A 288,358-nucleotide genomic window follows, 5' to 3' on the forward strand; every position below is an offset into this window, starting at 1 on the left:
AGGTCTGGGGAAATGTCAATTAATTACGAATTGAGCAATCGATAATCCAAATAGGGAAATGTTCAGTCGCAGTGAATGTGTGGTTCGGTTACCCTACCACATATATATCCAGGTTCTCTTAGCTCGCCATCTCGATCAGAGTCCTTGAATTAGGACGGGTCGAGAGTTCAAGAGTCCATAATTGGGGACTGGAGATTTGTGGATCCAGAAAAAAAACCTGACCTTTAAAATTGAAATGACCAACGCAAGGTCTCCAGGCGTGACCCGACGTTTTAACCAGAGTGAACTTAGACAAAGGCTCTGATTAGAAAGCAGCAGCAACGAGTATTCACAGCTTGAATCACTAAAGTCACTTTTCTTTAGTTTTGCTTGGGGATGCCAAACAAACCATGCCACAGCCACAATGGAGGCACACAGAGGAAGTGAACTCAGCAACCAGTCAATTTAAGGAAGTTGGGATTTGCAGGCCCGCCAAACATACAGATGCAGACAATCTGAATTACAGACGAAAAGAAACTGGTGCTGGTGTTTATCTGCATGTTCTTCATGGTTAGTTTATGATTATGTGGTCAATTTATAAAGGGCAGATTCTCCCTTTAAACTCAAATGATGATGATTGAAGAGTCTGTGATTTGTGTATTGTGTTCAGTTGCAGTGTCTCCATCAGCATCATCATCATCATCCTCATCTCCATCATCTTCATCATCTTCATCATCTTCTTCATCTTCTTTATCTTCATCCTCACAAACTGAGATCAGTCCAGGCCACTCTGTGACTCTCTCCTGTCAGTTGTATTCATATGATGGAGTCTCCTGTGATTATTGGGTCAGTTCTGAGGGACTTGAGCTGTTGTGGGTGAATCAGACTGGTGTTGATCTGAAGACAGACTCCAGATATCAGATATTATCACCATCATCAGATCACTGTATCATCACTCTGACTACAACACTCCTGAATGAAGATGACAACAGAGAGTGGAGATGTGAATATACCTGGCGGAGATCAACTCCAGACCTCAGTCAGATACACTGTCAAGTATTAATTTATTTGCAGAAGCTCAACTGTTTTCTCTCTCATATAAACCAGGAATAAATGATACAGTGACATCTCTCTTCTCAACTACTGCCACTGTAAACTCAGATGATGGAACACAAGTATTATGTGATGATGATGTTGTGTATATGTGGGATTATGTGTTGAACTGAACTAACAGACGTGATCCACAGATCCAGGAGAAACTGAAGTCAGTGTGACTGCTGGATCATTATACAGAGGTACGACACGTTCATTTATACTGACAGCTTTATAACATTAAACTATCAGTCAGTCTGTAAATGCTTCATCAATAACTGTTGATAGTTGAAGACCCTTGACTTCAGTCATGTCCAGTTTCTCTTCTTCCTCTCATGTTTCCTGCAGTGATTGTGACTATTGTTAAGATCGCAGTGTTTGCTGCTCCTACTGTAAACACTGAACTGTCCTTTAGTCTCCTCTCTCTCTCTCTCTCTCTCTCTCTCTCTCTCTCTCTCTCTCTCTCTCTCTCTCTCTCTCTCTCTCTCTCTCTCTCTCTCTCTCTTCACCACTGTAGCCTCATCTGGCAGGCTGGGAATGAGCAACGAGGGAAGCTGAGGAACTGGCGTACGAAGTCTCCGTCCCATTAATCATTTTCAGTTTCTGCGCATGTAAAATGTTATTAGGCTATTTTACTTTATAGTGATTCATGTAGTTATAAGATCAAACTAGATTAATTTGGTCATAATATGCTGATGTAATTATTTATCTGTAGTGGTTTATGAGGATGAGTGTCATCATTAGTGATTGTTTTTGTGTTATTGATGTTTTATCCATGTCATAGTGTGAGAAATAACAGTATTGTCTTTCAATGGAGCAGTTTAATAGTCTTTAGTCATCTCTCTGACTCAAATAATGTGTTTCTAACAGCAAACACTCAGAATAAAGTGAGATGATCTGCTGATGATCCTGAATGGCTTGTTGAATGAGTGTTGATAGTCTGAGGCTCATCAATATTAACAGATCTGCTGAAAACAGTTCCTGTTTTCACCTCATTTATTATGCTGATGTCTCCAGATCTCCTGTAAATTGTCACTTAAAGCTCATTTCATTGGTGTCAGCAGACTGAGGGGATTTGTTGGCTACTATATGTTTAATTCTGTGTTTATGTTTATGAACTGTTTTTCTTACAATTATTTATATTTGGAAGAATTTAAATTATTTATATTATTTTCTATATTTCTAGATACATGGATTTATAATGAAGAAGCAGAATAATGTTAGGATTAGCAACATATATATTTTTTTATTGGCATCAGTTACGATGAATAGATAGACAGACATAAATGCTTATGTAAAGAATGACAAATATTTTTGCAACCTTCCATTTTCTATTTTGTGGGTATGTGAGTTTATTTCACCATAATCTTGTATTGTTCAGTCACTTCATGGTAGCTCACAGGTATTGGGAGAGTTGTTTGTCGTGTAATTGCGCCCTCTATCGGATAGAGGCTGGCGGTGGTCATATACTGACTTAGAGCGTTCGTTTCTCAGTCTGCATTCTACTGGACTGAGAGAGGTACGTGTTCACATCAGTGCAATGTAAGCTTGAAATATACCGGTTGCAACTTTAGCTTTAGTGCACATGGTAACTTGTACGTGTATTGTATGATGAGTGCACATATTTAGTTGAGATGTGTGGAGAACTGCTGTTTTGAGTGCTTAAGGAATTGCTAACATAGCTAGCCTCGTGGTTTGTTTTGCTGTAAGTTAGCGCTCGCCATTCTGTCGTCTTGTGATGAAGCCCACATGTTTCAGTTTTCCCTTTTCTTATGTTAGGCTGATTCTGAGTGGAGATAATCCTGAACTGTTGCTCTCTTTGAAATTGTACAGGTATGTACTTCCAATACCAGGTTTAGAATATAATGTGGTTTTTTTTTAAAGTTTTCTTGAATATATTGATGTTCAATGGCACAACCCAGATGTAAAGCATGCACTTTTTGCTTCATGCATGTTACTGTGTTAACTAGTGAAATCATGATGGTTTATTTCATGTTGCATAATGTTAATGTAAAACATTAACGTTATTTAACGTTGTTACCCATAGTTAATAACAGAAATAACACGCAATATGACACACAGCCTACACATGATATACTCAAGCCTAATGCGATATGTTAATTTTTCATGGTAATTTTTCTAATTTTGAATGCGATTAAATACTGAGTCTGCATTCTTCTTGACTGAGAGAGACTGATTCTGATTGAAGATCGTCAGTGTCCTGTCATCAGTGCACCAGAACACAACGCAGTAGTCGGCGAAGTGCAGACCGCGCCAGCTACACTTAGAAGTGTCGTTTATTATAAAAACAAACTCATCAGTCAAGCCCCTCCCACTGCAATCACATCATCAGTGAAGCTCCTCCCACAGTAATTCTCCAATAAATGCTGTAAATTCCCGTCAGCTACAAGTGAAGACGAGCATGAAAGCATCAGGAAGAGCTGAAATCTGCAGAGACTGAGTTTAATAAAGAGGACAGTCAGCAATAAATACAGCCAAATATCAATCAGACACGGTCTGGATGACAGGCTGCATTTAAATCTTTCATCAGATCAGCCTGGTATGCCTGTAGTGTACAGCGCAGTAGGCCTACCAGCCTGACCCGCTGAAAATGCATGTGATAATACGATCCCAGGGGAGAGATAGCCTGCGCGCGTCTCTCCAATCTGAGACAGCATCATATAATCGCGTGTGTAACACAGGTTAGAATTCAGCTATCTAAGAAACAGAAAGAAAATAATGAATTGAATGATGATGAGAAATCAGATATTCAATGCAATATATCAAATGCTTGTAATAATTTTTTGTCTGGCTGTTCTTTGGCCACATTTAATTCTGAGGGATTAAATATTGAAAAAGCCATCTAAATAATTATGATGGACTTTGAGAGTACCGACTCCGAGCACTTCTCTCGTTATGATAAAGCGTGTGAGAGGTTACTCGAGTTGGTGACTCGTGCAGTGGCCAGATTACAGCTAGACTGTCCTCCTTGAGGATCTCCATGACGTTAACTCGTGCATGGGGAAAACCTTATTCTTTGTGCCCTTGACGTCAATTTATTAGACTATCATGGGGGCATGTGCATACGATGTGCCAGTCCGAAGAGACGCTCACTGGCTATCTCTTCTCTGTGGCTCATCGTCTTTTAAGGAGTCAGCACTCCCCACCAAGCCGTGTATAATGACATCCACGCTGGTGGGGGTCAGACTGGTGCTGCTCTGCACACTATGGCAGTGTTGCAGGCGTACCAGGCTGATCTGATTGGTTGAGACCCCCCTTTTGAACCATAGAGTCAGCGTCTGATAAACTTCTGACCCTAAAGATGTTTTTTCTAATGGCTATAACCTCTCTAAAAAGAATCGGGGACATGCAGGCTCTGTCAATATCGCCATCCTGCTTAGACTTTGCCCCAGGAATGGTGAAAGTGATTTTGCATCCTCATCCTGATTACCTGCCTAAGGTACCATTCTCGGCTGTATATCCGGTCACTCTAGAGGCCTTCTGCCCTCCACCGTTCACAACGCAGGAGCAGGAGAGATCTCACAGACTGTGTCCAGTCCGTGCTCTTCAGGCCTACGTCCACCGCACTAGCCAGTGGCGTAAGTCAGAGCAACTATTCGTTTGTTATGGGGGCAGCAACAGGGGTACTGCCGCCGCCACTAAACAGACCATGTCACATTGGGTCAGGGATGCTATTGCTCTTGCCTATGAGCTTCGCCAACGGGTCTAAGGGCTCACTCCACCAGAGGGGTCGCCTCCTCTGCTGCCTTGGCAAGAGGTGCCCCCTTGCAGTTTGTTTGTGATGCGGCAGGCTGGTCCTCTCCGCACACATTCATAAGATTTTATAGTTTGAATATTCATACCACTCCGGGCTCTCACGTCCTTGAGTCGACATCGCAAGCTAATGTCTAGGGCTTTCCTGCGTTTCTTGTGAGCACACCTACACAGCCGTAGGGAGTCCAGACACCTTCAAGCACAGCGGCGTGGGCATTCTCGTTCCCAATGCGCTAAGCAGCGCAGCATCGATTGTAGCTTTTGAAAGGGAACGTTCCGGGTTACTTGACTGTAACCCTGTTCCCTGAAAAAATGGAACGAGATGCTGCGCTACTTTGCCGTGCTGATGATGTCCCAGGACTGCTCTTCGGACAAAATATCCTGACGATGCACCTGCGGCTCATCTAATTATAGCCTCGCGTCGCTGGTGCGCGCCGATGACGTCACCGACCGAGGCTATATTACTTCCGGTCGATTCCATCGTTAAATGTTAAATCTAAATCTAAATGATGATGATGGCGCCGTGTATGGCTGCCGTGTCTCTCACCCCTCCACGACCACGCAGCTTTTTAGTTATTTTATTATACTTTTGCTTAACATATGTATGTAAAGTTGTTAGCCTGCTAGCTTATGACAGAGACACTTTATTAGAAATTCGAGACTCAACGATCAACCGCCCTATTCCGGAGTATATTCATATTGACCCACTGGTCGCATCAACAGAGGAATATCCATATATCAACTCAGCGGCGAGACCCAGGCAAAGACGGAACAAACGCCGGAAAAGAGGACGCAGAGCCGGGACACTTGTGAGACTCAGGCGGCGAGCTACCCGACCTCCGCTCCCCAGTATATTGCTGGCAAACGTTCAGTCTCTGGATAATAAGCTGAGTGAACTCTGGGCCAGAACATCCCTTCAACGTGAGACAAGAGACTGTAATGTTATTTGCCTAACAGAAACCTGGTTATCACCGAGCGTGCCCGATCACGCAGTTGCCCCCCATGGCTTCTCCGTGTTTCGGGCGGACAGATCAGCTGACCTCTCGGGGAAGAAGAAAGGTGGTGGAGTCTGTTTTTTTACCAACAATGTGTGGTGTAATCCGGACAGTATACATCCTATAAAGCAATTCTGCTCACCTGACGTGGAATACTTAATGCTGCTGTGTAGACCATTCTGGCTGCCGAGGGAGTTTTCGGCCGTCGTTTTAACAGCAGTCTATATTCCTCCACAAGCAAACACGGAGAGCGCACTGAGAGAACTGTATAACTCCGTCACTAACGTTGAAGATAAATATCCGGAGGCAGCTTCCATACTGCTTGGAGATTTCAACCAAGCTTCTTTGAGCAAAATACTGCCGAAATATTTGCAGCAAATTCATTTCAAAACTCGCGGCAGTAAATCTTTAGATCACTGCTATTTTCCCTTCCGCAACGCTTACAAACCCCTCCTCCGGCCACCATTCGGGAAGTCAGACCACGCCTCTATTTTGCTGCTGCCAGCCTATAAGCATAAGTTAAAGCAGACAGCGCCCATCATGAGGTCAATCCCCCGTTGGTCCGACCAATTGGATGCTGAGCTCCAGGATTGTTTTGAGACTGTGGATTGGGAGGTGTTTTGGGAGGCGACTGGTGATATTCACGAATATGCCGACGTAGTGATGTGTTTTATACTGAAGTGTTTTGAAGACATTGTCCCTATGCAATCAGTCCGTGTTTTTCCCAATCAAAAAGCATGGCTTGATCACTCTGTAAGACTAGCCCTCACAGCAAGAGACAAAGCCTTTTCTTCTGGGAACTCGGAGGAGAAGAAAATAGCTCAATATAATCTCCGCAGGGCAATCAAGCTGGCAAAGAGGCAATATAAGGAAAAAATTGAGAAACAGCTGAGTGAAAACGATTCACGCAGGGTATGGCAGGGTATACATTCCATATCGGACCTCAAGGCAAGACCTAGTTATACAACTAATGTCTTGCCTACACTGCCAGATGAGCTGAATCTTTTTTATGCCCGGTTTGAAACCACCAACATGACCCCCCAGAGTAGTCCTGCCGGCAGTGCAAACACTCCCAATAACACACCAAGGACATTCCACATCACAGAGGGTGATGTGCGACGTGTGTTTGAGCGAGTGAACATCCGAAAAGCTGCTGGGCCGGATGGGATTCCTGGTCGGGTGATTAGAACTTGCGCATCACAACTTGCAGGCGTGTTTGTGGACATTTTCAACCGTTGTCTGTCTCTCTCTGTATTTCCCTCTTGCTTTAAATCCTCTGAAATAGTGCCAATTCCCAAGAAGAGCAAAATCATGTGTCTAAATGATTGGCGGCCGGTTGCCCTCACTCCGATAGTGAGCAAATGCTTTGAACGGCTTATAAGAGATTACATCAGCACTATCGTCCCAAAAACTCTGGATCACCATCAGTTTGCCTATCGAGAAAACAGATCCACAGAGGATGCTATATCCACAGTACTCCATAACACACTCACGCACCTGGAAAATGAGAACTCTTATGTCAGAATACTTTTCATTGATTATAGCTCGGCATTTAATACAATAATTCCCTCTAGACTGGTCAAAAAACTCAGCAGCCTTGATTTTCCACCGGACCTCTGCAATCTCATCCTGGACTTCCTAAGTAACCGCCGTCAGGTGGTTAGGATGGGGTCCATCACCTCCGCTCCTCTAACCGTGAGTACCGGAGCGCCCCAAGGCTGTGTGCTTAGTCCTCTTCTTTACTCACTGTACACATATGACTGTACACCATTACACTCGTCAAACCTCATTGTCAAGTTTGCTGATGACACCACGGTGGTGGGCCGGATTAGAGGTGACAACGAGTTGTTGTACAGGGAGGAAGTGGAGAATCTGGTACAATGGTGTCAGGATAACAATTTGTCACTAAATGTGGCAAAAACGAAAGAGCTGGTGGTGGACTTCAGGAAGAGAAAAAGAGCTGAACTGACTCCTTTGATGATTCAGGGGAATGCTGTGGAAAGGGTGAGCAGTTTTAAGTTCCTTGGGATCAACATCACCAATAACCTCACCTGGGACCTGCACACTACGGGAATAGTGGGGAAGGCCCAGCAACGCCTGTTCCACCTTAGGCGTCTGAGGAAATTTGGCATGGGCCCCAATGTTCTCTGTGCCTTCTATCGAGGGACAATTGAGAGTGTCCTCACAGGGGCCATCACCTCCTGGTATGGCAACTGCACTACAAACAGCCGCAGAGCAATACAAAGAGTAGTAAAAACTGCTCAGAAAATATGCGGCTGTGAGCTTGCACCTATAGCAGACCTGTATCAGGAGAGGTGCAAGACGAAGGCCCAAAAGATTATCAAGGACTCCAGCCACCCTAACAGCAACCTTTTCCAGCGGCTTCCCTCAGGCAAGCGCTACTGCAGTCTGAGAGCAAAAACCTGCAGACTTAGAGACTCATTTTTTCACCAAGCTATTAGGCTTCTTAACAGTAGATAGACAGTTATTTATTAGGGAGATGTAATGTACTGTTTTTAACTGTGTGTGTGTGTGTGTGTGTGTGTGTGTGTGTGTGTGTGTGTGTGTGTGTGTGTGTGTGTGTGTGTGTGTGTGTGTGTGTGTATAGGCACTTTTAAGCTGCTGCTTGTCAGGAGGGAGGGAGACCTAAGATTTTTGCTCTTGCATTGTATGTAAATATGATATAAGATGCAACTTCAATAAACTGAACTGAACTGAACTGAACTGAACTGAACTGAAATGTTGAATCTAAATGTTAAATCTAAATGTTGAATCTGAATGTTAAATCTAAATCTAAATGTTAAATCTAAATCTAAATGTTAAATCAAAATGTTAAATCTAAATATTAAATCTAAATATAAATGTTGAATCTAAACGTTGAATCTAAATGTTAAATCTAAATCTAAATGTTGAATCTAAATGTTGAATCTGAATGTTAAATCTAAATGTTAAATCTAAATGTTAAATCTAAATCTAAATGTTAAATCTAAATGTTAAATCTAAATCTAAATGTTAAATCTAAATATTAAATATAAATGTTAAATGTTAAATATAAATATAAATGTTAAATATAAATATGAAATATAAATAAATAAATATAAATGTTAAATCTAAATATTAAATATAAATATAAATGTTGAATCTAAATGTTAAATCTAAATCTGTTAAATCTAAATCTAAATTATAAATATAAATGTAAATGTAAATCTAAATCTAAATTATAAATCTAAATGTTAAATCTAAATCTAAATGTTAAATCTAAATATTAAATCTAAATCTGTTAAATCTAAATGTTAAATCTAAATCTAAATGTTAAATCTAAATATAAATTATAAATATTAATGTTAAATGTAAATCTAAATGTTAAATCTAAATATAAATTATAAATATTAATGTTAAATGTTAAATCTAAATCTAAATGTTGAATCTAAATGTTGAATCTGAATGTTAAATCTAAATGTTAAATCTAAATCTAAATGTTAACTCTAAATATTAAATATAAATATAAATGTTAAATCTAACTATAAATGTTAAATATAAATATTAAATCTAAATAAATACATATAAATGTTAAATATAAATATTAAATATAAATATAAATGTTGAATCTAAATGTTAAATATAAATCTGTTAAATCTAAATCTAAATCTAAATGTTAAATCTAAATCTAAATTATAAATATAAATGTTAAATCTAAATCTAAATTATAAATCTAAATGTTAAATCTAAATATTAAATGTAAATGTAAATCTAATTCTAAATCTAAATTATAAATCTAAATGTTAAATCTAAATGTTAAATCTAAATATTAAATCTAAATCTGTTAAATCTAAATCTAAATGTTAAATCTAAATCTAAATGTTAAATCTAAATATAAATGATAAATATTAATGTTAAATGTAAATCTAAATCTAAATGTTAAATCTAAATCTAAATGTTAAATCTAAATGTTAAATCTAAATGTTGAATCTGAATGTTAAATCTAAATGTTAAATCTAAATCTAAATGTTAAATCTAAATCTAAATGTTAAATCTAAATCTAAATGTTAAATCTAAATGTTAAATCTAAATCTGTTAAATCTAAATGTTAAATGTAAATCTAAATTATAAATCTAAATGTTGAATCTAAATCTAAATGTTAAATCTAAATCTAAATGTTAAATCTAAATATTAACTCTAAATCTAAATGTTAAATCTAAATGTTAAATCTAAATATTAAATCTAAATATAAATGTTGAAGCTAAATGTTAAATCTAAATCTGTTAAATCTAAATCTAAATGTTGAATCTAAATGATAAATCTAAATCTGTTAAATCTAAATGTTAAATCTAAATATAAATTATAAATATAAATGTTAAATTTAAATCTAAATCTAAATGTTAAATCTAAATGTTAAATCTAAATATTAAATATAAATGCTGAATCTAAATGTTAAATCTAAATCTAAATGTTAAATCTAAATATTACCTCTAAATCTAAATGTTAAATCTAAATGTTAAATCTAAATATTAAATCTAACTATAAATGTTGAATCTAAATGTTAAATCTAAATCTGTTAAATCTAAATCTAAATGTTAAAACTAAATCTAAATGTTAAATATAAATATAAATGTTGAATCTAAATGTTAAATCTACATCTGTTAAATCTAAATCTAAATTATAAATCTAAATGTTAAATCTAAATCTAAATGTTAAATCTAAATGTTAAATCTACATCTGTTAAATCTAAATGTTAAATCTAAATCTAAATTATAAATCTAAATGTTAAATCTAAATGTTAAATCTAAATGTTAAATATAAATGCTGAATCTAAATGTTAATTCTAAATCTAAATGTTAATTCTAAATATAAATGTTAAATCTAAATATAAATGTTAAATCTAAATATAAATGTTGAATCTAAATGTTAAATCTAAATATTAAATCTAAATGTAAATGTTAAATCTAAATGTTAAATCTAAATGTTAAATCTAAATCTAAATGTTAAATCTAAATGTTAAATCTAAATGTTAAATCTAAATGTTGAATCTAAATGTTAAATCTAAATATTAAATCTAAATCTAAATGTTAAATCTAAATCTAAATCTAAATGTTGAATCTAAATGTTAAATCTAAATATAAATGTTAAATGTTACATCTAAATGTTAAATCTAAATCTAAACGTTAAATCTAAATCTAAATATTGAATCTAAATGTTAAATCTAAATCTAAATGTTAAATCTAAATATTAAATATAAATGTTGAATCTAAATGTTAAATCTAAATATTAAATATAAATGTTAAATCTAAATCTAAATGTTAAATCTAAATATTAAATCTAAATGTAAATGTTGAATCTAAATGTTAAATATAAATTATAAATATAAATGTTAAATGTAAATCTAAATATAAATGTTGAATCTAAATGTTAAATCTAAATCTAAATGTTAAATCTAAATGTTAAATCTAAATGTTAAATCTAAATGTTGAATCTAAATGTTAAATCTAAATATTAAATCTAAATCTAAATGTTAAATCTAAATCTAAATCTAAATGTTGAATCTAAATGTTAAATCTAAATATAAATGTTAAATGTTACATCTAAATGTTAAATCTAAATCTAAACGTTAAATCTAAATCTAAATATTGAATCTAAATGTTAAATCTAAATCTAAATGTTAAATCTAAATATTAAATATAAATGTTGAATCTAAATGTTAAATCTAAATATTAAATATAAATGTTAAATCTAAATCTAAATGTTAAATCTAAATATTAAATCTAAATGTAAATGTTGAATCTAAATGTTAAATATAAATTATAAATATAAATGTTAAATGTAAATCTAAATATAAATGTTGAATCTAAATGTTAAATCTAAATCTAAATGTTAAATCTAAATGTTAAATCTAAATATAAATTATAAATATAAATGTTAAATTTAAATCTAAATCTAAATGTTAAATCTAAATGTTAAATCTAAATATTAAATATAAATGTTGAATCTAAATGTTAAATCTAAATATAAATGTTGAATATAAATGGTGAATATAAATGTTAAATCTAAATCTAAATGTTAAATCTTAATCTAAATGTTAAATCTAAATGTTAAATCTAAATCTAAATGTTAAATCTAAATGTTAAATCTAAATTATAAATATAAATGTTAAATGTAAATGTAAATCTAAATCTAAATTATAAATCTAAATGTTAAATCTAAATGTTAAATCTAAATATTAAATCTAAATCTAAATCTGTTAAATCTAAATCTAAATGTTAAATCTAAATCTAAATGTTAAATCTAAATATAAATGATAAATATTAATGTTAAATGTAAATCTAAATGTTAAATTTAAATCTAAATGTTAAATCTAAATGTTAAATCTAAATGTTGAATCTGAATGTTAAATCTAAATGTTAAATCTAAATGTTAAATCTAAATCTAAATGTTAAATCTAAATATTAAATCTAAATATAAATGTTGAATCTAAATGTTAAATCTAAATCTAAATGTTAAATATAAATGTTGAATCTAAATGTTAAATATAAATATTAAATCTAAATCTAAATGTTAAATCTAAATCTAAATGTTAAATCTAAATATAAATGATAAATATTAATGTTAAATGTAAATCTAAATGTTAAATCTAAATCTAAATGTTAAATCTAAATGTTAAATCTAAATGTTGAATCTGAATGTTAAATCTAAATGTTAAATCTAAATCTAAATGTTAAATCTAAATCTAAATGTTAAATCTAAATCTAAATGTTAAATCTAAATATTAAATCTAAATCTAAATGTTGAATCTAAATGTTGAATCTAAATGTTAAATCTAAATCTAAATGTTGAATCTAAATGTTGAATCTGAATGTTAAATCTAAGGGCCCTATTTTAACGATCTGAAACGCAAGTGTCAAAGTGCAAAGCGCAAGTAACTTTGTGGGCGGATCCCGGCGCTGTTGCTATTTTCCCGGCGGGATAAATGACTCTTGCGCCCGACGCAAATCTAAAAGGGGTTGGTCTGAAGTTAGCTTCATTATTCATAGGTGTGGTTTGGGCGTAACGTGAAATAAACCAATCAGAGCGTCCTCTCACATTCCCTTTAAGAGCCGGCGCGCTTGTTCCATGGCGGATTGCTTTTATAACGGCGGATTTGCTAGCTCACGCCAGGAGCAGTTCACAGCCGAGGAGACTGACGTTCTCGTCAGGGCTGTAAAACACAGAGAAGTGACATTGGGGATGATGGGAGAAACCCACCCAAATTAGCTTTGGTTAAACAGGCGTATAATTTGGGTAGTAAATGTGTAGCCTAATCTAGATTTTTTTTTATTTTTTTTTTTATCTAGATAGATCTTTTTCTCATCTTCACGGACACAACAATGATTTCCCTCGTGTGTTAATATTTTTCCTTGTAATAATTTATGATTTGCAAAAATGAAAACTGCTGCATCTGTTTAGAGAATCAAAGTGGATGCGCATTAACATTATGGCCAAGCACGCGCCCTTAAAATACCATATCACTAACGCGCAACGCGCCACTGTCTTTAGACTGTTTTTTTCCTGGTCAATGGCGCAATTGCTTTCTAAAAATGGAAAATAGCACCATGGAAGTTTTGCGCCGGAACACACCTCCTCTTTGCGCTGAACCGTCCCCGCGAGCGCAAGTTCATTTGCTAATTTACCGACGTGCGTCTGTGGAGGGAAAAGTCCGCTGTGTGTCGGGTGCTAAATAGGAATGATACATGCCTCGGTGTTCAAAGTCAATTGCGCTGGGTGCAAGATAGGGCCCTAAATGTTAAATCTAAATGTTAAATCTAAATCTAAATGTTAAATCTAAATCTAAATTTTAAATCTAAATATTAAATATAAATGTTAAATGTTAAATATAAATATAAATGTTAAATATAAATATTAAATATAAATAAATAAATATAAATATTAAATATAAATATAAATGTTGAATCTGAATGTTAAATCTAAATCTAAATGTTAAATCTAAATATGAACTCTAAATCTAAATATTAAATATAAATGTTGAATCTAAATGTTAAATCTAAATCTGTTAAATCTAAATCTAAATGTTAAAACTAAATCTAAATGTTAAATCTAAATATAAATGTTGAATCTAAATGTTAAATCTAAATCTGTTAAATCTAAATGTTAAATGTAAATCTAAATTATAAATCTAAATGTTAAATGTAAATCTAAATGTTAAATCTAAATGTTAAATCTAAATATTAAATCTAAATCTAAATGTTGAATCTAAATCTAAATGTTAAATCTAAATATAAATGTTAAATCTAAATCTAAATGTTAAATCTAAATGTTAAATCTAAATGTTAAATCTAAATATTAAATCTAAATATAAATGTTGAAGCTAAATGTTAAATCTAAATCTAAATCTGTTAAATCTAAATCTAAATGTTGAATCTAAATGATAAATCTAAATCTGTTAAATCTAAATGTTAAATATAAATATAAATTATAAATATAAATGTTAAATTTAAATCTAAATCTAAATGTTAAATCTAAATATTAAATATAAATGCTGAATCTAAATGTTAAATCTAAATCTAAATGTTAAATCTAAATATTACCTCTAAATCTAAATGTTAAATCTAAATGTTAAATCTAAATATTAAATCTAACTATAAATGTTGAATCTAAATGTTAAATCTAAATCTGTTAAATCTAAATCTAAATGTTAAAACTAAATCTAAATGTTAAATCTAAATCTAAATGTTAAATCTAAATCTAAATGTTGAATCTAAATGTTAAATCTACATCTGTTAAATCTAAATCTAAATTATAAATCTAAATGTTAAATCTAAATCTAAATGTTAAATCTAAATGTTAAATCTACATCTGTTAAATCTAAATGTTAAATCTAAATCTAAATTATAAATCTAAATGTTAAATGTAAATCTAAATGTTAAATCTAAATGTTAAATCTAAATGTTAAATCTAAATATTAAATATAAATGCTGAATCTAAATTTTAAATCTAAATATAAATGTTAATTCTAAATATAAATGTTAAATCTAAATATAAATGTTAAATCTAAATATAAATGTTAAATCTAAATGTTAAATATAAATGTTGAATCTAAATGTTAAATATAAATATTAAATCTAAATCTAAATGTTAAATCTAAATCTAAATGTTAAATCTAAATGTTAAATCTAAATGTTAAATCTAAATGTTGAATCTAAATGTTAAATCTAAATATTAAATCTAAATCTAAATGTTAAATCTAAATCTAAATGTTAAATCTAAATTATAAATATAAATGTTAAAAGTAAATCTAAATCTAAATGTTGAATCTAAATGTTAAATCTAAATCTAAATGTTAAATGTTAAATCTAAATGTTAAATCTAAATCTAAACGTTAAATCTAAAAATTAAATCTAAATCTAAATATTGAATCTAAATGTTAAATCTAAATCTAAATGTTAAATCTAAATATTAAATATAAATGTTGAATCTAAATGTTAAATCTAAATATTAAATATAAATGTTAAATCTAAATCTAAATGTTAAATCTAAATATTAAATCTAAATTTAAATGTTGAATCTAAATGTTAAATATAAATTATAAATATAAATGTTAAATGTAAATCTAAATCTAAATGTTGAATCTAAATGTTAAATCTAAATCTAAATGTTAAATCTAAATGTTAAATCTAAATCTAAACGTTAAATCTAAAAATTAAATCTAAATCTAAATATTGAATCTAAATGTTAAATTTAAATCTAAATGTTAAATATAAATATTAAATATAAATGTTGAATCTAAATGTTAAATCTAAATATAAATGTTGAATATAAATGCTGAATCTAAATGTTAAATCTAAATCTAAATGTTAAATCTTAATCTAAATGTTAAATCTAAATGTTAAATCTAAATGTTAAATCTAAATATTAAATCTAAATCTAAATCTAAATGTTGAATCTAAATGTTAAATCTAAATCTGTTAAATCTAAATGTTAAATGTAAATCTAAATTATAAATATAAATGTTAAATGTAAATCTAAATATTAAATCTAAATGTTAAATCTAAATGTTAAATCTAAATATTAAATCTAAATCTAAATGTTGAATCTAAATCTAAATGTTAAATCTAAATGTTAAATCTAAATGTTAAATCTAAATCTAAATGTTAAATCTAAATGTTAAATCTAAATGTTAAATCTAAATCTAAATGTTAAATCTAAATGTTGAATCTGAATGTTAAATCTAAATCTAAATGTTAAATCTAAATATGAACTCTAAATCTAAATATTAAATCTAAATATAAATGTTGAATCTAAATGTTAAATCTAAATATAAATGTTAAATCTAAATATAAATGTTGAATCTAAATGTTAAATCTAAATCTGTTAAATCTAAATGTTAAATGTAAATCTAAATTATAAATATAAATGTTAAATGTAAATCTAAATGTTAAATATAAATGTTAAATTTAAATTATAAATATAAATGTTAAATCTAAATCTAAACGTTAAATCTAAATCTAAATGTTAAATCTAAATGTTAAATCTAAATCTAAATGTTAAATCTAAATCTAAATGTTAAATCTAAATCTAAATGTTAAATCTAAATATTAAATCTAAATCTAAATGTTAAATCTAAATATTAAATCTAAATCTAAATGTTAAATCTAAATATTAAATCTAAATCTAAATGTTAAATCTAAATATTAAATCTAAATCTAAATGTTAAATCTAAATCTAAATGTTAAATCTAAATCTAAATGTTAAATCTAAATATTAAATCTAAATCTAAATGTTAAATATAAATATTAAATCTAAATCTAAATGTTAAATCTAAATCTAAATGTTAAATCTAAATCTAAATGTTAAATCTAAATCTAAATCTAAATGTTAAATCTAAATCTAAATGTTAAATCTAAATATTAAATCTAAATCTAAATGTTAAATATAAATATTAAATCTAAATCTAAATGTTAAATCTAAATCTAAATGTTAAATCTAAATCTAAATGTAAATCTAAATATTAAATCTAAATATAAATGTTAAATATAAATATAAATCTAAATGTTAAATATAAATCTAAATGTTAAATCTAAATATTAAATCTAAATCTAAATGTTAAATCTAAATATTAAATCTAAATCTAAATGTTAAATCTAAATCTAAATGTTAAATCTAAATCTAAATGTTAATCTAAATCTAAATGTAAATCTAAATATTAAATCTAAATATAAATATAAATGTTAAATATAAATCTAAATCTAAATGTTAAATATAAATCTAAATGTTAAATCAAAATATTAAATCTAAATCTAAATGTTAAATCTAAATGTTAAATCTAAATCTAAATGGAAAACACTTGAGTTTTGCCACAGTTTTGACATCCCAGCGCCTAGAATGCAACTGAATGCTTTTTCAAGCACCTCAATAGTAAAAAAAAAAAAAAGTGGAAAAATTCTTTAAAACAGGAAATTGTGGAATATTTATGTACATATTTACAGAGGGTCTATTCGCATGGGATTAGTGCCACCGTAATATTTACTGACATTGTGCCTAATGACTACTGAGATGGCACATTTGCATGTGCTACAAACTTTTTTAAGAAATGCATCACGCCAGAGCTGATTGGCAAGTATTTCTCTGCTTCAAAGCCAGCTGCAGCATTATGATGATGACTGTCTTTTCAAAAGTACAGTTCCTAAATGCATATGGAAGAGACTTTCTTAACGATTCCCTGTCAGTCCATACAACTAAACTTGGCACTAATAATAATAAATAAAAAAATAAAAAAATAAAAAGAGAAGTCAGTTTATTTTTCATTCATAAATATTTAGTTAAGGACTTTTAATTTGAAACTGCTTAGTCAAGAGTTGTGTGAGTGGAGACTTTTATTATGAAAAGCACAGTGACTCAGGAAGAAAAGGCAAAAAGGATAAATGATGACCTATCAGTGTACACTGCTGAACTGGTTGCCATATGGTTAGCACTCGTGTGGATAGAGTCTAATAATTGTCTGCAGGCAGTGATTGCCTCTGATTCAAGTTCAGCAATGTTTAGTGTTCAGAACTATCGGTCTGATTCAAGGGAAGATATTTTAATCGAAATTTTACAGCTGGCAAATGGAATACAAGCATCAGGAAGGAGGGTGACATTCTTATGGGTTCCTGCCCATATAGGAGTAGAGGGTAACGAACTGGCCGATGAGCATGCAAAGAGAGCAACAGACAAAAGCAATATAGATGTAGATGTAAAGTACAGTAAAGCAGAAATCAAAAGTATAGTAAAGGCTAAAACTATTAAAAAGTGGCAACATATTTGGGATAATGGGTACACAGGAAGACATCTTTATAGGATACAAGGGAAAGTGGGAAAAGACACACACATAACCGGAACAAGACAGGAAGAAATTGTACTAACTAGGATGAGGTTGGGTCATACAAAGTTAAATAGTACAATGTTCTTAATAAAAAAGCATGGAGATGGAAATTGTGAGTATTGCCAGATACCTGAAACAGTAGAGCATGTAATAATGCAATGTCATAAATACAATGAGGCAAGGCAAAGGCTTGTTAATGAGTTGAAAACAAAGAAAATGTCTTTAGAAACTAAAACACTATTGAACAGGGGCCGTATTCACAAAGCATTTTATCTTACCACTAGGAGTACTCCTAAATCGCACTAAAGATTTTAGCTAGGAGTGTTCTCTTAAAAGTTATTCACAACGCCTTTCAGACCTACTCTTAGTAAGGAAAAATGACAACTCCTAAACTAAGAGTGAGTCTTCGTTGCTATGGATGACGTCAATTCTCATGCACGAGCTTCCTCGCAATGATCACGGTGATTGGTTGTTAGATGACAGGGCCATCATGCGGAACATAACACAGACGCACCAAATCATGGAATTACGACATCTAAATATGTCTGTGTCCTACACAAAATAATAATAATAATGTAATCGAAATGCATATATAATGACATGTTTGTGCAGGCCCCAGTGAAGTGTAATTCTAAAAAGGCAGAGAGAGAGAGAGAGAGAGAGAAAGAGAGAGAGAGAGAGAGAGAGAGAGAGAGAGAGAGAGAGAGAGAGAAGTTGTGAATTAAATTAAATTAAATCTAATACTAACTAATACCCTAATGAAAACCGCCACTTGCCTAATAATGAAAAACGACACTTGCATTAACACTTGCTTGGTTAATTGACATCCTATTAGCCTAAATAGACTACTTAAAGCAAGGAAATATTGCTCCTATTTAAGTAATGTAATAGTTGAATGACGGCGGATTATGAACTCGCCAAAACGGAAAAGAAAGCCCAACTGGACGCAGGATCAGTCACTGCTGCTGGCCCAGTTGGTGCTGAAAAAAATAAAAAATAAAATAAAAGGGAAATTCGGCACTGGGATACAACATCGAGAATTGTGAAGTTTGCATCGAACACAATCTGGGTATTGATGGAGTGGGTTTTCTTTCTATTCACAAACATGTCCTCATCCTGACGTGGTGCAATTATTTTAATAACGTTATGTGTCCCGTCTATAGCACCTACCACACCGGCAATATCCATAAAGCTGGCTTTGTTTCTTTGGAGTTGGCGAATGTCAGGAAAACTTATGAACTGTCGAATAATATGGGGTCTACAGAGAGTGCATTGATGGTTTGGTGGATGGATCTGCATTACCGATGGCTGGGATATCGCTAGATCGTCGGCACACAATTGCATTTTCCCCGTTGCCAGGTAGCGAAGTGTTATCAAACATTTCAATTCGGCACTGATTGGGTTGTTGCGATTAGTTGGCGCTGTTATTGCATCCCTCACAAGATCCACAACAATCAGTATTCCCTCACGGTTAAGGCGGTGTCTTTGTAATAACTCCGTGTCATTGAGTGTCTCCAACACACTGTGTCGCGCGGTGATTTTAAGATCCTTTGTGAATAGGTCTTAGTGAGTTAGGAGTCCTCTCGACTTCTTTTAAGCTGTCCCAGACTCAGGTGCTACTTTTAGGGCTAAAATGCTTCGTGAATTACTCTTAGTGAAAAAAATTAGGAGTCCTAAAGTTAGAAGTGACACGCCCATTATTTTTAGGAGTTGCTCCTAAATTCGCCAGTTAGGAGCTACTTTTAGCCTTAAAATTCTTTGTGAATACGGCCCCAGATATACTTTGCCCCAGAAGCTCAAGGGAAAATTTTGGTTTATTATTTTTTTTTTTGAAAAGTACAGGCCTGTTAAAAAGGATATAAGTGTTTTTTTAATTTTTTTTTTTTTTTTATTTTATTATTCATTTTTCATTTCATTTTATTGTGTTTACAGGGGCAATGCACATTAATAAACATAAATGTAAATGTGCCAGAATTAGCCTAAAAGGCTATTTTACATCTGTAGACCCTTGACAGAATGTTAAGAAAAAGTCACCCTAAAAACAGACAAAACATCACACATATACACATCATATGACCATATATACATATACACATAAATACACACATATATAAGCATATACATATATCCGCATAGACACGTATATACATATATATACATACACATACATACATACACAAAACGCATAGAAATGAAAAATAATGGTAATAAAAATGGAGAGAAAGATAAAAGCAGAGCAGAAAACAACACAACAAAGTCCATTGTCAAAGATACAATGCTAATGTTGACAGTGTTGAGTAGTCAGTAACCATTTTTTAAGCTGAAACTGGAATGGACCAAACGCATCTAATCGTCTAATGTTTAGTGGGACGCAGTTCCATTCCATTGCAGCTTTTACCGAAAATACAGCCTGGCTAAATTTACATTTTTTGAAAGGGATAATACAATCCTCTCTTTCCCCACCCCTTGTAAATCGTTGAGTAGTTGTTCTAACATTCACAAACTGTTTTAGTGGTGAAGACAGGCTATGTATAGTCTTAAACATCAAACAAATATGTACATATTTGATCAAGTTATCCCAGTTTAGTAAGTTGTATTTTTCTAATATGGAACAATGATGAAACCTAACTGATTTCTTATCAAGAGTTTTTAATGATTGTTTATACAAAGACTCTAGTGGTTTCAGAGTAGTGATATTAGCGTGTGACCAAGTAGTTAAACAGTAGGTAATATTAGAAACAATCATTGACTGCATATACATTAAAGCGGCATTAGACGACATATAATCACGAATAAATCTAAAATTTGATAAACTAAATCTGACCTGGTTACAGACCTTTTTAACCTGTGCCTTAAATGACAATTTAGAATCAATCAGAATACCAAGGTACTTATATTCAGATACAACTTGTAATTTTTCACCTGATACAGATACATCTGGCACTATACTTAAATTCTTAGTTTTGGTGAAAAACATGCACACTGTTTTAGAGATGTTTAACTGTAAGCAGCAATGTTCTAGCCAAGCTGCAACATGAACCAGGGATTCTGTAAGGTCGTTTGCAACTTGTGACACACTACGTCCGTGTATATAAATAACAGTGTCATCTGCATACATTTGAATATTAGTATTAGGACAGACTGAAGGAAGATCGTTTATGTATAAAGTAAAAAGTAAAGGGCCCAGGATAGATCCTTGTGGAACACCAGTAGAAATACTTAGAGGAGCTGATTTATAATTCTGTATACTTACATACTGTGTGCGACCTGACAAGTATGATTCAATCCATTTCAACGTATGTGGCGAGAAATTAAAACTTAATAATTTTGACAGCAGAATTCTGTGATTTACGGTGTCAAAGGCCTTCCTTAGATCAAGAAAGACAGCCCCGACAACCCCTCCTTTATCCAACAGAGACTTAACTTTTTCAGTGAAATAGCAGTTTGCCATCTCTGTTGAATAATTTGCTCTGAAGCCAAATTGCATTGGATGTAAAGCAACAGAATTATTTAAATAATTTGTAATTTGTGCAGCCATTAATTTTTCTGCAATCTTTGAGACTATAGGCAAAATACTAATAGGTCTGTAATTACTAGCTGAGTGAGGATCACCGCTTTTGAATATAGGCACAATAACAGATGACTTCCAAACACTTGGAAACATCCCCTGAGAAATTGACAGATTAATAATTTTAGTGATCGGACTAACTAGCGACTCACTAAGCTCTTTAAGCATTACCACATCCATGCCAAATGTGTCCTTAGCTCTGGATGATTTAAGAGATGTAATTGTTCTCATGACGTCTACTTCAGAAACTGCCCTTAAAACAAGGGCTTGTTCATCTGTATTTACTGTTAAAGTGTCTATGTACTTAGGAGAAAAACATTGCGCAATTGTGACTACCGAGTCAACAAAATAATGATTTAGTTCTTCGGCTACATCAGCTGGATTGTTAGTCAGCTTCCCGTTAACCATCAATTCAAGTGATGACCTATCTTTTCTTTTGTCACCTGTTAAATAGCTCAACTTATTCCAGATTGTTTTAGAATTACCCCTAGCCTCATTAATTATCCTCAGGAAAAAATCAGCCTTTGCTTTTCTCAATGACTTTACTACCTTGTTCCGTAACATGGCAAAATATTGTCTATCATGACTAGACTTTGATCTATTTGCTATTTTTAAAGCAAGATCCCGTTTTTTCATTAATTTAAAAATATCTGAATTAATCCATGGGACGGTATATTTTTTATTTTTAGGATTAAGTTTACAACTAAATTCATTAATAATACTCTCTAATTTTTTAGAAAATATTTGACTGTCTTCATATTGATCTTTACCGAATAATATATCCTCCCACTCCGTCTGATGAACTGCATCTCTGAAATCATCTAGTTTACATTTTGGAATGCCATAGGTGTCATATTTCTTTCTGGATGAATTGAATCTCTTGTTAGATAATTTTCTGGCCACTAGAGTCAGATTGTGATCAGAAAGGCCTGTTAACATATTAAAAGTTTTTAAAATTCTCTCTGTGCGGTTACTAAAAATTAAATCAATTTGAGAACTTGTTGAATTAGTTATTCTAGTAGGCCCATTAATCATTTGCTTCAGCTCAAAGTGATCGGTTATCTGTTTAAGATTCTTTCTGACGGTTTTATCTTCCCAATTGATGTTAAAATCTCCCATTATAATAACTTCCTTGTTAAAATCACACTGCTTAAGCAATTGTTTCAAATTGTCATAGAAACTAATATTAGAGGATGGTGGGCGATAAATTACAATTAGTACAAAAGACATTTGTGATGATAATATAAGGTTCAAACCAATACATTCCAAATCCATGTCATTTGCCCACGCAATTTCATTACACTGGATGGTAGTTTTTACATAAATCATAACACCACCTCCCTTAGAAACAGTTCTATCTCTCCTATACAAATTAAAACCAGGTACATCTAGTGCTGCAGAAGGAGAATTTTTATGAAGCCATGTCTCAGATAAACAAAGAAAATCTAAGTTAGAGTCTAGTAGAAGATGATGAATTTGATCACTTTTTGATATAATACTTCGTATATTAAGATGGCCACCTAAGAGACCCTTTGGCTTGACTTTAGCATCCCATATTGTTCTAGATTGATTTACTGTCTGAAAGAATCCCCATTTCTTATTTTTAACAATACCTTGATTTAAAACCTTACTCGTTACATTTTGCATAGATTTTGCAGACCCTTGTGATATACCTAAACCAGAGTTAACAAAAATGGAATTGTTTGGTGACTCCAGAGGAACATAATTCACCAGAGGTATTGAAATACCTGAGCTCGCCTGAAAGTCGGTGTCACTCCCACTCACCACACGGAAATCCAAGTCTGCCTCAGATGACAACAATCCCTCATGGACACGCCGCTGAACGCCAACTGCAGCCCGGCAACCCGTGTCAACGACCGGCAACTCAGGCCCCCCCGCTGCGAAGCCCCCCACATCATCACCACGACCAGCAGCATCCCGAAAGATGGCTGTATCCGACATGGAATCCACTGGGCCAGTGCGACGCCGGTCCATGATGGTAACGTTAGTACCTAGCCATTGGGACTCGCCCACCTCCAAGCTCGTCACGGTACTCCACGCGGGCAAGACGCCGCCACCAGATCCCGGCGCACCAGAGCAAAGGAGATTAGTTTGTTGTTCATAATCAGACAGCAACGTCCCACGACCCAGCGTGCGTACCTGAGAGACAGCCATGTCCGACGCAAAATCCAGGAAGTTCGTTGTTTTTGCGTGGTGTGGACCGGGACAGGGATGAATATCACCCGATAATAATAAACAAATCATAATGATTAGGCCTAAACCTTCGTTTTGATTGCGTCGAGTTACTATCTTTACATGTTTCTTCACTCGTGTGTATAAAGTTGGATAAATAAATGTTACCACTAAAATATGCTTCCCATGTCCGAAATTAACCAAGGCTCTGTGTGTTTGTTTAATTAACCAGTCAGCTCTATTAACGGTTATTTTATCATATCCGCTAAGTATTGAATGGTTTGTGAAATGATCAACCAAAAAACTGGAATTAGGACTTAGAAAGTTAAAAAGCAGGTTGTACACTAAAAGAGCTGTGCCAATGCCTACTGCTCCTGCCGCCATCTTGAAAAATAGTCATCAGTCAAATTCAATTAATTTAATTGCTGGTATATTTAGTTTGTTTATAACAGTAAAGAATAGCAAGTAATTCCCGTGCCTTACTCCAGTCCAGTGGTGGCGGTAATGCACAAGAAATAGTTGCAAACCGCCAATTAAAAAGAAGAAGAAGAAGAAGACTCAGGAAGAAAGTTGTCTACACCGCATGGCAAGCTGAAGCTATATTCCACATTTCTAAAGTGTATTAAAGTTAATTTACTCATCTGAAGTTACAGAAGATATTACAAGATGCAAGATTAAGTTCTCCTTTGGTAATAAGCAGTCAATGAAGTAAGTTTCAGCTGTATTGCTGTGTGGAAAAAAGTGATCTCTGTAAATATAGTTATGCTGTTAAAGTGAACTTAATTCTGTTTGGAAAAGTTTACAAAGACAACATTGCTTTATTTATGTCTTTTATATTCTTTATTTTAACTTTATTTGTTGTGTATTTAGTTCTCACGGCATCTTGAGTTGGATGGTTATCCTCATGGTGAACCAATCATTAAATCTCTGTCATCAGAGAATCCTTGTGCTCGTGAAATTACTAGGGGTAGCTACATCGTGGCTTGTGCGATCATATTGGCTATGTGCGTTACTATCTGTTGTCATTGGTAACAGCTCGCGTTGCACACGCTGTGCTTTTAGCACTATACAGCACAGATTCAATCAGCTTGCTTGATAGGAATTAACCATTCACAGTTTTGGAAATGGGCACAATTTACTGGGCGGACTATTTAAAAAAATTATAATAATAATTATCTTTTCATTCTGTCGAACTGACTATCTCCTTCAAACTCTTTTCTATCTTTCTGTCTTTTATTTAATTTTTTACCATCAATTAAAATAAGGGTGGCAAACTGTCAGTTTGTGAATGTCATTGTATTTGACAAATACATTTATTTACAAATATTTAATCAGAATGTTAGATATTTAAATTTGTCTACAAGTTGAATAAGAGGAAAAATCTGAAATGAAACCGATACATCAGTCATACAGTGCCATTGTGACAAAAGGTTGATGATGCGCAACAACATAATGATTGCAATAAACTCCTGCTGGGGGGTCATTTGGAATATTTCAAATTTATGTGGGAAAAGGATGTGAAATGAGGCATGGTTACAGTAATATTGTTTTGAACGTTTAAAAACTTAGATTCAGATTAGCCCTAAAACGTATAGTTTTTTGTCAGTGTTTATTTAAAACATCCAATTATGCAGAATTATACGGTGTCAATATTTAATTGAATACAATATATACTGTAGGGTATTAATTTACCCCTAAATACCCATATTGTTTCAAAATGATAACTGCAAATCCACCTTTCACTGCCTGGAAATCAGTTGTTCCTCTGAATTGCAGTGATCCATTTGCGTAGCTTTCGCCATTCTGTAAAAAAATATACTTCAGATTTGTTGTCAAATCTAATTGTGCAGTCAATCGTAAAGCTCTTTCCATTTTTAGATGTTTTTCAAAAAAATGCTGCCACTCAGTCTTTTATGGGGATTTATGGTATTTGTATTATTTATTTGCCAAAACAAAAACTTTACCAGTAGATTGTATTTAATAGATTTCACTTTGTAACTGTTAAACACATTTGCAGTTGGTTTGTAAAATGTATCATTTGTATTACATTTACAGTTTTGACCAGCATGTGGCGCCTTTTGTGTGTGTTTTGTGCATCTCACGCATGTATTTCTGGATTAGCCTACGGTGTGCGTTTCTGGATCTGTTACTGTTTTTTTTTTTCCACTCGATACGTGTAACGTAAATTCGATTTTGAATATTAAGATGGCCATTTATTTATTATTTTAGACCGGATAATTTCAGCTACGTTAATACAGCTTACCCATACGAAAGTTTCTGTTATATCATCTGTTAAAGTAACGGTTCAGGGCTCCAGACTAACTTTTTTCACTAGGAGCACAGTGGCCCCTAACTGAAAATTTTAGGAGCACAACCAGGAAATTTAGGAGCGCACACCGTAAATCAACATACTAACCAAATATTCACATTTCTACTAATTTCCAGTGTATTACTAATAAATACTTTGATAATAGATGCAGAAATTACAATGCCTTTGCGCTCTGATTTAACGTTACAGCTTCTTGTCTTCTAAAAGCAACCGGCAGTTGATTTATTAACATGTCACCGCATACTCTACGCTTGAGGATAAGATTGTGTTTAAATAGAGTATTGTGTTTAAACGGTGAAGTGCCTGCACTGTCGGCAAACTTCGTGTTCCCCGCAGTTATGGGGTAGCGACTGCAACATTCGCAGTTCATGGAATTCGTCTCCTTACAGCACTACCTCAACCAGCTGAATTCTCACCGCCAGTCTTCCAGAAGATGGTGGTTCGGCCTTTTTCATCACCACTAAAACCTCTCACTCTGAATCATCATCCGACTGTGACACTAGGCTACTAGGGCTGCAACATTTCAAATAGCTCACAGTTCAGTTTGTATCACGGTTTTAGGTTCACGGTTTCGATATGATTCGGTATGTGTTATGTTCAGGGGGAAAAAGACTACTGTCAAAAAAATTAAGAAATAATCTACCCACAAGCAAAAGCACAAATAAATACAATAGAGCAAAGATAGCCTAGCCTACTAATCAAATAAACTATGCTTTTCAGGTAGGTCTAACATTAGTTTTCAGGTACAGAAATTGAATAAAATAATCAAATGTAAAATAACATTGCATATTTGACTGTATAAATTAAAGATGAATCCTTATTAAAGTTACAAAAGCTATTTAATTCAGAGCTGATTCAGTAGGCCTACGCCGATACTGTGAGTGTCTTTCTTCATATGTTCACTTAAGGCATAACAGATACTATGTCTGCTAGGATACGAGCTCATCAAGACGGACATGTTGACATACTTTTTGTGTGAATTTGTCCATTCAAGAGCAAGACTTGAAAGATAACTTGAAAGATAATATTTGCGTGCTGTCCGAGATGAGTAACCTACGCATACATACAGACACTCGCGCGCGCGCACACACACACACACACACACACACACACACACACGCGCGCACAAATCTAGACGCGAGTTCTCTTTCACGTCTTGCTCTTGAATGTTTGCATTGGCAAAATAAATGAGTTTAGTTTAAACACCGATGGTAACATCTGCAGTTCAGGTCTCGCCTGCGCTTGTGCGCTATCAACTCCCGGGTGATGACGCCGTAAATGACAGGTCATGTTCGAGCATTTGGCACTCACATTGAACAATGCACAAAGAGTAATCGTTTCCTTCACGTTTTTTTATTATTATCGCTGTTGTAGTGTTTTATTTGAGAAGCCAGCAAGTGAATTTAACTGGCATACTAGCCGCAGGTCGGAAGAACGAGTCAATAGTTCGCTTGCTCGTTGCTCAGACGCACATAGCAGGTTGTGATATTTGTCTCCGTCTCCTTCCTACAGACGTTTAAACGCGCGCTCGCGAATCTCTAGGACCCTCCCCCTCCACACATTAGCCTCTTACAGTGGCCGTTCCCTATTCTTCTCGCACTGCCACACATTCCGGATTCATTGATAAGCCCCTTCCACGTTTAACGTGTAAAAAAAAAAAAAGGGACATTTACTGGTCGCACGTGCGACTGGATGTAAAATTCAGTCGCACACTCTCAAATTTTGGTCGCAAAATGCGACCATTTGGTCGCAGTCTGGAGCCCTGCGGTTTCTATTCAGATTTTCGAACAATATTACAGTTCATCATCCAAGATTATTTATTTACCTCAAGCGGTCTGTTTTGAAGTTCTGTGAGTAGTAAGAAAGACGTGCACTGATAAAGAAGCATTTCCATTGGCTGCAGTCTGCAGGCATTGGCCAATAACAAAAGATGCAAGTAGCTAACGTGACGTCACGCCCAATGAGGACGCTTCGCGCCCTCACGCGTCATAGCCCGCCGGATTGGGGGTGGCTTAGCGTATTAAAGGAAGGGCTCACGGGCTGCTTAGCTGATTTTTCATCTCTTCACCGAGCTCTACGCATCGCTGGACTCCGAGAGAAGCCGCCGCCGTTGAATCAAGTGACCAGCGAGCCTAGGAAAGCGTCTGAGGAAACCGGCCGTCTTCGCCGCCTTCAGCCATCCGTGCCTGCTACACTATCCGGCGACAAAGTATCCTTTTTATATCCTTCTCCGTGTGTTCCCCGCCGCGACTCACGTGTCTGAAAGAGTACGAGGTGTTTGTTGCAAAATGCCTCGCTTTTCCTGTGGCTCTTGCAGACGGAGACCGCCATGTGATCTGCGCTCTCTGCCTGGGCCGAGACCATGCAGCCCTTGCTCTGTCTTCGGGAGGCTGCATCCACTGCGAAGAACTGCCAAAGGTCGACCCTGCGGGCTCGACTTGCCGTGTTTGGCGCCGAAGCTGTCGCTCCGCCTCTCTCCAGTGGCCCGTGTAAGAAGAAACGCAGCGCCCAGAGACCACCGGAGCCCGTTGTCGCCTGCGAACGCTCGCCGGAACTTTCCCATCGAGCTTCTCGCTCCCCCCACATTGAAAACGTTTCAGAGAATGCTGGGCTTTATGGCTTCAGCCGCAGCAGTGCTATGGCTGGGTCTACTGCGTATGCGCCCTCTGCAACGCTGGCTGAACGCTCGTGTACCTCACCGAGCCTGGGCCTCCGGCGGCTCGCGAATCAGAGTGACTCAGAGCTGTGTTTCAGCTCTGCAGCCCTGGATAGCGGCCGACTAGTATCAGCGGGGAGTGACAATGGGAGTTGTCTCCTACCGAAAAGTCATCTCGATGGACACCTCCAACCTGGGTTGGGGCGGTCTTTTCGAGGGCAAACCGGTCTTTGGCCTCTGGTCAGACTCGGAGAAGTGCCTTCACATAAACTGTCTGGAGATGATATCGGTCGAGAACACTTTGAAATACTTCCTCCCATCTCTGCGGGGCCACCACGTACTGGTTCGCACGGACAACATGTCTGTGGTATCCTACGTGAACCGCCAGGGCGGTGTCAGATCCAGAGTCCTCTGCGATCTGGCAGAACGCCTGTTCGTTTCGGCTCAGCACTCACTGCGCTCGCTCAGAGCCGTGCATGTGCCGGGACGCCTGAATGATGGCCCGGACAAACATTTCCCCCGGGAAACATGGTCCCTGCACCCGCAGACAGTCTAGTTACTGTGGAGCCTTTTCGGCAGTGCGAAAGTCGACCTCTTTGCGTTGAAAGACAACGCCCACTGCCCAAGGTTTTTTTCGAAGAACGAGGACGCCCTGGCCCAAGCGTGGCCCAGCTGCCCATTGTACGCGTTCCCTCCGGTCTCACTGTTACCACAGGTCATCAGGAGAATCCGGGAAACACATCACTCGATGCTCCTCATAGCCCCCCGATGAGAGAACCAGACGTGGTTCCCGGAGTTGGTGCCGGGACTCTAAAGTCGTCCTTAAACCGAGACATGGCTATGTCCCCAAAGTGATCGGCACCCCCTTTAGAGCGCAGATCATTTCACTCTCAGCTTTGCCGACATCCGGCAGCGAGGTCGACGCTAACCTCCTCTGTCCTGTCAGAGCGCTGAGAATTTACATCACACGCTCCGCCGCCTTCAGGCGCTCGGAGCAGCTTTTCGTTTCGTTTTGTGGGCGCACCAAGGGTCTCGCCGCCTCGAAACCCAGCCTGTCCAGATGGATAGTGGTGACATTGCTGCAGCTTATGCGTCTAAAGACCTGCAATGCAGTCCGTGTTGCAGTTGTTTTGAAGTATTTTTGTGTTCTTAAACTTGTATGTTAGTTAAGAGTATCACGTAATGTTCACTATGGTTTCACAAGTACAGGAGACTTGCAGGTGACCGGTGATAGTCTTAAAAAATCCATTGCAAACAAGTAAAATGTAAACTTTCTACTAATGCACTTACTAATACATAATATACCGTATTCGGTTCTAAAACAAAACATGATTATACGGTCACAATAAAGAGTTTGCAGATATTAAGCAGACAGTCTACTAATACTCTAATGAGAATTGGTTGACATGTAGTTGCACAGTTACTTATAGTTAACAGAATGCTCAAAGGGACCATCAAAATAAAGTGTTACCAATTTTTCTTATAAATTTATGATCGATAATGGCTTGCTGCTTTTAAGCTTGTTTTTAATCTCACTTATAAACTTCCATCTTCTTTACGATCAATCCAAAAATCAGCTGAGCTGAAACACAATATATACATGTAATAGTCAACACAAACACAATGCCTAAAAACACATTTAATAAGGAATGAACTGGATTTTTTTTATTAGGGGCACAACCTAACACATTTTTGGTTTTGGCTCAAATATTAAAAAAATTATTAAGTTAGATTAATTTGGACATATTATGCTGCTGTAATTATTTATCTGTAGTGGTTAATGAGGATGAGTGTCATTAGTGATTGTTTTTGTGTTATTGATGTTTTATCCATGTCATAGTGTGAGAAATAACAGTATTGTCTTTCAATGGAGCAGTTTAATAGTCTTTAGTCATCTATCTGACTCAAATAATGTGTTTCTAACAGCAAACACTCAGAATAAAGTGAGATGATCTGCTGATGATCCTGAATGGCTTGTTGAATGAGTGTTGATAGTCTGAGGCTCATCAATATTAACAGATCTGCTGAAAACACTCTTTATTTCATGACAATAGTTCCTGTTTTCACCTCATTTATTATGCTGATGTCTCCAGATCTCCAGTACATTGTCACTTAAAGCTCATTTCATTGGTGTCAGCAGACTGAGGGGATTTGTTGGCTACTATATGAAAGTTTATTTCTGTGTTTATGTTTATGAACTGTTTTTCTTACCATTATTTATATTTGGAAGAATTTAAATTATTTATATAATTTTCTATATTTTTTCTATACCTGGATTTATAATGAAGAAGCAGAATAATGTTAGGATTAGCAATAATTTTTTTTGGAATTGGCATCAGTTACTGTACCATGAATAGATAGACAGACATAAATGCTTATGTAACAGGTTAAAGAATCACAAATATTTTTGCAACCTTCCATTTTCTATTTTGTGGGTATGTGAGTTTATTTCACCATAATCTTGTATTGTTCAGTCACTTCATGGTAGCTCACAGGTATTGGGAGAGTTGTTTGTCGTGTAAGTGCGCCCTCTATCGGATAGAGGCTGGCGGTGGTCATATACTGACTTAAAGCGTTCGTTTCTCAGTCTGCATTCTACTGGACTGAGAGAGGTACGTGTTCACATCAGTGCAATGTAAACTTGAAATATACCGGTTGCAACTTTAGCTGTAGTGCACATGGTAACTTGTACGTGTATCGGTCTTTGTCAGGTGACGTCACACTCGCGATACACGAAGTGCATTATGGGCGTAACCGCCATTTGTAAGGTATCGATGCTGGGGTATTCTGATGTTGGAGAATTGTGTTTTTCATTCTTTTTTCAAACTAAAACATCCTTAACATGACATTATCATCATCATCAATACAGCAAACCTATCTTTGCTATTACTACTGTGTCCTTCGGTGGGAATGTAAATAAATCCTGTACACAGCCGTTTATGAAATGTCCGTGGGCTTTAAGAGATTTATAGTTTTTAAATTGTTCACTGGTATATGCGCTTATACCATAAACAAGATAGTTTACAATGTCCAAGTATGAGGATGAGGAAAACAATTCGCGATCAGCACTCCAACTCACTGCAATCAGCTCATATATGGATCTATGTTCTGAATGGATGACAATTTCTCCAAATAACGGTACCTGCCATATTTATCAAGTTTATTGCGGTACGACCTTTTCTCAGTTTTCTTGTGCTTCTCCAGTTTTGCGAGTTATTTACTTGTTTTCTCTACTATTGTAATCTCTTCAATGCTCACAGTCAGTAGCGATACCTCAAAAATGGCGGCGCGGTGACGTCACACACAACAAACCCACGTGTCTGACAAAGACCGATAGTATGATGAGTGCACATATTTAGTTGAGATGTGTCGAGAACTGCTGTTTTGAGTGCTTAAGGAATTGCTAACATAGCTAGCCTCGTGGTTTGTTTTGCTGTAAGTTAGCGCTCGCCATTCTGTCGTCTTGTGATGAAGCCCACATGTTTCAGTTTTCCTTTTTCTTATGTTAGGCTGATTCTGAGTGGAGATAATCCTGAACTGTTGCTCTCTTTGAAATTTTACAGGTATGTACTTCCAATACCAGGATTAGAATGTGTTTATTTAAAAGTTTTCTTGTATTTATTGATGTTCAATGGCACTGAACAGCCCAGATGTAAAGCATGCACATTTTGCTTCATGCATGTTACTGTGTTAACTAGTGAAAGGAAGATGGTTTATTTCATGTTGCATAATGTAAAACATTAACGTTATTACCCATAGTTAATAACGGAAATAACATGCAATATGACACACAGCCTACACATGATATACATATTGCGATATGTTCATTTTTCATGGTAATTTTTCAGATTTGTGAATGCGATTAAATACTGAGTCTGCATTCTTCTTGACTGAGAGAGACTGATTCTGATTGAAGATCGTCAGTGTCCTGTCATCAGTGCACCAGAACACAACGCAGTAGTCGGCGAAGTGCAGACCGCGCCAGCTACACTTAGAAGTGTCATTTATTATAAAAACAAACTCAGTAATTTATACTTTTGATTTTGGCAGATCAGCTCCTCAAACTCTGGAATTCATCATCAGTGAAGCTCCTCCCACTGCAATCACATCATCAGTCAAGCCCCTCCCACTGCAATCACATCATCAGTGAAGCTCCTCCCACTGCAATCACATCATCAGTGAAGCTCCTCCCACTGCAACACATCATCAGTGAAGCTCCTCCCACAGTAATTCTCCAATAAATACTGTAAATCCCCATCAGCTACAAGTGAAGACGAGCATGAAAGCATCAGGAAGAGCTGAAATCTGCAGAGACTGAGTTTATTAAAGAGGACAGTGAGAACACGAGTGATCCAGAACCCTGCAGAATGAAACACACTGAAGATCCTGAAGAACAAAGAGGTTGGTGTTTATTCTTCATTCATTCATGATGCTGAAGAACATTCATGTTAGAAACATTCAAGCACTTCATCACATTTAGATAAACAGTTACACTATGAAATGGTGCAGAATGTTCTGGGTTTTCTTCAACAAATGGTCAGTAAAGGGAGATTTGAGACATTTTTATATTGATGATCAATATTAGATAAAGCTAAATACTATTTGACATTTACATTTATTTTATATCTGGTTTCCAATTTGCAACAACATTACCAGAATTTTAGGCATTTTCAACATAGTTAAAAATATATATTTTTAGGAATAATCAGGAAACACCAAGTTACTGATAAAGTTGTATTTGTCAAATATCATACAAGTTATTCATAGTTCTAGAGATTCTTCTTACAGTAACTTTGGTAACAGGGTTGATGAATACAGTCAATGCTACAGTTTGTGTGAAAATGGATTGAGATTATTCTCTTGTCTTCCCATCATGCAGTAGAAAGAGCCCAGATGATGTCACAATTTTAAGAGATGCTCTATTTAACATATAACTAATAATAATTAACAAAATAAACAATCCACTCCACTTGAATGCTAAACACTTGTAATTTCTCACAGGGTTATTCACTTGAGCTTGTGTTTCTGGTGTCCCACTTTCACATGCGCATGAATGGAAGTCTATGAAGGAAAAGTCTAGTGTGAACGGCCAATAATAATTACAACGTTTTTAGTAAAATAAATATCAATCTCAAAGTTGGTGACAAAACATAGCAGTATTGTATATTTTACCGTATTTTCCGGACTATAAGTCGCATCAGTCAAAAAATGCGTCATGACGAGGAAAAAAACATATATAAGTCGCACTGGAGTATAAGTCGCATTTATTTAGAAATTTATTTCACAAAATCCAAGACCAAGAACAGACATTAATCTGGAAAGGCAAGTTTTTCAGCTCCGCAACAGCACACAGAACAACAGCTGAATAGTGTCCGGCATGTTAGCGTAACGCAGGGTTTCTCGCAGCACTTTGGAACTGGCGGCCGCCTCAGCAACACACGCCTGCCGCCTTAACTACGTCGTCCAAAAAAATGTATAAGCCTATGAGCGATATCCGCCGTAGGGCTGTGCGATATTGAAGAAAAATGCGAGAACTCCTTAAATAATGCGGTATTCGATATGTGATACGATATTGCTTAAAGTGTGTAAAAATAAACTTAAATTATCTTTAAAATATATTTAAAATGATATAACCTACATGTTTCACATTGTTTTTACGACAAGAAAACATCCTTATAACTTCTGAAAGTGAACATCAGTGTTTTACTGTAGCATAAGAAGTGTTATTTTAACATCAGTGTAAACCAGGGTTTCAGGTTATCCTACATTAAGTTTATTTAATAAAACATAAATGAGATTTAATAAAAAATAAATAAAACATTGCTTAGTTTTTGCTTAAAAACGTTGTCTTTTGTTCATGACCCCATTTATTGCAAGCTGTTACGATATGCATATTGCGATATATACATTTGCGATATTTCGATAAATTCAATATATTTCCCGCTGCTGTAGTCGGGCCGGGCCGTGATCTAGAGACGTGCGGCGCGGGACTAGATTTGATGGCCGAGTGCGAGCGGTAATGCACTCACTCTGTGTGTACGGCTGCGGGAGAATAAAACTATTATATATATAAATAATTATGAATAAAACATATAAAAACGAATAAATTGTTATTCATCTGTTGCAGAAAAGCAACAAGAACAACTAAAACAAAATAGAAACGATTTACAGGCCAGAGTTTCTATTTGTAACATGTTTGCAGCGTTGAGCGATGTAGCCAATCACAGACGTGTTGATTTCTTGAACGCAATGGCCAATCAGAAGCATTTAACCCTCTGGGGACCAAAAACGCGCCGGCGCGTTTGCCTCGTTTTTTTCACATAGCAGCAAAATAGACTTAAAATACTCCTGTCATTTTTTGTCATACAGGCTTAAGATATATGAAAAAATAAACTGTTAAATGTCTTCTTTTTTATGGGTTCACTTAAAATCGAAATAAAACGTGCTTTTGTAAAATAAAGTAAACAGGGTGTGCTTTCTGCCTCTCCGTCTCCGTGAGCTTTTTTTCTGAAGCACGTCTTTAAACTTAAACAAAACTCAGCGAATACTATTCACTCAGACATGAGCTATATATCTCTATAATCATTTAAGTGTGTAGTTTTAAATTATCTAATTCAAAACTCAAACAAATATTCTCTGTTTATGTAATCTATATAAAAAGAGAGAGAGATCAGCCGTTCTCATTATCGTTCTGCCAGCTCATTACTCTGCTAATGTGACACGCCCATCGAGAGCGCGCGCTATTCAGACGCAGATTATCTGAGGCAACACATGCAAACCAGTCAACGCCCACAACAGCTGGAAAACACACTCGCTGTGAGGAATAATAATATCGTGATAAACCTGGAAATTTTACCTCAAACGTGCTGGAGTAGCCTAACAACCAGCTGCAGGGTCCAGCTGCATATCAGTGCTTTGTCTTAATCGCGATATGAAATGGCAAGCCCGTAGGCAAGAGGGGGTTCGGGTGGTTCGAACAAACCCCCCCTCACTGCCTATTGTGCCTAAGGTCCAAAATTTAAGTCGTTTTTTTTTTTTTCATGTGATTATTGTCATCATTGTTTTAATCAATGCTTGTGACAAATATTCTGGGTTGCTGTTTCAAATTAATATACGCATGGCACACACACACACGTCCAGATAGCTTCGCACCGAGCGCACATCAGAAGAGGACAGGGTGTGTGTGTTCATCTGAGCCTCATTGGTCCGTCACTGCCCGTCCATGTCAGAATAATTGAGATGACCAATCAAATCAAAGTAGGCGGGCTTTATATTCACAGAAGCAGCTGAGCGCGAATTTTAGCAGCAGCGTGAGGCGCACCTCGGCGCGTCAGTAGTTTATGCTCAAGTGCCAGATAAGATGCAAGTAGTTTCAATACTTATTTTGTCTATAAATTTGAATTTCAATAAAAATAAAAAATAAAAATAAGATGTTTTAGGTCATACATGTTAGAAATAATCAGGCAAACTAATAAACTATCTAATTTCGCCATTTTTAACTGAAAAGGCCTATGTAACGTGATTCATGTAACTTAATTTAATAATTAGTTAAGGCTAACGTTACTGTCATTGTGAGGGCAGGGGACAAAAACACATTAACGAAGCCGTTTTCATCATATAAGGCACAGGTTAATATGAATGTGTAGCCTACATATTGAGAATTAATATTATAATATAATTTGTAGTCTTCAGTAAATTAAGGTGACTCAAAGTGCACCAGATTAATGAATTTATCTTTAAAATGTACAAAATTTTCTTACGGGGGAGCATGCCCCCGGACCCCCCTAGAGCTCCACTTACACAAATATTGTAGGCTATTTGATGTTCTATGAAAAATACAAAAGTAATTCTCTTATAATTAAAAAAGGTAGCCTATACATGATCAGGATTTTTTTCATCTCCTTTATTTTTAATTTTTATTATTAGTGCATAAAAGGTCATCCAAAATGAAGTATTTGAACCTCATAATTAAATACAAAAGTAGGAGAAAAACTGCAAAAAGGTCCCCCCCCCCCCCCCCTTCAATAGGCTAGCTACGGACCTGAATGGTGTCTGTAAACCGCAAAAGACTGTTTAAATTTGAATCGCATTTCTGTGTTTGAATGAATGCACGGCACAGACGCATGCTGTTGTTTACTACAGCTCGCGCGTCTGTGTGTGAATGAAACTATCTATATTGCCTACTGAGATGAGTAAAAATCGACTGAATACGTTGAAATAAAATGTCTTTGTATACGCAACATATTAAACTGCAAATTAACATTTATGCCCTAATATATATTATAAAAGACGATATGTTACAGACGAAATATGAAAGACAACATTTAGTTTTGGATAGATTATAAAGTTTTTACTGCCACATCAAAGTCTAATTTACAAGGTGCAAACAAAATCTTAAAAGGTCAATATAAGCCTTCTCTTTAAATTATTTTTGTGTTTTATTAGAGACAAGTTTGGGGAGAGGATAGCCTACATATTGCTACACTACTATGCTACACTAGATGAGAAAGTAATTGAACGAGTATCAGTCAATAAATATCTTGGTTTCCTTTTAGAAGAAAATTTGTCCTTTAAACAGCATATAGAGGGTCTAACAAAAAAACTAAGATTAAAGTTGGGTTTCTATTATAGAAACAAAGGCTGTTTCTCTTTTAGTACGAGAAACACTTATACAAACAACATTTATGTCAATGCTGGATTATGGTGATATTTTATACATGCATGCAAATAAATCTTCTTTGAAAATGCTGGATTCAGTATATCATGCCGCACTAAGATTTGTAACTAATTCCAGTTTCCGTACTCATCATTGTCGCTTGTATGAGAGTGTGTGTTAGCCATCTCTGCACAATCGCAGGCTGGAGCTAGAGACCTGCGCGGGACACAATTTTCAGTCCCGCTCCCGCCCGCTCCCGCAGTGTTCAGTCCCGCTCCCGCAGTGTTCAGTCCCGCTCCCGCAGTGTTCAGTCCCGCTCCCGCAGTGTTCAGTCCCGCTCCCGCAGTGTTCAGTCCCGCTCCCGCAGTGTTCAGTCCCGCTCCCGCAGTGTTCAGTCCCGCTCCCGCAGTGTTCAGTCCCGCTCCCGCAGTGTTCAGTCCCGCTCCCGCAGTGTTCAGTCCCGCTCCCGCAGTGTTCAGTCCCGCTCCCGCAGTGTTCAGTCCCGCTCCCGCAGTGTTCAGTCCCGCTCCCGCAGTGTTCAGTCCCGCTCCCGCAACGATTTGTCATTTTTAGTCCCGCTCCCGCCCGCATCTGTGATATTATGTCCCGCTCCCGCCCGCAAATTCCCGCAAGATGGCAGGCAGGATGGATGTTCACTTTCTGTCTCACGAAAGGTCTTGGGAAAAAAATGCGTGCGCACATAATTCCTTACCAGTACTTGGTAACATATTTATTGCTAAGCCATATTCAACCATACATTACAAAACAAGAAATAGGCCTCCGTAACAATAAAGATAAACATAAATCGGTCCAAATTCCAATAGGCTAATTAACGTGTAACACAAAAACAGCCTAAACAAAATTTTAATAAAAGAAAAGAAAAAAAATAACAGCCTTAGGTATAGCCTACACATAGGAACATTTGTCAAAACGGATCATTCTTATCTAGCCTAGACTATAGACTATATCACAGGCCAGTTAAACATTTAAAATGTGATCACAAAACACGAAATGGTCCCATATTACGAATAGCATAATATTCACAATAGGCTAACAGTAGCCTAACCAAAAACAAAAAATATAAAATCAATTCGATTAGGTAATATTATTATCTATCTAATATATATAATTATATATTAGATAATGTTCTGGTCACATTATAGGATAGCCATGAACATTCAAAAAAAAAAAAAAAAAAAAACGATTTGGGCTTTGAGCCTCAGTGCAGGTGTTAAACTGAAAATAGCCTGGGCCTACCTTTTAATAATAATAATGATATTAATAAAAATAAAAACTCAGCAGGTCGCTACCATGTCTAAATGAAAATGATCAAAATGAAGGTAAAACAAGCAGCTGGTCCTTAGGCTATCGGGTTCTTTGAATAGGCTAACCATGAAGGAAAAGTAGGTCGTTTACTGATGAGGGCTTCAGCACACTGCGTCTTTGCTCCAGTATGCAACCACAAATGCTGCACTGGAGGCTGGGAGGAATTGTCTCTAAACAAGTGTGCGTGAGATTAGGCCCCGCCCTACCCCAAACGACAACATCCACAAGTTTAGGCTGTTTAAAACTTTTTTTATTGCTGCCAAACAGAATCTCCCTCACAACTACAAATTATGTACGCTACTTTAATCATTTATATATTTTACTTTACACTCATATTTAATTTGCGGGAGTGCAGCGTATCATCCCTCCCGCCCGCACCCGCAAGTGCACCTCCATCATCCCGCCCGCGCCCGCAATGACCTTTCAAAATTTGTCCCGCGCCGCACTGCTTTGCGTCGCGTCCCGCGGGACTCCCGCGGGGGTGCAGACCTCTAGCTGGAGCACTGCTATATTTTTCTTTTTAAGGCCATACATTGTAAACTGCCTCCTTACTTATGCTCTCTTCTGACTCTTAAAGTCACTACCAGGAAATGTAATCTTAGATCATATGGGCAAATCATGTATGATATCCCACGAACGCGAACTGTCTTCGGTGAACGTGCCTTTAAAGTTTTTGCACCTTTTTCCAGGTATAAATTGCACCTTTTTCCAGGTATAAATTGCAGAATCAGCTAAAATTTGACTGTTTACCGACAATGACACCATTTAAAATGAGGATAAAGGACTATTTGAGGACTAAATGCACATGTGCTGTTACTGAGCGCTGCTGGTGATTATGTTGAGATTATGTTAAAATTGCCAAAATGTCTTTTTTTTTTTTTTTTTTTTTTTTTGTTAAATGTTTATAAATGTATTTTTAATATGGAACTATTATTCTGCTGTCTTGGCCAGGACTCCCTTGAAAAGGAGATTCTGAATCTCAATGGGATTATTTCCTGGTAAAATAAAGGTAAATAAATAAAAATATTCCAAAACTTTCTGAAAATACGAATGAGAATTAACTGCACAATTACTAGAAATGTTTACCTTGGATATTATACAATTTGCAAGCATAGGCTACACAGTTTGAGGAAAAATACACTTTTTTTTTCAAGATGTTTCCAACTCTGAACCAATTATGTAGTAATATATATATATATATATATATATGTGTCTGTGTGTGTGTTGTCTTTGCATTCTTTCTTGTGGCTCAGTGACACCTGAATGAAAGGCTCATTAGTATGCAGCATTAGCAGGTCTTTGTCTTCTCTCAGTTGTGAATTAGGACATTATTCATGACCTTGTTGGATCATTCACTCCCACCTGCATATTATATTGCCTTTCCAAACAAAAAGTTTCTTACTAAATTTAAATCAATCTATTGTTTCATGTGAACGATTAGCCCGGATGATTTTCAGATAATTTTGAAGTAAAAACTCTAGAAAGTATTGTGGGAATTTGTGAAGTTGGTAGTTTGTGGTCTTATATCAGACAATTTAAGTTTGAGTTTTTTGAATAACCACGCATAAATAATATTCTCTCAAAAATGCAAACATGTACATACATGTTGCTCACATATTATGATAGCCATGTCTGTGCTAAATAGTGTGTAATTACACCTTTGCCATTAATATGTTTATAAGCAACTGAAAAAAGTACAAATATCAGGGCATGTCAAAACATCTCAAGGACCCCAAAAACAAATCTCACTCCACAACACTGAATCCATTGAGTTCTTCCTCGGTGTCGCTTCTGAACAACTCCGCTAACTAGAGCGCCCTCTCGCGGCTGGAGACGGTAATGTTTTCTCTTGGTTCATATCAGTCAGTATGAATTCATTTTGATATATAAGTCGCACCTGACTATAAGTCGCAGGACCAGCAAAACTATGAAAAAAAAGTGCGACTTATAGTCCGGAAAATACGGCAATGTTAATATAATGTTAGATAATTGTGTCATTGATCAAATATAATAGTTCTTGCTAAAGAAACATGGGATTCGTGCCTATAATGTTTTACAAATAATAATTTGAAGATAAATTTACCTCATTCATGGAAAGTTTCAAGGACATATAATCAATTTTCAAAAAAAGTCATGAAATTATCATAATATTTTATAGCAGTTGTCTACTTTCTACCATTACATCAGGGCTCACTTTCATGTCCTTTCACTTTATATTTCTCTCTTTGAAGATAAATATTTTAATGTACTGAAAATTAAATGTAATATTTTTTTTTCCTGTCAGACTCGATGGAAGAGAGCGAGGAGAGTGAAGAACTGAGAGAAGTGGAGGAGGAGAGTGAAGAACTGAGAGAAGTGGAGGAGGAGAGTGAAGAACTGAGAGAAGTGAAGGAGGAGAGTGAAGAACTGAGAGAAGTGAAGGAGGAGAGTGAAGAATTGAGAGATGTGAAGGAGGAGAGTGAAGAACTGAGAGAAGTGAAGGAGGAGAGTGAAGAACTGAGAGATGTGAAGGAGGAGAGTGAAGAACTGAGAGATGTGAAGGAGGAGAGTGAAGAACTGAGAGAAGTGAAGGAGGAGAGTGAAGAACTGAGAGAAGTGAAGGAGGAGAGTGAAGAACTGAGAGAAGTGAAGGAGGAGAGTGAAGAACTGAGAGAAGTGAAGGAGGAGAGTGAAGAACTGAGAGAAGTGGAGGAGGAGAGTGAAGAACTGAGAGAAGTGAAGGAGGAGAGTGAAGAACTGAGAGAAGTGGAGGAGGAGAGTGAAGAACTGAGAGAAGTGAAGGAGGAGAGTGAAGAACTGAGAGAAGTGAAGGAGGAGAGTGAAGAACTGAGAGAAGTGAAGGAGGAGAGTGAAGAACTGAGAGAAGTGGAGGAGGAGAGTGAAGAACAAGATCAGTGTGGAAACAGTTTCACAACCAAACAACATCTTGAGATTCACATGAGGATCCACTCCGGAGAGAAGCCGTTCACATGTGATCAGTGCGGGAATAGTTTCAGTCAATCATCATCCCTTAATGTTCACATGAGGATCCACACCGGAGAGAAGCCGTTCACATGTGATCAATGCGGCAAAACATTTCTTAGGTCATCAAACCTGAGGTCACACCTGAGAGTTCATACGAAGGAGAAGCCGTATTCATGTTCTGTGTGTGGAAAGAGTTTTTCACGGCTGAACACTTTACATAGACATGAGAAAACTCACACTGGTGTGAGAGAGTACATGTGCTTTGAGTGTGAGAAGACTTTTACTACAGCGGAACATTTAAAACTGCACCAGAGAATTCACACGGGAGAAAAACCTTACAAGTGTTCACACTGTGACAAGAGATTCAGTCAGTCATCATCTCTGAAAACACATGAGAGGATCCACACTGGAGAGAATCCGCACACGTGTGATCAGTGTGGAAAGAGTTTCTCTATTAAAAGTGCCCTGAAGCTACACATGAGTGTTCATACCGGAGAAAAGCCGTTCACATGTGATCAGTGCGGGAAGAGTTTCTCTATTAAAAATCACCTGAAGCGACACATGAGAGTTCACACCGGAGAAAAGCCGTTCACATGTGATCAGTGCGGGAAGAGTTTCAGTCGATCATCATCCCTTAATGTTCACATGATGATCCACACCGGAGAGAAGCCGTTCACATGTGATCAGTGCGGGAATAGTTTCAGTCAATCATCATCCCTTAATGTTCACATGAGGATCCACTCCGGAGAGAAGCCGTTCACATGTGATCAATGCGGCAAAACATTTCTTAGTGCATCACACCTGAAGAAACACCTGAGAGTTCATACGAAGGAGAAGCCGCATTCATGTTCTGTGTGTGGAAAGAGTTTTTCACGGCTGAACACTTTACATGGACATGAGAAAACTCACACTGGTGTGAGAGAGTACATGTGCTTTGAGTGTGAGAAGACTTTTACTACAGCGTACAATTTAAAACTGCACCAGAGAATTCACACTGGAGAAAAACCTTACAAGTGTTCACACTGTGACAAGAGATTCTGTGAGTCATCAAATCTGAAAACACATGAGAGGATCCACACTGGAGAGAAGCCGCACACGTGTGATCAGTGCGGGAAAAGTTTCTCTATTAAAAGTGCCCTGAAGCGACACATGAAGATCCATACAGTGGAGAAACCACTTAAACACCGTCTGAGATCCCGGTAAGTAATAATATGATGTTTATTTTATACTATAGAAAACAGTGATTTTGGTCGAGAGGATGCATTGTTAATGATGGTAGAGTAGTAACAACAGCGACCGAATCCCATTACCTGAGAGATAATTTTTCACAATGAGTGTTTTTAGGATTCAAGAGGGTGACAGCCTCAGCACTTCGTTGTTGTGTGCCGTTATTGTTACCGTTTCGTCACGTTACAACAAAGAAGTCAGCTTTTATGCATTCCCCGTTGACGCTGCGGTACGGGCTGAGTGGATGCAGATCCGGAGGGATGACTTCAACCCGACCACATTTTTAAATGCATATAATTTTCAGTGTATTTCACCTGTGCGTTTCTATGCTTAGAATTGAGAAAATAGTATTTATGGAGATAAATTGTAGCCTATCACAGGACAAACGTGTGAATGTTCACGGGGTATTTTATTTAACATCTCTAATCATAGTTGTAACTGTGTTTACAGTAGGCATAATTGTCATTGCGTATGCAGCATGAGTCCAATACAGTCTTCTGTTCTGAACAGTTGTATTTCATTCATTAATCTGACTATGCATCCGTGCATTTAATCGCCATTGGCTCGTGTGATAGTAATATGGATCTTAGAATCAATTATATCACTTAAAATACTACTATCAACAACTATAGGAGATAATTTTCGACTTTTCCGACTCCCTGCACCGGGTGTAATGCGAAACCGGAAGTGTCTATCCGCACACTCGCTGTTCGGACATCCAACATGGCGGCCACTTGCAACTAGCCAATAAATATTGGAGATCATAGGATTATGAACTCTTCTGACAAATCTTCTTCTGATAAATTCCCTAAAAAAAAAAAACTTCTGAAGATATGGTGTATATATTAACGACCATCTGCATGCTTTGAAAGTAACGGATGGAGATGACCTAGAAATTAGAAATGTTAATGTAACAGACAAGCTGATATTTTTATGAACTATCTTATAGTTGAACAGCTCCAGAGGGACAACGCAAAGAGAGCTCGCAAGACGGAGAAGGAGAGAAAGGCGAAGATCACCCACTGAGGCTCGACTCCCTAAGAACGGACGGATTCATCGTGCTCAGCAGTTAATTAAAATTATCGAACAAGTTGAATATTTAGATAGGAATTATTAAATAGGAAAATAATACACAGTGCAAACTGAAATAAACTGCTCAAATGAGGATGTTGAATTTGCAGGACAAGCTCAAATTACTTAAAGCCTAATTTGAGCTTGGCCTACGAACTTATGGTTCATTGTCAGAGGTGTTATGTGTGTCTGTGTATGTGGACTCAATATGTTTAGACTGTTAGGACCACATGTATTTTTAAAAGGAACTGTGAACATCATTCGCCTTAGACCTTGAAAATGTGTGAATCTAGAGAAAGGTCAAAAGGGTTGCGATAGTCAAACTTACTGTCAGGGTTCTGCCCTGGCAGCTTTGTCTGTGTCTTTGTTTCATGACTCTCTGTTTGTGTTATGCTTCAACATATGGCTCTGTCTTTGTTTGTGTTGGCCATGTGCTCCTTTGCTCCTGCCTCCTTGTTTCCCAGAACCACACCCTCTTGTCTAGTTAAGTCCTCGTTTACCTGAGTGTGTTCTCCTGTTCCTTGTCTGAGTGTGCTCACCTGTTCCTCTTGTGTTTTATTTGTAGAAGTTTCTTTTTTTCTTTAGCTGTGCCATCGGTCCTGTCTGTCTTGTCTCCTGTGTCTGTAGTTCCAGTCCTGTCCTGCTAGCAGAGTGTCCCTGGCTGCTTACACTCTTAGCTTTGGAGCAAGCCTGGTGCTGAGCCTGAGATCCCTGAGTGCTTTGCCTGTTGTACTTGAAGTTCCTGTCTGGCTATTGCTGGTATTCTCAGGTCTCATTCTGCTCTGCCATTACTTCTCTCCAGCCTACAGTCATCTTGTGCTAGTTACAACTGCTGCTGGGCTAGTTACAACGGCTGTCATTGTGTCTCACCCCTGCCTATTGTCTGGACTGTTCACCTCTCCCACCACATCTTGTCATCTGTCTACTGTTTGTTAAAAAACATGTTTACACTCATTCTGCATTTGAGCCCTCCTTCATAGACTTGTGACACTTACCAAATAAAGCTTTTGTCTATGTGCTGCATAGAATAGGTGTAAAAAGAAAATGGATATTTTGAATATGTGCTTCTGCAAGCCTATGTTAATGAAGGACTAGGATAAGTCCAAAGTTTGACCTTTAAGGGAATTGGCTGTAGTAGAATAACAGTCCATTGTTAGAAGGCGGCCTGGACCAGGGTTAGTATAAAAAGCCTTGGAGAGGTTTTTTTCGGGGCCACATTTCGGGTCTTTTACGTGTTTTTTTTTTTCCTTTGTTTTTTTTTCCCTTTGTATTATTCAGAATCTTTTTTAATAAAACAAAATCATGTTGTGGTGATTCGTAAAACTTTTTAAACAAGTCTAAGAGTATTTTTTTCTTATCAATATTTCATGATTTTTTGTAATTAAATATTAATATTAGCAAACGCCTAGTTCATTCGAATTCCATATTGAACTGGTTAGAGGCACCACGAGGACCCTGAATCGACATCCTTAATCTAAAGGTAAGGGCAATATTTGATTGCAGCAGATTATGGGTATGTTTGAGAATGATTTATAGGTTACAGTGGGATAAAAATACAATACAGTGCATCTATCAGTGATAAAAGTGCTCCACACTTCTCCAGGGGGTTAATAAAGATATTCTGAAGTTTAGCGATGCGTAAGAAAAATATCAATATTTAAAACTTTATAGAGTAAAATAACTAGCTTCCGGCCACCAAACAGACGAATTTGACTTAAGTCAAAGCGCAACTTATGTGAGTAATGTGACGTACTGCTGATATTTATGCTACGCCATTTCTGACGTCACAAGTTGCGGGAACAGGGCGTAGCCGGTAGTTCAGGGGAACAGGGCTTAGCCGGCAGTTCAGGGGAACAGGGTGTAGCCGGCAGTTCAGGGGAACAGGGCGTAGCCGGCAGTTCAGGGGAACAGGGTGGAGCCGGCAAATCGGGGCTGAGCATCTCAGGGACAGCTTCCGTGGACGGGCTGACTCATGCGCGCCATCTTGTTGGAAGACTTAGGCTCGACAGGCATGACGTGAAGAATCTCAGGCTCGGCAGGCATGACACGAAGAAGCTCAGGCTTGGCAGGCATGATGAGAAGAACAGGGCGGAGCCGGCAGTTCAGGGGCTCAGGGCGGAGCCGGCAGTTTAAGGGAACAAGGCGTAGCCGGCAGTTTAAGGGAACAAGGCGTAGCCGGCAGTTCAAGGGAACAGGGCGTAGCCGGCAGTTCAAGGGAACAGGGCGTAGCCGGCAGTTCAAGGGAACAGGGCGTAGCCGGCAGTTCAAGGGAACAGGGCGTAGCCGGCAGTTCAAGGGAACAGGGCGTAGCCGGCAGTTCAAGGGAACAGGGCGTAGCCGGCAGTTCAGGGGAACAGGGCATAGCCAGCAGTTCAGGGGAACAGAACGGAGCTGGCAAATCGGGGCTGAGTGTTTTAAGGACAGCTTCCGTACTGTGGGCTTGCGGGGCTCCTCATCCACAAAGCCCACAGTAAATGATGAGCCGCTCACAAAAGGGCAAAGTCCAAATACTGCACAAGAGTGCAGTGAGGGGTATTGGCATGCATGAGGTAGTAAATCGATTCATCAAGTCCATGGCGAAACATGTTTTTCAAGACCTTGTCACCAAAATCCACCCCATGGGAAAGCCCACAAAACTCCTCCACGTAGTCCTCAATCGGGCGGTCATTTTGGCTGAGACGGATTGCTGGATCCATATTGGTCCGGTCTCTACTGCTGGATCCTTAATGGGTCTGTTGTTGTGTTCCGTAGTGGCTAAAGCAAAGGAGGAAGCATGATCCAAGTATGCAATAGTTCTTTATTAAATAAACTCAAAAGTTCACATAGATAGACACAGGAACGACCAGACAAATAGCAACGACAACAGACTGAAACACTGGGCTTAAATACACAGCACAGATCAGGGGAAACGAGACACAGCTGGGACAAACAAATTCATAATGACAAATTAACAAGACACACCTGTGAACAATGATCAGAGCATAAACAAATGACAAGACACATGGCAGGATCACATGACAAGACAAAAGGCTTGTTCACTTGAACCGGCGCTGCACAGACCGATCAGTGAATGACATCAAAGTAACGCGAGAGTGATTTGAGAGCAGACGGGTCCGTATGCTTTTGAATCGCTCTCGCGGTACTTTGATGTCATAAACCGATCGGTCTGTGCAGCGCCGGTTCAAGTCGAACAAGCCTATTGAAACATGACAACGACAAGAAACAAAACCCAAACAGTGACAATTTCAAACTCTTTTGAGTATAGTCATTTTATATCTATCTTATGTAAAGGTTATTTGTTTCTATATTCTATATTTCTATATTCATTTGACACTATTAACCAATAAATCCTGCACACTAAAAGCTATCTATGTAAACGATTTAGAAAAAGTTCCATCGATTCAGACTTTATGGACCCTATCTTGCACCCAGCGCAATTTACTTTGTACACCAAGGCACGTATCATTCCTATTTTGCACCCGACACACAGCGGACTTTTCCCTCCACAGACGCACGTCGGTAAATTAGGGAATGAACTTGCGCTCCCGGGGCAGTTCAGTGAAAAGAGGAGGTGTGTTCTGGCGCAAACGTTCCCTGGTGATATTCTGCAGATTCAGAAAACAATTCCGCCACAGACCAGGAAAAACCTAGTTATTCAGATGCTATTTTTTGCACTAAAAGCTTGTCGAACAGAGTGTGATTACTGGACTAATTAAAAAATATAGTTATCTTTCACGTCTTATTGTAGTATTACATTAAGCATCATATAGTATTGGCTGTCTCAATATGTGTGTGTGTATGCCAGTTCATCTTACTATTGACGTGTGGATAAATACAAATTACATTTGATTTTTTCCCCAAAGGCTTTAAAATACAAAATAGTATTTTTTATTTCAAATAGGTATTTTAAAAACATGTATCTGAAATACTGCCCATCCCTGCCCCTGCAGTCAAACCGTGTAAATTGTTTGGTTTTGATTTATTTTATTTTATATATTAGTAATTTGTATGTAAACTAGTAAACCTGTATTTTATAAATTGAAATTAAGAAGCTTGCCTGCCATAAGTCTCTGTTTTACAAAAGATTGAGCTGAACTTACCACAGAGAAGTCTTCTGTAATCTACTTACTGTTAGTATGAAAATTCAAATGCTTATTAATTAGAACAGATTTGACTTACTTTACCTAACCTTAGAATAATTAAAATGAAGTAAAAGGTGTTTAAAATTAAGCACCATAAAACAATATGAATAGCGTTTTACTCTTGGACCAATAGTGCTTTGTGGTGCTCTTTATTTTTAAACGTTTTAAAGGGTTGGTTGATTATGATTTCACTTTTCTAACTTTAGTTAGTGTGTAATGTTGCTGTTTGAGCATAAACAACAGCTGCAAAGTTACAACACTCAACGTTCAAAGCAAAGGGAGATATTTGCTTTTAAACAGCTGCAACAAACGGCTGGTAGAGACTACACGACATTCCTCCCGGGTTAGTGACATCACCAACCCTAACATGTACACAGTGGCGCAAAAAGATGGATAAAAAAGCTAAAAAAATCTTTCGGGGGCTAGAAAAAAGAAAGAGCGAAAAGGAGATGGCAAGTAGCTTGATTGGTGGGTTTTGCATGAGGGAAGGGTCTCGCAGTTCTCGCGGGAGTAAGGGCAGGTGGAGGGATGGAGGGTCTCGTAAGGGCAGGAGGAGGGATGGAGGGTCTCGTAAGGGCAGGTGGAGAGGTGGAGGGTCTCGTAAGGGCAGGAGGAGGGATGGAGGGTCTCGTAAGGGCAGGTGGAGGGATGGAGGGTCTCGTAAGGGCAGGTGGAGGGATGGAGGGTCCAGTAAGGGCAGGTGGAGGGATGGAGGGTCTCGTAAGGGCAGGTGGAGGGATGGAGGGTCTCGTAAGGGCAGGTGGAGAGATGGAGGGTCCAGTAAGGGCAGGTGGAGGGATGAAGGGACTCTCCATGGCACCATTTCCAGGATTCAGCTCTGGGCTCCTCATCCTCAGTGATGATGATATACCAGTAGAAATGTCAGAATCCTACAGAAAGGCACAAAACATAATAAAAACAGACATGTTAACAGCACAATGCCATTTGATTTCTGTATTACAAGTAACAAAATTATCTTACTTTTTATTTTTATGTAAGGTTTTCCTTTTATGAGCACAATAAACTTTTACATGTTGATGTGTTAACTCACTTTATCCAACATAAATGTTCCTCAATTTATCAACAGTACCAATGGACAAATAAAATAGATAACGTATGTATTAGTTACTTTATCATATAATATATAAGCAGTGTTGACAACAGTAAATTCTCCTACACAATAGGACACATACATCACTCACTCGGATGTCTATTTCATGTTGTGATGTGCTCGTCTGCGATACTTATCGACGATTTTCCTGCCAGATGTTTATAGACATTGTGGTGGCGATTTTATGATATTCATTGATCTTTAGTAAAATATGGATGATTCAAAGAATGTCACATGTGTGACTCTCACTTGTTAGTGTGAGAAGATTCTGTTTATGTACCTGGGAAGGCAGAAGGGAGAGGCACTCCAGAGAACAGACGAACAAGGACCTCTGACCTAGATGTCAGAAGGCCATTTGATGCAGGGGGGGGGGGGGGGGGGGGCTTAGTGACGAATCTAAACTAGTGTTATGGCTTCCTTGTCTATGGAAAATTACTGAATGGAAGACTACTGGGAGGATGGCTCTGGCAAGAAGACCTTGGGAGCGCTAGGAGATAAAAGGTGGTGCAGTCTGTCTGGGGGGGTGTCACTCTTCTGCACAGGGTAACAACTGTGTATTAGACTGATCCTATTCTTGCAAGAATAAATAATTCTATTTTATAATTTGACTCTGAGTCTCTTACGCAGTGATGTTTGTTCGATGAATTTTTGCCACAACAATTTGGTGTCAGAATAGTGGGATTCCTTGGACGATGCCTCCTGGACCTGAGATCGGACGGTGTTTGGCCACCTGGACTGAGTAAGTTCCAGCTCTACCTCGTAAACTTGAGAGAGAGAGGCCGGCCGATGTCAGAGCCCCGGGAGGATCGGACACTGGAATCAAAAGAACTCGAGGTGGCTCAGAACAACACATCTCTGGGTAAGGTATAATTAAATTCAGTTTAATTAGGGGAAGAGTGAAATTGAACCATATTGGTTGAGAACTGTTTTCTGTGGTACGTAATCTGAAATTAATTGAGATCTACATACAGATCAAGATATTTCAAACAGATACGAGGAAAATAATCTGAAATTAATTGAGGTCTGTGACAGAACAAGATATTTCAAGCAGATAAATAATCTGGAATTAATTGAGAACTGTGACAGACCAAGACATTTCACACAGATAGGTACCTGGAAATTAATTGTTCCACCACGGAGCAAGTTATTTTTGGGTGCTGAAGCTAATTAGGGGGAACCAAGAAAGTCGTAACAGATTTTTTTGGTAAACCGTAATTAGGAGGACACTAATAGTGTAACCCGTCCGATTTGGGTTAAAAGAAAGATCGGGTTTGTCGGGGACGCCTGACAAATAAAGAGAACGCGCGTAAAAGAGAAATTCACAGAAAACAGATAAGCGGCCAATATGGGGATGTATCAAAAGCAAGCTTGCGAAATTTGGTACACCGGTGTTTTGTCAAATGAGATGAGAAATGAGAAAATTAAGGGCAGAAATGTATGATATTGAGCACCACAAGATTAAAGATGGTGCGGGAATCAGTTGAACAGGGCAGTGAGAAACAGAAAGGTTGTTGTGTCTGCGTTCAACGTGTGTAAAAGTGTGAAAAGACAATGAGTTGTTGGCTTGAAGCAGATAAAAGAGTCGATGTAGAATGTATTTCCATATAGTAAGATTGAATATAACTGATAAAAGGTTTTTATTTTTTAAGACATTAGATGTCAGAAGATTTTGTTTGTAACAAAAGTTGAAGTAGCAAGCAGCAATAAGGCTGTCTTTGTGAAGGATTGAGATTTGAGTAATATGATATTTTTGGTTTCTGTAAAAACAGTAGAGATAAGTGGGACTGAGACAGTAATGGTAATACTTGTTGAATCTGCAGACTTACTTTAGTGGTAAAATAAAGAGTGAAATTATGTTTATTTTTAGTTTGACAACCATTATCTTTTGAACCTAAAGACTCCAGCTATGCTGGGAATACAGCAACAGCGCGTGCTTATTCAGCCCGGCTTCCGGATGATAAATGTGTACTTGCTATTGTAATCAGTGTTGGTGATAATAATACCGAACTAGAGAAATGTAAAGACATATTTTGGAATTCAATAATGTAAAATGTCGGATATTTTGTTGATATTAAGTCATTGAGGGAAAAAAAGACATTGTCTGTTTTATAAAAGAAATTATGGGTCGGGGATAATTTTCCCTGGACAAGTGTTAAAGTTAAACAGAAACTTTTTGAAGCCTGCTTAGAAAACAATTTATGCATTTCCGTGCAGAAAATTAATGTTCTGCCAAATATAATGATAAAATAATGATTTGGCTAGTGTGATAGAATCCGCCACTGGTGGACTGTTAGAAGAATAGAGAGAACTGCTTATCAGCTGTGTTTACATTCCTGTGGAACACACGGCTTCAAGTGTGGGCAGTAAGTTGGAGCTGATAGAAAGCTCAAGATAATCGAACTATAGGCAAGGGGACAGAGAGTGTTTTAATTGTGGTCAGCTGCGTTTAGCAGTAACTGTAAATGCCCACTCAGAAAGGTGTAAAAGAAAGTTGATGGAATGTGAAAGTGACGTGTATTAATGTGGGTTTGAAAGTAGAACAGGATTTGAAGACGATATTAAAGTTTTCGTCTGAGAAAGAACTAAGAATGTGAATGCAGTGCTAAGGAAAGTGAAAAGAATGTGCAAGTAAATGAAAAGAAAGTTGAAAAGAAAGTTGATAGATGGAAGTCGTAAGTAGATTGAAAGAAAAAAGAAAGTTGAAAGATTTAAGTCGTAAGGAAATTCTTTTAAAAGGAAAATAACTAAAGTACCAGTAAATGTAAAATTACGGATAAGAAAAATATTTGTAAAAGTAAAGATAACTAAAAAGATGATTGTCTTTTAATGAAACGTTATTGAGAACTAGAATATCTATTTGTATTTAAGATCAAATAAGTAGAAGTAGCACTGGGTTGCTAAATGTAAAAACAATTTTGTAGAAATGGATCTGATTAAACAAACAGCTTGGAAATTGACCATGAAGGAAGAAGCTGATGTTTTGGTTTCAAAAGATAAGATTGGGACTTGGCTGAAACTGTATGACAGTCTCAACATGAGTGGAATTTGTAATGTCTAAATTCCCTGTACGAGTAAAAGACAACTATAAAATTATTTTATATTGAAAACGTATGTAATTTCTAGCAAAGGTGCCTTAAACTGGGCTAGAATTAAAAGATAAAGTAGATAAAGTAGAGAATGTTTAGTATGAGAAACAGTGTACCAAGTCCTGAAGGCCTCAGAGTCTCTCTCTCATTCAATGTCAGAAGGCTGTTATCTTGGCCTGTCATGACGATAAGCTATTTATAGTAAAGCACAGTGTTTCAGTTGAAAATTATAGCATAATGAGATGTTAAAAGAAATCATGTTAAAGGAAATCATTGCCATTCAGAGGGCAATTTGTAATTAAATATTTTAGATTGTAAAACTGAATGACTTTAAAGAAGTCTTTAAAAGAATAATGTAGACCTAAATGACAGAAGTGACATTGTTGTACTTGTTATTTTAGGACCAGTCTTTGTCTGATCTTAGCCTTCACCATGACACAGGACCTATGACCATAGATGTACACTGAATAGACGGATGTGAATAAAGTTCACTGAGATTTTGTTGATTCGGACATGTCTAACAGATTTGAGTGATTAAATACTGTTGTTATTAACCTGTCTCCCTTAACACTAGAGGCAGTCCAGAGGGAGGTGACTCTTGAATGTGCCTTTCATAAGCTCCAGAAAACAGCTGAGTTCTGTTGAAGAAACTGATTGTGTGATGCGAGCGGGTCACCAGTGGGTACGTGACTACTCAAAGACGGGATGATTTTCCTGGCCAGGAGACAGCCTAACGCAGGGGGTCCCGGACACTGCATCTCCGGATGGAGGTGTTAATATGTGAGAAAGGTATGAGAGTTGAGCGCTGACTACTAGAGGCCAACTGGGGTCAGCAGAGCATTGTGGGGTCAGCAGAGCATTGTTTGACCGAGAATATGTGAGTTCCTCTATACCACTCACCAGAGAAAACCCCCCCTCGCAATTCACTGTATGGCTTGTTTTCAATTGTGACAAGTCTGATGGAAATTATAGATAAAGAGCTAATGTGAAATGTGCTTTCAAGAGTCAGCTGAGACCATGAGGTGATTGTCCTTATTTGTTGGGGAGACAGTAACATAACTTATTAATTTATATCAGGAACATGATGGTTACCTTATGGGCAAGGAAAATTAAAGAAGTGTTGATTTTGAACTAATATGTCTATAAGATGGTTTTGACTCCTGAAGGTTAGACATGGTGATAGCTAAAGATTAAGGCAGTTTTTGAAAGAGTTTGGATAACAAAGGTTAGGTGAATTGAGAATGTATACAAGTATTCAAACTAAAGATAACCTTATAAATGCTCACAGCCAGGCCCGGGGTGGGTAATCGGGAGAATCGGGAGAATTCCCGGTGGGCCGCTTCACTTTTGGGCCGGTCGAGGAATTATTTTTTTTTTTTTTTACATTTGTCACGTTTAGACTACACACGTTCTGCATTCGGACACCGCAGCGCGCAGCCTCTGCTTGGGTTGTACCATGTGAGGCAGTTCTCCCCTCCCTTCCCATAGAGTTGGTTGGGTCCATATAGCGCGTCTTTTCCAAAACGTTTTCTAAGGTACCGATAGCTGGGCCGGCCCTACCGTAACGGTACGCGTCAGGGAGGATGGATGGGAGAAAGAGGCCAGGAGGGGCTGAAAAAGCCAGGTTGAAAAAAAGAAAGGCATTGGAGGAGGATGCTGTCAAATGTGCCAAGCTTACAAATTTATTTGCAGATTTTAGGACAAACAGCAGGTAAAGAGAGAAAGGCCTAGTAATGATTAGCAATAGCAACGCTGCAATGTAATTATTCGGTTAATACTGTTGTATCGTTGTCAACCTATTCACAAGAAAAATATAAAATTTAATTAAAATATTAGCCTTTTTGTATCACTCAATACATAGAACAGGAGAGATGCCGCAATATGCATAAATAGTTTTTATTTACAATAAAATGCCGAAACGCGTTTGAGCAAATAAAAACTATTTATGCATAGTGCGGCCTCTCTCCTGTTCTAAATAGACCTACTCTAATTATTCAGGCCAGCACTCTTAAAGTTTAAGTTTAGGCTAATCATTGAGTGAAGCCCGCTCCTATTCCCATTTACTTATCACTCAATACATGTCATGGCGATTCATAGACTTTGCAAATAATATACAATTTAATATTGATAACAAAACTCAAGCTTGATCTGTGTATGCAGTAAAATGACCTCTTAATTATTTTTTGTATCTTCTGAGCAACTGTAAACATTAGTTCAATATGCCTCTTTGTGGAAGAGTGGGATACATTTCAAATGCTTTCTTTCTTTCTTTCTTTCTTTCTTTCTGCTTTTGTTAATTTATCAACCTATTCTTGTGGAATAGTGGAATATTTTTTGTTAACTTCTTCTGTGAATTATTATTTAACCTTTACATTATTTGTTGAACATGGTATTAATAAAAACTACACAATAGTAAGAGCTGAACTGGTACTTCATTTATCCAATTTGGAAAAAATGCTAATTTTGAATTCCACCGGAAAAAGTGGGCCGGTCTTGGGCCTGAAACTCCCGGGCTGAAAAGTGGCCCCACTCCGGCCCTGCTCACAGCATAATGTATTTTAGATTGTTGTAATGGTTCTAATTTGAGTTAAACATTTGTATATTAACATTTGTGAACTATTAAGGGTTCTAGACTATGATTAATTAAGTTTCAGTCTTAAGAGGCTGTTGAAAAGATTATTTGTGTATAGTGAGAGAGACTGCTGAGTGGAGGAAGGGATTTGGTACTCTGTCTGTCTTTCTGTTATCAGGCCTAGTAAGGCAAGCTTAAACAAAATAATGATAATAAACCAAAACAACCCAGCTGACTTTTCTAAAGAAAAATGAATAATGAACAGATAGAACATTTGAAACGGTTTTAGAGACCATGTAAAATTATATAAAAGCTACAGAAAAATGTGAATTTTAAATCTTATTTAAACCTTAAATATTATAATTAGAGTTAATAAAAAAAGCGAACATTGGAAATGAGCAGTTAACATATGCGTGTCTAGCATGAGTGTGTGTGATGGTGACAGCACTTTGTCTTGTGTTAGTTTGGGGGTATTAATATTCCGCCTGAATAGTGAGTATATTGTGTCTTTAACCTCTGGAGAGTTTTATCATTACAGATGAGTTAAGGCAAGTGACAAATTGTAAAGAAGGCAAATGCTGAGTGAATCTGATGAGAAGATGATAGAGAACATGGGACGAGCTTTAAGTTGATTGGTCATCACGCTCCGTCTGGTAGTAATTACTTTTGTCATTTATGATGTGGATTTGAATTACTTTCTGCATCAGGTTAGGTATTTATGTAAATTGGAATTGTGGAGTTGTACAGTATATCGTCGTCCATCGGGGGTGGGAATAAAAGAAGATGGTATAGATTTGACGGCAACAACAAAGTGACATATTGGCTAAGTCAATATCAAATTATGCAGAGAGCCATTTATGATTATTGTAAACAGGAGGAGAATGTTTTTTTTGACTGACATCGACCAAGTCTGTACAGCACGACCTGACGAGATGAAACTACTGATGACTTTTAAAAATGGTTGCGAGACAAAACAACAGGCCTGAAAAGCAGGATACGCAGTGAGACTGAGGGCCGTTGCCCTTCAAATACTTCGATAAGAAAATGAAATTGTGGCTTTAAGTGAAGAATGTAATATTTTGTTTCAGAGGCAGAGAAAGATGTCTGGAGGAAATTTGTCTGAAGGACAACGTTTGGGTGTTAAATGTAGACACTATGTTGAATGTTATGTTAAATTGATGATCGAGTTGTGTCGACCATCAAAAGGGGGATGGTATAACAATTGCCAAATATGGGTTATTAAGGGGTAATCGGGTAAAGCCCTGAAAGAAGCCTTTCTTCTGCCTAACAAAATTGCTGTCTGGATTGTTTCAACAGGAAACGCCAGGACATCGAAGGCCGTGGAAACTACGTACTTTACTATCTGACAATAACTTTGAAATTTGTTTTCTTTACAGAGAGCATGCAGGATTGGGAGACAGGGCAAAATGTGCCCAATGAAATAATGGCAGAGCATAACTTTAAAATTTTCCTTTTGCAGAATGTCAGGATGGATTGCATCAAGCTGAACTGATTCTGTTTTCCAAATGTATGAATATTGACTTGTGAACGATATGTGTTTTTCAGGGGAAAAGGACTCTGACTCTAATAAGCAAGAAATGTCTAATGATAATATGTTTCATTTTGTAAACAGATTTTGAAAATTCCACAGATCACACCAAAAGGGACGAGGGAAAGACAAGCGGTCACTAACAAAATAGTTAAGGTCTCCATTCACAGGTGACAGCAAGCAGGAAATGGTTCATTCCGGTGGGGGTGCGGTGGTGATCTCAGGAGATCAGTGACACCTGGGTCCAAGCCGCTCACCTACACCAACAGGCCGCAACCATCCCATTAGTCCATGGGGCGAACGAGATGATGTGAACCAACTAATGGTTTAAGAATGTGGTTTTGTGATGATTTTGAGGATTTTATTTGATTATATCGAAATAGGGTTTAGTATTGATATTGGTATATGACAAATGATTTGATTGGTTACTGATTCATTAGAAAATATTTAAGGTAAATGTTTTCAGGGAGAGAAGATCTATTAATTAATGTAAATTATAGGGATTATTATTGAAGCTTATTAAGTAGAACCACTGCCTGATTGAATTAAAAGTAAAAGCACAAAATATGGTTAGGAAAATGGATATGGGGAAAATGTTGAATGTGTAGGAGTTATGATTGTATGTGTTATTCTGATAATTTTGTTATTCATGGGTGAATATGAGAAAACTGTAATGTCTGTTCCATTGGTGTAAATGACAGTCTATCTGAATGATGATGGGGATGAACAAAATTATGCAGATGATTTAAGTAGAGATTACAGTTAAATGTGTTGATGTTTTCTTTTCTTTCTGAGAACGATTGATATGTAAAGGAGGTTTTAATTTTTTTTTTAATTTTTAATGCTTTTACAATTTGCATTTTATTGCATTGTTTGTTTTCCTACTGTGCTATAACTATTTATTCCTTACTAGTGTGACTGAGGGTCTGCTTGTCAGAAGCTTGGGAACAGTGTTTCCCAGTTTAGCCCGGCATTAGTAAACATGTTTACTTGCTTGCTAAATAATTATGGGGCTTTCCCCAACAAAAACAGCCTTATGCTTTCTTCATCCTAAACTCTTTTTCTTCACAGGTTCAAGGAGACTGATTTTTATGATGTAATGACTTGAACTTGCATTTATTATTACAATTATTATTGTTATTATTATTATGTTTGATTAATAATGATAAAAAGTGAGGAGTTGTGGTGGCGATTTTATGATATTCATTGATCTTTAGTAAAATATGGATGATTCAAAGAATGTCACATGTGTGACTCTCACTTGTTAGTGTGAGAAGATTCTTTTTATGTACCTGGGAAGGCAGAAGGGAGAGACACTCCAGAGAACAGACGAACAAGGACCTCTGACCTAGATGTCAGAAGGCCATTTGATGCAGGGGGGGGGGGCTTAGTGACGAATCTAAACTAGTGTTATGGCTTCCTTGTCTATGGAAAATTACTGAATGGAAGACTACTGGTAGGAAGGCTCTGGCAGAAGAAGGCCTTGGAACGGAGATAAAAGCTGGTTCAGTCTGTCTGGGGGGGTGTCACTCTTCTGCACAGGGTAACAACTGTGTATTAGACTGCTCCTATTCTTGCAAGAATAAATACTTCTATTTTATAATTTGACTCTGAGTCTCTTACGCAGTGATGTTTGTTTGATTATTTTTTGCCACAACAACATTTAGCATCTTTAAGATGTATATGGTTTATGTAAATCCAATTTAGAGACGTGGTGGCGCCAATATTGTTGCTGCATACCCCTCTGACACTGGGTAGTTGCGCCCCTGAATTTACATAAGCCGCGTCCCCGTGAACACGCAGGGTTGTTGTAGTCGAGCACATTTATGAGTCAACAGTGCGTTTTTGCTAACCTTCAAAAAGTGACAACTTTAACATTCACAAATATCATGGAGTATTTTGAGCTAAAACTTCACACACACACATCAGAGATTTATTTTACATCTTGTGAAAAGGGCATTTTACCATCCCTTTAATCATTTTCAGTTTCTGCGCATGTAAAATGTTATTAGGCTATTACTTTATAGTGATTCATGTAGTTATCATAAGATCAAACTAGATTAATTTGGTCATAATATGCTGCTGTAATTATTTATCTGTAGTGGTTTATGAAGATGAGTGTCATCATTAGTGATTGTTTTTTTGTTATTGATGTTTTATCCATGTCATAGTGTGAGAAATAACAGTATTGTCTTACAATGGAGCAGTTTAATAGTCTTTAGTCATCATAGTCTGAGGCTCATCAATATTAACAGATCTGCTGAAAACACTCTTTATTTCATGACAATAGTTCCTGTTTTACCTCATTTATTACGCTGATGTATTCAGATCTCCTGTAAATTGTCACTTAAAGCTCATTTCATTGGCGTCAGCAGACTGAGGGGATTTGTTACTATATGAAAGTTTATTTCTGTGTTTATGAACTGTTTTTCTTACCATTATTTATATTTGGAAGAATTTATTTATATTATTGTCTATATTTCTAGATACCTGGATTAATAATGAAGAAGCAGAATAAAATGTTAGGATTAGCAATTGAATTGGCATCAGTTACTGTACGATGAATAGATAGACAGACATAAATGCTTATGTAACAGGTTAAAGAATGACAAATATTTTTGCAACCTTTCATTTTCTATTTTGTGGGTATGTGAGTTTATTTCACCATAATATTGTATTGTTCAGTCACTTCATGGTAGCTCACAGGTATTGGGAGAGTTGTTTGCTGTGTAAGTTCGCCCTCTATCGGATAGAGGCTGGCGGTGGTCATATACTGACTTAAAGCGTTCGTTTCTCAGTCTGCATTCTACTGGACTGAGAGAGGTACGTGTTCACATCAGTGCAATGTAAGCTGGAAATATACCGGTTGTAACTTTAGCTTTAGTGCACATGGTAACTTGTACGTGTATTTTATGATGAGTGCACAAATTTAGTCGAGATGTGTCGAGAACTGCTGTTTTGAGTGCTTAAGGAATTGCTAACATAGCTAGCCTCGTGGTTTGTTTTGCTGTAAGTTAGCGCTCGCCATTCTGTCGTCTTGTGATGAAGCCCACATGTTTCAGTTTTCCTTTTTCTTATGTTAGGCTGATTCTGAGTGGAGATAATCCTGAACTGTTGCTCTCTTTTAAATTGTACAGGTATGTACTTCCAATAACAGGTTTAGAATATAATGTGTTTATTTAAGTTTTCTTGTATTTATTGATGTTCAATGGCACTGAACAGCCCAGATGTAAAGCATACACATTTTGCTTCATGCTTGTTACTGTGTTAACTAGTGAAAGGAAGATGGTTTATTTCATGTTGCATAATGTTAATGTAAAACTTTAACGTTATTACCCATAGTTAATAACAGAAATAACACGCAATATAACACACAGCCTACACATGATATACACAAGCCTAATGCTGAAATCTGCGGAGACTGAGTTTATTAAAGAGGACAGTGAGAACACGAGTGATCCAGAACCCTGCAGAATGAAACACACTGAAGATCCTGAAGAACAAAGAGGTTGGTGTTTATTCTTCATTCATTCGTGATGCTGAAGAAAATTCATGTTAGAAACATTCAAGCACTTCTTCACATTTAGATAAACAGTTAAACTAATGGTACAGAATGTTCTGGGTTTTCTTCAACAAATGGTCAGTAAAGGGAGATTTGAGACATTTTTATATTGATGATCAATATTATATCAAGCTAAATACTATTTGACATTTACGTTTATTTTATATCTGGTTTCCAATTTGCAACAACGTTACCAGAATTTTAGGCATTTTCAACATAGTTAAAAATATATATATTTTAGGAATAATCAGTAAGCACCAAATTACTGATGAAGTTGATTTTGTCAAATATCATACAAGTTATTCATAGTTATAGAGATTCTTCTTACAGTAACTTTGGTAACAGGGTTGATGAATACAGTCAATGCTACAGTTTGTGTAAAAATGGATTGAGATTATTCTCATGCAGTAGAAAGTGCCCTGATGTCACAATTTTAAGAGATTTATGGACATATATACAATGATATATACAACAGGAACCTGCTGTAAACCAGTTTTTAAACTGAGTCAGGCCCGTTTTATTGTAACTAAACTGTTGCTCTTAAAATTTTCCTGTATAATAAATGACATGAAATGAAATTAATTTTAAGAGATGCTCTATTTAACATATAACAAATAAAAATAATAAAAAATAATAAACAATCCACTCCACTTGAATGCTAAACGCTTGTGTTATTTCTCACAGGGTTATTCACTTGAGCTTGTGTTTCTGGTGTCAAGTCATCTTCTTTTATAACAGATTGTTTTGGCTTTATAGCGGTTCTTGAATAATGTTATTTTCCAGCTAAAGTTGGTTTTGATTGATTCATTTCCGTCGAAAGGATAATTTGTTATTAAGTTAGGGGCCGCTAAGACGACACCGTTCTCTCTACACATACTTTAAACGTAAACCTGTGAGAAACGCTGATGGCGTTCACATGCGCATTAAGAATTAATTATATAGTTATGTGCTTTTGAATATATGTGCACATGTTTGTAATTCTCTACAAACCAAGCCTAAACAAACTACTTGTCCTGCCTATAAAATTTGATACCGAATTTTATTTCATTTTATCACTACGGGGTAGATACGCAAAATTTCCACAATGCTTTATCTGTAGAGTGGTAAAGGGATCCTCCATAGGGAGAGGCTAGTTGGCACTTCAGCGCTGCGTTGTCATCGGGTCCAGGCGAAGGTCCTTCCTCAGATCTGGATACGGCCTGGATCCGGCAGGCAGCGGGAAAACCTCAGGATAAACAAAGACACTAAAATTAGCGTAGATGCAATTCTTCTTATGATGTAACGAGTACATCAGGATTTAAGGGAAGTGTTCCCAGTTCCGGCCGACCTAATCTATGCAGCCTAACATTGAGTTATAGAAGTCTATAATGTGTTATGTGAATGCTAGGTCAAAGAGATGTCTTTAATCTAGATTTGAACTGACAGAGTGTGTCTGCTTCCCGGACAATGGTAGGAAGACTGTTCCAAAGTTTTGGTGCTAAATAGGAAAAGGATCTACCGCCAGCAGTCGATTTTGATATTCTAGGTATTATTAACTGGCCGGAGTTTTGAGATCGCAATAGACGTGAAGGACTATAATGTGTTAAGAGCTCGCTCAAGTACTGCGGAGCTAAACCATTTAGTGCTTTGTAAGTAATCAGCAATATTTAAAAATGTATACGATGTTTAATAGGCAGCCAATGCAGTGTTGACAGAACAGGGCTAATATGGTCATACTTCCTGGTTCTGGTAAGAACTCGAGCTGCTGTTTTTTGAACTAGCTGTAGTTTGTTTATTAAGCGTGCAGGGCAACCACCCAGTAGAGCATTACCATAATCTAGCCTTGAGGTCATGAACACATGAACTAATTGTTCCGCATTTGTCAATGAGAGCATATGGTGAAATTTAGATATATATATTTTTTAAGATGGAAAAATGCGGTTTCACAGATACTAGACGCGTGACTTTCAAATGAAAGATTGGTATCAAATTAATATACAGCTGAGAATCGTCTACATAACAGTGAAAGCTAATTCCATGTTTCCTAATGATATCTCCTAAGGGTAGCATGAACAGCAGCGGTCCTAGTACTGAGCCTTGTGGTACGCCATACTGAACTTGTGATTGATAAGACATCTCTTCATTTACCGCTACAAACTGATAACGGTCAGATAAGTATGATTTAAACCATGCTAGTGCAATTCCACTAATGCCAACATAATGTTCGAGTCTATTTAAAAGGATGTTGTGGTCAATGGTGTCAAATGCAGCACTAAGATCAAGTAATACTAATAGAGAGATACAACCACGATCGAACGATAAGAGCAAATCATTTGTGACTCTAACGAGAGCTGTCTCGGTACTATGGTACGGTCTAAATCCGGACTGAAAATCCTCAGATATCATTTCTTTCAAGAAAGGAACAGTTGTGAAGATACAGCTTTTTCTAATATCTTTGACAGAAAAGGCAGATCCAAAATCAGCCAATTGACAAATTTTGTAGGATCAAGTTGCGTTTTTTTAACAAGCGGTTTAATCATAGCTAGCTTAAAGGTTTTTGGTACGTATCCTAGACAAAGATGAATTAATGATATTAAGAAGAGGATCTATGACATCTGGAAGCATCTCTTTCAGCAGCTTAGTCGGTATAGGGTCTAACAAATTGTTGATTTAGATGATTTGATGAGTTTGCAAAATTTCTCTCCTATAGCAATGAATGAATCAAATTTTCCCTCAGTTCAGTTTATTTATCCCTTAGGAAATTAGTTTTGCAAAGGTGCAACACGTCACAAAAACACTCACATAACAAACTCTCACATAACAAAAAACACACATGGTTACTGACTATTCAACATTAAAATAGCAGTTGGTATGAATGAGTTCTTGAACCTCCTGGTTCTCCCCCCCATTACTCTATATCTGTGGCCAGATGGAAGAATAACAAACTCTTTATGTAATGGGTGTGATGGACAATTGATTATTGAAAAAGCTTTTTTAACAACTCGTTTTTTAAAAATGTCCTGAGGCAATATCTGTTGAACTCCAATCACTTTAGAAGCCGTCTTAATCAGCTTAGTCATTCTGTTTCTATTGGACAGGCTAATACAATCAAACCATACAATGTCACAATAAGAAATTACGGATTCGATAAAACTCTTATAAAACAGTGTCATTAACACTGAACATACGTTAAAAGAGTTAATTTTTCTTAAGAAAAACATACGCTGCTGAACCTTTTTACAAATGGCATCCGTGTTGGCATTAAAATTTAATTTATTATCAATAATTGTACCCAGATATCGATATTCGTCCACAAACTCAATATCCCTTCCATTTATGACAGTAAGAGAGACCGGGATGACCGATTTTCCGAAGTCTATAATCATGTCTTTGGTCTTCGATATATTTAAATGTCTTAATAAGACTCATTTAAAGCAATGTAATCGTTTGGTTTTAGCCAGGTCTCTGTCAAACACAGCACATCTAGGTTATAATCTGTAATCATATCATTAACTATTAGCGCTTTTGAAGTAAGAGATCGAATATTCAGCAACCCAAGCTTTATCATTTGCTCCATCTGTATTATATCTGTTTTTTATTTGTTTAACATCAATAAAATTTTTAACCTTAGATGGGTTTGAACGTTTTTTGGATTTCTAAGTTCGGGGAACAGACACAGTCTCTATATGATGATATCTAGGTGAAAGAGTCTCTATGTGATGGGATTTATCTGACCTTGGTGACGTGAGGCCGCTAGCAGACAGTCGGTTTAGCCAGTCTGTCTGCTTCCTGACCTGAGGCCCAGATTGTCACATGATAAACAGTTACACTATGAAATGGTACAGAATGTTCTGGGTTTTCTTCAGTACTTTCATGTCCTTTTACTTTATATTTCTCTCTTTGAATAATTTTGATGTACTGAAAAATAAATTTAATATTTGTTTCTTTCCTGTCAGACCCGATGGAAGAGAGCGAGGAGAGTGAAGAACTGAGAGAAGTGAAGGAGGAGAGTGAAGAACTGAGAGAAGTGAAGGAGGAGAGTGAAGAACTGAGAGAAGTGAAGGAGGAGAGTGAAGAACTGAGAGAAGTGAAGGAGGAGAGTGAAGAACTGAGAGAAGTGAAGGAGGAGAGTGAAGAACTGAGAGAAGTGAAGGAGGAGAGTGAAGAACTGAGAGAAGTGAAGGAGGAGAGTGAAGAACTGAGAGAAGTGAAGGAGGAGAGTGAAGAACTGAGAGAAGTGAAGGAGGAACATCATGTCCAACCTGGAGGAAAACCCTTGAGTCGCTCAAAGACTAAAAAGACATTTTTAAAGAAAAGCTGCACTCAGTGTGGAAACAGTTTCACAACCAAACGATGTCTTGAACGTCACATGATGATCCACACCGGAGAGAAGCCGTTCTCATGTGATCAATGCGGGAAAACATTTCGTAGGTCATCAAACCTGAAGACACACCTGACAGTTCATACGAAGGAGAAGCCGCATTCATGTTCTGTGTGTGGAAAGAGTTTTTCACAGCTGCAATATTTACATAGACATGAGAAAACTCACACTGGTGTGAGAGAGTACATGTGCTTTGAGTGTGAGAAGACTTTTACTACAGCGAACTATTTAAAACAGCACCAGAGAATCCACACTGGAGAAAAACCTTACAAGTGTTCACACTGTGACAAGAGATTCAGTCAGTCAGCAAATCTGAAAACACATGAGAGGATCCACACTGGAGAGAAGCCGCACACGTGTGATCAGTGTGTAAAGAGTTTCTCTATTAAAAGTGCCCTGAAGATACACATGAAGATCCATACAGTGGAGAAACCACTTAAACACAGTCTGAGATCCCGGTAAGTAGTTTATTTTCATATGCTGAGCAACAGTCTCTCTGTGTAAATTAGCCACACATCACCCTATAGCCACAGGACATTTTATTAGCTTGATATCTATTAACTCGTTTTCAACCAACAGGATTGTCTAATTTGTCAGTTCAGATCAATGCAAAGAACCCACTAATTCGCTCTCTGACAGTAGGTGGCGCTCATGTAAAGCAGAAATGCAGCACTATACAGGGCTCTAGACTGAGAGTAAGTGGTCACATTTTGCAAACTTTTTTGAGAGAACTTTTTTTTCTGCCGGTGCGAGAGAGCTGCCATTTCTGCCGCATACGAGAAACATCACACGGCAAACGAAAGCAGAATGAAACCCCGCTACTCGTCTGAGCTGCGCAGCGCAAACAGTTTATCCGCTCGGAGCAATACTAGACAGCGGTTTACTCGCAACATTACTACACAGCGCTGGCAGATCCGTTGAGAAAGCATTTTAAAGAGATCACCCAAAAATAAAAATTAGCCTATGATTTACTCACCCTCAAGTCATGCTAGGTGTGTATGACCTTCTTTCAGTCGAATACAATCAGAGATATATTAAAAAATGTCCTGGCTCCCCATAATGCACTTATAATGGCAGTGAATTACTGTTTCTGTTTTGAAGTTGTAATAAATATTGGAGATCAAATGATTATGAACTCTTCTGACAAATCTTCTTCTGATAAATTCCCTAAAAAAAAAACTTCTTCTGAAGAAATGGTATATATTAACGACTATCTGCATGCTTTGAAAGTAACGGATGGAGATGACCTAGAAATTAGAAATGTTAATGTAACAGACAAGCTGATATCTTATAGTTGAACACCTCCAGAGGGACAACGCAAAGAGAGCTCGCAAGACGGAGAAGAAGGAGAGAAAGGCGAAGATCACCCACTGAGGCTCGACTCCCTAAGAACGGACGGATTCATCGTGCTCAGCAGTTAATTAAAATTATCAAACCAGTTGAGCGATTAAATAGGAAAATAATACACAGTGCAAACTGAAATAAACTGCTCAAATGAGGATGTGTTGAATTTGCAGGACAAGCTCAAATTACTTAAAGCCTAATTTGAGCTTGGCCTACGAACTTATGGTTCATTGTCAGGTGTTATGTGTGTCTGTGTATGTGGACTCAATATGTTTAGACTGTTAGGACCACGTGTATTTTTAAAAGGAACTGTGAACATCATTCGCCTTAGACCTTGAAAATGTGCGAAACTAGAGAAAGGTCAAGAGGGTTGCGATAGTCAAACTTACTGTCAGGGTTCTGCCCTGGAAGCTTTGTCTGTGTCTTTGTTTCATGTCTCTATGTTTGTGTTATGCTTCAACATATGGCTCTGTCTTTGTTTGTGTTGGCCATGTGCTCCTTTGCTCCTGCCTCCTTGTTTCCCAGAACCACACCCTCTTGTCTAGTTAAGTCCTCGTTTACCTGAGTGTGTTCTCCTGTTCCTTGTCTGAGTGTGCTCACCTGTTCCTCTTGTGTTTTATTTGTAGAAGTTTCTCTTTTTTTTTACGTGCTTTAGCTCTGCCATCGGTCCTGTCTGTCTTGTCTCCTGTGTCTGTAGTTCCAGTCCTGTCCTGCTAGCAGAGCATCCCTGGCTGCTTACACTCTTAGCTTTGGAGCAAGCCTGGTGCTGAGCCTGAGATCCCTGAGTGCTTTGCCTGTTGTACTTGAAGTTCCTGTCTGGCTATTGCTGGGATTCTCAGGTCTCATTCTGCTCTGCCATTACTACTCTCCAGCCTACAGTCATCTTGTGCTAGTTACAACTGCTGCTCGGCTAGTTACAACGGCTGTCATTGTGTCTCATCCCTGCCTATTGTCTGGACTGTTCACCTCTCCCACCACATCTTGTCATCTGTCTACTGTTTGTTAAAAAACATGTTAACACTCATTCTGCATTTGAGCTCTCCTTCATAGACCCGTGACACTTACCAAATAAAGTTTTTGTCTATGTGCTGCATAGAATATGTGTAAAAAGAAAATGGATGTTTTGGATATGTGCTTCTGCAAGCCTATGTTAATGAAGGACTAGGATAAGTCCAAAGTTCGACCTTTAAGGGAATTGGCTGTAGTAGAATAACAGCCCATTGTTAAAAGGCAGCCCGGACCAGGGTTAGTATAAAAAGCCTTGGAGAGGGTTTTTTCGGGGCCACATTTCGGGTCTTTTACGTGTTTGTTAGTTTTTTTTCCCCCTTTGTATTATTCTGAATCTTTTTTAATAAAACGAAATCATGTTGTAGTGATTCGTAAAACTTTTTAAACAAGTCTAAGAGTATTTTTTTCCTATCAATATTTCATGATTTTTTGTAATTAAATATTAATATTAGCAAATGCCTAGTTCATTCGAATTCCATATTGAACTGGTTAGAGGCACCACGAGGACCCTGAATCGACATCCTTAATCTAAAGGTAAGGGCAATATTTGATTGCAGCAGATTATGGGTATGTTTGAGAATGATTTATAGGTTACAGCGGGATAAAAATACAATACAGTGCATCTATCAGTGATAAAAGTGCTCCACACTTCTCCAGGAGGTTAATAAAGATATTCTGAAGTTTAGCGATGCGTAAGAAAAATGTCAATATTTAAAACTTTATAGAGTAAAATAACTAGCTTCCGGCCAAACAGACATACGGATTTGACTTAAGTCAAAGCGCAACTTATGCAAGTAATGTGACGTACTGCTGATATTTATGCTACGCCATTTCTGACGTCACGAGTTGCGTAAGTTGCACTTTAGGCGCAAGTAGACTGCGTATGGCCGAAAACTAGAATTTTACTTTATTTACTTTACACAAACTCATCGCTTTGCTTCAGAAGGCCTTTATTAACCCTCCAGAGCCGTGGAGCACTCAATGTGACAGAACCTCCCCCTCCGCAAGGCGCGGCCTCGCGCCATATTCCATCAACAGGATGTGAGGGTGGGCGCCCTGGTGGCTGACGAGGGTGTGGCTTACCCAGAGCAGGAAGCCTCCAGGGTGGAGCTGGCATGTCAGGGGCCCAGGAAGGAGCCGGCAGTTCAGGGGAACAGGGCGTAGCCGGTAGTTCAGGGGAACAGGGTGGAGCCGGTAAATCGGGGCTGAGCATCTCAGGAACAGCTTCCGTGGACAGGCTGACTCATGCGCGCCATCTTGTCGGAAGACTCAAGCTCGACAGGCATGACGTGAAGAATCTCAGGCTCGGCAGGCATGACACGAAGAAGCTCAGGCTTGGCAGGCATGATGAGAAGAACAGGATGGAGCCGGCAGTTCAGGGGCTCAGGGCGGAGCCGGCAGTTCAAGGGAACAGGACAGAGCCGGCAGTTCAAGGGACCAGGGCGTAGCCGGCAGTTCAAGGGAACAGGACAGAGCCGGCAGTTCAAGGGACCAGGGCGTAGCCGGCAGTTCAAGGGAACAGGACAGAGCCGGCAGTTCAAGGGACCAGGGCGTAGCCGGCAGTTCAAGGGAACAGGACAGAGCCGGCAGTTCAAGGGACCAGGGCGTAGCCGGCAGTTCAAGGGAACAGGACAGAGCCGGCAGTTCAAGGGACCAGGGCGTAGCCGGCAGTTCAAGGGAACAGGACAGAGCCGGCAGTTCAAGGGAACAGGACAGAGCCGGCAGTTCAAGGGAACAGGGCAGAGTTGGCAGTTCAGGGGAACAGGGCATAGCCAGCAGTTCAGGGAAACAGAACGGAGCTGGCAAATCGGAGCTGAAAGTTTTAGGGACAGCTTCCGTACTGTGGGCTTGCGGGGCTCCTCACCCACAAAGCCCACAGTAAATGATGAGCCGCTCACAAAAGGGCAAAGTCCAAATACTGCACAAGAGTGCAGTGAGGGGTATTGGCAGGCATGAGGTAGTAAATCGATTCATCAAGTCCATGGCGAAACATGTTTTTCAAGACCTTGTCACCAAAATCCACCCCATGGGAAAGCCCACAAAACTCCTCCACGTAGTCCTCAATCGGGCGGTCATTTTGGCTGAGACGGAAGAGACGGATTGCTGGGTCCATATTGGTCCGGTCTCTACTGCTGGATCCTTAATGGGTCTGTTGTTGTGTTCCGTAGTGGCTAAAGCAGAGGAGGAAGCATGATCCAAGTATGCAATAGTTCTTTATTAAATAAACTCAAAAGTTCACATAGATAGACACAGGAACGACCAGACAAATATCAACGACAACAGACTGAAACACAGGGCTTAAGGCTGGTTCACACGGCAGGATAATTAGGCCGATTTTAGCCCGGATTCACCCTGTAGGGTGCTGCCCCTTTAAGGACGTTGATTCTGTGTGCACATGTGATCGCCTAAGAGGCGCAGGTAGAAAAAGAACTGAACCGAACTGAGTGAGAAAGCCATATTGATGCTCATGCCGATTTTCGATTGTTCTATAACAATTACAGTTAAAATCTTAGTCTAAACTATATATTCCCAGCGTGGTGAGTAACATTTTGTTGTTATAAGTGTATTGATAAAACTATGAAGATCGCTATTTGCGATTAGCGCCTAAACGCCTAATGCTATATTAGTTTGTTTATTATATTTGGTTTGATATTTATAGTTAAAATTTCCTATTGAAATATTCATGCAATATATGTTGTATTTATTCGTTAAACAGAGTTACGTGTTGTAATACAGTGATTGTTTTATAGAAATCTGTATAGACAGTTGTATCACACATATGTGATGTTTCATGCTAATATATCACACGTGATATTTGCTGTAGGGGATATCTTTGATTTATAAGTATATATACTTTAGTTTAATATGTTTATTATCTAAGCAGATGTTATGTTTGTAGAAATTTATTTGGAGAAGTGAAAATTACTAATTGTGAATTGTTTGTGTTTACAGTTTGACCGCGCACATATACACATAAATACTTCCAACTACAACTAAATTGCAACAAAAAACGTAATGTGTATATTGTGAGTTCTGCACAAGAGGAATAAAGAAAAACAAAAACAAGATTTAAGTTAATGTTATCATTTTATGGGTAACACACCCCTTCCGACAATCTTAAGGATGCTCCGATTATCGTAAAATATCTGATCAGATATTCATGCCGTGTGTGGTGCGCGAGTACCCGAGATCTTGAACGGTGACGAGCGCGTCGGAGCTGTCGTCTTGCACGCAGGAGCGAACGACGTCAGGCTGCGGCAGACGGAGGTTTTGAAAAAGGATTATAGGAACCTAATCGAGACGATACGCACCGCATCGCCTGAAATAACGATCATCGTGTCTGGGCCACTTCCCACGTATCGACAAGGGCATGAGAAGTTCAGTAGATTATTCGCGCTAAATGAATGGTTAATGTCATGGTGCAATGAGCAGAAACTGCTCTTTATAAATAATTGGAATCTATTTTGGGAGCGTCCTAGGCTCTTCCGCGCTGATGGCTTACACCCAAGTAGAAATGGAGCGGATCTTCTGTCGGATAACATCTCCAAGACGTTAAAGACCGTTTGACTAGTTACCAAAAATCCAAATCACAGTCTCTGCTGCACCAAATTAATTGATATAAATACTAGTGTAGAACATTTAATAGAAACTGTGTCTATTCCTCGTTTAGTGAGATCAAATAATAAATCTACTGTAGGATCTAGGAAAAATCTAATTGTTATTAAAACAGAAAATCTCGCTATTAGTGAACAAAAACAATTTCTAAAGCTAGGTCTTCTGAACATTAGATCACTCACACCTAAAGCAGCTATTGTAAATGAAATAGTCACAGATAATAGCATCGATGTACTTTGCCTTACTGAAACCTGGCTTAAACCAAATGACTATTTCGGTCTAAATGAGTCCACTCCACCAGGATACTGTTATAAGCATGAGCCCCGTCTGATTGGTCGTGGCGGCGGTGTTGCAACAATCTATAGAGATATTCTTAATGTTACTCAGAAAACAGGTGACAAATTTAATTCGTTTGAAGTACTTGTATTAAATGTTACGCTCTTAGATGTAAGGAAAAAATCCCTATTATCTCTAGCCTTGGCTACCGTATATAGACCGCCAGGGCCCTACGCTGATTTCCTAAAAGAGTTTGCAGATTTTCTCTCAGATCTATTGGTCAACGTCGATAAAGCATTAATTGTTGGAGATTTCAACATACACGTTGATAACACAAATGATGCGTTAGGGGCTGCGTTTACAGATTTATTAAACTCCTTTGGGGTCAAGCAAAACGTCACCGGACCAACTCATCGTCTTAATCATACACTCGATTTAATTATATCATACGGAACCGATCCAACCGATATAGATATCATTCCACAAAGTGATGGTGTCAGTGACCACTTCCTGGTAACTTGTATATTACGGACTACAGTACTATGTCATACTGCGCCGCGTTACCGACCAGGCAGAACAATCCTTCCATCCACCATAGATAATTTCTCAAATTGCTTATCTGATTTGTCTCAGTTACTGCCTGAACCCAAACAAACAGACGAATTAGAGGAAGTAACTAGCACTATGAGCACCATTCTCTCTAGAACATTGGATATTGTTGCACCCATTAGATTAAAAAAGGTCAGAGAGAAAAGTAAAGCACCATGGTACAACAATACTACGCATGTTCTAAAGAGAGAAACCCGTAAATTAGAGCGTAAATGGAAACAAACTAATTTAGAGGTCTTTAGAATCGCGTGGAAAGACAGTATGTCACGTTATAAAAAGGCCCTAAAAGCGGCAAGGGCTGAGCATCTCCGCAAACTAATAGAAAACAATCAAAATAATCCAAGATTTTTATTTACCACCGTGGCTAGACTAATAAATAAACAAACGTCACCTGACCAAAATATCCCGTTACAGTTTAGCAGTAATGATTTCATGAACTTCTTCACTGAGAAAATAGAAAGCATCAGAACCACAATTGTAAACACTCAATCTTCAATCGCGCCTTATAAATCAGCCTCAATTATCACCCCGCAAGAACAATTACAGTGCTTTACAACAATAGAACAAAAAGAGCTAAATAAACTTATCACTTCATCTAAAACAACAACGTGCTTATTAGATCCTATACCAACTAAACTACTGAAAGAAGTGTTACCTGTAGTGGAAGAGCCTCTTCTCAATATCATTAACTCGTCTCTATCTTTAGGACATGTTCCAAAAACATTTAAACTGGCAGTTATAAAACCACTCATTAAGAAACCACAATTAGACCCACATAATCTAGCAAATTATAGACCCATTTCAAATCTTCCATTTATGTCTAAAATATTAGAAAAAGTTGTGTCCGCTCAACTGAGCTCTTTTTTGCAAGAAAATGACATCTATGAAAAGTTTCAGTCTGGATTCAGGCCGCACCATAGCACTGAAACTGCGCTCGTTAAAATCACTAATGATTTACTTTTAGCTTCGGACCAAGGGTGTATCTCAATACTAGTTTTACTCGATCTTAGTGCTGCGTTCGATACTATAGATCACACAATACTCTTAGATCGACTACAAAATTATACTGGCGTTCAAGGACAAGCATTAAGCTGGTTTAGATCATACCTATCTGACCGCTACCATTTTGTCTATTTAAATGGAAAAAAATCAATCATAACTTCAGTAAACTATGGAGTGCCGCAGGGATCTGTGCTAGGCCCTCTATTATTCTCAATATATATGCTGCCACTTGGAAATATTATAAGGAAACATGGAATTAGTTTCCATTGTTATGCTGATGACACTCAATTATATATTTCATCACGGCCGGATGAAAACGCTAAATTATCAAAATTGACAGAGTGTGTTAAAGATATAAAAGATTGGATGACGCGTAATTTTCTTCTATTAAATCCAGACAAGACGGAGGTACTACTCATCGGTTCAAAAAACCGCCCACAAAACCTCTCACACTACAACTTTAACATAGTAGGATGTCCTGCTACTTTATCCTCTACAGTAAAAGACCTGGGTGTCATACTAGACTGCGACCTGTCTTTTAAAAATCATATTTCATATGTTACAAAAACGGCATTTTTCCACCTTAGAAACATTGCTAAGCTACGTAATATGCTATCAGTTTCTGATGCAGAAAAGTTAGTTCATGCATTCATGACCTCGAGACTAGATTACTGTAATGCTCTATTGGCTGGTTGTCCTGCATCCTCAATAAACAAGCTACAGTTAGTCCAAAATGCAGCCGCTAGAGTTCTTACCAGATCAAGAAAATATGATTATATAACACCGATCTTATCATCTCTACACTGGTTACCTATAAAGTTCCGTATTAATTATAAGGTATTGTTACTGACTTATAAAGCCCTAAACGGCTTAGCTCCAGTTTATTTAACGGATCTTCTATCGCCCTATAATCCATCGCGCTCTTTAAGATCGCTAAATTCGAGGCTTTTGGTTATACCTAGGATATCTAAGTCCACCAAAGGAGGGAGAGCATTCTCACATTTAGCTCCAAAACTCTGGAATAGCCTTCCTGATACTGTTCGTTGCTCAGACTCGCTCTCCCAGTTCAAAACTAGATTAAAGACGCATCTCTTTAACCAGGCATTCATATAAATGTTTTAATCTTACAGTTAAATCCGGCCTCTAGTTCATAACCGCCAGAGGAGAACTGGCCCCCGACTGAGCCTGGGTTCTCCCAAGGTTTTTTTTTTCTCCATTAGGTCACCTGATGGAGTTTTTCGTTTCCTTGCCACTGTTGCCTTTGGCTTGCTCAGTTGGGGATATTCAATTTAATGAATCAATCAATATTACTATTGATTAGCATTACCAAACATGGACGTTTTATTATTATTTTAATTTAATACTGTGAAGCTGCTTTGATACAATCTGTATTGTGAAAAGCGCTATACAAATATTCTTGACTTGACTTGACTTGTGTTAAGACTGCTCTCGACTGCTCGGAAGGACGTCCCGACCGCTCCGATCTTCAATCGGGGATATCCAACATGTTGGATTTATTTGGCCCGATTTCTCCTCGTGTGTGGTGTCCCCCGGGGACAAACGAGCACGCAGCCTGTGGACTGTGGCGTGTAGTCAATCAGAAAGCGAGGTGACGAGGTGGCGAGGAAGCACCGGGAAACAAAATCAAAACAGCCGGTGACATGGCGCACCAGAAAGTCCGGTGGGCGTCGGAGATGGAGGATAACGGGTTTTTTTCGGTTAAAAACAAACTATCGCCACTGCATCCTCTTCGTCCGCCATGATTGTTTACTCTGAAGTCACGTTTGATCTCGATGGATTTTGCGAGATTTCCCGTCTGACCTGGAAATGCTCGGGAGTCAAATCGGTTCGTGTGTGGTGTGTTGATTTGGCCGTGTGGTTGCGCACCACACACTGTACGACCAAAACTGTTAGACCCGTGATTTTTTATCGCCGTGTGTGGGTTCTCTCAGGTTTGGAAAATCGGCCGACAATTTTTAAATCGTCCTGTGTGAACCAGGCTTTAAATACACAGCACAGATCAGGGGAAACGAGACACAGCTGGGACAAACAAATTCATAATGACAAATTAACAAGACACACCTGTGAACAATGATCAGAGCATAAACAAATGACAAGACATATGGCAGGATCACATGACAAGACAAAAGGCTTGTTCGACTTGAACCGCCGCTGCACAGACCGATCAGTGAATGACATCAAAGTACCGCAAGAGTGATTTGAGAGCAGACGGGTCCGTATACTTTTGAATCGCTCTCGTGGTACTTTGATGTCATAAACCGATCGGTCTTTGCAGCGCCGGTTCAAGTCGAGCAAGCCTATTGAAACATGACAACGACAAGAAACAAAACCCAAACAGTGATAATTTCAAACTCTTTTGAGTATAGTAATTTTATATCTATCTTATGTAAAGGTTATTTGTTTCTATATTCTATATTTCTATATTCATTTGACAATTCAATTCAATTCAAATTTATTTGTATAGCGCTTTTCACAATACATATTGTTTCAAAGCAGCTTTACAGAAAATGCATTTCAGAAATGTACATACAAAAATACAGTTAGTTAATCATAAATTTAGGGCATAACATATCGCCGGCGTTGGGTCGTCTCGTCACAGGCGTCGAGTCCCAACACTATTAACCAATAAATCCTGCACACTAAAACCTGCACGGATAAATTTGCTAACCCCACAAATGGACCTATCTATGTAAACGATTTAGAAAAAGTTCCATCGATTCAGACTTTATGGGCCCTATCTTGCACCCAGCGCAATTTACTTTGTACAGCAAGGCATGTACTATTCCTATTTTGCACCCGACACACAGCGCACTTTTCCCTCCACAGACGCACGTCGGTAAATTAGGGAATGAACTTGTGCTCCCGGGGCAGTTCAGTGAAAAGAGGAGGTGTGTTCTGGCGCAAACGTTCCCTGGTGATATTCTGCAGGTTCAGAAAACAATTCCGCCACAGACCAGGAAAAACCTAGTTATTCAGATGTTATTTTTTGCACTAAAAGCTTGTCGAACAGAGTCTGATTACTGGACTAATTAAAAAATATAGTTATCTTTCACGTCTTAGTAGTAGTAGTAGCCTTTATTGTCGCTAGTCACAAGTACCAGTGAAATTGGCCGTCAACCTGTCCATGCACAAACATACATACAATATGACAATGGGGTAGACAAGACAGGAAGACAGAGCATTGAGGAAAATAATACAGCATGACATGAGGATAGGTGAGGGAAAAAAACTCCCAGACTATGCTCCTGTGAGGAGTACAGTCAGGGAACAGGAAAAAACACCTCAGCAACATTAGCACATAATCAGTACTACAACATGAACCCACAAGACTTGCAACAGGGGAGGGGAGTGGGTGATGGAGGTGACCCAGCACAGGCAAACAGCCATCCGGTCCTGCAGCCTTTCGGCGCTGGTCACAGACCCGCCCGCCAGGCTGGGGGGTACAAAGCGGCGAAGGCGAGGGATTCGGGGTGGGGGGGTTGGGGGGTTGGGGGGGGGGGGGGGGTGATTGCATATCTGTATATTTATGTAAGAGTTTGTGTATGTGTAGGCCTGGAGATTCGCTCCGCCTGGCATCTAAATCTCGGTGCCTCAGTCCGCAAGATGTCATAGCGTTAACACAGCAAGTTGCCATGGAGACAACCTTGATTAGGTCCCAAACAGAGTCAACAATCAGCAGGTGTCTGTGAGACTGGGGGAAGGAACGCAAGAGCGGCTCACTGCAGTGCTCTTCCGGGGGAGTGTTGTTCCAACAGCGGCCTTGGCCAAGGCCAGTGCTGGTTGAGGGGGGCCGAAAGCAGATAAGATTGGGATTATTTGGTCTTGGGGCGAGTAGCCGCATTCCTTTGCACGACTACTCTCTTAGTCCATTCTGGTCCATCAGCTTTTGCAAAGCCGTGAGCTTCTCCGTGATGTTATCCAGTTTTCGGGTCACCTCCCTGTTGTTATCCATAAAGCGGTTAATAGTCCCCGCCTGAGTGCTGACCGCTCTGCCCACTGCTTCAATCATGCCGGGCAGCATTGTGGGACTTTGGACAGCTGTCACCATTTTCTTAATTTCTCGATAAACCAGGGCAATGCCTAATCCAGTCAGCAAAAGACCTGTTATCATGGTTCCGAATAGGTAGATATCTTCAATGTCCTCCACGGAAAGAGCCGCCAGAGACACTTATTGTAGTATTGCATTAAGCATCATATAGTATTGGCTGTCTTAATATGTGTGTGTGTGTATGCCAGTTCATCTTACTATTGACGTGTGGATAAATACAAATTACATTTGATTTTTTCCCCAAAGGCTTTAAAATACAAAATAGTATTTTGTATTTCAAATAGGTATTTTAAAAACATGTATCTGAAATACTGCCCATCCTGCCCCTGCAGTCAAACCGTGTAAACTGTTTGGTTTTGATTTATTTTATTTTATATATTAGTAATTTGTATGTAAACTAGTAAACCTGTATTTAATAAAAATACATTTAATTGAAATTAAGAAGCTTGCCTGCCATAAGTCTCTGTTTTACAAAAGATTGAGCTGAACTTACCACAGAGAAGTCTTCTGTAATCTAATTACTGTTAGTATGAAAATTCAAATGCTTATTAATTAGAACAGATTTGACTTACTTTACCTAACCTTAGAATAATTAAAATGAAGTAAAAGGTGTTTAAAATTAAGCACCATAAAACAATATGAATAGCGTTTTACTCTTGGACCAATAGTGCTTTGTGGTGCTCTTTATTTTTAAACGTTTTAAAGAGGTGGTTGATTATGATTTCACTTTTCTAACTTTAGTTAGTGTGTAATGTTGCTGTTTGAGCATAAACAACATCTGCAAAGTTACAACGCTCAAAGTTCAAAGCAAAGGGAGATATTTGCTTTTAAACGGCTGGTAGAGACTACACGACATTCCTCCCGGGTTAGTACTAACATGTACACAGTGGCGCAAAAAGATGGATAAAAAAGCAAAAAAATCTGTCAGGGGCTAGAAAAAAGAAAGAGCGAAAAGGAGATGGCAAGTAAATTGATGCGACAGCAGCTAAATAAGTGGATGGTGAAAGGGAACATGTAGGATTTAAAGTGTAACGTCCAGGCATGTAGGCCAAACTGGCTTTTTTTTTTGGGCGGCGGCCAAACATCGGCGGCCCATTAGTTTTGTTTTGTTTTGCTTGATTGGCGACGTTAGTGCCGGAGTAATGCATGAGGGAAGGGTCTCATAAGGGCAGGAGGAGGGATGGAGGGTCTCGTAAGGTGGAGGGATGGAGGGTCTCGTAAGGGCAGGAGGAGGGATGGAGGGTCTCGTAAGGGCAGGAGGAGGGATGGAGGGTCTCGTAAGGGCAGGTGGAGGGATGGAGGGTCTCGTAAGGGCAGGAGGAGGGATGGAGGGTCTCGTAAGGGCAGGTGGAGTGATGGAGGGTCTCGTAAGGGCAGGAGGAGGGATGGAGGGTCTCGTAAGGGACAACATCTGCAAAGTTACAACGCTCAAAGTTCAAAGCAAAGGGAGACATTTGCTTTTAAACAGCTGCAACAAACGGCTGGTAGAGACCACACGACATTCCTCCCGGGTTAGTGACATCACCAACCCTAACATGTACACAGTGGCGCAAAAAGATGGATAAAGCAAAAAAATCTGTCGGGGGCTAGAAAAAGAAAGAGCGAAAAGGAGATGGCAAGTAAATTGATGCGACAGCAGCTAAATAAGTGGATGGTGAAAGGCAACAGGTAGGATTTAAAGTGTGACGTCCAGGCATGTAGGCCAAACTGGCTTTTTTGGGGGGGGGGCAGCGGCCAAACATCGGCGGCCCATTAGTTTTGTTTTGTTTTGCTTGATTGGCGACGTTAGTGCCGGTGTAATGCATGAGGAAAGGGTCTCGTAAGGGCAGGAGGAGGGATGGAGGGTCTCGTAAGGGCAGGTGGAGGGATGGAGGGTCTCGTAAGGGCCGGTGGAGGGATGGAGGAGGGATGGAGGGTCTCGTAAGGGCAGGTTGAGGGATGGAGGGTCTCGTAAGGGCAGGTGGAGGGATGGAGGAGGGATGGAGGGTCTCGTAAGGGCAGGTTGAGGGATGGAGGGTCTCGTAAGGGCAGGTGGAGGGATGGAGGAGGGATGGAGGGTCTCGTAAGGGCAGGAGGAGGGATGGAGGGTCTCGTAAGGGCAGGAGGAGGGATGGAGGGTTTCGTAAGGGCAGGTGGAGGGATGGAGGGTCTCATAAGGGCAGGAGGAGAGATGGAGGGTTTCGTAAGGGCAGGTGGAGTGATCGAGGGTCTCATAAGGGCAGGTGGAGGGATGGAGGGTCTCGTAAGGGCAGGTGGAGGGATGGAGGGTCTCATAAGGGCAGGAGGAGAGATGGAGGGTTTCGTAAGGGCAGGTGGAGGGATGGAGGGTCTCGTAAGGGCAGGAGGAGAGATGGAGGGTTTCGTAAGGGCAGGTGGAGTGATGGAGGGTCTCATAAGGGCAGGTGGAGGGATGGAGGGTCTCGTAAGGGCAGGTTGAGGGATGGAGGGTCTCGTAAGGGCAGGTGGAGGGATGGAGGGTCTCGTAAGAGCAGGTGGAGGGATGGAGGGTCTCGTAAGGGCAGGTGGAGGGATGGAGGGTTTCGTAAGGGCAGGTGGAGGGATGGAGAGTCTCGTTAGGGCAGGTGAAGGGATGGAGGGTCTCATAAGGGCAGGTGGAGGGATGGAGGGTCTCGTAAGGGCAGGTGGAGGGATGGAGGGTCTCGTAAGGGCAGGTGGAGGGATGGAGGGTCTCATAAGGGCAGGTGGAGGGATGGAGAGTCTCGTAAGGGCAGGAGGAGAGATGGAGGGTTTCGTAAGGGCAGGTGGAGTGATGGAGGGCCTCGTAAGGGCAGGTGGAGGGATGGAGGGTCTCGTAAGGGCAGGAGGAGAGATGGAGGGTTTCGTAAGGGCAGGTGGAGTGATGGAGGGCCTCGTAAGGGCAGGTGGAGGGATGGAGGGTCTCGTAAGGGCAGGTGGAGGGATGGAGGGTCTCGTAAGGGCAGGTGGAGGGATGGAGGGTCCAGTAAGGGCAGGTGGAGGGATGGAGGGTCTCGTAAGGGCAGGAGGAGGGATGGAGGGTCTCGTAAGGGCAGGAGGAGGGATGGAGGGCCTCGTAAGGGCAGGAGGAGGGATGGAGGGTCTCGTAAGGGCAGGTGGAGGGATGGAGGGTCTCGTAAGGGCAGGTGGAGGGATGGAGGTTCTCATAAGGGCAGGTGGAGGGATGGAGGGTCTCGTAAGGGCAGGTGGAGGGATGGAGGGTCTCGTAAGGGCAGGTGGAGTGATGGAGGGTCTCGTAAGGGCAGGTGGAGGGATGGAGGGTCTCGTAAGGGCAGGTGGAGGGATGGAGGTTCTCATAAGGGCAGGTGGAGGGATGGAGGGTCTCGTAAGGGCAGGTGGAGGGATGGAGGGTCTCGTAAGGGCAGGTGGAGGGATGGAGGGTCTCGTAAGGGCAGGTGGAGGGATGGAGGTTCTCATAAGGGCAGGTGGAGGGATGGAGGGTCTCGTAAGGGCAGGTGGAGGGATGGAGGGTCTCGTAAGGGCAGGTGGAGGGATGGAGGGTCTCGTAAGGGCAGGTGGAGGGATGGAGGGTCTCGTAAGGGCAGGTGGAGGGATGGAGGGTCTCGTAAGGGCAGGAGGAGGGATGGAGGGTCTCGTAAGGGCAGGTGGAGGGATGGAGGGTCTCGTAAGGGCAGGAGGAGGGATGGAGGGTCTCGTAAGGGCAGGTGGAGGGATGGAGGGCCTCGTAAGGGCAGGAGGAGGGATGGAGGGTCTCGTAAGGGCAGGAGGAGGGATGGAGGGGCTCGTAAGGGCAGGTGGAGGGATGGAGGGTCTCGTAAGGGCAGGTGGAGGGATGGAGGGTCTCGTAAGGGCAGGAGGAGGGATGGAGGGTCTCGTAAGGGCAGGTGGAGTGATGGAGGGTCTCGTAAGGGCAGGTGGAGGGATGGAGGGTCTCGTAAGGGCAGGAGGAGGGATGGAGGGTCTCGTAAGGGCAGGTGGAGGGATGGAGGGCCTCGTAAGGGCAGGAGGAGGGATGGAGGGTCTCGTAAGGGCAGGAGGAGGGATGGAGGGGCTCGTAAGGGCAGGTGGAGGGATGGAGGGTCTCGTAAGGGCAGGTGGAGGGATGGAGGGTCTCGTAAGGGCAGGTGGAGGGATGGAGGGTCTCGTAAGGGCAGGTGGAGGGATGGAGGGTCTCGTAAGGGCAGGTGGAGAGATGGAGGGACTCTCCATGGCACCATTTCCAGGATTCAGCTCTGGGCTCCTCATCCTCAGTGATGATGATATACCAGTCTGCAGAAATGTCAGAATCCTACAGAAATGCACAAAACATAATAAAAACAGACATGTTAACAGCACAATGCCATTACAAGTAACTCAATTATCTTACTTTTTATTTTTATGTAAGGTTTTCCTTTTATGAGCACAATACACTTTTACATGTTGAGGTTGATGCTGATGTGTTTAACTCACTTTATCCAACATAAATGTTCCTCAATTTATCAACAGTACCAATGGACAAATAAAATAGATAATGTATGTTTAGTTACTTTATCATATAATATATAAGCAGTGTTGACCACAGTAAATTCTCCTACACAATAGGACACATACATCACTCACTCGGATGTCTATTTCATGTTGTGATGTGCTCGTCTGCGATACTTATCGACGATTTTCCTGCCAGATGTTAATAGACATTTAGCATCTTTAAGATGTATATGGTTTATGTAAATTCAATTTAGAGACGTGGTGGCGCCAATATTGTTGCTGCATACCCCTCTGACACTGGGTAGTTGCGCCCCTGAATTTACATAAGCCGCGTCCCCGTGAACACGCAGGGTTGTTGTAGTCGAGCACATTTATGAGTCAACAGTGCGTTTTTGCTATAACCTTCAAAAAGTGACAACTTTAACATTCACAAATATCATGGAGTATTCTGAGCTAAAACTTCACACACACACATCAGAGATTTATTTTACATCTTGTGAAAAGGGCATTTTACCATCCCTTTAATCATTTTCAGTTTCTGCGCATGTAAAATGTTATTAGGCTTTTTTACTTTATAGTGATTCATGTAGTTATCATAAGATCAAACTAGATTAATTTGGTCATAATATGCTGCTGTAATTATTTATCTGTAGTGGTTTATGAAGATGAGTGTCATCATTAGTGATTGTTTTTTTGTTATTGATGTTTTATCCATGTCATAGTGTGAGAAATAACAGTATTGTCTTACAATGGAGCAGTTTAATAGTCTTTAGTCATCTATCTGACTCAAATAATGTGTTTCTAACAGCAAACACTCAGAATAAAGTGAGATGATCTGCTGATGATCCTGAATGGCTTGTTGAATGAGTGTTGATAGTCTGAGGCTCATCAATATTAACAGATCTGCTGAAAACACTCTTTATTTCATGACAATAGTTCCTGTTTTCACCTCATTTATTATGCTGATGTCTCCAGATCTCCTGTACATTGACACTTAAAGCTCATTTCATTGGTGTCAGCAGACTGAGGGGATTTGTTACTATATTAAAGTTTATTTCTGTGTTTATGTTTATGAACTGTTTTTCTTACCATTATTTATATGTGGAAGAATTTAAATTATTTATATTATTTTCTATATTTCTAGATACCTGGATTTATAATGAAGAAGCAGAATAATGTTAGGATTAGCAATTAAAAAATGTTTTGAATTGGCATCAGTTACTGTACGATGAATAGATAGACAGACATAAATGCTTATGTAACAGGTTAAAGAATCACAAATATTTTTGCAACCTTCCATTTTCTATTTTGTGGGTATGTGAGTTTATTTCACCATAATCTTGTATTGTTCAGTCACTTCATGGTAGCTCACAGGTATTGGGAGAGTTGTTTGTCGTGTAAGTGCGCCCTCTATCGGATAGAGGCTGGCGGTGGTCATATACTGACTTAAAGCGTTCGTTTCTCAGTCTGCATTCTACTGGACTGAGAGAGGTACGTGTTCACATCAGTGCAATGTAAACTTGAAATATACCGGCTGTAACCTTAGCTTTAGTGCACATGGTAACTTGTACGTGTATTTTATGATGAGTGCACATATTTAGTCGAGATGTGTCGAGAACTGCTGTTTTGAGTGCTTAAGGAATTGCTAACATAGCTAGCCTCGTGGTTTGTTTTGCTGTAAGTTAGCGCTCGCCATTCTGTCGTCTTGTGATGAAGCCCACATGTTTCAGTTTTCCTTTTTCTTATGTTAGGCTGATTCTGAGTGGAGATAATCCTGAACTGTTGCTCTCTTTGAAATTGTACAGGTATGTACTTCCAATACCAGGTTTAGAATATAATGTGTTCATTTAAATGTTTTCTTGTATTTATTGATGTTCAATGGCACTGAACAGCCCAGATGTAAAGCATACACATTTTGCTTCATGCATGTTACTGTGTTAACTAGTGAAAGGAAGATGGTTTATTTCATGTTGCATAATGTTAATGTAAAACATTAACCTTATTACCCATAGTTAATAACGGAAATAACACGCAATATGACACACAGCCTACACATGATATACACAAGCCTAATGCGATATGTTCATTTTTCATGGTAATTTTTCAGATTTGTGAATGCGATTAAATACTGAGTCTGCATTCTTCTTGACTGAGAGAGACTGATTCTGATTGAAGATCGTCAGTGTCCTGTCATCAGTGCACCAGAACACAACGCAGTAGTCGGCGAAGTGCAGACCGCGCCAGCTACACTTAGAAGTGTCATTTATTATAAAAACAAACTCCCACTGCAATCACATCATCAGTGAAGCTCCTCCCACAGTAATTCTCCAATAAATGCTGTAAATCCCCATCAGCTACAAGTGAAGACGAGCATGAAAGCATCAGGAAGAGCTGAAATCTGCAGAGACTGAGTTTATTAAAGAGGACAGTGAGAACACGAGTGATCCAAAACCCTGCAGAATGAAACACACTGAAGATCCTGAAGAACAAAGAGGTTGGTGTTTATTCTTCATTCGTTCATGATGCATATGCATGTTGTTGTTTACAGCTCACGCGTGTCTGTGTGTGAATGAATTAACCCTTAGTTTAGCTTTTAGCAAACTATCTATATTGCCTACTGAGATGAGAAAATCGACTGAATACGTTGAAATAAAATGTCTTTGTATAAGCAACATATTAAACTGCAAATTAACATTTATGCCCTAATATATATTGTAGCATCTCACAGGAGGCCAGAGTTCAGTTAACTGGTTTATTGAACAGAAGCACAACGTGCAGGCATTCGAACACAGGGCTGTGTCTCGCCCAGAACAGCAAAGAGAGAGAACTTCCTCAACTCAAACACTATATCCCCAGGGGGTCCGCCCCCTTTCCCCAGACCACCAACCAACAGCACGCCCGGGGTTACACATAGCAGATAACAGCCTTTGACAGTCGCTACATTACCCCCCCGCGTCAAAGTTCCTCGACCCAGAGGGAACAGCAACTACACACAACACAGCAACAACTTTACACAAAGTCTCTCAGGTGGGCCGGCGGTCTTGTCTGCCTCCGGGGCCGTGCAGGTGCTGTAATATCATGAGCTGGAGAGAGTGGCCCTGGGGAGGGGGGTGTGGTGGAAATGTCTGGATGTGTGTCTGGGTGTGTGTCTGTGTGAGTGAGTGCAGGGTGAGTTGTGTCCGGGTGGGGGCTGTTAGGGGGGGTCTGTGAGGGCCTGTGTGGGAGCTGGGGGGTAGCGTCTCCGTGATAGGGGGCCAACCTATCTCTATGTATGGCCACTCGTCTGCCACGTGGGGGTAGCTGTACTCTGTATACCACCTCCCCTAGTCGCTCTAACACTCTACAAGGGCCTACCCAGTCACTGTCCAGCTTAGGGCAACGGCCTTTTTTTCTCTGCGGGCTGTGGACCCACACCAGCTCTCCCGGTTCCAGATGGCGGCCCTTGTAATGTAGATCGTAGTTTCTACGCTGTCTCGCACCTGCGCTCTGCAGCTGCACACGTGCAAAGTCGTGGGCTGTCTCTAGGCGGTCCTGTAGTCTCCTGGCATACTCTCGTCCTGGGGGCACAGCTGGGGTGTCAGGGGGGAGGCCAAAGGCCATTGCTGGCGGGGTGCGGAGCTCTCTACCCAGCATGAGCAGAGCTGGCGTGCAGGCTGTAGACTCCTGGACAGCGGACCGACAGGCCATCAGCACCAGCGGGAGGTGCTTGTCCCAGTCGCGTTGGTGTTTGGCGGTGACGATGGCCAGCTGCTGGATCAGGGTCCTGTTGAAGCGTTCTACTAAGCCATCGCTCTGCGGGTGTAGAGGGGTGGTGCGAGTTTTGTTTATGCCCAGTCTGTGACACAGGTCGGTGAATACTCGTGACTCAAAGTTTCGCCCCTGGTCACTGTGTATGGTTTGGGGCGTCCCAAAACGGCAGACCATGCCCTCCAGTAAGGCTTCAGCCACTGTCTCTGCCTCCTGGTCAGGGAGGGCATAAGCCTCGGGCCACTTGGTGAAATAGTCCATGACTGACAGCACGTACCTGTTCCCGTTGTCAGTGACCGGGAGTGGACCAACTATGTCTACCCCAACTCTTTCCATGGGTGCGCCGACAGGGAACTGTTGGAGCTGGGCGTGTGACTGTTCAGGGGGGCCCTTCTTTGCCGTGCAGCTGTCACACCGCCTGCAGAAGTCCTCTACGTCCCTCCTGAACTGCCCCCAGTAGAAGCTCTGTCGTAGGCGACGGAGAGTTTTGGTGACTCCGAAGTGACCGGCCCCCGTGGCCCCATGCACGGCCTTCAGCACAGTCAGTCTCTCTGCTCTGGGGACCACCAACTGCCACCTCAGCTCTCCCGTCGCTGGGTCCTTCCAGGCCCGCTGTAGCACCCCATCAGTGAGCCGCAGGGCCTGGAACTTTGCCCACATCCCTTTTGTCGCTGTGGAGAGCGGGGCCACCTCCTCCCATGGTGGCCGTGTCCGCATCTCCACCCACTGGAGCACTGGCTGTATATCCATATCGGCCTCCTGCTGTTGTCTCCACTGCATTGTTGAAATTTCTGTGAGCTCGCAGCACTCGGCCACCGCGGCCCAGCTGACGGTGGCTGCCTCCTGACCCTGTAACTCCCTGTCTCGTGTTTCCTTCCGATCGCAGTGGCGGCATCCTCCCTTCGCACAGGGTCTGCGGGACAGGGCGTCGGCGTTGGAGTGGCGGGCTCCCGCTCTATGCACCACTTTAAAGTCATAGGACTGTAGCTCCTCCATCCAGCGTGCTACCTGGCCCTCCGGCTCTTTAAAGGACATGAGCCACTGGAGGGCAGAGTGGTCCGTCCTGACGGTGAACGGTAGCCCACAGAGGTAGTATTTGAAATGTCGAATGGACGATAACACAGCTAGGAGTTCTCTGCGTGTGACACAGTAGCGGCGTTCGTGCTTATTAAAAGTCTTACTGTAATACGCCACCACTCTCTCACCCTCTGTGCTTAGCTGTGCTAGGACCCCGCCCACTCCCTGACCACTCGCGTCACAGTCCAAGATGAACGGGAGGGAGGGGTCAGCCGGAGCCAACACAGGAGCCTCCCCCAGCGCCTTCTGTAGCGAGGTAAATGCTGTTTGACACTCACTGGTCCACACAAAGTCTTGGTCTTTGTGTAGTAGCCTGAACAGCGGTGCCGCCACACAGGAGAACCCCCTCACGAACCTCCTGTAATAGGAGGCTAAGCCCAGGAAGCTTTTCAGCTGTTGCTGGTCCATTGGTGTGGGCCAGTCTCTGACCGCTCGTACCTTTTCCTCCATTGTGCCGATGCCATCTCTGCCCAGCCTGTGCCCAAGGAATGACACCTCTCTCTGCATGAAGTGGCACTTTTCCGGGTGGAGTTTGAGACCCGCTGTTGCTATACGCTTCAACACATGCCGCAGGGACTGGAGAGCTGCCTGGAAAGTGGGGCCGTGGGCGAGAATGTCATCCAGGTACACCACACACTCACACCGAGGGACTCCTGACAGCACTTTATCCATCAGTCTTTCAAATGAGGCTGGTGAATTGCAAAGGCCAAATGGGAGGACTTTGAACTGCCAGAGGCCCCGGCTTGTGCAGAACGCTGTCTTTGGTTTGGCAGCGGGAGAGAGAGGCACCTGCCAGTATCCGGACCTCAGGTCCAGCGACGTGAACCAGGCTGACCCCGCTACCTGGTCTAGGGCTTCATCAACCCGTGGCAGGGGGTAGGAGTCCTTTCTTGTAACCCCATTGAGCCGTCTGTAGTCCACACAGAACCTCCACTGACCGTTCCTCTTTGGGACCATGACCACAGGGGCGGCCCACGGGCTGTCAGACGGTTCCACGATGCCCGCCTGCTGCATTTCCCACAACACCTTGTCTGCTGCTTCCTGGCGTGCCAGTGGGAGGCGACGTGGGCGTAACTTGATAGGCGGGCTGTCACCCGTATCTATGTCATGCTGTATTAGGTGTGTACGCCCCACATCACCTTCATTAAATGCAAAAATGTCCTTGTACTGTAGCAATAGTTGCCACAATTCTTCACCCTGTTGGGGGTCTAGATGAGAACAGTTCTGTTGCCATATGCCTCGTACTGCCGACACAACGCTTCCCTCCTCCGTTTGGGGAAGCCGGGCTGCTAATGGGTCAGAGGCCCCACTCTTAGGAATCTGTGTGGTGTGTGTTGGCTGTGGCGCAGGTGGGGCGGCTAGATGGTGTGAGGGGGGTAGTGGGGGTGGCGGCTGGCATGTTCCGAGCAGCGAGGGCTGTAAAGTGCCTCTGCTCGGCTGTGATTGGGGGGGTGGGGGGCTACAGGGGTCTCGACGAGGGTTGGGCCTGTCGGTCCCTACAATGGGGTCGCTGTTGGCTTCAGCGGTGTTTGCTGACACAGTGGTTACCTGTGGTGTTGTAGAGTTGGTGCCCAGGGGGGGTGGAGCCATGTTGACCGGACGTTCCCCTGGAAAGCACAGGGTGGCCTCCGCCAGGTCCAGCCGACAGCCCGTGTTCTTCAAAAAGTCCAGTCCGAGAATGCAGGGGTCCTGGACTGACGCCACCCACGCCAGGTGGCGCACTGTTTTACCGCCCACCACGAATGTCAGTGTCCCCTTGCCTTTCATGGGTGACAATTCCCCAGTCACCGTCCGCAGGTGGACTGCTGTTGGCTCCACCACCGTTTGCCTGGGGAGCACGTCGGGCCGTACTAATGTCACTGTAGAGCCGGTGTCGACCAGCGCCACGCACGTTACTCCCTCCACAGTGACTGGAATGTGGCAGAGGTCCCCAGTTGAAGTCCGGCCCACTACCGCCACCGCCATCGGGCCGGTCATGTCTGAGGGTGTATGTGGGGGGCTGGGGTTCGTGGTCCGCGTTGCCCCCTCTATGCGGACCCGAAGTCGTTTCCCCGGTGTCTGGGTGCTTTCGGGCACGAGCGTACCAAGTGGCCGGGTTCCCCGCAGCCCCAGCACAGTCTAGTAGTGCGGTCAGAGCGCCGTTGAGTGCCCAGGGAAGCTGCCCGCACCAGCTCTGTCAGCTCCGCTGCCCATGCTGGTGTTTGCTGAACCTCCGCTGCTGCTCTAACCTGGGGACTGTTGTGTTCCTGTGTGGGCATTGTGATGCAGGCACGGGCCGTCTCCCTCTCTGATGCCCTCTCCAACGCCTCCTGCAGGGACTGTGGGTGTGTCAGCTGTACCTCCACACGCAGTTCGGGCGGCGAGAGGGCTTGCATGAACCGGTCGCGGGCTAACTCACTTTGTACCATCGTGGGCATGCTGCTATATGCTCTGCGGGTAAGGCTCTCAATGTCATTGGCTAGTTGCCGTAGCGGCTCGCCGTGTCTTCGGTATCTGTTATTCAGTTCATTGCGTAGCAGCTCCGCTCCTGTAAAGTTCCCGAACCGTCGCTGGAGAGCCCCCACCAGTGCGACGTAGTTCTCTCTGTCATCTACATCTAAGAGTAGCAAGCATGCTAAAGCATCGTCCGTAAGGCACATCGCCAATTGTAGCGCTTTGGTCTCTTGTGACCAGTTCTGTGATTTAGCAAGCAGTTCGAATTGCGCATGAAAAGCTTCCCAGCTCACCTTCCCATTGTACTTTGGAGTTTTCACGGAGCTAGCCGCTACCGCTGTTATTGTGGACTGGGCGCCGCCATTGTTGTTTACATCTGACTTTCCCGCGCCGGAGATGACGTTGGTGTCTGCGCCCCTCTCCGCTTTTGGCTTGCGGGTCGCGAAGCCTGCATGTCCTCGTCTGTCAAAGCCAGCCTCGGATGCCATCGCTTCCATCGTGCCCCTAAGATGTCCTCTGCTGTCCTCCAGCCGTCGCAGCTCCCTTTGTAAGTCACCAAACGTCCATTCTGCGGCTCTGGCTCCTTCTCCGTCACTCATCTCCTCACGCACACTGTGGCGACGCGGTCTCGCTAACGCTAAATTATCTAACTGTTAACTTACTAAACTGGTCCCTAACTAGTAGTGCGGGGTGCACCCTCGATCTTTCTATTTTTTATTTTATTTTATTTTTACTTCTGACACCAGTGTAGCATCTCACAGGAGGCCAGAGTTCAGTTAACTGGTTTATTGAACAGAAGCACAACGTGCAGGCATTCGAACACAGGGCTGTGTCTCGCCCAGAACAGCAAAGAGAGAGAACTTCCTCAACTCAAACACTATATCCCCAGGGGGTCCGCCCCCTTTCCCCAGACCACCAACCAACAGCACGCCCGGGGTTACACATAGCAGATAACAGCCTTTGACAGTCGCTACAATATTATAAAAGACGATATGTTACAGACGAAATATGAAAGACAACATTTAGTTTTGGATAGATTATGAAGTTTTTACTGCCACATCAAAACCTAATTTACAAGGTGCAAACAAAATCGTAAAAGGTCAATATAAGCCTTCTCTTTCAATTATTTTTGTGTTTTATTAGTGACAAGTTTGGGAAGAGGATAGCCTACATATTGCTACACTACTATGCTACACTAGATGAGAAAGTAATTGAACGAGTATCAGTCTATAAATATCTTGGTTTCCTTTTAGAAGAAAATTTGTCCTTCAAACAGCATATAGAGGGTCTAACAAAAAAACTAAGAGTAAAGTTGGGTTTCTATTATAGAAACAAAGGCTGTTTCTCTTTTAGTACGAGAAAAACACTTATACAAACAACATTTATGTCAATGCTGGATTATGGTGATATTTTATACATGCATGCAAATAAATCTTTGAAAATGCTGGATTCAGTATATCATGCAGCACTAAGATTTGTAACTAATTCCAGTTTCCGTACTCATCATTGTCGCTTGTATGAGAGTGTATGAGAGTGTGTTGGCCATCTCTGCACAATCGCAGGCTGGAGCACTGCTATATTTTTCTTTTTAAGGCCATACTTTGTAAACTGCCTCCTTACTTAGTCTCTCTTCTGACTCTTAAAGTCACTACCAGGAAATGTAATCTTAGATCATATGGGCAAGTCATGTATGATATCCCACGAACGCGAACTGTCTTCGGTGAAAGTGCCTTTAAAGTTTTTGCACCTTTTTCCTGGTATAAATTTGCAAATTTACCGACAATGACACAGTTTAAAATGAGGATAAAGGACTATTTGAGGACTAAATGCACATGTGCTGTTACTGAGCGCTGCTGGTGATTATGTTGAGATTATGTTAAATTGCCAAAATGTCTTTTTTTTGTTAAATGTTTGTATATGTATTTTTAATATGGAACTATTATTCTGCTGTTTTGGCCAGGACTCCCTTGAAAAGGAGATTCTGAATCTCAATGGGATTATTTCCTGGTAAAATAAAGGTAAATAAATACAAATATTCCAAAACTTTCTGAAAATACGAATGAGAATTAACTGCACAATTACTGGAAATGTTTACCTTGGATATTATACAATTTGCAAGCATACACAGTTTGTGGAAAAATACACTTTTTTTTTTTCAAGATGTTTCTAACTCTAAACAAATTATGTAGTAATATATATATATATATATATATATGTGTGTGTGTGTGTGTTGTCTTTGCATTCTTTCTTGTGGCTCAGTGACACCTGAATGAAAGGCTCATTAGTATGCAGCATTAGCAGGTCTTTGTCTTCAGGTGTGAATGAGGACATTATTCATGACCTTGTTGGATCATTCACTCCCACCTGCATATTGCCTTTCCAAACAAAGTGTCTTACAAAATTTAAAGGGCACCTATTATGACATTTAAAATGTTCCTAATGTTGTTGTGGGAGTCCCCAACAACAGTTTTACATGCATGCAATGACAAAAAACACTTTTGTTTTCGTATAATATGCATTTATTTTTACCTGATTTGCTCACCGACTCCCAAATGATTCGTTCAACGACTCGTTTTTCCAAACCCCTCCTCTGCGCGACGCTAATCTGCGTTGATTGGTCAGATGACCCAGCAGTGTTTACAGAGATAATACTTATTTTTAACACTGAGTACAATGATGCTTTTATCAATTAAATTGTGTTATAATAATGATTATAGTCCACTGCTTTGTAGTTTGTAGTAAAAATCGAAAAATAAGATAAAGAATTTAATGTTATGTTAGCGAGCATAGCCCAGAGTTAATATTGTAAAACCACAATCAGTCTTTGTTTGCGTTAGCCCGATGCATAAACATAACGTTTTTACACAAAAAAAATGCAGTTACGTCACTACGAGGTATTACTCTATTCTTTAGACAACTCCGAAAACAACGACGAACACTTCACATATCTCAATACAATTGCCATTGAAGACCTAGAAGCTAAACGGTTCTTACACAACAAACACAATAATTATTAAGCATGCTACATAAAACATAAAAGCAACAATTATTAATAACACTTACAGGTTGTGATACGGAGGAGGAAGCTGATGCAAATACACTTGGAACTGAACCTTCCTTCAATATCATCCGGCTCGCGAATCCAAGTTTGACTGCATTTAAAAAGCAATCGTCTTCAAAATGGTCCGAACAAAGCACACGGCTCGGACTATACTTCTGTGGTATAGTTGTATATGAAATGTAGCTACTTAGTCTTCAAATGCTCCTCCTTGGGCAGATGAAAAAAGTTGGCTTTTGAGTCGCACTTCACTTCAGAACACAGCATCTCGTCGCCATGATATTTTCCCTGCTGGCCTTGGAGCGCAATAAGTGGGCGTATCGTATTCAAATAACTTGACAAGTTGACGTCATCTAGTCAGAGAAAAAGCTTCGGTCTTCTAACGATTCATAAAAATGACTCCGAGTCGACTCTTACTTTTGAAAGACAATAACTTTATATACGGTGCACTTTCATATTTCAAACTTTGCAGGATGTTTTTGTTCACTTAGATCTATGTTACACACTACATGAAAGGTAAATTTCAAAATTCCATAATTGGTGCCCTTTAAATCAATCTATTGTTTAATGTGAACGATTAGCCCGGATGATTTTCAGATCATTTTGAAGTAAAAACTCTAGCTGACAACCTCCATTAGTCAAAAGTATTGTGGGAATATGTAAAGTTGGTCGTTTGTGGTCTTATATCAGAAAATTTAAGTTTGAGTTTTTTGAGTAACCACGCATAAATAATATTCTCTCAAAAATGCAAACATGTACATACATGTTGCTCACATATTATGATAGCCATGTTCGTGCTAAATAGTGTGTAATTACACCTTTGCCATTAATATGTTTATAAGCAACTGAAAAAAGTACAAATATCAGGGCATGTCAAAACATCTCAAGGACCCCAAAAACAAATCTTACTCCACAACACTGAATCCATTGAGTTCTTCCTCTGTGTCGCTTCTGAACAACTCCGCTAACTAGAGCGCCCTCTCCCGGTTGTAGATGGGAATGTTTTCTCTTGGTTCATCTGTCAGTATGAATTCATTTTGATATATAAGTCGCACCTGACTATAAGTCGCAGGACAGCAAAACTATTGAAAAAAAGTGTGACTTATAGTCCGGAAAATACGGTAATGTTAATATCATGTTATACACAGATAATTGTGTCATTGATCAAATATAATAGTTCTTGCTAAAGAAACATGGGATTCGTGCCTATAATGCTTTACAAATTATAATTTGAAGATAAATTTACATTTACATTTACATTTATTCATTTAGCTGACGCTTTTATCCAAAGCGACTTACAAATGAGAAACAATAGAAGCAATTAAACTAGCAGTAGGACAACAATATGTAAGTGCTATAACCCTTCACAGTACAATCCAACGCAATTTTTTTTTTTTTTATTTTTTTTTATTTTTTTTTTTAGATAAGAAAGTGTTAGTAGTACTGGATTAAGTGCTCAAGTGCTGCCGAAAAAGATACGTCTTCAGCAGTTTCTTAAAGATGGCTACAGACTCAGCAGCTCTGGCTGAGTTAGGCAGATCATTCCACCAGCAGGGAACAGTCATGGTAAAGGTCCGAGAGAGAGATTTCGTGCCTCTTTGGGATGGCACCACCAGACGCCGCTCACTTGCAGAGCGCAAGTTTCTGGATGGCACATAAGTCTGTAGTAATGAGTTCAGGTACAAGGGAGCAGTGCCAGTGGTTGTTCTGTAGGCAAACGTCAGTGACTTGAATTTGATGCGAGCGGCAACCGGCAGCCAGTGCAGTTTCGTGAGGAGAGGAGTGACGTGTGCTCTCTTCGGCTCGTTGAAGACCACTCTAGCTGCAGCATTCTGGATCAGTTGCAGAGGTTTGACAGTGCAAGCTGGGAGACCAGCCAGGAGAGCATTACAATAGTCCAGTCTGGATAGAACAAGCGCCTGAACAAGGAGTTGTGTAGCATGCTCTGATAGGAAGGGCCTGATCCTTCTGATGTTGTACAAGGAAAATCTGCATGACCGGGCAGTGCTAGCAATGTGGTCTGTGAAATTCAATTGGTCATCAATTACAACTCCAAGGTTCCTGGCTGATCTTGATGGAGTTATGGATGAAGAGCCTAGCTGGATGGTGAAGTTGTGATTAAGTGCTGGGTTAGCCGGGATTACAAGTAGCTCTGTCTTCGCAAGGTTTAGTTGAAGGTGGTGGTCCTTCATCCAGCCAGAGATGTCTGTCAGGCAGGCTGAGATGCGAGCGGCTACCGTCGGATCATCAGGCTGGAATGAGAGGTAGAGTTGTGTGTCATCAGCGTAGGAGTGGTAGGAAAAGCCATGTTTCTGAATCACAGATCCTAGTGATGTCATGTAGATGGAGAAGAGAAGTGGTCCAAGCACTGAGCCCTGAGGCACACCAGTAGCTAGATGTAGGGTTTTAGACACCTCACCCCTCCACGACACCCTAAAGGACCTACCTGAGAGGTAAGACTTGAACCACAGGAGTGCAGTTCCCGAGATGCCCTTCCTCTTTAGGATTGACAGGAGGATCTGGTGGTTAACTGTGTCAAAGGCAGCAGACAGATCCAGCAGGATGAGAACTGAGGATTTGGAAGCGGCTCTTGCAAGTCTTAGTGCTTCGATTACTGAGAGCAGAGCAGTCTCAGTTGAGTGTCCGCTTTTGAAGCCAGACTGATTGTTGTCCAAGAGGTTGTTCTGCGTAAGAAAGGAGGAGATCTGGTTGAAAACGACTCGTTCAAGTGTCTTTGCGACAAATGGAAGGAGGGATACCGGTCTGTAGTTTTCTAGATGTGCTGGATTTAGAGTGGGTTTCTTAAGCAGTGGGGTTACCCGAGCCTGCTTGAATGCTGTGGGAAATGTGCCAGTGTGAAGAGAGGCGTTTATGATGTGTGTGAGTGCGGGTACAACAGAGGAAGAAATAGCTTGAAGTAGGTTAGTGGGAATAGGGTCGAGCGGACAGGTAGTAGGTCGACTGGAAAGAAGAAGTTTTGAGACTTCTGTCTCTGAAAGCAAGGAGAATGAGGGTAGAGTCTGTGTGTTAGCTGCTAAAATGTGTGTGTTAGTTTGTGGATTGGTAAATTGTCCGCTGATGGTGGTTGTTTTATTTATGAAGAATGTTGCAAAATCGTCAGCTGTTAGGGTTGACGAAGGAGGAGGAGGAGGAGGGTTAAGAAGAGAGGAGAAGGTTTTGAAGAGCTTGCGAGAGTCAGAAGAATTGTTAATTTTGTTGTGATAGTAAGTAGTTTTAGCAGTAGATATGTTAGCAGAGAAGGAAGAGAGGAGGGATTGATAAAGACCAAGGTCAGTAGGATCTTTGGATTTGCGCCACTTCCTCTCTGCACCCCTGAGTTTCGAACGATGTTCACGAAGAACATCAGATAACCAGGGGGCAGAGGGAGTGGCGCGGGCTGGCCTGGTGGAGAGAGGGCAGAAGTTGTCCAAGCAGGATGTTAAAGTGGAGAAAAGAGTATCAGTTGCATTGTTAGTATCTAGTGCTGAGAGCTGGTCTGGAGGAGGAAGTGTGGATGAGACCAAAGAGGATAGGCAAGAGGGTGAGAGTGAGCGTAGGTTACGCCGAAAGGTGACCTGTGGAGGAGTGTGTGTTGTGTTCTGGGGCAGATTGAGAGTGAGGAGGAAGTGATCTGAGGTGTGCAGTGGAGTGACTAGAAGATGGTCAGTGGAGCAGTAGCGTGTGTAAATAAGGTCCAGTTTGTTACCTGATTTATGAGTAGCTGTAGTAGATACTAGTTTGAGGTCGAATGAGGCAAGCAGAGTGTGGAAATCAGCAGCTTGAGGTTTTTCAAGGTGGATGTTGAAGTCTCCAAGAACTATGAGAGGAGTACCATCCTCGGGGAAGGATGAGAGTAGTACATCGAGCTCTTCTAAGAAACTGCCAAGCTGACCTGGGGGACGATATACAACTACACAATGGATTTTAATAGGACTAGTGATGGTAATAGAATGTGATTCAAATGAGCTGTTACACATGGGTGGTAGATTATTAAATTTCCAATCGTTTGAGATGAGCAGACCAGTACCTCCACCCCTTCCAGTCAGACGAGGGGTGTGTGAGAAAGTGAATTTAGTGGAGAGGGCAGCCAATGTGGCAGTGTCCTCTGGTCTGATCCAGGTCTCAGTCAGGGCCAGAAGGCTGAGACCTAAATGACTAGAAATAGATGTAATGAAATCAGCTTTGTTTACTGCAGATTGGCAATTCCAGAGAGCAATAGGAAAAGAAAAAATTGTACTAGAAGACATTGGAAGGGTACGCAGGTTGTTAGGATTGGAATGCCTCTGACGTGTGGCATTGGATTTACGCATGTTAGTAATAGTAGGGATTAGAAGACACATGGTGTAAGAGCTCACAAATAGAAAGATCAGGTGAAATTTACCTCATTCATGGAAAGTTTCAAGGACATATAATCAATTTTCAAAAAAAGTCATGAAATTATCATAATATTTTATAGCAGTTGTCTACTTTCTACCATTACATCAGGGCTCACTTTCATGTCCTTTCACTTTATATTTCTCTCTTTGAAGATAAATATTTTAATGTACTGAAAATTAAATGTAATTTTTTTTTTCCTGTCAGACTCGATGGAAGAGAGCGAGGAGAGAGAAGTGGAGGAGGAGAGAGAAGAACTGAGAGAAGTGAAGGAGGAGAGTGAAGAAATGAGAGAATTGGAGGAGGAGAGTGAAGAACTGAGAGAAGTGAAGGAGGAGAGTGAAGAACTGATAGAAGTGAAGGAGGAGAGTGAAGAACTGAGAGAAGTGAAGGAGGAGAGTGAAGAAATGAGAGAATTGGAGGAGGAGAGTGAAGAACTGAGAGAAGTGAAGGAGGAGAGTGAAGAACTGAGAGAAGTGAAGGAGGAGAGTGAAGAACTGAGAGAAGTGAAGGAGGAGAGTGAAGAACTGAGAGAAGTGAAGGAGGAGAGTGAAGAACTGAGAGAAGTGAAGGAGGAGAGTGAAGAACTGAGAGAAGTGAAGGAGGAGAGTGAAGAAATGAGAGAATTGGAGGAGGAGAGTGAAGAACTGAGAGAAGTGAAGGAGGAGAGTGAAGAACTGAGAGAAGTGAAGGAGGAGAGTGAAGAACTGAGAGAAGTGGAGGAGGAGAGTGAAGAACTGAGAGAAGTGAAGGAGGAGAGTGAAGAACTGAGAGAAGTGAAGGAGGAGAGTGAAGAACTGAGAGAAGTGGAGGAGGAGAGTGAAGAACTGAGAGAAGTGAAGGAGGAGAGTGAAGAACTGAGAGAAGTGAAGGAGGAGAGTGAAGAACTGAGAGAAGTGGAGGAGGAGAGTGAAGAACTGAGAGAAGTGGAGGAGGAGAGTGAAGAACTGAGAGAAGTGAAGGAGGAACATCATGTCCAACCTGGAGGAAAACCTTTGAGTCGCTCAAAGACTAAACAGACATTTTTAAAGAAAAGAAGAGCCAAGAAATCTTTCACCTGCACTCAGTGTGGAAACAGTTTCACAACCAAACAAAGTCTTGAGATTCACATGAGGATCCACACCGGAGAGAGGCCGTTCACATGTGATCAGTGCGGGAAAACATTTCTTAGTGTATCACACCTGAGGTCACACCTGACAGTTCATACGAAGGAGAAGCCGCATTCATGTTCTGTGTGTGGAAAGAGTTTTTCACGGCTGGACACTTTACATGGACATGAGAAAACTCACACTGGTGTGAGAGAGTACATGTGCTTTGAGTGTGAGAAGACTTTTACTACAGCGGGCAATTTAAAACTGCACCAGAGAATTCACACTGGAGAAAAACCTTACAAGTGTTCACACTGTGACAAGAGATTCAGTCTGTCAGCAAATCTGAAAACGCATGAGAGGATCCACACTGGAGAGAAGCCGCACACGTGTGATCAGTGCGGGAAGAGTTTCTCTATTAAAAGTCGCCTGAAGCTACACATGAGCGTTCACACCGGAGAAAAGCCGTTCTCATGTGATCAATGCGGGAATAGTTTCAGTCGATCATCACACCTTAATCTTCACATGAGGATCCACACCGGAGAGAGGCCATTCACATGTGATCAATGCGGCAAAACATTTATTAGGTCATCAGAGCTGAAGAGACACCTGACAGTTCATACGAAGGAGAAGCCGCATTCATGTTCTGTGTGTGGAAAGAGTTTTTCACAGCGGCAACATTTACATAAACATCAGAAAACTCACACTGGTGTGAGAGAGTACATGTGCTTTGAGTGTGAGAAGACTTTTACTACAGCGGAACATTTAAAACGGCACCAGAGAATTCACACTGGAGAAAAACCTTACAAGTGTTCACACTGTGACACGAGATTCAGTCGATCATCATCTCTGAAAAAACACGAGAGGATCCACACTGGAGAGAAGCCGCACATGTGTGATCAGTGTGGGACGAGTTTCTCTATTAAAAGTCACCTGAAGCGACACATGAAGATCCATACAGTGGAGAAACCACTCAAACACAGTCTGAGATCACGGTAAGTAATAATAATAATAATAAATATATATATATATATATAAATAAATATAGCTGCAAGCAGCGATTACGGGCCCAAGCCGGTGGCGCCGCCACCCTGGTGCCTTTAGTTACACTAAAGGCACCGGGCTGGCGCTGCCACCGGCTTGGGCCCTCCATCGCTGCTTGCAGCTATATTTATTTATATATATATATATATATATATATATATATATATATATAAAAAGCCGCCACCCCGTTGCCTTTCGGGTTCCTGTGCACGACGGGCAATAACGTAACCCCGCTTTGACTGTCGAGAAGAAGTCTGCTTTAGAGCTTGCATCAGTGTGAGTTAGAGGATGGATACCCGACCCCGACGGGACCCGCCGGTACCCGACGGGCCGGGTTCGGACAGATATTTAGAAATGATGTTCGGGTTCGGGTCGGGCTCGGTCACATCAGCGCTATAAGGCATTGAACATTTTAAATTTAAAACAGCTTATGTAGGTAGCCGATGTGCCTGATGCTTTCACTTGATGCAAACGTTCGTTTTTGTGATTAAAATACATGTAAAATATTACCATAACATCCGTCTTCCTGTGTGCGGACATTTGTTTATGTAGCCGTGACAACGAAACGCGTGCATTATGTGCGCGCGCCAGGTGTTAAGAGCGCTTGTTGCTCCGCGCGCTGATGCGCTTGTCCTGTTGACATTTCCGATTGCCTTCCTACAGTTGCTTAATAAAAGCGGGCTTTCCACACAAACAAACGTACAATTGTCATTAGTATGAGAAAAAAATGGGATTTTAACTGTCGGGCTCGGGTCGGGCTCGAACATAAATATCTTTATGCCTGTCTGGTTCGGTTACTGCTCTGTCGGACGCGGGCCGGGCTCGGACTGAAAAATTCGGCCCAATCCGCACTCTAGTGTGAGTCTTTCTGCTCCCCTCCAAACACACACAGAAAAGGGGGGGGCTGTCTGTGTGTGTGCCCTCCCTCCCTCCCCACACACACACACACACACACACACACACACAGAATGGCAGGGGGAACTCTGTCGGAGAGAGACAAAACCACATTCAAACCAAAATATCTGACTTCCTGTTGGTCGGAGCTAATGACTGTAAATGAGAAAGTTGTCCGGCTCGATAAGCACAATATACATACCGAGTTTTGTGACTGTAGGTAAAAATAACCCCCCCACTTTAGTCAAAAGCATCTTGAAAGTAACACACTTCCTGCTGCCAGTTGGTGGCGCTATAACTTTGACTCACATTAGTTACATCCATGTGATCGGCCTCTTACAACAAACACACTGCTGAAGTTTCATCAAGATCAGTTAATGTATGAAGACGTTATAACACATCGTGTTTCTCTTTTCTCGCCATAAATTCGTTTCCTCGCCACGGCCAAACCGTTCGAGATATCAAAAATCCGTCCGCAATTTAGCATCCTCCATGTCTTGACTTCATGTTGACTGAGTTTGGTGGCGATCGAAAGAATTTTCTAGGAGGAGTATATAAAATTCCAGGGGGATTCGTTTTTAAACAACCCATAATAGCCGACTTCCTGTTGGACTGGCGTAAAACTTAGAGCACGAAAGTTGTTCGGCCCGATGAGATCTATATGTGTACCGAGTTTCATATTATTACATGCAAACGTGTTTGATATATGGACCAAGTTTTCGGACCCCGTTAAAGGGGGCGCTGTTGAGCCCCCCTGCCACGCCCGGGTACCAGCTTCAGCCCGGCCCTGATGGCCACAGGTTCTGACCTGTGTGCAAAGTTTCAAGAGTTTTCGAGCACGTTAAGGGCCCCAAAAGTGCCCGAGAAGTCCCACACAGCAGAGAAAGGGTTAAAATAAAGCCCCCCTTCTCTCTCACACACACAGACACTGAGAGAGACTGGCAAAATTCCCATCAAATCACATTCAAACCAAAATATCTGACTTCCTGTTGGTCGGAGCTAATGACTGTAAATTAGAAAGTTGTCCGGCTCGGGGAGATAAATATAAATACCGATTTTTGTTACTGTAGGTAAAACTAATACCCCATTTTTGACTAAAGGTGGCGCTACTGAGCCCCTTACCACGCCCGTTTCTGAAACTTTGCACAAGTGTACTAGGCAATAAATGTAAAGTGTCTGTCGAGTTTCATGCAATTTCAAGCATGCTAAGAGTCTCAAAAACTTTAAAAAAGAATATTAAAGTTTGCTGCGTTGCCATGGCGACAGTATTAAAGATATCAATAATCCTTTCACAGGTCTACATCTGCCGTGTGTTTACATTATACACATAAAGTTTGAAGCAAATCGGGTAAAAATAAGAGGGTGATTTTAAAGCATTTTGAAAGTGACACACTTCCTGCTGCCAGTTGGTGGCGCTATAACTTTGACTCACAATAGTCACATCCATGTGATCGGCCTCTTACAGCGAACACACTGCTGAAGTTTCATCCAGATCAATTAATGTATGAGGATGTTATAACACACTTCCTGTTTCCAATATTCGCCATAAATTCGTTTCCTCGCCACGGCCAAACCGTTCGAGATATCAAAAATCCCCTGGCAATTTTTTATCCTCCATGTCTTGACTTCATGCACACCGAGTTTCGTGGTGATTTGTTGAATTTTCTAGGAGGAGTATTTTAAATTCCATTGCATGTGTTTTTTAAACTACGCCAAATAGCCGACTTCCTGTTGGGCTGGGGTAAAAAGTCAGAGCATGAAGGATATATGAACCGATGAGATCTATAAGTGTACCGAGTTTCATATTATTACACGCAAGCGTGTTTGATTTATGGACCAAGTTTTCGGACCGCGTTCCAGGGGGCGCTGTCAAGCCCCCCTGCCACGCCCGGGTCCCAGCTTCAGTCCGGCTCTAATGGCCGCAGGTTCTGACATTTGTGCAAAGTTTCAAGAGTTTTTGAGCATGTTAAGAGACCCAAAAGTGCCCAAATAGTCGTAAGAAAAATAATAATAATAATAATAATAATAATCCGAAGAAAAACAATAGGGCCTTCGCCTTTTCAAGGCTTGGGCCCTAAATATATATATATATATATATATATATATATATATATATATATATATATATATATATATATATATATATATATAAAAAGCCGCCACCCCGTTGCCTTTCGGGTTCCTGTGCACGACGGGCAATAACGTAACCCCGCTTTGACTGTCGAGAAGAAGTCTGCTTTAGAGCTTGTATCAGTGTGAGTCTTTCTGCTCCCCTCCAAACACACACAGAAAAGGGGGGGCTGTCTGTATGTGTGCCCTCCCTCCCTCCCCCCCCCCCCCCCCCCACACACACAGAGAGAATGGCAGGGGGATCTCTGTCAGAGAGAGACAAAACCACATTCAAACCAAAATATCTGACTTCCTGTTGGTCGGAGCTAATGACTGTAAATGAGAAAGTTGTCCAGATCGATAAGCACAATATACAGACCGAGTTTTGTGACTGTAGGTAAAAAATAACCCCACCACTTTAGTCAAAAGTATCTTGAAAGTAACACACTTCCTGCTGCCAGTTGGTGGCGCTATAACTTTGACTCACAATAGTCGCATCCATGTGATCGCCCTCTTACAACAAACACACTGCTGAAGTTTCATCAAGATCAATTAATGTATGAGGATGTTATAACACATTGTGTTTTTCTTTTCTCGCCATAACTTCGTTTCCTCGCCACGGCCAAACCATTCGAGATATCAAAAATCCGTCCGCAATTTAGCGTCCTAAATGTCTTTACTTCATGCTGACTGAGTTTGGTAGCGATAGGATAATTTTTCTTGGAGGAGTATATCAAATTCCAGGGGCATGCGTTTTCATACAACCCATAATAGCCGACTTCCTGTTGGACTGGCGTAAAACTTAGAGCACGAAAGTTGTTCGGCCCGATGAGATCTATATGTGTACCGAGTTTCATACTTATTCATGCAAGCGTGTTTGATATATGGACAAGTGTTCGAATCCCATTCCAGGGGGCGCTGTCGAGCCCCCATGCCACGCCCAGGTACCAGCTTCAGCCCGGCCCTGATGGCCAGGGGTTCTGACCTGTGTGCAAAGTTTCAAGAGTTTTCGAGCACGTTAAGGGCCCCAAAAATGCCCGAGAAGTCCCACACAGCAGAGAAAGGGTTAAAATAAAGCCCCCCTCCTCTCTCACACACACAGACACTGAGAGAGACTGGCAAAATTCCCATCAAATCACATTCAAACCAAAATATCTGACTTCCTGTTGGTCGGAGCTAATGACTGTAAATTAGAAAGTTGTCCGGCTCGGGGAGATAAATATAAATACCGATTTTTGTTACTGTAGGTAAAACTAATTCCCCATTTTTGACTAAAGGTGGCGCTACTGAGCCCCTTACCACGCCCGTTTCTGAAACTTTGCATAAGTGTACTAGGCAATAAATGTAAAGTGTCTGTCGAGTTTCATGCAATTTCAAGTATGCTAAGAGTCTCAAAAACTTTAAAAAAGAATATTAAAGTTTGATGCGTTGCCATGGCAACAGTATTTAAGATATCAATAATCCTTTCACAGGTCCACATCTGCTGTGTGTTTACATTATACAGATGAAGTTTGAAGCAAATCGGTAAAAATAAGAGGGTGATTTCAAAGCATTTTGAAAGTGACACACTTCCTGCTGCCAGTTGGTGGCGCTATAACTTTGACTCACAATAGTCACATCCATGTGATCGGCCTCTTACAGCGAACACACTGCTGAAGTTTCATCAAGATCAATTAATGTATGAGGATGTTATAACACATTTCCTGTTTCCAATATTCGCCATAAATTCGTTTCCTCGCCACGGCCAAACCGTTCGAGATATCAAAAATCCCCTGGCAATTTATCATCCTCCATGTCTTGACTTCATGCACACCGAGTTTCGTGGTCATCGGACGAATTCTCTAGGAGAAGTGTTTCAAATGCCAGAACATGCGTTTCCATACAGCCCATAATAGCCGACTTCCTGTTGGACTGGCGTAAAACTTAGAGCACGAAAGTTGTTCGGCCCGATGAGATCTATATGTGTACCGAGTTTCATATTATTACATGCAAGCGTGTTTGATATATGGACATGTTTTTGAATCCCATTCCAGGGGGCGCTGCCGAGCCCCCCTGCCACGCCCGGGTCCCAGCTTCAGCGCGGCTCTAATGGCCGCGGGTTCTGACATTTGTGCAAAGTTTCAAGAGTTTTTGAGCACGTTAAGGCCCCCAAAAGTGCCCAAAAGGTAGTACAATAATAATAATAATAATAATAATAATAATAAAGAAGAAGAATAATAATCCTTAGAAAAACAATTGGGCCTTCGCCTTTTCAAGGCTTGGGCCCTAATAATATGATGTTTATTTTATACTATAGAAAACAGTGATTTTGGTCGAGAGGATGCATTGTTAATGATGGTAGAGATTATTCATTAAGATAATTCTAAACAGATTTCTGTAACTTTAGTTCAAACAACTCGGAATTGTAGTTGAGAACGTCAGTTATAACGGCCCACGTATTAAACAAATGGTCGGGTTTAAATCGGGCTCGGGCTCATAATCACAGTTAATGTGTCGGGCCGGGCCGGGCTCGGACACAACGTGCTGCACGGGCTCGGGTAGGGTCGGGCTTGATTTTTTGGGCCCGATCTAAGCTCTAATTCAGATGTCGAACAGAGTCTGATTACTGGACTAATTAAAAAATATAGTTATCTTTCACGTCTTATTGTAGTAGCCTATTACATTAAGCATCATATAGTATTGGCTGTCTTAATATGTGTGTGTGTGTATGCCAGTTCATCTTACTATTGACGTGTGGATAAATACAAATTACATTTGATTACATTTACATTTACATTACATTTGATTTTTTCCCCAAAGGCTTTAAAATACAAAATAGTATTTTGTATTTCAAATAGGTATTTTTTCAGTGTAAATTGTTTGGTTTTGATTTATTTTATTTTATATATTAGTAATTTGTATGTAAACTAGTAAACCTGTATTTAATAAAAATACATTTAATTGAAATTAAGAAGCGTGCCTGCCATAAGTCTCTGTTTTACAAAAGATTGAGCTGAACTTACCACAGAGAAGTCTTCTGTAATCTACTTACTGTTAGTATGAAAATTCAAATGCTTATTAATTAGAACAGATTTGACTTACTTTACCTAACCTTAGAATAATTAAAATGAAGTAAAAGGTGTTTAAAATTAAGCACCATAAAACAATATGAATAGCGTTTTACTCTTGGACCAATAGTGCTTTGTGTGGTGCTCTTTATTTTTAAACGTTTTAAAGAGGTGGTTGATTATGATTTCACTTTTCTAACTTTAGTTAGTGTGTAATGTTGCTGTTTGAGCATTGTGACGAGCGTCCTGGTGTCTCATCAGCGTCGCCCTGGAAACGGAGGCAGAACACCTGCACTTCCTCGTTACCGGCTGATCAGCCCCAGCTGCAGCTCGTCAGCCGGCAGCATTATAAGCCCAGCAGTTCTTGCCACAGGGAGTTCGACCTCCAGAAAGACTGCAGCTAATCTCTCTCTCTCTCAATCCCTGTAGACAGCAGCGTGTGACTGGATAGGCGCCATCGAGCACGAGCACGAGCACCCTGCACAAGGATCAAGGCGGAGAGCACAGACTGCACCAGCGCACTTCTACACCTGTTTGTCCTGTTACGACCAGCTCGTTTTAAGTCGCAACATGAAAGAGGGATCACGAAGACGTTCAATCAATAGAAGGTTTATTGATTTAAACATATGCCACAAGTAATAATAATAATAATAAACAGAAGTCTAGGGATAAGGAAAAACAAATAACAAACAGATATAACAAAATTAACGCTACATGTGTAAGGAAAACATACAGGAGACACTCCGGAGGAGTACTTCCCCAGAGAGTGCCCAATTTCAGATAACACACAGCACTCTCATATACTCTAACTAATTATCAATTAACATAGAAGAAACCAATCAGGAACTCCCACGATCAGCACCAATGGAAATCAGGAGGAGGAGACCCAGGGTCGTCACACCTCCCACTCCAGAAGGAGGTTCTCCTAAAGAACCGAAAAAAGAAGAAAAAAAAAATAGTACAAAGGCAAAACAACCTTTTAAATGGGAATATACAATAACTCTAATACTTATCTCCACTAATCCAACTCCATTTCACTCCCGGAATCCTGGGCCCTAGGACATCAGAGAGAAGAAAAAGGAGAAGAAAAAGAGAGAAAAAAAAAAACGGACACTCTGGTACATCTTACATCCGTGAGAGAGCATCAGCAATTACATTATCCTTGCCACGTATATGTTTAATCTGTAAGTGGAAAGGCTGTAAGATAAGGCTCCATCTCATAATTCTTTGATTCTTGCCGCGCATTCGATCTAAGAAAGTCAACGGATTATGGTCAGTGTATACAATAATAGGACCACAGACCGCGCTCAAATAGACCTCAAAATGTTGAACGGCTAGAATAAGGGCTAATGCCTCTTTTTCCACCGTCGAATACACTTGCTGGTGACGATTGAATTTCTTGGAGAAATAACTGACTGGATGTTCGATTCCACTACAATCCTCTTGCAAAAGTACAGCACCAGCCCCATAAGCACTAGCATCAACTGCAAGTAAAAAACGCTTCTCAAAATTAGGGGTAACCAACACAGGAGCATTTGCTAATAAAGATTTGGCATTCTCAAAGGAACACTGACATTTTTCAGACCATTGAAAAGGTATCTTTGGGCTTAACAAATCGGTCAGAGGGGCAACTACGTTTGCGAAATTGTGACAAAACCCCCTGTAGTAACCCACCATCCCGAGAAATCGTCGCAACTCACGACGGGAAGTCGGCTCGGGAAAACCACAGATCACATTCACTTTAGCGTGAATCGGCTTCACACAACCTCGGCCAACCACCTTACCCAAATATGTCACAGTAGCCTTTCCAAATTCGCACTTAGCAAGGTTTATAGTCAAGTTGGCTTTATTTAAACGCACAAAAAGCTCTCTAATTTGATCGAGATGTTCAGACCAAGAAGAACTATACAGAACAACATCGTCCAAGTAAGCCTCACAACCGTTCATCCCAGACAACACATGATTAACCAACCGCTGAAATGTAGCAGGAGCATTTCGGACCCCAAAAGGCATAACCGTGTACTGCAAGAACCTGTCAGGTGTAACGAACGCAGATAATTCTTTAGCACGGGATGTCAATGGCACTTGCCAATAACCTTTCAGGAGGTCAAATTTGCTAACGAATTTCGCTGAGCCAACACGGTCAACACAGTCATCAATTCTGGGTAGAGGGTAACAATCAGGTTTTGTCAAAGAGTTGAGCTTCCTGTAGTCAGTGCAAAAACGATATGAACTATCAGGTTTACTCACTAAAATACATGGAGAACTCCAAGAACTAAAACAGGGTTCTGCTAAGTTATGATCAAGGAAATAATCCACCTCTTTCTGAAGTAACTTCCTTTTTATAGGATTGACACGGTATGCATGCTGTTTCACGGGCTGAGCTGTACCGACATCAATGTCATGCTCAATGACAGAAGTTCGGGTGGGAACATCAGAAAAGAGAGAAGGGAAAGAGTTTACCAACTCAATTATGTCGGTCTTCTCTAACTCGGACAGGTGAGACAAATGGTGAGCCAAGTTGACAAGCACTTCAGAGTTATTCAGTCGCCCTTCCACTTCTCCTCGAGAAGGACCTCTCATTTCCTCTAGATGGTCATCCACCTCTACAGATGCTTCTGAAACACTTGAAACTGCAGTTTTTACTACATCAACAGACAAAGAAGGTACAGGAGTCGAATAGGATTTGAGCAAGTTAACATGACAAACCTGAATTTTCTTTCGCCGATCGGGTGTATTTAATACATAATTGTTATTCGAAAGACTCTTCGCAATCGTATACGGTCCAGCAAACCGAGCCTGGAAAGGACTAGTCAAAACAGGTAACAACGCCAGTACTTGATCACCTGCTTGAAAGTGTCTGGACTTGACTTTGCGATCAAACAATTTCTGCATCTTTCCTTGAGACTTGGCTAGCTTTCGTAGAGCAATAGCTCTAGTTTCATAGAGTCGATAACGGAAACTGCTTACATAGTCTAAAACATTCTCAGGAGGGTCAAAATTAGTCCACTCATCTGCCAAGACCGCAATAGGCCCTCTAACAGTGTGACCAAACACTAACTCATTAGGGCTAAAACCTATGCTCTCTTGTACAACCTCACGAATAGCCAACAACATCCAAGGAAGTCCTTCCTCCCAGTCACAGTCAAGTTCGACACAATAAGACCTCAAAAGTGACTTAAGAGTCTGATGGAATCTTTCCAGACCTCCTTGACTTTGAGGGTGATAAGCACTTGATATGTTATGTTTAACTTCAAGTTGTCGCATGACCTTAGAGAAGTTTCGGGACATAAAATTTGAACCCTGATCAGACTGAATGGTTTTTGGAATACCAAAAATAGACATGAAACTAGTTAAAGCCTTTAAAATAGCTTTGCTAGTGATTGATCTCAAAGGAAAAGCTGCAGGGTAACGTGTAGTTTGACACATTACAGTGAGTAAATAAGCGTGTCCAGCCTTAGATCGTGGTAACGGACCAACACAATCAATCGTTAAGTGTGAAAAAGGAGTGGTAACTGCAGCAATAGGTTGTAAAGGAGCAACTGGAACTTTTTGATTTGGTTTACCCGTCATTTGACAAGTATGACAGGATCGTATATAGTTAATCACATCTCGCTTGCACCTAGGCCAATAAAACTTTCGTAGAACTCTATCATAGGTCTTTCGTACCCCCATGTGACCAGCCATGCCCTGATGTGAAAGCTGTAACAGGTCTTGACGAAATTTAAGGGGAACCACGATTTGGATCCTAGGATCAAGTGAAAGATCAGAACTCATAGGTTGTTGTCTATAAAGCAATCCATCCTGGAGAAAATAGAAGGGAGATGAAGTCTTGTCTCCTACTTCATGAGCTAAAGAGAAAAGTTTTTGAAGGGTATCATCCCCCTGCTGAGCTTTGATAAAATCATCTCGAGTCACACTATAAAGCGGAGATAAAGAACAAGCGTTAACATGGTCACAGATAAATGGACTTTCTGACACAGAATCAGACTTATCTGTCTTATGATCATCAACAGCATGTGACTCATGAACAGGTATCATATCCTCCACATCCGTACACGCAGTACTAGGTTCTGGCTGAGAAAAATTTTCAGAAACAAGAAAAGTATTACAAAGAATATTTTCAGTTTCATCTGGCACACCTTTCTTAGCCATCGCCCGAGTTATTGCACATGCAGGGTATAAATCGAGACAATCAGAAGATCCACCTAATTTCTCAACAGCAGAGACTACTATAGGTGATACACCACCGTCTGACTTTTCCCAAACATTTCCCCCAGCTAAATCATTGCCCAGTATAAAAGTTACACCAGGGACAGGAAGCATAGCACGGACTCCAACTACCACATCACCTGACACAAGTTTGGAATTAAGATGAATGCGATGTAGAGGAACTTCGGTGAACCCCATCTCAAGTCCTCTGACCAGCACCTGTGTTCCTGTAGCAGTACGTTCAGACAAGGGCAAAAGTCCTTCTATCAGAAAGGATTGCCCCGCCCCAGTATCTCGAAGGATGCGTACAGGCACAGTCTCATCCGAATTAGGCAAAGCCACAGTCCCTTCAGTGAGAAATGGTGCAAAATCAGCATTATTTTTAACACTCTCCATCTCAGTAACATCCACCCGTTCAATCTGCCGGTTAAATCGAGCAGGAGTATGCTTCACATTTGATGTAGAAATTAAACCAACATGTTTAACCCCTTTCTCTTTCTTTTTGAGAGCAATACAATCAGAAATTTTATGTCCTGGCTTTTTACAATAAAAGCACACCAGCTCACCTTTCGTACGTGTGACTGAGATATTATCAGCAAAATTTGACACAGCTTTCTGGCACGTAACCACCTTTTTATTTTTAACAGTACCACTCAACTTAGACCTGCTCAGATCATTTAAGTGACTAACAGAAAGCTGATGAGTAAGAACAAATTCCTCTGCCATTAGAGCAGCTTCTGACATTTTACTCACTTTATGCTCATTGAGATACATAGCAACAGCATTTGGAACACAGCTTTTGAACTCCTCTAAAAGAATCAGTTCTCTAAGTTGTTCCTTGGTGGTTACTTTTACTGAGGTACACCAACGGTCAAACAAGTTCTCTTTCTCTCTAGCAAACTCAAGATATGTGCACTTTTCAGCCTTAAAGTGACTTCTAAATTTCTGGCGGTATGCTTCAGGTGCCAGCTCATAAGCATGCAAAATAGCAGATTTAACGATTTCATAATCACCACTTTGCTCCATAGTCAGCGCTGAATAAACTTCCTGTGCCCTCCCTATTAAAACACATTGCAGCAATAAGGTCCAAAACTCCTTTGGCCATCTCAAAGACTCTGCAACACGTTCAAAATGTTGGAAATACTTCTCTACTTCCTTCTCCAAAAATGGCGGCACTAGTCTGATATTTTTATAAACATCAAAAATAGGTGCAGTCAACCTAGGTTCAACAGATGACCCGCGAAGTGGAGTTTCAACTGTTTGGGCAGTCAGCTCTAACTCAAGTCTTTTCAACTGAAAATCTCTTTCCTCCCTTTCAGATTGCAACTCCAATTTACGTAACTCCAGTGTCCGTTGTAACTCTAGGTTATGCTGTAACTCTAATTTTTTTATCTCAAAATCATTTTCTAACTCTTTTCCTTTCAACGAACAAGCATCACGTTCAGCACGAAGTTTTTCTGCATCAACACATAACTGTTTCTCTTGCAACGACATCTCACTAAACTTCACATTTTGATCGCCAGTGTAAAAAGGAGAGGTTAAGGACTCTTCAGAATGAATAGTTTGAGTTCTTAACTCTAAAACACCCCGCTCAGAAAGTGCGTTTTTCACAGTTTTCATCAGCGTTTCTTTAAGCTTCTTATCATTACTTGTTACCTCCACATCAAAACGTTCTGCAATCTGCAACAGCTCCTCCTTCGTACATCTCTCCAGTAAGATTTCCGAAGGAAAAGTGAAGAAATCCTCGATTACCGACGACATTTTTGCTTAAGATATGCAGCAGAGAAACACAACACCAAAATAGCAATACAACCACACGTGAGATGCCGCTGAACTAGATCAATGGAAATACAAATCCCATCAGCCACTTCGCCCGGAATTGTCACATACACGCTCCGGGTGCAAACCCCGCTTAGTTATGAGATAAAAAAAATAACTTACCACAAGTCATTCCTCAAATTATCTTCATCTCAGCAGGCAAGCACAGATACAGAAAACAACAAAGTGTCACCCTTAATGAAAATGAGAGACTCCAGTGCCTAACTCCAAACGAAATTAACTAAACCTACCTAATCTTCAAAGGTGTACCGGACTCGGGGCGGCATTTAAACGCTGAACTCAAGAACAGTTGGTATTTCTAACCAAAAGTCTGAAGCGTACCCCCGACAGAGATTTAAAACCTCCGCCCAGAATAACCTTCAAAAATAAGAAAGGCAAAATAACAAAAAAAATAACAAACAGTGCCTCGATGGAAGGATTTAAAACCCAGCTGAGAACACTCTAAATACCTGAAGTCTACTCATTTACAAAGGTGAACACACTAAAGACATTATGTATTTACTTACACATGCAGCAAATTCTGGACGAGCCTCCAATTTCATGTTACGACCAGCTCGTTTTAAGTCGCAACATGAAAGAGGGATCACGAAGACGTTCAATCAATAGAGGGTTTATTGATTTAAACATATGCCACAAGTAATAATAATAATAATAAACAGAAGTCTAGGGATAAGGAAAAACAAATAACAAACAGATATAACAAAATTAACGCTACATGTGTAAGGAAAACATACAAGAGACACTCCGGAGGAGTACTTCCCCAGAGAGTGCCCAATTTCAGATAACACACAGCACTCTCATATACTCTAACTAATTATCAATTAACATAGAAGAAACCAATCAGGAACTCCCACGATCAGCACCAATGGAAATCAGGAGGAGGAGACCCAGGGTCGTCACAGTCCCCTTTTCACCATTTGTGTGTCAATAAATCCACCCTCTGGGCATTTATTGAAACAGTCCTTGTCGTGTGATTCTTCACCCCGTGACAAGTGGTGGAGAATGCGGGCAAGTCAGTGAAGAATCACCGACAAGCAATATCACCTTCTTTGACTGTTCTCATCCCTTTTCCTGGATTTTCATCGTCTGTCACAGGTGTGCGCTCCTCCCTTTCCCCAAAATGGAAGAACTCCTAAAGCATCTCACCGAGGTCAGCATCCGCCAACAATAGATAGTCGAACACCTGGCCACGTGGCAAGGACAGACCGAGCAGGAGCTCGCAGCTCTCCAGGCTGCCGCCGCCCCACGCATTCTGCGACCAGATGCCCAGGTACAAGCAACCAAGCTGCTCCCGAAAATGACCCCTCATGACGACGTGGAAGCATTCCTGCAGGTGTTCGAGAACACAGCAACCATGGAGAGGTGGCCTGAGGGTGACTGGACACGGGCTCTGGCACCCCTACTGACCGGTGAAGCTCAGCAAACGTACTTCGCTCTCCCCGCCGCTACCGCTGCCCAGTACGCCGAAGTGAAACGGGAAATTCTAGCCCGGCTGGGCTTATCCTCTACCTGCGCGGCTCAGCAGTTTCACGAGTGGGAGTACAAGTCTCGACTGCCCGCCCGTGCTCAAGCTGCCGAGCTCACGCGGCTCGCGCATCACTGGTTGCTGGACGGATCCCCCTCGGCCGCCCAGGTAGCGGAGCGCGTGGTCATCGACCGTCTCCTCCGGGCTCTTCCCCGCTCCCATCGACAGGCGGTCGGCATGAGAAATCCGACCACAATGCTCGAGCTCGTGGGGGCCATAGAACTGGCGGATGCGGCCCAACAACGGGACGCTGGGGAGAGAGCGCCACCGTTTTCCCGGAGGGTGGGCCAGGAGCGACGTGCACCGATCAGGGAACTCCCTTTATGTCCCGGCTAATGGCTGACCTCTGCCGGCTGCTGAAGGTGAAGCAGTTGAGGACCACGGTCTACCACCCACAAACGGATGGTCTGGTCGAACGTTTTAACCAGACTCTGAAGCAGATGCTAAGACGGGTCGTGGCTGAAGACAGGCGTGACTGGGACCTCATGATCCCCTACGTCCTCTTCGGCATCCGTGAGGTTCCCCAAGCCTCAACTGGCTTCACCCCGTTCGAGCTCCTCTTTGGTCGACAACCACGGGGCCTCCTGGATGTGGCGAAGGAAGCCTGGGAGCAGCAGCCGGCAGTTCATCGTTCAGTCATCGAGCACGTAAGAGAGATGAGGGAAAGGATTGACCGGGTCATGCCATTAGTCCGGGAACACCTAAGCAAAGCGCAGCAAGCTCAACAGCGTCACTACAACCGGGCGACCCAGCCACGGGAATTCCGTCCCGGCGATCGGGTCATGGTCCTAGTCCCCACAGCCGCATGCAAATTCCTTGCTACCTGGCAAGGGCCGTACACAGTGCTGGAGAAGATCGGCCCGGTGACTTATCGAATCCGCCAACCAGGCCGGCGAAGAACGGAGCAGCTGTACCACGTCAACTTGCTGAAAAAGTGGGTTGGGACTAGGGACCAGCTCGTCGCCCTCGCCTCTACAGAACCCATAGTGGTAGACACCAATCCTCACCTCTCGGCCGCCCAGAAGGGAGAGCTGCAGCACCTGATCGGTCAGTTCTCTGATGTGTTCTCCCCTCTTCCTGGGCAGACCAACGTCATCCAGCATGATATCCAGACGCCTCCCGGAGTCATCGTCAGGCAACGGCCCTATCGGGTCCCTGAAGCTCGTCGGCGAGCTATCGAGGAGGAAATACACCAGATGCTGAAGTTAGGGGTGATCGAGCCTTCACGCAGCCCATGGTCCAGTCCGATCGTCCTGGTCCCGAAACCGGATGGCACCCTCCGTTTCTGCAACGACTATCGCCGCCTGAATGAAGTCTCTCAGTTTGACGGCTACCCCATGCCGCGGGTGGACGAGCTTCTGGATCGGTTGGGAAGGGCCCGGTTCATCTCAACGCTGGACCTCACAAAGGGTTATTGGCAGGTACCCCTTTCAGAAAATGCCAAACCTAAAACAGCTTTTTCCACCCCTAGTGGCCACTGGCAATACCGGACCCTTCCCTTCGGCCTTCACGGGGCACCCGCCACGTTCCAGCGTATGATGGACATCCTCTTACGGCCCCATCAAGCGTATGCTGCAGCCTACCTGGACGACGTGGTGGTCCACTCCGTTTCGTGGGAGGATCATCTAGAGAGATTGCGGAGGGTGCTTTCCGAACTCCGGAGGGCTGGACTCACCGCCAACCCCCGCAAGTGCCACCTTGCACTCTCAGAGGCAAAGTACCTGGGGTTCCAAGTGGGCCGAGGACTGATTCGCCCACAGGAGAAAAAGGTGGAAGCCGTACGCTCCGCCCCGAGACCGACGACGAAAACCCAGGTACGAGCCTTCTTGGGGCTGGCGGGGTATTATCGCTGCTTCATCCCTAACTTCTCCTCCTTAGCCGCCTCCCTGACAGATCTGACCAGGAAGGGGCAGCCGGAGAAGGTGCAGTGGTCGTCGGCATCGGAAGAGGCCTTCCAAAGGATCAAGAAAGCCCTCACGTCCGAGCCTGTCCTCCGAGCCCCAGATTTTAGCTGCCACTTCCTGCTGCAGACGGATGCCTCCGACACGGGACTGGGAGCCGTCCTGTCACAAGTGCAAGAAGGGGAGGAGCATCCTGTCCTGTATATCAGCAAGAAGTTGACCCCAGCCGAGAGAAACTACGCCGCTGTGGAAAAGGAAGCTCTAGCCGTCAAGTGGGCAGTCCTGGAGCTGCGCTACTATCTCCTTGGCCGAAAATTCACCCTTGTCACCGACCACGCGCCCCTCCAGTGGATGGCCCGTGCCAAAGACACCAATGCCAGGGTGACTCGTTGGTTCCTCGCGCTCCAGGACTTCCACTTCGTTGTGCGTCACCGCGCAGGGGCCGCGCACGCCAACGCTGACGGTCTATCACGGATCTGGGCAGCTTTTGCAGGTCTGTCAGGGGTCACTCCCCACCCACCCCCTATTAATCCCCTACTGTCTCATGCTTCCAACAGGACCAGGACGACGCTTAGGGGGGGGGGAGTGTGACGAGCGTCCTGGTGTCTCATCAGCGTCGCCCTGGAAACGGAGGCAGAACACCTGCACTTCCTCGTTACCGGCTGATCAGCCCCAGCTGCAGCTCGTCAGCCGGCAGCATTATAAGCCCAGCAGTTCTTGCCACAGGGAGTTCGACCTCCAGAAAGACTGCAGCTAATCTCTCTCTCTCTCAATCCCTGTAGACAGCAGCGTGTGACTGGATAGGCGCCATCGAGCACGAGCACGAGCACCCTGCACAAGGATCAAGGCGGAGAGCACAGACTGCACCAGCGCACTTCTACACCTGTTTGTCCCCTTTTCACCATTTGTGTGTCAATAAATCCACCCTCTGGGCATTTATTGAAACAGTCCTTGTCGTGTGATTCTTCACCCCGTGACAGCATAAACAACATCTGCAAAGTTACAACGCTCAAAGTTCAAAGCAAAGGGAGATATTTGCTTTTAAACAGCTGCAACAAACGGCTGGTAGAGACTACACGACATTCCTCCCGGGTTAGTGACATCACCAACCTTAACATGTACACAGTGGCGCAAAAAGATGGATAAAAAAGCTAAAAAATCTGTCGGGGGCTAGAAAAAAGAAAGAGCGAAAAGGAGATGGCAAGTAAATTGATGCGACAGCAGCTAAATAAGTGGATGGTGAAACGCAACAGGTAGGATTTAAAGTGTGACGTCCAGGCATGTAGGCCAAACTGGATTTTTTTTTTTGGGCAGCGGCCAAACATCGGCAGCCCATTAGTTTTGTTTTGTTTTGCTTGATTGGTGGGTTTTGCATGAGGGAAGGGTCAGGTGGAGTAAGGGCAGGTGGAGGGATGGAGGGTCTCGTAAGGACAGGTGGAGGGATGGAGGGTCTCGTAAGGTCAGGTGGAGGGATGGAGGGTCTCGTAAGGGCAGGTGGAGGGATGGAGGGTCTCGTAAGGTCAGGTGGAGGGATGGAGGGTCTCGTAAGGACAGGTGGAGGGATGGAGGGTCTCGTAAGGGCAGGTGGAGGGATGGAGGGTCTCGTAAGGGCAGGTGGAGGGATGGAGGGTCTCGTAAGGTCAGGTGGAGGGATGGAGGGTCTCGTAAGGGCAGGTGGAGGGATGGAGGGTCTCGTAAGGGCAGGTGGAGGGATGGAGGGTCTCGTAAGGGCCGGTGGAGGGATGGAGGGTCTCGTAAGGGCAGGTGGAGGGATGGAGGGTCTCGTAAGGGCAGGTGGAGGGATGGAGGGTCTCGTAAGGGCAGGTGGAGGGATGGAGGGTCTCGTAAGGGCAGGTGGAGGGATGGAGGGTCTCGTAAGGGCAGGTGGAGGGATGGAGGGTCTCTCCATGGCACCATTTCCAGGGTTCAGCTCTGGGCTCTTCATCCTCAGTGATGATGATATACCAGTCTGCAGAAATGTCAGAATCCTACAGAAATGCACAAAACATAATAAAAACAGACATGTTAACAGCACAATGCCATTACAAGTAACTAAATTATCTTACTTTTTATTTTTATGTAAGGTTTTCCTTTTATGAGCACAATAAACTTTTACATGTTGAGGTTGATGCTGATGTGTTAACTCACTTTATCCAACATAAATGTTCCTCAATTTATCAACAGTACCAATGGACAAATAAAATATATAACGTATGTTTAGTTACTTTATCATATAATATATAAGCAGTGTTGACAACAGTAAATTCTCCTACACAATAGGACACATACATCACTCACTCGGATGTCTATTTCATGTTGTGATGTGCTCATCTGCGATACTTATCAACGATTTTCCTGCCAGATGTTTATAGACATTTAGCATCTTTAAGATGTATATGGTTTATGTAAATCCAATTTAGAGATGTGGTGGCGTGGTTTAGTCATCTATCTGACTCAAATAATGTGTTTCTAACAGCAAACACTCAGAATAAAGTGAGATGATCTGCTGATGATCCTGAATGGCTTGTTGAATGAGTGTTGATAGTCTGAGGCTCATCAATAGTAACAGATCTGCTGAAAACACTCTTTATTTCATCACAATAGTTCCTGTTTTCACCTCATTTATTATGCTGATGTCTCCAGATCTCCTGTAAATTGACACTTAAAGCTCATTTCATTGGTGTCAGCAGAATGAGGGGATTTGTTGGCTACTATATTAAAGTTTATTTCTGTGTTTATGTTTATGAACTGTTTTTCTTACCATTATTTATATTTGGAAGAATTTAAATTATTTATATTATTTTCTATATTTCTAGATACCTGGATTTATAATGAAGAAGCGGAATAATGTTAGGATTAGCAATTAAAAAATGTTTTGAATTGGCATCAGTTACACACGATGAATAGATAGACAGACATAAATGCTTATGTAACAGGTTAAAGAATCACAAATATTTTTGCAACCTTCCATTTTCTATCTTGTGGGTATGTGAGTTTATTTCACATAATCTTGTATTGTTCAGTCACTTCATGGTAGCTCACAGGTATTGGGAGAGTTGTTTGCTGTGTAAGTGCGCCCTCTATCGGATAGAGGCTGGCGGTGGTCATATACTGACTTAAAGCGTTCGTTTCTCAGTCTGCATTCTACTGGACTGAGAGAGGTACGTGTTCACATCAGTGCAATGTAAGCTGGAAATATACCTGTTGTAACTTTAGCTGTAGTGCACATGGTAACTTGTACGTGTATTGTATGATGAGTGCACATATTTAGTCGAGATGTGTCGAGAACTGCTGTTTTGAGTGCTTAAGGAATTGCTAACATAGCTAACGTTAGCCTCGTGGTTTGTTTTGCTGTAAGTTAGCGCTCGCCATTCTGTCGTCTTGTGATGAAGCCCACATGTTTCAGTTTTCCTTTTTCTTATGTTAGGCTGATTCTGAGTGGAGATAATCCTGAACTGTTGCTCTCTTTGAAATTGTACAGGTATGTACTTCCAATACCAGGTTTAGAATGTGTTCATTTAAAAGTTTTCTTGTAGGCTATTGATGTTCATATGGCACTGAATAGCCCGGATGTAAAGCATGCACATTTTGCTTCAGGCATGTTACTGTGTTAACTAGTGAAAGGAAGATGGTTTATTTCATGTTGCATAAAGTTAATGTAAAACTTTAACGTTATTACCCATAGTTAATAACAGAAATAACACGCAATATGACACACAGCCTACACCTGATATACACAAGCCTAATGTGATATGTTTATTTTTCATGGTAATTTTTCAGATTTGTGAATGCGATTAAATATTGAGTCTGCATTCTTCTTGACTGAGAGAGACTGATTCTGATTGAAGATCGTCAGTGTCCTGTCATCAGTGCACCAGAACACAACGCAGTAGTTGGCGAAGTGCAGACCGCGCCAGCTACACTTAGAAGTGTCATTTATTATAAAAACAAACTCAGTAATTTATACTTTTGATTTTGGCAGATCAGCTCCTCAAACTCTGGAATTCATCATCAGTGAAGCCCCTCCCACTGCAATCACATCATCAGTGAAGCCCCTCCCACTGCAACCACATCATCAGTGAAGCTCCTCCCACAGGAATTCTCCAATAAATGCTGTAAATCCCCGTCAGCTACAAGTGAAGACGAGCATGAAAGCATCAGGAAGAGCTGAAATCTGCAGAGACTGAGTTTATTAAAGAGGACAGTGAGAACACGAGTGATCCAGAACCCTGCAGAATGAAACACACTGAAGATCCTGAAGAACAGAGAGGTTGGTGTTTATTCTTCATTCGTTCATGATGCTGGAGAACATTCATGTTAGAAACATTCAAGCACTTCATCACATTTAGATAAACAGTTACACTATGAAATGGTGCAGAATGTTCTGGGTTTTCTTCAACAAATGGTCAGTAAAGGGAGATTTGAGACATTTTTATATTGATGATCAATATTAGATCAAGCTAAATACTATTTGACAGTTACATTTATTTTATATCTGGTGTCCAATTTGCAACAACGTTACCAGAATTTTAGTCATTTTCATCATAGTTTACAAAATGTATTTTTTAGGAATAATCAGTAAACACCAAGTTACTGATGAAGTTGTATTTGTCAAATATCACACAAGTTATTCATAGTTCTAGAGATTCTTCTTACAGTAACTTTGGTAACAGGGTTGATGAATACAGTCAATGCTACAGTTTGTGTAAAAATGGATTGAGATTATTCTCTTGTCTTCCCATCATGCAGTAGAAAGAGCCCAGATGATGTCACAATTTTAAGAGATGCTCTATTTAACCCCCTGGGGTCGGCAATCACGCCGGCGTGATCTGGTCGCTTTTTTTCTTATCAGTGCAAAAGAGATTCAAAATACTTTGTTGGTGTTGATCTTACATTTAAGTGTTTTACATCATTCGATCCAGTTAAGTTTCTATTTTTTTTTGTGTATACTCAGAATAAAAACAAAGTGTTGTGTCTTTCGCCAAATAAAGAAAAATAAACATGATGCGAGTTCTGCCTTCTCTCTGTCAGGGAAGTCCATTCTGAAACGCGTCCGAAAATGAACTGTAACTCAGCGAATACTTGTCACTCAGGAACGAGACATTTTTCTTTATGAAGCTAGAATTCTCTTCTTTTAAATGAAGTAATTTATATGAAAAAACACATATTCTTAGTTTATGTAATCCGTTTGAAACCAAGGAGAGGCGCAGTTTTTCGTTCTCTCTTCATTATTTTTAATGAGCTGATGCCGCCACGCCCCCCGGCGCTATTCACATGCTAATAGTTGAGGTGATCTATACGCCTCGCACACGCCCTCCGATCAATGCCATGATGAAAACACGCAGTTTCTCGTCAGATTCACGGATAGTTCATCGCGTTTTGAGGATGGCACGCTTCTCCGGTAAAGTCTCTCTTCAGATAATTCTTCTGGACAGCGAGGAAGAGTTCACCTTTTCCTCAGAGAAACGGTTGCATCTCAGACGGAGAACGGCTGCATTTTCAAGAGCGAATTGATCCCACAGAGGATACAAGTTCGAGTAAGTTGTTTAGTGTTTATATAATTCTTTTCTAATTATATAGAACTTATGTGAATTTTCAGACTATATTTTGCTTAGTTTTGGTTAGCTTTTGACATCTTACAGGAAAGATACAATATCCCTAACATTCGTATATGGTCGTGTTTCAATGTGATATTACTCTCTAAACATATTTGTATTATATTTCAATCCGTTTTGATTAGCTTATGACACTGATTATCATGCTAAAAATACTGACTTTTGCGAATATCTGCTTAGGTGTAAATATGATTTCGTGCAAATAAATTTCAGCCTCCGGTAAAATGTGATACTGTCTAAATACTAGACATATTTTTATATATAAATGTTCGGTTTTGGTTAGCCTATGACACACGCTAAAATATTGCCACAGATGATTGTGAATACAGGTGTAAATGTTTGAAATGCTCTAAATGCGTGCGCAGATAATGGCCATCAACAGCTCGTGATCTATGGCCCATAAATAGATATTTCTCCGTCCTATGGCCCATCAACAGATATATAGACTACATGCATTGTGCGTCCATACCCATTAATCGCCCATCTTTGGATAATGTATGCTAACACAGTTGTTTTTATTTTTTTAGGAATGTGTTTGCATCACGCTCTCCTTCTCCAGCAGAGGGACACGCAGGTGTCGTTCAGTTCTCAATCGAGAATGATGGTAAGTGCACAGACGCAATATTTTACTGATGAAATGTAATTGTGTTTACAATATACATAATATACTTGTCATAATATACAAGTAGGGCCTACCTATTCTTGTGTGAAATTACAAAATCGGTTGTCTTTTTCTTAATCCATGGCCATTAGTGATTGATAGCGATAATAATACAGTTTCTTTGATTGTGTTATCAACAGATGTGACAATGAACATGTCCAAGCACCGGTCCCGAAGAGAGCCATGGCAGACAAGCAGCAGGTCCAAGTCCACCCTGTCATGGAAAACCGAGACATGGTTGCACAGACTGCGTGATTCCTGCCCGGGAAACTGGACCGCAAGTGACCTCTGTTTACTCACATTCGCCCATGAGTCTGTTTGTAACAGTTTACACTACCTTTCTTTCTTTTTTTTAAAGGATGTGTTAAGTTATATTGTTAGGAAAGATTTCTATTTTGAATAAATGCTTTTCTTTTTAATAATAATAATAATAATAACTGTTTTTCCAACATTGATAATACCTGATTATCAAATCATATTAGAATGATTTCTGAAGGATCATGTGACACTGAAGACTGGAGTAAGGATGCTGAAAATTCAGCTTTGATCAAAGAAATAAATTATATTTTAAAGTATATTAAAATAGAAAATCATTATTTTAAATTGTAGTAATATTTCACAATATTACTGTTGTTTCTGTATTTTTTATCAAATAAATGCAGCCTTCTTCCAAAAATATTAAAAATATTAAAAATGGTAATGTGTCCAAACGTTTGACTGGTACTATATGTTTATATATGTACGGTAGCACTGTGGTCTTGTGAGGCACAACATTTAGTTCCTCCACATAGAGTAATTACAATAAAAACAGATTAAAAAACAAAACCTTTGAATGTCCTCTCATTCTCAGATTCTCCTCTCGGCCCCACAGCACCGTGATGGGGGCATTAGCCATTGGGGGAGTGTCTATTGTCTCCCCTCATTCATATTCATGGCCATCAACACCCCTACGCATAAAGCAGTACTGGCACAAAAACTGACTTGCAAAGTTTAAATCATTATATTGTTGTTTTGTGAAAGAGTGATCAGAATGATTTTCACATCATTTTGTAGTAAACATTCTAGCCTACAAGAATGGTAACTCAAAAGTATTGTGCCAAACTATTCAGTATGAGTTATATGAGCTCATTGCAGTGACAAATTTTTTCCCAAAACTTACTAACCACGCATAATATTTTTTTTCTATAAAATGCAAACATGTAACTTCCATTTTGCTCACATATTATTGTAGCAGAGTTTGTGCTGCAATACAGCAGAATTATGTGTTGGCCAAAGGTATGTTGTAAGTAGCTGAAATAAGCACAAATGTCAGGGCATGTCAAAACCTCTCAAGGGCCCCAAAAACCCCTCAGACCCCAGGGGGTTAACATATAACTAATAATAATTAAAAAAATAAATAATCCACTCCACTTGAATGCTAAACACTTGTTATTTCTCACAGGGTTATTCACTTGAGCTTGTGTTTCTGGTGTCCCACTTTCACATGCGCATGAATGGAAGTCTATGAAGGAAAAGTCTAGTGTGAACGGCCATTAATAATTAAAACGTTTTTAGTAAAATAAATATCAATCTCAAAGTTGGTGACAAAACATAGCAGTATTGTATATTTTACCGTATTTTCCAGACTATAAGAAAAAACTTTTGAAAAAACATATATAAGTCGCACTGGAGTATAAGTCGCATTTATTTAGAAATTTATTTCACAAAATCCAAGACCATGAACAGACATTAATCTGGAAAGGCAAGTTTTTCAGCTCCACAACAGCACACAGAACAACAGCTGAATAGTGTCCGGCATGTTAGCGTAACGCAGGGTTTCTCGCAGCACTTTGGAACTGGCGGCCGCCGCCTAAGCAACACACGCCTGCCGCCTTAACTACGTCGTCAAAAAAAATGTATAAGCCTATGAGCGATATCCGCCGTAGGGCTGTGCGATATTGAAGAAAAATGCGATAACTCCTTAAATAATGCGATATTCAATATGCGATACGATAATGCTTAAAGTGTGTAAAAATAAACTTAAATTATCTTTAAAATATATTTAAAATGATATAACCTACATGTGTTTCACATTCTTTTTATGACAAGAAAACATCCTTATAACTTCTGAAAGTGAACATCAGTGTTTTACTGTAGCATAAGAAGTGTTATTTTAACATCAGTGTAAACCACAGGGTTTCAGGTTATCCTACATTAATTTTATTTAATAAAAGATACTGAATCATAAAATGTAAAAATAAAACATTGCTTAGTTTTCACTGTATGAATTAAATATATCCGGATACTTATTAAAGCTAAAAAAAACTTTGTCTTTTGTTCATGACCCCATTTATTGCAAGCTGTTGCGATATGCATATTGCGATATATACATTTGCAATATTTCGATAAATTCAATATATTGTGCAGCACTGAGCTTAGATTCTCTGCCCGAGCCCGATATTTCCGCGGGCGGTAATGCACTCACTATGTGTGTGCGGCTGCGGGAGAATAAAACGATTAAATATGATTATACTACAGGGCCGTTGAATGCTTGAATCTGATTGGTTGACGAACGTTCTGAGGTGTGCAATTATTTTCAGGGAACCGCACGGCTAAAGTAGTTCCGGCAGGTCTTGACCGCACTACAGTTCCATATCACTTCGCGTAGTCAACTGTAATAACGGAAAATAGGATACAATTCATAACAAGAGACACTGCAGCCCCATGCGCTTGATCTGCCATTTTCAATGTCTAACTTCACAATCAATGGAAACATGCAGTTTAATTTTAATAAATAAAGTAGGCTATACAGTCCTATACATAATCAATAAAAAAATAAACTGAATATTTAAATAAATTGATAGTCCTGTTGCACGGGTTTTCGTAATTATTGAAGATAATATAACAAATAAATAAAATTGATAGGCCTGTAGCCTACTTGTTAAGGGCTTTGTGTTTCATTTATTAGTCTAGTCTACTGTCACTAATAGAAAAAAAAGAATGAACGAATTAATTAAAACGAATTGAATTAATAAATAAATAATAATATTGACGCACATGCTTCTCTCTAAGGCCGGTTATGAATGTAATTTGATACTTATGACTGTTCACTGTTATGACCTATTCTAGTCGTTAAGTGTGTGTCCCAGCATTACTCTCTGCTATCAGCGGCTCAAACCTCCGCCATCTCTAAAATGACGTTTTGGCATTAGCAACGGAGCATGGGTTTAGATGCGCAAGGAATTAGTCCTACATACAAGAGCGTTTTAATGACAAAAACTTTACAAACGTCTTGAAATACATCATCTGAACAATATTTCGAGGTGTGGTAACTGTAGTATAAGCGGAATAATTGACTCCAGGCCGTTGAATTATTAGAAAAATAATGCACACCCGAGGTGTAACTCCGCTTCGCGTCGTGACCGCATTACCACCTCGGGTGTGCATTATTTTTATAATAATTCAACGGCCTGTCGTCAATTATTAGTATTATAAAAACTAATAAATTGTTATTCATCTGTTGCAGAAAAGCAACAAGAACAACTAAAACAAAATAGAAACGATTTACAGGCCAGAGTTTCTATTTGTAACATGTTTGAAGCGTTGAGCGATGTAGCCAATCACACAGACGTGTTGATTTCTTGAACGCAATGGCCAATCAGAAGCATTTAACCCTCTGGGGACCAAAAACGCGCCGGCGCGTTTGCCTCATATAGCAGCAAAATAGACTTAAAATACTCCCGTCATTTTTTGTCATACAGGCTTAAGAAATATGAAAAAATAAACTGTTAAATGTCTTCTTTTTTATGGGTTCACTTAAAATCGAAATAAAACGTGCTTTTGTAAAATAAAGAAAGTAAACGGGGTGTGCTTTCTGCCTCTCCGTCTTCGTGAGCTTTTTTTCTGAAGCACGTCTGTAAACTTAAACAAAACTCAGCGAATACTATTCACTCAGACATGAGCTATATATCTCTATAATCATTTAAGTGTGTAGTTTTAAATTAGATAATTCAAAACTAAAACAAATATTCTCTGTTTATGTAATCTATATAAAAAGAGAGAGAGATCAGCCGTTCTCATTATGGTTCTGCCACCTCATTACTCTGCTAATGTGACACGCCCATCGAGAGCGCGCCGCTATTCAAACACAGATCTGAGGCAACACATGCAAACCAGTCAACGCCCACAACAGCTGGAAAACACACTCGCTGTGAGGAATAATAATATCGTGATAATCCTGGAAATTTTACCTCAAACGTGCTGGAGTAGCCTAACAACGGGTCCAGCTGCAGATCAGTGCTTTGTCTTAATCGCGATATGAAATGGCAAGCCCGTAGGCAGAGGGGGTTCGGGTGGTTCGAACGAACCCCCCCTCACTGCCTATTGTGCCTAAGGTCCAAAATTTAAGTCGTTTTTTTTAGTCGTGATTATTGTCATCATTGTTTTAATCAATGCTTGTGACAAATATTCTGGGTTGCTGTTTCAAATTAATATACGCGCGGCACACACACACACACGTCCAGATAGCTTCGCACCGAGCGCACATCAGAAGAGGACAGGGTGTGTGTGTTCATCTGAGCCTCATTGGTCCGTCACTGCCCGTCAATGTCAGAATAATTGAGATGACCAATCAAATCAAAGTAGGCAGGCTTTATATTCACAGAAGCGGCTGAGCGCGAATTTTAGCAGCAGCGTGAGGCGCACCTCGGCGCGTCAGTAGTTTATGCTCAAGTGCCAGATAAGATGTAAGTAGTTTCAATACTTATTTTGTCTATAAATTTTAATTTCAATAAAAATAAAAAATAAAAATAAGATGTTTTAGGTCATACATGTTAGAAATAATCAGGCAAACTAATAAACTGTCTAATTTCACCATTTTTAACTGAAAAGGCCTATGTAACGTGATTCATGTAACTTAATTTAATAATTAGTTAAGGCTAACGTTACTGTCATTGTGAGGGCAGGGGACAAAAACACAGTAACAAAGCCGTTTTCATCATATAAGGCACAGGTTAATATGAATGTGTAGCCTACATATTGAGAATTAATATTATAATATAATTTGTAGTCTTCAGTAAATTAAGGTGACTCAAAGTGCACCAGATTAATGAATTTATCTTTAAAATGTACAAAATTTTCTTACGGGGGAGCATGCCCCCAGACCCCCCTAGAGCTCCACAAATATTGTAGGCTATTTGATGTTCTATGAAAAATACAAAAGTAATTCTCTTATAATTAAAAAAGGTAGCCTATACATGATCAGGATTTTTTTCATCTCCTTTATTTTTTATTTTTATTATTAGTGCATAAAAGGTCATCCAAAATGAAGTATTTGAACCTCATAATTAAATACAAAAGTAGGAGAAAAACTGCAAAAAGGTCCACTTTTTGTAAAAAAAGAACCCCCCCTTTCAATAGGCTAGCTACGGACCTGAATGGTGTCTGTAAACCACAAAAGACTGTTTAAATTTGAATCGCATTTCTGTGTTTGAATGAATGCACGGCACAGACGCGTTTACTACAGCTCGCGCGTGTCTGTGTGTGAATGAAACTATCTAAATTGCCTACTGAGATGAGTAAAAATCGACTGAATACGTTGAAATAAAATGTCTTTGTATAAGCAACATATTAAACTGCAAATTAACATTTATGCCCTAATATATATTATAAAAGACGATATGTTACAGACGAAATATGAAAGACAACATTTCGTTTTGGATAGATTATAAAGTTTTTACTGCCACATCAAAACCTAATTTACAAGGTGCAAACAAAATCTTAAAAGGTCAATATAAGCCTTCTCTTTAAATTATTTTTGTGTTTTATTAGAGACAAGTTTGGGGAGAGGATAGCCTACATATTGCTACACTACTATGCTACACTAGATGAGAAAGTAATTGAACGAGTATCAGTCAATAAATATCTTGGTTTCCTTTTAGAAGAAAATTTGTCCTTCAAACAGCATATAGAAAAAAACTAAGATTAAAGTTGGGTTTCTATTATAGAAACAAAGGCTGTTTCTCTTTTAGTACGAGAAACACTTATACAAACAACATTTATGTCAATGCTGGATTATGGTGATATTTTATACATGCATGCAAATAAATCTTCTTTGAAAATGCTGGATTCAGTATATCATGCCGCACTAAGATTTGTAACTAATTCCAGTTTCCGTACTCATCATTGTCGCTTGTATGAGAGTGTGTGTTGGCCATCTCTGCACAATCGCAGGCTGGAGCTAGAGACCTGCGCGGGACACAATTTTCAGTCCCGCTCCCGCAGTGTTCAGTCCCGCTCCCGCAACGATTTGTCATTTTTAGTCCCGCTCCCGCTCGCATCTGTGATATTATGTCCCGCTCCCGCCCGCAAATTCCCGCAAGATGGCAGGCAGGATGGATGTTCACTTTCTGTCTCACGAAAGCTCTTGGGGAAAAAAATGCGTGCGCACATAATTCCTTACCAGTACTTGGTAACATATTTATTGCTAAGCCATATTCAACCATACATTACAAAACAAGAAATAGGCCTCCGTAACAATAAAGATAAACATAAATCGGTCCAAATTCCAATAGGCTAATTAACGTGTAACACAAAAACAGCCTAAACAAAATTTTAAGAAAAGAAAAGAAAAAAAATAACAGCCTTAGGTATGGCCTACTCATAGGAACATTTGTCAAAACGGATCATTCTTATCTAGCCTAGACTATAGACTATATCACAGGCCAGTTAAACATTTAAAATGTGATCACAAAACACGAAATGGTCCCATATTACGAATAGCATAATATTCACAATAGGCTAACAGTAGCCTAACCAAAAACAAAAAATATTCGATTAGGTAATATTATTATCTATCTAATATATATAATTATATATTAGATAATGTTCTGGTCACATTATAGGATAGCCATGAACATTCGAAAAAAAAAAAAAAAACGATTTGGGCTTTGAGCCTCAGTGCAGGTGTTAAACTGAAAATAGCCTGGGCCTACCTTTTAATAATAATATTAATAAAAATAAAAACTCAGCAGGTCGCTACCATGTCTAAATGAAAATGATCAAAATGAAGGTAAAACAAGCAGCTGCTCCTTAGGCTATCGGGTTCTTTGAATAGGCTAACCATGAAGGAAAAGTAGGTGGTTTACTGATGAGGGCTTCAGCACACTGCGTCTTTGCTCCAGTATGCAACCACAAATGCTGAAAGCCCGTTCGGACGGTGCGCTGGAGGCTGGGAGGAATTGTCTCTAAACAAGTGTGCGTGAGATTAGGCCCCGCCCTACCCCAAACGACAACATCCACAAGTTTAGGCTGTTTAAAACTTTTTTATTGCTGCCAAACAGAATCTCCCTCACAACTACAAATTATGTACGCTACTTTAATCATTTATATATTTTACTTTACACTCATATTTAATTTGCGGGAGTGCAGCGTATCATCCCTCCCGCCCGCACCCGCAAGTGCACCTCCATCATCCCGCCCGCGCCCGCAATGACCTTTCAAAATTTGTCCCGCGCCGCACTGCTTTGCGTCGCGTCCCGCGGGACTCCCGCGGGGGTGCAGACCTCTAGCTGGAGTAGGGGTGGGCGATATGGCAAAAATATGATATCACGATTTTTTTCAGGAAAATCACGATTCACGATTTTATCACGATTCCTTTTCATGTTGGTTTTACTATTTTGCAAGTGACTGAGCATCACAGCCAAACTAATGTCCCTATTTTAAAAACAAAGCCTTAGGTAACAAAATATAAAATAAAATAAAATGGCAGATATTTAGGCCAAAGTGGCGAAAATAAAAAATCTTTGTCATTTTCTTTGTTATTAAAAATTAAGAACAAAGATACACATACACAACTTAATATACAAATTAAATAAACAGTGCTTTATTTTTTCAGCTGGTGAATTTAACAGCATTGAAGAAAGTAATTAAATGAACAAATATGAAAATAAAACACAACATCGACTTCTGTATACATTTGATTTTACATTGATTCTTATTAAAGCTACTATTAAAGTTCTCAGTCAAGAGTGAGTGAGATGCTCTTTGTACTTTGTTGTTTTATTAAGGGATAGTTCTCCCAAAAATTGTAATTCTCTCAAGCCGTTTTAAACCCGAATAAGTCTCCCTCTTCTGTTGAAAATAAAAGTTATTTGGAGGAATGTGGGTAACCAAACAGTTGATGTACCCCAGTGACTTAAAGGAGAACTCCAGCGCAAAATAAACCTTTGGTCTAATTACACATTGTTACCTAGTCAACCGTTATCTGAGATTTGTTTTCATGATTATCGAATGTAAATAGTTTTATCTCTAAAAACAGTTTAGCCTATAACGCTAGTATAACGCTAGTATATGGGGCATGGAGTAATGACAAATAAAAATCGCTCGACTCGATCAGTCAATTAACGAAACGCCGATCTAAATGCGCTGGACCATATGAGATTCTACACAGTTCAGCGCATTTGGATCGGCGTTTCGTTAATTGACTGATCGAGTCTGTTTTTCTAAGATGGCTTCTGCTTGTATACGCGAAGTTGACTGTATGTATAAAATATCTTCTTATTAAACTGTCTGGACACTGTCAAAGTTCTCAATGCTTCGGTTTGAAGGTAGGGACCCTCATTATGCTGCCGTGTTAGTGTGGGGCTATTTTGAGCCTTGTTAGTGGTATTAACAAGCGATTTTTATTTGTCATTACTCCATGCCCCATATACTAGCGTTATACTAGCATTATAGGCTAAACTGTTTTTAGAGATAAAACTATTTACATTCGATAATCATGAAAACAAATCTCAGATAACGGTTGACTAGGTAACAATGTGTAATTAGACCAAAGGTTCATTTTGCGCTGGAGTTCTCCTTTAATAATAGTTTTTTCCTACTATGGTAGTCAATGGGGACCAGCAACCGCCCGATTAGCCACACTCCTCAAAATATCTTCTTTTGTGTTCAGCACAAGAAATAAATTAATACACGTTTGGAACAACATTAGAGAGTGAGTAAATAATGACAGAATTTTTATTTTTGGGTAACTGTCCCTTTAAGGACAAGCGGCAGCATGTTTACTATTAGGGCTACTGTCACTTTAAGATCTGCGCGCAACGAGTCTAATATACACGCATTTGACAAGCAGATTTTTTCTTAATTTTTTCTATTGTTCTTTCACTTTAGACATAACCAACTTTGTTTATGTAAACCTTGTGTGTATTTGACCGTATTAGCGCAATAAGACTCGAAAGATAACTTAGTCCAGTAACAGGCGCTGTTAGACAGGCTTTTAGTGCATGCGCGCGTCGGCTGTTTGCGCTCAGAAAAGCGCTCGTTAGAACAGCCCATCAGCAGCGAATGACATGTTTAACCGGCAAGGCTTTAAAGCACATGCAAATAATTCATTTTTATGAACTACAGTGTCCCGTTCCTCTGCATTTCATGTGAATATACGTCGCGCTGTACAGTATGTTGAGACGGAGGCGCCAGAAATGCAAACTGATAAAATGCACGATCCTACGATATTTCTTCAAAAGCAGATCGTGGAGACATTTTAATCGTCCTAGATCAAAAATCGTAATATCGCACACCCCTAAGCTGGAGCACTGCTATATTTTTATTTTTAAGGCCATACATTGTAAACTGCCTCCTTACTTATGCTCTCTTCTGACTCTTAAAGTCACTACCAGGAAATGTAATCTTAGATCATATGGGCAAATCATGTATGATATCCCACGAACGCGAACTGTCTTCGGTGAACGTGCCTTTAAAGTTTTTGCACCTTTTTCCAGGTATAAATTGCACCTTTTTCCTGGTATAAATTGCAGAATCAGCTAAAATTTGACTGTTTACCGACAATGACACCATTTAAAATGAGGATAAAGGACTATTTGAGGACTAAATGCACATGTGCTGTTACTGAGCGCTGCTGGTGATTATGTTGAGATTATGTTAAATTTGCCAAAATGTCTTTTTTTTTTTTTTTAAATGTTTATAAATGTATTTTTAATATGGAACTATTATTCTGCTGTCTTGGCCAGGACTCCCTTGAAAAGGAGATTCTGAATCTCAATGGGATTATTTCCTGGTAAAATAAAGGTAAATAAATAAAAATATTCCAAAACTTTCTGAAAATACGAATGAGAATTAACTGCACAATTACTAGAAATGTTTACCTTGGATATTATACAATTTGCAAGCATAGGCTACACAGTTTGAGGAAAAATACACTTTTTTTTTCAAGATGTTTCCAACTCTGAACCAATTATGTAGTAATATATATATATATATATATATATGTGTCTGTGTGTGTGTTGTCTTTGCATTCTTTCTTGTGGCTCAGTGACACCTGAATGAAAGGCTCATTAGTATGCAGCATTAGCAGGTCTTTGTCTTCTCAGGTGTGAATTAGGACATTATTCATGACCTTGTTGGATCATTCACTCCAACCTGCATATTGCCTTTCCAAACAAAAAGTTTCTTACTAAATTTAAATCAATCTATTGTTTCATGTGAACGATTAGCCCGGATGATTTTCAGATCATTTTGAAATAAAAACTCTAGGCGACATTATCCATTAGTCAAAAGTATTGTGGGAATATGTGAAGTTGGTCGTTTGTGGTCTTATATCAGACAATTTAAGTTGGAGTTTTTTGAATAACCACGCATAAATAATATTCTCTCAAAAATGCAAACATGTACATACATGTTGCTCACATATTATGATAGCCATGTTCATGCTAAATAGAGTGTAATTACACCTTTGCCATTAATATGTTTATAAGCAACTGAAAAAAGTACAAATATCAGGGCATGTCAAAACATCTCAAGGACCCCAAAAACAAATTTCACTCCACAACACTGAATCCATTGAGTTCTTCCTCGGTGTCGCTTCTGAACAACTCCGCTAACTAGAGCGCCCTCTCGCGGCTGGAGACGGTAATGTTTTCTCTTGGTTCATATCAGTCAGTATGAATTCATACTGACTGATAAGTCGCACCTGACTATAAGTCGCAGGACCAGCAAAACTATGAAAAAAAAGTGCGACTTATAGTCCGGAAAATACGGCAATGTTAATATAATGTTAGATAATTGTGTCATTGATCAAATATATTTAATAGTTCTTGCTAAAGAAACATGGGATTCGTGCCTATAATGTTTTACAAATAATAATTTGAAGATAAATTTACCTCATTCATGGAAAGTTTCAAGGACATATAATCAATTTTCAAAAAAAGTCATGAAATTATCATAATATTTTATAACAGTTGTCTACTTTCTACCATTACATCAGGGCTCACTTTGTCCTTTCACTTTATATTTCTCTCTTTGAAGATAAATATTTTAATGTACTGAAAATTAAATGTAATATTTTTTTTTCCTGTCAGACTCGATGGAAGAGAGCGAGGAGAGAGAAGTGAAGGAGGAGAGTGAAGAACTGAGAGAAGTGGAGGAGGAGAGTGAAGAACTGAGAGAAGTGGAGGAGGAGAGTGAAGAACTGAGAGAAGTGAAGGAGGAGAGTGAAGAACTGAGAGAAGTGAAGGAGGAGAGAAGAACTGAGAGAAGTGGAGGAGGAGAGTGAAGAACTGATGGAAGTGAAGGAGGAGAGTGAAGAACTGAGAGAAGTGGAAGAAGAGAGTGAAGAACTGAGAGAAGTGGAGGAGGAGAGTGAAGAACTGAGAGAAGTGGAGGAGGAGAGTGAAGAACTGAGAGAAGTAAAGGAGGAGAGTGAAGAACTGAGTGAAGTGAAGGAGGAGAGTGAAGAACTGAGAGAAGTGAAGGAGGAGAGTGAAGAACTGAGAGAAGTGAAGGAGGAGAGTGAAGAACTGAGAGAAGTGAAGGAGGAGAGTGAAGAACTGAGTGAAGTGAAGGAGGAGAGTGAAGAACTGAGAGAAGTGAAGGAGGAGAGTGAAGAACTGAGAGAAGTGAAGGAGGAGAGTGAAGAACTGAGAGAAGTGAAGGAGGAGAGTGAAGAACTGAGAGAAGTGAAGGAGGAGAGTGAAGAACTGAGAGAAGTGAAGGAGGAGAGTGAAGAACTGAGAGAAGTGGAGGAAGAACATCATGTCCAACCTGGAGAAAAACCTTTGAGTCGCTCAAAGACTAAACAGACATTTTTAAAGAAAAGAAGAGCCAAGAAATCTTTCACCTGCACTCAGTGTGGAAACAGTTTCACAACCAAACATAATCTTGAGATTCACATGATGATCCACACTGGAGAGAAGCCGTTCTCATGTGATCAGTGCGGGAATAGTTTCAGTCGATCATCATCCCTTAATGTTCACATGAAGATCCACTCCGGAGAGAAGCCGTTCACATGTGATCAATGCGGGAAAACATTTCTTAGTTCATCACACCTGAAGACACACCTGACAGTTCATACGAAGGAGAAGCCGCATTCATGTTCTGTGTGTGGAAAGAGTTTTTCACGGCTAAACACTTTACATAGACATGAGAAAACTCACACTGGTGTGAGAGAGTACATGTGCTTTGAGTGTGAGAAGACTTTTACTACAGCGGCCAATTTAAAACTGCACCAGAGAATTCACACTGGAGAAAAACCTTACAAGTGTTCACACTGTGACAAGAGATTCAGTCAGTCATCAAATCTGAAATCACATGAGATGATCCACACTGGAGAGAATCCGCACACGTGTGATCAGTGTGGAAAGAGTTTCTCTATTAAAAGTCACCTGAAGCGACACATGAGTGTTCATACCGGAGAAAAGCCGTTTTCATGTGATCAGTGCGGGAAGAGTTTCTCTATTAAAAATCACCTGAAGCGACACATGAGTGTTCATACCGGAGAAAAGCCGTTTTCATGTGATCAGTGCGGGAAGAGTTTCTCTATTAAAAATCACCTGAAGCGACACATGAGTGTTCATACCGGAGAAAAGCCGTTTTCATGTGATCAGTGCGGGAAGAGTTTCTCTATTAAAAATCACCTGAAGCTACACATGAGAGTTCACACCGGAGAAAAGCCGTTTTCATGTGATCAGTGCGGGAATAGTTTCAGTCAATCATCATCCCTTAATGTTCACATGATGATCCACACCGGAGAGAAGCCGTTCACATGTGATCAGTGCGGGAATAGTTTCAGTCAATCATCATCCCTTAATGTTCACATGAGGATCCACACCGGAGAGAAGCCGTTCACATGTGATCAATGCGGCAAAACATTTCTTAGTGCATCAGACCTGAAGAAACACCTGAGAGTTCATACGAAGGAGAAGCCGCATTCATGTTCTGTGTGTGGAAAGAGTTTTTCACAGCGGCAACATTTACATATACATGAGAAAACTCACACTGGTGTGAGAGAGTACATGTGCTTTGAGTGTGAGAAGACTTTTACTACAGCGTACAATTTAAAACTGCACCAGAGAATTCACACTGGAGAAAAACCTTACAAGTGTTCACACTGTGACAAGAGATTCTGTGAGTCATCATCTCTGAAAAAACACGAGAGGATCCACACTGGAGAGAATCCGCACACGTGTGATCAGTGTAGGATGAGTTTCTCTATTAAAAGTGCCCTGAAGCGACACATGAAGATCCATACAGTGGAGAAACCACTTAAACACAGTCTGAGATCCCGGTAAGTAATAATATGATGTTTATTTTATACTATAGAAAACAGTGATTTTGGTCGAGAGGATGCATTGTTAATGATGGTAGAGTAGTAACAACAGCGACCGAATCCCATTACCTGAGAGAGAATTTTTCACAATGAGTGTTTTTAGGATTCAAGAGGGTGACAGCCTCAGCACTTCGTTGTTGTGTGCCGTTATTGTTTCCGTTTCGTCACGTTACAACAAAGAAGTCAGCTTTCATGCATTCCCCGTTGACGCTGCGGTACGGGCTGAGTGGATGCAGATCCGGAGGGATGACTTCAACCCGACCACATTTTTAAATGCATATAATTTTCAGTGTATTTCACCTGTGCATTTCTATGCTTAGAATTGAGAAAATAGTATTTATGGAGATAAATTGTAGCCTATCACAGGACAAACGTGTGAATGTTCACGGGGTATTTTATTTAACATCTCTAATCGTAGTTGTAACTGTGTTTACAGTAGGCATAATTGTCATTACGTATGCAGCATGAGTCCAATACAATCTTCTGTTCTGAACAGTTGTATTTCATTCATTAATCTGACTATGCATCCGTGCATTTAATCGCCATTGGCTCGTGTGATAGTAATATGGATCTTAGAATCAATTATATCACTTAAAATACTACTATCAACAACTATAGGAGATCATTTTCGGCTTTCTCCGGCTCCCTGCACCGGGTGTAATGCGAAACTGGAAGTGTCTATCCGCACACTCGCTGTTCGGACATCCAACATGGCGGCCACGTGCAACTAGCCAATAAATATTGGAGATCAAAGGATTATGAACTCTTCTGATAAATCTTATTCTGATAAATTCCCTAAAAAAAACTTCTATTGAAGAAATGTTATATATTAACGACTATCTGCATGCTTTGAAAGTAATGGATGGAGATGACCTAGAAATTAGAAATGTTAATGTAACAGACAAGCTGATATTTTTATGGACTATCTTATAGTTGAACACCTCCGGAGGGACAACGGAAAGAGAGCTCGCAAGACGGAGAAGAAGGAGAGAAAGGCGAAGATCACCCACTGAGGCTCGACTCCCTAAGAACGGACGGATTCATCGTGCTCAGCAGTTAATTAAAATTATCGAACCAGTTGAGCGATTAAATAGGAAAATAATACACAGTGCAAACTGAAATAAACTGCTCAAATGAGGATGTGTTGAATTTGCAGGACAAGCTCAAATTACTTAAAGCCTAATTTGAGCTTGGCCTACGAACTTATGGTTCATTGTCAGAGGTGTTATGTGTGTATGTGGACTCAATATGTTTAGACTGTTAGGACCACATGTATTTTTAAAAGGAACTGTGAACATCATTCGCCTTAGACCTTGAAAATGTGTGAAACTAGAGAAAGGTCAAAAGGGTGGCGATAGTCAAACTTACTGTCAGGGTTCTGCCCTGGCAGCTTTGTCTGTGTTTCATGTCTCTATGTTTGTGTTGTGCTTCAACATATGGCTCTGTCTTTGTTTGTGTTGGCCATGTGCTCCTTTGCTCCTGCCTCCTTGTTTCCCAGAACCACACCCTCTTGTCTAGTTAAGTCCTCGTTTACCTGAGTGTGTTCTCCTGTTCCTTGTCTGAGTGTGCTCACCTGTTCCTCTTGTGTTTATTTGTAGAAGTTTCTTTTTTTCTTTAGCTCTGCCATCGGTCCTGTCTGTCTTGTCTCCTGTGTCTCTAGTTCCAGTCCTGTCCAGCTAGCAGAGCGTCCCTGGCTGCTTACACTCTTAGCTTTGGAGCAAGCCTGGTGCTGAGCCTGAGATCCCTGAGTGCTTTGCCTGTTGTACTTGAAGTTCCTGTCTGGCTATTGCTGGTATTCTCAGGTCTCATTCTGCTCTGCCATTACTTCTCTCCAGCCTACAGTCATCTTGTGCTAGTTACAACTGCTGCTCGGCTAGTTACAACGGCTGTCATTGTGTCTCATCCCTGCCTATTGTCTGGACTGTTCACCTCTCCCACCACATCTTGTCATCTGTCTACTGTTTGTCAATTAACATGTTAACACTCGTTCTGCATTTGAGCCCTCCTTCATAGACCCGTGACTTACCAAATAAAGCTTTTGTCTATGTGCTGCATAGAATAGGTGTAAAAAGAAAATGTATATTTTGAAGATGTGCTTCTGCAAGCCTATAGCCGCGTTTCCACCAAAATTACCCGGAACAATTTGTCCCAGGAACTTTTTTTGCCCCAGATCGGTTGCTTTCTGCGTTTACACCGCGGTCTAAAGTACCGGGGAGATTATAAACTGCGCGCAAGTTCGCAACTGCTCCTCCCAGTCTGCGACGGACAGTAATCAGTTTTGAGCGCCACATTTATAATAAGTATGGAGGAGATTCAAACTGTGCTGCAGTTGTTTGTGATGTTTTGGTTTATTAACGAGGTAATTAACAAAACGGCAGAAAAGAGACGAGCACTGCTAAAGCGTGTTCAGAAGGTTCAGAAAATTTCCTGTTACACAAATACGCTTAATAAAGCCTGAACCTTGTCGTCAGTTCAGCTGTGTTTTTTTTTATTTGATTAAATTCCATATTTGCAGATATTCAACTCTTAATGCATGAAGCCAAGAACCGCAATAGAGTTTTAAAAATGCCGGTTAAAATAGAAATGCTGCGTGGAGTCATCCAGTCAAAATGCGGCGTGAACACAACCAATCAGCATGTTCAGCGCACAAGTCCCGTCCCCGAAAGTTCCTGAACTTTGAAAAAGTACCACCTCGCCAGCAGGGACTTTCGGAGGGGGAAATATTTACCCGGAACTTCATTTAGACCCTGGTTCCTGCGGTGTAAACACACCGAGTACTATCCCAAAGTTCCTGGGGAAAGTTCCCGCGGTGGAAACGCGACTCATGTTAATGAAGGACTAGGATAAGTCCAAAGTTCGACCTTTAAGGGAATTGGCTGTAGTAGAATAACAGCCCATTGTTAAAAGGCGGCCCGGACCAGGGTTAGTATAAAAAGCCTTGGAGAGGTTCTTTTCGGGGCCACATTTCGGGTCTTTTACGTGTTTATTTTTTCCTTTGTTTTTTTTCCCTTTGTATTATTCTTAGGGATGGGCGATATGGCCTAAAATCCATATTGCGATATACATTGCAGCCTCTTGCGATAACGATATATATCACGATATATATAAATTATAATAAAACCATTTCAGAACAGGTTACACAGACCCTAAGGAAAGCCAAACAACTGCTAAATGTATTTTTTTTTAAAGAAAGAAAGAAACAGTGTATGTAGTTTTGAGAACATATATTGTGCAAAACAGTAATTATACAACATAATGTTGCAGATAAATAAAATTCAAGTACACTAGCTGCAGAGACTTTAACTAGCCCTAATGTTTATATTATGGCTAGCAGCTTATGAAGCCCCAAATTCACAATTAGAATATAGCGAAAAGGTTTTCATAAAGCTGTAAGCCATAATCATCAAAATTATTACAAATAAAGGCTTGTAATATCTCACTTTGCATGTAATGAGTCTATATAATATATTAGTTTCACCTGTTACTTTTGCATGATATTCAAATTTTTCGAGTTTCACCTGTATACAGTACGTCAACTAAAAAAAAATGCTTCAAGTAGAAAAGTTTATTTACAGTAGTGCCATGCCATAGACAGTAAAAAGTGCAGAACAGTGCAGAAGGCACTCCAAATCAAATGTAGTTTTAGTTTGGCTATTTTTTTAAAGGACACAAAAGATGCAAAGAGCAGAAAAACTGTCTTCTCAGTTAAAAAGCAACACAACCACGAATCTTAAAATCGGGCACACACAGAGATGATGTGTTTACACCACTATTTTGTGAATACGCGCTGGTATTCAGTGACATGTTTCGTTTTGAGGTGGTAGAACAGATTAGTCGTGTGTGTGTTACCGAACTGTTGCCCCACGCACTCTGTATAGTCTGCATAGTTTGCTGCTGCTCGTCCGACGGCTTAAAGTAAATCCGAACCAAGTACAAATAATGGATGTTGCACCGATCTTTTTCACCAGCTCCTCCGGTTCGCTTTCAGCCATGTTTACTCAAGATGACGACGAATATGATGCGTTTCAGCCGGTTGCAGCTCGTGGCTCTAAATTTCGCGGGTAGATTGCGTCATCAACATGCATTATCGCGATAGTGCAATAGAATTAAAATCTCTATCGTAGGCCAATTTTGTATCGTTTATATCGCATATCGTTTATATCGCCCATTACTATTCTGAATCTTTTTTAATAAAACGAAATCATGTTGTGGTGATTCGTAAAACTTTTTAAACAAGTCTAAGAGTATTTTTTTCCTATCAATATTTCATGATTTTTTGTAATTAAATATTAATATTAGCAAACACCTAGTTCATTCGAATTCCATATTGAATTGGTTAGAGGCACCACGAGGACCCTGAATCGACATCCTTAATCTAAAGGTAAGGGCAATATTTGATTGCAGCAGATTATGGGTATGTTTGAGAATGATTTATAGGTTACAGTGGGATAAAAATACAATACAGTGCATCTATCCATGATAAAAGTGCTCCACACTTCTCCAGGGGGTTAATAAAGATATTCTGAAGTTTAGCGATGCGTAAGAAAAATATCAATATTTAAAACTTTATAGAGTAAAATAACTAGCTTCCGGCCAAACAGACATATGGATTTGACTTAAGTCAAAGCGCAACTTTAGTAATCTGCAAGTAATGTGACGTACTGCTGATATTTATGCTACGCCATTTCTGACGTCACGAGTTGCACTTTAGGCGCAAGTAGACTGCGTATGGCCGAAAGCTGGAATTTTACTTTATTTACTTTACACAAACTCATCGATTTGCTTCAGAAGGCCTTTATTTACCCTCCAGAGCCGTGGAGCACTCAATGTGACAGAACCTCCCCACCCCTCCGCAAGGCGCAGCCTCGTGCCATATTCAATCAACAGGATGTGAGGGTGTGGCTTACCCAGAGCAGGAAGCCTCCAGGGCGTAGCCGGTAGTTCAGGGGAACAGGGCGGAGCCGGCAGTTCAGGGGAACAGGGCGTAGCCGGCAAATCGGGCCTGAGCATCTCAGGGACAGCTTCTGTGGACGGGCTGACTCATGCGCGCCATCTTGTCAGAAGACTTGGGCTCGACGGGCATGATGTGAAGAATCTCAGGCTCAACAGGCATGACACGAAGAAGCTCAGGCTTGGCAGGGATGATGAGAAGAACAGGGCGGAGCCGGCAGTTCAGGGGAACAGGGCGTAGCCGGCAGTTCAAGGGAACAGGGCGTAGCCGGCAGTTCAAGGGAACAGGGCGTAGCCGGCTGTCTGAAAGACTATTTGTTCAGCGCTGAGGTTTCCTAAGTGCGCTTGAACGCTCAATCACTTGAACTGCGCCTGGTCAGGAAATACAGCGCGCTGCTCAGTTGTTCGCGCTCAGAGATGATGAGAGAAGACTCAGAGACCCTTTTCTTTACTTTTGTGTGCGTTTTATGAAAAGCAAGTAAGTTTTATTACTGTTGCATGTTTGTACTGCATTGTGACGAATGTTGTGAAAGTTATGTATGTTCGTGCAAACTAGTTTTATTCGTTGAACTGCGTGACCAATTAGTGTAGTCATGATGCCAGAGCGAGCTGTAATATGCGACATGTTTCCTGTGTGCAATAATTAGCCCTCTATATGTCGATTTAGACCTTATTTGTGTTAGGTATTTAGAAATATGCCTCTGCGTTCGAGTGCAGTGCATTTTCTGTTTATTTGGTGCTACCTGTATCGAGTGTTATAGTGATACAGTGATATGCTGCATAGCCACTTAATGGTGCAGCAGTACAGATATTAAAGGGCATATAGTGACATATTTGTTGCACTGTATTAACGTCAATTATTATTTTCTGTACTATACTGTTGTGAATGATGATTATGAGCATAGTATAGTATTCCTTTATTTGTTTATTAATCAGTAATTATTACTATTGCATTATTTATTTTTCTTTCTCTCTGTTTAGACCACATACACTTACTTATACAAACTTGTATATTGGCATCCTGATCTTGGAAATAAAGCTGATAAAGGATTCTCTGGCCGGAATCTTTCTGTAGTGCTCCCATCCTAAACGAACCACTAGTCCATATTTTACACCGGCAGTTCAAGGGAACAGGGCATAGTCAGCAGTTCAGGGGAACAGAACGGAGCTGGCAAATCGGAGCTGAACGTTTTAGGGACAGTTTCCGTACTGTGGGCTTGCGGGGCTCCTCATCCACAAAGCCCACAGTAAATGATGAGCCGCTCACAAAAGGGCAAAGTCCAAATACTGCACAAGAGTGCAGTGAGGGGTATTGGCAGGCATGAGGTAGTAAATCGATTCATCAAGTCCATGGCGAAACATGTGTTTCAAGACCTTGTCCCCAAAATCCACCCCATGCGAAAGCCCACAAAACTCCTCCACGTAGTCCTCAATCGGGCGGTCATTTTGGCTGAGACGGAAGAGACGGATTGCTGGGTCCATATTGGTCCGGTCTCTACTGCTGGATCCTTAATGGGTCTGTTGTTGTGTTCTGTAGGGATGGCTGACGCGAAACAGTCGTTCCGAAGCTTTGCGAGATCCCGAAGCGCAGATGTTTCGAAACACTGATCCGAAGCGTGATTCAAAACACCCATGTCACGTGACTATGGCCAAACGAAGCCTCGAAGTGTTTCACAAGTGTTTCATCAGGTGTGATCCGCCGAATCAGCGTTTGATTGACACGGTCGGAAACAGACCACACGATCGCACATCTGTATAAAAGTGAAATCAACGCATATTGACCTCGTGGGTTTTTGTGAGAGGAGTTTGATTTTGAGATAGCGGATTTTTGGTGATATAGTGACATTTATAGTGCGATTTTTTTAGTTATATTTAGGCTTACATTTAAATTTACACAACACATTGACCTAGAGACACAGAGTATACATAGATATAAATATATATTGTGATCAAAAGTACAAATTTAGGTGGCACCTCATTCGCTTACCCTGAGGCTCAAAGTCGGAAAAAGATCCGAAAAGGTCATAATAAGAAAACCACAGCTCAGTATATGACAACCCATGTTGGAGAACTATCTAGACTGTTAAAGAAGATAACCATTTAAAATGTCATACTGAATGAAGTAATCACTGTGTAAAAATATAATCATTTTGAAGTGTGTAATTGTATGAGGTAATCATGGTGTGAAAATATTACCTTTCGAGATGTATTGCTTAACAAAGGAAATGTGTTGTTCTGTAACTCCAGCTGCACTTGCTAAAAGCATATTACATTTACTAGAGAACACGCGCTTCCTGCAAGACTAGAGAATACGCACTTCCTGCAGTTGCTCGCTTGCTGCTGCTCGCCTGCTTGCTATATTTAGTTTTGCTGACAGCCAAGACATATAATGTCTAGATCATAATCAGCTTGCTATTACTAAACGCATATTACTATTACTAAACGCGTATTACTATTACTTAGCGCAGCCTACTATTGCTAAACACAATATACTATTGTTTGCAAAAACTGGGCTATAAAAAGGGGAGGACCAGACAGACTCGTCGCTCGTCCTTGCTGAAGAAATCTGGAGAGCCAGCGTGCCAGATGCAAGAAGCCAATCGAAGCCAAGCTAGTTTCTATCTGTTAGTTAGTACTCTACTATAATCTGTAACAAGTATTCCTTTTCATTTGATTCTTTTAATAAATATTGTTAAACATTTATTATAATCATCTGACTGGACCTTGGATTTTTGAGTACTGGTTTTTCTCCGTCCACGTGGATCAAGGAAATCCTGCGTGACACAACCTACAAGAAGGGTGAGCATTCTTATGATAAAAGAATAATCACTATGATATTTGATTGATCATTAAGCCTAGCCAAAGAGGCAGCGTATGACATGTATATGTATTGAGGTTATATATATATGATTGTTGTATAGCGAACAAAGGTTTAAGAGTACCATAAAATGTAGACTTATAATACAGAGGGGAAATCTATTATCTTTATAATAGAATACGAATCCGTATAGACTGATCACAAAACTCTTGAGGACACGACTATAAGTGGGCTTTATAGTTACCACGGGATTATCTATATATACTGGACAGGATGTATGATAATTTGGAATGGTATTAATCGTGAGATCCATCGCAATATAGACAGCTAGATTAATAGATAGATAGATACATAGATAGATTAAAGATAGGGATAGAAATGTCAACATCAGACCCATCAACATCAACACCAGTAGAAACACAGGACAGTTTATGGGAAATTTTTGATAGGCCTACTCGTCGTATCCATCAAACCCAGATGATATACACAATGCTACAGCTGATGCCACAGTGGAAGTGAAAAAATACATAAACGATGCGTATTTGCCCAGAACTCATGATCCACTAACTTACTGGAAAGAGAGAGCAGTAATCTTTCCTCATTTGTATGTCATGGCTAAAAAATATCTTTGCATTCCAGCAACAAGTGTCCCTTGTGAGAGGATTTTTTCAAAGGCTGGAGAAATTATCAGTAAAAAAAGTAGTAGGCTAAGTCCTTCCACAGCAGAGAAATTAATATTTTTTAATAAAAATATCTAAAAAAGTGAGACATTGTGGCTTGATTTATTTTATTAATATTCATTTTGCAGGACCAAAATAACATTATGCACAGCGAGGAGCCTATAGGTTACTAGATTCACATATTAGAAAAGTACAATAATAAAAAAATAAAAAAAAATTAATGGCTCGTCAAGGTTGTTTCAGATCAACACCTGCAAGCGACCACTAGGTGTCACCGTGGAGACGGGTGTCGGATTGATTCGAAGCCTCGAAACAATATGGACCATTTGGTTCAACTGTTTCATTGCTTCACGAAGCCTCGATCTGCCCATCACTAGTGTTCTGTAGTGGCTAAAGCAGAGGAGGAAGCATGATCCAAGTATGCAATATTTCTTTATTAAATAAACTCAAAAGTTCACATAGATAGACACAGGAACGACCAGACAAATAGCAACGACAACAGACTGAAACACTGGGCTTAAATACACAGCACAGATCAGGGGAAACGAGACACAGCTGGGACAAACAAATTCATAATGACAAATTAACAAGACACACATGTGAACAATGATCAGAGCATAAACAAATGACAAGACACATGGCAGGATCACATGACAAGACAAAAGGCTTGTTCGACTTGAACCGCTGCTGCACAGACCGATCAGTGAATGACATCAAAGTACCGCGAGAGTGATTTGAGAGCAGACGGGTCCGTATGCATTTGAATCGCTCTCGCGGTACTTTGATGTCATAAACCGATCGGTCTGTGGCCGCCGGTTCAAGTCGAACAAGCCTATTGAAACATGACAACGACAAGAAACAAAACCCAAACAGTGATAATTTCAAACTCTTTTGAGTATAGTCAGTTTATATTTATCTTATGTAAAGGTTATTTGTTTCTATATTCTATATTTCTATATTCATTTGACACTATTAACCAATAAATCCTGCACACTAAAAGCTGCACGGATAAATTTGCTAACCCCACAAATGGACCTATCTATCTGTGGCAAAGCGGTGTTCGCTCAGGCAGTTCTAATTTACCTACTTTCGACTACGCAACCTGGGGAATTTCACCCCAGGAATCTAACGGTACCTCTAATGTAGAAGGCACGCACAGGTCCTAATCACTTTGAGTCAGAGACACAGATGAATTGCAAAAAGAGATGTACATTTATTTCATTAATTGTTAAAAGACATTTATCATTAAAAGGTGTTGACCAGCAATCACTTCAATTTACTAAATCCTAATGTTGGCTGTGGGGGGACCTGGGCACATCCAGGGGGCAGTCTCTGGATATCACCTTTTTGGAAATTACTCTACTCAGTGCACACACACCAGCACAGCACACTCAACGACTCATGTCAGAGAAGACCACAGCACACAGTGAGGACACCACCACCAAATTTGGTCACTCGTCTGCCCCCGGGCACCCAGGACCTGCCAACAAACAAAAGGAAAGATACATTAACCAGTGATATGTAACCAAAATAATATGTAAACAAAATGATATATATAAACAAAATGATATTGGTTTACAATTTCAGGAGGGGACCAACTCCTTGGTCCCGATCTGGTCGTCACAAATCAAAAAAACCCAAAAATAAGAAAACTCTATAAACAAAGATCACAATTTCAGCAGCATAAGTCAACCAAAAATAATATATAAATTCACCAACACAACAATTGAGTCGGAAACAAATACAAATTCAGAAAAACACTCGCTCCTTAACATAAATCAAAGTAATAAACAAAAAGAAGACAAAATAAACTCAAAACATACCACGTTTACAAGTCACCGTCAGTGGAAATAGTTAGTTTGAAACGATTCACCTGATGCGGTTCGCCGAAACAGTTCACTTGCAATGATTCACTCAGAATGGGTTACTTGAAGGGTTTCTCACAAACAGTTCGCTCGGATGATTCACTGGAAACGATTCACTTAGAACCATTCACCTGGCGTGAAACCGCGCCAAACAGAAGAGAAACAAAACAGAACAAAAGCAGAACAGCACAAAAGCAGAACAGCAGCTGCTAAGGCACAGCGCAAACAGGCTCCACAATGAAGCACCAGGCAGATAACTCTCGTTCAGAATGGTGATATTGTCCTTGTCGCATGCCTAAAAACAAAGCAGAGGGTGTTACACTGAGAGTTCTTCCCCCTTAGCTTCATGCTCTAACAGTGACTCTATACTCACAACGGAGCACGCTGTCCCGGGATCAATATGCGAGGAATAGGGCCGAATGCCTCCGACAACGCTCACCAGAGCAGACAGATCTACACTACAGTGGGCATACGGGTTAATCAGACTAATCGCTGGGTCAAGCAACTCATAGGAACGTGGTTTACAAAGCGCTGTCGCACGCAAATGCCTCTTACCTGTCTCAAATGTCCACATACAACTCTCCCAACAGCACCCAGACCGGCCTACAGCACTGCCAGAGGCCAGCAGCTTCGGTGAGCTTTTACGAGCGGCAACACAGTTTGCCGTGCACTCGATCAACCAGCAGCAGGGCACATGGATGACGTCATGGCCCCGGACAATGACGCATGCCAAATAGCAGGTAGGCTGTGCTCTTATTCACACTGGGTGCCGGGCCATTGGCCAAACATTAAACAATTACGAGTGGGAGGGGCGATAGACCGTCCTGCTACATATGTAAACGATTTAGAAAAAGTTCCATCGATTCAGACTTTATGGGCCCTATCTTGCACCCAGCGCAATTTACTTTGTACACCAAGGCACGTATCATTCCTATTTTGCACCCGACACACAGCGCACTTTTCCCTCCACAGACGCACGTCGGTAAATTAGGGAATGAACTTGCGCTCCCGGGGCAGTTCAGTGAAAAGAGGAGGCGTGTTCTGGCGCAAACGTTCCCTGGTGATATTCTGCAGGTTCAGAAAACAATTCCGCCACAGACCAGGAAAAACCTAGTTATTCAGATGCTATTTTTTGCACTAAAAACTTGTCGAACAGAGTCTGATTACTGGACTAATTAAAAAATATAGTTATCTTTCACGTCTTATTGTAGTATTACATTAAGCATCATATAGTATTGGCTGTCTTAATATGTGTGTGTGTGTAATGTGTATGCCAGTTCATCTTACTATTGACGTGTGGATAAATACAAATTACATTAGATTTTTTCCCCAAAGGCTTTAAACTACAAAATAGTATTTTGTATTTCAAATAGGTATTTTTTTCAGTGTAAATTGTTTGGTTTTGATTTATTTTATTTTATATATTAGTAATTTGTATGTAAACTGGTAAACCTGTATTTAATAAAAATACATTTAATTAAGAAGCTTGCCTGCCATAAGTCTCTGTTTTACAAAAGATTGAGCTGAACTTACCACATTCTTCTGTAATCTACTTACTGTTAGTATGAAAATTCAAATGCTTATTAATTAGAACAGATTTGACTTACTTTACCTAACCTTAGAATAATTAAAATTAAGTAAAAGGTGTTTAAAATTAAGCACCATAAAACAATATGAATAGCGTTTTACTCTTGGACCAATAGTGCTTTTTGGTGCTCTTTATTTTTAAACGTTTTAAAGGGGTGGTTGATTATGATTTCACTTTTCTAACTCTAGTTAGTGTGTAATGTTGCTGTTTGAGCATAAACAACATCTGCAAAGTTACAACGCTCAAAGTTCAAAGCAAAGGGAGATATTTGCTTTTAAACAGCTGCAACAAACGGCTGGTAGAGACTACACGACATTCCTCCCGGGTTAGTGACATCACCAACCCTAACATGTACACAGTGACGCAAAAAGATGGATAAAAAAGCTAAAAAATCTGTCGGGGGCTAGAAAAAAGAAAGAGCGAAAAGGAGATGGCAAGTAAATTGATTCGACATCAGCTAAATAAGTGGATGGTGAAAGGCAACAGGTCGGATTTAAAGTGTGACGTCCAGGCATGTAGGCCAAACTGGATTTTTTTTTGGGCGGCGGCCAAACATCGGCAGCCCATTAGTTTTGTTTTGTTTTGCTTGATTGGCGACGTTAGTGCCGGTGTAATGCATGAGGGAAGGGTCTCGTAAGGGCCGGTGGAGGGATGGAGGGTCTCGTAAGGTGGAGGGATGGAGGGTGTCGTAAGGTGGAGGGGTGGAGGGTGTCGTAAGGGCAGGAGGAGGGATGGAGGGTGTCGTAAGGGCAGGTGGAGGGATGGAGGGTCTCATAAGGGCAGGAGGAGGGATGGAGGGTCTCGTAAGGGCAGGAGGAGGGATGGAGGGTCTCGTAAGGTGGAGGGATGGAGGGTCTCATAAGGGCAGGTGGAGGGATGGAGGGTCTCATAAGGGTAGGAGGAGGGATGGAGGGTCTCGTAAGGGCCGGTGGAGTGATCGAGGATATCGTAAGGGCAGGTGGAGGGATGAAGGGTCTCATAAGGGCAGGTGGAGGGATGGAGGGTCTCGTAAGGGCAGGAGGAGGGATGGAGGGTCTCGTAAGGTGGAGGAATGGAGGGTCTCATAAGGGTAGGTGGAGGGATGGAGGGTCTCATAAGGGTAGGTGGAGGGATGGAGGGTCTCGTAAGGGCCGGTGGAGTGATCGAGGATATCGTAAGGTGGAGGGATGAAGGGTCTCATAAGGGCAGGTGGAGGGATGGAGGGTCTCATAAGGGCAGGAGGAGGGATGGAGGGTCTCGTAAGGTGGAGGGATGGAGGGTCTCATAAGGGCAGGTGGAGGGATGGAGGGTCTCATAAGGGTAGGTGGAGGGATGGAGGGTCTCGTAAGGGCCGGTGGAGTGATCGATGATATCGTAAGGTGGCGGGATGAAGGGTCTCATAAGGGCAGGTGGAGGGATGGAGGGTCTCATAAGGGCAGGAGGAGGGATGGAGGGTCTCGTAAGGTGGAGGGATGGAGGTGCTCATAAGGGCAGGTGGAGGGATGGAGGGTCTCATAAGGGCAGGAGGAGGGATGGAGGGTCTCGTAAGGGCCGGTGGAGTGATCGAGGATATCGTAAGGGCAGGTGGAGGGATGGAGGGTCTCATAAGGGCAGGTGGAGGGATGAAGGGTCTCATAAGGGCAGGTGGAGGGATGGAGGGTCTCATAAGGGCAGGAGGAGGGATGGAGGGTCTCGTAAGGGCAGGAGGAGGGATGGAGGGTCTCGTAAGGGCCGGTGGAGTGATCGAGGATATCGTAAGGTGGAGGGATGAAGGGTCTCATAAGGGCAGGTGGAGGGATGGAGGGTCTCATAAGGGCAGGTGGAGGGATGGAGGGTCTCGTAAGGGCAGGAGGAGGGATGGAGGGTCTCGTAAGGGCAGGTGGAGGGATGGAGGGTCTCGTACGGGCAGGTGGAGGGATGGAGGGTCTCGTAAGGGCAGGAGGAGGGATGGAGGGTCTCGTAAGGGTAGGAGGAGGGATGGAGGGTCTCGTAAGGGCAGGTGGAGGGATGGAGGGTCTCGTAAGGGTAGGAGGAGGGATGGAGGGTCTCATAAGGGCAGGAGGAGGGATGGAGGGTCTCGTAAGGGCAGGAGGAGGGATAGAGGGTCTCGTAAGGTGGAGGGATGGAGGGTCTCATAAGGGCAGGTGGAGGGATGGAGGGTCTCATAAGGATAGGTGGAGGGATGGAGGGTCTCGTAAGGGCCGGTGGAGTGATCGAGGATATCGTAAGGTGGAGGGATGAAGGGTCTCATAAGGGCAGGTGGAGGGATGGAGGGTATCATAAGGGCAGGAGGAGGGATGGAGGGTCTCGTAAGGGTAGGAGGAGGGATGGAGAGTCTCGTAAGGGCAGGTGGAGGGATGGAGGGTCTCATAAGGGCCGGTGGAGGGATGGAGGGTCTCGTAAGGGTAGGAGGAGGGATGGAGGGTCTCATAAGGGCAGGTGGAGGGATAGAGGGTCTCGTAAGGGCAGGTGGAGAGATGGAGGGTCTCATAAGGGCAGGAGGAGGGATGGAGGGTCTCGTAAGGGCAGGTGGAGGGATGGAGGGTCTCATAAGGGCAGGAGGAGGGATGGAGGGTCTCGTAAGGGTAGGAGGAGGGATGGAGGGTCTCGTAAGGGCAGGTGGAGGGATGGAGGGTCTCGTAAGGGTAGGAGGAGGGATGGAGGGTCTCATAAGGGCAGGAGGAGGGATGGAGGGTCTCATAAGGGCCGGTGGAGGGATGGAGGGTCTCGTAAGGGTAGGAGGAGGGATGGAGGGTCTCATAAGGGCAGGAGGAGGGATGGAGGGTCTCATAAGGGCCGGTGGAGGGATGGAGGGTCTCGTAAGGGTAGGAGGAGGGATGGAGGGTCTCATAAGGGCCGGTGGAGTGATAGAGGGTCTCGTAAGGGCAGGTGGAGAGATGGAGGGTCTCGTAAGGTGGAGGGATGAAGGGTCTCGTAAGGGCAGGTGGAGAGATGGAGGGTCTCGTAAGGGCAGGTGGAGAGATGGAGGGACTCTCCATGGCACCATTTCCAAGATTCAGCTCTGGACTCCTCATCCTCAGAGATGATTGATATACTAGTCTGCAGAAATGTCAGAATCCTACAGAAATGCACAAAACATAATAAAAACAGACATGTTAACAGCACAATGCCATTTGATTTCTGTATTACAAGTAACAAAATTATCTTACTTTTTATTTTTATGTAAGGTTTTCCTTTTATGAGCACAATAAACTTTTACATGTTGAGGTTGATGCTGATGTGTTAACTCACTTTTTATCCAGCATAAATTTTCCTCAATTTATCAACAGTACCAATGGAGAAATAAAATAGATAATGTATGTTTAGTTACTTTATCATATAATATATAAGCAGTGTTGACCACAGTAAATTCTCCTACACAATAGGACACATACATCACTCACTCGGATGTCTATTTCATGTTGTGATGTGCTCATCTGCGATATTTATCTACGATTTTCCTGCCAGATGTTAATAGACATTTAGCATCTTTAAGATGTATATGGTTTGTGTAAATCCAATTTAGAGACGTGTTGGCGCCAATATTGTTGCTGCATACCCCTCTGACACTGGATAGTTGCGCCCCTGAATTTACATAAGCCGCGTCCCCGTGAACACGCAGGGTTGTTGTAGTCGAGCACATTTATGAGTCAACAGTGCGTTTTTGCTAACCCTCAAAAAGTGACAACTTTAACATTCACAAATATCATGGAGTATTCTGAGCTAAAACTTCCCAAACACACATCAGAGATTTATTTTACATCTTGTGAAAAGGGCATTTTACCATCCCTTTAATCATTTTCAGTTTCTGCGCATGTAAAATGTTATTAGGCTTTTTTACTTTATAGTGATTCATGTAGTTATCATAAGATCAAACTAGATTAATTTGGTCATAATATGCTGCTGTAATTATTTATCTGTATGGTTTATGAAGATGAGTGTCATCATTAGTGATTATTTTTGTGTTATTGATGTTATATCCATGTCATAGTGTGAGAAATAACAGTATTGCTATTCAATGGAGCAGTTTAATAGTCTTTAGTCATCTCTCTGACTCAAATAATGTGTTTCTAACAGCAAACACTCAGAATAAAGTGAGATGATCTGCTGATGATCCTGAATGGCTTGTTGAATGAGTGTTGATAGTCTGAGGCTCATCAATATTAACAGATCTGCTGAAAACACTCTTTATCTCATGACAATAGTTCCTGTTTTCACCTCATTTATTATGCTGATGTCTCCAGATCTCCTGTAAATTGTCACTTAAAGCTTATTTCATTGGTGTCAGCAGACTGAGGGGATTTGTTGGCTACTATATGAAAGTTTATTTCTGTGTTTATGTTTTTGAACTGTTTTTCTTACCATTATTTATATTTGGAAGAATTTCAATTATTTATATTATTTTCTATATTTCTAGATACCTGGATTTATAATGAAGAAGCAGAATATAATGTTAAGATTAGCAATATTTTTTTTGAATTGGCATCAGTTACTGTACGATGAATAGATAGACAGACATAAATGCTTATGTAACAGGTTAAAGAATGACAAATATTTTTGCAACCTTTCATTTTCTATTTTGTGGGTATGTGAGTTTATTTCACCATAATCTTGTATTGTTCAGTCACTTCATGGTAGCTCACAGGTATTGGGAGAGTTGTTTGTCGTGTAAGTGCGCCCTCTATCGGATAGAGGCTGGCGGTGGTCATATACTGACTTAAAGCGTTCGTTTCTCAGTCTGCATTCTACTGGACTGAGAGAGGTACGTGTTCACATCAGTGCAATGTAAACTTGAAATATACCGGTTGTAACTTTAGCTTTAGTGCACATGGTAACTTGTACGTGTATTTTATGATGAGTGCACAATTTAGTCGAGATGTGTCGAGAACTGCTGTTTTGAGTGCTTAAGGAATTGCTAACATAGCTAGCCTCGTGGTTTGTTTTGCTGTAAGTTAGCGCTCGCCATTCTGTCGTCTTGTGATGAAGCCCACATGTTTCAGTTTTCCTTTTTCTTATGTTAGGCTGATTCTGAGTGGAGATATTCCTGAACTGTTGCTCTCTTTGAAATTGTACAGGTATGTACTTCCAATACCAGGTTTAGAATACAATGTGTTTATTTAAAAGTTTTCTTGTATTTATTGATGTTCAATGGCACTGAACAGCCCAGATGTAAAGCATGCACATTTTGCTTTATGCATGTTACTGTGTTAACTAGTGAAAGGAAGATGGTTTATTTCATGTTGCATAAAGTTAATGTAAAACTTTAACGTTATTCCCCATAGTTAATAACAGAAATAACATGCAATATGACACACAGCCTACACATGATATACTCAAGCCTAATGCGATATGTTCATTTTTCATGGTAATTTTTCAGATTTGTGAATGCGATTTAAATATTGAGTCTGCATTCTTCTTGACTGAGAGAGACTGATTCTGATTGAAGATCGTCAGTGTCCTGTCATCAGTGCACCAGAACACAACGCAGTAGTCGGCGAAGTGCAGACCGCGCCAGCTACACTTAGAAGAGTCATTTATTATAAAAACAAACTCAGTAATTTATACTTTTGATTTTTGGCAGATCAGCTCCTCAAACTCTGGAATTCATCATCAGTGAAGCTCCTCCCACTGCAATCACATCATCAGTGAAGCCCCTCCCACTGCAATCACATCATCAGTGAAGCTCCTCCCACAGTAATTCAGCAATAAATGCTGTTAATTCCCATCAGCTACAAGTGAAGACGAGCATGAAAGCATCAGGAAGAGCTGAAATCTGCAGAGACTGAGTTTATTAAAGAGGACAGTGAGAACACGAGTGATCCAGAACCCTGCAGAATGAAACACACTGAAGATCCTGAAGAACAAAGAGGTTGGTGTTTATTCTTCATTCATTCATGATGCTGAAGAACATTCATGTTAGAAACATTCAAGCACTTCTTCACATTTAGATAAACAGTTACATTATGAAATGGTGCAGAATGTTCTGGGTTTTCTTCAACAAATGGTCAGTAAAGGGAGATTTGAGACATTTTTATATTGATGATCAATATTAGATAAAGCTAAATACTATTTGACATTTACATTTATTTTATATCTGGTGTCCAATTTGCAACAACGTTACCAGAATTTTAGTCATTTTCAACATAGTTTACAAAATGTATTTTTTAGGAATAATCAGTGAACACCAAGTTACTGATGAAGTTGTATTTGTCAAATATCATACAAGTTATTCATAGTTCTAGAGATTCTTCTTACAGTAACTTTGGTTACAGGGTTTATGAATACAGTCAATGCTACAGTTTGTGTAAAAATGGATTGAGATTATTCTCTTGTCTTCCCATCATGCAGTAGAAAGAGCCCAGATGATGTCACAATTTTAAGAGATGCTCTATTTAACATATAACTAATAATAATTTAAAAAATAAAATAATCCACTCCACTTGAATGCTAAACGCTTGTTATTTCTCACAGGGTTATTCACTGTTTCTGGTGTCCCACTTTCACATGCGCATGAATGGAAGTCTATGTAGGAAAAGTCTAGTGTGAACGGCCAATAATAATTAAAACGTTTTTAGTAAAATAAATATCAATCTCAAAGTTGGTGACAAAACATAGCAGTATTGTATATTTTACCGTATTTTCCGGACTATAAGTCGCAACAGTCAAAAAATGCGTCATGACGAGGAAAAAAACATATATAAGTCGCACTGGAGTATAAGTCGCATTTATTTAGAAATTTATTTCACAAAATCCAAGACCAAGAACAGACATTAATCTGGAAAGGCAAGTTATTCAGCTCCACAACAGCACACAGAACAACAGCTGAATAGTGTCCGGCATGTTAGCGTAACGCAGGGTTTCTCGCAGCACTTTGGAACTGGCGGCCGCCTAAGCAACACACGCCTGCCGCCTTAACTACGTCGTCAACAAAAATGTATAAGGCTATGAGCGATATCCGCCGTAGGGCTGCACTCAGTGTGGAAACAGTTTCACAACCAAACGATGTCTTGAGATTCACATGAGAGTTCACACTGGAGAGAAGCCGTTCTCATGTGATCAATGCGGGAATAGTTTCAGTCGATCATCAAACCTTAATGTTCACATGAGGATCCACACCGGAGAGAAGCCGTTCTCATGTGATCAGTGCGGGAATAGTTTCAGTCAATCATCATCCCTTAATGTTCACATGAGGATCCACTCCGGAGAGAAGCCGTTCTCATGTGATCAATGCGGAAAAACATTTCTTAGTGCATCACACCTGAAGAGACACCTGATAGTTCATACGAAGGAGAAGCCGCATTCATGTTCTGTGTGTGGAAAGAGTTTTTCACTGCTGCAACATTTACATACACATGAGAAAACTCACACTGGTGTGAAAGAGTACATGTGCTTTGAGTGTGAGAAGACTTTTACTACAGCGGCCAATTTAAAACTGCACCAGAGAATTCACACTGGAGAAAAACCTTACAAGTGTTCACACTGTGACACGAGATTCAGTCGATCAGCAGATCTGAAAACACATGAGAGGATCCACACTGGAGAGAAGCCGCACACGTGTGATCAGTGCGGGAAGAGTTTCTCTATTAAAAGTCACCTGAAGCTACACATGAGTGTTCATACCGGAGAAAAGCCGTTCTCATGTGATCAGTGCGGGAAGAGTTTCAGTCAATCATCACACCTTAATGTTCACATGAGGATCCACACCGGAGAGAAGCCGTTCACGTGTGATCAGTGCGGGAATAGTTTCAGTCAATCATCACACCTTAATTATCACATGATGATCCACACTGGAGAGAAGCCGCACACGTGTGATCAGTGCGGAAAGATTTTCTCTTTTAAAAGTGCCCTGAAGCGACACATGAAGATCCATACAGTGGAGAAACCACTTAAACACAGTCTGAGATCACGGTAAGTAATAATAATAATAATAATATGATATTTATTTTATATAGCGCCTTTCAGAAGACTCAAGGTCGCTTTACAATAAATTACACAAACGCATGACATAGAAACATGACATAGAAATGATACATATAAACTGTGAAGGATAACATAGTAGAAAGAGGTACATGTAGAATCAGAACATTGAGTCAGGTGACAAACAAGTGACAAAAAATATATTTTAATGTGGGTTTTGAAGTCATGTAGTGATGAGAGATTACGGATGTGTTGTGGAATGGAGAGTTGGGGCAGCGGTGCAAAGTTCCCTTCCACCAAACGATGCTAGTTTGTGCCGTGGGATCGTCAACAGACCGCTATCAGAAGATCTTAGTGTGCGAACAGGGGAGTATGTATGGATGAGATCAGAAATATAGTTGGGGGCAAGACCATGAAGTGCTTTGAATGTAATAAGGAGTATCTTGTACTGAATGCGATAGCGAATGGGTAACCAATGTAGACTGCGTAAAATCGGAGTAATGTGGGAAGATATATTTGTGTAAGTGAGGACTCTGGCGGCAGAGTTCTGGATATATAGAATTTTATTTAATGATGAATTGGGTAAGCCATAGAAAAGTGAATTGCAGTAGTCAAGCCGTGAACTGATGAAAGCGTGAACTAGGGTCTCAGCATCACTGATGTTAAGAAATGGACGTAAGCGTGCAATATTACGAAGGTGGAAGAAAGGCAGACTTAGTGAGCGAGGAGATGTGAGGAAGGAAGGAAAGAGTGGAATCAAAGATTATACCCAGGTTTTTGACAGTGGTGGAGGGTAGAGATGCAAACGATTAATCGACAATCGATTAATTGTCGATAATACATTAATCGATCAAACTTATCGATCATCGATTAAGCAGGTTCTTGCGCGTGCGTGCTGCTCAACCTCGAAACACAAGCGAGCGCGCTGGAGTTATGTTTGGGACTATTTTACACCTTCATCATGACTATAAGTTTGAGTGTGCATTCGCAGCCTTTTCTTTTGTGCAAATGTAAGTTGTAATAGTTTATTATGTGTACGTTTATTATGTGTATCTATATCTGATTTATCTCAGCATATTGGATGCATTTGGTTAAGAATTGTTGAAGCGTGATCTTTAGCGCGCGCAGCTCAAACGGCAATGCACGACTAATAATGACTATTGGGACTGTCATATTACATAACATTATAAAGAGAACAATAGTGTAATACAACATTGTGAAGTATTTGGGTTTATTTGCCGTGTCGCGTTGTTCCAGGAAGAGCGCGTCCACAACATGAGTCATTCTGAATGGCACGTAACTCAAGTTCACTTGTGCATTCACGTCATTTTGTGCAGATATAATTTGTAATATTATGTTGATTTTGTATATATCTGACTAATCTCATATAGATTGCGCTTCTTTGAGTTAAATAACGCGCTAGCAAAGTGCTCAACGGTTATTCATTCAGCACGCGCCGCTCAAGCAGCAATGCACGACTAATAATAACGATGATTAATTTGGGACTGTCATATTACATAACATCAGAACACTATTTTATTAAATCGTTGTGAATTCATTGGGTTTAGTTGCCGTTTTCAGTGCGTTTCAGTGCACGTCTAACGTTACAACACATTCTGCAAGCACGCATCTGAGGCGGCGTTGGTAAAACGTTGTATTATTAGTCGTTATATTTGATTATTAAATAATTAATTTAATTTAATTATCATTCACATCGAAACATTTTACAATCCTACTAGCCCTTCATTTGGATTAAAAACCATTCTCATTCATTTGGTGAGTAACATAGCGTTTTGAGCAAACCCTGTCATGCTGTTGGCCATATGCACTGCAGCAGACGCATAATTGATCGTTAATTTAAATTACGATAGATCATGGGAATTTGTGAAAATTGACATCCCTTCAGTATATTTGAAGTTACCAGGTCTAGTAATCTTACTGTTACCTTTCTCAGACCAAGCATCAATAAGTGCTGCTGCTAATGTTTCAAGTTTTTCAAGTAGTTTACCAGATAGATTATTATGTAGACTTAATATATTTTAGGCTAAGCCTACTACCCATATAGATTTTTATTTAAAAAAATCTTAATGTTTGCAACAGGTGAGCCAGTGCACAATTATTTTTCATGTATTTTAATTTTCTGTGCATAATTTATTTAGTTAAACTACATAAATGCCATTCTGTACCGTATCCCAACTGTTACAATACAACATCATTTGAGCAATATAACATGCATTTTTGTTCAGTATATAAGCAATATTTTGGTTATGTTAAAGACACTATTGATACCGCGAGAAATGTACATTCTCAGGAAAATAGCCACTTATCAGTTAATCGTTAATCGATCGATAAGGTCAATCAATTAATGATTAATGAATTAATCGATAACTTGCATCCCTAGTGGAGGGTTTAACCAGAACTCCAGCAATATTGACATTGTCAACACAGACACGGGATGTAGTTTGAGGTGAACCAATAAGGAGTAAATCTGTTTTATCTGTGTTAAGTTTAAGAAAATTTCTGGTCATCCAAGCATTTATTTCATCAATACAAGCTGATATGGAAAGCGTTGGGAATGGATGTATAATTGGGTATCATTTGCATAGCAGTGGAATTTGAAGCCATGATGACGGATGATATTACCTAATGGGAGCATGTAGATGATGAAGAGAAGAGGCCCAAGAACAGAACCCTGAGGAACACCGTGCGGGACAGAGGCAGAAGTGGACTTAGACTGGCGGATGGAGATGTAATGCTGGCGATCGGACGGGTAGGAGGTGAACCAGGATAGAGCAGTTCCAGAAATACCAAGAGCAGAGAGTCGTGAAATGAGAATACTATGAGAGATTGTATCAAATGCAGAGGAAATGTCTAGAAGAATTAGAATACTGGTGGAGCCGGAGTCAGTGGCCACAAGGAGATCATTAACAACCCTAAGAAGTGCAGTCTCAGTGCTATGGAGGGTGCGAAAACCGGATTGAAAACATTCATAGAGGTTGTTGGATGACAAATGAGTTTGAAGTTGAGCAGCAACCACTTTCTCAAGTAGTAGTGACGGCAGCAGTTTTTAGTTCAAGAGGAACAACACCATTGCTGAGAAGTTGAGAGATGAGAAGTGAAATCGATGGTGAAATAACGTGTGCACATTTTTTTAAAGTAAAGTAGTCGGTGCAGGATCAAGATGACAGGAAGATGAGTTTGCTTTGTTGATTAGCTCAGAGATATAAGCAGGGGTTGGAGGGGCAAAATCAGTGAGAGTACCAAGTGTAGAAGTGGTGAGGAGGTCATGTGTGAGAACAGTAGAGATCATGGATGGGAAGAGATTATAGATACTAGTGATGCTCCGATTGATCGGCGAACCCAAATAGCGCAGATCAAAAAAGCCGATCACGTGAATGTAAATTACTCGCGTGACTTTTTTCCACCTGCATGCGCGGCGCACGGGCACACAACAACAGACCGGAGCTTGCCAATGGCAACATGACTTCTCCTTCTCCCGTCTGGAAGTTTTTCAAAGTGTCTGACAAAAAAATAGCCATTTGCAATGTATGTCGTGCTGAAATCCCTTTCGGCACTTTAACACCAATAACATGATTAGGCATCTTCGAACGGATTTTCATTCGAGGTCTTAAATTTCATTAAGTCAGGTCTAAAAAAGGTTTTATCCTTGTTCATTTCCAGAAACGCTGGCTGCTGAAAGTCATTACAAAGTAGCAAAAAAAGTAGTCGTAGCCTACAAAGCGGAGCTCTAGAGATCTGCATTGCGTATGCAGCATGAGTCCAATACAATCTTCTGTTCTGAACAGTTGTATTTCATTCATTAATCTGATTATGCATCCGTGCATTTAATCGCCATTGGCTCGTGTGATAGTAATATGGATCTTAGAATCAATTATATCACTTAAAATACTACTATCAACAACTATAGGAGATTATTTTCGACTTTCTCCGGCTCCCTGCACCGGGTGTAATGTGAAACCAGAAGTGTCTATGCGCACACTCGCTGTTCGGACAGCCAACATGGCGGCCACGTGCAACCAGCCAATAAATATTGGAGATCATAGGATTATGAACTCTTCTGATAAATTCCCTAAAAAATTTTTTTCTTCTGAAGAAATGTTATATATTAACGACTATCTGCATGCTTTGAAAGTAACGGATGGAGATGACCTAGAAATTAGAAATGTTAATGTAACTGACAAGCTGATATTTTGATGGACTATCTTATAGTTGAACACCTCCAGAGGGACAACGCAAAGAGAGCTTGCAAGACGGAGAAGGAGAGAAAGGCGAAGATCACCCACTGAGGCTCGACTCCCTAAGAACGGACGGATTCATCGTGCTCAGCAGTTAATTAAAATTATCGCACAAGTTGAGCGATTAAATAGGAAAATAATACACAGTGCAAACTGAAATAAACTGCTCAAATGAGGATGTTGAATTTGCAGGACAAGCTCAAATTATTTAAAGCCTAATTTGAGCTTGGCCTACGAACTTATGGTTCATTGTCAGAGGTGTTGTGTGTGTATGTGGACTCAATATGTTTAGACTGTTAGGACCACATGTATTTTTATAAGGAACTGTGAACATCATTCGCCTTAGACCTTGAAAATGTGTGAAACTAGAGAAAGGTCAAAAGGGTGGCGATAGTCAAACTTACTGTCAGGGTTCTGCCCTGGCAGCTTTGTCTGTGTCTGTGTTTCATGTCTCTATGTTTGTGTTGTGCTTCAACATATGGCTCTGTCTTTGTTTGTGTTGGCCATGTGCTCCTTTGCTCCTGCCTCCTTGTTTCCCAGAACCACACCCTCTTGTCTAGTTAAGTCCTCGTTTACCTGAGTGTGTTCTCCTGTTCCTTGTCTGAGTGTGCTCACCTGTTCCTCTTGTGTTTTATTTGTAGAAGTTTCTTTTTTTTTCTTTAGCTCTGCCATCGGTCCTGTCTGTCTTGTCTCCTGTGTCTCTAGTTCCAGTCCTGTCCTGCTAGCAGAGCGTCCCTGGCTGCTTACACTCTTAGCTTTGGAGCAAGCCTGGTGCTGAGCCTGAGATCCCTGAGTGCTTTGCCTGTTGTACTTGAAGTTCCTGTCCGGCTATTGCTGGTATTCTCAGGTCTCATTCTGCTCTGCCATTACTTCTCTCCAGCCTACAGTCATCTTGTGCTAGTTACAACTGCTGCTCGGCTAGTTACAACGGCTGTCATTGTGTCTCATCCCTGCCTATTGTCTGGACTGTTCACCTCTCCCACCACATCTTGTCATCTGTCTACTGTTTGTCAATTAACATGTTAACACTCGTTCTGCATTTGAGCCCTCCTTCATAGACCCGTGACTTACCAAATAAAGTTTTTGTCTATGTGCTGCATAGAATAGGTGTAAAAAGAAAATGGATATTTTGAATATGTGCTTCTGCAAGCCTATGTTAATGAAGGACTGGGATAAGTCCAAAGTTTGACCTTTAAGGGAATTGGCTGTAGTAGAATAACAGCCCATTGTTAGAAGGCGGCCCGGACCAGGGTTGGTATAAAAAGCCTTGGAGAGGTTTTTTTCGGGGCCACATTTCGGGTCTTTTACATTTTACTTTTACTTTGTTTTTTTTCTCTTTGTATTATTCTGAATCTTTTTTAATAAAAAGAAATCATGTTGTGGTGATTCATAAAACTTTTTAAACAAGTCTAAGAGTATTTTTTTCCTATCAATATTTCATGATTTTTTGTAATTAAATATTAATATTAGCAAACACCTAGTTCCTTCGAATTCAATATTGAACTGGTTAGAGGCACCACGAGGACCCTGAATCGACATCCTTAATCTACAAATAAAATACAATACAGTGCATCTATCCATGATAAAAGTGCTCCACACTTCTCCAGGGGGTTAATAAAGATATTCTGAAGTTTAGCGATGCGTAAGAAAAATATCAATATTTACAACTTTATAGAGTAAAATAACTAGCTTCTGGCCAAACAGACATACGGATTTGACTTAAGTCGAAGCGCAACTTATGCGAGTAATGTGACGTACTGCTGATATTTATGCTACGCCATTTCTGACGTCACAAGTTGCGTAAGTTGCGCTTTAGGCACAAGTAGACTGCGTATGGCCGAAAGCTAGAATTTTACTTTATTTACTTTACACAAACTCATCGCTTTGCTTCAGAAGGCCTTTATTAACCCTCCAGAGCCGTGGAGCACTCAATGTGACAGAACCTCCCCCTCCACAAGGCGCGGCCTCGCGCCATATTCCATCAGTGATGTCAGTCATGTCCAGTTTCTCTTCTTCCTCTCATGTTTCCTGCAGTGATTGTGACTATTGTTGAGATCGTAGTGTTTGCTGCTCCTACTGTGATTCTTCTTCAGATCATCTGTGCAAGAAGAGCTGGTGAGTTTGAGCCGCACACAATCTGATGATTCACACTCATCTGATCTGGAACATCTGCAATCATGATAAAACACACACGAGAGGTCAGTCAATGCTTTTATTTAGCAGGGAGGAAGGACTCGCAGCACCCAGAGGAAATAGAGATGCCGACAATATTACAATAAAATACTGAGGAGTTTACAGCCAATCTGCAACAATAACAGGATGTGAGGGTGGGCGCCCTGGTGGCTGACGAGGGTGTGGCTTACCCAGAGCAGGAAGCCTCCAGGTGGACCCGGCACTTCAGGGGCCCAGGAAGGAGCCGGCAGTTCAGGGGAACAAATCGGGGCTGAGCATCTCAGGGACAGCTTCCATGGACGGGCTGACTCATGCGCGCCATCTTGTCAGAAGACTTAGGCTCGACAGGCATGACGTGAAGAATCTCAGGCTCAGCAGGCATGACACGAAGAAACCGGCAAATCGGGGCTGAGCGTTTTAGGGACAGCTTCCGTACTGTGGGCTTGCGGGGCTCCTCATCCACAAAGCCCACAGTAAATGATGAGCCGCTCACAAAAGGGAAAAGTCCAAATACTGCACAAGAGTGCAGTGAGGGGTATTGGCAGGCATGAGGTAGTAAATTGATTCATCAAGTCCATGGCGAAACATGTTTTTCAAGACCTTGTCACCAAAATCCACCCCATGGGAAAGCCCACAAAACTCCTCCACGTAGTCCTCAATCGGGCGGTCATTTTGGCTGAGACGGAAGAGACGGATTGCTGGGTCCATATTGGTCCGGTCTCTACTGCTGGATCCTTAATGGGTCTGTTGTTGTGTTCTGTAGTGGCTAAAGCAGAGGAGGAAGCATGATCCAAGTATGCAATAGTTCTTTATTAAATAAACTCAAAAGTTCACATAGATAGACACAGGAACAACCAGACAAATATCAACGACAACAGACTGAAACACAGGGCTTAAATACACAGCACAGATCAGGGGAAACGAGACACAGTTGGGACAAACAAATTCATAATGACAAATTAACAAGACACACCTGTGAACAATGATCAGAGCATAAACAAATGACAAGACACATGGCAGGATCACATGACAAGACAAAAGGCTTGTTCGGCTTGAACCGCTGCTGCACAGACCGATCAGTGAATGACATCAAAGTACCGCGAGAGTGATTTGAGAGCAGACGGGTCCGTATGCATTTGAATCGCTCTCGTGGTACTTTGATGTCATAAACCGATCGGTCTGTGCAGCGCCGGTTCAAGTCGAACAAGCCTATTGAAACATGACAACGACAAGAAACAAAACCCAAACAGTGATAAGTTCAAACTCTTTTGAGTATAGTCATTTTATATTTATCTTAAAAGGTTATTTGTTTCTATATTCTATATTTCTATATTCATTTGACACTATTAACCAATAAATCCTGCACACTAAAAGCTGCATGGATAAATTTGCTAACCCCACAAATGGACCTATCTATCTGTGGCAAAGCGGTGTTCGCTCAGGCAGTTCTAATTTACCTACTTTCGACTACGCAACCTGGGGAATTTCACCCCAGGAATCTAACGGTACCTCTAATGTAGAAGGCACGCACAGGTCCTAATCACTTTGAGTCAGATACACAGATGAATTGCAAAAAGAGATGTACATTTATTTCATTAATCGTTAAAAGACATTTATCATTAAAAGGTGTTGACCAGCAATCACTTCAATTTACTAAATCCTAATGTTGGCTGTGGGGGGACCTGGGCACATCCAGGGGGCAGTCTCTGGATATCACCTTTTTGGAAATTACTCTACTCAGTGCACACACACCAGCACAGCACACTCAACGACTCATGTCAGAGAAGACCACAGCACACACTGAGGACACCACCACCAAATTTGGTCACTCGTCTGCCCCCGGGCACCCAGGACCTGCCAACAAACAAAAGGAAAGATACATTAACCAGTGATATGTAACCAAAATAATATGTAAACAAAATGATATATATAAACAAAATGATATTGGTTTACAATTTCAGGAGGGGACCAACTCCTTGGTCCCGATCTGGTCGTCACAAATCAAAACCCCCCAAAAAATAAGAAAACTCACAATTTCAGCAGCATAAGTCAACCAAAAATAATATATAAATTCACCAACACAACAATTGAGTCGGAAACAAATACAAATTCAGAAAAACACTCGCTCCTTAACATAAATCAAAGTAATAAACAAAAAGAAGACAAAATAAACTCAAAACATACCACGTTTACAAGTCACCGTCAGTGGAAATAGTTAGTTTGAAACGATTCACCTGATGCGGTTCGCCGAAACAGTTCACTTGCAATGATTCACTCAGAATGGGTTACTTGAAGGGTTTCTCACAAACAGTTCGCTCGGATGATTCACTGGAAACGATTCACTTAGAACCATTCACCTGGCGTGAAACCGCGCCAAACAGAAGAGAAACAAAACAGAACAAAAGCAGAACAGCACAATAGCAGAACAGCAGCTGCTAAGGCACAGCGCAAACAGGCTCCACAATGAAGCACCAGGCAGATAACTCTCGTTCAGAATGGCGATATTGTCCTTGTCGCATGCCTAAAAACAAAGCAGAGGGTGTTACACTGAGAGTTCTTCCCCCTTAGCTTCATGCTCTAACAGTGACTCTATACTCACAACCAGTGTTGGGAACGTTACTTTAAAAAAGTAATTAGTTATAGTTACTCACTACTTGTTCCAAAAAGTAACTGAGTTAGTAACTGAATTACTCTATAATAAAAGTAACTCGTTACCAGGGAAAGTAACTATTTGCGTTACTGTTAAAAAAAAAAGTTGCTATAATCCAAAGAATTTGGATTTTTGTGAGCAGTTTTCACAAGTCGGCTGAAATGAGTAGAACAGACGGGTGTTTGTACATAACTTTCGATATTTATTGCACGTCGACTGACAGCAAGAGGTTTATCCTGCACTTTCAAGTATTATCTGTGTAAGAGAAGTAAACAGTGACACCATATAAAGTGCATTTAACTCTAGCAAATTAAATCAAACTCTCTCAACCCGAGACAACTGGTCAAGAAAACAACCTGGCGAACTAGCGTCTGTGGTGGAGCTATCAGTGTTTTTTGCCACTAGCTTTGTAGATGCGTGTGTCAATGTGAGATGCTTCATTAAATTAGAGTTGCTTACAACGGATGTCGACAAAGTCTTCGCTCCTGGACATAATGTACACATTACATGCACGTTCTTGCCTTTAACCACAATGAATTTGAAGTAGTGCTTATATCTCCACCAACTTTTCATCGGATTGCTCCTGACTCGCCATCTCTGCTGCTCCGTCAAATCTGTTTAGCGGTTGTGTGTGTGTGTGTGTGTGTGGCGTCTGGCGCGTGTGCTGGCATGTGTGTAAAAACATTGGCTCTGATTGGCTACCATGAAACATGACTCTGCCTTAGCCAATCATAATCGCTTGCATCGTTATTAACCCCCACCTCCTCACTAGCTGTGAGCCAGGGGTGCGTTCGGAATTCGGATTACACAGTTTATTCAATCAACAATATAACGCACCGCATTTAACGTCCAGTAACGTTAACGGCGTTGTAACGACGGGAAAAGTAATTAGTTAGATTACCCCGTTACTGAAAAAATAACGTCGTTACCTAACGCCGTTCTTTTAAACGCTGTTATTCCAAACACTGCTCACAACGGAGCACGCTGTCCCGGGATCAATATGCGAGGAATAGGGCCGAATGCCTCCGACAACGCTCACCAGAGCAGACAGATCTACACTACAGTGGGCATACGGGTTAATCAGACTAATCGCTGGGTCAAGCAACTCATAGGAACGTGGTTTACAAAGCGCTGTCGCACGCAAATGCCTCTTACCTGTCTCAAATGTCCACATACAACTCTCCCTACAGCACCCAGACCGGCCTACAGCACTGCCAGAGGCCAGCAGCTTCGGTGAGCTTTTACGAGCGGCAACACAGTTTGCCGTGCACTCGATCAACCAGCAGCAGGGCACATGGATGACGTCATGGCCCCGGACGATGACGCATGCCAAATAGCAAGTAGGCTGTGCTCTTATTCACACTGGGTGCCGGGCCATTGGCCAAACATTAAACAATTACGAGTGGGAGGGGCGATAGACCGTCCTGCTACATATGTAAACGATTTAGAAAAAGTTCCATCGATTCAGACTTTATGGGCCCTATCTTGCACCCAGCGCAATTTACTTTGTACACCAAGGCACGTATCATTCCTATTTTGCACCCGACACACAGCGCACTTTTCCCTCCACAGACGCACGTCGGTAAATTAGGGAATTAACTTGCGCTCCCGGGGCAGTTCAGTGAAAAGAGGAGGTGTGTTCTGGCGCAAACGTTCCCTGGTGATATTCTGCAGGTTCAGAAAACAATTCCGCCACAGACCAGGAAAAACCTAGTTATTCAGATGCTATTTTTTGCACTAAAAACTTGTCGAACAGAGTCTGATTACTGGACTAATTAAAAAATATAGTTATCTTTCACGTCTTATTGTAGTATTACATTAAGCATCATATAGTATTGGCTGTCTTAATATGTGTGTGTGTGTATGCCAGTTCATTTTACTATTGACGTGTGGATAAATACAAATTACATTTGATTTTTTCCCCAAAGGCTTTAAAATACAAAATAGTATTTTGTATTTCAAATAGGTATTTTTTCAGTGTAAATTGTTTTGTTTTGATTTATTTTATTTTATATATTAGTAATTTGTATGTAAACTAGTAAACCTGTATTTAATAAAAAATACATTTAATTGAAATTAAGAAGCTTGCCTGCCATATGTCTCTGTTTTACAAAAGATTGAGCTGAACTTACCACAGAGAAGTCTTCTGTAATCTAATTACTGTTAGTATGAAAATTCAAATGCTTATTAATTAGAACAGATTTGACTTACTTTACATAACCTTATAATAATTTAAATTAAGTAAAAGGTGTTTAAAATTAAGCACCATAAAACAATATGAATAGCGTTTTACTCTTGGACCAATAGTGCTTTGTGGTGCTCTTTATTTTTAAACGTTTTAAAGAGGTGGTTGATTATGATTTCACTTTTCTAACTTTAGTTAGTGTGTAATGTTGCTGTTTGAGCATAAACAACATCTGCAAAGTTAGAATGCTCAAAGTTCAAAGCAAAGGGAGATATTTGCTTTTAAACAGCTGCAACAAACGGCTGGTAGAGACTACACGACATTCCTCCCGGGTTAGTGACATCACCAACCCTAACATGTACACAGTGGCGCAAAAAGATGGATAAAAAAGCTAAAAAATCTGTCGGGGGCTAGAAAAAAGAAAGAGCGAAAAGGAGATGGCAAGTAAATTGATGCGACAGCAGCTAAATAAGTGGATGGTGAAAGGCAACAGGTCGGATTTAAAGTGTGACGTCCAGGCATGTAGGCCAAACTGGATTTTTTTTTTGGGCGGCGGCCAAACATCGGCAGCCCATTAGTTTTGTTTTGTTTTGCTTGATTGGCGACGTTAGTGCCGGTGTAATGCATGAGGGAAGGGTCTCGTAAGGGCCGGTGGAGGGATGGAGGGTCTCATAAGGGCACGTGGAGTGATGGAGGGTCTCATAAGGGCCGGTGGAGGGATGGAGGGTCTCGTAAGGGCAGGAGGAGGGATGGAGGGTCTCGTAAGGTGGAGGGATGGAGGGTCTCATAATGGCAGGAGGAGGGATGGAGGGTCTCATAATGGCAGGAGGAGGGATGGAGGGTCTCATAAGGGCAGGTGGAGGGATGGAGGGTCTCATAATGGCAGGAGGAGGGATGGAGGGTCTCATAAGGGCAGGAGGAGGGATGGAGGGTCTCGTAAGGTGGAGAGATGGAGGGTCTCATAAGGGCCGGTGGAGGGATGGAGGGTCTCGTAAGGGCAGGAGGAGGGATGGAGGGTCTCGTAAGGTGGAAGGATGGAGGGTCTCATAAGGGCAGGTGGAGGGATGGAGGGTCTCATAAGGGTAGGAGGAGGGATGGAGGGTCTCGTAAGGGCCGGTGGAGTGATCGAGGATATCGTAAGGTGGAGGGATGAAGGGTCTCATAAGGGCAGGTGGAGGGATGGAGGGTCTCATAAGGGCAGGAGGAGGGACGGAGGGTCTCGTAAGGTGGAGGGATGGAGGGTCTCATAAGGGCCAGTGGAGGGATGGAGGGTCTCGTAAGGGCAGGTGGAGGGATGGAGGTTCTCTTAAGGGCAGGTGGAGGGAAGGAGGGTCTCGTAAGGGCAGGTGGAGGGATGGAGGGTCTCGTAAGGGCCGGTGGAGGGATGGAGAGTCTCGTAAGGGCAGGTGGAGGGATGGAGGTTCTCTTAAGGGCAGGTGGAGGGATGGAGGTTCTCGTAAGGGCAGGTGGAGGGATGGAGAGTCTCGTAAGGGCCGGTGGTGGGATGGAGGGTCTCGTAAGGGCCGGTGGAGGGATGGAGGGTCTCATAAGGGCAGGTGGAGAGATGGAGGGTCTCGTGAGGGCAGGTGGAGGGATGGAGGGTCTCATAAGGGCACGTGGAGTGATAGAGGGTCTCATAAGGGCAGGAGGAGGGATGGAGGGTCTCGTAAGGTGGAGGGATGGGGGTCTCATAAGGGCAGGTGGAGGGATGGAGGGTCTCATAAGGGCACGTGGAGTGATGGAGGGTCTCATAAGGGCAGGAGGAGGCATGAAGGGTCTCGTAAGGTGGAGGGATGGGGGTCTCATAAGGGCAGGTGGAGGGATGGAGAATCTCATAAGGGCAGGTGGAGTGATGGAGGTTCTCGTAAGGGCAGGAGGTGGGATGGAGGGTCTAATAAGGGCCGGTGGAGTGATCGAGGATCTCGTAAGGTGGAGGGATGGAGGGTCTCGTAAGGGCAGGTAGAGGGATGGAGGGTCTCGTAAGGGCCGGTGGAGGGATGGAGAGTCTCGTAAGGGCAGGTGGAGGGATGGAGGTTCTCTTAAGGGCAGGTGGAGGGATGGAGGTTCTCGTAAGGGCAGGTGGAGGGATGGAGAGTCTCGTAAGGGCCGGTGGTGGGATGGAGGGTCTCGTAAGGGCCGGTGGAGGGATGGAGGGTCTTGTAAGGGCAGGTGGAGGGATGGAGGGTCTCATAAGGGCAGGTGGAGAGATGGAGGGTCTCGTGAGGGCAGGTGGAGGGATGGAGGGTCTCATAAGGGCACGTGGAGTGATGGAGGGTCTCGTAAGGGCAGGAGGAGTGATGGAGGGTCTCGTAAGGGCAGGAGGAGGGATGGAGGGTCTCTAAGGGCAGGTGGAGGGATGAAGGGTCTCGTAAGGGCAGGTGGAGGGATGGAGGGCCTCGTAAGGGCAGGTGGAGGGATGAAGGGTCTCGTAAGGGCAGGTGGAGGGATGGAGGGCCTCGTAAGGGCAGGTGGAGGGATGGAGGGTCTCGTAAGGGCAGGTGGAGGGATGGAGGGTCTCGTAAGGGCAGGTGGAGGGATGGAGGGTCTCGTAAGGGCAGGTGGAGGGATGGAGGGTCTCGTAAGGGCAGGAGGAGGGATGGAGAGTCTCGTAAGGGCAGGAGGAGGGATGGAGGGTCTCGTACGGGCAGGTGGAGGGATGGAGGGTCTCGTAAGGGCAGGTGGAGGGATGGAGGGTCTCGTAAGGGCAGGTAGAGGGATGGAGGATCTCGTAAGGGCAGGAGGAGGGATGGAGGGTCTCATAAGTGCAGGTGGAGGGATGGAGGGTCTCGTAAGGGCAGGTGGAGGGATGGAGGGTCTTGTAAGGGCAGGTGGAGGGATGGAGGGTCTCGTAAAGGGCAGGTGGAGGGATGGAGGGTCTCGTAAGGGCAGGTGGAGGGATGGAGGGTCTCGTAAGGGCAGGTGGAGAGATGGAGGGACTCTCCATGGCACCATTTCCAGGATTCAGCTCTGGGCTCCTCATCCTCAGTGATGATGATATACCAGTCTGCAGAAATGTCAGAATCCTACAGAAATGCACAAAACATAATAAAAACAGACATGTTAACAGCACAATGCCATTACAAGTAACTAAATTATCTTACTTTTTATTTTTATGTAAGGTTTTCCTTTTATGAGCACAATAAACTTTTACATGTTGAGGTTGATGCTGATGTGTTAACTCACTTTATATCCAACATAAATGTTCCTCAATTTAACAACAGTACCAATGGACAAATAAAATAGATAATGTATGTTTAGGTACTTTATCATATAATATATAAGCAGTGTTGACCACAGTAAATTCTCCTACACAATAGGACACATACATCACTCACTCGGATGTCTATTTCATGTTGTGATGTGCTCGTCTGCGATACTTATCGACGATTGTCCTGCCAGATGTTAATAGACATTTAGCATCTTTAAGATGTATATGGTTTATGTAAATCCAATTTAGAGACGTGGTGGCGCCAATATTGTTGCTGCATACTAGGGCTGTCAATCTTCTTCTATAATACTATTCGAATTTCATTCCTTATTTTATTTAATATTCGAATAATATTCGAATATTAAATGCTCAAATTCATCCTATTATTAATATTTACGACATTACACAGGCTTATGGATCGTCAATGCCACTATAGCATTTGGTTGTTGTTACACGTTCTGTCCACTAGAGGGACAGCTAACATTACAATAAACATTTAGAAACGGGTGATAGCGTTTTTTTATTAACAATAAAAAAGCGGAACAAAATGAATTACTTTAATTTGGCCACTTTAATGGACATTTTTCCACTGATCAGTTGTCTGATGTTGTGTCATAGAGTTTCACAACTCTGTCAGTGATGGTTGCGCGGCTTGGAATCGTGTAACGTTAGGCTACCATTGGCTCAAGCTCGTGAATAAAATCTTTAGATCCAGACCCCTGCGTGATGTTGATCGGTCTCATATCTTTATACATAAACCGTGTCAGTTTGTCTGTAATCGCCTTTTGGCAGACAGCTGGTAAGCCCCGTGATGAAGAGAGAGGCAGAAAAGAAGTCAATCTTGCCTGTTTTAGCGGCGGTTCCTTGGACAGATCGCCTATAGCTTGTCAGGGTGTAGCGTTGTCAGATGTGCCCTAATGGTGCGTTCACACACCAGACGCGAATAGCGCGTCAGGCGCGAGTGATATCAATGTTAAGTTAATGCAAAGACGCGTTACTCTCTTGACACGCGAATGGACACATAAAATGGTCAAGCGTATAACTAGACGCGGCAGGTGCGAATTTGACGCGCTATTCGCGTCCGGTGTGAACGCGCACAGTAAGGTTGTTAGTTGAGGAGTGATATTTCATTCGGATTTTGCATATTCTGCAAATTGCCACTTCTTTATTTGTGATTTTCCCATTTATGGTTTGAAATTCAAACACATTCCACACATCGCTTCTCAATTTGTCAGGAGTGGTGATCTCCGTTTCCATGGAGACATTCCTCGCCGCCATTATTGACAGTATTGTTATGACGATGCAGCGTGGATAACGCGCACAATTGTGTTACGATTCAAAAACTGTATTGTTTATCAGACGAAACAAACGCATTTCATTTCCACATGCGTGTGTAAGCCAAGTTGGCGAGAAAAGCAAGATTGCATATTTAAAAAAAAAAGAAAAAAAAAAAAAAGAAGCAATATTCGAATAGTAACTTCAGCATTCGAATAGTATTGGTTTTTTAAATATTCGAATTATATTCGAATTTCGGAATTCGTTCCAACAGCCCTACTGCATACCCCTCTGACACTGGGTAGTTGCGCCCCTGAATTTACATAAGCCGCGTCCCCGTGAACACGCAGAGTTGTTGTAGTCGAGCACATGTCCTGCATCCTCCGTAAACAAGCTACAGTTAGTCCAAAATGCATCTACTAGAGTTCTTACTATGTCAAGAAATTATGATCATATAACACCAATTTTATCATCTCTACACTGGTTACCTATTAAGATCCGTATCAATTACAAAGTATTGTTACTGACCTATAAAGCCCTAAATGGTTTAGCTCCTGTGTATTTAAGAGATCTTCTATCGCCATATAATCCATCGCGCTCTTTAAGATCGCTAAATTCGAGGCTTCTGGTCGTAACTAAGTCCACTAAAGGAGGGAGGGCGTTTTCACATCTAGTTCCTAAACTCTGGAATAGCCTTCCTGATATTGTCCGAGGTTCAGACTCGCTCTCCCAGTTTAAAACTAGATTAAAGACGCATCTCTTTAGCCAAGCATTCACATGATGCATCTCATACCTTTTATACTACAGTTAAATCAGATCAAATGCATTCATATTATGAACAGCAGCTACGCTAATTATTTCCCATCTGCCTTTTTTGTTGTTATCTCGGGACGCCTGTCCCTATAACTCAAATAGAGTTCGTCAGCTCCAGTTATGTATCCAGCCTCTCATGGAGACTTCAGATGCCCCAACGCCTGTGATGAGACGACTCGACGCCTGAGAAGAGACGACCCAACGCTGGCGATATGTTATGCCCTAAATTTCATGAATAACTAACTGTATTTTTGTATGTATATTTTTGAAATGCATTTTCTGTAAAGCTGCTTTGAAACAATGTGTATTGTGAAAAGCGCTATACAAATAAACTTGAATTGAATTGAATTGAATTTATGAGTCAACAGTGCGTTTTTGCTAACCTTCAAAAAGTGACAACTTTAACATTCACAAATATCCTGGAGTATTTTGAGCTAAAACTTCACACACACACATCAGATATTTATTTTACATCTTGTGAAAAGGGCATTTTTCAGTTTCTGCGCATGTAAAATGTTATTAGGCTATTTTACTTTAGTGATTAATGTAGTTATCATAAGATCAAACTAGATTAATTTGGTCATAATATGCTGCTGTAATTATTTATCTGTAGTGGTTTATGAAGATGAGTGTCATCATTATTGATTGTTTTTGTGTTATTGATGTTTTATCCATGTCATAGTGTGAGAAATAACAGTATTGCCTTTCAATGGAGCAGTTTAATAGTCTTTAGTCATCTATCTGACTCAAATAATGGGTTTCTAACAGCAAACACTCAGAATAAAGTGAGATGATCTGCTGATGATCCTGAATGGCTTGTTGAATGAGTGTTGATAGTCTGTGGCTCATCAATATTAACAGATCTGCTGAAAACACTCTTTATTTCATGACAATAGTTCCTGTTTTCACCTCATTTATTATGCTGATGTCTCCAGATCTCCTGTAAATTGTCACTTAAAGCTCATTTCATTGGTGTCAGCAGACTGAGGGGATTTGTTGGCTACTATATGAAAGTTTATTTCTGTTTATGTTTATAAACAGTTTTTCTTACCATTATTTATATTTGGAAGAATTTCAATTATTTATATTATTTTCTATATTTCTAGATACCTGGATTTATAATGAAGAAGCAGAATATAATGTTAGGATTAGCAATACAATTTTTTTTTAATTGGCAGCAGTTACACACGATGAATAGATAGACAGACATAAATGCTTATGTAACAGGTTAAAGAATGACAAATATTTTTGCAACCTTCCATTTTCTATTTTGTGGGTATGTGAGTTTATTTCACCATAATCTTGTATTGTTCAGTCACTTCATGGTAGCTCACAGGTATTGGGAGAGTTGTTTGTCGTGTAAGTGCGCCCTCTATCGGATAGAGGCTGGCGGTGGTCATATACTGACTTAAAGCGTTCGTTTCTCAGTCTGCATTCTACTGGACTGAGAGAGGTACGTGTTCACATCAGTGCAATGTAAGCTTGAAATATACCGGTTGTAACTTTAGCTGTAGTGCACATGGTAACTTGTACGTGTATTTTATGATGAGTGCTGCACATATTTAGTCGAGATGTGTGGAGAACTGCTGTTTTGAGTGCTTAAGGAATTGCAAACATAGCTAGCCTCGTGGTTTGTTTTGCTGTAAGTTAGCGCTCGCCATTCTGTCGTCTTGTGATGAAGCCCACATGTTTCAGTTTTCCTTTTTCTTATGTTAGGCTGATTCTGAGTGGAGATACAATCCTGAACTGTTGCTCTCTTTGAAATTGTACAGGTATGTACTTCCAATACCAGGTTTAGAATATAGGCTAATGTGTTTATTTAAGTTGTCTTGTATTTATTGATGTTCAATGGCACTGAACAGCCCAGATGTAAAGCATACACATTTTGCTTCATGCATGTTACTGTGTTAACTAGTGAAAGTTAACATCTTCAGAACAAATCCATTATGATCAGAAAGAGAATTATAAATGATAGAACTTGTGTTCGTTTTAAACTAACTGAGTCTAAAAGTTTAGTTCAAAAGTCTGCTGATAATCTATTGGAAGATTTTAACTTAAGAATGACTAACATAATGGATGACATTGCTCCTTTAAAACTGAAAAAATCCACGAACAAACAGAAAACTCCATGGATGAATGACCCGTCAGTTAAAATGCATAAGAAAGAATGTAGGAGAACAGAAAGGAAATGGCGTAAATCTAAACTTACTTCTGATTATCTGATGCACAAAAGGTCACTTCATGAGTATAACTCCGTAATTTGTAGAGCAAGACAAGCTTATTTTTCTAATATTATCAACAGCAAAGTAAATAACACCCGTGTGTTATTCTCCACAATTGAAAAGTTAACAAATCCTTCCCCTTATCTGCCTCCCGAATACTTTCTGTTGATAAGTGCAATGAATTTGCCTCTTTTTTTTTAAGAGCAAAGTAGAGGACATAAGACGTCATGTCTCATATACGTTACATAGCATCTCTCGCTTTGAATCACCAATTGGTCTAAGAGATGAGCACAGCACCCTATCAAATTTTTGTCCTGTTGACCTTGACATTCTTGAAAAGACTGTACAAAGTTTAAGTTCCTCTACATCTGAGTTGGACATTTTACCTACTAGCTTTTTCAAATCTGTGCTTCATTTAATAGCAACTGATGTGCTTTTAATAATTAATACTTCGTTATCAAGTGGCGTTTTTCCTAAGTCTCTTAAAATAGCCGTTGTAAAGCCTTTACTTAAAAAAGAACAACCTGGATGGGTCTGTCCTTAATAACTACAGACCCATATCAAATTTACCTTTCATCGGCAAAATAATGGAAAAAATAGTTTTTAATCAAATCTTTGCTTTTTTAACCTCAACTTCCTGTTTTGATCTCTACCAGTCAGGTTTTAGAGAATACCATAGTACCGAAACAGCTCTGGTTAAAGTAGTTAATGACATCCGGTTAAATAATGATGCTGGAAAAACCACTGTTCTTATGCTGTTGGACCTCAGTGCGGCGTTTGACACTGTTGACCACAGCATATTAATAGAAAGACTTGAATGCTGTGTGGGTCTCTCTGGCTCTGTCATCTGCTGGTTAAAGTCCTATTTAGGACACAGGAGTTTTTATGTGTCTACTGGTCATCATGCCTCAGCCCCTATGTCCCTAACATGTGGTGTCCCTCAGGGCTCAATTCTTGGCCCTCTTTTGTTCAATTTATACATGCTTCCGCTTGGCCAAATTATAAAAAATCATTCCATTAGTTACCATAGTTATGCAGCTGACACAGTTATACCTATCCCTGTCTCCCAATGAATTTGCTCCTCTTGAATCTCTTTATCATTGTCTTAATCAAGTTCAAAACTGGATGTCTAAAAATATTCTTATATTAAATACAGATAAAACTGAAGTAATTATCTTTGGGAGAAGGGATCAGAGATTAATGACTGCTACACTTCTGGAATCAAAATGTTTTGATGTAGTAGAAACCGTTAAAAACCTTGGGGTAATTATTGATAGTGACCTAAGCTTCGAAAGCCACATGAAGGCTGTTACAAAATCGGCTTTTTTTCATTTAAAAAACATTGCAAAGGTTAATTTTATACTACCGGTAGATTTAGAAAAGCTTATTCATGCTTTTATAACTAGTAGGGTCGATTACTGCAATGGTCTTTTCACTGGGCTCCCTAAAAAAACAATAAAACCTCTTCAATTAATTCAAAATGCAGCAGCAAGGCTATTGACCAGAACCAAAAGAAGAGAACATATTACACCTATTTTAAAAACTCTACACTGGTTACCAGTGATTTATAGAATTGATTTTAAAGTCCTTTTTCTTCTTTTTAAAACATTAAATGGTCAAGGACCTCTCTATATAGCAGAGATGTTTGAAACATATAACCCTATAAGATCACTTAGATCAGCTGCAAAACTCCAATTGGTACAACCCAGTGCTCGTACTAAACAAGAGGAGGCAGCCTTTAGCTGTTATGCGGTCCGTCTTTGGAACCGTCTTCCCATAGACATTAAGACCTCTCCTACTATTTCCATTTTTAAATCTAGACTAAAAACTAAACTTTTCTCTGATGCCTTTTCGTTATAACTGACTTAATTTGTACTTGTATTTTTTACTTGTTTTAACTATATTGTTTACTTTATGATGATGTAAAGCACATTGGACTACCGTTCTGTGTATGAAATGGGCTATATCAATAAACCTGAACCTGAAAGGAAGATGGTTTATTTCATGTTGCATAATGTTAATGTAAAACATTAACGTTATTACCCATAGTTAATAACAGAAATAACACGCAATATAACACATAGCCTACACATGATATACACAAGCCTAATGCGATATGTTCATTTTTCATGGTAATTTTTCAGATTTGTGAATGCGATTAAATATTGAGTCTGCATTCTTCTTGACTGAGAGAGACTGATTCTGATTGAAGATCGTCAGTGTCCTGTCATCAGTGCACCAGAACACAACGCAGTAGTTGGCGAAGTGCAGACCGCGCCAGCTACACTTAGAAGTGTCATTTATTATTAAAAAAAAACTCAGTAATATATACTTTTGATTTTGGCAGATCAGCTCCTCAAACTCTGGAATTCATCATCAGTGAAGCTCCTCCCACTGCAATCACATCATCAGTGAAGCTCCTCCCACAGTAATTCAGCAATAAATGCTGTAAATTCCCGTCAGCTACAAGTGAAGACGAGCATGAAAGCATCAGGAAGAGCTGAAATCTGCAGAGACTGAGTTTATTAAAGAGGACAGTGAGAACACGAGTGATCCAGAACCCTGCAGAATGAAACGCACTGAAGATCCTGAAGAACAAAGAGGTTGGTGTTTATTCTTCATTCATTTGTGATGCTGAAGAACATTCATGTTAGAAACATTCAAGCACTTCTTCACATTTAGATAAACAGTTAAACTAATGGTACAGAATGTTCTGGGTTCTGGGTTCAGTAAAGGGAGATTTGAGACATTTTTATATTGATGATCAATATTATATCAAGCTAAATACTATTTGACATTTACGTTTATTTTATATCTGGTTTCCAATTTGCAACAACGTTACCAGGCATTTTCAACATAGTTAAAAATATATATATATTAGGAATAATCAGTGAACACCAAGTTACTGATGAAGTTTGTTGTGGCAAAAACAATAATTTATCAAAAATGCATCACAGATAAGAGACAAAGATTCAAATTGTATTTCAAAAGATGTTTTATTCTTTTGAAAGAGGTTTGTTCACAAAAAATATACCACAGCAGCTACCTCTGTGATAGGAACAGAACCTAATCACACAGAGCATAGCTAGTCTTTTATACCCCCCTTCTCTTATAAGTTTCTCCTGTACTTTTCCGCTCACCCAGTAAACCAGATCTAGCTGGCTTTTCTAGAAATACAATTGACATTCTATTTCTCCCCCTCCTTGGGCTTTACTGTCTTTACATCTGTGAGATCAAAGGTATTATCTTATGGTCAAATGGCCCCTCTGCCCTCCTGAAGACAATGACCCTCGACCCCCCCTGGTCTTGCTTTCTTCACACTCGTGAGATAAGAAGGTCTTTACATATGGATAAATAACCCATCTTTCAAGAAATGTTAATCGTTATGCCAGCAGCTGCTAAACCATTTGTTCCGCTGGAATGTGAGCTCTGCAGAAACATACATACACACCCTGAAGAGAAACAGATGCTTACTACAATCTCTAAGAAAGTTAATAGCTAAATAATTAATGAAAAACATTAATTGTTACCACAATTCCTCCTGTTTATAATTATCTAATAAACAATTTGATTAATATTTTCATTAACATTAGCACTGATAATGATTTAAAGTTGTTTCAAGTTTTTTTACATCACAGTTACACTCTCCATATCTGATTTTCGTATACCTGATCATTCTACTTGAACCTTGAAAGAAGAAATAGATTTAAAAGGATAGGCCCTTCATTTTGTAACTGTATTGCACGATATAGTTAAAAGCATAATAGGAAATAAGAACACATTATTCAAGATACAAATAATAAAAGGAAAAAAAAAGAATAATAATAATAATAATATTGGTAATAGAAATAGAAAATAAAAATAAATAATACAAAATATAAAATAAAATAAAAAATTCCCTCACTCTGATCTGTCCTTGTACAAAAAATGGAAAAGGAAAAGAAAAAAAACAAAAACAAAACAAAACACACTTTATCACATTTCTGAGTAAATATCATCACTCTCATCACTCTCGTAATCATCACATTTTTCTTCATCACCTATCGGATAAACAGTCAGTTTTACTGCTTGTATGGACGTCCCAGCCCTGACCGATCTCCGCACTGAGCTGGAAATGCACCTCATAATGCATGGCACGCAGAACAGGATCAAAATTCCTATTACTACAATTGGCAGAACAGTTTGAATTATCCATTGCATCCAACCTCCCCACAAGGACATAATCCACCCCGCCCATTGGTTGTTGGCCCTTTCAGGTTCTTTTACGGCCTCTCTCATGTGTTCAATTATGTTGGTTATATTATCACTGTAATCAGGAATGTTAAAACAACAAGATATCCCAAGCATTTTACAGACTCCGCCCCTTTCTGCCGTAAGCATATCAAGAATTAAACGGTTCTGGATGACTACGTCCCTCAGTTGCCTCATTTCGTCACTTATCAATGTTAAGGCATTTTCTGTGCTATTGGCTATCGCTAAAACGGTCCATGCTAACCCATTAATCTTATTAATCGTTATCGCTGTACCCACCCCTAAGAAAATTGACCACCCTATATTTGCTCCCGGTGTTGTCCATGGATCAGTAAGTGTGTACCCTGCGTAATACTTTGGCAAAGCCCCTGGTAAAATTTTAACATCCCGTCTCTCCCTCTTACCTATGCTATTTGGCAAATACACAGAAGTTCCCACATTCATCAAAGCTGGATAACAGCAACCTGACCAGTCTTTCTTAGGCAAACGGTGATACGCCCTGTCACCACACACCCACACCGCCGCTGGTGAACTTTCGTTCGGTTTGTGGAATGGGCATGTGAAATTAATTTCTGTGTTGTTGATGGTCGCTGTACAATTGTTCATAGCTCTGTCCTGTACGTTTATTTTGACTCTGCAGTCAGACCACCCAGTTTTTAACAGTCTCGGTCTGTTGAAACAGACGCAAACATCACCCTGGGTATATGTTACCCTCAAAGGTGGAATTACTATCTCGGTGTTGTTGTACTGCTGTATGTGCTCACAGTCGTCAGCAGGCTGTTTCGTCGGTGTCCTTCCTTCCTCCAGATCCACAACCGTTTTTAGCACATCAGTCATTTGTTGAGGAATAAGACACTTAGTTTCTTTGACTGTTGCTGCCATCAGGGGGACAGCTTTCCAGGCATGAGACATTTGCAAACACATCCAGCAGCTCGTTTTGATCTCCAGTTCCTCTTTCTGCAGCATTGCCAGCGCGCAGGCTTTGTTCCCCTGACACTTCATCATGGCTTTCTGCACTTCAGGGTTTATCTGACCTTTGCTTGTGTCTTCGTTCCCCATCCAGGCCAGTTCCTCTTCAGTAGCCTGTTCGACCTCAGGTGACACAGGTGATAAAGGTGTCGTCGTCGTTACTGTTCGTGGTTTGGTTGCCTCGACTACCATAATGTCTATTGTTTCATACCAGTCAGTCCCAGCCAAGTCCAGGGCGCAGTAGTATCTGCCTTGGTCAGCACGAGTTGCATGTCTCAATTACACTCTCATCCCGAATCTGTTGTTGCCCATTTCGTCTTCATCCCGCACCAGAAATCTGTTATCGTATTCCGGCTTGTGGTGATAAGCGTATGCCTTTACGTCTGTCCACTTACATGGGCTCTCGCAGAAGTAGAAATGTGCGTACTCTTCAGTATGTCCATCGCACTCGTGACAGTTCTTTTGGAATGGGTTGCACTTGAAAGTTACACTTGATCCTTCTTCTATCGTGATGGTGCTTCCCTCCAGTCCTTCCACCGGCTCCACTTCTGTGAATGTGTCTCTTTTATCACGTTGTCTGATGGTGCTGTTCAGCACGGCCGTTTCAGTCCCGTTGGTGTGTCTTTCCGCAGACCATACTTTCAAGTCCTCATTGAAACATAAAATGATCAAACAAATAGTCACTGATATCAAAGTCAAAATGAATGTAGTTTTACAAGGTCCACACATTCCTGGCAATCTGAATGTGTGCCACGGTTTCGAACGATCCATCCTGTCTAGTGATTACAGCTCTTTGCAGTGATCGATGTCTCTGGTTGTGGCTATACAACTGGCTTTACTCTGCACACCGGCCTTACCACTCCTCCTGTGTGATTTTGCTCTTGCACTTGGTGTTTGGGCTCGATCTCGGGGCTTATTGTTGAACTTGTTGCTGCTGAGGTTCCTCCTGCTGTTGCTCTTCTGATATGGGCGGAACCTTCCTGCAGTGGTTGGCGTGGACCCACGTAGCTCTCTCTCCGATTTTCACCGCCGTGTGTGTTATCAGCAGAACTTGATACGGTCCTCGCCACCGTTTCGCCCTCCAGTTTTTCCTCCTCAGGTCACGGATCACCACGAAGTCCCCCGGCTTAATCTTATGCAAAAACGTTTCAGCCACCTTCCCCTGGGCAGCTTTCACCTGCACAGAAACATTGGATAACAGACAGGACATTTCTTTGCAGTAATTTAACATTTCATTTTCACACACATCTGTTGATGGAAGCCTGCGTTTCCCCCCTTCTATTCCCATGAATGGTGGTCTGCCAAAGAGAATTTCGAATGGGCTCAAATTTGTTTTTACTCTTTTTCTCATTCTCATGTACATTAAGTCAAGTCAAGTCATCTTTATTTATATAGCGCTTTTTACAATACAGATTGTATCAAAGCAGCTTCACAGTGATAACATGAAAATAATACAAAAAACAATTTCATCATCGTCCACCTTTAAGGCAGATCTATAATATTGTTGAATATTAAATGTCCCCAACTAAGCAAGCCAGAAGGCAAGGCAACAGCGGCAAGGAACCAAAACTCCATCAGGTGACAGAATGGAGAAAAAAACCTTGGGAGAACCCAGGCTCAGTCGGGGGCCAGTTCTCCTCTGGCCAATGAGTGAACAGTGTATGAAGTTCAGAATGAATCAGAGTATTTGTCCAGTTCCGGTTGGTTGAAGTCGGAGTGGAGAGGAGGAGAGACTGGTTGACACTTCAGGTCAGCGGCGTCGTCGTGTCCTGGCGCTGGTCCTTCATCAGATCTGGATACGGCCTGGTTCCGGTGGACAGCGGTAAACCTCGGGATGGACAGAGAGACTAATATTAGCGTAGACGCCATCCTTCTTATGATGTACCAAGTACATCAGGATTACGTGAAGTGTTCCCGGTCCTGGCTGTTCTAAACTATGCAGCCTAATTATATAAGTCTATAATGTGTTATGTGTATGCTAGGCCGAAGAGATGTGTTTTTAGTCTAGATTTGAACTGACAGAGTGTGTCTGCTTCCCGGACAATGGTAGGAAGACTGTTCCAAAGTTTTGGTGCTAAGTAGGAAAAGGATCTACCGCCAGCAGTCGATTTTGATATTCTAGGTATTATTAACTGGCCGGAATTTTGAGATCGCAGTAGAAGTGAAGGACTATAATGCGTTAAGAGCTCGCTCAAGTACTGCGGAGCTAAACCATTTAGTGCTTTGTAAGTGATCAGCAATATTTTAAAATTTATACGATGTTTAATAGGCAGCCAATGCAGTGTTGACAGAACGGGGCTAATATGGTCATACTTCCTGGTTCTAGTAAGAACTCGAGCTGCTGCGTTTTGAACTAGCTGTAGTTTGTTTATTAAGCGTGCAGGGCAACCACCCAGTAGAGCATTACAATAATCTAGCCTTGAGGTCATAAAAGCATGAACTAATTGTTCTGCATTATTCATTGAGAGCATATGACGTAATTTAGATATATTTTTAAGATGGAAGAAAGCGGTTTTACAGATACTAGACACGTGACTTTCAAATGAAAGATTGGTATCAAAGAGCACACCCAGGTTCCTAACCGACGACGAAGACTTAACAGAGCAGCCATCAAGTGTTAGACAGTACTCTAGGTTATTACGTGTGGAAGTTTTTTGTCCAATAATTAGAATCTCTGTTTTTTCTGAATTTAGTAGTAGGAAATTACTAGTCATCCAATTTTTTATATCAGCTATGCATTCCGTTAATTTTGTGAATTGGTAGGTTTCGTTAGGTTTTGAAGAAATATACAGCTGAGTATCGTCAGCATAACAGTGAAAGCTAATTCCATGTTTCCTAATGATATCTCCTAATGGTAGCATATACAGAGTGAACAGCAGCGGTCCTAGTACTGAGCCTTGTGGTACGCCATACTGAACTTGTGATTGATAAGACATCTCTTCATTTACTGCTACAAACTGATAACGGTCAGATAAGTATGATTTAAACCATGCTAGTGCAATTCCACTAATGCCAACATAAGTTTCGAGCCTATTTAGAAGGATGTTGTGGTCAATGGTGTCAAATGCAGCACTAAGATCAAGTAATACTAATAGAGAGATACAACCACGATCGGATGATAAGAGCAAATCATTTGTGACTCTAACGAGAGCTGTCTCGGTACTATGGTACGGTCTAAATCCGGACTGAAAATCCTCGCAGATATCATTTCTTTCAAGAAAGGAACACAGTTGTGAGGATACTGCTTTTTCTAATATCTTTGACAGAAATGGCAGATTAGAGATCGGCCTGTAATTGACTAGTTTTGTAGGATCAAGTTGCTGTTTTTTAACAAGCGGTTTAATCATAGCTAGCTTAAAGGTTTTTGGTACGTATCCTAGAGACAAAGATGAATTAATGATATTAAGAAGAGGATCTATGACATCTGGAAGCATCTCTTTCAGCAGCTTAGTCGGTATAGGGTCTAACATGCACGTTGTCGATTTAGATGATTTGACGAGTTTGCAAAATTCTTCCTCTCCTATAGCAATGAATGAATCAAATTTTCCCTCAGGGAGACTACAACGCACTTCCTGATGTGATACTGTATTAGACGGTTGCATAGTTATAATTTTGTCCCTGATATTATCGATCTTATAAGTGAAGAAGTTCATAAAGTCATTACTGCTGTGTTGCTTGGAAACTTCTGGGCCTGAAGCTTTCTTTTTCGTTAGTTTAGCCACTGTTTCAAATAAATACCTAAGATTATGTTTATTTTCTTCTAATAGGGTTGAAAAATAAGCAGATCTAGCAGCTTTTAAAGCCTCTCTGTAAGCAATCGAGCTCTCCTTCCATGAAATCCTAAACACCTCTAGTTTTGTTTTCTTCCAGTTGCGCTCCATTTTTCTGGCTGCTCTCTTAAGGGCCTGAGTGTGCTCGTTGTGCCACGGCGTTGGACTATGTTCTTTAATCTTCTTTAAGCGCAGCGGAGCAACTGTGTCTAAAGTGTTGGAAAAGAGAGAGTTAAAAGTTTCTGTTGCAATATCAAGTTCTTCTAAGCTATCCGGGATGCTGAGATGATGAAACTGATTAGGAAGATTATTGATAAAGCAATCTTTAGTGGCAGAAGTGATCGGTCTAACATATTTATAACACGGAGACGGCTTTGCAGCCTTGGCTAAATGTAATTTACACGAGACTAGATAGTGATCTGAGATGTCATCGCTCTGCTGCAGTATTTCAACGGCATCAACATCTATTCCATGTGATAGTATTAGATCTAGAGTATGATTACGACAATGAGTCGGTCCTGACACGTGTTGTCTAACTCCAATTGAGTTTATAATGTCTTTAAATGCCAATCCCAATGCATCTTTTTCATTATCAATGTGTATATTAAAATCACCAACAATTAATACTTTATCTGCAGCCAATACTAATTCTGATAGAAAGTCAGCAAATTCTTTGATAAAGTCTGTATGGTACCCAGGTGGCCTGTATACAGTAGCCAGCAGAATTTTCAAACGTGATTTATCGTTTACACTAGATATTTTTACATTAAGCACCAACACTTCAAAAGAATTATATTTACAACTAGATTTCTTAGTGGTTTTGAAAATATTACTATAAATTACAGCAACACCTCCTTTGCATTTCAGACGAGGTTCATGTTTATAACCGTAATCTTGTGGGGTTGACTCATTTAAAGCAATGTAATCGTTTGGTTTTAGCCAGGTTTCTGTCAAACACAGCACATCTAGGTTATAATCTGAAATCATATCATTAACTATTAGCGCTTTTGAGGTAAGAGATCGAATATTCAGCAACCCAAGCTTTATCATTTGCTCATCCGTATTATATCTGTTTTTTATTTGTTGAACATCAATTAAATTTTTAACCTTAGATGGGTTTGAACGTATTTTGGATTTCCAAGTTCGGGGAACAGACACAGTCTCTATATGATGATATCTAGGTGAAAGAGGCTCTATGTGATGGGATTTATCTGACCTTGGTGACGTGAGGCCGCTAGCAGACGGTCGGTTAAGCCAGTCTGTCTGCTTCCTGACCTGAGGCCCAGATTGTCATGTTTTAGCTCTAAGACTATGAGCCAAATTACTAGAGAGAAGAGCAGCACCATCCCAAGAGGGATGAATACCATCTCTTTTCAACAGGTCAGGTTTGCCCCAAAAGCTTTTCCAATTGTCTATGAATTCTATATTATTCTGCGGACACCACCCAGACAGCCAGCCATTGAGTGAACACAATCTACTAACTATCTCATCACTCCGGCGAACAGGAAGGGGGCCAGAGCAAATTACAGTGCTTGACATCGTACTTGCAAGTTCACACACCTCTTTAATATTAATTTTGGTGATCTCCGACTGGCGAAGTCGAACATCATTAGTGCCGACGTGAATAATAATCTTAGAGAATTTACGTTTAGCATTAGCCAGCACTTTCAAATTTGCTTTGATGTCAGGCGCTCTGGCTCCCGGCAAACATGTGACTATGGTGGCTGGTGTCTCTATTTTCACGTTCCGTGTAATAGAATTGCCAATAACTAGGGCACAATTAGAATAATTCTCAGTGGGTGTTTCACTGAGCGGGGCAAATCGATTTGTTATCGGAACGGAAAAGTGGTTTTTTGATCCGCGACTAGAGCGATCTCTCACTGTCACCCATCTGCCCTGCTGCACGGGCTCTACTTCAGCCGGAACCGACTCATGTAAAGAATTAACTAGGCTAGGCGCATCCAAAATAGTATCTAAAGCTCTAGCACTCTTCTTACTATTCTCGATTAAAGTTTGGATGCGTGTCTCTAGTTCTGAAATCTTCTCCGTCAGCCTGACTGTCTCCTTGCATTTATCACATATAAATCCTATATTGCCGACAGAGAAGGCTATGGTAAACATGTGACATGAAGTGCAGGTGACAATAACAGGAGAAGACATTACTCACCGTGTTTGATGACTGATTCTTACTCACCTGGGCTTTTATGAACTCAGAGGCGCGGGCGCGCGAGAGAAAAATAAATAACTGAGCGCACGGGTGGTGCGTTAAAAGGCTAGCGAGTTAGCGTGTTGTGCTGACAATAACGGAAGCTAGCAGTGTCAGGTTAATCTGAGATGTTGGGTAAGCTGTATTTAGTAGTATAAACAACTAGAAACGATAATAAATGATGGTTCAAAACAGCAAGAAATACGAAGCTAATACGAGGCTTAGACGCAGCAAACAAACTCACAGCAGCAGTCACAGCGAGGCAGACAGGAGCAATCGATGATCGATGACATTAACACGATCGGGAGCGCTTTAACCCATGAGAGTCCAGTTTCCTCACAACACTTTGCCAATTTGTTCTTTATCGTCTGGTTCTCACGCTCCACAGCGCCTCCGCTGGCGGCGTGATAAGCACAATGTGTTCTCATATTAATTCCTAAGAACTGTCCCACCTGCTTTATTGCCTCATTGACAAAGTGTGTTCCGTTGTCAGAACTGATTTTTCTTGGAATTCCCCATCTCGGAACAATCTCGGTTAGCAGAGCCTTTGCTACTGCTGCCGCGTCTTGTTTCGAGGTTGGGAAGGCCTCGACCCATTTTGACCACATGTCCACCATCACCAGGCAGTACTTCTGTTTTCCACAAGGGGTCAGTTCAATGAAATCGATCATTAAGTATTCGAATGGTCCTGTCGGGGCTGGCTGGGACACCAGCGGTGTTTTAACACCTCGTGCCACATTGTGTGTGTTACAAATAACACATCTTTTGCAAAAATTCTCAGCACATATTGTGAAGCCTTTTGTGAACCAAAGTTCTTTCATCTGTGCAATCATCCCCAATTTTGATACATGATCGAACCCATGTGTCAATTTAGCATAATGTTGAAAGAAATGTTTGGGTAAACAGGGCGTTCCATCAACAGATGTCCACACGCTATCTACAAGGCTGCAGCCTGACGCCTTCCAGTGGTTTTTCTCAGCTCCTGTGGAAAAAGACTGCATGCTCTGTAGAGAAGGAGAAACGTTAAGGTTAATGTTAACTTGTGCGCAAGTGGCTCTTTTACTGTCATCTTTGGTCTGATCTGCTGCCGCTGCTTTCGCAGCCATATCAGCTCTGGCATTTCCTGTAGAAACAGAATCTTTATTATTAGTATGCGCTGCGCATTTGCAAATTGCAATCTTGTCTGGCAACAGAATTGCTTCGAGCAGGTCCGATACCAGAGACGCGTTTAGTATCGGCCGTCCATCTGATTTCAAAAATTTCCTGTGTTTCCATAAACTTCCAAAGTCATGCGTAACTCCATAAGCATAACGCGAGTCTGTGTAAATCGTTACACATTTATCAGTCATCAGTTTACATGCTTCAGTCAAAGCGACCAATTCAGCTGCCTGCGCAGAATAATGTGATGGTAATTTGTCAGACTTCAAAGTTTCAAATTCAGTCGTTACTGCATAACCAACTTTATTCTTTCCTGTTTGTGGATCTTTTGAAGCAGACCCATCCACAAAGAGGATATTTTCACAATTATCAAGTGCTGTGTCTAACAGATCTGGACGCGGTGTGCACACCTGTTCTAGCGCTGACAGACAACAATGATGTTCCTCGCCATCCTCCTGTGTCGGCAGAAGGGTGGCAGGATTCGAAGTTGTGCATCTTTTCACAGTAATGTTTGGCATGTCCAACAAAATTGTGTGATACCTCAGCCATCGGGCTGTTGACAGATGTGACGTTCTTTGCTCTTGCAGGATCATGGAGACCGTGTGTGGAACCATTAAAGTTAAATCAGAATATCCTACAAACTCTCTAGATGCCATCACAGCCAGTTCAGCTGCTGCCACTGCCCTGAGGCAATGCGGAAGTCCTGCAGCTACAGCATCAAGTTTCGTGGAGAAATAGGCCACAGGTCGCAGTCGGTCACCATGAGTCTGCAAGAGAACAGAAGTCATAAAACCATTCTTTTCATCAACCATCTGCACGAACGGGTGGTTCATGACGGGAAGGCCTAACGCTGGAGCCACAGCCAATTGCACTTTCATGTTTGTAAACGCTTTCTCAGCGTCATCTGTCCAAATAAGTCTGTCACATGATCTCAGCCCTTTCCCTGTCGTTAAGGCTCGCAAGGGCTGCTCAAGAATGGCATAATTAGGAATGAATGTTTGACAGTAAGCGCACATTCCTAAGAATGACAATAATTGTTTCTTCGTGACCGGCTTTGGCACCTCTTTTATGGCCCGCACCCGTTTATCAGATAATGCTTTGCTGTTAGGTCCAATAACATGCCACAAAAATGTTATTTCCTGTTTCACAAACTGCAGCTTTGAAAGACTGACCCTGTGACCCTCCTGCTCGAGATGTTTCAACAGAGTCACAGAATCAGAAATGCAAGTGGCTTCATCTTTTGCACAAATCAGTAGGTCATCTATATATTGTAATAACACTGTTCCATTTGTTAAGGTCAACGGCTCAAGGCTTCTTCGAAGCGCCTCATTATATATTGTCGGGGACTCGCAGTAACCCTGGCATAATCGTGTAAATGTGTAGCCTTTATCATTAAAATCAAATGCAAACCAAAACTGGCTTTTCTCTTCCACTGGGACGCTAAAGAAAGCATTAGCCAAATCCACCACAGTGAAATACGTTGCATTTTGTGGAATTTGTGATAAAATTGTGTATGGATTTGGTACACGTGGTGCCCTAAAAATGACAGCTGAATTCACGGCCTTTAAATCCTGGACAAATCGATACTCTGTCGGTTGGCCTCTGTCACGATTTTTTTTTACAGGGAAAATAGGTGTACGGACTGGAGAGTCATTGCATGGTATAATTATTCCCTCTCTCAACAGGGAGTCAAACACTGGCATTATACCATGCAAAGCCTCTTGTTTGAGTGGATATTGTGCTTGGCATGGTCTGTAATCAGATTTGGGGGTAATTACAACTGGTTCACATCCCTTAATCAAACCCACATCATACTTGTGTCTTGCCCACAATTTAGAAGGTACCTCTCCTAAAGCAGGATGAATGTCTGAGGCAGAAATGGCCCCCACCCCATGCTTCTCCCCCACACTCTGCATAATAGCAGTCACAGTTCTCTGTGTCTCAACCTTAAAATCACAGTCTGACCTGAATGCTCCAATACTTTTGCTCTGTGCTATGTCTGCATTAATCTCAACCCAATCTGTAGCCTGCAGGCAGTCATTCACAAAAGGGCCCAAGTTGGCCCACTGTTGATTTTTGGCCTTGGACACGGATAAATGTGGAACACTCTGTCCTGCCACTAAATAACATAGCAACTGGTGCTCATTCAAACATGCAGATAACACACACACATTTTCTGTCCAAAAAATCTTGTCAAATTTTACACTTTCATTCTCCATTCCATTAAACCAAGTTTCTTCATACTGTGAGTCGCGCTCAACTACGACATGTGACGTGCAATGCATATTATCAGACGGCATAAACTCTGTGTTGACTGGTGTTGTTCTATCTTTAGCCAATTTCAAAATCATTTCTGCCCAATCAACATCTTTTATCTGCCATTCGTAAGCCCACTGCGGCTCAAATTTAGAACATGTCATTTGTGGTGCTTCCTCAATGCTGATTCCGGAGAAATCAGCACTGAGGATCAAATTTAATTTACACATTAGGTCTCTCGCCATTAAAGGTGCGGGACAGCTGGTCGACCAGAGAAACTCATGTTTCAGAGCTCGCCTCCCCTCTGTCTCGCACTCTAAGGGCTCGGTGAATTTTTCAGAGATTAAATGGCCTGAAGCCGAAGTGCTCTCATACACTTTTCTTGTCATTTTCGGCATGCATGGCAAGTCACATGGTCGTAAAGTACTATGACAAGCCCCGGAATCGACTAGAAAGTCAACTACTACTCCCTCGACTAGCATTGGGTATCTAGGCATTTGCGAAAACCCTGTACTTTTGTACATTTTCAAACATTCATCAGAAACACAGCTCAAATTTTCATCATTCACACATAAAGATTTGCAAGCAGATTTTTCATTGCAGGTAGCAGATAGTAAATCAGTGTATGTGTTTGTGTGTGCGTTGTGTTTGCGTGTTAGTAATAAATGGTCACTTCCCTGTCTTGTGGTCAGCGAGCGATCGCCAAGAACTGGACCCTCTCCGTCCTGCTCTCCGTTCCTCTCGTTTCAATCCGATTTCAGATTTGGGCACGCACTGCTCCAGTGCCCGTTCTTTTTGCACAGTCTACATTTGGTACAGTCTCTGATCGTGTGGTCATTTGTTGCACACAGATAGCACTGCCACTGTTTTCCTCTGGCACCTTTTCTTCTCACCGTCTGCTGTGTTGCGGGCTCGTTGTTCTGTATTTGTACAACTGCCATTGTGAGTGGTTTAAGGTCTTTCTTTTCTTGCAGCTGATCTTCGGCGTGCATAGCGTGCATCAGGGCAGAAGTCAAGCGCCCGTTCTTCCACTCTACGTAACTTGCTTTCACTGCTCGAGAAATTTCTGGTTTTAGTCCTTTCAGGAAATAGCCTAGTAATAGACTTTCCCATGTACCTGGTTGATCTCCTCTTTGCTGAGGCTCTGTCAAGCCGCTGTGTTTTTCAAACATTTCAAAAAGTCTGTAGTAATATCGGTTAACAGGCTCATCTTTCCCTTGGGTGCAGCATGTGATCTTTTCAGTGTCCACACGCGGAGGAAAAGCTGCTTTTACTGTGTTAGTAAAATTCTCCACTTCTTTTCTGTACGGCTCGTTGCTTGGATGATCCCAGTTTGCGTTAGCTCGTCTCACGTCAGTGTTTCCCATTTTCCCGCTCACCCTGTGCCAGTTCGCTGGACCCATTTTCACACCCAGCATCCGTCTCAGTTCTTGTGTGGTCGGGCTGAACTCTCGGCACAACAAAAGTAGTTCTTTCGCAAACCTGTCGCCCGCGTCCTGTGGGTCCGGCAGATGAGCCATCGCGTCTCTCATATCAGACACTGTCCAAGCTCTAAAGACCAATATTGGTACCTCCGGTCCCGCAACCTCGACCATCGGAGCTGTCACGTTCGGAACTGTGGAGCTGATTTTTTCTTGCTTCGTCTGCGATCTTGTCAGCATTTGTTCGCTGATGTCCGGTCTTTCTAGACCAGAGTTGTGCGGGATCAACTTCCCGAAAACTTCCTCTTCTTCGCTGGCTTCCTCTTTTCATTAGTAGCATTCTGCTCTGGTCGAGCGACTTTCTCACACATATCATCATTCATTCCTTTGCTTTTAGCTCCTAATTCCTTCTGTATTTGTTTTCGTTCTCTTCTATCAGCTTCCTCTATCCAACAACTCACAGTCTGATCACAATCTTTACACACATGACGAAAACTACTGCAACAACCTTGTTGCTTTTTACTGTTTTTTTCAACGGACTCTTTCACAACATTCAGTCTTATTTTGCTCAGTGTCCCTTCTTCGGGAAAACCATGATATTTAATAAGTTTTTCTATGTCTATCATACATTTATGTCCGTAATTCTTTTTCATTTGACAGAAAACTGGTGTATAAAAATTATTTAGCTTACTGTGAGGTGATCCCATGCCGACTGATTTCTATTTCCCAGGATTTACAAAATTGACGCGCGTCTATAATCTGTGAGACGTCTCTCTTTACAGATGCGATTTTTCACCCAAAATCGCCAGGAGCTGAAACAATTATGGCTTTTTAGATTAATATCTGATTAATCCCGACTGGTAATTTGTACCGGTCTTTGCCCAAAAATAGTTCAACCAATCAACTTGAAACCACTTCTTGATCTGATCTGCAGATCTCAGTTAGTTTCACAAAACGAGTGTTCTAAGCCCACATACAAATCAGGTTATAGTACTCGTACCATGGAAATAGTCTTCAGCCACCCTGGTTCACTCACAGTTATACCAAAATTACACCATACCAGACAAAATAAATTTTATGGTCTCTTACTTCTGAGATGCAATACTGCCACCGGTCCTTTCTGATTCCAGTGGAATTAACCCTTCTGACTCTGATGCGATTGGTCCCTCTCTTTGAAGTTTGTAAGGTAGGGCTGGATCTATTTTATGTCCAGGTTGATCAATCACCGTTCGCTCAGATCCAGTTGGGCACTTCCAAGGAATCCTCACTTCTGACACCAATTGTTGTGGCAAAAACAATAATTTATCAAAAATGCATCACAGATAAGAGACAAAGATTCAAATTGTATTTCAAAAGATGTTTTATTCTTTTGAAAGAGGTTTGTTCACAAAAATATACCACAGCAGCTACCTCTGTGATAGGAACAGAACCTAATCACACAGAGCATAGCTAGTCTTTTATACCCCCCTTCTCTTATAAGTTTCTCCTGTACTTTTCCGCTCACCCAGTAAACCAGATCTAGCTGGCTTTTCTAGAAATACAATTGACATTCTATTTCTCCCCCTCCTTGGGCTTTACTGTCTTTACATCTGTGAGATCAAAGGTATTATCTTATGGTCAAATGGCCCCTCTGCCCTCCTGAAGACAATGACCCTCGACCCCCCCTGGTCTTGCTTTCTTCACACTCGTGAGATAAGAAGGTCTTTACATATGGATAAATAACCCATCTTTCAAGAAATGTTAATCGTTATGCCAGCAGCTGCTAAACCATTTGTTCCGCTGGAATGTGAGCTCTGCAGAAACATACATACACACCCTGAAGAGAAACAGATGCTTACTACAATCTCTAAGAAAGTTAATAGCTAAATAATTAATGAAAAACATTAATTGTTACCACAAGTTGTTTTTGTCAAATATCATACAAGTTATTCATAGTTCTAGAGATTCTTCTTACAGTAACTTTGGTAACAGGGTTGATGAATACAGTCAATGCTACAGTTTGTGTAAAAATGGATTGAGATTATTCTCATGCAGTAGAAAGTGCCCTGATGTTTTAAGAGATGCTCTATTTAACATATAACAAATAAAAATAATAAACAATCCACTCCACTTGAATGCTAAACGCTTGTGTTATTTCTCACAGGGTTATTCTGTTTTGATTGATTCATTTCCGTCGAAAGGATAATTTGTTATTAAATTAGGGGCCGCTAAGACGACACCGTTCTCTCTACACATACTATAAAAAGTGAACCTATGAGAAACGCTGATGGCGTTCACATGCACATCAAGAATTAATCATATAGTTATGTGCTTTTGAATATATGTGCACATGTTTGTAATTCTCTACAAACCAAGCCTAAACAAACTACTTGTCCTGCCTATAAAATTTGATACCGAATTTTATTTTATTTTATCACTACGGGGGAGATACGCAAAATTTCCACAATGCTTTATCTGTAGAGTGGTAAAGGGATCCTCCATAGGGAGAGGCTAGTTGGCACCTATGCGCTGCGTTGTCATCGGGTCCAGGCGAAGGTCCTTCCTCAGATCTGGATACGGCCTGGATCCGGCAGGCAGTGGGAAAACCTCGGGATAAACAAAGACACTAAAATTAGCGTAGATGCAATTCTTCTTATGATGTAACGAGTACATCAGGATTTAAGGGAAGTGTTCCCAGTTCCGGCCGACCTAATCTATGCAGCCTAACATTGAGTTATAGAAGTCTATAATGTGTTATGTGAATGCTAGGTCAAAGAGATGTCTTTAATCTAGATTTGAACTGACAGAGTGTGTCTGCTTCCCGGACAATGGTAGGAAGACTGTTCCAAAGTTTTGGTGCTAAATAGGAAAAGGGTCTACCGCCAGCAGTCGATTTTGATATTCTAGGTATTATTAACTGGCCGGAATTTTGAGATCGCAATAGACGTGAAGGACTATAATGCGTTAAGAGCTCGCTCAAGTACTGCGGAGCTAAACCATTTAGTGCTTTGTAAGTAATCAGCAATATTTAAAAATGTATACAATGTTTAATAGGCAGCCAATGCAGTGTTGACAGAATGGGGCTAATATGGTCATACTTCCTGGTTCTGGTAAGAACTCGAGCTGCTGTTTTTTTAACTAGCTGTAGTTTGTTTATTAAGCGTGCAGGGCAACCACCCAGTAGAGCATTACCATAATCTAGCCTTGAGGTCATGAACGCATGAACTAATTGTTCCGCATTTGTCAATGAGAGCATATGGTGAAATTTAGATATTATTTTTTTTAAGATGGAAAAATGCGGTTTCACAGATACTAGACGCGTGACTTTCAAATGAAAGATTGGTATCAAATTAATATACAGCTGAGAATCGTCTACATAACAGTGAAGCTAATTCCATGTTTCCTAATGATATCTCCTAAGGGTAGCATGTACAGAGTGAACAGCAGCGGTCCTAGTACTGAGCCTTGTGGTATGCCATACTGAACTTGTGATTGATAAGACATCTCTTCATTTACCGCTACAAACTGATAACGGTCAGATAAGTATGATTTAAACCATGCTAGTGCAATTCCATTAATGCCAACATAATGTTCGAGTCTATTTAAAAGGATGTTGTGGTCAATGGTGTCAAATGCAGCACTAAGATCAAGTAACACTAATAGAGAGACACAACCACGATCGGATGATAAGAGCAAATCATTTGTGACTCTAACGAGAGCTGTCTCGGTACTATGGAACGGTCTAAATCCGGACTGAAAATCCTCAGATATCATTTCTTTCAAGAAAGGAACAGTTGTGAAGATACAGCTTTTTCTAATATCTTTGACAGAAAAGGCAGATCCAAAATCAGCCAATTGACAAATTTTGTAGGATCAAGTTGCGTTTTTTAAACAAGCGGTTTAATCATAGCTAGCTTAAAGGTTTTTGGTACGTATCCTAGAGACAAAGATGAATTAATGATATTAAGAAGAGGATCTATGACATCTGGAAGCATCTCTTTCAGCAGCTTAGTCGGTATAGGGTCTAACAAATTGTTGATTTAGATGATTTGATGAGTTTGCAAAATTCTTCCTCTCCTATAGCAATGAATGAATCAAATTTTCCCTCAGTTCAGTTTATTTATCCCTTAGGAAATTAGTTTTGCACAGGTGCAACACGTCACAAAAACACTCACATAACAAACTCTCACATAACAAAAAACACACATGGTTACTGACTATTCAACATTAAAATAGCAGTTGGTATGAATGAGTTCTTGAACCTCCTGGTTCTCCCCCCCCATTACTCTATATCTGCGGCCAGATGGAAGAATAACAAACTCTTTATGTAATGGGTGTGATGGACAATTGATTATTGAAAAAGCTTTTTTAACAACTCGTTCTTTAAAAATGTCCTGAGGCAATATCTGTTGAACTCCAATCACTTTAGAAGCCATCTTAATCAGCTTAGTCATTCTGTTTCTATTGGACAGGCTAATACAATCAAACCATACAATGTCACAATAAGAAATTACGGATTCGATAAAACTCTTATAAAACAGTGTCATTAACACTGAACATACGTTAAAAGAGTTAATTTTTCTTAAGAAAAACATACGCTGCTGAACCTTTTTACAAATGGCATCCGTGTTGGCATTAAAAATTAATTTATTATCAATAATTGTACCCAGATATCGATATTCGTCCACAAACTCAATATCCCTTCCATTTATGACAGTAAGAGAGACAGGGATGACCGATTTTCCGAAGTCTATAATCATGTCTTTGGTCTTCGATATATTTAAATGTCTTAATAAGACTCATTTAAAGCAATGTAATCGTTTGGTTTTAGCCAGGTTTCTGTCAAACACAGCACATCTAGGTTATAATCTGTAATCATATCATTAACTATTAGCGCTTTTGAAGTAAGAGATCGAATATTCAGCAACCCTAGCTTTATCATTTGCTCATTTGTATCATATCTGTTTTTTTATTTGTTGAACATCAATTCAATTTTTAACCTTAGATGGGTTTGAACGTTTTTTGGATTTCCAAGTTCGGGGAACAGACACAGTCTCTATATGATGATATCTAGGTGAAAGAGTCTCTATATGATGATATCTAGGTGTAAGAGTCTCTATATGATGATATCTAGGTGAAAGAGGCTCTATGTGATGATATCTAGGTGAAAGAGTCTCTATATGATGATATCTAGGTGTAAGAGTCTCTATATGATGATATCTAGGTGAAAGAGGCTCTATGTGATGATATCTAGGTGAAAGAGTCTCTATGTGATGGGATTTATCTGACCTTGGTGACGTGAGGCCGCTAGCAGACGGTCGGTTTAGCCAGTCTGTCTGCTTCCTGACCTGAGGCCCAGATTGTCACATGATAAACAGTTACACTATGAAATGGTACAGAATGTTCTGAGTTTTCTTCAGTACTTTCATGTCCTTTTACTTAATATTTCTCTCTTTGAATAATTTTGATGTACTGAAAAATAAATTTAATATTTGTTTCTTTCCTGTCAGACCCGATGGAAGAGAGCGAGGAGAGTGAAGAACTGAGAGAAGTGAAGGAGGAGAGTGAAGAATTGAGAGAAGTGAAGGAGGAGAGTGAAGAACTGAGAGAAGTGAAGGAGGAGAGTGAAGAACTGAGAGAAGTGAAGGAGGAGAGTGAAGAACTGAGTGAAGTGGAGGAGGAGAGTGAAGAACTGAGTGAAGTGGAGGAGGAGAGTGAAGTGGAGGAGGAGAGTGAAGTGGAGGAGGAGAGTGAAGTGGAGGAGGAGAGTGAAGTGAAGGAGGAGAGTGAAGTGAAGGAGGAGAGTGAAGTGGAGAAGGAGAGTGAAGAACTGAGAGAAGTGAAGGAGGAGAGTGAAGAACTGAGTGAAGTGGAGGAGGAGAGTGAAGAACTGAGAGAAGTGGAGGAGGAGAGTGATGAACTGAGAGAAGTGGAGGAGGAACATCATGTCCAACCTGGAGAAAAACCTTTGAGTCGCTCAAAGACTAAAAATATTTTTTTAAAGAAAAGACGAGCCAATAAATCTTTCACCTGCACTCAGTGTGGAAACAGTTTCACAACCAATCAATGTCTTGAGATTCACATGAGAGTTCACACTGGAGAGAGGCCGTTCACATGTGATCAATGTGGGAAGAGTTTCAGTCATTCATCAAACCTTAATGTTCACATGAAGATCCACTCCGGAGAGAAGCCGTTCTCATGTGATCAGTGCGGGAAGAGATTCAGTCAATCATCAAACATTAATGTTCACATGAGGATCCACACCGGAGAGAAGCCGTTCTCATGTGATCAGTGCGGCAAAACATTTCGTATTGCATCAGACCTGCAGAGACACCTGACAGTTCATACGAAGGAGAAGCCGCATTCATGTTCTGTGTGTGGAATGAGTTTTTCACTGCTGCGTAATTTACATAAACATCAGAAAACTCATACTGGTGTGAGAGAGTACATGTGCTTTGAGTGTGAGAAGACTTTTATTACAGCGAGTGATTTAAAACTGCACGAGAGGATCCACACTGGAGAAAAACCGTACAAGTGTTCACACTGTGACAAGAGATTCAGTCGATCATCACATCTGAAAACACATGAGAGGATCCACACTGGAGAAAAACCTTACAAGTGTTCACACTGTGACAAGAGATTCAGTCGATCATCACATCTGAAAACACATGAGAGGATCCACACTGGAGAAAAACCTTACAAGTGTTCACACTGTGACGAGAGATTCAGTCAGTCATCATCTCTGAAAATGCATGAGAGGATCCACACTGGAGAAAAACCTTACAAGTGTTCACACTGTGACGAGAGATTCAGTCAGTCATCAAATCTGAAAAAGCATGAGAGGATCCACACTGGAGAGAAACCTTACAAGTGTTCACACTGTGACAAGAGATTCAGTGTGTCATCATCTCTGAAAACACACGAGAGGATCCACACTGGAGAGAAGCCGCACAAGTGTGATCAGTGCGGGAAGAGTTTCTCTAATAAAAGTGCCCTGAAGATACACATGAAGATCCATACAGTGGAGAATCCACTTAAACACAGTCTGAGATCCCGGTAAATAGTTTATTTTCATATGCTGAGCAACAAAGTCTCTCTGTGTAAATTAGCCACACATCACCCTATAGCCACAGGACATTTTATTAGCTTGATATCTATTAACTCGTTTTCAACCAACAGGATTTTCTAATTTGTCAGTTCAGATCAATGCAAAGAACCCACTAATTCGCTCTCTGACAGTAGGTGGCGCTCATGTAAAGCAGAAATGCAGCACTATACAGGGCTCTAGACTGAGAGTAAGTGGTCACATTTTGCAAACTTTTTAGAGAACTTTTTTTTCTGCCGGTGCAAGAGAGCTGCCATTTCTGCCGCATACGAGAAACATCACACGGCAAACGAAAGCAGAATGAAACCCCGCTACTCGTCTGAGCTGCGCAGCGCAAACAGTTTATCCGCTCGGAGCAATACTAGACAGCGGTTTACTTGCAACATTACTACACAGCGCTGGCAGATCCGTTGAGAAAGCATTTTAAAGAGATCACCCAAAAATAAAAATTAGCCCATGATTTACTCACCCTCAAGTCATGCTAGGTGTGTATGACCTTCTTTCAGTCGAATACAATCAGAGATATATAAAAAAATTTCCTGGCTCCCCATAATGCACTTATAATGGCAGTGAATTACTGTTTCTGTTTTGAAGTTGTAATAAATATTGGAGATCAAATGATTATGAACTCTTCTGACAAATTTATGATTATGACAAATCTTCTTCTGATAAATTCCCTAAAAAAAAAACTTCTTCTGAAGAAATGGTATATATTAACGACTATCTGCATGCTTTGAAAGTAACGGATGGAGATGACCTAGAAATTAGAAATGTTAATGTAACAGACAAGCTGATATTTTGATGGAGTATCTTATAGTTGAACACCTCCGGAGGGACAACGCAAAGAGAGCTCGCAAGACGGACAAGAAGGAGAGAAAGGAACGGACGGATTCATCGTGCTCAGCAGTTAATTAAAATTATCGAACCAGTTGAGCGATTAAATAGGAAAATAGTACACAGTGTAAACTGAAATAAACTGCTCAAATGAGGATGTGTTGAATTTGCAGGACAAGCTCAAATTACTTAAAGCCTAATTTGAGCTTGGCCTACGAACTTATGGTTCATTGTCAGGTGTTATGTGTATCTGTGTATCTGGACTCAATATGTTTAGACTGTTAGGACCACATGTATTTTTAAAAGTAACTGTGAACATCATTCGCCTTAGACCTTGAAAATGTGCGAAACTAGAGAAAGGTCAAGAGGGTTGCGATAGTCAAACTTACTGTCAGGGTTCTGCCCTGGCAGCTTTGTCTGCGTCTGTTTCATGTCTCTATGTTTGTGTTGTGCTTCAACATATGGCTCTGTCTTTGTTTGTGTTGGCCATGTGCTCCTTTGCTCCTGCCTCCTTGTTTCCCAGAACCACACCCTCTTGTCTAGTTAAGTCCTCGTAGAAGTTTCTATTTTTCTTCTTTTTTTTCTTTAGCTCTGCCATCGGTCCTGTCTGTCTTGTCTCCTGTGTCTCTAGTTCCAGTCCTGTCCTGCTAGCAGAGCGTCCCTGGCTGCTTACAGTCTTAGCTTTGGAGCAAGCCTGGTGCTGAGCCTGAGATCCCTGAGTGCTTTGCCTGTTGTACTTGAAGTTTCTGTCTGGATATTGCTGGTATTCTCAGGTCTCATTCTGCTCTGCCATTACTTCTCTCCAGCCTACAGTCATCTTGTGCTAGTTACAACTGCTGCTCGGCTAGTTACAACGGCTGTCATTGTGTCTCACCCCTGCCTATTGTCTGGACCAGGGGTGCCCAATCCTGCTCCTGGTGATCGACTGTCCTGCACAGTTCATCTCCAACCCTAATCAAACACACCTGCCTTTAATTTTCAAGTGATACTGACGTGCTCTGAAGACCTTAATTGGTTGCTTCAGGTGTGTTTGATTAGGGTTGGAGATGAACTGTGCAGGACAGTCGATCGCCAGGAGCAGGATTGGGCACCCCTGGTCTGGACTGTTCACCTCTCCCACCACATCTTGTCATCTATCTACTGTTTGTTAAAAAACATGTTAACACTCATTCTGCATTTGAGCCCTCCTTCATAGACCCGTGACACTTAAGGCAAGTTCACACTACAGGATTTTAAAATGTCGGGCTGAACTGTGCAGTTCACACTACATGACTTGCTCTCTGTGAAATCAGGAGTGTTCAAGTTGTTGAGCTGTTCACACCACACGACACAACGTTATTGATCTGCAACAGGAGGTAACTCACTACACGAGTAGACAACAACTGTCATCCAACGATTATATCTTGTCTACAAACCCACGTTTTGTCACGAAAAATCACGCGATAAAACGAACCGGAAATGACGCAATACAGCACGTGTGCCACTACCCAGCGAAGAAGAACACAAGTACACAACACGCGAGTCTTTGTTTGAATATGGACGTCAGACAGAAATTAGTGCTGCAAACTTTTTGCGCGATGATTTGCTCTGGAAAAAAAAGAAGCGTATTTTCCCAGTGACCTCAACCCATGCCTTGCTCTGATTGGCTGTAGCTCATGACATCACATGTGGTTGAGTCGTGCGACATATCCAGATATCTAGCATGCTAGATATTTTTCTGGGCTGTGCGACGCGTCTGCGAGTGTCTTTGATGCGTTGTTGGCTCTTTCATACTAACAGATTGGCGAGCGTTCATCAGCCGCTAATCCCCCGCGATTTGCACGCGATAACAACCCGACCTGTCGGCGAGCTCAACGATTTGCAAATCAGGCTTAAATCTGGCATAAAATCCTGTAGTGTGAACTAGGAAAAAGCTACCAAATAAAGCTTTTGTCTATGTGCTGCATAGAATAGGTGTAAAAAGAAAATGGTTATTTTGAATATGTGCTTCTGCAAGCCTATGTTAATGAAGGACTAGGACAAGTCCAAAGTTTGACCTTTAAGGGAATTGGCTGTAGTAGAATAACAGCCCATTGTTAGAAGGCGGCCCGGACCAGGGTTAGTATAAAAAGCCTTGGAGAGGTTTTTTTCGGGGCCACATTTCGGGTCTTTTACGTGTTTGTTATTTGTTCCTTTGTTTTTTTTCCCTTTGTATTATTCTGAATCTTTTTTAATAAAACGAAATCATGTTGTGGTAATTCGTAAAACTTTTTAACCAAGTCTAAGAGGATTTTTTTTCCTATCAATATTTCATGATTTTTTGTAATGAAATATTAGCAAACGCCTAGTTCATTCGAATTCAACATTGAACTGGTTAGAGGCACCACCGAGGACCCTGAATCGACATCCTTCATCCCCCATATAAAGGTAAGGCCAATATTTGATTGCAGCAGATTATGGGTATGTTTGAGAATGATTTATAGGTTACAGCGGGATAAAAATACAACAAAGTCCATAAAAGTGCATCTATCCATGATAAATGTGCTCCACACTTCTCCAGGGGGTTAATGAAGATCTTCTGAAGTTGCGATGTGTAAGAAAAATATCAATATTTAAAACTTTATAAAGTAAAATAACTAGCTTCTGGCCAAACAGACACACGGATTTGAATTAAAGGGGTGGTTCAGGATTCTGGACATCGGACCTCATTTTCAAGTTAGCCTGGTTGTTATTCAACAGTGGAGACAGTTTTCTAAAAAAAATACATCCAGTCCTTCCAGTTGCATAGTCCACAGTACACCAAAATTAAATAAATTATAATGCCAGACTGTCGATGTAAATGTCTGTTGAGAGAATAAGGTTAGAAATCAAACTACCCTTTCATTGCATTGCAATAGTTATACTTTGTTCCCTGTATTTATTAGCACAGTCTACAAGCAGCGGCAGAGTGATATTAAGTTACCTAGGCAACCGAGAGAGCCGGTCAACATGACAATCATGCAAGTGTATTTACCTGCCGCTGACACTCATCACTACAGAAGCAGAGTATATTTCACTAAGAAATCAACATAGGACTATGGCCACGTTTGAAAGCCATGCCAATGTTTTAGACTTTGGAGACGAGGAATGTGTTTTATTCAACGAACCGTACATGTATGAGCCAGAATACACAGACGAAGAACTAATCGAGATGGATGCTAAAAGGGCAGAAATTGAACTGTAAGTTAAAGTTGGGGCGGCAGTGGCTCAGTGGTTCATGTAGGTTGTCTACAAACTGAAAGGTTGGTGGTTCGATCCCCGGTTCCACTGGACCAAGTGTCGAGGTGTCCATGAGCAAGACACCTAACCCCAGCTGCTCCCGACGAGCTGAGTGGCGCCTTGCACGGCTGACACCGCCGTCGGTGTATGAATGTATGAGTGAATGGGTGAATGAGAGGCAAATTGTAAAGCGCTTTGGTGGCCATGGGTCTATGAAAGCGCTATATAAATGCAGTCCATTTACCATTTACCATTTAACGTTATCTCCAATAACGTTGTCATTGGGACTAGCTTCATAGATAGCTATAGTACCCTTAAGAGTTATTACCTGTTTATAACTGGTGCATCTGGAAAGACGGCTGGAACTGCATTCCTTGTTTCGATTATGGGGTTTTTCAAAGTCGTCTGGTCTAAAATGATCACTACAAATTTGCAACTTTAGTAGAGTCTCTGCCGGTGTCTTGTTGTCCAAGCCAGCAGCAAGAAGCCACAGTTGGTTCCTTTCTGGATTTCTCAATGGAAATTTGTGGAAACTTTTTGGTGAACCATCTAATGTTATTTGGTTTATTTTTACAATTTCGAAATGCACAACGAATCACCATTGTTACGACCCGTGAGGTCTGTGTATGTGTGTGTGTCGCGTGCGCTCTTTTTCTCTCCCTCTCCTACAGGTGTCTGGAGGTTGACGCAGATAATCCCGCAGCTGAAGCTGATCAACGGAAATCAGCGAGGTGTATAAACAGGGCCAGTGAAGTGCTCTGGAAGAAAGAGAGATCCCTCTTCCTTGTTGACGTCTGTGTGGCTCACTGGATTGGAATTGCTGTGTGGACTATTGAGATCGGCTGGGTGCAGCTGATCGAGATCTCTTTATTTTTCCCTTGAAGTCTGTGTGGATTACTAAACGTTGACTACTGTGTGAATTGCTGTGTGAACTAGATCGACTGGGTGCAGCTGATCGTGATCTTTGCCTTGTGCCGTCTCCGTTGAGCCAGCTGACGGGCCAGTGTTTGTGATCAGCTGGAGAGGTGTGGTGAGCAGCGGGTTGTCCTCGTGTGTATTGCATCTGCGCGGCGGGAGCCGTGGAGACTGTCTGTGTGTTGTCTTGTTATATTTTTCTAGTTAGCGTCTTTGTTAGTAAAATCAATAAATGCACAAACTTGACACCTGTTTCGAGTCATCCTTTGAGTTTTCCATCCTGGGTATATTTATTTGTTTGTCCCAAAAACCCCTAGACAAGCCAGGGACGTAACAAAAGTGGGGTGCTCGTCCAGGATTTTTGGAAAACTGGGATGCTTGTTTCATGTGACATGTTGTGGATCAGGTTTTTAAACCTGATGGTATATTCGTGATTTATTTCTGTGTAGGCTATGTAGGTATAGCTATAGCATATGTATATTTTGTTTTGGTTGTTTATGGTGATTGATGTTTCCCTGAGTAAAACTTCCACTTGAACTGCTTCCTCAGCTTAGCATAGGGTAGTGTCCAGCTAGGCTGAAATAGCCTTTCCATCGGGCACTAGTTTATTATTTTGCATTTTTTATTTTTGGAAGCAAATCCTGGGCGGAGACTACGTTCTCCAAAGGGGGCTGGCGTTTCAGGGTTTCGACCGCTGATGTTTTGCCTGTAAGTCGCCTCGAGCCCGGCACGCTTCTGAAGATAGATAGGTAAGTTTGGTGAGGCAGGTGCTGAGGAGGTTTGTTTTGTGGAGGGGAAGGGGTGATATTGAGTCATTGAGTTTTACTATGTCAATTTAATTAGTAGTTTTTCAAGTGGTTTTGTCATGGCAGCGTTTGATTTAAAGGCGTTTGTGTCTTTTCCAGAATTTAACCAGCTGGATAAATGCAAGAAAATTGAACTTCATGATATTGCAAACTATTATGAGATTTCTGTATCCGCTTCTCTAGGGAGAGCTGAACTTAAAGCGGTGGTCTTGAACGGACTCATCAGTAAAGGGGTTATGGCATTACCGGTACCTGTGAGTGATTTTGATCCAGAGCTGAGTGTGAGGGGGGACCAACTTGCTCTAGGGACCCCCACTGGTCAACAGAGGATACAGACAGGTAAGCCTGTAACAATGCCCAAATATGTGCCATCTTCAACTGAGTCATCCCCAGGTTCTATGGAGGATGGCCGGTTAAAAGTTCGTTTGTTGCGGCTTCAAATAGAGAAGGAAGAAAAGGAAAGAAATTTCCAACTCCATCGAGAATTGGAATTAAAGAAACAAGACGGAGAAATAGCATTTAAAATAAGACAACTCGAACTGCAGGCAAATATTGATGCTGCTCGCCCTGTTACTCCTGCCAGTGTGTCTCCACAGTCTGCCAGTGGGTATGATGTAAGTAAATATATTTCTCTCGTGCCTGTTTTTCGCGAGACCGAAGTGGAAGCTTATTTTGGGGCATTTGAACGTGTTGCTGGAGCTTTGCGCTGGCCTAAAGAGGTGTGGGCCATTTTACTACAGTGTAAATTAAGCGGTAAGGCCCAGGAAGCATGTGCAGCACTGTCAGTTGAGGATGGGTTAAATTATGACCATGTTAAGAGTGCTATTATGAGAGCTTACGAGTTAGTACCGGAAGCATATCGACAGCGTTTTCGTAGCTTACGGAAAACTCATGATCAGACATTTACAGACTTTGCTCGTGAAAAAGGTATTCTCTTTGATAGATGGTGCACGGCATGTAAAGCAGATGATGTGGCCTCTGTACGTGAACTTATCTTGCTTGAGGAGTTTAAAAACTGTTTGCCAGAACGTACTGCGGTTTATCTAGGTGAACAAAAGATTGTTTCCTTGCAACAGGCAGCCATATTTGCAGATGAGTTTGCGCTTCTGCATAAGTCCACCTTTATTGAGCGAGATGCTCCTCCACGAGCGGGCCTTCAAAAGTCTGAACAGCTAGCTCATAATTCTCCTGACAGTCGTCCCAGAATAGCTTCCATTCAAAAGGCAGACAGAGTATGTTTCTTTTGTCGAAAACCTGGACATCTAATTGCTGAGTGTAGGGCTTGGAAGGGTCAGCAACCTAGTCCAACGTAAAAACAACCAAAGGGGGTGGGGTTGATTAAAATGTCTCCCCAGCCCCAGAGGTTGGAACCAGAGATGTGAGACTGATGATTGTTTTAAACCTTTTATTTTTGAAGGTTTTGTTTCTCTGAGGGTGTGTCCCATGATGTGTCCGCTGCAAAGTGGATGGGGTCGAAAAAGTGACGGCTATATTATCTCTACCGACTCCTACCACTAGACGTGAGCTTAGGTGGGATGATGGGTGTGATCAGGCCTTTTGAGGCTGCCATCATAACCCTCTTGTTTTTCTAGCCCGCATGTACAACAGTAACCAACGGTTGATGCGTTGGGCCCTTCTGGCTCAAGGCTACAACTTGCATATTAAACATAAAAGGGGAGCAGACAACATCTTGGCTGATGCCCTATCCCGTGGGTAAGACTAAAATTCTTTAACATATAAGGGATAAACTTTTATGTGTTCTAAGATACACACTATATAAGTTTGTTCTTATGGGTGGGGGTGTTACGACCCGTGAGGTCTGTGTATGTGTGTGTGTCGCGTGCGCTCTTTTTCTCTCCCTCTCCTACAGGTGTCTGGAGGTTGACGCAGATAATCCCGCAGCTGAAGCTGATCAACGGAAATCAGCGAGGTGTATAAACAGGGCCAGTGAAGTGCTCTGGAAGAAAGAGAGATCCCTCTTCCTTGTTGACGTCTGTGTGGCTCACTGGATTGGAATTGCTGTGTGGACTATTGAGATCGGCTGGGTGCAGCTGATCGAGATCTCTTTATTTTTCCCTTGAAGTCTGTGTGGATTACTAAACGTTGACTACTGTGTGAATTGCTGTGTGAACTAGATCGACTGGGTGCAGCTGATCGTGATCTTTGCCTTGTGCCGTCTCCGTTGAGCCAGCTGACGGGCCAGTGTTTGTGATCAGCTGGAGAGGTGTGGTGAGCAGCGGGTTGTCCTCGTGTGTATTGCATCTGCGCGGCGGGAGCCGTGGAGACTGTCTGTGTGTTGTCTTGTTATATTTTTCTAGTTAGCGTCTTTGTTAGTAAAATCAATAAATGCACAAACTTGACACCTGTTTCGAGTCATCCTTTGAGTTTTCCATCCTGGGTATATTTATTTGTTTGTCCCAAAAAACCCTAGACAAGCCAGGGACGTAACAACCATGTTGCCAATTCTTTAGTTTACAATAGAATGTTTTTCAATATCGTTGTTCAAGGCTACTACTAGCTAGCTAAACATCCCGACTGTAGTACGCGCTTCTGTTCTGTGTTTACTTTTCGGCACAGTACTACTAACCGGAGCAAAGTAAAATTCCGCCGCTGCTAAGAAACTAGTTCCTGTAAATGTAATGCGATCATTGAGATGCAAGAGTACTTTGATTTCTAACATTATTCTCTCAATAGACATTTACATCGATAGTCTGGCGTTATAATTTATTTGATTTTGGTGTACTGTGGAGTGGGTAAAACTGTTTTTAATTGCAGGCTAGTACATATCGTTGACTCGCGCTAGCCTAGCACCGGCGAACTATGCAACTGGAAGGACTGGATGACATTTTTTGAAAACTGTCTCCACTGATGAATAACAACCAGGCTAACTTGAAAATGAGGTCCGATGTCCAAAATCCTGAACCACCCCTTTAAGTCTAAGCACAACTTATGCGAGTAATGTGACATACTGCTGATATTTATGCTGCGCCATTTCTGACGTCACAAGTTGCGTAAGTTGCACTTTAGGCGCAAGTAGACTGTGTATGGCGGAAGCTAGAATTTTACTTTATTTACTTTACACAAACTCATCGCTTTGACTCAGAAGGCCTTTATTAACCCTCCAGAGCCGTGGATAACTTTGTTGATGGATAGATGTACTCAATGTGACAGAACCTCCCCCTCCGCAAGGCACGGCCTCGTGCCATATGCAATCAACAGGATGTGCGCCCTGGTGGCTGACGAGGGTGTGGCTTACCCAGAGCAGGAAGCCTCCAGGGTGGAGCCGGCAGTTCAGGGGAACAGGGCGTAGCCGGCAGTTCAGGGGAATAGGGCGTAGCCGGCAGTTCAGGGGAACAGGGCGTAGCCGGCAGTTCAGGGGAACAGGGCGGAGCTGGCAAATTGGGGCTGAGCATCTCAGGGACAGCTTCCGTGGACGGGCTGACTGATGCGCACCATCTTGTCGGAAGACTCAGGCTCGACAGGCATGACGTGAAGAATCTCAGGCTTTGTGTGGTGTATCATTCATCAGTGCGTTTTTTTTCACTCCAACGTTCCAATAAATCCTGCACACTAAAAGTTGCATGGATAAATTTGCTAACCCCACAAATGGACCTATGTAAACGATTTAGAAAAAGTTCCATCGATTCAGACTTTATGGGCCCTATCTTGCACCCAGCGCAATTGACTTTGTACACCGACGCACGTATCATTCCAATTTTGCACCCGACGCACAGCAGACTTTTCCCTCCACAGACGCACGTCGGTAAATTAGGGAATGAACTTGCGCTCGGGGGGGCAGTTCAGCGAAAAGAGGAGGTGTGTTCTGGCGCAAACGTTCCCTGGTGATATTCTGCAGTTTCACAAAACAATTCCTCCACAGACCAGGAAAAACCTAGTTATTCAGATGCTATTTTAAGGGGGCATGCTTGGCCATAATGTAGCGTGTGCACAACGCGCATACACTTTGCTACTTTCATCTACACAGACGCAGCAGTTCCCATTTTTGTAAACCATAAGTGATTCCAAAGAAAATATTACCACATGAGGGGAAATAATTGTGGTGTCCATGAATATGTGAAAAAATAGGCATAAATCTAGCTTACACATTTACCCAAATTATTCAGAAACCAATAGTGGCAAGACAGATAGGTATATAAGGACAACTGACAAAGTGTGTTGTCGGTCAAGAACCAGAAAACAAAACTCTGAAGACTGCAAAATCACTTTACCATCATGTAAAGGTGCTCCTGCCGTGCGCTGGTAAATCCGCCGTTATAATAGCAATCCGCCATGGAACAAGCGCGCCTGCTCTTAAAGGCACACTATGTAGAAATTGTACCTTAATATATCAGCTTCAAAGTAATTTCGGTGGTAAACAAACTCATAGTAGGGCGAATTATCCTGGTAGTAAAGCTTGGGGGGGACGCCGCTGGAAAAACCAGCAATGCAAGTTTGAGAGGAGCGCCCCCGACAAATCTCACGAGAATCACGACTTGCTTTACGGCAACGACGTCTCACACACATCAACAACATATGAAGCACCGGCCGCTCTGTAAGCACGAAGACACTTGCTCGCATTTCAGACGTGATAGGCTACTCGACAATGGAAAAAGCAAAGAACTCTTGCATTAACTCTCTAAATAGTTAACATTTTACACTAGTCAACACTGGTTAGTCTTGAATTTACCCAACACCAGTGCGTAGTGTCAAAATGTAACACAAATGTGTGTTTTTCTTACAACACTACCGAGTTGTATTGATCTGTATTGATTTGTAATACTATTTGGAATCAATTTAAGTATTTCATCACATCCATATTTCTTCAGGTCTTGTGAATGAAAAAGTGCCACAACATGAATATTCATCAGAACAGAATTACATTTTTGGGCCAGATTCCTCAAATATAAAGTAAATGCAACCAAGCTTGTGTATCCCTTTCTTTGAACCCAAAGGAGTTTTGCCATCTCAAAATCATCATAACAAAGCTGAATCTGTAGAGCATGTTTTTGCTGGGAAAACAAATCATTACTTTTGAAGTATGAACCATCACATATATCTTTATAAACACCTTCTTTATGTTGCCTGACCTGCAGGAAACTTTCACATAATTCACTATTCTTAAACATACCCTTGTGAAAAAGAAGTGTGCTTAATTGTATTGAAAGCGTACTTTTTGTGTGCTTAATATCATAAAAGTATACTTTTTGAAAAGTGCACTTGCAGATAATATAATATAGTTCAAATTAAATACCACTTAAGTGTACTTAAAGGGAATGCACTTTAATGACAATATTTCTTAACACACTTAAGTGCACTTTTTACAAATGCACTTTGTAATAATGTCTAATTAAGTTGAACTTAAAGTACACTTTCATCACAATATTTCTTAACACACTTAAGTGCACTTTTTACAAATGCACTTTGTAATAATGTCTAATTAAGTTTAACTTAAAGTAAGTACACTTTCATCACAATATTTCTTAACACACTTAAGTGCACTTTTTACAAATACACTTTGTAATGTCTAATTAAGTTGAACTTAAAGTAAGTACACTTTCATCACAATATTTCTTAACACACTTAAGTGCACTTTTTACAAATGCAATTTGTAATAATGTCTAATTAAGTTTAACTTAAAGTAAGTACACTTTCATCACAATATTTCTTAACACACTTAAGTTCACTTTTTACAAATACACTTTGTAATAATGTCTAATTAAGTTGAACTTAAAGTAAGTACACTTTTATCACAATATTTCTTAACACACTTAAGTGCACTTTTTACAAATGCACTTTGTAATAATGTCTACTTAAGTTGAACTTAAAGTAAGTACACTTTCATCACAATATTTCTTAACACACTTAAGTGCACTTTTTACAAATGCACTTTGTAATAATGTCTAATTAAGTTGAACTTAAAGTAAGTACACTTTCATCACAATATTTCTAAACACACGTAAGTGCATGTTTTAAAAAGGCACTTTGTAATAATGTCTACTTAAGTTTTACTTAAACAGTTATTTTGATGTATTGACTAATATACTAAATAAAAGAATAATTTTAATGGAAAATATGGAAAATAATTGTTTTTAATTTCAACTCAAGTGTGTTGTCCAAAATGATTTTGTTGATGTATTATAAATGTGTTTAGTCTATAATATATTGTGTGCATTAATGCACTTGAAATGTATTTTTCCTCTAAACTGCAATACATTTGTTTATACAGTATACTCCAGTACAACTTATTGTTGACATTTTTATCACCAGCTTCTGCTCTATGAACTCAATTAAAAGTGTCAGTTTTCTACATAATATTTGACAATAAAATGTAATTTATGAGAGGAGTTCTTAATGTATTAACGTATTGTACTTTACATCTGTGTAGAGAATACTTTTAATATCATTATGTTGATCTAATTAAATTAAACACATTTAATTGTGAGCAAAGTTAAACAAATCTAAACAAAATTAAACTGCATTTAAATGCAGTTAAAATACATTTAATTTAAATTAGACTACACTACACTATAAAAATGATTGACTTTTAGTTAGGTGAATGAATCAAGTTTTGTGAACTTACAGAGTCTAACAACACAATGAGTTTGAACCTATGGTTTGAACAGAAATTAAAAAGCTGAAATATAACCATGCATGAAATATATTAACTTTATTTAATGCGCATGCGCCAGAAATACTACGTCACGATGACGCACTACTTCACCAGAGTTTGAAAAATGCACTGTTATGTTTCTGTAATCGCGATTCGTGAGGAAAGGAAACTGAAGCTGCGCAATCAGGAAGAGAACTCCACGCCACGTTTGATTACAGATGAGACGTTATACTGCAATGAGTCAAGTAAGTATATCTTGATGCTTTCTTTATTTAAAAATTTTCACCGTAACATGGCTTGTTATTGCGATTAAGACTGTGTAACACATTACATTATTTTAATCGCAGACAGACGCAATAGACTCGGGAGGTGAATTAATCAGGTTTTCAATAATTTATCTATGATTGCATTCTAATAATTTCTTACATCATAATATGTTCGCGTGTGGGTGTGTTCGACGAATTTGGCTGCTGAAAATATATATAATTTAATTAAACCGACTTTTTAAATCATTTAAAAATTACTAAATGACTTAGTCAAATTTGCTAAATACAGCTTCAATATTGTAACACTCGAAGACATTTATATACATTTAATACGTATAATCAATGTTATAACCACCATAAAAATGTAATATATCACTCTGGAAATAATGCTTGTAATGTAGCATTATTTTTTTATTTTTGCATTTGAAGAGTGAGTTGTTCAGTTACTATTTGTTTTGGAATATGTAATTTTTTTGTGCTTATCTGGAGTTACACGTTCATTTTGCAGGATCAGTTCATTTGTGATTGGAGATACAGTGCAAGCGGTGTGGAATCACAGGCCTTTATTGATGAGGTGATGTTAACATAATTTGTCATGAATTGTTGCACAGACAGCACACCCTGATCAAGCTGAAACACTGCTATCAAGTCACTTACTATCCCTATAGCTTTTAAATACTTTGAATCTTCTCCATTTGTAAGTAATAAATTCCCACCTGTGCATTTACAGATGCCCCTATAATCATCATATATTTTACAGGTATCAAACCAAAGGAAGAGGGCCGCAGAATTGCTGTGTCAACCGTGGTACCAGTAAATACAGGAACATCCTTCATGAAGATTTGCGCGGTAAGCTGAAACTTACCATCCAAGATGAGGAAACATTTGCATGGGTCTTGGGTATGGAAGTAAAATAATGGCAAATGTTTTTGAAACAAAAAAGCCTGTTGAATTGCACTACTTGAACAAAAAAAAAATGCATTGCATTAACTATGCTTGCATTTTAATGCATTGTATTTTTAGGGCTTGCATTTTGGGTTGAAATTTAAGCTGTGAATATTTAGATTAAAAACATTTCAAACCCATTTTCATTATTAAAAATCCAATAATCCATATTCACCTTTAATATTTTACTTAAAAAATATTCAAATGGTTTAAAAATACAACCTATAATATTTAACAGGTGATTTTTGGTCAAAAACAATTTTCCGCTTCGCAAATTCAGTGGTTCGAATTGGACAGTAAATTCAACTTTAACATCCAGGAACTGCTAGCCTGGAAATCCAGACCCAAATCCGAAAGATTAAGGGTCTGGCATTGAGTAATATAAATCACCCAACTCGAGGGGCGGCACCAAGCATGTATTTGAAAATCTCACTGCACGCAATTGGATAATACTAGTACGACCAATCACAACTAAGCCCCATACGCCTAACTACCAGCGGAGCTAACTGGTAGATTAGACTCTTGCCGGCAAAACAGTAAAAACATCCTTCTTGCAAAGGAACGTTTCAAGCACCGTCTTCGGTTCCTCTTTTAGATAAAAGTCTAACTCGTTCATTGTAGCGGCCAAAGCTGTTTCAAACAACTGGTGTTCATCCACAGCCATCTTGCAATGTTACTAATGACGAATAATTTGTATCATTATTTTCGTCACCGACATTTTTTCACAGACGAAAACGAGACGATAACTAAATAAAAACCAGTTTTAAATGACGACAACTATGACGAAAATTTATTGACATTTGATTGGGGAATGAATAAACTGCTTCATCAGGGCAGTACTAAATAAAAAGAGAACAACATTTTTTGTTATCCCTCTTATTACTATAATTATTAACATTTTGCAGATACTGCAATGTGTATAACTTTAAAGCGCAACTGTATATCTAACACTTTCATTCAATTGAGCCAAATATAATAATGGACTGGATCTGTTTTTATAAACAATTGTTTTCCTTCTGTTTTTGTTTTCTTTCTTCAAGGTATTTTTTCTGACTTTCCTGCTTCTCTGGAACATTTCCATTCACATATACTCTGGAGAGCTTCTGGGACATAGACATAAACAGCACTTTCCAACAACTTCAAAACATTTGGTGACAAACGATTTTGGTTTTCTTGTTTTTATGCCGTTGGAGTTCTTCAGATTTTGTTTTGTTTTTTGTTTTTAGACAAACTTACATTCACTGTAATTGAGTAAGATTTTAGAAGAAACCATTTGGTCCTGTTGGTGCTAGTAAAGGTTTAAGAGCTTTAATATTTTTACTTTAATATTAAGTCTAATTTGCTAACATTAGTTTATACATTAGCCAAAATGAACTAACAATGAACAATTTATTTACTGTATTTATTCATCTTTGTTAATATTAGGTGTGTGTGCGTGTGTGTGTGTGTGTGTGTGTGTGTGTGTGTGTGTGTGTGTGTGTGTGTGTGTGTGTGTGTGTGTGTGTGTGTGTGTGTATGTGTATGTGTTTTTTTTATGGGGACCAAATTCCAAATTACCCCAAAAGTAGTAGTACCAGTAAATTACATGGAAACAAAAACAATTTTATATATCATACAGAATGTTTTCTGAAAATGTAAAAATGCATAATGTTTTCTGTGATGTTTAGGTACCTTTGTATTTGAGGAAGAAAATGATTGTGCATATAAGCTTCATTGTCCTCCAGACTCTTTCTAAAGGAGTTAAAGTGTTGTAACTGTTTGTGTTTATGTATATTGTTTCTTTTGATTGTAACTAGGTTATTAAGAGATTTTTTTTTTTATTAAAATTTGAAATGTACTAAATTACAAATTTATTATAATTTTTTTAAATTATAAATGTATTTAATTATATAACGAACGATGTACATGTATATTACATTAAAGTATATTTTAGTTCACATTAATTGCATGTCAGTATATTGTGTAGTGCACTTAAAGTATATTTTAAAGACACTAGAAGCTGTAATGAAAGTAGATATAAAGTTGTATTAAAGGTAGGGTTGGTAATCCTGTTCAGAAACATTTTTTTTTATACTGGGTGAAATGGTCCTTCCATTCTGATGGTAGTCAATACATTACGTGTTCAGAAAAAGGAATGAAACAAATCTGACCTCTGTAGCAGCTGTAGGACAGTACAAACTCTGACCAATCACTGCCATTCGGTGCGAATGTAAAGAACCAATCAGATGCCTTCATGTCTCGTGCCCGAGCACCACTGCGTGCACAGCAGTGATGCGCGGGTCAATGTATAAACAACCCGCACCCGACAGACGTTTTCAACTAACCCGCCCGCAACTCGGACCGCAAAGGCTTGATTTATTCATTTATTTCGTTTAATTTTCTTAACAATTAAGATGCTGCATGTGTTTATCCAGTCTAATCGACGTGTACCAACAAAAACCCCGCCCCCTCTCAGCAAATAGGCTACATAAAACTGACATTACTGAGCTATACGCGTTTAAAAGTAGCCTATTAAAATGGCACAATGGCATTGCTCAGTTCAACGCGTTGGGAAATCGGGCATTTTGTCCCGCGTCAGCTTTTATTCAAAAGTTAATAATGCGCTCAACATTCAAAAGGTAAATAAGGATTTCCCACTTTCATCTGCAGACTGCTCGTGCGTCATCCTCGCGCATTCAGACAATAAAGTGTAGACCTATGTATTTCATAGAACATTGTGTCTAGTACTATATAAATTACAAAGGTAAACGACCCGACCGACCGCGACCCGAATATCATTAAAAATATTTTTGGATGACTCGTAACCGCGGGCGCAGGCACCCGCTCATTTTGGATCAACCCGCGCATCACTGGTAGGTACATGCAGCTGACTCCAAATGTGGATGCGCGTTCATGTTTGTGGGGGGGCGTAGCTTTGGACGGAGCACTGACAGGAGGGGGCGGAGCTTAGAAGAGGTGCCACTTTCAAATCTGGCTAGCTCTCCAACATTACCTACTCTAGCTTTAAAGTCCCACTTAAGTTGTTCCAAAAAATCACTCTTAATGGCAACTTATTGCATTTTATTTCAACTTAATATGTGATACATTTGAAATTAATTACACTTAATGTGCATTGAGTGCGCCCAAAACAATACATTTAATTCACACTTAAGTGTATTTTTAACTGACATTAAAGTATATTTTAGTTCACATTAATTGTGTGTCAGTATATTGTGTAGTGCACTTAAAGTATATTTTAAAGACACTAGAAGCTGTAATGAAAGTAGATATAAAGTTGTATTAAAGTCCCACTTAAGTTGTTCCAAAAAATCACTCTTAATGGCAACTTATTGCATTTTATTTCAACTTAATATGTGATACATTTTAAATTAATTACACTTAATGTGCATTGAGTGCGCCCAAAACAATACATTTAATTCACACTTAAGTGTATTTTTAACTGACATTAAAGTATATTTTAGTTCACATTAATTGCGTGTCAGTATATTGTGTAGTGCACTTTAAGTATATTTTAAAGACACTAGAAACAATTATGAAAGTAGGTATAAAGTTGTATTAAAGTCCCGCTTAAGTTGTTCCAAAAAATCACTCTTAATGGCAACTTATTGCATTTTATTTCAACTTAATATGTAATAAATTTGAAATTAATTATACTTAATGTGCATTAAGTGCGCCCAAAAGATTGCATTTAATTCACACTTAAGTGTATACTTTTAAAGTATATTATTTGTGTAATAAGTACACTTTATAAAAGTACACTAAAGTGCACTTTTTTTCCACAAGGGTAGATTTAAGGGTTCCCAAGATGGGTACATACACAAATGTATCTGTTACAGGCATCTGATTGTAAACTGCTGTTGTCCGATCTCTTCGCAAATCAAAACGCACCCCAAGAACATACTCTACAGGTTCAACTATTTCCCACTTTTTCTCGAAGAACTTCTGTCGTTTGGCTGCTGTAAGACTGAGAAAGGATTTTCCAATTGATAAAAACAATTTTCCACCTTTTTTTCCAAATCGGTTGCTGAAATCTCTGAAGAAGTACAGCTGAGAACAGCCTCTCTTGTTTGCTTATGAATGTCATTTACAAGCTCTTCATTGACCCTACCATTGCTTGGACAGTGCTCTCAGCAACACCTGATGCTTGCAATTGTGCTACAACAGATCCACACAGGTTTAACAAATGATGCTTGTCAAATGACGGTTGTCCACATTTCAAATGTAATGTCTTTCCTGGATATAATCCATGGTGAAGTCTCGAATGCAGACAAAGCAATGCAGAACTTTTCTGGTGTGCCTTACAAATAAAACATATCAGCATATTTGCAAACAAGGATGTGTATCACCTCAAGTATTAGTGTGCAACAGCCTTGCTCTGAGTTCCTTTACTCTGGGACTTTCCTTGGCACTTCCCACGTCGATGTTAAACACTGTGGTTTGGATGAATGTGTAGAAGCTGTTGAGGGATTCATGGCAGTTAACACTGAAGATGAAGTGTGCCATGAAAAGCTCATCGAAAGCTGCCAGGGATGTTTGCGCCTGGCAAGGGATGGCCTTCTGTTGTTCTTCTGTTCACCAACACAGAGGAGTAAGGGCTGTCCTGGTTCCAAGCTCCCTAGGAAGGCCTCAACACTGGCTCCAATCTGTGACGAACACAGAGACAGAAAATATTAATTTAAGTTATGCAACACAAGCAACAGCAGTATCAGAACAAGTGGATGAAAAACATTAAACACGGAATACCTTGAGATATCTCGGCACATTCAACCAGCTTGATATGAGCTAATTTTAGCGCTCTTCTTGTGGCCTTTTGACGTAGGGGGGAGCAGGTGAACCAGCAGTAAAATGCTTGACAGGTCACACTGTCCCAGCCTAGGAGCAAAGTAGAATTAAGTGTACGATGTTCAGAAACATTTCTATCTTAAAATATTATTTAAAAAAGTACAGATTATGCCAAAGACAATACTTAAGGTAAGAAGATAAGAATCTGTTGTGTAAATGTTTTAAAGGCAGAATGAGGTTCACTTACCAGACTCATTTGAGTTTTGCTGCGCAGACAAGAGTTCCCTTTCAAAAGCTACAATCGATGCTGCGCTGCTTAGCACATTGGGAACGTCTTTAATCGTGACCTGCTGTGAATATAGTGTGTAAACACGTCGATGGAATCGACCGGAAGTAATATAGCCTCGGTCGGTGACGTCATCGGCGCGCACCAGCGACGCAAGGCTATAATTAGATGAGCCGCAGGTGCATCGTCAGGTCTTTTGTCTTCAGAGACCTCTCTGTGTTTGGTGTGCAAGCATTTATCTCCTCTCTATCTACTACAGATCTTTGTTAGGAGTTATTTAGTTTATCACTGACAGTGTGCAGATTTTATCTTTCTCATCTCTCTACAATCTAAAAAGGAGTTTAGAGAAAGTAAAAGAGAAAGAGAAATGTGTCAACAGAGTAAGTGCTGTGTCCCTCCATGTTCTCGTCCTATGTCAGAACTGGATACACACGCTTGCTGCTTTGTTTGTTTGGGGAAAGAGCATGCTGCCCTTGCGTTTGAGCATGGTGAATTCGAGCACAGTGGAATGTTCACAGTTAAAGTGCTTCGCGTTCGCTTTGCTTATTTCAAAGGGGTGGCACCTACAATGCGATTGTGGGGCACGCATGTCGATCTGGCTGAGAAGCGAGAGACAGGTGCGTCCTTTTCGCTTGCTCTCTCTCCAGATCGCGATGTCCTTTTGCCTGACTACCGAAGCGTGCCTCGGCGCTTCTTCGGCTCGGGCAGAGGACATTTTAATCTCGTGAGTTTGCCGCCTACGAGCGTTCCTCCTGTGATGATAAAAGGAGAACTGCTCGGGGCGATCGTTCGTGCAGTGGCCAGACTACACTGATCACAACAAAGACACTCAAAGATTATAAATAAAGATGTAAACATTATATATATATATACATGACGTGTCTTTGTGCCCTCGACGTCGACCAATTCGACTATCGCGGGTGCAAAGGCACGTGTAACACAAGAGTTAATTGACACAGGGACAGGTTACTTTAGGCACCTGATATTGGACCAGTGACTAGGTTCGTTACAGGAGGGTAAGTGGTCAAGGCACACAAGGACACAGAGAATAGCTGGAAATGACTCAATGTATTTTGTTGGTGCAAAAGTAATAACGATAAAACAAATGTAACACAACCACAACAACAATAGAAGAAAAATAAATAAAAACAAATGAAATAATTGTTCTTTTCAATCCCTTGTTGTACTTTTTGGTATCCTTGAGCTCTGTTCGCTATTTAAATAGGTTTATAAATAGCTTTCTTTTCTATTTGTTTCTAGGTTTTCGACTTATATTTCAGTTGTTTAGTTTCTATTTCGGTTTATAGATATTTAGTTTTACTAACTGTTAGTTTAATAAGAGCTTTTCTTATCTTTAGTTTTTTTTTTAAAAATCTTTATATAAAAGATCATAGAAAATATAAACCCAAATTAAAACAATTGAAATAAGAAAAGAAAAATACAATAGTTCAATTTGAAACTATTTGAAAACAATTCCACAATTCCAACAATGTGTATAAATGAATGTTCCTTTGTCATCCAAGGTGAAAAAAATATGTTAGTGTGTGCAAAAGTCTCTTGGTGTAGATGAAAGCTTTGTTTCAACAGTCAATAGTGCAAAATAATTGACTAGTCAGGTCCTACCAGTCAGAATATGCAATAAATTGGATTCCACCTGATCAGTAGAAGTACTAATCCATTGGACCGCACAGGATTACACAGGAACTGCACTTCTCAAGTTCACAGAGGTTCGGTTGGGAGGCTCGCCATCTCATTGTATGAAGGGTTTGATCCAATCACACAAAAAACCTGACCAAATCTGGGGTTCATATGCTTTTAACCCACATTGGATTTCACAGGGGTTCTCAATCAACAATCGTCAGCGGCAATATCAACAATAACCCAATATAGTTAAATAATAGGTCTGCAACATAATATACATCATATTATTCGAATATTAGCAAGGATTATTTAGATATTTGCCTCAGATTTATCTTAGCTTTTTTCCTCTCGCGTCTCTCGTTGCTTTCGCGTCTCGTCTCAATGACGTCACGCGCAGTCTCAGTCCAGACTGAATATGTTAATTAGGCATTTAGTTATTTTATCAATTTATTATATTAACTGCAATGACTTTATTCAGTTTTTGTTTAATACTTTCAGTATTTTATTAGAAATATAATTATTTGAAAATTATATTATTTTCTTTCTGTTTCTTAGATAGCTGAATTCTAACCTGTGTTACACACGAGATTATATGATGCTGTCTCAGATTGGAGAGACGCGCGCAGGCTATCTCTCCCCTGGGATCGTATTATCACATGCATTTTCAGCGGGTCAGGCTGGTACTGCGCTGTACACTACAGGCATACCAGGCTGAGCTTATGAAAGATTTAAATGCAGCCTGTCATCCAGACCGTGTCTGATTGATATTTGGCTGTATTTATTGCTGATGAATTGAATGATGATGAGAAATCAGATATTCAATGCAATATATCAAATGCTTGTAATAATTTTTTGTCTGGCTGTTCTTTGGCCACATTTAATTCTGAGGGATTAAATATTGAAAAAGCCATCTAAATAATTATGATGCACTTCTCTCGTTATGATAAAGCGTGTGAGAGGTTACTCGAGTTGGTGACTCGTGCAGTGGCCAGATTACAGCTAGACTGTCCTCCTTGAGGATCTCCATGAAGATATGAATAAAATGATGTTATATCAGCCAGCGCACATACCTGTATTTAGTTCCTGTTTTCGGTCGAAGTCCAAAGTAGTCGATTGTCGAGTTCACGCGCGTGATCTAAGTAACTAAACCTATGCGCGTCAACTCGACAATCGACTACTTTGACTTCGACCGAAAACAGGAACTAAATACAGGTATGTGCGCTGGCTGATATAACATCATTTTTATTCATATCTTTCACATCTACTGCAGTCAGATTCACTCGTGTTCACTCTGAAGGAATCACTCAACATGGCTGGGCACTTGTAATGACACATCAAGGATGATAAGAGAAATAAAAGCAGGTTTATAACGTGCCCCATTCAAGTCAATAGGGTGCAAATTTTAAAAAGAGGATAACACTGTGTAGGCAACACCGATTTTTGTCGTTGTTCTCTGTATTGACAGCACTCCAAATTTACTAAAAATTGAGCTCAATGTTAATATTGACCGGAGTTCTCCTTTAAAGACGTTCCCAATGCGCTAAGCAGCGCAGCATCTCGTTCCGCTTTTTCAGGGAACAGGGTTACAGTCAAGTAACCCGGAACGTACTATCTTATTGTATTGTATTTTATTATTATCCTACCATCTAAAAAATTATTTGTAGAATGCTGACAATGGCAATTGTTACATGGGAGAAAAGATGGAAATGGAAATGGGAATACAATTTGACTAGTACAATGTTGGCAGTAAGATGGTAGTGAGGAGTGGTGGTGATGGTAATGAAGATGGTAATAAATAATAAATGGCTACTTTACTTATACACACACACACACACACACACACACACACACACACACACACACACACACACACACACACACACACACACACACACACACACAAACATACACACACACATTTACACACTTTTATTTCAATTATGAATTTACCAGATTGTTCGTTACTGCACTACTTTGGTCTGCATGTTGTCTGTAAAAAAAAAAAAAAAGAATCTAAATCTAAATGTTAAATCTAAATCTAAATGTTAAATGTTAAATCTAAATCTAAACGTTAAATCTAAAAATTAAATCTAAATCTAAAAGTTAAATCTAAACGTTAAATCTAAAAATTAAATCTAAATCTAAATGTTAAATCTAAATATTAAATCTAAATCTAAATATAAATGTTAAATCTAAATCTAAATATAAATATAAATGTTAAATATAAATATTAAATATAATTAAATAAATATAAATGTTAAATATAAATATAAATGTTGAATCTAAATGTTAAATCTAAATCTGTTAAATCTAAAAATTAAATCTAAATCTAAAAGTTAAATCTAAACGTTAAATCTAAAAATTAAATCTAAATCTAAATGTTAAATCTAAATATTAAATCTAAATCTAAATGTTAAATCTAAATCTAAATATAAATGTTAAATATAAATATTAAATATAAATAAATAAATATAAATGTTAAATATAAATATAAATGTTGAATCTAAATGTTAAATCTAAATCTGTTAAATCTAAATCTGTTAAATCTAAATCTAAATGTTAAATCTAAATCTAAATTATAAATATAAATGTTAAATGTAAATCTAAATCTAAATTATAAATATAAATGTTAAATCTAAATCTAAATGTTAAACCTAAATATTAAATCTAAATCTAAATGTTAAATCTAAATGTTAAATCTAAATCTAAATGTTAAATCTAAATATAAATTATAAATATTAATGTTAAATGTAAATCTAAATCTAAATGTTAAATCTAAATCTAAATGTTAAATCTAAATGTTAAATCTAAATCTAAATGTTAATTCTAAATGTTAAATCTAAATGTTTAATCTAAATCTAAATGTTAAATCTAAATCTAAATGTTAAATCTAAATGTTGAATCTAAATGTTGAATCTAAATGTTAAATCTAAATCTAAATATTAAATCTAAATCTAAATGTTGAATCTAAATGTTGAATCTAAATGTTAAATCTAAATCTAAATGTTAAATCTAAATATTAAATCTAAATATAAATGTTGAATCTAAATGTTGAATCTAAATATTAAATCTAAATCTAAATGTTGAATCTAAATGTTAAATCTAAATGTTCAATGTTAAATCTAAATGTTAAATCTAAATCTAAACATTAAATCTAAAGATTAAATCTAAATGTTAAATCTAAATGTTAAATGTTAAATCTAAATGTTAAATCTAAATCTAAACATTAAATCTAAACATTAAATCTAAAGATTAAATTTTAAATCTAATTATTAAATCTAAATCTAAATGTTGAATCTAAATGTTAAATCTAAATATTAAATATAAATGTTGAATCTAAATGTTAAATATAAATGCTGAATCTAAATGTTAAATCTAAATGTTAAATCTAAATCTAAATGTTAAATCTAAATGTTAAATCTAAATCTAAATGTTAATTCTAAATGTTAAATCTAAATGTTTAATCTAAATGTTAAATCTAAATCTAAATGTTAAATCTAAATATTAAATCTAAATCTAAATGTTGAATCTAAATGTTAAATCTAAATCTAAATGTTGAATCTAAATGTTAAATCTAAATCTAAATGTTAAATCTAAATCTAAATGTAAATGTTGAATCTAAATGTTAAATCTAAATCTAAATGTTAAATCTAAATCTAAATGTTAAATCTAAATGTAAATGTTGAATCTAAATGTTAAATCTAATTCTAAATTATAAATAGAAATGTTAAATGTAAATCTAAATCTAAATGTTAAATCTAAATGTTAAATCTAAATGTTAAATCTAAATCTAAATGTTGAATCTAAATGTTAAATAGAAATGTTAAATCTAAATGTTAAATCTAAATCTAAATGTTGAATCTAAATGTTAAATCTAAATGTTAAATCTAAATCTAAATCTAAATGTTAAATCTAAATATTGAATCTAAATCTAAATGTTAAATCTAAATCTAAATGTTGAATCTAAATGTTAAATCTAAATGTTAAATCTAAATCTAAATGTTGAATCTAAATGTTAAATCTAAATGTTAAATCTAAATCTAAATGTTAAATCTAAATGTTAAATCTAAATCTAAATGTTAAATCTAAATTTAAATGTTAAATCTAAATATTAAATCTAAATATAAATGTTGAATCTAAATGTTAAATCTAAATGTTAAATCTAAATCTAAATGTTAATTCTAAATGTTAAATCTAAATGTTTAATCTAAATCTAAATGTTAAATCTAAATCTAAATGTTAAATCTAAATGTTGAATCTAAATGTTGAATCTAAATGTTAAATCTAAATCTAAATATTAAATCTAAATATAAATGTTGAATCTAAATGTTCAATCTAAATGTTAAATCTAAATCTAAATGTTAAATCTAAATATTAAATCTAAATATAAATGTTGAATCTAAATGTTGAATCTAAATATTAAATCTAAATCTAAATGTTAAATCTAAATGTTAAATGTTAAATCTAAATGTTAAATGTTAAATCTAAATGTTAAATCTAAATCTAAACATTAAATCTAAAGATTAAATCTAAATCTAAATTTTAAATCTAATTATTAAATCTAAATCTAAATATTGAATCTAAATGTTAAATCTAAATATTAAATATAAATGTTAAATCTAAATGTTAAATCTAAATCTAAATGTTAAATCTAAATGTTAAATCTAAATTTAAATGTTAATTCTAAATGTTAAATCTAAATGTTTAATCTAAATGTTAAATCTAAATGTTAAATCTAAATATTAAATCTAAATCTAAATGTTGAATCTAAATGTTGAATCTAAATGTTAAATCTAAATCTAAATGTTGAATCTAAATGTTAAATCTAAATCTAAATGTTAAATCTAAATTTAAATGTTAAATCTAAATATTAAATCTAAATATAAATGTTGAATCTAAATGTTAAATCTAAATGTTAAATCTAAATCTAAATGTTAATTCTAAATGTTAAATCTAAATGTTTAATCTAAATCTAAATGTTAAATCTAAATCTAAATGTTAAATCTAAATGTTGAATCTAAATGTTGAATCTAAATGTTAAATCTAAATCTAAATATTAAATCTAAATATAAATGTTGAATCTAAATGTTGAATCTAAATGTTAAATCTAAATCTAAATGTTAAATCTAAATATTAAATCTAAATATAAATGTTGAATCTAAATGTTGAATCTAAATATTAAATCTAAATCTAAATGTTAAATCTAAATGTTAAATGTTAAATCTAAATGTTAAATGTTAAATCTAAATGTTAAATCTAAATCTAAACATTAAATCTAAAGATTAAATCTAAATCTAAATTTTAAATCTAATTATTAAATCTAAATCTAAATATTGAATCTAAATGTTAAATCTAAATATTAAATATAAATGTTGAATCTAAATGTTAAATCTAAATCTAAATGTTAAATATAAATGCTAAATCTAAATGTTAAATCTAAATGTTAAATCTAAATGTTAAATCTAAATGTTAAATCTAAATTTAAATGTTAATTCTAAATGTTAAATCTAAATGTTTAATCTAAATGTTAAATCTAAATCTAAATGTTAAATCTAAATATTAAATCTAAATCTAAATGTTGAATCTAAATGTTGAATCTAAATGTTGAATCTAAATGTTAAATCTAAATCTAAATGTTGAATCTAAATGTTAAATCTAAATCTAAATGTTGAATCTAAATGTTAAATCTAAATCTAAATGTTAAATCTAAATCTAAATGTTAAATCTAAATGTAAATGTTGAATCTAAATGTTGAATCTAAATGTTAAATCTAAATGTTGAATCTAAATGTTGAATCTAAATGTTGAATATAAATATTAAATCTAAATCTAAATGTTGAATCTAAATGTTGAATCTAAATGTTAAATCTAAATACAAATGTTGAATCTAAATGTTAAATCTAAATCTAAATGTTAAATCTAAATCTATATGTTAAATCTAAATGCTGAATCTTAATGTTAAATCTAAGTCTAAATGTTAAATCTAAATCTAAATCTATATGTTAAATCTAAATGCTGAATCTAAATGTTAAATCTAAATCTAAATGTTAAATCTAAATATTAAATATAAATAAATAAATATAAATATTAAATATAAATCTAAATGTTAAATCTAAATGTTAAATCTAAATGTTAAATCTCAATCTAAATGTTAAATCTAAATGTTAAATCTAAATCTAAATGTTAAATCTAAACCTAAATGTTAAATCTAAATGTTAAATCTCAATCTAAATGTTAAATCTAAAAATGTAATCTTAATCTAAATGTTAAATCTAAATCTAAATGTTAAATCTAAATGTTAAATCTAAATCTAAATGTTAAATCTAAATGTTAAATCTAAAAATTTAATCTAAATCTAAATGTTAAATATAAATCTTAAATCTAAATGTTAAATCTAAATCTAAATGTTGAATCTAAAAATTAAATCTAAATCTAAATGTTAAATCTAAATGTTAAATCTAAATCTAAATGTTAAATCTAAAAATTAAATCTAAATCTAAATGTTAAATTAAATATTAAATCTAAATGTTGAATCTAAATCAAAATCTTTAATCTAAATGTTAAATCTAAATGTTAAATCTAAATATTAAATCTAAATCTAAATGTTGAATCTAAATTTTGAATCTAAATATTAAATCTAAATCTAAATGTTGAATCTAAATATTAAATCTAAATATTAAATCTAAATCTAAATGATGAATCTAAATGTTGAATCTAAATATTAAATCTAAATGTTAAATATAAATATAAATGTTGAATCTAAATGTTGAATCTAAATATTAAATCTAAATATTAAATCTAAATATTAAATCTAAATCTAAATGATGAATCTAAATGTTGAATCTAAATATTAAATCTAAATATTAAATCTAAATATTAAATCTAAATCTAAATGATGAATCTAAATATTAAATCTAAATATTAAATCTAAATGTTAAATATAAATATAAATGTTGAATCTAAATGTTGAATCTAAATGTTGAATCTAAATGTTAAATCTAAATATTAAATCTAAATCTAAATGTTGAATCTAAATGTTAAATCTAAATGTTAAATCTAAATCTAAATCTAAATGTTGAATCTAAATGTTAAATCTAAATGTTAAATCTAAATCTAAATGTTAAATCTAAATCTAAATGTTAATTCTAAATGTTAAATCTAAATCTAAATGTTAAATCTAAATGTTAAATCTAAATCTAAATGTTAAATCTAAATGTTAAATCTAAAAATTTAATCTAAATCTAAATGTTAAATATAAATCTTAAATCTAAATGTTAAATCTAAATCTAAATGTTGAATCTAAAAATTAAATCTAAATCTAAATGTTAAATCTAAATGTTAAATCTAAATCTAAATGTTAAATCTAAAAATTAAATCTAAATCTAAATGTTAAATCTAAATATTAAATCTAAATGTTGAATCTAAATCAAAATCTTTAATCTAAATGTTAAATCTAAATGTTAAATCTAAATATTAAATCTAAATCTAAATGTTGAATCTAAATGTTGAATCTAAATATTAAATCTAAATCTAAATGTTGAATCTAAATATTAAATCTAAATATTAAATCTAAATATTAAATCTAAATCTAAATGTTGAATCTAAGTGTTGAATCTAAATGTTGAATCTAAATGTTGAATCTAAATGTTAAATCTAAATCTAAATGTTAAATCTAAATCTATATGTTAAATCTAAATGCTGAATCTTAATGTTAAATCTAAATGTTAAATCTAAATCTAAATGTTGAATCTAAGTGTTGAATCTAAATGTTGAATCTAAATGTTGAATCTAAATGTTAAATCTAAATCTAAATGTTAAATCTAAATCTAAATGTTAAATCTAAATGTTAAATCTAAATCTAAATGTTGAATCTAAATATTAAATCTAAATCTAAATGTTGAATCTAAATGTTAAATCTAAATCTAAATGTTAAATCTAAATCTATATGTTAAATCTAAATGCTGAATCTTAATGTTAAATCTAAATGTTAAATCTAAATCTAAATGTTAAATCTAAATGTTAAATCTAAATCTAAATGTTGATTCTAAATATTAAATCTAAATCTAAATGTTGAATCTAAATGTTAAATCTAAATGTTTAATCTAAATCTAAATGTTAAATCTAAATCTAAATGTTAATTCTAAATGTTAAATCTAAATGTTTAATCTAAATCTAAATGTTAAATCTAAATCTAAATGTTAAATCTAAATCTAAATGTTAAATCTAAATGTTAAATCTAAATCTAAACATTAAATCTAAAGATTAAATCTAAATCTAAATTTTAAATCTAATTATTAAATCTAAATCTAAATATTGAATCTAAATGTTAAATCTAAATATTAAATATAAATGTTAAATCTAAATGTTAAATCTAAATCTAAATGTTAAATCTAAATGTTAAATCTAAATTTAAATGTTAATTCTAAATGTTAAATCTAAATGTTTAATCTAAATGTTAAATCTAAATGTTAAATCTAAATATTAAATCTAAATCTAAATGTTGAATCTAAATGTTGAATCTAAATGTTAAATCTAAATCTAAATGTTGAATCTAAATGTTAAATCTAAATCTAAATGTTAAATCTAAATTTAAATGTTAAATCTAAATATTAAATCTAAATATAAATGTTGAATCTAAATGTTAAATCTAAATGTTAAATCTAAATCTAAATGTTAATTCTAAATGTTAAATCTAAATGTTTAATCTAAATCTAAATGTTAAATCTAAATCTAAATGTTAAATCTAAATGTTGAATCTAAATGTTGAATCTAAATGTTAAATCTAAATCTAAATATTAAATCTAAATATAAATGTTGAATCTAAATGTTGAATCTAAATGTTAAATCTAAATCTAAATGTTAAATCTAAATATTAAATCTAAATATAAATGTTGAATCTAAATGTTGAATCTAAATATTAAATCTAAATCTAAATGTTAAATCTAAATGTTAAATGTTAAATCTAAATGTTAAATGTTAAATCTAAATGTTAAATCTAAATCTAAACATTAAATCTAAAGATTAAATCTAAATCTAAATTTTAAATCTAATTATTAAATCTAAATCTAAATATTGAATCTAAATGTTAAATCTAAATATTAAATATAAATGTTGAATCTAAATGTTAAATCTAAATCTAAATGTTAAATATAAATGCTAAATCTAAATGTTAAATCTAAATGTTAAATCTAAATGTTAAATCTAAATGTTAAATCTAAATTTAAATGTTAATTCTAAATGTTAAATCTAAATGTTTAATCTAAATGTTAAATCTAAATCTAAATGTTAAATCTAAATATTAAATCTAAATCTAAATGTTGAATCTAAATGTTGAATCTAAATGTTGAATCTAAATGTTAAATCTAAATCTAAATGTTGAATCTAAATGTTAAATCTAAATCTAAATGTTGAATCTAAATGTTAAATCTAAATCTAAATGTTAAATCTAAATCTAAATGTTAAATCTAAATGTAAATGTTGAATCTAAATGTTGAATCTAAATGTTAAATCTAAATGTTGAATCTAAATGTTGAATCTAAATGTTGAATATAAATATTAAATCTAAATCTAAATGTTGAATCTAAATGTTGAATCTAAATGTTAAATCTAAATACAAATGTTGAATCTAAATGTTAAATCTAAATCTAAATGTTAAATCTAAATCTATATGTTAAATCTAAATGCTGAATCTTAATGTTAAATCTAAGTCTAAATGTTAAATCTAAATCTAAATCTATATGTTAAATCTAAATGCTGAATCTAAATGTTAAATCTAAATCTAAATGTTAAATCTAAATATTAAATATAAATAAATAAATATAAATATTAAATATAAATCTAAATGTTAAATCTAAATGTTAAATCTAAATGTTAAATCTCAATCTAAATGTTAAATCTAAATGTTAAATCTAAATCTAAATGTTAAATCTAAACCTAAATGTTAAATCTAAATGTTAAATCTCAATCTAAATGTTAAATCTAAAAATGTAATCTTAATCTAAATGTTAAATCTAAATCTAAATGTTAAATCTAAATGTTAAATCTAAATCTAAATGTTAAATCTAAATGTTAAATCTAAAAATTTAATCTAAATCTAAATGTTAAATATAAATCTTAAATCTAAATGTTAAATCTAAATCTAAATGTTGAATCTAAAAATTAAATCTAAATCTAAATGTTAAATCTAAATGTTAAATCTAAATCTAAATGTTAAATCTAAAAATTAAATCTAAATCTAAATGTTAAATTAAATATTAAATCTAAATGTTGAATCTAAATCAAAATCTTTAATCTAAATGTTAAATCTAAATGTTAAATCTAAATATTAAATCTAAATCTAAATGTTGAATCTAAATTTTGAATCTAAATATTAAATCTAAATCTAAATGTTGAATCTAAATATTAAATCTAAATATTAAATCTAAATCTAAATGATGAATCTAAATGTTGAATCTAAATATTAAATCTAAATGTTAAATATAAATATAAATGTTGAATCTAAATGTTGAATCTAAATATTAAATCTAAATATTAAATCTAAATATTAAATCTAAATCTAAATGATGAATCTAAATGTTGAATCTAAATATTAAATCTAAATATTAAATCTAAATATTAAATCTAAATCTAAATGATGAATCTAAATATTAAATCTAAATATTAAATCTAAATGTTAAATATAAATATAAATGTTGAATCTAAATGTTGAATCTAAATGTTGAATCTAAATGTTAAATCTAAATATTAAATCTAAATCTAAATGTTGAATCTAAATGTTAAATCTAAATGTTAAATCTAAATCTAAATCTAAATGTTGAATCTAAATGTTAAATCTAAATGTTAAATCTAAATCTAAATGTTAAATCTAAATCTAAATGTTAATTCTAAATGTTAAATCTAAATCTAAATGTTAAATCTAAATGTTAAATCTAAATCTAAATGTTAAATCTAAATGTTAAATCTAAAAATTTAATCTAAATCTAAATGTTAAATATAAATCTTAAATCTAAATGTTAAATCTAAATCTAAATGTTGAATCTAAAAATTAAATCTAAATCTAAATGTTAAATCTAAATGTTAAATCTAAATCTAAATGTTAAATCTAAAAATTAAATCTAAATCTAAATGTTAAATCTAAATATTAAATCTAAATGTTGAATCTAAATCAAAATCTTTAATCTAAATGTTAAATCTAAATGTTAAATCTAAATATTAAATCTAAATCTAAATGTTGAATCTAAATGTTGAATCTAAATATTAAATCTAAATCTAAATGTTGAATCTAAATATTAAATCTAAATATTAAATCTAAATATTAAATCTAAATCTAAATGTTGAATCTAAGTGTTGAATCTAAATGTTGAATCTAAATGTTGAATCTAAATGTTAAATCTAAATCTAAATGTTAAATCTAAATCTATATGTTAAATCTAAATGCTGAATCTTAATGTTAAATCTAAATGTTAAATCTAAATCTAAATGTTGAATCTAAGTGTTGAATCTAAATGTTGAATCTAAATGTTGAATCTAAATGTTAAATCTAAATCTAAATGTTAAATCTAAATCTAAATGTTAAATCTAAATGTTAAATCTAAATCTAAATGTTGAATCTAAATATTAAATCTAAATCTAAATGTTGAATCTAAATGTTAAATCTAAATCTAAATGTTAAATCTAAATCTATATGTTAAATCTAAATGCTGAATCTTAATGTTAAATCTAAATGTTAAATCTAAATCTAAATGTTAAATCTAAATGTTAAATCTAAATCTAAATGTTGATTCTAAATATTAAATCTAAATCTAAATGTTGAATCTAAATGTTAAATCTAAATGTTTAATCTAAATCTAAATGTTAAATCTAAATCTAAATGTTAATTCTAAATGTTAAATCTAAATGTTTAATCTAAATCTAAATGTTAAATCTAAATCTAAATGTTAAATCTAAATCTAAATGTTAAATCTAAATGTTGAATCTAAATGTTGAATCTAAATGTTAAATCTAAATCTAAATATTGAATCTAAATATAAATGTTGAATCTAAATGTTGAATCTAAATGTTAAATCTAAATCTAAATGTTAAATCTAAATATTAAATCTAAATATAAATGTTGAATCTAAATGTTGAATCTAAATATTAAATCTAAATCTAAATGTTGAATCTAAATGTTAAATCTAAATGTTAAATGTTAAATCTAAATGTTAAATCTAAATCTAAATGTTAAATATAAATGCTGAATCTAAATGTTAAATCTAAATGTTGAATCTAAATGTTAAATCTAAATCTAAATGTTAAATCTAAATATTGAATCTAAATCTAAATGTTAAATCTAAATCTAAATGTTGAATCTAAATCTAAATCTAAATGTTAAATCTAAATATTAAATCTAAATGTTGAATCTAAATGTTAAATCTAAATGTTAAATCTAAATCTAAATGATAAATCTAAATTTTGAATCTAAATCTAAATGTTAAATCTAAATATTAAATCTAAATCTAAATGTTGAATCTAAATGTTAAATCTAAATGTTAAATCTAAATCTAAATGTTGAATCTAAATGTTAAATCTAAATGTTAAATCTAAATCTAAATGTTAAATCTAAATATTGAATCTAAATCTAAATCTAAATGTTAAATCTAAATATTAAATCTAAATGTTGAATCTAAATGTTAAATCTAAATGTTAAATCTAAATGATAAATCTAAATTTTGAATCTAAATCTAAATGTTAAATCTAAATATTAAATCTAAATCTAAATGTTGAATCTAAATGTTAAATCTAAATGTTAAATCTAAATCTAAATGTTAAATCTAAATGTTAAATCTAAATCTAAATGTTAAATCTAAATTTAAATGTTAAATCTAAATATTAAATCTAAATATAAATGTTGAATCTAAATGTTAAATCAAAATTATAAATATAAATGTTAAATATAAATCTTAATCTAAATGTTAAATATAAATGTTAAATCTAAATGTTAAATCTAAATCTAAATGTTAAATCTAAAAATTTAATCTAAATCTAAATCTTAAATCTAAATCTTAAATCTAAATGTTAAATCTAAACCTAAATGTTAAATCTAAATGTTAAATCTAAATCTAAATGTTAAATATAAATGTTAAATCTAAAAATTAAATCTAAATCTAAATGTTAAATCTAAATGTTAAATCTAAATGTTAAATCTAAATGTTAAATCTAAAAATGTAATCTAAATCTAAATGTTAAATCTAAATCTAAATGTTAAATCTAAATGTTAAATCTAAATATAAATGTTAAATATAATTGTTAAATCTAAAAATTAAATCTAAATCTAAATGTTAAATCTAAATGTTAAATCTAAATCTAAATGTTGAATCTAAATGTTGAATCTAAATATTAAATCTAAATCTAAATGTTAAATCTAAATATTAAATCTAAATGTTAAATCTAAAAATTAAATCTAAATCTAAATGTTAAATCTAAATGTTAAATCTAAATATTAAATCTAAATCTAAATGTTGAATCTAAATGTTGAATCTAAATATTAAATCTAAATCTAAATGTTAAATCTAAATATTAAATCTAAATATTAAATCTAAATATTAAATCTAAATCTAAATGTTGAATCTAAATATTAAATCTAAATCTAAATGTTGAACCTAAATGTTGAATCTAAATGTTAAATCTAAATCTAAATGTTGAATCTAAATGTTAAATCTAAATCTAAATGTTAAATCTAAATCTATATGTAAAATCTAAATGCTGAATCTTAATGTTAAATATAAGTCTAAATGTTAAATCTAAATCTAAATCTATATGTTAAATCTAAATGCTGAATCTAAATGTTAAATCTAAATCTAAATGTTAAATCTAAATCTTAAATCTAAATGTTAAATCTCAATCTAAATGTTAAATCTAAATCTAAATGTTAAATCTAAATGTTAAATCTAAATCTAAATGTTAAATCTAAATGTTAAATCTCAATCTAAATGTTAAATCTAAACCTAAATGTTAAATCTAAATGTTAAATCTCAATCTAAATGTCAAATCTAAAAATGTAATCTAAATCTAAATGTTAAATCTAAATGTTAAATCTAAATGTTAAATCTAAATCTAAATGTTAAATATAAATGTTAAATCTAAAAATTTAATCTAAATCTAAATGTTAAATCTAAATGTTAAATCTAAATCTAAATGTTGAATCTAAAAATTAAATCTAAATCTAAATGTTGAATCTAAATGTTGAATCTAAATGTTAAATCTAAATCTAAATGTTGAATCTAAATGTTAAATCTAAATATAAATGTTAAATCTAATGTTGAATCTAAATGTTAAATCTAAATGCTGAATCTTAATGTTAAATCTAAGTCTAAATGTTAAATCTAAATCTAAATCTATATGTTAAATCTAAATGCTGAATCTAAATGTTAAATCTAAATCTAAATGTTAAATCTAAATATTAAATCTAAATCTAAATGTTAAATCTAAATCTAAATCTAAATGTTAAATCTATATATTAAATATAAATAAATAAATATAAATATTAAATCTAAATCTAAATGTTAAATCTAAATCTAAATGTTAAATCTAAATGTTAAATCTAAATGGAAAACACTTGAGTTTTGCCACAGTTTTGACATCCCAGCGCCTAGAATGCAACTGAATGCTTTTTCAAGCACCTCAATAGTTGAAAAAAAAAAAAAAAAAAAACGTGGAAAAATTCTTTAAAACAGAAAATTGTGGAATATTTATGTACATATTTACAGAGGGTCTATTCGCATGGGATTAGTGCCACCGTAATATTTACTGACATTGTGCGTAATGACTACTGAGATGGCACATTTGCATGTGCTACAAACTTTTTTAAGAAATGCACCATGCCAGAGCTGATTGGCAAGTATTTCTCTGCTCCAAAGCCTTTTCAAAAGTACAGTTCCTAAATGCATATGGAAGAGACTTTCTTAACGATTCCCTGTCAGTCCATACAACTAAACTTGGCACTAATAATAATACAAAAATTAATTAAAATAAAATAAAAAGAGAAGTCAGTTTATTTTTCATGTTTATTTAATTATTTTATAAATATTTAGTTAAGGACTTTTAATTTGAAACTGCTTAGTCAAGAGTTGTGTGAGTGGAGACTTTTATTATGAAAAGCACAGAGTGACTTAGGAAGAAAGTTGTCTACACCGCATTGCAAGCTGAAGCTATATTCCACATTTCTAAAGTGTATTAAAGTTAATTTACTCATCTGAAGTTACAGAAGATATTACAAGATGCAAGATTAAGTTCTCCTTTGGTAATAAGCAGCCAATGAAGTAAGTTTCAGTTGTATTGCTGTGTGGAAAAAAGTGATCTCTGTAAATATAGTTATGCTGTTAAAGTGAACTTAATTCTGTTTGGAAAAGTTTACAAAGACAACATTGCTTTATTTATGTCTTTTATATTCTTTATTTTAACTTTATTTGTTGTGTATTTAGTTCTCACGGCATCTTAAGTTGGATGGTTATCCTCATGGTGAACCAATCAATAAATCTCTGTCATCATCAGAGAATCCTTGTGCTCGTGAAATTACTAGGGGTAGCTACATCGTGGCTTGTGCGATCATATTGGCTATGTGCGTTACTATCTGTTGTCATTGGCAACAGCTCGCGTTGCACACGCTGTGCTTTTAGCACTATACAGCACAGATTCAATCAGCTTGCTTGATAGGAATTAACCATTCACAGTTTTGGAAATGGGCACAATTTACTGGGCGGACTATTTAAAAAAATTATAATAATAATTATCTTTTCATTCTGTCGAACTGACTATCTCATTCAAACTCTTTTCTATCTTTCTGTCTTTTATTTAATTTTTTACCATCAATAAAAATAAGAGTGGCAAACTGTCAGTTTGTGAATGTCATTGTATTTGACAAATACATTTATTTACAAATATTTAATCAGAATGTTAGATATATAAATTTGTCTACAAGTTGAATAAGAGGAAAAATCTGAAATGAAACCGATACATCAGTCATACAGTGCCATTGTGACAAAAGGTTGATGATACGCAACAACATAATGATCGCAATAAACTCCTGCTGGGGGGTCATTTGGAATATTTCAAATTTATGTGGGAGAAGGATGTGAAATGAGGCATGGTTACAGTAATATTGTTTTGAACGTTTAAAAACTTAGATTCAGATTAGCCCTAAAACGTATAGTTTTTTGTCAGTGTTTATTTAAAACATCCAATTATGCAGAATTATACGGTGTCAATATTTAATTGAATACACTATATACTGTAGGGTATTAATTTTCCCCTAAATACCCATATTGTTTCAAAATGATAACTGCAAATCCACCTTTCACTGCCTGGAAATCAGTTGTTTTTCTGAATTGCAGTGATCCATTTGCGTAGCTTTCGCCATTCTGTAAAAAATATATACTTCAGATTTGTTGTCAAATCTAATTGTGCAGTCAATCGTAAAGCTCTTTCCATTTTTAGATGTGTTTTTCCAAAAAAATGCTGCCACTCAGTCTTTTATGGGGATTTATGGTATTTTTATTATTTATTTGCCAAAACAAAAACTTTACCAGTAGATTGTATTTAATAGATTTCACTTTGGAACTGTGAAACACATTTGCAGTTGGTTTGTAAAACGTATCATCATTACATGATTGGCCTGTATTACATTTACAGTTTTTACCAGCATGTGTCGCCATTTGTGTGTGTTTTGTGCATCTCACGCATGTATTTCTGGATTAGCCTACGGTGTGCGTTTCTGGATCTGTTACTTGTTTTTTTTCACTCGATACGTGTAACGTAAATTTCAATTTCCGTAAAGCATTTCCATTGGCTGCAGTCTGCAGGCATTGGCCAATAACAAAAGATGCAAGTTGCTAACGTGACGTCGCGCCCTCAGGCGTCATAGCCCGCCAGAATGGGGATGGCTTAGCGTATAAAAGGAAGGGCTCACGGGCGGCTTAGCGTATAAAAGGAAGGGCTCACGGGCGGCTTAGCGTATAAAAGGAAGGGCTCACGGGCTGCTTAGCTGATTTTTCATCTCTTCAGCGAGCTCTATGCATCGCTGGACTCCGAGAGAAGCCGCCGCCGTTGAATCAAGCGACCAGCGAGCTAGAGATGCTCCGATCAGCATTTTTGGGGCTGATCACCGATTACCGATCACCAAAATCATGATCTGCCGATTGCCGATCACTGCCGATCATAGAATGGCAGTGGAATGGAAATCTTTTATCCATAATCTAGCAGAGTTTGCACCATTTGTAGAAATTAAACTACCAATAACTATGAGGTGGCAAGAACAATTTTTTTCTGGAACAACCAATTATGAAAAATCAGACACAAATTCATGAAATAACTTTTGTAAGTCAAATTTAAGACCATTTTAAGATCAGAAAGATTGAAATTTAAGACCTACAGGACGCATTAATCAGCAAATAACAAATAAAATTAGCATCAATATGCACTTTTTGTTTACATAAGCATTAAAATAATAACATCAATTATGGCTAGATTTTAAAAGAGTGTCTTGCAACATGTTATCTACCAAGTGCAAATAAAGTTTTGACAAAAAAGGTTTTATAAAAAGATAAACCTCATATTTCAGCCTTTAAATAATTTTCTTATAAAAAGAATGAGTCAAAAAAAGATCAATTACTGACATTTACAATGCACATTAGCTTATATTTTATTATTAATAGTAAAATTCGGTCCGATTTTCCCGTGCCGTCTGTCGTTGCTATGCAACCATGCACTGCACTCTCCACAACGACAAAGAAGTTTTAGTAACTTAGCTTTTGCGCAATTCTGAAGTTGATATTTCTTAATGCATCACTTCTATAATGAGCGCGCTTGCCGCACGCCTACATTTGAAAGAACAAACTTGAGCGCGCAAAAGACGCGATATGTGAACGGCCCCTTGGCGAGCTCCCTCCAGTCAGGCCACGAGCGCCGTGTTGGAGACCCCTGCTCTACAGCTCCGCTTTGTAGGCTACGACTACTTTTTTGCTACTTTGTAATGACTCTCTGCGACCAGCGTTTCTGGAAATGACTTTTTAAAAACTTCCAGATGGGAGAAGAACTCATGTTGCCACTGGCAAGCTCCGTTCTGCTGTTGTGTGCCCGTGCGCCACGCATGCAGGTGGAAAAAAGTTGCGCGAGTAATTTACGTCACGTGATCTGCTTTTTTGATCGGCGCTTTTGGGGTTTGCCGATCAAGCTATTTTTAGCCAATATCGGCCGATCATGATCGGCGGCCGATCAATCGGAGCATCACTACAACGAGCCTAGGAAAGCGTCTGAGGAAGCCGGCCGTCTTCGCCGCCTTCAGCCATCCGTGCCTGCTACACTATCCGGCGACAAAGTATCCTTTTTATATTCTTCTCCGTGTGTTCGCCGCCGCGACTCATGTGTCTGAAAGAGCACGAGGCGTTTGTTGCAAAATGCCTCGCTTTTCCTGTGGCTCTTGTAGAGCCACGCTCAGCGACGGAGACCGCCATGTGATCTGCGCTCTCTGCCTGGGCCGAGACCATGCAGCCCTTGCTCTGTCTTCGGGAGGCTGCATCCACTGCGAAGAACTGCCAAAGGTTGACCCTGCGGGCTCGACTTGCCGTGTTTGGCGCCGAAGCTGTCACTCCGCCTCTCTCCAGTGGCCCGTGTAAGAAGAAACACAGCGCCCAGAGACCACCGGAGCCCGTTGTCGCCTGCGAACGCTCGCCGGAACTTTCCCATCGAGCTTCTGGCTCCCCCACGTTGAAAACGTTTCAGAGAATGCTGGGCTTTATGGCTTCAGCCGCACCAGTGCTCTGGCTGGGTCTACTGCGTATGCGCCCTCTTTTACGCTGGCTGAACGCTCGTGTACCTCACCGAGCCTGGGCCTCCGGCGGCTCACGAATCAGAGTGACTCAGAGCTGTGTTTCAGCTCTGCAGCCCTGGATAGCGGCCGACTAGTATCAGCGGGGAGTGACAATGGGAGTTGTCTCCTACCGAAAAGTCATCTCGACGGACGCCTCCAACCTGGGTTGGGGCGGTCTTTTCGAGGGCAAACCGGTCTTTGGCCTCTGGTCAGACTCGGAGAAGTGCCTTCACATAAACTGTCTGGAGATGATAGCGGTCGAGAACACTTTGAAATACTTCCTCCCATCTCTGCGGGGCCACCACGTACTGGTTCGCACGGACAACATGTCTGTGGTATCCTACGTGAACCGCCAGGGCGGTGTCAGATCCAGAGTCCTCTGCGATCTGGCAGAACGCCTGCTCGTTTCGGCTCAGCACTCACTGCCCTCGCTCAGAGCCGCGCATGTGCCGGGACGCCTGAACGATGGCCCGGACAAACATTTCCCCCGGGGAAATGGTCCCTGCACCCGCAGACAGTCTAGTTACTGTGGAGCCTTTTCGGCAGTGCGAAAGTCGACCACTTTGCGTTGAAAGACAACGCCCACTGCCCAAGGTATTTTTCGAAGAACGAGGACGCCCTGGCCCAAGCGTGGCCCAGCTGCCCGTTGTACGCGTTCCCTCCGGTCTCACTGTTACCACAGGTCATCAGGAGAATCAGGGAAACGCATCACTCGGTGCTCCTCATAGCCCCCCGATGAGAGAACCAGACGTGGTTCCCGGAGTTGGTGCCGGGACTCTAAAGTCGTCCTTAAACCGAGACATGGCTATGTCCCCAAAGTGATCGGCACCCCCTTCAGAGCGCAGATCATTTCACTCTCAGCTTTGCCGACATCCGGCAGCGAGGTCGACGCTAACCTCCTCTGTCCTGTCAGAGCGCTGAGAATTTACATCACACGCTCCGCCGCCTTCAGGTGCTCGGAGCAGCTTTTCGTTTAGTTTTGTGGGCGCACCAAGGGTCTCGCCGCCTCGAAACCCAGCCTGTCCAGATGGATAGTGGTGATATTGCTGCAGCTTATGCGTCTAAAGACCTGCAATGCAGTCCGTGTTGCAGTTGTTTTGAAGTATTTTTGTGTTCTTAAACTTGTATGTTAGTTAAGAGTACGTAATGTTCACTATGGTTTCACAAGTACAGGAGACTTGGGTGACCGGTGATAGTCTTAAAAAATCCATTGCAAACAAGTAAAATGTAAACTTTCTACTAATGCACTTATTACTAATACATAATATACCGTATTCGGTTCTAAAACAAAACATGATTATACGGTCACAATAAAGAGTTTGCAGATATTAAGCAGACAGTCTACTAATACTCTAATGAGAATTGGTTGACATGTAGTTGCACTGTTACTTATAGTTAACAGAATGTTCAAAGGGACCATCAAAATAAAGTGTTACCAATTTTTCTTATAAATTTATGATCGATAACGGCTTGCTGCTTTTAAGCTTGTTTTTAATCTCACTTATAAACTTCCATCTTCTTTACGATCAATCCAAAAATCAGCTGAGCTGAAACACAATATATACATGTAATAGTCAACACAATTACAATGCCTAAAAACACATTTAATAAGGAATGAACTGGATTTTTTTTATTAGGGGCACAACCTAACACATTTTTGGTTTTGGTTCAAATATTAAAAAAATTATTAAGTTAGATTAATTTGGACATATTATGCTGCTGTAATTATTTATCTGTAGTGGTTAATGAGGATGAGTGTCATTAGTGATTGTTTTTGTGTTATTGATGTTTTATCCATGTCATAGTGTGAGAAATAACAGTATTGCCTTTCAATGGAGCAGTTTAATAGTCTTTAGTCATCTATCTGACTCAAATAATGTGTTTCTAACAGCAAACACTCAGAATAAAGTGAGATGATCTGCTGATGATCCTGAATGGCTTGTTGAATGAGTGTTGATAGTCTGAGGCTCATCAATATTAACAGATCTGCTGAAAACACTCTTTATCTCATGACAATAGTTCCTGTTTTCACCTCATTTATTATGCTGATGTCTCCAGATCTCCTGTAAATCACTTTTGTCACTTAAAGCTCATTTCATTGGTGTCAGCAGAATGAGGGGATTTGTTGGCTACTATATATATGTTTATTTCTGTGTTTATGGTTTCTGTGTTTATGAACTGATTTCTTACCATTTTTTTATATTTGGAAGAATTTAAATTATTTAAATTCGTTTCTTTATTTCTAGATACCTGTATTTTAATGAAGAAGCAGGATAATGTTAGGATTAGCATTAAAATAATAAATTAATTGGCATCAGTTACTGTAAGATGAATAGATAGACATACAAAAATGCTTAGAAGTGTAATTTATTATAAAATCAAAGCTCAGTAATTGATATTTTTGATTTTAGGCAGATCAGCTCCTCCCACACTGGAATTCATCATCAGTGAAGCTCCTCCCACTGCAATCACATCATCAGTGAAGCCCCTCCCACTGCAATTACATCATCAGTGAAGCTCCTCCCACTGCAATCAAATCATCAGTGAAGCCCCTCCCACTGCAATTACATCATCAGTGAAGCTCCTCCCATTGCAATCACATCATCAGTGAAGCTCCTCCCACTGCAATCACATCATCAGTGAAGCTCCTCCCACAGTAATTCTCCAATAAATGCTGTAAATCCCCATCAGTTACAAGTGAAGACGAGCATGAAAGCATCAGGAAGAGCTGAAATCTGCAGAGACTGAGTTTATTAAAGAGGACAGTGAGAACACGAGTGATCCAGAACCCTGCAGAATGAAACACACTGAAGATCCTGAAGAACAAAGAGGTTGGTGTTTATTCTTCATTCATTCATGATGCTGGAGAACATTCATGTTAGAAACATTCAAGCACTTCATCACATTTAGATAAACAGTTAAACTATGAAATGGTGCAGAATGTTCTGGGTTTTCTTCAGTACTTTCATGTCCTTTTACTTTATATTTCTCTCTTTGAATTATTTTGATGTACTGAAAAATAAATGTAATATTTGTTTCTTTCCTGTAAGACCCGATGGAAGAGAGCGAGGAGAGTGAAGATCTGAGAGATGTGAGGGAGGAGAGTGAGGAGAGTGAAGATCTGAGAGAAGTGAAGGAGGAGAGTGAAGATCTGAGAGAAGTGGAGGAGGAGAGTGAAGAACTGAGAGAAGTGAAGGAGGAGAGTGAAGAACTGAGAGAAGTGAAGGAGGAGAGTGAAGATCTGAGAGAAGTGAAGGAGGAGAGTGAAGAACTGAGAGAAGTGAAGGAGGAGAGTGAAGAACTGAGAGAAGTGAAGGAGGAGAGTGAAGAACTGAGAGAAGTGGAGGAGACTGAAGATCTGAGAGAAGTGAAGGAGGAGAGTGAAGATCTGAGAGAAGTGGAGGAGGAGAGTGAAGAACTGAGAGAAGTGAAGGAGGAGAGTGAAGATCTGAGAGAAGTGGAGGAGGAGAGTGAAGAACTGAGAGAAGTGAAGGAGGAGAGTGAAGAACTGAGAGAAGTGAAGGAGGAGAGTGAAGAACTGAGAGAAGTGAAGGAGGAGGCTGAAGAACTGAGTGAAGTGAAGGAGGAGAGTGAAGAACTGAGAGAAGTGAAGGAGGAGAGTGAAGAACTGAGAGAAGTGAAGGAGGAGAGTGAAGATCTGAGAGAAGTGAAGGAGGAGAGTGAAGAACTGAGAGAAGTGAAGGAGGAGAGTGAAGAACTGAGAGAAGTGGAGGAGGAGAGTGAAGAACTGAGAGAAGTGAAGGAGGAGAGTGAAGAACTGAGAGAAGTGAAGGAGGAGAGTGAAGAACTGAGAGAAGTGAAAGAGGAGAGTGAAGATCTGAGAGAAGTGAAGGAGGAGAGTGAAGAACTGAGAGAAGTGAAGGAGGAGAGTGAAGAACTGAGAGAAGTGAAGGAGGAGAGTGAAGAACTGAGAGAAGTGAAGGAGGAGAGTGAAGAACTGAGAGAAGTGAAGGAGGAGAGTGAAGAACTGAGAGAAGTGAAGGAGGAGAGTGAAGAACTGAGAGAAGTGAAGGAGGAGAGTGAAGATCTGAGAGAAGTGAAGGAGGAGAGTGAAGAACTGAGAGAAGTGAAGGAGGAGAGTGAAGAACTGAGACAAGTGAAGGAGGAGAGTGAAGAACTGAGAGAAGTGAAGGAGGAGAGTGAAGAACTGAGAGAAGTGAAGGAGGAGAGTGAAGAACTGAGAGAAGTGAAGGAGGAGAGTGAAGATCTGAGAGAAGTGGAGGAGGAACATCATGTCCAAACTGGAGAAAAACCTTTGAGTCGCTTAAAGACTAAACAGACATTTTTAAAGAAAAGACGAGCCAATAAATCTTTCACCTGCACTCAGTGTGGAAACAGTTTCACAACCAAACGATGTCTTGCACGTCACATGATAATCCACACCGGAGAGAAGCCGTTCTCATGTGATCAATGCGGGAAGAGATTCAGTCAATCATCACACCTTAATCTTCACATGAGGATCCACTCCGGAGAGAAGCCGTTCTCATGTGATCAATGCGGCAAAACATTTCTTAGGGCATCAAACCTGAAGACACACCTGACAGTTCATACGAAGGAGAAGCCGTATTCATGTTCTGTGTGTGGAAAGAGTTTTTCACAGCTGTCATCTTTACATACACATGAGAAAACTCACACTGGTGTGAGAGAGTACATGTGCTTTGAGTGTGAGAAGACTTTTACTACAGCGGGCAGTTTAAAACTGCACCAGAGAATTCACACTGGAGAAAAACCTTACAAGTGTTCACACTGTGACAAGAGATTCAGTCGATCATCACATCTGAAAACGCATGAGAGGATCCACACTGGAGAGAAGCCGCACACATGTGATCAGTGTGGAAAGAGTTTCTCTATTAAAAATCACCTGAAGCGACACATGAGTGTTCACACCGGAGAAAAGCCGTTCTCATGTGATCAATGCGGGAATAGTTTCAGTCGATCATCACACCTTAATGTTCACATGAAGATCCACACCGGAGAGAAGCCGTTCACATGTGATCAATGCGGCAAAACATTTCTTAGGTCATCAGAGCTGAAGACACACCTGACAGTTCATATGAAGGAGAAGCCGCATTCATGTTCTGTGTGTGGAAAGAGTTTTTCATTGCTGCAAAATTTACATACACATGAGAAAACTCACACTGGTGTGAGAGAGTACATGTGCTTTGAGTGTGAGAAGACTTTTACTAGAGCGGAACATTTAAAACTGCACCAGAGAATTCACACTGGAGAAAAACCTTACAAGTGTTCACACTGTGACGAGAGATTCAGTCGATCATCATCTCTGAAAAAACACGAGAGGATCCACACTGGAGAAAAGCCGCACACGTGTGATCAGTGCGGGAAGAGTTTCTCTATTAAAAGTGCCCTGAAGCGACACATGAAGATCCATACAGTGGAGGAACGGCAGCGCAGCGCGAGTTCACTAGAGCAGACGCGTTTACTCTGATCGAGCTCGGTCACGAGATCCAGTGAGAAGTGCTTGAATTCAGCGAGGAACACAAATGTCTCAGTGATTTAAACTAGTTTAAAGGCAGATGAACAGCGCTGACGAACAGGAGAAACACTGTGTGCAGCAATTCAGTCAGGAGGCTTTTCCTTCGACACATTCCCATCATTTACCACGGATTTACTGTAACGTTAGCCTAGTAATATTAACTGCACCATGAAATGTGGGATATATATATTGAATTGTATAAAATTATTAATGTAGACAATGTATTAAAGGAGTAATGGAATATAATTACAGTTTTTAATAATGTATTTAGGCTACTGGTTTTCATAAATACCATAGAAACCATAAAGTTACATTTTATCTGTGGTTATCATGATCTAAATGCATGATGCTGGCTGACCAATGGTTAATTTTAATAAAACTAAAGAATATTACATTTTACCAAATAAAAATAATGTTGTTACTTTTTTTTAACAGATGTTACTGTTTTTGTTAATGAACATAAATTGTATATAGTAAATCTGCGTCCTAACTCAAGCTAAATGTGCTGGCGCAAAATGATATCAAGAGTTTGATAAATGTTCAATAAAGTTTATGCGCCAAAAGCGGAACGAAACTCATTTGAACCGCGCGCCACACGGACTGTTGTAGAGGCTTTTGAACTGTTAGGTTCTGATTAAGTGAGTAAACCCTTCTGGGTGCCGGTCAGAGCACAAATAATGAGGAGACAGGTCATCAGATTAACTGTGTATTGGAGGTAGATGGATGGATCACAGAAGTATATTCAATGATGTACATAGTCTGGAAAATAAGTACAATAAAGATAATGAATAAACTAAATATATACAATAATAAGCATGCACGGTTAATAATGCAAAATAATTATTATTAATTCCCATCATTGACATTTCTGTACTCAACATCCAGTTAAATAAACAGAAACTAGGTATTCCACAGGAAAATACACACTGTAAGTGACCAGTTGTCATCAATAACATACAGTGCCCATATATGGATAACATGATAGCTCATATGAAGAGCATTCAAACAAACATGACGATAATCACTCGTCTGGTATTATAACATCTTAACAGACCAACATCACATCATTAATAACCCATAACACTGATCTGCAGCTTAATAAAGAATGAATAATCACACTTTAAATAATATTACCGATCTGAATAACACAGAACGATCTCTACAGGACATGTCCGGGCATGCACGTATGTCACGGATGCATAACTCTGTTCAGATCACATTTAACACAAATACAATCAAATTGGCTTACTTTGAAGGTCAGTGACTAACATCATGATAATGCATCTGCAGCAATCACCAAGAACAAACAGGAATCAACAACTTTACAGCTGACAGCTCGCACAGATCACTCAGACACAGTAGATAGCGGCAGCTCAACTGTACACTGCGCACCAACTGCATATTACCATGACTACGGTTTCATAATAAAAGTCCCTACTGAATGAGCCTTTAATACAGCCGCCCCCAAAGATGTGGAGCATCTTTGTTGCCATGAAAGGCGACTTCACTAATCAGGGTTAGGAGCATTAGGTCCATCCTTTGGTAAGGCCGGCAGGATAACTAGGCGGGCTACCGGTCTAGTATAAACTTGGCCCTTTATCTCCACATCAGCTGACCGGATATGACCATCTAGGCTTAGGTGGGTCTTGATGACTTGTCCCACAGGCCATAAGCTCCGAGGTAGTTGGGGGTCAACAACCAAAACAAATGTTTTCTCCTTCAAGTCGGGAGGAGAGGCTTGCCATTTCTGCCGAGTTTGGAGGCTTGGAAGATAGTCCCTAATGAACCTAGACCAGAATCGGTCCGCTAGGACCTGGGAATGTCGCCAGCGCCGGCGACTTAGCATCTCTGATTCTGGGTAAATGATTTGAGGCAGAGATCCATCGGGCCGCCCCATGAGGAAACTATTTGGTGTCACCGGGTCAGCATCTGCCACGTCTGATGACACATACCCCAAGGGTTTTGAGTTTAGGATGGCCTCCACTTCCAGCAAGACTGTCATTAAGACTTCCTCGTGGACTGACTGTGAACCCAAGACCGTGTACAAGGCTGATTTAATAGATCTCACCTCCCTTTCCCAAACTCCACCGAAGTGGGGGGCCGATGGGGGATTAAAGTGGAAATGGATCCTCTGGCGGGCAAGCTGACGTTGTATGTCAGGAACTAATGCGACATAAGCTTCCCGTAACTCCCTTTCACCTCCGCGGCAGTTCGTACCTCGATCCGACCATAACTCAGCCGGTGTCCCTCTCCTCGAAACAAACCTTCTAAGAGCCATGAGGAAGGAGTCGGTACTCATGCTTGGGAGTAGGTCTAAATGGACAGCTCTCGTGGTCAAACATTTGAAGAGAATACCCCAACGCTTCTCTGTACGTCTTCCGATTTTGACCAGCAAGGGTCCAAAGCAGTCCATTCCACACGAATGGAAGGCAGGCTTGTAGAGCCGAAGGCGAGCAGAGGGTAGATCTGCCATCTTAGGGATGGTTGGCCTGGCCCTCCACCTTTGACATTCTGGGCAGTCATGTTGAAACCGTCGAACAGCTTCGCAGCCACGTAGAATCCAGTAGTATCTCCGTATTTCAGCGAACAGCCGTTCAGATCCAGAATGATGTAACTGGTGGTCATAATGGTGAATGATCAAACGGGTAACTGGGTGATTAGGATCCAGTACCAGAGGATGTAAAACGGAGTCCTCAATGCCTGCAACTCTCCTCAAACGACCTCCTACCCTGATCAGACTACTGGACGGATCCATTTCAGGGGCTAAGGTAATTAGTCGACTTTTGGACCGGACTGACTTTCCACTCCCTAAGAGTTTATAATCCTCAGGGAAGGATTCCTGCTGCACCCGTTTGAGGATATGGAGCTCAGCCTGATGGTAATCCTCAGCCTGTGGAGAAGTTCCTGGAGAAAGGGTAGTTCGAAGTTCTTGGGCTGTCACGTCCAATAGTTCCTGCCAGGTGTGGTAGTTCCATCCATCCGTGTTGCCAGAAGAGGAAGAGAAGGTACTGATCCCACAGAAGGCAGATTTCCGCAGTTCAACCTTGTCTGCCATGGTCTCAGTCTTAGGTATTACTGGCCATTCCTTGGGATCCTGGAGGAGAAAGGAGGGTCCTTGGGACCATCGGTTTGGTGCAGCAAGGTATTGGAGAGGTTTCCCTTTCGTGAGGTCGTCAGCCGGGTTGTCTGCAGAGCTTACATAATGCCAAGAACACTTATCCGTCAACTCCTGGATCTCAGCAATTCTGTTTCCCACGAAGACTCTGTAACGACAGGACTCCGAACTCAACCACTGGAGGACCGTGGTAGAGTCTGTCCACAGGGAAATAGACTTGATACGTAGGGTCAACTCGTTCTCGAGTAACTTAGCCAACTGTGCTGCGACTAAACTTCCACAGAGTTCCAGTCTTGGAATAGAGTGAGCTCGTTTAGGAGTGACACGCGAGCGTGCTATGATGAAGGACAGGTAAGTCCGACCTTCCTGGTCGGTAGTCCGGAGGTAAGCCACCGCTCCATATGCCTGCTCAGAGGCATCTGAGAAGACATGTACCTCATGGGTAGCTCCACCCATTCCAACTTCAGGAGGGACATAAGGCCGTGGAAAGGTGATACCAGGGAGGTATCGAAGTTCCTCCTCCCACATATTCCAAGACTGCAGGAGCTCAGGTGGCAGGTTGGGGTCGTCCCACCCTCTCTGTTTGTTCCATAGTTGCTTAATGATGACTTTCGCTCGAGTCGTATAAGGTAGAAGCCAGCCAAGAGGGTCGTATTGGGAAGCTAGGACCTTGTAGATATTCCTCAAAGTAAGAGTATTATATACCACAGGTCTGTGTTTGTAGGACAAAGTGTCCGTCTGCCAGTTCCAGCTCAGACCCAGCGTTGATTCAGGGATGTCTGACTTCTCCTGCGTCAACCACAGTTCCACACTCACAGCTCGGGCATTGGCTGGTAGGTGACTCACCACACCAGGATCATTGCAGGCCCACTGGCGAATTTCAAATCCAGCTCCAGAAAGGATATTTCGTAGTCGATCAATCAAACTTCGCGCTACATCAACAGAAGGCAGGCTCTGCAGGCAGTTATCGACATAAAAACATCTCTCCACTGAAAACCGAATCGCCTCATCCGTCTGGGGGTGTTGCTGTACATGACGTTGTAGTGCGTAAGTTGCACAGCATGGACTGGAGGTCGTGCCAAAGGGTAGTACCTGCCACTCAAGAATCTTGGGTGCCTCATCCATCTTCAGGTCCCGCCAAAGGAAACGGAGTAGGGGACGGTCCCCAGGTAGAAGACGGACCTGGTGAAACATCGCCTTTATATCCCCACTCACTGCCACAGGATGTTCTCTGAAGCGGATAAGGACTCCCAACATCGAGGCCCCAAGGGTGGGCCCTGGCAACAGGTACTGATTGAGGCTTTGTCCTTGATACTGATGGGAACAGTTAAAGACAATGCGGAACTTTCCATTGTGACTAACAATGTGGTGAGGGATGTACCAGCACTCAGCCGAATCAGGTAAAGGGTCAGTCGCTTCCCGAACAGCTCCTGTCTCAATGAGTTTCCTCATTTCCTCCTTATAGACCTCAGCCTTTACAGGGTCCTTCAGCAGACGCCTTTCAACACTGCGAAGGGTAGGTAGGACTGACTCCTTAGGGGCATTCAACAAAGGCATGTCCTTTCGCCGCAGTAAAGGCGTAGCTAACCGATTGATGCCCTCCATTTGATGGGTGAGAGTTTTAATTTCAAGCAGCTGAAGAGCCTCGTTATCTTGCTTGGACCGGGTTACCTCTTTACCCTCCCACTGCGGAACCGTATCCAACTGCCACAGTCGTTGAACGTTCTGGAAGAGTTCGTCCTGAATTGGATCCATGGATGTTAACAGGCATTGCCGTGCTGCAGGAGGCCACCCCATGGAAGGTATAGGGCCCTGGAGCGTCCATCCTAGGCGCGTATGAACTGCAGCTGGCGCACCCGGACTGCCCCATCGAACAGGCTCTGTCGGAGTTACGAGATGGGGCTGATCGGAACCGATGAGAAGTAAAGGCTGGACTTCAGTAAGTGTACGGATTGGAAGACCCCGCAGATGTTTGTACTTCTGTCGTAGCTGTTCTACAGGGTAAGACTGGCGTGACAGGTTAAGACGATCTGCTGTAAAGGCATGCTTGATCTTATAACTGGTTTGGGGTTTACAGAGGGAAGAGATCTGAAAGGATATGGAAGAACCATGAAGGACCTGAATATCGTCTCTCACTGTCCGCAATGGAAGATCTTCAGGGACACCCTTGATGCCCAAGGCCTTAACTGCAGTAGAGAGCAGAATAGTCCTCTCTGAACCGTCATCAAGAAGAGCGAAGGTGTCCAAGGTGCGATCTTCATAATGTAGATTGACAGGAACCACTTTGAGCATAACTCGTCCACCGACAGATGGTTTATCCAGGAAGAGCCGATCTGGAGAGGAATTTGTCAGGCAACTCTTCTCAATTTGAGCTGAATCCTCCCTCGGGGATAGACCAACATTCACCTCATGAAGAGGGCGGAGATGGGTGCCTTGGCAGAGGTTGCAGGGCTTCTTAAGGTCACATTGAGCAGCATGGTGTGCCCTGGCGCAGCGCCAACAACGGTTGTTACTCCGAATCCATGTCCTGACCTGGTCGGAGGTAAGCTTATTGAAGGATGCACACTGGCTCAGGTAATGCTCAGTCTTATCACAGAATGGACAATAACGTTTCACTTTAGAAGGCTTGGTTTGTGAAACGGGACCTTTCCGATAGACGGGAGTTTCAACCGGGGGTTCTCCAACCCCATGCAGGATGGTCACAGTTCTCTTTCCAGAGTCTGACTTAGCGTGAAAGACCTTAGACATAGGCTCGGCATCGTAGCTGTGGCACCATGTTTCGTAACGGAGCCAATTCGAAAGGTCAACCAGATTAGGGGTCGTGCCAGGTTGGTGGAACATATGGCGACGAAAGTCAGCGCGCTGCTCAGGGGGAAGCTTACAGAGAAGCCGGGCGACATGAGACCCACAACTCAGCTCCAGTTCACCATCGCGTCCTAAGGTTCTCAGTAGGCCCACTAGTGACTGTACCTGGAGAGCGAACCTCTGGAAGGCGGATATATCACCTCGCTTGATATCAGGACTCTCAAGAACAACAGCGATTCTCCTTAAGGCTAGCTGATGCGGTTGGCCGAATTTCTCATGAAGCGCAGTCATTGTATCAGTGAATGGTGTAAGCGAGTTCAGATAAGCATCCGCTATCATTCTAGCCTCCTCAAGCCTAAGATGATCCACTAAGATCTGGTATTTAAAAAGTTCAGTCCCGTCTGGAGGAAGCAGGTTCTCTAAAGCTATCCGGAGTCGGGCAAACTCACCCGGATCAGGTCGGCTGAACTTAGGAATCGTAGGGGTAGGTCCTCTGTACACATATTCAGACCCCGAAGGTGCTACAGGTCGTAGATTGGGCTCTGCCTTTAGTGCGAAGGCTGGAGGAATCGAATAAGCAGGCACAGAGCTGAACCGTGGGGAAATAGGCACTGACGTGCGGTTGGCAGGTAAAGGCATGGCCGCAGGTGTTAGTAGCTCCTGAAGCTCTTTAGGGGTAGGAGGGGGAGGAAATCCCCAGGCATCAGGAGCATACTGTTGAGGAGGGCGTGACTGAGTAGCTGCGGAAACAAAGGGATACTTCCTGGTCTCTGGCATCACAGGTGGGTAAGTCATGGCACCCATATCAGACAATGCAAGGGCACCCACCCGTGTTCTCAGTTCATTGTCAGCCTCAGGCCACGGCGGTGGGGGAAGCTCAGCGACGTGTCCATTTCCCACTAAGGTTGTGGATTCATACGGCCTCACGGGTGAACTGGATAACTGAGATGCCGTCGGCTGTGCTGTCGATAGGTTCTGTCTTTTAGCTTGACTGAAGTCGGCTCGAAGGGACTGAGCCACCTGAACTAATTCTCTGACTTCTGCACGGACTTCTCTCAACTCCCTTAAGTCAGCCTGGAAAGCCTGATGGGTATGCATTAGTTGTGCATGCTCCTGGCGCAAATGCTGTCGCTCACTGTCATGTGCAGAGGTAGTGAAATCAGCTGCCGGAGGCGACAAGAAGGATGGCTGAGGGAATACAGCATTCTGTGGAGGCATGTAACTCGAAGACATGATATGTGAACCACCAGAAGATACCAGGTCACCACCAGGGGCGATGGCGTAAGGCTGGAAGGATGGGGGAGGAGTCCGATGGACAGGTGCCTCCCAGGTGCGTGGAACATCATGCTCAGCAACGGGTCTGCCTCGGGTATAATGTACCTCATACTGCTGTAGGTAAGCTGGAGGACGAGTATGGCGCTTAGGGCGAGTTCCTCCAATCATCTCCTCATCAGAGTCCATAACTTCAGAAGGGAATACTATCCGGCTCGAAGGACCAATTTGTTGTAGAGGCTTTTGAACTGTTAGGTTCTGATTAAGTGAGTAAACCCTTCTGGGTGCCGGTCAGAGCACAAATAATGAGGAGACAGGTCATCAGATTAACTGTGTATTGGAGGTAGATGGATGGATCACAGAAGTATATTCAATGATGTACATAGTCTGGAAAATAAGTACAATAAAGATAATGAATAAACTAAATATATACAATAATAAGCATGCACGGTTAATAATGCAAAATAATTATTATTAATTCCCATCATTGACATTTCTGTACTCAACATCCAGTTAAATAAACAGAAACTAGGTATTCCACAGGAAAATACACACTGTAAGTGACCAGTTGTCATCAATAACATACAGTGCCCATATATGGATAACATGATAGCTCATATGTAGAGCATTCAAACAAACATGACGATAATCACTCGTCTGGTATTATAACATCTTAACAGACCAACATCACATCATTAATAACCCATAACACTGATCTGCAGCTTAATAAAGAATGAATAATCACACTTTAAATAATATTACCGATCTGAATAACACAGAACGATCTCTACAGGACATGTCCGGGCATGCACGTATGTCACGGATGCATAACTCTGTTCAGATCACATTTAACACAAATACAATCAAATTGGCTTACTTTGAAGGTCAGTGACTAACATCATGATAATGCATCTGCAGCAATCACCAAGAACAAACAGGAATCAACAACTTTACAGCTGACAGCTCGCACAGATCACTCAGACACAGTAGATAGCGGCAGCTCAACTGTACACTGCGCACCAACTGCATATTACCATGACTACGGTTTCATAATAAAAGTCCCTACTGAATGAGCCTTTAATACACGGACCGTTTATCCGCTCGGCTCAAAGTCCAGACGGCAGCACAGCGCGAGAGCACTAGGGCAGACGCGTTTACTCTGATCGGCCTCGGTCACGAGATCCAGTGAGAAGCGCTAGAGTTCAGTGAAGAACACACACGTCTCAGTGATTTACACCAGTGTAAAGGCAGATGAAACCGCGCTGACGAACTGGAGAAACACTGAGCGCAGCGATACAGTCAGAAGCTTCTCCGTCGACACATTCCCATCATTTACCACGGACTTACTGTAACGTTAGCCTAGTAATATCAACTGCACCATGAAATTTGGATATACATATTGAATTGTATTATATTAATGTAGACAATGTATTAAAGGACTAATATAATATAATTACAGTATTTAATAATGATGTATTTAGGCTACTGTTTTTCATACATTTCATGAAGATACGTGCCATCAAAGTCAGTCATCACAAACCTGTTTCAAGACTCGAAACAATATCCCCCATTAGCACATGCAGAAACTAAGAAATTAATTTTACAATAAAGATATTTATTTTGTTAAGGAAAAATGACAAATGTTTGAATGTTCTACCTCGGATTTGTGAAATGTTCCCCTGTTTGGCAAAAGTTTGTCATATGTTCTGACAATAAAGAGTAGTTTAAAAACACAACACTCTGGTTTCTACAGCTTTCACTTAGGAGTAAAAATCTGTCTTTAAACTTGAAATAAATAAAGATTTGACATTTATCAATAATTATCAATATCGACTGATATAAAAAAAAATATTGTGATATTTTTTTTGGCCATATCGCCCAGCCCTATATCAAATGCAGAGGAAATGTCTAGAAGAATTAGAATACTGGTGGAGCCGGAGTCAGTGGCCACAAGGAGATCATTAACAACCCTAAGAAGTGCAGTCTCAGTGCTATGGAGGGTGCGAAAACCGGATTGAAAACATTCATAGAGGTTGTTGGATGACAAATGAGTTTGAAGTTGAGCAGCAACCACTTTCTCAAGTAGTAGTGACGGCAGCAGTTTTTAGTTCAAGAGGAACAACACCACTGCTGAGAAGTTGAGAGATGAGAAGTGAAATCGATGGTGAAATAACGTGTGCACATTTTTTTAAGTAAAGTAGTCGGTGCAGGATCAAGATGACAGGAAGATGAGTTTGCTTTGTTGATTAGCTCAGAGATATAAGCAGGGGTTGGAGGGGCAAAATCAGTGAGAGTACCGAGTGTAGAAGTGGTGAGGAGATCATGCGTGAGAACAGTAGAGATCATGGATGGGAAGAGATTATAGATACTAGTGATCGGCGAACTCCAAAAGCGCAGATCAAAAAATCCGATCACGTGACGTAGATTACTCGCGCAACTTTTTTCCACCTGCATGCGCGGCGCACGGGCACACAACAGCAGAGCGGAGCTTGCCAGTGGCAACATGACTTCTCCTTCTCCCGTCTGGAAGTTTTTCAAAGTGTCCGACAAAAAATAGCCATTTGCAATGTATGTCGTGCTGAAATCCCTCGAGGTGGAGGCCAACAACGGCATTTTAACACCAATAACATGATTAGGCATCTTTGAACGGATTTTCATTCGAGGTCTTAAATTTCATTAAGTCAGGTCTAAAAAATGTTTTACCCTTGTTCATTTCCAGAAACGCTGGCCGCTGAAAGTCATTACAAAGTAGCAAAAAAGTAGTCGTAGCCCACAAAGCAGAGCTCTAGAGATCAGGGGTCTCCAACACGTCGCTCGCGAGCTGCCAGTAGCTCGTGGCCTGACTGGAGGTAGCTCGCCAAGGGGCCGTTCACATATCGCGTCTATTGCGCGCTCAAGTTCATTATTTCAAATAGCGTGCGGCAAGCGCGCTCATTATAGAAGCGATGCGGCTGTTTTTCCCAGGCGCAGCGAGATGAAAAAATATCAACTTCAGAATTCCGCAAAAGCTACTAAAACTTATTTGTCGTCGTGGAGAGCGCGGTGCATGGTTGCATAGCAACGACAGACGCCACAGGAAAATCGCACTGAATTTTACTATTAATAATAAAAGATCCAATCCAACTTTATTTCTATAGCACATTTCATAAACAGAAGGTTTCCAAAGTGCTTCACAGAAGGTTCAATATACAGATCAATTTACATACAATAAAAACAAATTTACAAAATAAGAACATGTCATTCCTAAAATACAATGAACCAATAAAACAATAAAAAGAAATCAGAGGACCACACAACTCACGCGGGGTTAAAAGCCAAGGAATAAAAATGTGTCTTTAGACGAGACTTAAAACTCTCAACTGTCGAAGCAGTTCTAACATGGAGAGGCAAAGCGTTCCAAAGTTTTGGTCCCGCCACAGAAAAGGCCCTGTCCCCCCGAGTTTTGAGTCTTGTCTTGGGAACCGCAAGTTGGAACTGGCCCTCCGACCTCAGTGACCTCGCTGGTGCATAAATTTGAATGAGGTCCGCAATATATGTTGGTGCCAGTCCATTTACAGGCTTTAAAAACAAACTATAGAATCTTAAAATCAATCCTAAAACGAACAGGAAGCTAATGTAATGAGGCTAGAATTGGAGTTATGTGTGTGCGCTTTTTGATTCCTGTTAAAAGACGTGCTGCAGAATTTTGGACTAACTGTAAGCGAGAAAGTGCGTTCTGATTTATACCGGTATAGAGTGCATGTCACAGTGTCTGGTTTATGTTCCTTGGGTCACCACTAGATGTCCTCCTTCCCCACGGTGTCCATCACACTATTGAACTACATTTCCCACGATCCTTGTCTTCTCATTACACTCAGCTGTCCCTTGTCACTAATCATTGCACTCAGCCAATTCCCCATTAGCATTGTCATTTCCCTGTGTATATAACCCTGTCTGTTTTAGTATGTGTCACGGAGTCCTTGTTAATGTCCCCACACTTCCGTTCCTGTTGTTGCCTGTACCTTGTTCTTGTCTTGTGTCTTCGGATTGCCTTTATGGATTATGACCCTTGCCTGGACTGTTTTGTGAGTACGGATTACCCCTAATAAATACTGCGCTTGGATCTACCTTTTCCTGTGTGTGTTCGTGACAGAAGGACTCCGTCACTAAAGGATCCAGCAGTATGGGTTCCCGTAGCCTTCCCCCCACTACGAAAAGGGAGAAGAGACAGCAGAAGCGAGGGCCGTCATCTGGAGAGTCAGAGCCTCGGATGACGCTGTTCGATTGCTTCGCGCTGTGGGCTAGGAGGACTGAGGAGACCATGGCGGTCGCCTCCACTGAGCCCTTTTCCGTTGGCACCGCAGACGCCTGGTCAGCCAACACCTTTGCCCATGGAGGTTCATTTAAAGGAACCCGCCTGGCCAAGTTTTCGGGGACCCGTGGAGGCCGCAGGGAGGGAGGTACTAGAGGTGACTTCCAGCACCACTCTCCGCTTCGGTCTCACTTCGACCCTGGGCCGGGGATGCCCAATCCAGAGCTCTCTTCACCGCTGGTATTGTCCAGCCCGGAGCCTGCACCTCACCATCAAAGACGGCGGAGGAGGAGGAAGACTTCCTGCCTCCCCAATGAACCAGAGGCCGTCCCCGAGCAGGCCGCTGTCGTCCCAGAGGCCGTCCCCGAACAGCCTGCTGTCATCCCGGAGGTTGTCCCTAAACAGCCTGCTGTCGTCCCGGAGGTCGTCCCTGAACAGCCCGCTGTCGTCCCGGAGACCGCCCCCCGAGCAGCCCGCTGTCATCCCGGAGGTTGTCCCTGAACAGCCCCCTGTCGTCCCGGAGACCGTCCCCGAGCAGCCCGCTGTCGTTCCGGAGGGTGTCCCCGAGCAGCCCGCTGTCATCCCGGAGGTCGTCCCTAAACAGCCCGCTGTCGTCCCGGAGACCGTCCCCGAGCAGCCCGCTGTCGTTCCGGAGGCTGTTCCCGACCCGGGGCTGCCAACCGTCAGTCCTGCCACGGCCAAGAGGGCTGTTTTCCTTTTTTATGCATTGGCAGTACTGCATGCATGGAGGGGACACAAGTCTGCCGAGCCTGAGCTTCACGTCACGCCTACAGTTCCTGAGCCGGTGGTGTCTGTTCCAGTTCCTGAGCCGGTGGTGTCTGTTCCAGTTCCTGAGCCGGTGGTGTCTGTTCCAGTTCCTGAGCCGGTGGTGTCTGTTCCAGTTCCTGAGCCGGTGGTGTCTGTTGCGGTTCCTGAGCCGGTGGTGTCTGTTGCGGTTCCTGGGCCGGTGGTGTCTGTTGCGGTTCCTGAGCCGGTGGTGTCTGTTGCGGTTCCTGAGCCGGTGGTGTCTGTTGCGGTTCCTGGGCCGGTGGTGTCTGTTGCGGTTCCTGAGCCGGTGGTGTCTGTGACTGTTCCCAAGCCAGGGTCTGTCCCTGTCCCGCCTTGGTCTTCACCGCCATGGCCGCCCGAGTGGTCGTATTCACCCTGGTCGTCTCCGCCGTGGCCGCCCGAGGGGTCTTCACCGCCGTGGCCGCCCGAGGGGTCTTCACCGCCGTGGCCGCCCGAGGGGTCTTCACCGCCGTGGCCGCCCGAGGGGTCTTCACCGCCGTGGCCGCCCGAGGGGTCTTCACCGCCGTGGCCGCCCGAGGGGTCTTCACCGCCCTGGCCGCCCGAGGGGTCTTCACCGCCCTGGCCGCCCGAGGGGTCTTCTCCGCCCTGGCCGCCAGATGGACTGTCGTCTCCGCCCTGGCCGCCAGATGGACTGTCGTCTCCGCCCTGGCCGCCCGATGGACTGTCTGCTTCGCCACGGCCGCCGGTTAAGTTGTCATCCCCTGTTCCTGTTCCCCTTCATGGTCCTGGCCCTCCATCCCTCCCCCTGATCCTCCACCATTCCACCTCCTGCCTGGACTCTTTGTTTGTTTTTTGTGGGTCTTGGAGCGTCTGGTAGCCGCTCCGTAGAGGGGGGGTTATGTCACAGTGTCTGGTTTATGTTCCTTGGGTCACCACTAGATGTCCTCCTTCCCCACGGTGTCCATCACACTATTGAACTACATTTCCCACGATCCTTGTCTTCTCATTACACTCAGCTGTCCCTTGTCACTAATCATTGCACTCAGCCAATTTCCCATTAGCATTGTCATTTCCCTGTGTATATAACCCTGTCTGTTTTAGTATGTGTCACGGAGTCCTTGTTAATGTCCCCACACTTCCGTTCCTGTTGTTGCCTGTACCTTGTTCTTGTCTTGTGTCTTCGGATTGCCTTTATGGATTATGACCCTTGCCTGGACTGTTTTGTGAGTACGGATTACCCCTAATAAATACTGCGCTTGGATCTACCTTTTCCTGTGTGTGTTCGTGACAGTGCATTACAGTAGTCTAATCGAGAAGAAATAAAAGCATGTATGGCTTTTTCAAAAATATTAAAAGGCAAAAACGATTTAACTTTAGCTAAAAGGCGAAGATGGTAAAAGCTAGATTTCACAACTGCATTTATTTGTTTATCAAATTTAAAATCACTATCTATTTTAACCCCCAGATTAGTTATAACAGGGTGCACAAAGTCAATTAGGTGGCCCAAATCTATCGTGGGGTTTATGGGGCCAAGCTGCATGATCTCGGTTTTACTCTCATTTAGTTAAAAAAAAATGTGTGCTAGCCATGCTTTGACATCGTTTAAACAATCAAGTAAAGGTGTCAGGGAGCTGCCTTCATGCTTTCTGATTGGCAAATAAATTTGGCAGTCATCAGCGTACAAATGATAGGAGATGCCATGTTTTTGAAAAATTTGTTCTAATGGAAGGAGATAAATTGTAAAAAGAATAGGACCAAGAATTGATCCCTGAGGGACCCCACAGTTGAGAGGCACAGTTGATGAGGTGAAGTCGCCCGTTTTAACAGAGTAGCATCTCCTGAATAAATAAGACTGAAATCATTTTAGGGCGGTCCCCCTGACTCCCACACAGTTTTCCATGCGTGATAAAAGAATTGTGTGATCAACTGTGTCAAAAGCAGCAGTGAGATCTAAAAGCACTAAAATGGCTGAATCACCAGAATCTGTCATTAAAAACAGGTCATTTAAAAGCGCTGACTCAGTGCTATGGAATGCTTTAAAACCTGACTGAAAAATATCTAAAGTGCCATGTGCTTCCAAAAAAGATTGTAGCTGCATCACTACACATTTTTCCAAAATTTTTGATAAAAAAGGACGTTTTGAAATCGGGCGATAATTTGAAACATTCGTGGAATCAAGTCCAGCTTTCTTAATTATTGGCTCAATCACTGCTTTTTTACAGAATGCAGGCACGACTCCAGAAGACAAACTACTATTTATGATTTCTTCAACATGAGAGCCAACCGCTTCCCACACATCCTTAAAAAGGCGTGGAGGAACAGGGTCCATAGGGGATGTAGAAGGTTTAATTTGAGACACGATTTTTGTAAGAAATGGCAGTGAAACTAGCTCAAACTGACAAAAAATACCAGAGCAATGCATGTTTAATGGAAAATTAAGAAAAGAAGGTGATATGTTGGCCCTGATATTTGTAACCTTACTATTAAAAAATTCCAAAAATGTCTCACAAATATCAGGTGAAAATTCAGTAGAGGTAGATTGTGGAGGGTTCAATACAGACCCAATGACTTTAAAAAGAACACGTTGATTATTGGCATTTTGAGAAATTAATTCTGAAAAATATTGTGTTTGTTTAACTTTAACAATTTTTTTGATATTTTCTCCAACTCTCCTGTAAAATCTGATAAAAGATAAGCTAATGTGCATTGTAAAATGTCAGTAATTTTTTTTTACATTCTTTAAAAAAAAAATATATATATAAAGCCTGAAATATGTGAGGTTTATCTTTTTATAAAACCTTTTTTGTCAACTTTATTTGCACTTGTACATGTTAGTAGATAACATGTTGCAAGACACTTTTAAAATCTAGCCATATTTTTTATGTTATTATTTTAATGCTTATGTAAACAAAAAGTGCATATTGATGCTAATTTTATTTGTTATTTGCTGGTTAATGCGTCGTGTAGGTCTTAAATTTCAATCTTTATGGTCTTAAAATGTCTTAAAACGGTCTTAAAATTTGACTTACAAAAGGTCTTTCATGAATTTCTGTCTGATAAACAACCTACTGGTTTTGGGATGTTTTGCATAATTGGTTGTTCCAGAAAGAAATCGTTCTTGCCACATCATAGTTAGTTTCATTTCTACAAATGGTGCAAACTCTGCTAGATTATAGATAAAAGATTCCCATTCCCCTGCCATTCTGTGATCGGCAATCGGCAGATCATGATTTTGGTGATCGGTGATCGGCCCCGAAAATGCTGATCGGAGCATCTCTAATAGATACTATCAGTTTTACTTGGAAAGAAGTGCAGGAATGACTCCGAGAGGTCTGCTGAGTTACTCATGACAGGTGCAGGAGGGTTGGTGAGTTTGTTGACTATAGAAAACAGTGATTTTGGTCGAGAGGATGCATTGTTAATGATGGTAGAGTAGTAACAACAGCGACCGAATCCCATTACCTGAGAGAGAATTTTTCACAATGAGTGTTTTTAGGATTCAAGAGGGTGACAGCCTCAGCACTTCGTTGTTGTGTGCCGTTATTGTTACCGTTTCGTCACGTTACAACAAAGAAGTCAGCTTTCATGCATTCCCCGTTGACGCTGCGGTACGGGCTGAGTGGATGCAGATCCGGAGGGATGACTTCAACCCGACCACATTTTTAAATGCATATAAGTTTCAGTGTATTTTACCTGTGCGTTTCTATGCTTAGAATTGAGAAAATAGTATTTATGGAGATAAATTGTAGCCTATCACAGGACAAACGTGTGAATGTTCACGGGGTATTTTATTTAACATCTCTAATCATAGTTGTAACTGTATTTACAGTTGGCATAATTGTCATTGCGTATGCAGCATGAGTCCAATACAGTCTTCTGTTCTGAACAGTTGTATTTCATTCATTAATCTGACTATGCATCCGTGCATTTAATCGCCATTGGCTCGTGTGATAGTAATATGGATCTTAGAATCAATTATATCACTTAAAATACTACTATCAACAACTATAGGAGATCATTTTCGGCTTTCTCCGGCTCCCTGCACCGGGTGTAATGCGAAACTGGAAGTGTCTATCCGCACACTCGCTGTTCGGACATCCAACATGGCGGCCACGTGCAACTAGCCAATAAATATTGGAGATCAAAGGATTATGAACTCTTCTGATAAATCTTATTCTGATAAATTCCCTAAAAAAAACTTCTATTGAAGAAATGTTATATATTAACGACTATCTGCATGCTTTGAAAGTAATGGATGGAGATGACCTAGAAATTAGAAATGTTAATGTAACAGACAAGCTGATATTTTTATGGACTATCTTATAGTTGAACACCTCCGGAGGGACAACGCAAAGAGAGCTCGCAAGACGGAGAAGAAGGAGAGAAAGGCGAAGATCACCCACTGAGGCTCGACTCCCTAAGAACGGACGGATTCATCGTGCTCAGCAGTTAATTAAAATTATCGAACCAGTTGAGCGATTAAATAGGAAAATAATACACAGTGCAAACTGAAATAAACTGCTCAAATGAGGATGTGTTGAATTTGCAGGACAAGCTCAAATTACTTAAAGCCTAATTTGAGCTTGGCCTACGAACTTATGGTTCATTGTCAGAGGTGTTATGTGTGTATGTGGACTCAATATGTTTAGACTGTTAGGACCACATGTATTTTTAAAAGGAACTGTGAACATCATTCGCCTTAGACCTTGAAAATGTGTGAAACTAGAGAAAGGTCAAAAGGGTTGCGATAGTCAAACTTACTGTCAGGGTTCTGTGTCTGTGTTTCATGTCTCTATGTTTGTGTTGTGCTTCAACATATGGCTCTGTCTTTGTTTGTGTTGGCCATGTGCTCCTTTGCTCCTGCCTCCTTGTTTCCCAGAACCACACCCTCTTGTCTAGTTAAGTCCTCGTTTACCTGAGTGTGTTCTCCTGTTCCTTGTCTGAGTGTGCTCACCTGTTCCTCTTGTGTTTTATTTGTAGAAGTTTCTTCTTCTTTTTCTTTAGCTCTGCCATCGGTCCTGTCTGTCTTGTCTCCTGTGTCTGTAGTTCCAGTCCTGTCCAGCTAGCAGAGCGTCCCTGGCTGCTTACACTCTTAGCTTTGGAGCAAGCCTGGTGCTGAGCCTGAGATCCCTGAGTGCTTTGCCTGTTGTACTTGAAGTTCCTGTCCGGCTATTGCTGGTATTCTCAGGTCTCATTCTGCTCTGCCATTACTTCTCTCCAGCCTACAGTCATCTTGTGCTAGTTACAACTGCTGCTCGGCTAGTTACAACGGCTGTCATTGTGTCTCATCCCTGCCTATTGTCTGGACTGTTCACCTCTCCCACCACATCTTGTCATCTGTCTACTGTTTGTCAATTAACATGTTAACACTCGTTCTGCATTTGAGCCCTCCTTCATAGACCCGTGACTTACCAAATAAAGCTTTTGTCTATGTGCTGCATAGAATAGGTGTAAAAAGAAAATGTATATTTTGAAGATGTGCTTCTGCAAGCCTATAGCCGCGTTTCCACCAAAATTACCCGGAACAATTTGTCCCAGGAACTTTTTTTGCCCCAGATCGGTTGCTTTCTGCGTTTACACCGCGGTCTAAAGTACCGGGGAGATTATAAACTGCGCGCAAGTTCGCAACTGCTCCTCCCAGTCTGCGACGGACAGTAATCAGTTTTGAGCGCCACATTTATAATAAGTATGGAGGAGATTCAAACTGTGCTGCAGTTGTTTGTGATGTTTTGGTTTATTAACGAGGTAATTAACAAAACGGCAGAAAAGAGACGAGCACTGCTAAAGCGTGTTCAGAAGGTTCAGAAAATTTCCTGTTACACAAATACGCTTAATAAAGCCTGAACCTTGTCGTCAGTTCAGCTGTGTTTTTTTTTATTTGATTAAATTCCATATTTGCAGATATTCAACTCTTAATGCATGAAGCCAAGAACCGCAATAGAGTTTTAAAAATGCCGGTTAAAATAGAAATGCTGCGTGGAGTCATCCAGTCAAAATGCGGCGTGAACACAACCAATCAGCATGTTCAGCACACAAGTCCCGTCCCCGAAAGTTCCTGAACTTTGAAAAAGTACTACCTCGGCAGCAGGGACTTTCGGAGGGGGAAATATTTACCCGGAACTTCATTTAGACCCTGGTTCCTGCGGTGTAAACACACCGAGTACTATCCCAAAGTTCCTGGGGAAAGTTCCCGCGGTGGAAACGCGACTCATGTTAATGAAGGACTAGGATAAGTCCAAAGTTCGACCTTTAAGGGAATTGGCTGTAGTAGAATAACAGCCCATTGTTAAAAGGCGGCCCGGACCAGGGTTAGTATAAAAAGCCTTGGAGAGGTTCTTTTCGGGGCCACATTTCGGGTCTTTTACGTGTTTATTTTTTCCTTTGTTTTTTTTCCCTTTGTATTATTCTTAGGGATGGGCGATATGGCCTAAAATCCATATTGCGATATACATTGCAGCCTCTTGCGATAACGATATATATCACGATATATATAAATTATAATAAAACCATTTCAGAACAGGTTACACAGACCCTAAGGAAAGCCAAACAACTGCTAAATGTATTTTTTTTTAAAGAAAGAAAGAAACAGTGTATGTAGTTTTGAGAACATATATTGTGCAAAACTGTAATTATACAACATAATGTTGCAGATAAATAAAATTCAAGTACACTAGCTGCAGAGACTTTAACTAGCCCTAATGTTTATATTATGACTAGCAGCTTATGAAGCCCCAAATTCACAATTAGAATATAGCGAAAAGGTTTTCATAAAGCTGTAAGCCATAATCATCAAAATTATTACAAATAAAGGCTTGTAATATCTCACTTTGCATGTAATGAGTCTATATAATATATTAGTTTCACCTGTTACTTTTGCATGATATTCAAATTTTTCGAGTTTCACCTGTATACAGTACGTCAACTAAAAAAAAATGCTTCAAGTAGAAAAGTTTATTTACAGTAGTGCCATGCCATAGACAGTAAAAAGTGCAGAACAGTGCAGAAGGCACTCCAAATCAAATGTAGTTTTAGTTTGGCTATTTTTTTAAAGGACACAAAAGATGCAAAGAGCAGAAAAACTGTCTTCTCAGTTAAAAAGCAACACAACCACGAATCTTAAAATCGGGCACACACAGAGATGATGTGTTTACACCACTATTTTGTGAATACGCGCTGGTATTCAGTGACATGTTTCGTTTTGAGGTGGTAGAACAGATTAGTCGTGTGTGTGTTACCGAACTGTTGCCCCACGCACTCTGTATAGTCTGCATAGTTTGCTGCTGCTCGTCCGACGGCTTAAAGTAAATCCGAACCAAGTACAAATAATGGATGTTGCACCGATCTTTTTCACCAGCTCCTCCGGTTCGCTTTCAGCCATGTTTACTCAAGATGACGACGAATATGATGCGTTTCAGCCGGTTGCAGCTCGTGGCTCTAAATTTCGCGGGTAGATTGCGTCATCAACATGCATTATCGCGATAGTGCAATAGAATTAAAATCTCTATCGTAGGCCAATTTTGTATCGTTTATATCGCATATCGTTTATATCGCCCATTACTATTCTGAATCTTTTTTAATAAAACGAAATCATGTTGTGGTGATTCGTAAAACTTTTTAAACAAGTCTAAGAGTATTTTTTTCCTATCAATATTTCATGATTTTTTGTAATTAAATATTAATATTAGCAAACACCTAGTTCATTCGAATTCCATATTGAATTGGTTAGAGGCACCACGAGGACCCTGAATCGACATCCTTAATCTAAAGGTAAGGGCAATATTTGATTGCAGCAGATTATGGGTATGTTTGAGAATGATTTATAGGTTACAGTGGGATAAAAATACAATACAGTGCATCTATCAGTGATAAAAGTGCTCCACACTTCTCCAGGGGGTTAATAAAGATATTCTGAAGTTTAGCGATGCGTAAGAAAAATATCAATATTTAAAACTTTATAGAGTAAAATAACTAGCTTCCGGCCAAACAGACATATGGATTTGACTTAAGTCAAAGCGCAACTTTAGTAATCTGCAAGTAATGTGACGTACTGCTGATATTTATGCTACGCCATTTCTGACGTCACGAGTTGCACTTTAGGCGCAAGTAGACTGCGTATGGCCGAAAGCTGGAATTTTACTTTATTTACTTTACACAAACTCATCGATTTGCTTCAGAAGGCCTTTATTTACCCTCCAGAGCCGTGGAGCACTCAATGTGACAGAACCTCCCCACCCCTCCGCAAGGCGCAGCCTCGTGCCATATTCAATCAACAGGATGTGAGGGTGTGGCTTACCCAGAGCAGGAAGCCTCCAGGGCGTAGCCGGTAGTTCAGGGGAACAGGGCGGAGCCGGCAGTTCAGGGGAACAGGGCGTAGCCGGCAAATCGGGGCTGAGCATCTCAGGGACAGCTTCTGTGGACGGGCTGACTCATGCGCGCCATCTTGTCAGAAGACTTGGGCTCGACGGGCATGATGTGAAGAATCTCAGGCTCAACAGGCATGACACGAAGAAGCTCAGGCTTGGCAGGGATGATGAGAAGAACAGGGCGGAGCCGGCAGTTCAGGGGAACAGGGCGTAGCCGGCAGTTCAAGGGAACAGGGCGTAGCCGGCAGTTCAAGGGAACAGGGCGTAGCCGGCTGTCTGAAAGACTATTTGTTCAGCGCTGAGGTTTCCTAAGTGCGCTTGAACGCTCAATCACTTGAACTGCGCCTGGTCAGGAAATACAGCGCGCTGCTCAGTTGTTCGCGCTTAGAGATGATGAGAGAAGACTCAGAGACCCTTTTCTTTACTTTTGTGTGCGTTTTATGAAAAGCAAGTAAGTTTTACTCTTGTTGCATGTTTGTACTGCATTGTGACGAATGTTGTGAAAGTTATGTATGTTCGTGCAAACTAGTTTTATTCGTTGAACTGCGTGACCAATTAGTGTAGTCATGATGCCAGAGCGAGCTGTAATATGCGACATGTTTCCTGTGTGCAATAATTAGCCCTCTATATGTCGATTTAGACCTTATTTGTGTTAGGTATTTAGAAATATGCCTCTGCGTTCGAGTGCAGTGCATTTTCTGTTTATTTGGTGCTACCTGTATCGAGTGTTATAGTGATACAGTGATATGCTGCATAGCCACTTAATGGTGCAGCAGTACAGATATTAAAGGGCATATAGTGACATATTTGTTGCACTGTATTAACGTCAATTATTATTTTCTGTACTATACTGTTGTGAATGATGATTATGAGCATAGTATAGTATTCCTTTATTTGTTTATTAATCAGTAATTATTACTATTGCATTATTTATTTTTCTTTCTCTCTGTTTAGACCACATACACTTACTTATACAAACTTGTATATTGGCATCCTGATCTTGGAAATAAAGCTGATAAAGGATTCTCTGGCCGGAATCTTTCTGTAGTGCTCCCATCCTAAACGAACCACTAGTCCATATTTTACACCGGCAGTTCAAGGGAACAGGGCATAGTCAGCAGTTCAGGGGAACAGAACGGAGCTGGCAAATCGGAGCTGAACGTTTTAGGGACAGTTTCCGTACTGTGGGCTTGCGGGGCTCCTCATCCACAAAGCCCACAGTAAATGATGAGCCGCTCACAAAAGGGCAAAGTCCAAATACTGCACAAGAGTGCAGTGAGGGGTATTGGCAGGCATGAGGTAGTAAATCGATTCATCAAGTCCATGGCGAAACATGTGTTTCAAGACCTTGTCCCCAAAATCCACCCCATGCGAAAGCCCACAAAACTCCTCCACGTAGTCCTCAATCGGGCGGTCATTTTGGCTGAGACGGAAGAGACGGATTGCTGGGTCCATATTGGTCCGGTCTCTACTGCTGGATCCTTAATGGGTCTGTTGTTGTGTTCTGTAGGGATGGCTGACGCGAAACAGTCGTTCCGAAGCTTTGCGAGATCCCGAAGCGCAGATGTTTCGAAACACTGATCCGAAGCGTGATTCAAAACACCCATGTCACGTGACTATGGCCAAACGAAGCCTCGAAGTGTTTCACAAGTGTTTCATCAGGTGTGATCCGCCGAATCAGCGTTTGATTGACACGGTCGGAAACAGACCACACGATCGCACATCTGTATAAAAGTGAAATCATCGCATATTGACCTCGTGGGTTTTTGTGAGAGGAGTTTGATTTTGAGATAGCGGATTTTTGGTGATATAGTGACATTTATAGTGCGATTTTTTTAGTTATATTTAGGCTTACATTTAAATTTACACAACACATTGACCTAGAGACACAGAGTATACATAGATATAAATATATATTGTGATCAAAAGTACAAATTTAGGTGGCACCTCATTCGCTTACCCTGAGGCTCAAAGTCGGAAAAAGATCCGAAAAGGTCATAATAAGAAAACCACAGCTCAGTATATGACAACCCATGTTGGAGAACTATCTAGACTGTTAAAGAAGATAACCATTTAAAATGTCATACTGAATGAAGTAATCACTGTGTAAAAATATAATCATTTTGAAGTGTGTAATTGTATGAGGTAATCATGGTGTGAAAATATTACCTTTCGAGATGTATTGCTTAACAAAGGAAATGTGTTGTTCTGTAACTCCAGCTGCACTTGCTAAAAGCATATTACATTTACTAGAGAACACGCGCTTCCTGCAAGACTAGAGAATACGCACTTCCTGCTGCTGCTCGCTTGCTGCTGCTCGCCTGCTTGCTATATTTAGTTTTGCTGACAGCCAAGACATATAATGTCTAAGATCATAATCAGCTTGCTATTACTAAACACATATTACCATTACTAAACGCGTATTACTATTACTTAGCGCAGCCTACTATTGCTAAACACAATATACTATTGTTTGCAAAAACTGGGCTATAAAAAGGGGAGGACCAGACAGACTCGTCGCTCGTCCTTGCTGAAGAAATCTGGAGAGCCAGCGTGCCAGATGCAAGAAGCCAATCGAAGCCAAGCTAGTTTCTATCTGTTAGTTAGTACTCTACTATAATCTGTAACAAGTATTCCTTTTCATTTGATTCTTTTAATAAATATTGTTAAACATTTATTATAATCATCTGACTGGACCTTGGATTTTTGAGTACTGGTTTTTCTCCGTCCACGTGGATCAAGGAAATCCTGCGTGACACAACCTACAAGAAGGGTGAGCATTCTTATGATAAAAGAATAATCACTATGATATTTGATTGATCATTAAGCCTAGCCAAAGAGGCAGCGTATGACATGTATATGTATTGAGGTTATATATATATGATTGTTGTATAGCGAACAAAGGTTTAAGAGTACCATAAAATGTAGACTTATAATACAGAGGGGAAATCTATTATCTTTATAATAGAATACGAATCCGTATAGACTGATCACAAAACTCTTGAGGACACGACTATAAGTGGGCTTTATAGTTACCACGGGATTATCTATATATACTGGACAGGATGTATGATAATTTGGAATGGTATTAATCGTGAGATCCATCGCAATATAGACAGCTAGATTAATAGATAGATAGATACATAGATAGATTAAAGATAGGGATAGAAATGTCAACATCAGACCCATCAACATCAACACCAGTAGAAACACAGGACAGTTTATGGGAAATTTTTGATAGGCCTACTCGTCGTATCCATCAAACCCAGATGATATACACAATGCTACAGCTGATGCCACAGTGGAAGTGAAAAAATACATCAACGATGCGTATTTGCCCAGAACTCATGATCCACTAACTTACTGGAAAGAGAGAGCAGTAATCTTTCCTCATTTGTATGTCATGGCTAAAAAATATCTTTGCATTCCAGCAACAAGTGTCCCTTGTGAGAGGATTTTTTCAAAGGCTGGAGAAATTATCAGTAAAAAAAGAAGTAGGCTAAGTCCTTCCACAGCAGAGAAATTAATATTTTTTAATAAAAATATCTAAAAAAGTGAGACATTGTGGCTTGATTTATTTTATTAATATTCATTTTGCAGGACCAAAATAACATTATGCACAGCGAGGAGCCTATAGGTTACTAGATTCACATATTAGAAAAGTACAATAATAAAAAAAAATAAAAAAAATTAATGGCTCGTCAAGGTTGTTTCAGATCAACACCTGCAAGTGACCACTAGGTGTCACCGTGGAGACGGGTGTCGGATTGATTCGAAGCCTCGAAACAATATGGACCATTTGGTTCAACTGTTTCATTGCTTCACGAAGCCTCGATCTGCCCATCACTAGTGTTCTGTAGTGGCTAAAGCAGAGGAGGAAGCATGATCCAAGTATGCAATATTTCTTTATTAAATAAACTCAAAAGTTCACATAGATAGACACAGGAACGACCAGACAAATATCAACGACAACAGACTGAAACACAGGGCTTAAATACACAGCACAGATCAGGGGAAACGAGACACAGCTGGGACAAACAAATTCATAATGACAAATTAACAAGACACACCTGTGAACAATGATCAGAGCACAAATGACAAGACACATGGCAGGATCACATGACAAGACAAAAGGCTTGTTCGACTTGAACCGCTGCTGCACAGACCGATCAGTGAATGACATCAAAGTACCGCGAGAGTGATTTGAGAGCAGACGGGTCCGTATGCATTTGAATCGCTCTCGCGGTACTTTGATGTCATAAACCGATCGGTCTGTGGCCGCCGGTTCAAGTCGAACAAGCCTATTGAAACATGACAACGACAAGAAACAAAACCCAAACAGTGATAATTTCAAACTCTTTTGAGTATAGTCAGTTTATATTTATCTTATGTAAAGGTTATTTGTTTCTATATTCTATATTTCTATATTCATTTGACACTATTAACCAATAAATCCTGCACACTAAAAGCTGCACGGATAAATTTGCTAACCCCACAAATGGACCTATCTATGTGTGGCAAAGCGGTGTTCGATCTGGCAGTTCTAATTTACCTACTTTCGACTACGCAACCTGGGGAATTTCACCCCAGGAATCTAACGGTACCTCTAATGTAGAAGGCACGCACAGGTCCTAATCACTTTGAGTCAGAGACACAGATGAATTGCAAAAAGAGATGTACATTTATTTCATTAATTGTTAAAAGACATTTATCATTAAAAGGTGTTGACCAGCAATCACTTCAATTTACTAAATCCTAATGTTGGCTGTGGGGGGACCTGGGCACATCCAGGGGGCAGTCTCTGGATATCACCTTTTTGGAAATTACTCTACTCAGTGCACACACACCAGCACAGCACACTCAACGACTCATGTCAGAGAAGACCACGGCACACAGTGAGGACACCACCACCAAATTTGGTCACTCGTCTGCCCCCGGGCACCCAGGACCTGCCAACAAACAAAAGGAAAGATACATTAACCAGTGATATGTAACCAAAATAATATGTAAACAAAATGATATATATAAACAAAATGATATTGGTTTACAATTTCAGGAGGGGACCAACTCCTTGGTCCCGATCTGGTCGTCACAAATCAAAACCCCCAAAAAATAAGAAAACTCTATAAACAAAGATCACAATTTCAGCAGCATAAGTCAACCAAAAATAATATATAAATTCACCAACACAACAATTGAGTCGGAAACAAATACAAATTCAGAAAAACACTCGCTCCTTAACATAAATCAAAGTAATAAACAAAAAGAAGACAAAATAAACTCAAAACGTACCACGGTTACAAGTCACCGTCAGTGGAAATAGTTAGTTTGAAACGATTCACCTGATGCGGTTCACCGAAACAGTTCACTCTAAAAAATGCTGGGTTAAAAACAACCCAATTTGGGTTATTTTGGCAACCCAGCGCTGGGTCAAAAAGGGACGTACCCAGCGCTGGGTTGTTTTAACCCAACTAGTTGGGTTTAATGTTTAACCCAGCATGCTGGGTTGTCATTTTAACCCAATTATGGGTTAAAAATTACTACAGTGCTGGGTTAATGTAACCCAAAATGGGTTGAAAATTTAAAACTCGAAATGTTAGTAATTAAAATGACTAAAATAACATTTACAGCAATACAGACTTCAGTAATCAATATGAACATTTATTTTTGTTTTATCAAGTAAAATTGTACATTTGTGAATTCATTTTTAAAAAATTTTCCCATCACTCCCTTCCCATTGACAAAATTCAGTGAAAATGCATGAAACCATATCATAGAAAGCCTTGAAATAACTTCTTGAAGAAAATATGAAGGGAAATATAAAAGCATTTCACATCATTTACATCAAGATCTTGAGTATAAGATATCATGTGAGAGAAATACTCCGTAAGAATCAATTGTAGTGTAATTGTACTGTAGAAGAAAAGTACAAGTATTTAGAAGTAATAGTAAAAATAAAAAGAACAGCATAAGAGGCAAGGTCGCAGACAGTAGTAACCTGTTTGTCAGCAAAAATGAGTCAGAAAAAAAATTAACCTTTAGAAGAAAATATGAATTTGAAATCTTAAAACATTTCAAAGCATTTACATCAACATCTTGAGCATAACATCATGTGAGAGAAATACTCACAGAAACGATTGTAGTGTAATTGTACTGTAGAAGAAAAGTACAAGTATTTAGAAGTAATAGTTTAGAAGTAATATAAAAAGAACAAACAGCATAAAAGAGGCAAGGTCACAGACAGTAATAACAAAAACTACTGTTTGTCAGCAAAAATGAATGCTCGCAAAACTCTTATTGTTGGTGTTTCATCCCCAGAAAGTCCATACACCACAGTCTGTAAGAACTGCCACACTGTGGAACACTGTTTCGGGTAGTCTATGTCAAATACGTAGAACGCCTTAAAGCAAACATCAACTGCAGCAAGCAATGTATTTTGCTCGAGTGCCTCTCCGTTTATAATGGCAAAGGATTGAAAGCACTGGTTGTCTCCAAGCATGAGAACATGTGGAAATCCAGAGTCTTTTGAGCGCAGGTACTCAGCCATATTGGTCCCAATCTGACAAAAAAAAAAGAAAAAGAAAAAAAAAAAGGAGGAGAGAAAAAGAAAAAAAGAATTGTCATCAATTTAGAATGCAAAAATTTAAAACCTAATGTAAATACCATTAGGAACAGGAATACTTTAAGCCCTGACCATTACTAGATTTGTGACATTGATAATTGTTAAAATGTGTCAGTCTGTGAAAAGGGTCCATACTAGGGATGCAAACGATTAATCGACGATCGATTAATTGTCGATAATACATTAATCGATCAAACTTATCGATCATCGATTAAGCAGGTTCATGCGCGTGCGTGCTGCTCAACCGCGAAACACAAGCGAGCGCGCCGGAGTTATGTTTGGGACTGTTTTACACCTTCATCATGACTATAAGTTTGAGTGTGCATTCGCAGCCTTTTGTTTTGTGCAAATGTAAGTTGTAATAGTTTATTATGTGTACGTTTATTATGTGTATTATGTGTATCTATATCTGATTTATCTCATATTGGATGCATTTGGTTAAGAATTGTTGAAGCGTGATCTTTAGCGCGCGCAGCTCAAACGGCAATGCACGACTAATAATGACTATTGGGACTGTCATATTACATAACATTATAAAGAGAACAATAGTGTAATAAAACATTGTGAAGTATTTGGGTTTAGTTGCGGTGTCGCGTTGTTCCAGGAAGAGCGCGTCCACAACATGAGTCATTCTGAATGGCACGTAACTCAAGTTCACTTGTGCATTCACGTCATTTTGTGCAGATATAATTTGTAATATAATGTTTATTTTGTATATATCTGACTAATCTCATATAGGTTGCGCTTCTTTGAGTTGAATAACACGCTAGCAAAGTGCTCAACGGTTATTCATTCAGCGCGCGCCACTCAAGCAGCAATGCACGACTAATAATAACGATGATTAATTTGGGACTGTCATATTACATAACATCAGAACACTATTTTATTAAATCGTTGTGAATTCATTGGGTTTAGTTGCCGTTTTCAGTGCGTTTCAGTGCACGTCTAACGTTACACACTGCAAGCACGCATCTGAGGCGGCGTTGGTGACACGTTGTATTATTAGTCGTTATATTTGATTATTAAATAATTAATTTAATTTAATTATCATTCACATTGAAACATTTTACAATCCTACTAGCCCTTCATTTGGATTAAAAACCATTCTCATTCATTTGGTGAGTAACATAGCGTTTTTAACAAACCCTGTCATGCTGTTAGCAATGGCTGTTAACTTACAGGCTGTATGTCTATGAAGGCCTTCCGGGTTTCAATGAAAGTTAGTTTCAATGTTTTCCTTCCAATCTTGTACACTGATGTTGGAAGGACTACGGGAAGTACTTGCAAGGCAACATCACTCTGAGTCTCTTTAGAATACAAGGAAAAAATGTTCACAAAAACCACTCAAAATTAAATTAAAAAAAAAAAAACGTCTTCATAAAACTGCAATAAAATCTGGATGTATGACGTTCATTTATTAAATTGTGTTACAAAGAAATAGTTAACAAAATGAAAATTGTCATGACTAACAGTAATTGTAAATGGGGAAAATCTCTCCTTTTTTAGAATGACATAAGAGAATAAATTCATTTTTAGACGGATTCATTTGTAAGTGTTCTTAATACCCATTACCTGCTGACATCAATTCTACATTGGAAAGTAGATCAAGAGATTGTTTCTCTCTGCTGGCAAACTGCAGAATCTTATCCTTAAACACAGGTACCCAATTTTCGGTGAGTTTTGAAGCGGAGTCTGGATTCAAAATTAAGAAATCCTGGGATATCTAAAAAATACAAAACAAAGACCAACATGGCAATCAAAGTTGTAAAACAAAAAAGAAAGTACTGAACCAATGTTTTTATTTCTTAAATTTAAACCCACAATGCCTGGAGTGTCAAGGAGACGTGGATACTCCTTGAATATTTCCACGATTGTCTTAGTTCCATTGTCACAAATCCATTTGGCCCTATGGATAGACGTCTCCTTCATGTATTGCTCAACCTGACTTAGTGGCCAGATATTATTTTTAAGCCACTCTGTCATTTGAATAGCTCTTTCTGAATCTACATTTGACTCTGTTGAGAGCAGAAATGTAAATCACAAACAGGAATTTTGAATGGGAAAATATGTTAAGCTGAGGTACACACAGACACATATTATAAATAAATAAATAAATACATACATATATATATATATATATATATATATATATATGGGCTGGGCAAAATTAGAAACAAAATTCCTTAATTTGCAAATAAGTTTTTTCACCCGCTTGAGGTGGTTTTTGACGAGTACGAAAACAAGTTAATGCAAATAATGGGAGATGGAAACGCATTTGCCGAATAAATTCTGACGTTGCGAACATTAAACCCACGTAAGGGCTCTTTTTAGAGAACCAAATAACCAGAAATGCATGGGTTAGATAAGGCCGTGCTTCTCAAACCTGTCCTGGGACCCCCACCACTGCACATTTTGTATGTCTCCCTCATCAGACACACCCAATGGGCTTTATGCACAGCTGCACTACTTCCTGAACTTCAGGCAGCTCCTTTGTTTCCTGTCTGCCATTATTGGCAAAACTGATTAATCCATGTGTGCCTGACCAACAACAATAATCAGACACGCCTGGATTAGTTTGTCCAATAATGGCAGACAGGAAACAAAGGCTGCGTTTACTCTTGGCATTAATATGCGACCTGTATCTGGATGTTGTCCACATACACATTGAAAAGACAAGTGTAAACGCGCTTCTGATCGGAATGTAGTCAATGAATAAATGTAAACGCACGGTGTCCTGATTGGCTAATGATCCTATCTGCTTGATCGGATCATGGTGATCGCATGTTAATGCCAAGTGTAAACGCAGCCAAAGGAGCTGCCTGAAGTTCAGGAAGTAGTGCAGCTGTGCATAAAGCCAATTCAAGTCTTGCAATCTACTAATGAGCTGGTCAGGTGTTAAGTGTGCAATGGTGGGAGGTCCCCAAAACATGATCTGAGAAGTGCTGTAACCTTTAAGCACAGGTTTAAAAACAGCAATTATTTCATACTTTAAAGTTCAGAAATACAGAAGTCTGTATACATACAGCAAATTCACATCCCTGTGTTAAACACTGTACTCACATAGCCTGTACCCTGGCAATCCTTAAGGCATGGAAACTGTTCAACTACTGATGAAGCCAGGGTGACTTTTGTACCTGCACTTGGGCTAAAAGAAACAATTTCATATTTTGAATTTTAACAATAGTACAAATGTACACACCAAGACATTTAATATATCAAAAAATATTTTAGCATTAAAATGTTTTACTTTAATTTGTATTGAAAATGTGTACTCACTTTTCTCCAAAGCGTTCAACAAGATGTGACACCAACATCCGAACCATGGCTTGTCTCTCTTTAAGTGAAATGCAGTGCTTGTTTTCAATATTATCTACGATACCTCTGCCATTGGGTGTTGCAAGAAGGATGTCTCTTACGTTCTAAAAAAAAAAACATTTTGTTTAAAAGAAAAACATCCTACAAATGTCTTTAATTTAATGGAAAAAAAAGAGGAAAAAAAAGACCACCTTTTCTAGCAACAGTCTGGTCCCAAACCAAGAAATCAATAAAGACAAACTTACAAATGCTGCTACTTGCTCCACAGATATCCTGTGCTGTTGCTCCCTTGATATAGTAGGTGTAGTTGCAAGCTCTTCAATTGATTCCTTTAATAGAAAAATGTAATGGTAATGCACATGTATGCATTTTTACAGTATGTTAGGTCTGCACAATATATTGTTTAAGCAACGATATCATGATGTGCACATTCACAATTCTGTTAATTTGACTAAACCATTATTTTCAGTGAAACTTACAAGATTTATATGATGTCATCAAATTGAGAGAACCCCTCTCAATGTATTGTGATGTGCCCATGATGACTTAATTGATATTTAGATGAATAGAATATTGTCTAGAACTGCAAGAGGTAGTATTTGGTAGAAGGTGTAGACCAGTGGTTCCCAAACCTGTCCTGACTCACCCCCAACACTGCACATTTTCTTTGTCTCCCTAATCAAACACACCTGATTCAACTCATCAGCTCATTATCACATGGGTTAATGAGCTGATGAGTTGAATCAGGTGTGTTTGATTAGGGAGACAACGAAACGTGCAGTGTTGGGGGTGCTTCAGGACAGGTTTGGGAACCACTAGACAAGCATAATGATGTTTTTGATCCCCCTCCCCCACCTAAAATAGCCTGTATCTCAGAGAAACGTAATGATTATTCTCATTCTCCTTAAAGGACATCACAACATGTAGAGGGTGGTGATCATCAACAGAATGAATGTCCACCAAATCAAGTGCAGAAGAAGGAGACACAGAGAAGGCAAAAAAATGTCTGTCAAATCCAACGGTGTCCCATTTTCTCACAATGAATTTGACTTTGGAGTCAATGAGCACAATGCTCTGAATGGTTGCAAACTGGGGGTCACCATCAGCAGAGTGAGACACAAAAAGTGTCATTCCTGACCTGTAAGTAGTTCCTTTACATTTAATCCAAGATGGCAAATAGACATCTGAGAACAATGGAATTCCCTCAAAACCACATTTCACTTTTTCAAAACCCTCTATAGATCCCAGGAGTGAGGTGGATCCTGGACCAACTTCAAAGTCATGTGTAAACATCTTCCCAGAGAGCAGGGTGTAGCACAACATCATCTGGTGTCGGAAAGCCTGCGTTTTACAGATATTACGGAAATTGCAGGTTATATGGCTTAGTCTTTTGAAAAAGCCATGCTTTGCCTCAAAACGCATGCACCAGAACTGAACCAAAGGTCCAAGTTTCCTGATGGCCCCAGGATAATGAAGCATGAAGTGGTGTTTTGGCTTAAAATGCCTGTCTGGATAAAGCTCCAAAAACAGCCTATGGTGTTCCTCAATCAGATGCTGCAAAAATATAGCTGCTTCTGCAGTCAAGGCTGGAGAGAAAATCAACTCCATACAGCCAAGAAGTGAAAGTAGTAGTTCCCAGTGTTTCTCACCTTCTGGAATCAAATCTCCAATCATAAGAGGCAGCCACCTTAGAAGGCACCACATCTGTGCTGCTGTTTGTCTCATGGACCCATCAGGGTTTTTAAGATCCTGAGGTTTGATTGCAGATGGCTTGTTGTGACTATCAGAAAAAACATAGTCAAAGCTTGTCAGTCTATTATTCAGCTGATCAAGTGTCAAGACTTTTTGTTCAATCAAAGAATTGAGAACAAGTTTGGTTTCATAACCTCCAACCCCTTCCAGAATGTCATGCATGACATCTGGAGTTACGTTGTCAGTTACATGATAGAACTGCAGTTTATTGAGTGAACACTCTCTTTTGATGCCAGTTTCAGATGGGTTATTCTGAAGCAGATCAGAGTGGTAGTTAACCCTGTTGCGCATTACTGACAGATCCTCAACTGTTTGTGCTCTCAAAACCTCTCTTTGTACCCGACACCATCGGCACACAGATTTCCCTGAGAAGCTTTCTGTGTAGCCTAGGATGCCATTAAGACCCAAGTTATCCCCACAAACCTGTGCGACTCCTGCTTTGACAGTACCCTTGAAATGTTTTGTGACAACCTGTATTCCTTCCAATTCCAGATCTTTAATGTCAGACACAATTGGATCTTAGACAGCATTGATTCCATATGTTTTTACATCGTCTGTCTTGTATACTGCCAACAAGAAGTGAGAGTTTAGGCTGGAAAGATACTCAGGATGCAAGCATTTAAGAGTAAAATAAATAAAACCTAGCTTGTGAACTGAGGTTTTTGATCCGAGTGGATTGACCATCTCACAATCATCATTGTAAATGACAAGAGGAATGGACAACTCTTTAGAAAAGAGTTCATTTGTTTTGAAGATTGTGCCATCTTTAAAATCTGCAAGACCTGTGCTTTCTTGATTTCGCCACTCAAAGATTTTCTCCATTGTTCCTGGACTTTCTAAAACCTGCTTCAGCAAAGGCTTTAGAGGGACACGCTGAAAAGTGTCTCGGACTGCCACTTGTCTAACAGTCCCCGTCAATGTGTCTCTCGGTTGAGTGTATGAAAAGCCAGGGAGAGGTACTTCCTCTGGCTGCACAAAGCATCCAGACTGAGTAAAATACTGCATTTGTTTGTACTCTGACTCAAATCCCTGAAATGGTTGAGCCGCAGACGCAAATTGTTCTAAGAGTTTCTGGGCCCCAGGACTCTCGCTGTGGCCTATCTCTCTTAAAAAAGAGACTGTGTTTCTCTGTAGAGATCCAACAACATCACTGATAAGGCTGGATGTATGATCTACCACAAAATTAACAGAACTTAACGTCTGGGAGGAATTTGACCTTAATTTCGCTAAAAACAAACCTACTCTGTCTTGCATATTTTCTTCCTCTAACTCGTCAAATTGTTCTTCAGCAATTTCATCACAGTCCTCATCACACTGCTCAACAGCATCTAAAATGGAATTTGGTAAATTATCAGGCTCAACCAAAGGGGTTTCCTCCATTTCATTTCCAATGTCATTAACATGCTCCAGTAGGTGTCTTCTAAATGATCTAATAATACTGAATGTGCGATGACATCCAGCTTGAGCACACTGAAAGTAACTAGATGTAGAAAATACATGATGTACAACCCTCAAATGTGAAAATAAAGCTCTGATATTAGGCCCCAAAGACCTTTTGCATTTAAAGCAGATGAACCCCATGCCTTCTACACTTAATACCTTGTACTTACATCAAGTGCATTCTTGAGGTACTTCTTGAATTTTAAACGAAGTCCAATAATGGGGATAAGAGAGATCAGTGTGATATCATCTAAAAGAAGGAGGGTTTCTTGATCAATCTTCTCAGCTGTAAGAGAAAACAAAATATGCAGAACATAAGTATTTTGATGGAGATGATGAAACATCATTTTATAATGGATGGATACACTTTTTTGGGCTTCAAATTTTGGGATGCCATTCACTGCCATTATAATGATGGATTATCCAGGACATTTTTTGGTCCCACTTTAATAAAGATAAATATCGCGCTGAATAATAGGCTATGATCGTATTATGATTCATTAAATAAATAGAACAATGTCAGGGCTTTACTGAGTCATATGCATGTAGAAATATAATATTTAAACAACAACCGGACCATCTTCTTATTTACGGCGTGACGGTCGAGTCTGTCCCGAAAATACCTCTCAATGCGCCATGGGCCCTATAGGTCTGCACTACACAACGTCACCAAAGTGTGGACTCTGAGGAAGTCAAGTCAAATCAAGTCATCTTCATTTATATAGCGCTTTTAACAATGTAGATTCTGCTTTACAGAAATAAACGTATAATTTAAGGTAACAGATTGTTTTGGCTTTATAGCGGTTCTTGAATAATGTTTTTTTCCAGCTAAAGTTAGTTTTGATTGATTCACTTCCATCGAAAGGATAATTTGTTATTAAATTAGGGGCCGCTAAGACGACACCGTTCTCTCTACACAGACTTTAAACGCGAACCTGTGAGAAACACTGATGGCGCTCACGTGCGTATCAAGAATTAATTCTATTAGTTATGTGCGTTTGAATATAATACACGAGTCCACATTATAATACTTGTGGAAGTCCACAAGTCCGGAGTGTGCCATTTGGGACAGGGACCAAGACATGCCGCGCCGCCCTCGCCGCCAGCTCTCATTGAAAATTGAACTGACAAGCTTATTGCCTGCGATAATTCGATATGGCTCAGCTTGTCAGTTAACTACGGCTCTGTGTAGTAAATGTCGCTCCATCTGAAAGCAGGTGATGGCGATTTACTACTAATCAAGGAACCGGCTTTACTGACAAGATGCGCCTAACAATGTCTTGCGATATTTCGCCCAGCCCTAATCTCTCGTGTGTGTACGTCACTCATTGTTTACAATGAACAATGCGTGCGCCCTCTTGGACGTGGTTGTGTACAAGAGGTAAAAACAATATAAATACTGTTCGTTTTCTCACACAAACCGCTCATTTCGTGTCTTAGGCCATCAATGTGTACTTAAGATGGGGATTTGTTTAATTTGGACTTCTCCATGCATGCTCTTTTAAGGTGGTGACCATATACCTGCATTATATGACTGACAGACAAGAAAAATATCGGTTTGACCTAAAAATATCAAAATTGAAACTACTGCGGAAACAAAGACATCTACATCTTGGATACCCTTAAGGGAAAGCTAAAACATACCAAAATTGAATTTCAAAGTGAACTAGCCTATCCCTTTAAAACAACAACAGATTTTAGCGCTAGATCTCTTATTTCATATCGAACTAAATGAATGCTCTGCTAGTTAACTGGAGATGTTTTATTTATTTTTATTTGTTTAAAAAAGTGGTGGGGGACAATGTCCCACCCGCAAATTACGCCTATGATGACAACTTCATTGGATCTAAACAAATCAATCTAACCATAAATGTGTTCTTAATCTATTTAACATAATTTTGCAAGGGTTCGATGACATTAGTATATTTTGTACCAAATTTAAAAATATATATATGTTTATGTTCTGATGTTTACAAGATTGGAATTTCAAATATTCTATTGTGATTGAAGTAGTTAAATAAAAATGGCATTCATCAATTCATGCATCACCTCATGTCATCATAACAGAGGTTTGGCTTCCAGGAAAGAACAGTTTCATATAGAAGACAAAGAGCAAATTTAAAAAAAAAAAGCATATCGAATCACAAATCGCAATATTGGTGAAAAAAAATCGCAATTAGATTATTTTCAAAAATCTTTCAGCCCTACAGAAAAGTCAGTTTGTAATTTCTACACTAATTTTTTCAGTTTTAAATAATGGCTTACGATTACAATGAACGATTACAATGAACCATGTAAAATATTACTGAAATTAGAAGTCTCAACCCAACAGTCTCAACCCAACGTTTGGGTTGAAAAAACAACCCAGCATTTTTTAGAGTGTTCACTTGCAATGATTCACTCAGAATGGGTCACTTGAAGGGTTGCTCACAAACAGTTCGCTCGGATGATTCACTGGAAACGATTCACTTAGAACCATTCACCTGGCGTGAAACCGCGCCAAACAGAAGAGAAACAAAACAGAACAAAAGCAGAACAGAACAAAAGCAGAACAGCAGCTGGTTAGGCACAGCGCAAACAGGCTCCACAATGAAGCACCAGGCAGATAACTCTCGTTCAGAATGGCGATATTGTCCTTGTCGCATGCCTAAAAACAAAGCAGAGGGTGTTACACTGAGAGTTCTTCCCCCTTAGCTTCATGCTCTAACAGTGACTCTATACTCACAACGGAGCACGGTGTCCCGGGATCAATATGCGAGGAATAGGGCCGAATGCCTCCGACAACGCTCACCAGCGCAGACAGATCTACACTACAGTGGGTATACGGGTTAATCAGACTAATCGCTGGGTCAAGCAACTCATAGGAACGTGGTTTACAAAGCGCTGTCGCACGCAAATGCCTCTTACCTGTCTCAAATGTCCACATACAACTCTCCCAACAGCACCCAGACCGGCCTACAGCACTGCCAGAGGCCAGCAGCTTCGGTGAGCTTTTACGAGCGGCAACACAGTTTGCCGTGCACTCGATCAAACAGCAGCAGGGCACATGGATGACGTCATGGCCCCGGACGATGACGCATGCCAAATAGCAGGTAGGCTGTGCTCTTATTCACACTGGGTGCCGGGCCATTGGCCAAACATTAAACAATTACGAGTGGGAGGGGCGATAGACCGTCCTGCTACATATGTAAACGATTTAGAAAAAGTTCCATCGATTCAGACTTTATGGGCCCTATCTTGCACCCAGCGCAATTTACTTTGTACACCAAGGCATGTATCATTCCTATTTTGCACCCGACACACAGCGGACTTTTCCCTCCACAGACGCACGTCGGTAAATTAGGGAATGAACTTGCACTCCCGGGGCAGTTCAGTGAAAAGAGGAGGCGTGTTCTGGCGCAAACGTTCCCTGGTGATATTCTGCAGGTTCAGAAAACAATTCCGCCACAGACCAGGAAAAACCTAGTTATTCAGATGCTATTTTTTGCACTAAAAACTTGTTGAACAGAGTCTGATTACTGGACTAATTAAAAAATATAGTTATCTTTCACGTCTTATTGTAGTATTACATTAAGCATCATATAGTTGTGATGAGGTTCACGGGTTGTGGGCAGGAAGAAGACGGAGTTGGCGTGACTGGGACTCGTACTTTATTATAACAAAATCAACAAATAAAACAAACGCGCGCACACAGCGCTTTCACCGTAGCCTCGCTACAGCACTCTCATAAGATGCACAGGATCACTCTTTCCACTGGGTCAGCTCCCGAACTCCTTCCACTCAGATGCACACTCTTTCCACTTCGATGCACACTCTTTCCACTTCGATGCACACTCTTTCCACTGCCGGGGCAAAACTCTTTCCACTACGATCCGTCTGTGCTGCGTACGAGTCCTCAGCCGTTCTCTCCCCCACTCTCCGTTGACAGCGGCTTATAACCGGTCTTTCCACGCCAATTACTGCAACAAGACACAGGTGTTCGTCATTTGCACTTGACCTACTTACGTACCGCTCGCCTCCTTTCTCTCTCTCCCGTTACAGACCGCGCTGAACCACGCCCCCCTCGCCACATACCCCCACCGCCCGACTCAGGCCGGGGAGCCATCCGGCCTGCAGCCTCCCCCCCCCTCCTCCTGGAGAGGAAGTCGGCCACAGTCATCTGTGCACCCGGCCTGTGGATCACCTGGAACTTAAAGGGCTGTAAAGCCAGATACCAACGGGTGATCCGCGCGTTGGTATCCTTCATGCGGTGGAGCCACTGCAGAGGAGCATGGTCCGAACAAAGGGTGAACTCCAGCCCCAAGAGATAATAGCGGAGGGTGAGAACAGCCCACCTGATGGCTAAACACTCCTTTTCAATGGTGCTGTACTTAGTCTCTCTCTTTGAGAGCTTTCGACTAATGTACAGCACCAGCCGCTCCTCACCCTCTATCTCTTGGGACAGGACCGCGCCCAGCCCCCTGTCCGACGCGTCAGTCTGCAACATAAAGGGGAGAGAAAAGTCAGGAGCATGTAGGAGCGGCCCGCCACACAGAGCAGCCTTTATATGGGTGAAAGCCTGCTGGCACTGCTCCGTCCACTGGATCGTATCTGGTACCTCCTTTTTAGTTAAATCAGTCAGCGGGCTGGCGAGGTCCGAATAGTTAGGTACAAACCGTCTGTAATATCCCGCCAGCCCCAGGAACTGTCTAACCTCCTTTTTGGTCTTTGGTCTCGGACAGGTTGCAACTGCTGCCGTCTTGTCAATTTGGGGACGCACCTGTCCGTGACCCAAGTGGAAGCCCAGATATCTAACTTCCACACGCCCAACCGCACACTTTTTCGGGTTGGCCGTTAATCCGGCCTCCCTCAGCGTCCTCAGGACCGCCCGCAAGTGCTGCATATGACGCTGCCAGTCATTACTATAGATGATAATGTCATCTATATAGGCAGCGGCATATGCAGCATGCGGCCGGAGAATTTTGTCCATGAGACGCTGAAAGGTGGCCGGAGCCCCGAACAACCCGAAAGGAAGTGTAACAAATTGGTGTAACCCAAACGGCGTCGTGAAAGCTGTTTTTTCTTTGGACACCGGAGATAAGGGGATCTGCCAATATCCTTTTGTTAAATCCAGTGTCGAATAAAATCGAGCAGTACCCAGCCGATCAAGCAATTCGTCAACCCGCGGCATTGGATATGCGTCGAATTTCGACACAGCATTCACCTTGCAATAATCCACACAGAATCGAATCGAGCCGTCGGTTTTAGGCACTAAAACTATCGGGCTCGCCCAATCACTGCTGGATTCTTCTATTACTCCCAAATCTAGCATCGCATCTAATTCGCTCTGAACCACCTTTTTTTATGTTCAGGCAAGCGGTATGGCCGGCTACGTACCACCACGCCCGGCTCAGTCTCAACGTGGTGCTGAATAAGGTTTGTTCGACCGGGCAGGGACGAGAACACATCAGCAAACTCTGCTTGTAACTTGGACACGTCAGTGAGCTGGGAGGGTGAGAGGTGGTCTCCTCCTGGTGCCAGTGCGAGTGATTTACTTTTTGTGTTCGCCTCTGGCCCGAGATCCTCCTCTCCACTCACCACCGTCGCCAGCATCACTGACTCCGGCTCCCTCCACTTTTTAAGGAGATTAAGGTGGTAAATTTGATGTGCCCCGTTCCTGTCTGTTCAGACTACCTCATAATTGAGATCCCCAATTCGCTGTGTGACCTCGAAGGGTCCTTGCCACTTCGCGAGTAATTTAGAGCTAGAGGTTGGGAGCAATACAAGTACTTTATCTCCCAGTGCAAATTCACGTAGTCTAGTTCCCCTGTTGTACAGCCGGCTTTGTTTGTCCTGGGCCTGTAACAAATTCTCCATCGAAAGCCGCCCCAAAGTGTGGAGTTTTGTTCTCAGGTCCAGGACATACTGAATTTCGTTCTTACTGTTCGAAGGTCCCTCCTCCCAAGTCTCCCTAAGGACATCTAACACCCCACGGGGCTGACGTCCATAGAGTAGCTCAAAGGGGGAAAACCCTGTGGAGGCTTGGGGGACCTTGCGCACAGCGAACAAGAGGGGTTCTAGCCACTTATCCCAATTTTTGGCGTCCTCCTGCACGAACTTCCGAATCATGGTTTTTAACGTGCGATTAAATCGTTCCACCAGCCCGTCTGTTTGTGGGTGATAGACGCTGGTGCGGATCGATTTAATGCCCAATAATTCGTAAAGTTCGCGAATTGTCCGTGACATAAACGTTGTGCCTTGATCGGTGAGAATCTCTTTCGGGATTCCCACCCGGGAGATTAGTTGAAACAGTGCGCTCGCTACGCTCTTTGCGGAAATATTGCGGAGCGGCACTGCCTCGGGGTATCGCGTTGCATAATCCACCAGGACCAATGCAAAGCGATGGCCCCGTGCAGATCGTTCTAATGGCCCGATGAGGTCCATGCCAATTCGTTCGAAGGGGACCTGCATAAGAGGGAGTGGGCACAATGGTGCTTTTGGGTTGGCCGGCGGATTCACCAATTGACATTCACGACAAGACGCGCACCACCTGCGCACATTCTCGTGAATGCCCGGCCAGAAAAATCGGGTCATTAGACGATTCAGTGTTGCTGCCTGTCCTAAATGCCCGGCCATAGGATTACAATGAGCCGCCTGGAAAAGCATTTCCCGACGGATTTTTGGTATTAACAGCTGAGTTGTATCTACACTGGTTACCTATAAAGTTCCGTATTAATTATAAGGTATTGTTACTGACGTATAAAGCCCTAAACGGCTTAGCTCCAGTCTATTTAACGGATCTTCTATCGCCCTATAATCCATCGCGCTCTTTAAGATCACTAAATTCGAGGCTTTTGGTTATACCTAGGATATCTAAGTCCACTAAAGGAGGGAGAGCATTTTCACATTTAGCTCCAAAACTCTGGAATAGCCTTCCTGACACTGTTCGTTGCTTCGACTCGCTCTCCCAGTTCAAACTAGACTAAAGACGCATCTCTTTAACCAGGCATTCATATAAATGTTCTAATCTTACAGTTAAATCCGGCCTCTAGTTCATAACCGCCAGAGGAGAACTGGCCCCTGACTGAGCCTGGGTTCTCCCAAGTTTTTTTTTTTCCATTGGGTCACCTGATGGAGTTTTTCGTTTCCTTGCCACTGTTGCCTTGCTCAGTTGGGGATGTTCAATTTAATGAATCAATCAATAATACTATTGATTAGCATTACCAAACATGGACGTTTTATTATTATTTTAATTTAATACTGTGAAGCTGCTTTGATACAATCTGTATTGTGAAAAGCGCTATACAAATATTCTTGACTTGACTTGACTTGTATGTATGTATGTATATGTGTGTGTGTTCATGTGCGCTCATGCACCGTGTAACAGTTAATGGGTGTCTTTTTCAGTCTGCAAATAATCAAGCATTGACAATAGTCAATCATATTGGTGGCACCATGGGCCCCCAAATAAAATTCTGCTTAGGGCCCCATAAAGGCTTGAGCCAGCTCTGATTAATATATATCATAATGATCACTGAGATATACTGTGTTTCAGGAACCAGTGGATATGATCATGTGTTCATCAGTTCTGGTGTAAATGTCTCTCTGTCCTGTAATAAAGCTCCTCCTGACTGCAGATCAACTACATGGACCTACAGCAGATTCAGACGTTCAGGAGTTAAACTGATTACTGGAGGGATGAAGAATAAAGACACAGAGAGACATGAGAGACTGAGTCTGGAGTCTGACTGCTCTCTGAACATCAAGAATGCCACAGAAGAAGAAGATTATGGATTATACATGTAACACGTATAAGCTGGGCAATTGACTGCGGATGCCACCTGGCAACAGAAGATGGGTCGTCACGGAGCCTGGGTTGTGAATGAGTACTTCTTTCTCACCTTGCAGGAATGGACACATGGCATATGCATCCAGCACAACAGTTTTTCGAGCAGGAATAGTCTGTGGGGTGGTGGACAGCATCTTCAACACGCCATGATAGTCATCGGTTGTTAGCTTGCGTCTTATCTCCAGAATCTTGTGCACCGCCTTGTATCCAAAAGGCACAGGATGAAACTCAGAGCGTGATATAAAGTGCTGGTCGTAAACGACATCTAGAGTATTGGTGCCAATCAGAACAGGGGGCTGTGTCGTTCGCAGGTCCGGTACAACCAAAGCAAGGGTATCTATGTCCATCTCTTCTCCTATGAACTCAGGTGGAAAAGTTAAACAGAGTTCCACATACCCAATGTAAGGCACACATTGTCCATTTGCCCCCTCTACCTCCAACAGATTATTCAACGGCTTTATTTCGTGGTCTGAGAGGTAGGTGTTGTAGAAGGAATGTGAAACTGTGGTGACTTGGGACCCTGTGTCAAAAAGACAATGAAAAGTGGTCCCTTTAACCTTGACCTCACCGGTGCTTCTTGTGCCCACCAACCCCTTTGGCAATGGGCAACGTGATGACGAATGCTTAACGTGGGGACATTCACTGGTTGCAGCTCCCGCTTGTCCCTGGGCAGAAGCTGCGTCTAGTTTAACGGTTTCCGTTTTTCCCAGGATTGCTGCTTGCATTTGAGCTGGCTGCGTTTTTCTTCCACCAAACTGGGATTTGGCTGACTGGAACAGTTAGGGACTATATGACCATCCTCCCCGCACTGGAAACAAAACCAAGGCTTTGGCCGGTTGGCTCCCTGACCAGGTTTTGAGTGCTTTTTGTTCAGCTGAGTGTCTGATTTAGCAGAGCTCTGAGCCAACAAGGCAGACATCTGGCTCTGAAGTCGCAACATCTGTTTTTTCAATTCTTCAATAGCACGTGTGTCTGAGGTATGGTCACATGCACATGCACTAGTGCTATGAGTTTGTAATTTTGCATGGTGCCTCCCTGATGGAATGTGCTTCTTCATTAATGTCTCTTTTGCCAATTGCCTGTCCTCTTCAGTTCTGAGCATAAACAACAACTCTGAGAAGGAAGGTGGTTGATCTCCTTTCTGTTCCAGTTGCAACTTGTTTATCACACTGTTGTCCCAGCACCCTCTGCAAAATTGCTTCAGCACGTATCTGTCAAATTCAGCAGCTGGAATACCACCACGCTTAACCACGCTACCAAGAGCAACCTGGAGTCTCTGCAAGTATGAAGATGATTGTTCTCCCTGGTCTTGAAGAGTGTTCAGATATTTGGCAAACAACTCCTCGCCATCTTCAACTGTGGCATAAGCAGAGTCAAGTATGTGCAGAAAGGTAACAGGCAGAACCGTAGGTCCAAAACTTTTCACCAGGTCTGCAGCTGGAGGGAGTAAACTTTCCAGTATGCGCCTCGTGATGTGTACAGGTGCTAAACTTGGATCTGCATTCAAAAGCTCAATTTGAGACCTCCATGACTCATAATCCGCCTCATGCTGGGGTTTTGGAAATTTTCCAGAGAATGTGCGTAGTCGAAATGAAGACATAGGCTGAAGATTAACATCGTCTCTGCGCACAATATGTTCAACTACAACTCGTTGGATCTCAGGAGGATTCAGATCATTTCCAGAGAGTGAGATTCTGGGTCCACCATCCCAAACTGGGGTAGATCGGGGTCGAGGTCCTTGCTCAATCTCCACAGCAGTCCCAAGCAACTCAACAGTATCCTCTTCTTCCTCCTCTTCTTCACCACCAGTGGCTGCTATTCCCAAATGTGAACTTATTTGGTCAAACATTCCTTTAAGAACGTTGTCAAATGACTGGCCACTCTGTCGAGAGATACGTTTCAACTCTTGCAGGTAATTAGGGACTGGAGTGGCCTCCACTGTGGCTGCGGCGGCACACTCACTCCCAAGTAACTTAATAACAAAATCAGCAGATGGAGCTGAAAAAGTATACGGCAGTCTTGGTTTTAGCTGTACCAAAGCTGCTGCATTAATAAATTCGACGGTCAGGTTTTTATAAAATGGACTCTCATGTTCGGTAACAGTAAACGACTGTTTAACTTCACCGTAACTACGTAAATGAGCAATGATTTCGTCATCTGCTTTAGTGTTAGTCGCACCACTAATAATGACAGAATTAGCTACATTAATACCAGTTTTCTTAAAGAAATCCATGATCCTACTGGATGACTATTACTCTAATAAAACGTAAATTACACAATGACACCAGTACAGACATTCACAATATCAGGCTCCTGGCTGGCTCGCCAAAGATGTAACACATATAAGCTGGGCAATTGACTGCGGATGCCACCTGGCAACAGAAGATGGGTCGTCACGGAGCCTGGGTTGTGCACTGGAGTCATAGTTTTCAGATTTTAGTATGAGTGTGTGTATTCAGTAGATGACAAAACATAACCAACATAAACAATACATAAACAACATAACACAATAACTTCAATAACACATACAAAACAATCCGACATACAGTTCAGTTCAATGGCAGATTAGTGTGCTGCCAATGAGTTGGGAAAAAAACAGAAAGAAGGAAAGACTTAACCCGACACAATGTGTTCCACAGCTGGGACCAGGTCTGGGGAAATGTCAATTAATTACGAATTGAGCAATCGATAATCCAGATAGGGAAATGTTCAGTCGCAGTGAATGTGTGGTTCGGTTACCCTACCACATATATATCCAGGTTCTCTTAGCTCGCCATCTCGATCAGAGTCCTTGAATTAGGACGGGTCGAGAGTTCAAGAGTCCATAATTGGGGACTGGAGATTTGTGGATCCAGAAAAAAAACCTGACCTTTAAAATTGAAATGACCAACGCAAGGTCTCCAGGCGTGACCCGACGTTTTAACCAGAGTGAACTTAGACAAAGGCTCTGATTAGAAAGCAGCAGCAACGAGTATTCACAGCTTGAATCACTAAAGTCACTTTTCTTTAGTTTTGCTTGGGGATGCCAAACAAACCATGCCACAGCCACAATGGAGGCACACAGAGGAAGTGAACTCAGCAACCAGTCAATTTAAGGAAGTTGGGATTTGCAGGCCCGCCAAAATAAAAGTCCCAACTAAATACGGGTTACATACAGATGCAGACAATCTGAATTACAGACGAAAAGAAACTGGTGCTGGTGTTTATCTGCATGTTCTTCATGGTTAGTTTATGATTATGTGGTCAATTTATAAAGGGCAGATTCTCCCTTTAAACTCAAATGATGATGATTGAAGAGTCTGTGATTTGTGTATTGTGTTCAGTTGCAGTGTCTCCATCAGCATCATCATCATCATCCTCATCTCCATCATCTTCATCATCTTCATCATCTTCTTCATCTTCTTTATCTTCATCCTCACAAACTGAGATCAGTCCAGGCCACTCTGTGACTCTCTCCTGTCAGTTGTATTCATATGATGGAGTCTCCTGTGATTATTGGGTCAGTTCTGAGGGACTTGAGCTGTTGTGGGTGAATCAGACTGGTGTTGATCTGAAGACAGACTCCAGATATCAGATATTATCACCATCATCAGATCACTGTATCATCACTCTGACTACAACACTCCTGAATGAAGATGACAACAGAGAGTGGAGATGTGAATATACCTGGCGGAGATCAACTCCAGACCTCAGTCAGATACACTGTCAAGTATTAATTTATTTGCAGAAGCTCAACTGTTTTCTCTCTCATATAAACCAGGAATAAATGATACAGTGACATCTCTCTTCTCAACTACTGCCACTGTAAACTGGGATGATGGAACACAAGTATTATGTGATGATGATGTTGTGTATATGTGGGATTATGTGTTGAACTGAACTAACAGACGTGATCCACAGATCCAGGAGAAACTGAAGTCAGTGTGACTGCTGGATCATTATACAGAGGTACGACACGTTCATTTATACTGACAGCTTTATAACATTAAACTATCAGTCAGTCTGTAAATGCTTCATCAATAACTGTTGATAGTTGAAGACCCTTGACTTCAGTCATGTCCAGTTTCTCTTCTTCCTCTCATGTTTCCTGCAGTGATTGTGACTATTGTTAAGATCGCAGTGTTTGCTGCTCCTACTGTAAACACTGAACTGTCCTTTAGTCTCCTCTCTCTCTCTCTCTCTCTCTCTCTCTCTCTCTCTCTCTCTCTCTCTCTCTCTCTCTCTCTCTCTCTCTCTCTCTCTCTCTCTCTCTCTCTCTCTCTCTTCACCACTGTAGCCTCATCTGGCAGGCTGGGAATGAGCAACGAGGGAAGCTGAGGAACTGGCGTACGAAGTCTCCGTCCCATTAATCATTTTCAGTTTCTGCGCATGTAAAATGTTATTAGGCTATTTTACTTTATAGTGATTCATGTAGTTATAAGATCAAACTAGATTAATTTGGTCATAATATGCTGATGTAATTATTTATCTGTAGTGGTTTATGAGGATGAGTGTCATCATTAGTGATTGTTTTTGTGTTATTGATGTTTTATCCATGTCATAGTGTGAGAAATAACAGTATTGTCTTTCAATGGAGCAGTTTAATAGTCTTTAGTCATCTCTCTGACTCAAATAATGTGTTTCTAACAGCAAACACTCAGAATAAAGTGAGATGATCTGCTGATGATCCTGAATGGCTTGTTGAATGAGTGTTGATAGTCTGAGGCTCATCAATATTAACAGATCTGCTGAAAACACTCTTTATTTCATGACAATAGTTCCTGTTTTCACCTCATTTATTATGCTGATGTCTCCAGATCTCCTGTAAATTGTCACTTAAAGCTCATTTCATTGGTGTCAGCAGACTGAGGGGATTTGTTGGCTACTATATGTTTAATTCTGTGTTTATGTTTATGAACTGTTTTTCTTACAATTATTTATATTTGGAAGAATTTTAATTATTTATATTATTTTCTATATTTCTAGATACATGGATTTATAATGAAGAAGCAGAATAATGTTAGGATTAGCAACATATATATTTTTTTATTGGCATCAGTTACGATGAATAGATAGACAGACATAAATGCTTATGTAAAGAATGACAAATATTTTTGCAACCTTCCATTTTCTATTTTGTGGGTATGTGAGTTTATTTCACCATAATCTTGTATTGTTCAGTCACTTCATGGTAGCTCACAGGTATTGGGAGAGTTGTTTGCAGTGTAAGTGCGCCCTCTATCGGATAGAGGCTGGCGGTGGTCATATACTGACTTGGAGCGTTCGTTTCTCAGTCTGCATTCTACTGGACTGAGAGAGGTACGTGTTCACATCAGTGCAATGTAAGCTTGAAATATACCGGTTGCAACTTTAGCTTTAGTGCACATGGTAACTTGTACGTGTATTGTATGATGAGTGCACATATTTAGTTGAGATGTGTGGAGAACTGCTGTTTTGAGTGCTTAAGGAATTGCTAACATAGCTAGCCTCGTGGTTTGTTTTGCTGTAAGTTAGCGCTCGCCATTCTGTCGTCTTGTGATGAAGCCCACATGTTTCAGTTTTCCCTTTTCTTATGTTAGGCTGATTCTGAGTGGAGATAATCCTGAACTGTTGCTCTCTTTGAAATTGTACAGGTATGTACTTCCAATACCAGGTTTAGAATATAATGTGTTTTTTTTTTAAAGTTTTCTTGAATATATTGATGTTCAATGGCACAACCCAGATGTAAAGCATGCACTTTTTGCTTCATGCATGTTACTGTGTTAACTAGTGAAATCATGATGGTTTATTTCATGTTGCATAATGTTAATGTAAAACATTAACGTTATTTAACGTTGTTACCCATAGTTAATAACAGAAATAACACGCAATATGACACACAGCCTACACATGATATACTCAAGCCTAATGCGATATGTTAATTTTTCATGGTAATTTTTCTAATTTTGAATGCGATTAAATACTGAGTCTGCATTCTTCTTGACTGAGAGAGACTGATTCTGATTGAAGATCGTCAGTGTCCTGTCATCAGTGCACCAGAACACAACGCAGTAGTCGGCGAAGTGCAGACCGCGCCAGCTACACTTAGAAGTGTCGTTTATTATAAAAACAAACTCATCAGTCAAGCCCCTCCCACTGCAATCACATCATCAGTGAAGCTCCTCCCACAGTAATTCTCCAATAAATGCTGTAAATTCCCGTCAGCTACAAGTGAAGACGAGCATGAAAGCATCAGGAAGAGCTGAAATCTGCAGAGACTGAGTTTAATAAAGAGGACAGTCAGCAATAAATACAGCCAAATATCAATCAGACACGGTCTGGATGACAGGCTGCATTTAAATCTTTCATCAGATCAGCCTGGTATGCCTGTAGTGTACAGCGCAGTAGGCCTACCAGCCTGACCCGCTGAAAATGCATGTGATAATACGATCCCAGGGGAGAGATAGCCTGCGCGCGTCTCTCCAATCTGAGACAGCATCATATAATCGCGTGTGTAACATAGGTTAGAATTCAGCTATCTAAGAAACAGAAAGAAAATAATGAATTGAATGATGATGAGAAATCAGATATTCAATGCAATATATCAAATGCTTGTAATAATTTTTTGTCTGGCTGTTCTTTGGCCACATTTAATTCTGAGGGATTAAATATTGAAAAAGCCATCTAAATAATTATGATGGACTTTGAGAGTACCGACTCCGAGCACTTCTCTCGTTATGATAAAGCGTGTGAGAGGTTACTCGAGTTGGTGACTCGTGCAGTGGCCAGATTACAGCTAGACTGTCCTCCTTGAGGATCTCCATGACGTTAACTCGTGCATGGGGAAAACCTTATTCTTTGTGCCCTTGACGTCAATTTATTAGACTATCATGGGGGCATGTGCATACGATGTGCCAGTCCAAAGAGACGCTCACTGGCTATCTCTTCTCTGTGGCTCATCGTCTTTTAAGGAGTCAGCACTCCCCACCAAGCCGTGTATAATGACATCCACGCTGGTGGGGGTCAGACTGGTGCTGCTCTGCACACTATGGCAGTGTTGCAGGCGTACCAGGCTGATCTGATTGGTTGAGACCCCCCTTTTGAACCATAGAGTCAGCGTCTGATAAACTTCTGACCCTAAAGATGTTTTTTCTAATGGCTATAACCTCTCTAAAAAGAATCGGGGACATGCAGGCTCTGTCAATATCGCCATCCTGCTTAGACTTTGCCCCAGGAATGGTGAAAGTGATTTTGCATCCTCATCCTGATTACCTGCCTAAGGTACCATTCTCGGCTGTATATCCGGTCACTCTAGAGGCCTTCTGCCCTCCACCGTTCACAACGCCG

The 288,358-nt window shown here is 39.9% G+C and overlaps 6 protein-coding genes and 2 long non-coding RNA genes across 15 annotated transcripts in view; 7 read left to right on the forward strand and 1 right to left on the reverse strand.

Moving 5' to 3' along the window:
- Nucleotides 1-2,848: 2,848 nt before the first annotated feature.
- LOC306996400 (uncharacterized protein) lies at nucleotides 2,849-45,508 on the forward strand. Its single transcript, XM_079608839.1, has 4 exons — nucleotides 2,849-2,904; nucleotides 32,986-33,336; nucleotides 41,202-43,080; nucleotides 44,058-45,508. The coding sequence occupies exons 2-4, from the start codon at nucleotides 33,303-33,305 to the stop codon at nucleotides 44,059-44,061; spliced, it is 1,917 nt and encodes a 638-aa protein (XP_079464965.1). The 5' UTR covers nucleotides 2,849-2,904; nucleotides 32,986-33,302; the 3' UTR covers nucleotides 44,062-45,508.
- On the forward strand, nucleotides 24,486-239,996 carry LOC306996367 (uncharacterized protein). 4 transcript variants are annotated; one of them, XM_079608778.1, is made up of 6 exons: nucleotides 149,746-149,772; nucleotides 150,032-150,085; nucleotides 150,592-150,879; nucleotides 174,056-174,311; nucleotides 236,401-236,816; nucleotides 237,036-239,996. In XM_079608778.1, the coding sequence occupies exons 5-6, from the start codon at nucleotides 236,783-236,785 to the stop codon at nucleotides 239,450-239,452; spliced, it is 2,451 nt and encodes an 816-aa protein (XP_079464904.1). In that variant the 5' UTR covers nucleotides 149,746-149,772; nucleotides 150,032-150,085; nucleotides 150,592-150,879; nucleotides 174,056-174,311; nucleotides 236,401-236,782; the 3' UTR covers nucleotides 239,453-239,996. The 4 variants fall into 4 exon arrangements, 3 of the variants coding, with proteins under 3 accessions (XP_079464905.1, XP_079464904.1, XP_079464903.1); XR_013797056.1 differs by lacking the exons at nucleotides 149,746-149,772; nucleotides 150,032-150,085; nucleotides 150,592-150,879; nucleotides 236,401-236,816; nucleotides 237,036-239,996 and adding exons at nucleotides 170,906-170,939; nucleotides 193,229-193,402; nucleotides 193,554-193,858; nucleotides 193,944-194,420; nucleotides 194,590-195,502; XM_079608779.1 differs by lacking the exons at nucleotides 149,746-149,772; nucleotides 150,032-150,085; nucleotides 150,592-150,879; nucleotides 174,056-174,311 and adding an exon at nucleotides 24,486-24,658 and having other exon boundaries at nucleotides 236,397-236,816.
- LOC307003364 (uncharacterized protein) lies at nucleotides 82,374-104,716 on the forward strand. Its single transcript, XM_079621672.1, has 5 exons — nucleotides 82,374-82,400; nucleotides 82,661-82,714; nucleotides 83,017-83,403; nucleotides 95,806-97,681; nucleotides 104,210-104,716. The coding sequence occupies exons 3-5, from the start codon at nucleotides 83,370-83,372 to the stop codon at nucleotides 104,229-104,231; spliced, it is 1,932 nt and encodes a 643-aa protein (XP_079477798.1). The 5' UTR covers nucleotides 82,374-82,400; nucleotides 82,661-82,714; nucleotides 83,017-83,369; the 3' UTR covers nucleotides 104,232-104,716.
- On the reverse strand, nucleotides 93,528-95,583 carry LOC307003353 (uncharacterized protein). Its single transcript, XM_079621653.1, has 3 exons — nucleotides 95,252-95,583; nucleotides 94,931-95,116; nucleotides 93,528-93,908 (listed from the first exon to the last, which is right to left on the reverse strand). Exons 1-3 carry the CDS (start codon nucleotides 95,562-95,564, stop codon nucleotides 93,856-93,858), a joined length of 552 nt encoding a protein of 183 aa, XP_079477779.1. The 5' UTR covers nucleotides 95,565-95,583; the 3' UTR covers nucleotides 93,528-93,855.
- LOC306996388 (uncharacterized protein) lies at nucleotides 116,343-141,173 on the forward strand. 3 transcript variants are annotated; one of them, XM_079608809.1, is made up of 5 exons: nucleotides 116,343-116,441; nucleotides 116,685-116,738; nucleotides 117,240-117,527; nucleotides 130,885-133,088; nucleotides 134,064-141,173. In XM_079608809.1, exons 4-5 carry the CDS (start codon nucleotides 131,086-131,088, stop codon nucleotides 134,065-134,067), a joined length of 2,007 nt encoding a protein of 668 aa, XP_079464935.1. In that variant the 5' UTR covers nucleotides 116,343-116,441; nucleotides 116,685-116,738; nucleotides 117,240-117,527; nucleotides 130,885-131,085; the 3' UTR covers nucleotides 134,068-141,173. The 3 variants fall into 3 exon arrangements, with proteins under 3 accessions (XP_079464935.1, XP_079464934.1, XP_079464936.1); XM_079608808.1 differs by having other exon boundaries at nucleotides 116,343-116,418; XM_079608810.1 differs by lacking the exons at nucleotides 116,343-116,441; nucleotides 116,685-116,738; nucleotides 117,240-117,527 and adding an exon at nucleotides 129,536-129,595.
- Nucleotides 199,638-202,936, forward strand: LOC306999209. Of its 2 annotated transcripts, none has more exons than XR_013797768.1 (3): nucleotides 199,638-200,558; nucleotides 200,799-201,229; nucleotides 202,208-202,936. It is a non-coding gene; the product is annotated as an uncharacterized lncRNA (long non-coding RNA). The 2 variants fall into 2 exon arrangements; XR_013797769.1 differs by having other exon boundaries at nucleotides 200,799-200,954.
- On the forward strand, nucleotides 207,913-209,762 carry LOC307005221. The gene is made up of 3 exons (XR_013799235.1): nucleotides 207,913-208,065; nucleotides 208,252-208,340; nucleotides 209,477-209,762. It is a non-coding gene; the product is annotated as an uncharacterized lncRNA (long non-coding RNA).
- A 46,283-nt stretch (nucleotides 239,997-286,279) lies between the features above and the next one.
- Nucleotides 286,280-288,358, forward strand: part of LOC306996407 (uncharacterized protein) — a 25,163-nt gene continuing 23,084 nt past the window's right edge. Inside the window, exons 1-2 of one of the 2 annotated variants that reach the window (XM_079608853.1) lie at nucleotides 286,280-286,351; nucleotides 286,612-286,665. The gene's annotated coding sequence lies outside the window, so the exon portion shown is untranslated. The remainder of the gene's footprint in view (nucleotides 286,352-286,611; nucleotides 286,666-288,358) is intronic. The other variant, XM_079608855.1, reaches the window with a different exon arrangement.

This window comes from Phoxinus phoxinus (assembly GCF_949152265.1).
Source record: "Phoxinus phoxinus genome assembly, chromosome: 1".
Lineage (NCBI taxonomy): Eukaryota > Metazoa > Chordata > Actinopteri > Cypriniformes > Leuciscidae > Phoxinus > Phoxinus phoxinus.

Bases quoted from the DNA above. Each gene is read 5' to 3' on its own strand.
- LOC306996400 (XM_079608839.1), top strand. From the start codon at position 33,303: ATGAAACACACTGAAGATCCTGAAGAACAAAGAG. The intron at 33,337-41,201 runs GTTGGTGTTTAT...TTTTCCTGTCAG, and splicing joins AGATCCTGAAGAACAAAGAG to ACTCGATGGAAGAGAGCGAG.
- LOC307003364 (XM_079621672.1), top strand. From the start codon at position 83,370: ATGAAACACACTGAAGATCCTGAAGAACAAAGAG. The intron at 83,404-95,805 runs GTTGGTGTTTAT...TTTTCCTGTCAG, and splicing joins AGATCCTGAAGAACAAAGAG to ACTCGATGGAAGAGAGCGAG. The intron at 97,682-104,209 runs GTAAGTAATAAT...CAATCCCTGTAG, and splicing joins AAACACAGTCTGAGATCACG to ACAGCAGCGTGTGACTGGAT.
- LOC307003353 (XM_079621653.1), bottom strand. From the start codon at position 95,564: ATGTGTCTTCTAATCCCTACTATTACTAACATGCGTAAATCCAATGCC. The intron at 95,117-95,251 runs GTACTGGTCTGC...ATCGTCCCCCAG, and splicing joins TCTGACTGGAAGGGGTGGAG to GTCAGCTTGGCAGTTTCTTA. The intron at 93,909-94,930 runs GTAACAAACTGG...TTTCTTACGCAG, and splicing joins TACAGCTACTCATAAATCAG to AACAACCTCTTGGACAACAA.
- LOC306996388 (XM_079608809.1), top strand. From the start codon at position 131,086: ATGGAAGTGAAGGAGGAGAGTGAAGAACTGAGAGAAGTGGAAGAAGAG.
- LOC306996367 (XM_079608779.1), top strand. From the start codon at position 236,783: ATGAAACACACTGAAGATCCTGAAGAACAAAGAG. The intron at 236,817-237,035 runs GTTGGTGTTTAT...CTTTCCTGTAAG, and splicing joins AGATCCTGAAGAACAAAGAG to ACCCGATGGAAGAGAGCGAG.